Below are 280,816 nucleotides of genomic sequence, written 5' to 3'. Positions count from 1 at the left end.
TCCATCATAAATATTTTTTTAGTATTTGGAGAATCCAATCAAATTCAATTAGCTAACATGTTATTGTTTCTTTCAAATTCAAATAGCACATCATCACATCGTCCCAAAAAAAAAAAAAAAACTAAAAGGGAAAAAAAAAGAAAAAAAAAACTCAAAAGCACGATATTCATGTTTAAAATATAAAGAACACGAGAAAACAAAAGTTACCCTACCCTGTCTTTTACATGGTTTAATTGGTTTATCCGTTTTGTCTATCATAGAAAAGTTTTCACGTTTGGCAGATTTGTAAACTACTATATCACCTTAGAAAAATTGTAAAAAATCTTTTTATTTTTTTTTGGCTTCCATAGTTTATTTTGTCATATATGGGATTCACAAATCTTCTCCTTCATCCAAATACAAAAACTTCTGCTACAAACACATGTGGGGGGGGGGGGGGGGGGGCGGGGGGCTGGGGGGATGTGTTCAATTCATCCGTCATTCAAACAAAACAAATAATCCAGTCAAACACAAACATGGGGGGCAAAGGGGGGTCTCTGGCCAGACCTGTAACAGAGGAAGAGTAAATAGGCTAAAGTAGTGTGTGACGGAAAAAAAGGAAAAAAAAAAGAAAAAAAAAAAGAAAAAAGAAAAAATTAAAAGGGTTGTAAATCTATTTCTGAAACAACCATGATGGCAAACCCCAAATCATAATGGGTCTCTTCCCACTAGTAATCCTTCATATACCCACCTCTTAAATAACAATTTTACTTTTTGCAGCAAAAATTGACTACCCCCATTTCATATAAAAATAACAAATAAAAAAAAAAAAAGGTTTAAAATGGTTAGATGGTTGTTTGATTTCATAAATGTGTTATGGCAGTGCTCAAGAGATTTTGCATGGTCACAGATAACAGAGGGCATTCATGAACACACATCATCATGTACATCGCTTATAATTACAATTATGCAGAGCCCCTCCCTCTCCCCTCCCTCTCCTTGTAGGTAATGGCCATTCATTTACCCTTAGAAAGCGAGAGAAAGATACTCAAAGATGATTGCATCACCTGTGAAGGAAGGGAGATAGTTGACCCCATAGAGTTTGATTGGACAATTTGGATTCATTGACACGTGAATAAGTTCAAAACAACTTTTCATAATTTCAAATCTTCCTTCATGTGTGAGTTTATGACTTCATTGGCTGTGTCACAGTTTTATATGAGCCACAGGTAATGAGTTTACTGATTTGTAATTTTTTTTTTTTTTTTTGTTCTTACCAGGCCATGGGAGTGCTATTGAGCATGACCTCATCAACAATGCAAGCTTTTTATTAAAACTGCTTTTATTTTATTTTTCTTTTCTGAGTCATTTTTAATGATTTCACATAATATCGATACCCTGCATGGCTAATGATGATTTTTTACATTATTATGGTTAGTAAGTGCATTGAACCCTACACGTGAGCTTAGGGTTTTTATAATTTTAACTTTAGAGTGGTAATTTCCATGGGACCACACGTGTATGACTATTTTTCTCTTCCCCTTCCTACAAAATTATGTTCACACAGGGACAAAGATATAAATATGCGCTAAAGATGAGCTTTTTGTGTGTTTTCTCTGCAATCACTAGGACGAACTACCTACTTGGGTCTTTAAAAAGTTCTAATTGGATATGTGCATGGAGCCGATATGATCACGTACTCACTTTTAAAATATAAACAACAACAATGATTTTTGATTCGGTATTGTAACAAGAATAGTTTGCTTGTATTACATGGCGGAATAATTTCACACCAATTATAAGCTTGTTCAATTGTCACATCAATTCTAACAAATATATCATACATTAAAATTCAATTATATATGAAAAAAAGGGGTAAGGTTTATATATATATATATATATATATACATAAACTAAATTTTAACAAAATTATACTTTTGTCCCAAAATTTTAATTAAATTTCCAAAGAGAATGAGTGTATAAAGTATTTAGTTTTACAAACAGAGCCCATTTACATATGTAGTAGAGGTAAAATTGGAATACACGGGCAAATCTCGAAGCCTATGCGGCTGATGGTCGGCTAAAGCAGAAGAAATAGGAAGACTTTGAATGCGGAAAGAAGATTTATTTTTGAATACCGTGGCTTACACAATCATTAACTCCTCTTTAACTTCTAAAATGGATCTTGTTTGCTTCAAAACAGAAGCTTCCATTTTGGTTTGGCAAACTACACTTGGATTGATGGTATGGCAAAAGAGAGTATAACCCATAAATGCCATTTATTAGTTTCGATAAACGCCAGTTTACTGAATTATATATCTCCTTTTACTAAGTTGGCAGTTGGAATCATCTATAAAAAGGCAAACTATATATCGAGGATAAGTATATGTTGCACAAAAAATGTTTTTATACTAATTAGAGTTAAATTTTTTTCTCATGTAACACCATTTATAGATTCACCAAAAAAAAAAAAAAAAAAAGAGTATAATTAAGATGAAACAGAAAACTGAAATTTAAGGAGTAAAGATCCTATATTCCTTTATATCCACAATCCAAAGGGGAAGCGGGGCCAAGATAAAAAAAAGTGAAGTATTTAATCTTCATTTATTTGGTAAAGTACCACAATTTAATCACTAGTTGGTAGAAATGACAAGGTAACATCACAGCTACAGTTTCATAAGTAAGCAAAATAATCACAGAAGTTGACTTTTAAGAACATCATTATGAATTTAAAAGGATAGTGTTCAAATTTTAGGAGGCATAAAAATGTGGTAAGTCTGTGTTATTACCCACATCAAAACTATTTACAAACTATTACAAGCTATTGATGAAGGGGCACAATGAGAGGCGGTAAAGCTCTTAAAAGATTTGGACACAAAGATTTCACCTGGAAACAATGGGAATCTTATATCTTATTTTGATTGTTGGTGGGCTGTAAAGTCGTTGATAGGATGAACCGTGGTTAAATTTCTGTTTGTGATCTCAAACCCAACATCTTCTTCAGCAGCAATTCATTATTGCCTACTATATATATATATATATATATATATATCTATAAAATGGAACTTAGAAATTTTCTTTACAGAAGATCCTTCATTGAGCAAAATGAATAAGCATGAAAGTAAATTATGAATTAATAAGGAAAACATACGGGGGATGCTGGATGAAATATTTAGCAAATATTTCAAAATTTTGGGGCTATATAAACACAATTACAAATGTTACATTAAACAATATCGATATCTTTATAAATTCTTAACACTATTTTGGTTAATTTGTTCTCTTATTGTTAAAAATGACTATGCTATGTTCAAGGGCACACTACAATAGGATACTTATAATATGGGGTATATTTGGTGACCCTTCAATTTTATATTAATTATAATTTCATCTTTCAAATTTTGAAAAACACCCTTATAGGATGCAAAATGCATATGCTATTAAGCCATCATCTCCATTACTTTATGGTCTATCATATTTTATTAATCACTGTAATAAAAAGGACTATCAAAGTTGTATATTTCTAATTTAAATTCCCATAAAGTTGTAAAAAGGAACTAAAAGCATGCTGATCAAGTAGCTTTTGGGCCAGTAAATCTCAGCCTGAGGCTTTTTTTTTTTTTTTTTTTTTCATCGGACAAAAAAAAGAAAAAAAAAAAATTGCATATGGTATTATTTGGAGACGTGAAATTAATCCTACTAACATGTGGTAGTTAAAAACGTACCATGTGCCTATGGCTCTGGGCTCCATCAATATACAGTGACGTAAGCTCCGTATCTTACTTCTAAAGTGCTCAAGCCTGTGCATTTTGACTTCTGACTACGGAGGTCAAGGAAGAAAGCAAAAGAATTCTTGGGCCTATGGCTACACGAAGACTATTTAGGCCCAGTTAGCCCTTCCCATGGACTAGTTAGTTGGGACAAGGTAGCCCATTTAGCTCTACCCATTCATGGGTATTCTCCATAGTGGACATCTTATAGTTGTCACAGTTTAGAACTTGAAGATTAAGATTTTTTTTTTATTTTTTTATTTTTTATTTTTAAATTTTTTTGAGAGAAGCCTTTATTGCATTGTTTTCTTATGATCACATTCCAACATTTGCATGAACAGAGGAAGTCAGTTTAAAGCAGCTCTAGTTATCCCGAATGGGAATATCATTAACCACTAGTTTAGGAACTATAAGAATTGCTTATATATATTTTTTCTTTAGAAATGCTTGTCAAATGCAATTTTGATGGGTCTGTGTGATAAATTTCATTTTTATTATTATTATTATTATTTTTTTTCCTATAGACGATTTCCAGCCGGTCAATATACAAAAAACAATATTGCTTGCCTTTATGTGTCTCTTTTGCTTGGGTTAATCTGACATATACATGATGTTGTACATATACTTAATTAGGTTCATAAGTCCTGCTTCTCCTCTGTCCTTGTTCCGAGAAGAGAAACAAGCTTTGGACGCGGAAGCCTTGGAGTGGTAAACCAAACAGGCAATCACAAACACATAGGTTATGGTACTGCAACAACGAGTCCGATGCAGTGGCTGCAGACCAAGTCTGGATACAGAGTTTTATAAACTTCCGAAACATGGGGAGGGGGGGGGGGGGGGGGGGGGGGGGGGGGTTGGTTTCTGGAACCACAGCTATCAATATCACCACCCGTATTCCTTATTGATGAGCTCCAAGTTCCAAACATAAGCTAGCAGCCAAGAATCCTATCAAGGATTGGTATATGGAACCCAAAATTATAATGTTTTAGCTTGCAGGTATCGGTGCTTTTTATTTTTTAATTTTTTAATTTTTTTTTTCAGCTTAATTTCTAAATGTTTCTGTTTTTAAATCATTTTTTGTCCTGCAATTTGGGGATGCTTGTTGCAAACCATGTTCATTTGAAATCATTTCTAAATCAGAATAAAGTGTCATTAAGTTTCATTTCTAAATCACACAACAATATTGTAAATTATTAATATAAATACGAGAGATACCTTGGCCGGATTGATAAAAGCCATGGGTATGATTAGGAGATTGAGAATTTGGGAATTAACCTACTCTTTTGCTTGTCTTGTATTGCTTTTGGCAAAATGAAATGTGTTTGGATAAAATGTTTTACAGTTCAATGTAGTGTTTATTATTTATTTATTTATTTATATTTTAAAATGATTGGGGCATTAGCATAAGCCTAACATAAATTATAATTTTGCAATCGAAATCTTCAGATTTTGCACGCAGGATCAGAGGAGAGGCTGTTGAGCCAAATTGAATCGGCTGCAACAGATACATCGTCTTGATTCCTATGCCATGTCCAAAGTGCATGGGTTTGGTTCACCACGTGGAATTGACCATGCCCAAAGCTTGCCTCCCTAAATACTGAAATTCTCGGTTGTGGATCTTCATACCTTCAAACCCAAGAAACGCAGTACATAACAATTATCAGATAGATGACCTAACAACTATACTAAATATTTGATATAATAATAATAATAAGAAGAAGAAGAAGAAGAAGTACAAAACTTACTTAGAGGCAAGGCCTTCACGGTTACCACCATCTCCAATAGTGATATAAACAGGACCACAGTTATCAGCCGTGTCATTGTGCACACGGGTCTGATACAAATATTGAAAAACACAAACACGCATATGCAATAATTAAAAAAAATAATAATAAAGAAAAAAAGAGAAAGGAGTAATGGAAGCTTACGAAACGTTCATAGGCGTGGACATGGCCAGCGAAAACGACATCAACCCGAGCTTGGTAAAGCAGAGTTTCCATGGACTTCTTCATGTCGTCGGCTTCAGACTCACCTTGATGAGCTGAATTGGAATTGTACCACGGAGCGTGCACAACCGCCACTATCCATGGAGTTTTCCCCCTATCAATCTTCCCCAAATCGGCCTGTAACCACTTGTACTGTGCAGATTCCGCATCGAAATCCGTGTACGAACCCAGCATTATGACATGGACACCCGCCACGTCAAACGAATAGTAGAGATTCGACTCCGACCCGCTCTCTTCAAACGGCATGTGCCACCTGGCATTGTAGGCCGTGAAGGGTTCGGAATGGATGACTGGGATCTTCTCCACCTCGTGGTTGCCCTGCGTAACCATCCACGGCCGTTGGCTGGCCAGCGGCTCCACCAGCCGCCCGAATGAGTCCCACCACGGCTGGTAGAAATCGGCGTACGACAGATCTCCAGGGAGTATCAAAACGTCGTAGTTTGACTGGGAAATGTGTTGGAGGGTTGAGTTGGTCCACCCGGTCTGTCCCAGATCTCCTATGACTACGAATTTTGTAGGAAAAGCTGGAGGTGGGGTTTTGAAGGTGAATTCTGGGCCTGGGTTGGGCCCACAACGATAGTAATAGACCGTGTTTGGTTCTAGTGGACCGATTACGACGTCGTGTATTTCACCGGAATCGTACGTAAGATAATCGTATTTACCTGTACTTCCGGTTGCAGAGAATCCATAAACTCCAGGAGATGTACCGTAATCTACTGTTGCTGGAGATGAACCGTCCGTTATCCACTTTATCCTCATTTTATCTTGACCCACTAGAGATATGTGCACCTGAAAAAGTTAAATGTAAAAACATGAAAACATAAAAAAATAAAAAACAATGAGGAGTTTCGTTGGGCTTCGCATGGGGTTCCGAGGAAACATGTTTCAGCCCAACCCAGCATTCAAAAATGGCCCACGGAAATCCATGGAAGGTACCTATATACTTTTTGTTTCTTTAACGAATACAAAATGGCTTCTTTCTTGTCGTTTAGTGTCCCTGGTTGGCCCTCACCAGCACACTTTTCAACGCCAACCAAAAACTTCACGAGAATTTTAGACTAAATGAATTAATATTTTATTTACTTAAAATTTGGTCATCTAACCGGGCTACTAGTTTGGCTCTAAACCATCAATCCCCCACAACAAAATCAAACAAAAAAGTTGAAATCTTAAACAAAGTACTGAAACTTTTCTTGTTTTTTGGGTAAACATTTTTTTTCATATTAGAGGGAAACAATATAACTTTTTCATTACCAAATTTGTTCTTGCATGCAACATGAACCGCCTGCAACTTTTTGAAATGGTTAAAAAAGTTTACCCAAAAATCAAGCCGATATCAAATATAATAGCAATTCGCCATTTTTTTTTTTTTCCAAAAACAAGATGTTCAAACAAAAATTAAAAACAGAAAAGAAAACTAAAAGAAAAATAAAATAAAATTGGGAAAACCTGTTGGGGAGAAGCAGGATCAGCATCCGCCAAGGGGTGCACATGGACGTTCTTCCGGGGAGGTGGGCGTTGATAAGAATCGACATCACCAATGAAGCCAGCAAAGGCCCAAAAAAATGCGTATATGAGAAACAAAGCCAGCCTTTGCAAAACCATGTCGTTTGGAGATGAAGAAGAAGAAGAAGAAGAAGAAGCACTTAAAAGTGGGCAAAAGGAAAAACCCCAATCCCACAAATTTATTTCATTCACACTGCTTCTCCATACATGTATATATATATACTCTCTCCTCGTATGTATATGACAAGAAAGGTGTCAAATTAGGGTATAATATCTACATCACTCATCACCTTGTCCTTTTAGCGTTTTTGATAAATACATGTAATTTAGAACACGTGGAATGCTAGCATGATTTACACGTGCCGAAGGTATATTCCAATTTCCCGGTATATCCTAGTTTCAGAAGCTTACGAAAAGCAAAAGAAGTCGTTATAAGCTGCAATAAGTTTTCCATCACGGTATGGCATTGGGCGATGGTTGGTTGACGGCTTGTTATGGATTTCCATAATTTTTACGGCCGGCTTTGAATTAGATGTTAGAAAAAAACAAAAACAAAAAAAAAACGAAAAAATCGGATTTATCAGTTTAATTACTTTCCATACTTTGGTGTTGCAATTTAATCGGAAACGAATCCCACAAGAAGATTTTAATAATGAGTGATATCTGTACTAGTCCATAAAAACCTGGTGCCAGCCTACTGATTCCTACATCTATTTTTTAAAAGTTTACTGTACTTCCTTAATCAGGTTCCAATGCCAAATTTATTACCATTGACAAAGATTTATATTTTGTTTAGGATAATTTTTGTATTTTTAGAGGTTTTTGCTTTTCCCAAACAATGATTATGAAAAAGCTATTCTTTATTGCTTTAAACAAAATCTTTGCTGAAAACCTAATGCACAGGCCTGAAAGACTTAGAAAAACTTTCCAAACATTACAAAGAAAAAAACAATTTTTGAACAGCAATTCTATTTACACAATGAAATTTAATAACCACATTACATTCTACACATATTTATTTTTAATTTGATTTTTACTATCTACATCCATATGTTAAACTTAATTTGCTCTTAAATATAATAAATAGATATATTATAAATTCAGATATAGTTCATTTTTGTTTGAATTATATGATCTAAATAAAATAAGATACGACCAGTATATAGAATTCGAATAAGTTTAAATTGCTTGGATTATGCATACCAAACAACTATTTTATGTATAATTCATTTCAATTCGGGCTATATAATTTAAATGGAAATGATACATCTAGTATATATTTTTATACATATTTATGGAGGTTTATAAGTATTCCTAAGTTTTAAATAGTGTTAAAAATGGTTTAGTTCTTAGAGTTAACTTTTATAACGGTTTCTAAAGTTTTCCACGTGTTTAAAATTTTGTCAAATTTTTATCCTAAATCAATTATATATATATATATTTGGCAATTTTGAATTTCATTGTTTCAAATAAAGTATTTCAATTAGTTTTCTTGAACAACTATAAGAATTGGGAATCTTGAAATTAGCTTTTATAAAAGGGTTTTTTTTTTTAATTTCTTTGAATATTTAAAATTTCTCTAATTTTTTTAAGATCATTTTTATACATTTTTGTGAAAATTAAATATTTCAAAGTTTCAAATAAAGTATTAAACATGGTTTTCTTGAATAAATATAATAATTTGAACACTTAAAATTAACTTTTAAAAAGGTTTTTAAAAATTTTTTGAATGTTTTTTCATCAAATCTTTATTCTAAATCAATTTAATCTAATTGTTTTGGTGATTTTGAACTCTATTGTTTCAAATAAAGTAATCAAATTGGTTTTCTTGAACAAATATAAGATTTTGAATCTTGAAATTGACTTTTATAAAATGGTTTTTCAAATTCCTCCAAATGTTTAAAAATTTTATATCTTTCTTTTAGATCATTTTTATACATTTTTGGGATATTAGGTATTCCAAAGTTTTAAATAAAGTAATAAAGATGGTTTTTCTTAACAAAATAATAATTTGAGCTCTTAATATTGACTTTTATATAGGTTTTTAAAATTTTGTCAAATCTTTATTCTAAATCAATTTTATTTACTTGCTTTCCGCTATTTTAAGCACTATTGTTTAAAATAAAGCATTCAAATTGGTTTTGTTGAACAAATATAAGAATTGTGAATATTGGAAGTAACTTTTATAAAACCATTTCAAATTTTTTTCAATGTCCAAAATTTCTCTAAATATTTCTTTTAGATTATTTCTATACATTTTATGGAGATTAAGTATTTCAAAGTTTCAAAATAAAATATTAAAAATGGTTTTTATGAACAAAATAATTATTTGAGGTCTTAAATTTAACTTTTATAAAGGTTTTAAAGTTTTCCTGAATATTTAAAATTCCGTGAAGTCTTTAATAGTCAAAATCAATTTTATCTTGTATTTGTTAGGATTACCGATCTGAAGCTTGAGAAGTCAGTTACCATTGCTTTAAATTTTAACAAAACTAATATTAGTGATTAATATCGAAGTGATTGACTCTTAGAAAAAAATTGTAATGCAAATGTCAAATTAGCAGCAAAAACCAGTTTGTAACTCGAAAGCCGAGTACTCTTGGAAGAGTTCAGCAGTGATACATGGATATCAAATAATGAAGAATTTTACATACTGCTTCTTTTTAATTGCTTTCAATATTTATATTGTGATAATAATGACAGTTTAATTAAAAAATATATTCTAAGAAAACGAATATGAATTCTCCAATGGGAACATAAACTGTATATATTTACGTAAACGGTTCCATGTGGACGTAGGGAAACATGTTGCGCGCACCAAAACACAGAACAAGCAACTGTATTCGTTCTGTACTTTTTTAATTACTTTACTACTTGTTTAATAAGATATCATTCGATTTATGCTAATTAAGTTGACCTATATGAATTCTGACGCTCAAATTTAGTATAAGAATGAGTCATTGGCTTTTAATCTTAGTTCAAGGGCTTCAATAATAAGTTTATTTAATATTAAGCGAGGAAACTTAGAAGTAGTTTTAAATATATACTTTATGATAGAGAAAATTAAAATAAATATATGTTAATTTAAAAGTGTGACTTGTAGTTAGAAACTTACAAAACAATAAAGAATATCATTATGATAATGCTTTCTCTGTACAATCCTTATCAAACAAGATATATATATATATATATATATCAGATCATGATAAAGTTGTTGGTAAGTAATTGCAAAAAACCTGATTTTAATTTTTTGGGAGCTTATAAAATAAGGTGTTATATTCTTGGTTTGTTTCACATGTACAAGTTAGCACAAGGGGGGAAGCCAAAAAAATAAAAAAAATAAAAAATGCACAAGGGTTGGATCGATGTTTGGCAAAACTAGTTTTAATTCACCAAAGATTGTCATTATGATAATGCTCTTTTTGTACACGCCTTGTCAAACAAGATATATATATATATATATACACACATATATATCAGATCATGGAGAAATTTTTCAGTATACGATGTGTATTGATTTGGAATTTTACCTGGTACACATTACTAGTTATAAAATGCCATGTTAATTATTAATTACATATTATAATAAAAACTGCCAAATCATTCAAAACACACTTTTACCCTTTTAACGCCTTCCGTCTTCTTCTTCCCCCCTGTTAACGCCTGCATCAGATATCTCAATTCCAATATATCCATCTAGATCCATAGACATTCATGTAGGTAAGATAAAACAATTTAGATAACACTCATTTGCTCATTTTCTCTGTCCATTTGGATTTACAACTATTCATTCATATATAACTTTGATGAAAACTGTTTGTGTTTACACATCTTATACAATGGATGCCTCCATGACACCCTTTTTATTTTATTTCCTATTTCTTCCTTTGGACTCTTCTCTTTCTATCTTATCCCTCATAATATAAATAGCTCCCTTAGAGTATAAGCAGAAACATCAGTTTTCTTCTCTCAACTAAATTAACTTGATTATTCCTTTTTTTTTTTTTCTATTTCATAATTAAACCAGGATAAATATAGGAAAAACACATGACTGAGAAGAATTTGCTGGAGCAGATAGTGAATAGATGGATGTTGTAGTATGCACAATAGTCGCCGGATAGAAGAAAAAAGAAAAAAAAGATATAAATAAAACTTGAACTTAACGACGTTAATCTTTTAACGTAATTGTTTTTAAAAAAAAAAATCTGACCTATTATTGATATTACATGTGGAATGAGTGGCTATGTGTACCAAGTCAGCTGGTACACAATCTGCATAGAAAAATTTCTCCATATCATGATAAAGTTGTTGGTAAGTAATTGCAAAAAGCCTGATTTTAATTTTTTGGGAGCTTATAAAATAAAGTGCTATAATCTTGGTTTGTTTCACATGTACAAGTTAGCACAAGTGGGGATGCCAAAAATAAAAAATAAAAAATAAAAAATGCACAGGGGATGGATCGATGTTTGGCAAAACTAGTTTTAATTCACCAAAGATTGTCATTTTAGTACTGGCTAATTGTGTATCTGAAGGACAGTTTAATGATAATTTACACACTCCATATATGAGATTATGAATTTAAGTAAACCCTAACAATAATAATAATAATAATAATAATAAATATAATTCAATATACAAGAAGATTAGCGCACTCATATATATTATTTGAATATATTCCATGAAGTTTTATGTAATGATAATTATCTATAAAAATATATTTATCATAAACAGTTATAAGATTAATCTCTACAAATGGGATGCTAGACACAGCATTGTAGCTGAGCCTTGTCAACCATAACATGACCACATATATATATATATATATGGGAAATGGAAAACAAATTGGATTCCTTTCATATTCCCTCAGCCATGACCTATCTAATCAAGCAGAAGTGGAAGGAAAAGAAAAAGTATATATTGGGTAATCGAATTAGAATGGTTGATGGCCAACCATATATAGATTTTTTTAATTAGTTTTCATGATGAATTTGTTTTTGGATTTAAAAAAAGAAATGATTGCCTAGCTAATAACTTGTATCAAAAGGATCTACATGTTATATGCAGTTTTCGGGTTGAATTTCAGCGTCGGACCAATTTATGAAAAGGGAAAATCATATACGGACGATCGAATACCCTAGTTTTGAGTAACATGATATATTTCTTACTGTATACCATACGCACTATGCGGAGATGGTGCAGAAAAATCACCTACTTCTATTCAAAACCGAGAAAAAGATTCAAACGCTTTTTGGCAGCCAAAAGCAGAGAAGGCGTTGAAATGTAGTATAGAGTCGTATAGACGGTGATCAATTCAAGAAGTCATGTAGCCTAAAAGGACATGTTTGAATTATGGTTTGTTCTTTTTTTTGGATAAAAATTATGGTTGGTTCTCTAAAAGGATATGTATCCTCTAATTAAACCTCACATCATCAAAGTCAGATTGTACTGTTCATATTATATATTTTAGAAACTTTCTCACGGAACTAATTTTTCTGGATTTTTTTCTCAGTTTGTTTGGCTGGATATATCAACATCAAATCGTAAATATGCATTAGCATTATGTTGCGTTTGTTCTTAGATCGACCATGTGGATATGGCATTCATGCAGGAATCTATATATATATATATATATATATGGTCATTGTTATTTCTTATGCAAATTTACCATAAAAATAAATGGGATAAAAATTGTATTTATTTTTTATGTTCAAAAGTACTAAAATGGGTATAGTCTAAAACTGTCTTTATAGAATGTTTGAGTAATGGTGAAGTTAGTGCAAATTTAAAATTTTTTAGGAAACTGAAATTTTCTTTTATTTGGATAGTTTTTAAAATGAGAAATTTATGGGTCCAATAGAAAATAAATTTCATAATGTGAGAAAGTAAGAGGAAAATAAATCCTAACAAAAAAATGTCATTTTAAAATTTCTTGAGAAATTAGTTTTATATTTTTTTTTAAATATAATTTTATCCTTTAATTTTAATGTATAAATTTATTTAATTACTTATAAATTTTATTTTCTTTTATAATTAACCAAACATTATAAAAAAAAATTCCAATGAAAGATATTCTTTGAAAATTAAATATTAAAAAACTAATTCTCGGACACCAATTTCCTCTAATATTTTTCTTTTTACCAAACATCCATCTATCTAAAAATTTTAAGTCGCACCGTCACACCACTTGCTATAAGTAACCTAGTTTCGATTCCAAAAGATAAAAACTCCATCAAGTCACAAATGAGTAATGACTAAGTACAACGTGTCATGTTAATATTGCCATATGTAATACCTTTAATTAATAGTTCTTCTTTGCCTAATTGAGTTTATATTGCTTACGAGTCAACTGATTGTAGTACCTGATCCATCCATTTCTCAAATGATTCGTCTTTCAGATCAAACTCCTATTTTATCAACCCAAAAACGAAATAAAATAAAATAACGTTTTTTTTTTGTTTTTTCTGATAAATTCAAAATTGCTTTAAATTCAAAATCTAAAAGATATCATCATTAATTATTATTAATTTAGCTATTCTAAGAAAAGAAATAACTCATCGTTCTCAAACCATTATTGTTACCGGAAACACGAAATAATATTAAAATGGGCAAATGTTAATTAAAACACGAAATAATATTAAAATGTGACCATGAAAAAGAGGGAAAAAATATTATAATCAATAATTTGGATTTAGAATATGTGGCTATAGATGCCGGGATATTGTACGATACTCATAAAATCAGAATTTAGAAATGAAACCCAATCAAATCGATCCACAACAATTACATTAATTAAAAAGATTAATAAAAAAGACGAATGGTAGAGGAAGGTGGGTTGCATACACGTTTGATAAGACGAAGACACTAAAATTTATTTTGTAAAAGCAGATTCCGGAGAATATACTATAATTCATAATTTTGTTTTTAAGATGATTAACACGACTTTGAAGTTCTAAGTTTTCTTAATCCAGCTATTACATGTGATCCAGGCGCACAAACTCATCATGTATGCTTTACTACTTCGTCTCCGAAAGGCTAGGGCCGGCCCACATACAAACAATAAATATGTATTTATATTGGTTTGGCTTAGATCGATACATCAGCTTCGCTTAATTAAAAATATTAGCCATTGTTTACATTTTTTTTCCTGGGGGTAAATAGCCATTGTTTACATTCATTAAAAAAAAAAAAGAAGAAGAATAAAATATGGTGTGTTTGCATCTTAATAAATTAAAACAGGAGAAAGAGAATATAAGGACAATCATGTTTCTTTCTTTTACTTGAACTCAAAATCCTCTGTATTATTTTGTACCAACTTCCATACATCACCACTTTTGACAAAGGACGTACTTCTAAAAGTGTAATTCAATTATTTGATTAATATAAATCTAAACAATTTGAACAAATACATGTGCATGCAAAATTTATAGGCGAATATATCTTTAATTTTTTTAAATTAAAAATAAAATGGTCACCGTTAAATTATATATATTTAATGTTACATGTTTATTATGTAATTCAATAATTTTATACTATTAATCTCATTTATTTTTAATTTTTAGAACAGAATTTATTCTCATTTAAATCAAACTATATATATGTATGATGATGCCGGATAATTATGTCTCCTTTTTGTCGCTCAATCACTTATCATATCAAGGATTGCTAGCAATACATCTCATTCTTTATTCAAACAAGAAGCTTTTTGTATTTGTTCCTCCATTTTAAAGGCCTAAAAATTGACATTACCCAACTAAATATCTAATTTTTTCTTTTTTCTCTTTTTTCTCTTTCTATATGTAGTTAAACATTATGTTTGTTGCGCATTTGTACAAGAGAACTCATTGACATTGATTGGAAGATGTATATATTAATTTTTCCTTAAATCAGAGCCAAGCCTAGCCAGCCTAAGCGCCGAGGGCTGGAGAATTGGTGTGAGGTCAGAAGCTTGCTGTAAGCATATCACCCCGCAAAAAATAAAAAAATCCAATATTCTTACTTGACGCCATTGCAACCCAATTTTAATATTTTGGTATTTTTTGTAAAAATTTTGAAAACCACACTTTTCTTATAAATGCTCCTAGGTTCTTCATGGAACTTGTACCCCGATAGCTCAAACATCAAAAATGGAGAAGTTTATCCAAAGAGTTATCTCTATTTTCATAACAATCTTCCTCTTCCTTCATCTCCTACAAGCAAAACATTACGATATCGATCGACAACCACCTCGCAAATTGATTTTCACTCCCCACAAGCGTTCTGACTCCGACCCTCAACAGGTCTTCTGCTTCTTCCGGTTCATTATGATTCTTCCATTTCATTTCTTTCGTAATTTTTTCAACTTATGTATTTACTAATTAAGAATTACCCATTTTTAATCCCTTATTTAATATTATTATTATTTAATTTGTTGTTTTGGTTTTAATTAGGTTCATATTTCTCTGGTGGGAAAAGATCATATGAGAGTTTCATGGATTACCGAAGCTAAACATGTGTCATCAAATGTAGAATATGGGAAAGTACCTGGGAAATACAACGCAAAGGCCACCGGAGAACACACATCGTACCATTATTTCCTTTATTCCTCTGGCATGATCCACCATGTTACCATTGGACCCCTGGAACCCAGCACCACTTACTTTTATAGGTGTGGAGGTTCAGGCCCTGAGTTCTCTTTCAAAACACCCCCTCCACAGTTTCCCATTGAATTTGCAGTGGTTGGTAAGTTTCTCTCTAAATTAGCAAATAATGAACTATCATTGTCCTATTCTTTTCTCATATTTCTTACTAAGATTGAGACATAGGCTTGGGTAATCAATACTTTAAGCCTACGCCATATGCAATCACAAAATTGAAGAGTGTAAGCTACTCGTTAGACAAAAACTTAAACTTGTATGCCAATGGCATCTTCCAAAAGTTTTGCATGCAAAAAAAAAATAATAATAATAAATAAATAGTAATCTAATAATTTCTTTGATAGCTTCATGTAAAAGCTATAAATTTCACTGTGGCATTTGTTCGAACATGAAAAGTGCCTTAAAAATTTGCAGGAGACTTAGGCCAAACAGAGTGGACATCATCAACCTTATCTCATGTGGAAAGCAGAGACTACGACGTTTTGCTTTTGCCAGGCGATCTATCATACGCCGATACTCAGCAACCACTTTGGGACTCGTTCGGACGCCTGGTTGAGCCGTACGCCAGCCAACGCCCTTGGATGGTTACCGAAGGTAACCACGAGATCGAGACCTTCCCTATCATCTATCCCCACGGCTTCAAAGCCTACAATGCCCGATGGCTAATGCCTTACGCTGAAAGTGGGTCCACCTCGAACTTGTATTACTCTTTCGAAGTTGCTGGGACCCACGTCGTCATGCTAGGCTCCTACACCGATTTCGATGCCGATTCCGATCAGTACAGGTGGCTGGAAGCCGATTTGGCCAAGGTTGACAGGAATAAGACGCCGTGGATCGTCGTGCTTCTCCACGCGCCGTGGTATAATACGAATACGGCTCATCAAGGGGAAGGTGAAGATATGAGAAAGGCTATGGAAGAGCTGCTGTACAAGGCTCGGGTCGATGTGGTTTTTGCTGGTCATGTTCATGCCTATGAACGTTTTGTAAGTCGCAGAAGCTCAATATATAGTAATTATAATAAACATTTTTGGTTTTACTTTTTGGTATTTGATATAATTAATTTGTCTTATTTAGACCTCTTTTTTTTTTTTTTTTTTTTTTTTTTTTTTTTTTTTTGGGGGGGGGTAATAATATATTATTGGCTTGTTGTTCCAGACTAGGATTTTTAATGAGAAAGCTGATCCCTGTGGTCCTATCCATGTGACAATTGGTGATGGTGGGAACCGAGAAGGACTTGCCCTCATGTAAGTATTCTGCTGTAATTTTTAATTTATTTATTTATTTTTCTTTTCTTTTTGTTACTGATGAGATCAAATTATTCCCCGTTTCAGTTTTCTTCATTTTTTGTTTTATAAAATAATAAATTTGAATGATAAAAATGATAGAATATCAGAAATAGCTTAAGCTCTGTTAGCTTGTGCTGGATCTTAATTTCTTCTATGATAAATCAAATTTAAGACTGCTTTTGTCAGTTGGTTAATCCCATTGATGGGCTGAACTGGACAGTTCAGCTATAGAGGGTCCCACGCCATGATCCAAATTCCAAAGTAACAAAAGCCCAAGAGTTCTCTACGTCAACTTTTTCTAAAATTTTCAGCCCAGGCCAAATTTTTTATGAGGCCCAATATGTAGGAAATTTTTGAAGCCCAAAGTGGGCAGACTCAAAAGTCGAAACATTTGATGTTTGCTTGTTTTTCCAGTTATGAACAAATAAATGTAAAGCTTTTCATCAAGTTTAAATTATGCATGGAAAATTGCTTCTATCTTCACGATATATGCTGTTGTATAATGTTCATAGGTTCAAAACCCCTGCTTCTCCTCTGTCGTTGTACCGAGAGCCGACTTTTGGACACGGACGGCTAAGAGTGGTAAACCAAACACACGCATATTGGTCATGGCACCGCAACAACGATTCCAATGCAGTGGTGGCGGACGAGGTCTGGTTACAAAGTTTAAGTACCTCCAAATCATGCAGAGCAGGTTTTGATCATCACACATCATCATTCCTCAACGATGAACTATGAGTCCCCATAAAGTAACAATATTCACAATTTAAGGTGCTCTACCTACCAGGGATTAGACTTAGAATGCAGGGTTTCGGTTTGTTGGGTTGTGCATTTTTTTTCTTTTTTCTTTTGTTTTAGGGAAGGTTGGAAGATTGGAGTTGATTCAAGGATAAGTTCTTTGTAAATTAAAACTGAGTAGATATTTCTTAAGGGATTCTCTTATTATGTCCTGTTTTTTTTTTTTTGGGTCCTGTAACCGAAGCCTCAAGAAACTGACGGCTTAGTGCTTACTCGGTCGATGTTCTTTTGTCAGACTGTGTATCCTACATTCATAATTGCAATTTAGAAATCATTTTCAAATCAGAGTACAGGTTATATTTCTACTGAGAATCTTGTATCCCAAAAGTTTAAATGTAGGAGTGAAACTGGTGCTTCTTCACCTTTTATTTCTTTTAGGACTATTTGCAAATTGCGAATAGAAAACGATCTAAAATAATGGTCTTTTGTGTTTCAATCTTTTAAAACTAAAGAGGATAAAAACAAATAGAAAGAACATTTGGGCTGTCTGTCTTTTACTTATTCAAAAGGCGACGAATCATTCATTCTTTTACTTTAAATATGAAGGACGGCATGTCGTATTCAAGGCCCTATTTGTCTTATTCAGACGCTCAACGCTCTTTTGAAAACTCTCCGCGTCATGTCCAAAAGACTTGAAAAAGTTTTTCGATTAAATTGTGGCAAATGATATGGTTCCACCTATCAAAGTGAAAGTTGGAAAATTAAAAATAAAAACTCAGTGTCAGATAAGACGGCATTGTTGTGACTTGTGCCCGTGGTGGAACCAAATAATTCAAACCCCAAATATATGTAAAAATAGGAAAAAGATAGAAGAATCTACACGGAATTCCCTGAACCCGAAATTTCAATCCCAAACAGAAGTAAAGTCCTTTTTACAAAGCAAAAGCCCACATCAACAACCTTATTCCCAAAAATAATAGTAAAACGGACTCGGAGACAATTACACATCATCATCATCTTCCACGTGCCACAACATCGCTTCATCATCGTAATACTTGCTCGGTGAGCGGTGACTTTGTATCGATGTTTGGTCTCCAAGTAATCTCATCCGACGGCTCCGGATTAAATCTTCTCCAGCTTCTCGCCTTTGACCACCGGATTGGCCCTCGCTATCTCTTCTCTTCCGATCGTCTTGAAATCGAACGTGCACCCGTGCTTCTCCGGGTACCTGTGGACCCCACAGAACGTGATCTCACACCTGCACCTGAACCCCATGAACCCGACCCGTTTCCTGCACACCGAACACCGATTCGGTTGTACGACCGCCACGTCCGGAGTTCGCATGTCTGTCGCGATCTCCGGCTGGACCACGGCCTGGGGAGGATCGGGGTGGCAAGCAGAGAAAGATTCGATTTCCGCGGGCGAAGGTGAGGAGGAGAGAGACGGAGAAGCTGAGAGAGAGTTTTCGACGGTGGATTTGATAGAGGCTTGTTGTTCCTCTTTGAGACGGAAATCTCTGTAACATTTGGAACAGAGATTCATGGTCGCGGAACTCCCAAAGAACCCACAGTTGTTGGCGCAGAGTCGGTGACCCTCCGGCGCTTGACATCGGTGCTCTTCGGCCATAATTTTTGTGCTCCTTGAATTCGACTATGTAATCTCTTCTTTTTTTTTTTTCTTTTTTTTTTTTTCTCAAAAGAAAACAAGAGGGTCGCCTTTTTCTGTTAAGAATAGATCATAATAATCAGATCGCCTTCTTCGAAGAACGAAAAGAACCCCGATCTGCAAAAAATCGATATGATAGCATAAGAAAAGCGTGATGTTAAAGAAAATTCCAGAACAAATAAAAGGAGAATAACAAGTTTTCGGTTTTAAGTGCCATAAATAAGTTATAATCTATAAAACAACGAAATAAGCTTGTTTTAAGAAAACAAATTACGGAAAACATGAGGTAGTTCTCCTATTTTCTGAGCTACCAAACGGAAAATATAAAAAAGAAATAAAGAGAAAAAACGAAGAGAAAAAGAAAAAGAAAAAAAAGGTATAAAAAGAAAGTACCTGTTAGGAGGAATAAGAGAGAATTGTGAAACAAAGGGAATGGGATAAGAATGAGGAGAAGAGGAGGAGAAGAATCTTAACACGGAAGAATTATTCAGAGGAATATTAAAGACGAAGAAATGGAGGAGGAAGAGAGAGAAAAAAAGAAAGGAAGGAACGGCGAAAATGGACAAATTAGAATAATCATTTTCAATTATTAATCATCATCCAAAATTAAAAATTTATATATATTTATATATATATTTTAATTAGAATTAAAGATTCTAAAATATCTGAGCGACAGGCTGGACGACCCAGGTCAGAAGTCCCCAGCGTATTAAAATTTGAGAGTTTAGCTATCGATATCCATCACCCAGACGTAACGCCCCTTTTTTTTTTTTTTTTTTTTTTTACTTTTTTTTTTTTAATTCCCCAAATAAACAACGGCCGCGGAAAATCATGTACCAGAACAAGATTAAAAACAATATTATATAAAAGAATAATTTTTAATAATCAACAACAATAAAAAATAAATAAATAAAAAGGAAATATGATATGTAATGGTAGTAATGGCGTGGTTTGGGTTGACGCGTGGCGGTTTTTATGTGGTTGGTTATTTTGGAAATTACAGGGAAAATTGAGGTGGTGGTCCTTTTTTCGGTGGTTAGGTGAGTTTAGTGGGCTTTAGCGGGTCATTTAAGTTGTTGATTGCTGCGTTGTTTCCTGCCTTCGCTTTGCTTAGCTGTATTTTTTTTATTTTTTAATTTAGGTTACTTAACATTTTCTAGAAATGCCCTTTTTTATGTATTTACGGCGCGTATAACCCGTATACACTGTATCTGGTACCCTTCCTTACGCCAAGAGAAGCAGAAAGTGGCTGCTACTTTCTACTTAACTTTATTATTATTATTTTTTTAATTTTTGCTACTTGTGGTTTGTAGTTTCTATATATACGTCATCATGAGATTTGGTTTTGCTGTACATTTGTTGGCGTCTCTATTACGCACAGTAATAGCTGTTTTATGAAGTTCATGTGAAATTTTTAATTAAGAAAAAGAGGGAAAAAAAAAAAAAGTTCACGTGCATCCTTGTATTATGGATCGATTTCCTTATAAGGGGGCAAAAAATTGCAAATTTACAAAATTTATTACTTAGTAAAAAAATTATAAATTGCCTACTTTTCTATGCATAGGTTACCTTTTATCAAATTTCTAACTATACCATATTTAAAAACCAATAACTTAAAAAGTTAAAAATATAGCAACTACAAATTGCTATTGTTATATGACATTGTTATTATCCTAATTGTATATATAAGCTATTATTCCAGTTGGATACTTGAACCTTTTGGTCCAAAAAGGCAAGCCTATGAAAATAGTAATTAAACATTTGTTGTAAAACATGCAAAAAACTTATGATAATGACAATTAAAAAAACACTTGACCCATCTTGGACCCATTGGTTTCACATTATAAGAGGATTTAATCATGATAATTAGATCACGTTTTATATTGTTATTCTTTAAAATATGTTCAATATTCAAAATTACATTTGATTAAATTCAAATAAGTCACAAACTTTTGCCAATTGTGCGTATCGATCAACGGCTTTTAAATTATTTGTTTTAGAAAGACAATTATTTTTATACATAAAATGATTAAAAAAGAAAAAATAAATTGGTCGGTTAAGTCCAAGTGGCTGTCATGGTAAAACCCATATGAGACAATTGAGTGGTTTCCTCGTCATTACGCAAAAAACAATTATTAATATAAACATAAGTGCAGGCTTAATTTTGATAATTTTTGAAACGGTAAAATGAAAAATATATAGTTTAAAAGGATATGGACGACATATTTATTATTCATACGACATAGATTACATTTTTAAAATTGACAAAATGAATATAAATATTACATTAGTATTTATCTCTGGATGTGTTATTAATACTAACAAAAATAAAGGAAATCCTTGTTTACATGATAAAATTTACGCACAAAAGTATTAAAAAATAAAAGATTATAATTTTTTTTTTGAGAAAAAAAAATATAAAAGATTATCAAATAATATTTACATCTGTTACAATAGTATCATATTGGAGAAAAAAGGCATTATGATTAAATTTCAACGTCAAACGTCAACAACAGTCAATGTTATAACTTTCCGCGTGGCGATTGGACTGATTCTGCTGCTTCTACTTTAGACACGATCAAGCCACATCTGCCTTCTTCGCCGTGGAAAAAAATCTTATATTATCGGTGACGTCATATAAATCACATTAAATGATTGATTAAACACGGTCTTACTTGTTTCTAGACTTGTTTCTAGAATTTACATTCTTTATACCCGTTTAACGTTTCGTTGTTTACATAAAACTTCTTTACCATTAAACTGGTGGAACAATTAATGACCCCCTTGCAAGCCTAAGAAATGGACAAATCAAAGATGGAAAAATTACTCGCTACACTCTCAGAACTCATAAATCCAAAGAAAATAGAAGGGTAGCTACTAAATCAGTGACACTAGTAAAGTGACCCCAACTACCTTCTAATTAGCATTCAAGAGTGAAAGCAAAAATTTATACCAGTTTGATGGAATTTGTCAGAGTTGCTAATGATGGCCATGATTTGGAGCATAGTAAAACAGCAGGTTAATTTAGAAACAATGCAACATTGGGAACATTGTATCTGCTGTTTCTGAGTCAGGTCATGTCCTTTGTTCTTCCACTAGGCAGCTTCTTTTCGTCTCTCATTGCCAAAAAACGTAGCCATCTTTTCAACACTTGAAAACCAACACATTAGTTTGTTTTCCTCTGTTTTGGTTAATTTCATACATATATTTATTCTATTGATTTCCTTCCTGTATTGCCGGAGCTTTGTGCTAGGAAAAAAGATCTTACTGAAGTTGTTTCCATGATTGGGGTTTATGGAGCTCTAGTGAGTTTGTGTGAGATGTATCCATTTCTGTACTAAGAATGGATTTTGAATATGATTTTTAGTAGATTTCTATTTTGAACAACATATTGTTTCCTCTGCTTAAATTTCCCTTAGATCTACAGTGGAGCTAAAGAATCTGGAGTCGGTCAGAATGGTCCGCAGAAACTCTAAGAAATTGAATCCTGCATTATCTTTTTATTCTATTCAATTGTCTCCTTATAGGCTTACCGCTGTATTAGACTACTCCTAAAACAAACATTGTTATGTGTGCTGTTTTCTTTGGTTCCATATAACCTTTTAAAGTAAAATCAGAAAGCTAGATTTAAATGGTTTTGAATCTAGTGAAGACAGCTGAAATTGATTTGCTGAGTGCCTATGTCCAAGAGTTAAAATATCAAGGTGATAATTTCATTTCTTGGGAAAGAAGAAATTAAATTATTGTAACATTTTACTTGGAATGCCAAGACTAATAGCTGTTTTATGTATGTTTATTTAATTTTTTATTTTTCAGATATTGGCATTTGCCGGTTATGCCCTCGTAAGCACTCTATTCTACACATTTATTCCATTTGTTCTCAAGGTTTGGTGATCAATTTCTTTCTTGTCAACCATTATTTGTAAAATTGCTTTTATTAAAAGATTTACTACATTTCAGTCGAGAATATGCCACCATGAAATTACCTACATTATGCAAAAGCTAGCCAGTATAATTGAAAAATTTTAGTTGAAAGTGAGCAAAACACTTTCTCTGGTGTCTGATGTACTAGTACTACGGGGATTACCTACAAATTCAGAAAGCAATGTTAATTTGATCCTTGGCATGAAGCATTACTTAAAAAGACCCACTTTTACTGCCTCTAACTGTTTTGCATATACAGCTGAGTGGAGCCAAACTGTTCATCCTCTCTATTCTCACGTCCGATATGTGGGCAGTTTTCTTTCGTATCTTATTCTACCACCAGCAGGTGCCACACTCTAGAGAATAGGTGAAAAAGTGATGGCTATAATCCCTTCATTTTGAGCCTGATATGAGAGTATAGATTTTTGCACCTATTATGAAGCTAGGTTCTTCCAATTCCTTCTATTTGGTACCACTCATAGTTAGCAAACCTAGCCGGTATTTTTCCTTCAATTGCAGGTTGACTGGTTATACTATATAGCTTTGGTAATCGTGGTAACTGGGCTCATCATATATTCCACAACTTTATGCCCTTTAGCTTGTTCTTCAACATAGTGTTATTAAACTTTATGCCGATTTTATAGATTAGCTTTTCAATTTTTTATTTTTATTTTATTTTTTATGTCTAGATATATACTCTTTTTTTGTAGACATAATAAAATTAATCAAAAACCAATAGAGGTTTATATGTTAAGCAATTGGTGAACAATAGAAGAATGATAGAACCTGATTAATTTTTTGTAAAGCTTTCTAATCAAATAGACAAATATTTTTCTTTGAACTTCAAAAATCTTAAGAATCCATTAAAATAATTAGTTTTATTGAAAATATTTGACCGACAAAAAAAAAAAGAAAAAAAAAAAGGAGTGACTTGTTCATAGAGATCGTACTTAAGTGAAGATTTTAATATTCATCCAAAAACAAATTGTGATTTTAGAAAAGAAAAGTTGAATTCAAATGGGAAGACATGGAAGATGGTGTTAGAAACATTTAAATAAATAAAAAATTAGAAGAGTGATACCCTGAGATTTTTTATTTATTTTTTAATGGCTAAGAGTGATTTTTGCAAAAATAGTGACTTATGTAAATAATCAAAAAGAATGATTTATGCGAGAGAAAAACATTCCAATAAATGATAAATTTTTTTAATGCCTAAGAGTGATTTATGCAAAAATAGTGACTTATATAAATAATCAAAAAGAACGATTTTTGCAAGAGATAAACATTCCATTAATAAAAGATAATTCGGGGTTGTAATTTTTGTTTGGAAAATTATAATAATATTTAAAGATATTAATTTTCATATAATTGGGGGTTGTAATTTTTGTTTGGAAAATTATAATAATAATTAAAGATATTAATTTTCATTTATTAAGAAAAGACTAAAATTAAAAAAGAGGCCCAGCTTATTTTTATTTTTACTAGATCATTTAATATTTTAATTTTTAAAATATTTTTAAAATTATTTTATATATTTTTAAAAATAAAAAATCCTCATGAAAAGGATCCTGAAGGCTTTGTGCCATTGCACACTAGGCTCATGGTCAGGGCAGGCTGGGCCAATGTTGTTTTCAACAGTACTGCTAAAAATATCTTATATTCAGTCGCATTTTTCTAGCTATTGGTCACAAATTGGGTTGATCAATTACTGAGGTAAAGTCAGGGGCATTTTCACAGCTTCTAAGATGATATATTATCTAATCTAAGACTTGAAAAGCAAGTTTTTGACACACACACACACACACACACACACACACACACACACATATATATATAAATATATATATGCAGGGTAACTTTTTATCACACCAGAACAGGCGGCTTTCTAATGAATACCAAGTCTTGGAGTTAATCTACTTTCAATGCTAAAACGTTTGCTTTTTTGATAGTAGAAATGATGATTCTGTTCCTCTATATACCAGCATTAGAGGATATTGGTTACCCTTACCCCAACATTCCATATCAACTGCTTAATGGTGAAAATTCTGCATCTAGAAATGAGTCAGGAGAGCCAGGGATCCATAGGCTTGTATATAAATTACATGTTTGAATTAGCACCATGGTTAAGTTTTCGCTAGAGCTTTATACTGATATTTTACAATTCTAAAGACCAACAACTCTGATATTACTTTTATGCTTTGAAGGGATTGTTTGAGTTCTAGTCTCTGATCTCTTCCTACTCATAAGCAATGTAAATTCAGTTGATAAGGATGTAAGTATCACTTTTGATTTAATATAATTTCCATTTTACCTTAATACAAAGGTCAATTACTAAAAGTTTTTTATTTTTAGTACTTGAATATTTGTTTTGGAACACACAAACTTATGAAAATGAAATAGAAAAGAGCCCTTGGACGGCGCATTTTATCGACATTATTAGAAAATAATAATGAATATGGATCACGTTTTTATTGCTCTTTGAACCATAATTATATGCATTAAAATAATATCCAATAATTATATTAGATTATCACAAAGTTTGGTCTCCCTTTCTTTGCTGTCTTGTGGCACTTCTTGAGCACAAGCATGAAAATATCAATATCATCAATATACTACAGTTATTCAAGCTCTGAAAGAGCACTGAGCGCTGATGAATACTTGAATTTTGGATGAAGAACACTTTAATAATTCTGGGTATCGATTTATAGCATAGATTTTATAGTTCGGAAATAAGAGTTTTATATATATGCGGTCGCTATATATATTTTTTTTATCCAAAACAAAATTTGAAAATGTCAAACAACTCTTTTTTTTTTTTTTTTAATAAATTGGGGGAGGTGGATCAAACAACCCTTCTAAGTTATTTTTTTTTTTAGTAATTTTTTACAAATTTTAAAACATGAGACATAGTTTCTTATTTACAAATAATAATTTTATTTATTTATTTGCTCTGATGCATATTATATTATTTTTATTAGGTGAATATTTTGCTCAGATGTGTTCGCAAATAAAAGTTAATCGAAAAAGCTTCCAAGCAAAAAAAAAAAAAAAAGTTAATCGAAATAGCAAGATCCGCATCTGATGCTGCATCACAACCAAACAATTCGACCTTTCCTAAATTCGATGTCAACAACAGCCGGTGCCACTACTTTCCGGGTAAAGATGTAACTGTACATATCTTTTATTTACTCTGCTATCACCACTCACGCACAGTTGTGACATAATTTTGGGAATACGTAGATATTTATCCACTCGTGGCCAAAAATCTGTACAAAATCTAATAGATTTCCACTCAAAATAGTAAATATTAAATTTACAGACCCACCCTGTCAAAACCCAGGATTATTTAATGAAAATAAATAAATAAATTAGAAGATAAAATATTTTTAATAGTGGGATTGGTAATGGAAAGTAAAGGAAGGCTGGATTGGAGGATGTAAATCTCCAACTGCTGGTTGGCCCCCCACCTCCCAGTCCTAAGAGAAAGGTAGTTGCATCACTCTGAAAGTGACCCCCTGAGCTCAATCTTATTTCCAAATTCCAAATTCCAAATTCCAAATTCCATCCCCTTTTAGTGCATCGGAAATTTTAACCAAAAGTGGTTTTAATTAACTTTTTAAGGTTGGTACAATGATTTCCACCACACTAAACAGCTGGTGGAGAAATCATGCAACCTTGGGAACATTGTATTTGCTGTTCCTTGGTCAGGTCGTCTCGTTCGTTCTTGCTCTCATGAGCTTCTCTTCGTCTCTCATAGCCCAACTTGGTGATCTTAATTGACTAACCCATTTCATGTTTCATGCTCTTTCTTCTGTTTTTGGATGTTATGTTAGATTTTCCACATATCTTATATCCAATGGCTTGTCTATGTAGGTGTGGATGCGCCTCTTACTCAGTCCCTTTTTGTTTACTTGTCTCTGGCTTTGGTTTATGGGAGCATCTTGATCTATAGGCGTCAGCAATTGCGGGTATTTAATTTTCTCCTTTTTTCTTTTTTTTATAGTTAGTTTCCGTTAAGAAATTTCCCGTTATGCAGGACTTCAATGAATTTAAGCAGAAGTAATTTGATAGTTTAGGAACTGGGACTAATGTGTACGGATTTCATCCAGGTTCCTTGGTATTGGTATGTCTTTTTGGGGTTTGTTGATGTTCAAGGGAACTATCTTGGTGAGCTTCTTGTTCTTAAGCTTTCTTTCATTTAATTTTAATTATTTATGAAGCTTTGGTTCATATGTCTGCATTTGACGGATTTGGGATTGAACATTTTTTGCTACTCGGATAAAGCTGTCTCAGCCGCATAAAACATATCATATTTTATTACCTTAACACGCACAAACTACGTTAATTAATTGTAGACAATTTTCGAAGGAAACTGTTTACTAAAAAAGGCGAAAAAAGATTCAAATTAATAAACAAATGAGCCATATGTTTTTGTGTTGTATCTGTTTTTATTTTATTAAATTTTTTTTTTAAATTTTGGAACTGAGTGTTCGCTGCAATAAAATTCAATGTACGGTTTTACATTGCAAACTGATGAAATGCCATTTATTTCTGAAAATAGAAATATGTGGACAATATCCAAAGTATGAATTTGACTTGCAGAGTAGTTTTGCAATGTATCGGTATATGGAGATTTATAGATTTGGGGAACCACTAACTTGATGATGTTTTGATGCAGTTAATAAAGCTTTCCAGTTTTCCTCATTAACAAGTGTAACCTTACTGGACTGTTGGACTGTAGCATGGGTCATAGTTTTGACATGGATCTTCATAGGCACTCGATATTCCCTTTGGCAGTTGTTTGGTGCAGCTGTATGTGTGGTGGGTCTTGGTTTAGTGCTACTTTCTGATGCAGGGGTGGGCGGTGGAGGTCACTTTCTTTTCCACTTTTAACTTTTGAGAAAAATCATATCTAAAGTCTTTTAACTGATCATTTCCTTTTTGAAACCAAATCTTCAACACAAGGAACTGATTTGAAACGGAAGAAGACAAACCATTGAAATGATTTTAAAAAACTTCCAAAGCAAAAAATTAACAGTCCCAAATCTATTGGAATTGTAATATATTCATATAGAACTGAAACCATCGATCTTGTAGGTGGTTCAAAGCCTCTTCTTGGCGACATACTTGTCATTGCAGGAACACTTTTCTTTGCATTGAGCAATGTTGGTGAGGTTTGTAATCCTTCTTCTATCATCTCGTACTTCTAGTGATTTCTTTCTCTGTTGATGGCAGTTTTTTAGGTGGGACATTTTCAATGTAGAACTACTGACTTGATATTTAAATTCTAATCAAGCAACTCTTAAGTCTGGCTGACTAGACTATATGGAAATCACAGATAACAGAAGCCAGTATTTCCTTATATGTGTTTTGGCTAATTCTATACATGTATTTATTATTATTTCAACTAGTCTCCTTTTGGCTGCCTCTCTTCTTACTTTATTCTTGTATTGCAGGAGTTTTGTGTTAAGAAAAAGGATCGTGTTGAAGTAGTTTCCATGATTGGTGTTTTTGGATTTCTAGTGAGTTTATGTGAGTTGTATCCTTTTTATTGCAAAACATTTAAAGATAGTGGCTTCAGAATGTATTATTAAGTACATTTCTGTATTGAACAGCAATACTGCTTTCGCTCCTTAACAATCTCTTAGATCTATAGTAGAGCTAAAGGATTTGAAGTCAGTCAAGTGGTCTGTAGAAATTGTAAGTAATTGAATGCTGCATAATCTTTGATTTCTTCTAATTGCTATCTTTAAAGGTCTATCTGTATGTCTTATTCATGAAACGGCATTCTTATACGTTCTGTTTTCTATGATCCATACTACCTGAATTACATCGAAAATTGAATGCCAGTATTATTAGAATTTATTTATTTTCTGTTTTCAGTGAATGCTTTCGTTATATCTCTTTGTTTATTTAAGTTTTTGTTATTCAGATTTTGGCATTTGCTGTCTATACTCTCTCAGGCGTTTTATTCTACACGGTTACTCCATTCGTTCTAAAGGTGAATCTCCTTCTTTGTAACCATTATTGGTAAAATTTGCTTTTGAGCAGCCTTCCGACATTTCAGTTGAGAAAGCACCACCATGAAGTTCTCAGCTTTATAATGCAGAACTATGCAAAATTTTAGTTTAAGTGAGTGAAACACTGCCCGCAGTGTGTATTTGGATGTATTCCTTGACATGGAGGTTAATGAAAAGTACCAACTTTTACTTTCTCTAATGGAAATATTTTGCGTGCAGCTTAGTGGAGCCACATTGTTCAACCTCTCTATTCTCACATCTGATATGTGGGCTGTTGTCTTTCGGATCTGCTTGTACCACCAGCAGGTATTCATATAGAATTGGTCACAAAATAGTGGCAAGAATTTGTTCATTTCTTTTGTAACAGATTGTTGCAAGCTATAGTACGTTCATCTTCTTATAATTAGCACTAATGGAAGCAGACCTGACTGGATATAGTATCCTCAAATTGCAGGTTGACTGGTTATACTATATAGCTTTTGCAGTTGTAGTTATTGGGCTCGTCGTTTATTCCACAACGTATGTTTCTATTCTAACTCGTCTTCAACATAGTTCACTTTATACAATCAAAGTGTATATAGCTTACAGATGTCATAGCAAATAGTAACTGGCAATTAAGGTTGAGAATCAATTTGTACCCGAAAACTCAATTTGTGCATCGAAAATTTTGAAATAGGAGATTAAAAAATTATGATTTTGTTTTTTGTTTTTTTTTTTAGAAAACAACTACAATGGAGATATATATCCGATTGTCTCAGTTACAAGCTTCTTTTTGTTGAATACTAATTTTTTGTACTTTTGATACTAACATGTTTTTGCCGCTGCTTCTTCTTTTTGTAGTGGTGTTGATGATTCTGTTCCTGTACCAACATTAGAGGATGGAAACCCCAATACTCAGTACCAACTACTTAATGACGAAAACTCTGTATCTGGAAACCAGTCTTCAACTTCATCATGACCCATATCATGAAGATATCAACACCTACTTTCGATTCTAGACCAATTTATATTTATCAACCAAAAAAAAAAACAATGCTCTATTATTATGTACTTAAATATTAAATATTAATGATAAAAAAAATTTAACAATATTTGGCTAACACGTGGACACGCTGGATGAAAAAAAGTCAAATCCTTTGAGATCGCAGACAATGAGACGAGATATTGTATTTATTCTTCTTTTTAATATACTTTTTTTCTTTTTCTAGAATTTTAGGGAAAAAGGTTAATATATCTTGATAAGATTTGGTAAAAATACAAATGACACTTTTATATTAAAAAAAAAAAAAACCATCTCTGAGGAAACCGAGACTATAAAAAAGGAACCGGTTGTACTTTGTAAACTTATTGGATATCAGACTTTGAAAAAGATAAAATTCAACTTCTTTTTTGGTCCTAAAAGGAAAAAAACAAAAAACAAAAAAAGAAAAGGAAAAAACAAAAAGACTTTAAAAAAGATATATGAAAGTTCTCTAGTACAATGTTAATTTATCGAATGATATTAAAAGAATTTGTCCCAGAAAAAGAAATAATAGTAATAAAAGAAAGTTGTTCTTTCTATTCCATGTATTATACTCTTATCTTCAACCTCAAGACAAATAAATTAATACTACACAGTGAGTAATAAATTGGATTAGACGTGAATCATGTGCTTGGCTGGGCTGGGCCAAGAAAAACCTCACCTGTTAATATGATGAATGTGATGCTTAAAAATGGTGATAGATGGAATTTCATTACCCCCAAAAAAAAAAAAAATTTATTTGTCTAATTTATTGTGATCGCCATGGATTGGAGCATAGTAAACAGCTGGAGGAGCAACCATGGAAGTTTGAGAACATTGTACGTGCTGTTCTTGGGTCAGCTCGTGTCCTTTTCTCTTGCACTCTGCAGCTTCTTTTCGTCTCTCATTGCCAAACTTGGTAACCGTTGACTAACCCATTTCATCAATTTTTTTCTTTTTTAATCAAATTTCTTCACACCATTTTGTTTTTTTTTTTTTTTTGGTAAAAAAAATAAATGAAATCAAATGCCGTTTCTGTAAAGGTGTGGATGCGCCTCTTTCTCAGAGCCTTTTCGTTTTCATAACTCTGGCTTTGGTTTATGGGAGCATCTTGCTGTCTAGGCGTCAGCAACTACAGGTATTTATTTATTTATTTATTTATTTTCAAGAATTTCCCTTTCCATTAATAAGCTCCATCAAAATAAGCACAAAGTAATTTGGCTGATTTATGCGCTGCTAAAGAAATTCAAAAAATGTTGGGTGGGCTGCGAATGTAATGGTGTTATAGATTGCTGATTAACATTGTTGGGGGGGTTTCTGGATCAATGCAGGTTTCTTGGTATTGGTATCTCCTCTTGGCGTTTGTTGAGGTTCAAGGGAGTTATCTTTGTGAGTTATTGTTCTTGAGCATTTTGTTATTATTCTTTTCTAGGAGATTACTTAGCTGATTTGAAGGCTAATCAATTTTATCTTTTGTGATAAATATCTGCATTTCATCATTTAGTGACTGGATATTATCTAATGGTAGGGTTGGTATTGCATTAAATAATTAAATACATACATGAGAGAAAATGGAAGGATGAGCTTAATTAAGACTAACCATAGAAATTTACATAGACATGGTCGGAATTATGAGAAGAATAATACTATCTAATAAATAGGCAAAATAATGCAAGTGACAGAAGGAACAGGAGTTACTTTTTGTAAGTTAGCTTTTTGTGTGTGTATATATATATATATATATATATATATGCACACATCGAAATTACTAACCTTTTGATGTTTTGATGCAGTTAACAAATCTTTGCAGTATTCGTCAATAACTAATGTAACATTATTGGAACGTTGGACAATCGCGTGGGCGATAATTTTAACATGGATCTTCTTGGGCACTCGATATTCCCTATGGCAAATATTTGGGGCAGCCGTAAGTGTACTGGGTCTTGGTTTGGTGCTCCTTTCTGATGCAGGGGTGGGCGGTGGAGGTCACTTTCTTTTCCACTATTAACTTTGTGAAAAATTTTGTAGTTCCAAAGTTTTTCATTGGTGATCTTTCTTTGACTTTCCTGCCATTAGCGAAAGTCTTTCAAGTTAGCTCTTGCTCGCTTTAGTTTCCTTGCATACACAGATATTCTTGTATGGATTGAACATTGAACCATGTGCCCTTTTAACATTGCAATGTGTACTATTTTCATATACTGAAATCAGACATTCATATTCTAGGGAGTTCAAGACCTCTTCTTGGTGACATCCTTGTCATTGCTGCAACACTTTGCTATGCAATAAGTAATGTTGGTGAGGTTTGTTAATGCTTTTTTCTCTTTTCCTTACTCTTAATTTGTTTTGTCTAATTTATACTTTTTTTTTTAATTTTATTTTTATCATTTTGAAAAATAGTTGTCTCCTTGGGCTGCTTCATTTATTAGTCTTCCTGTATTGCAGGAGTTTTGTGTTAAGAGAAAAGATCAGATTGAAGTAGTTTCAATGATTGGTGTTTATGGAACTTTAGTGAGTTTGTTTGAGATGTATCCTTTTTGTTGCAGAATATATGAAGCTGTGACTTTGTTATATAATTTTTATTACATTTACGTTTTCAACAACAACAACATTATTATCTCTCCTTAACATTCTTTTAGATCTATAGTAGAGCTAAAAAAACTGGAGTCTGTTAAGTGGTCTGCAGAAATTGTAAGTAACTGAATCCTCCATAATCTATTATTTAATACAATTGCTCCCCTAAAGGTTTGCGTCTGTATTATTCGTGAGACAAACGTTTGAATGCCTCAATTACATGGAATGCCAAGCTTAAGACATTCCCTCCTTTTACTTTCTCAATACTGCAGCTCCCTGTTTTTTAAATATGTAGGCTTTTTGTTTGTTTGTTTGTTGGTTTGTTCATTTATTTATTTATTTTTGTTTTTTAGATATTGGCATTTGCTGGCTATGCTCTCTCAAGCTTTTTATTCCGTGCACTTACTCCATTTGTTCTCAAGGTCAATTTCCTTCCTTTTAGACCATTATTCGACTTATGCAAATTTCCCTTCCTTTCAGTTTATAGCACCATTTAGTTTGCTGTGATGCAAAAGTAGCTAAATATAATTGCACTGGTTTTTAAGAGAGTAAAATGCTGATAGTGATGGCTATATTCAGATCACAAAGAGTTTGTTTCTTATTATTATTTATAATTTTCCTTTACTAACTACAAATTCAGAAAACAATTTGATCATTGCCATGAAACAGTGACTGACAAACACCTATTTCTACTGTCTCTAATGGTAGCCTTTTGCATACAGCTAAGTGGATCTACAATGTTCAACCTCTCTCTTCTCACATCTGATATGTGGGCAGTTGTATTTCGTATCTTTTTCTATCACCAACAGGTACCTGTAGAGAATTTCTGAACAAAATGATGGCTAGAATCAAATTATGTTGAGCATGATGCTGCAGAATATATAAATTGTTGTAACTATTGCTAGTACCTTTTATCTCCTTATATTTGAGCCACTTGTAGCCAAGCTGACTGGATGTTATCCTTGATTGCAGGTTGACTGGTTATACTACATTGCTTTTGTAGTTGTAGTTATTGGGCTTATCATATATTCTACATCGTATGTGCAAACCGTTTTTTCCACATCCTTTTTTATTTAGTCAAAGTCACATGCTTAATGTATGTGCACAATACATATATGTAAATTCTCGCTATCATTCTTTTCTCAAAATTGATACCAAGCTTCTCAAGGCAGACGAGAGTGAGACAGAAAGAATCATTCCATACGTCATTGCTGATAGTAAACAGCAATTCAAGGTTGAGTTTCAGTTTGTACTATGATTTAGGAGAGTGAAGTATAAAAGTTTTCATACAAAACAACTAGATGGGAGAGGTATATATATCTGTATTGCCTGATGGTCTCAACAACAAGCTTCTTCTTACACAACTTTGGTGTTAGTAGTCTCCGAAGTTTTACTAGTGAACAGTGTAGTTGTTAATATGGCAGTACTTGAGTTGGTCAGTAGTCACTGAGGTACTATTAAGGCCTTTTTACAGCTTCAGATTATCTGATTTAAGAGTTAAAAAAGCAAGTTTTTGACATATATGTTGGGTAACTCTGCATCTTACCAGAACCTATTGTTAATAGGCTTTCTGATTTGACTTTGAAGTTGATCTGCTGTACTTAGAAGTTTTCTTCTTCTTTTAGTGGAAAAGATCCTATTCCTGCATCAGCAATAGAGGATGGAATCCCCAACATTCAGTATAAACTGCTTAACAAAAATGCTGCATCGATAAACGAGTCTTTGACTTGATGAGCGGCAGAGAAATTAGAAGTTATATATAAATTATAAGGTAAACTTTTTCATGAACCCGAATTGTTTTAATCTGCTGGCATTATAATTTAAAGACGTCCAAAACTTTGATATCGCTTCCATCTTTTGCGGGATCGGTTCAGTTCTACATTCAGATAAAAGTGAAGCAAATTTCAGTTGGCAGTGGTGGCGCTCCTTATTTATCCTGCAATTTGTAATCTAATATCTAGTTCTATGAACCCCAAAGTTACAATGTAATTTTTTACAATATTTGTGAATCCAGAATATGGATTTGTTCCGATTTAAGTTCTATTTTCTTTGGTTGTTCCATAAACCAGAACAGAAAGTATCAAACTATGCACTCCTTGAGTACCTCGTCTTTGTCTGAAGGGGGATATACAGCTTTATCTTTATGAAATGGGCTAAGATTTTTAAATGTACATGTTGCTTTATTATCAAATGTTTAGATACTCTAAAAGAAGACTTGCTTTTGCTAGCAAATGGGGTTGTAGATTGGATTGCTAGCATTGAGGATCTTATGGATTTTTGTATAAATCCCAAATAGGAAGCCTGTTTTCAAAACATGGAGAGCAAAGAAATATCTATTTTCATGTCATCTTTACTGTATTTTGCGTGGAGTTGTCGAAATAGGAAACTTTTTTCAGGACCAGTTTGTTTCACTGAGAAAGTGGTACGTTTTAATTGCATGGTTGAGGAGCTTCTAATGGCCTCCATTGATTCAAAGGCGGCCCCCAAAGAGATTTGATTGCCTGGCATCCTCCCCCTGAAGGATGGTGGAAAATCAATACAGACGCTGCCTTCTGTAATAATGAAGCTGGGCTGGTTTTTGTGGTGAGAGATTGGAAAGGAAATCTACTATTTCTTGCTTCTAGCCGTTCGAGCTGTAGTTCCCCCCTTGAAGCTGAGCTGAAAGCTGTGAGCTGGGCTGCTGCTTCTGAAGCCTATAATCATGGGTGGGAGAGGGGGAATTTGGCCCAATACCCCCATAGGACCGAGCTTCATGAATTTTGCCCCCTCAATTCATTTCTTTTTTGATCTACCCCTCCAATCTTTTAAAATTCCAAAATACCCTTATGTTTTTTTTTTATATGTTTTTTTCTTTCCTTTCTATGACTTTTCCCCTCCATCTCTTTATCCATAACCAGACCTTAGGAGCCCTCTGTTTCCTTTCATGAATCGGCCGGATTGTAAGCGTGGTGACTGCACGTTTTGAAGGAGATGGTGAAGAGGCGACTCAGAGAGAAAACTGCAGGATTTTAGAGAGCCCTAGAAGCAGAAGCAACAGGTAGGCAACAGCGAAGTAGGAAAGCATGAGGCTCATTCGATCAATCACTGGTAATCTTCTCCTCTCCATTTTCAAATTCTTAAGCTTTTCCCGAGACATTTTCTTCCTTGTTTTGCTAGTAATGAAATAGGTTTTTTTTTAAATAAATAATATATTTTAGATTGTTGTTGGGACGGAGGAACTACTCAAACAGTGTCTCTAATTTTGATTTTCTTTTAGTGGTTTTGGGAATTTTTTTTTTTTTGGAGAAATTGTGAAAGTTGTGTTCTGTTTTTTTTTTTTTTTTTTAATAACGGTGGTGGTAGGCATTTCTTGCTGAGAGATATGTATGATGATATGATGCTGGATGGAGTACAGCCAACTAGGGATACATTCCATTCTGTCATCAGTTAGTGGAAAGGTGCTTTCATGTTTGTTATCATGGACTTTCATTCTTTCTGGAATTTTCCGTTTGCTTGATTTTGTTTTGTTGCAGGTGGATAAGCAAAATGCTCATTTCTTTGGTGTTACAATCAATGAGCAACAAGCCGAGTGTGGTATTGTAGTAAGAGTTACTTCAAATGCACAAAGCAAATTTAAGGTATGTATATTTCATATTTTTGCATTTAAATTTTTTATATACCATGTTTGATGACTATGAACTCTCTCTCTCTCTCTGTCTCTCTGCATCTGCATTTTCTTTTGTGTTGCTGATGTGACATTAAATTTATAATCTAATTGCTTTATTTTCCAGTTACTTTATTTCGAGCAAGATGTGAATGGCGGTTATGGTTTGGCCCTACAGGTACCATATCTTCTTTCCTATTGTGTCTCCAATCCATTTTCCATTTTATAGTGCATATGATTTTTGCATTCTGAAAGCTGTCATGGTTGTTTAAAAAATTTGAAGCATAGATGGAGTCAACAGTGCCAATGATCATATACAATTGGTAGAAATGTTTTGTAATACTCTTGTCATGTTAAACTTTCTGCTGTTATATCCTTCAATTTCTAAGTACTATGCGTCTCTAATTTATTTTCAAAGCATAAAATTGTGGCTGTGAAATTGTGATTTTGAATATCACACATGGGTAGAACTTAAAATTAGTAACCTACCTGTGAATGTGAAAATGATGCTCAACTTCTCTTTTCAAGTGAATGCTTCTTCATCCAGCTTCCAATTTCCACACCAACCCTCTCCCCCCCCAAAATGAAATCCATGGGTTTGGTCCCTGATGTATGTATTTGTATATATATGCTTTTTCTTCTTTTTTTCGTTTTTGTTTTTTTTCACATGGATCTGCATTAATTTTTATCTGCTGAATATTAGATTCTTTTAAGATTGGAAATTTTGTATAAAGTTACTTTGTGTTTTTATTTTATTTTATTTTATTTTTTCGCTAGCTATTACAATGTATTGCTTTGTGTTATAGGTTACTTTATACAACAGTTTAGTTTGTTGATGTAGTGCAGATGAACTCTGTCACTGTTGAGTCGAGGCCAAAGTGCTTAGTTGGCATTATTTTTTATGGTTACCCTTCTTATTGTAGAATGTATGCAGAAGAAAGAAGTTACTACTTTTTCTCTAGGTGATTGATGAAATAGATGGAGCTCTTGGTGATGGCAAAGGTGCTGTGGAGGTTATTCTAAAGATGGTAATTGTGTGTTTTCCATTATTGAATGCTGCTTATTTATTAAATTTAATTGTCTGCACGCTTATTTGTGTTTTAATGTAATTGTAGTTATAGTTATTTTATTACTATAATTGCTGTTGGTGATTAAATATTACTGCTTTCGTTGTTATCAGTTATTGTTGTCATGTATAATTCTTGTTTTCCTTAATGTTTAATGCAAACTGTCAGTTATTGCATTTACTTCATTATCAACATGAGAATCATAAGGGAAATTGACTGTTTAAACTCCATGGTTGCACATTATATACGTTAACAGAAACGTCCATTTCTACCGAGGGTAATATATTCAGCTATGGTGGTTTTTATTTCCCAGTGCTCATTATATTTTTCACTTTTATTTTATGTTGATCATATATTTTTGTGCAGATAAGAAGGCTCTCTAAAACCCTGCAGTTTTCTATCTGAGTCGCCTCTTCACCATCTCCTTCAAAACGCGCAGTCTCCACGCTTACAATCCGGCCGATGCGAAAGGAAACAGAGGGCTCCTAAGGTCTGGTTATGGATAAAGAGATGACGGGGAAACGTCGAAGAAAGGAAAGAAAAAAACATATAAAAAAAAAACATAAGGGTATTTCGTTTCGTTTTCATGATTCCCTGGAAAATGGTACACCCGAAAGTTTATCATTCATATGGTGATTCTTTTCATGCAAACTAGATAATATTTTTTGCTTATTGATAGCTAGTTGCTATCTGCAGGGTTCATATATTTGTTCAACCAACAGTTAATCGTGTTGTCAGCAGGTGATCCTTTACTACCATGGCTGATGTTTAATTGCTGTAACAATTTCAAGCCTTTCCATTTCTGATGGGGAACATTGGGTCAAGTCGAGATTGATACCAACAGAGGCTTTTGTAGGAGCTGTAATATTATCTAGGAGCTGTAATATTCTCTAGGAGGTGTAATATTCTCTTGTTTTTATTCATAAAACACTTGTACAATTTCCTCTTGCTAATTCAGATTTTGTTTTTAGTTTTTGTACTTGATTCTCGTGTCAATATGATGTGTAAGGATCTAATTTCATTATTAAATTCTCCATATTATTTGATATGTGGAGAAGCAATAAATAAGAAGGATGATAATTTAAATGGATGGTATCAATCACTTTTACATGAAGGGCTCCATGGTAGTATGTCCAAATGAGACTTGTTAGGAGGGAATTAATTGTCTAGCTTTTGTAAACTATTTAAATACATGGATACCTATGAAAGTGTAAAGTAAAAATAACAGTTTTCTCATTGACTGTCTCGAATACAGGTGATAATATTAAAACAACTTTTTTGACCATCTCTCATTTCTATCTACCCTCATTAACTTCTGTCCCTGCTACCACATTAAATGTATACTGTGTCTTCCTCTCTCTTTCTCTTTTGTTGGTTAGGTACCTTTCAGCCTTCTTTCTTTGCATTGACGAACATTGCAGAAAATCCCAAAATCTCTTCAGTTCAGTTCACTCTCCCTGCATCATCTGAAAATCTTCATTGTGGAGCCCATACACTTCAAAAGGATGTAATTAAATTGTACGTTTCTGCAAATCGGAGTTAACGATTACCTGGTATGTGGATATATATACATATATATATATATATATATACATAATTTGGCTTTATGCTACTTCTTTACATAATTTTTTTTATCATTTATAATAAATTTTTTCCATCTTAATGTTTTGAAATCATGAACTCCCAACAGTAAACATAAATGGCTTAATAACTAAGCCAAAAAATAAATACAATATACTTCATATTAATTTTGTTAATTGATTTTACGAAAAAAATTTCCTAAAATATACTTTACGTATAGGTGATAGATAAAGTCAACATCAAATAATGACTTAGCCTTAGCACAATACTAGTAGTGAGGAAAAAGTATGAATTGGTATGAACAAAGGAGGCGTTATAAACTATGAACAAAAAATTAAATATAATATTATAAAAATGAATCAAAAATGTTTTGTTTGAATTCACAGAAAGATGATATCGAGGTCAAATTTAGAGCATTAGACCTTTCAATGGATCGATTTAATTAATAAATATATATATATATATATATATTAGCCTAAGAATAAGAATTTAATTAGTCAATATTGTATTAAAAAGATAACATTTACATGGTCGGAAAGGGAAAACATTGACCAACTACAAAACTCGTTTGTCTTCTCTATCCAGCAGCTTGTGCCTTCTATCAGCTTTCACAGGGTGTGTTATAAATATAAATATGTGTACATATATGGCAACATTTTTCCCTTAAACAGCTTTTGTACTCATTTACATAAAATGCATTCCTATTTTATCTTTACTCATTTACTGAAAATGTTTGTATTTGTATTTAAAATGCTATTTCAGTAGGCGTTAATAACATAATTGTTTGGCTTATTTTCTGTACTCATTTATTAAAAATGTATTTGTATTTTTTCATTACTTTTGCTTCAGGATTATAGTTAAACCTTCCAACAAAGATTCTACGATTGCAGAAGTAGATACTTAGTATGTTTTGAATTGGTAAACTCTTTGTGCTCAATATCACAAATTTCAGTTTTACTGTTCTACGATGGAACATGGAGTGTATGTTCTAAAGGTACCTGGAGATACCAACGTCAAAGAACGAATATTATATGTATCAAAAGGAATTGTATGTTGGCCGAACTTAAAGATGTTGTCTACAACGCTCTCAACTTAGATTCTACACAACATCAATTAATCTTCAAGTTCATATACCATGTGTGTTTGTCATGTGAGCCGTACGTTGTGGAAAATGATGAAGACCTACAAAGTTTTATAGAAGAGTATAGTTCACACAGACCTCAAGACAGATCTCCACTTATTGTTGATGTGTTATCCAGGGTTCCAAAGAGTATTAATACTGCTGGATGTGTTGTGAATAGGATACCTACAAGTTCAGGATTTATGACTAATGCCCCACTATCTGCAGTTCCCGAGATAGCTACTTGTACCTCTGATGCCGACATGCAGTCCCCAGCGACCGAAGTTCATGTGCCGGAAACTCAACCTGGATTCTCTGAAAATCAAATTTGTGAAAACAATGTGCAATCTGTGGAACATGATCATGATAATGAGCACTTCGACATTAATGATATGAATGAATATCGTGGACATGATTATGATCAAGATGAACAATTTGAGGTTGAGGTCAACACTGATCGTAGTGAAGATGGGTTACGAGACACTTGTTGGACCCAACATTCGGGATTTTCAGCTGGTGATAGTCGACATGGTGAGTCTCCTTATGGTAGTACTCCAATTGATAATGTGAATGATGATGTGCTTGCCTCTCCTTGTACCGAAAACCATTTGGACATTCGACACGATTCGACCGCAACCATGGCTGAACTTAGGGTTAACCATCGCTTCTCATCAGTCAATGCCCATGAAATCATTCGAATCAACCAAATCTTTACGAGTAAGAATGCGCTACAGAAGAAGATTAGTCTTTATGCACTAAGGAGAAATTTTGAATTCAAGGTCAAGAAGTCAAATAGAGTCCGATATGAGGTTGTATGTGCAAACGACAATTGCATGTGGCGAATGCGTGCTACCAAACTACATGGTGATAATACAGAGGCCTTCATGATTAGGGCCTTCAGGGATGAGCATATTTGCTCTTTAAATATCATGAAAAGGGATCATCGTCAAGCAACAAGTTCAGTTATCGGAGACATCATCCAGCCAATGTTTGATGGGATTTCAAGGCAATACAAACCTCGAGATATCGTGCATGACATTCGCTCTAATTACGGAGTAAACATAAGCTACAACAAAGCATGGGCTGCTAAGGAATTTGCACTATCGGGTTTGTGGGGCACGCCAGAAGATTCATATGCAAAACTTCCTTTATGGAGTCACGTTTTGAAGAGCAAAAATCCAGGCACGTTTACTCAAATTGAAACTGATGATCAAAACAGATTTTTATATTTTTTCATGGCACTTGGAGCTAGCATTAGAGGGTTCCAGCATATGCGGAGAGTCGTAGCTGTCGATGGAACTACACTGAAGAATAGATATAGAGGTTTGTTATATACTGCATCATGTTTGGATGGGAACAATCAAATTTATCCACTTGCTTATGGAATAGGCCCTGGGGAGACGGATGCGGCTTACACGTGGTTTTTTGAGAGCTTTAAAGAAGCGTTTGGGGATGATCCAAATATAGCTTTTATATCGGATAGACACAAGAGCATTGCAAAAGCAATACGTACAGTTTTCCCTAATAATCACCATGGCCACTGCACATATCATCTTGGTACAAATTTACGTGTTAAGAAGTTTAAAGGTAATGTCAATGCGATTATATCAACTTTTAATGATGTAGCTAGAGCATATATTGTTGAGGATTTTGATAAGGCCATGCAACTTTTAGAAGGGGTTAGTATTGAAGTTGTACAATATCTCAAGGATGCAAGTCCTGCAAAATGGGCTAGATCACATTTTTCGGGCAATAGATACAACATAATGATAACTAACATCGCAGAGAGCATGAACTGTTTTGCCATTACTAGATCACATTCGAGATGTCTTGCAAAGGTGGTGGTATGAACGTCGAACTAATGCTGCTGCAATGTAAACTCCTGTTACTAATTGGTTGGAAAAAATCATGCAGGACCGCTCAAATAATGGCAGAGGCTTACGTGTTATGCCAATGAACTTATATGAGTTTCAAGTTGTTGGCCATGGCATGTTCGTTGGAGTTGTTAACTTAGAAAATAAGACGTGCTCATGCAAGGAATTTGACATTGATGGATTTCCTTGTGTCCATGCAATTGCAGCATGTAAGCATCGACATATTTCTCCATATTTCCTTTGCTCGGCGCATTACTCAGTTGACTCACTCCGTTATGCATATTCGGAAACCATATATCCACTTGGAGATAAATGTCAGTGGCATGCTCCAGATGATGTCATAAACTAGGTTGTACTTCCACCTCAAATTGGCAAACAGTCAAGAAGACCGAGAAAGAAGAGGATTCAATCTCAAGGAGAGGAGCGTCATCAATATAGATGCGGGAGGTGCAAACAGGTTGGTCACACCAGCCGATCATGCTCCGCCGCCGTACCTCTTGATAGCACTAACAACCAACAGCACCACTGAAATGAACGCCCATCAATTGCATGATGCTATATTCAGACAATGAGGCCATGTTATGTGGTATGCGTGTGTATGAAATGTAGTCAGGAATGCAATTAGTTGGTCAACCGCGTAACATGTGTTTTGGCGTAATAGACGTTGGCTTTATGTGTTCTTTTATTGTCAAATTCATCTGTCGTATTGTTTTGATAACATATCATTCCGTCTTCAATTTTTGGTTTAGTTGTTTGTATGTTTCTTACTACTACATGGATGATATTACTGCCCAATTGTAATGACCAATGCATCATCGGTAATTGACATCTGTACACCGTCGTAAAATACTCACAACAATTCCATCCGGCAACTTCAATCATGTGTGTTCCAACCAATAACATGCTAAATGTAGCATTATTAATGATAAATTCTGGCAAAGTTAGTGATCAAACGGCATTAAAAAATGAAAACGTTCAATTTATTTTTGATTCAAGAATTACCGAAGGTATCATCGGTAATTATCGAAACCCTATAGCAATCACATTTTACCAATTGTTTGGGCCCCACAAGTCCCCTATGGTGTGTTGAATGCAAAAAAATGAAAAATATGGATTCTAAAATTATCCTATGGAGATAAAATCCTAAAATTGCTTAAAAAGTTCTCAAATTTTGCAAAAAAATGGCATGATTGTTCCCCCTCGGTAATTACAGAGGAAATCGTCGGTAACAATCAAATTCCCTCTGGAATAATTACCCAGGGTTCCGTCGGTAATTCCCGAGGGTGAACAGTCCATGAAATTTTACCAATTTTTTGGGCCCCACAAGTCCCATAACGTGTGTTAATGCAAAACCATGCAAAACCATGCAAAACAGGGATTCTAAAATTGTACTAAGGAGAGAAAATCCCAAAATTTCATAAAAGTGTCAAATTTTGCAAAAAAATAGGATGACTGTATTCCCTCGGTAATTCCAGAGGAAATCGTCGGTAAACTACAAATGCCCTCTGGAAAAATTACTGACAGTTTCGTCGGTAATTCCCGAGGGTGTACAGTACATTATATGTTATCAATTTTTTATACCCCACAAGGCCCTTAAGGTGTGTTGAATGCAAAAACATGCAAAATAGGGATTTTATAATTGTACTAAGGAGAGAAACTCCCAAAATTTAATAAAAGTGTATCAAATTTTGTAAAAAAATAGGATAACTGTTCACCCTCGGTAATTCCCGAGGAAATCGTCGATAAACTACAAATGCCCTCTGGAAAAATTACCGACAGTTTCGTCGGTAACTCTTGAGGGTGTACAGTCCATTATATTTTATCAATTTTTTGGACCCCACAAGGCCCCTAAGGTGTGTTGAATGCAAAAACATGCAAAATAGGGATTCTATAATTGTACTAAGGAGAGAAACGCCCAAATTTACTAAAAGTGTATCAAATTTTGCAAAAACTTTGGATACCTCTTCATCCTCGGTAATTCCCGAGGAAATCGTCGGTAAAAACAAAAATGAACCCAGGAAAACCTACTGACAGTTTCGTCGGTAATTAGCGAGGGTGTACAGTTCATAATATTTTACCAATTTTTTGGGCCCCATAAGGCCCCTAAGGTGTGTTGAATGCAAAAATATGCAAAATAGGGATTCTATAATTGTACTAAGGAGAGAAACTCCCAAAATTTAATAAAAGTGTATCAAATTATGTAAAAAAATAGGATAACTGTTCACCCTCGGTAATTCCCGAGAAAATCGTCGGTAAACTACAAATGCCCTCTGGAAAAAGTACCGACAGTTTCGTCGGTAATTCCTGAGGGTGTACAGTACATCATATTTTATCAATTTTTTGGACCCCACAAGGCCCCTAAGGTGTGTTGAATGCAAAAATATGCAAAATAGGGATTCTATAATTGTACTAAGGAGAGAAACTCCCAAAATTCAGTAAAAGTGTATCAAATTTTGCGAAAAAATAGGATAATTGTTCACCCTCTGTAATTCCCGAGGAAAGCGTCGGTAAACCACAAATGCCCTCTGGAAAACCTCTGGAAAAATTACCGACCGTTTCATCGGTAATTCCCGAGGGTGTACAGTCCATCATATTTTACCAATTTTTTGGGCCCCACAAGGCCCCTAAGGTGTGTTGAATGCAAAAACATGCAAAATAAGGATTCTATAATTGTACTAAGGAGATAAAATTACAAAATTTAATAAATGTGTATCAAATTTTGCAAACAATAGGATGACTGTTCACCCTCGGTCATTCCCAAGGCAATCGTCGGTAAACCACAAAATGCACTCTGGAACATTTACCGACGGTTTCGTCGGTAATTCCCGAGTGTGTACAGTCCATGACATTTCGTCGGTAATACCCTCTGGAAAATTTGATGTACTGTACACCCTCGGTAATTACCGATGACGCAATTGGTAATTTTTCCAGAGGGTATTTTTGAGTTTACCGACGATTTACTCGGGAATTACCGAGCGTGAACAATTATAAGTTTTTTTGCAAAATTTGATATACTTTTATTAAATTTTGGGATTTTCTTTCCTTAGTACAATTATAGAATCCCTATTTTGCATGTTTTTGCATTCAACACACCTTGGGGGCCTTGTGGGGTAACAAAAATTGGAAAAATATGATGAACTGTACACCCTCGGGAATTACCGACGAAACTGTCGGTAGGTTTTATTGAGTTCATTTTCGTGTTTACCGACGGTTGCCTCGGGAATTACCGAGGGTGAACAGTTATCCTATTTTTTTGCAAAATTTGATACACTTTTATTAAATTTTGGGAGTTTCTCTCCTTAGTACAATTATAGAATCCCTATTTTGCATGTTTTTGCATTCAACACACCTTAGGGGCCTTGTGGGGTCCAAAAAATTGGTAAAATATTATGAACTATACACCCTCGGTAATTACCGACGAAACGGTCGGTAGGTTTTCCTGGGTTCATTTTTGTTTTTACCGACGATTTCCTCGGGAATTACCGAGGGTGAACAGTTATCCAAAGTTTTTGCAAAATTTGATACACTTTTAGTAAATTTTGGGAGTTTCTCTCCTTAGTACAATTATAGAATCCCTATTTTGCATGTTTTTGCATTCAACACACCTTAAGGGCCTTGTGGGGCATAAAAAATTGGTAAAATATAATGGACTGTACACCTTCGGGAATTACCGACGCAACTGTCGGTAATTTTTCCAGAGGGCATTTGTAGTTTACCGACGATTTCCTCGGGAATTACCGAGGGTGAACAGTTATCCTATTTTTTTACAAAATTTGATACACTTTTATTAAATTTTGGGAGTTTCACTCCTTAGTACAATTATAGAATTCCTATTTTGCATGTTTTTGCATTCAACACACCTTAGGGGCCTTGTGGGGCATAAAAAATTGATAACATATAATGGACTGTACACCCTCGGGAATTACCGACGAAACTGTCGGTAATTTTTCCAGAGGGCATTTGTAGTTTACTGACGATTTCCTCGGGAATTATCGAGGGTGAACAGTTATACAGTTTTTTTGCGAAATTTGATACACTTTTATTAAATTTTGGGAGTTTCTCTCCTTAGTACAATTATAGAATCCCTATTTTGCATGTTTTTGCATTCAACACACCTTAGGGGCCTTGTGGGGTCCAAAAAATTGGTAAAATATGATGAACTGTACACCCTCGGGAATTACCGACGAAACTGTCGGTAATTATTCCAGAGGGAATTTGGTGGTTACCGACGATTTCCTCGGGAATTACAGAGGGTAAACAGTCATCAATTGTTTTGCAAAATTTGATATACTTTTATGAAATTTTGGGATTTTCTCTCCTTAGTACAATTTTAGAATCCCTATTTTGCATGTTTTTGCATTAACACCCGTTATGGGACTTGTGGGGCCCAAAAAACATGTAAAATGTGATGGACTGTACATCGTCGGGAATTACCGATGACAAAATCGGTAATTTTATGAGGGAATTTGGTGGTTACCGACGTTTTCCTCAGGAATTACGGAGGGTGAACAGACATCCCATTTTTTGGCAAAATTTGATACACATTTATTAAATTTTGGGATTTTCTCCACTTATTATAATTTTAGAATCCCTATTTGCCATGTTTTTGCATTCAACACACATTATGGGACTTGTGGGGCCCAACAAATTGGTAAAACGTGATGGACTGTACACCTTTGGAAATTACCGATGAAACCGTCGGTAATTTTTTCAGGGTTTATTTGTTGGTTACGAAAAGCATTTCTGTAATTACCGATGGTGAATCGGGAATTATTGATGCACCATCGATAATCATCTTTGCTTTAATTTTTACCACAACCGAGGGTTTTTTTTATCTTTTATCTTTTATCTTTTTTTTTTTCAACGATTGTCATTAGTAAAGATAGGTTCAGCATATTCAGATAACATTAGTATAACATTAGTATAGACCGTCATAACATTAAACATACGATCTACATTGAAAGTTTATTAAAGTACAAATCAACAGCATATTTTTTTCTAAAAAACATAATGTCTTGCGGACCAAATGAAGGGTTCTCCTCACTACTCATGTATTCAATAAATTTCAGAGCGTAGACGCCACAATCACCCCTGTAGAATAGCATTAATTATTAGCATTAATGAAAACCAACCACGTGTATTTTCACACGTAACCACAATAAAAAATAGCAGCAATACAAGTTGTTTGAAATGACAACACATTCATACCCATTATCTTGGCGGGGTGCATCTTTGATCATGGTCATCGTGAATGGATCTAAAGTGGGAGACACGTCCGGATTCTTCCCGTAATATCCCCCATCCCTTAAAAGGTAAGGCAGCATATACGTAAGGCATTCCGCATTCTTCAACTCTCTATTCTGGACATATTTATTTCCCATATTTAAATCAATATGCCGGGCCTTCAAGTCCACACATGCTGCCAACCAATGCGCGCCTCCATTGTTGACAGGGATGTACACCTGCAAATTAGAACATAACCTCATTATCCACAAAATGGGAAACTTAGTGAGAATTTTTTTCAATATATGTATGGACTTACATAATCACATATCCGCCACGACACGCTAGGTTTTGGTGACCTCCCACGCACATAGTTACAAAGGGTCGCATCACATGAATATGTGCTACGAGATGCCCTCCATATGGGATAACGCCCTTTGATGGATGACTGCCAAATAATGAAATATATACAATATAAAATATCATCAATATAACATTAAGCAACGCAGTAACATCCCATCATCTTACCCAAAATAACACGTCTAATATGGCACAGGTGTTGGTGAACATCTTCTCATTATCAAACCGTCTTTTTCGTATGAAATACAAAATAGTGTCAATATGCTGCAAAACCACATTAAAGGAAATAAGTAACAAGTGCGAGGTGATAAATAAAACATCATTCCAAACGTAGGACCACAATGATTTTACATGAACATAAAGCATATAACTTATATCGGAATTCAACCATCCTTCATCGGTCAGTAGCTCAGCAAAAAATTCCTTTCCCACCGTCATATAAGATGCGCACACGGTTGCTTCCTTCGGTGCCACCCTATACCACTCATCGAACGCCCTCTCCTTTGATGCATCAATAGGTCGAGTAAGATTAAATTTGACCTTCTTTTTACACGGGTCGGTGTAAGGAGAGATGACGTGATGTGACTGGTGGTAAACTCGACCGAATCGGCTTGTATCACCAACGTTATGCTTCCGATCTTCCACCTCAATCTCAGCTGATTGGTCATGATGTGGACTGTCAGCTGAAGCACCGATATCCCACCCGAAATGCAAAGGCCGATATGGCACCAAAGCCCAGGAATCCTCCACATAGGGTCCTCCATGTACGATAGGCTCAAACGGTGTAGTACAATCATCATCCTCCTTCCTACCATTGGAACCGTCTATGGGTGCATCAAATTCTTCAGCTTGCTCTCCAACAGACGGTGCCACAGGGGATGATGGTCTAACCGAAGATGACGGTGAATGGCTATGCATATGATGCTCGGCCTGCAAAACACAATGATTATTTTTGCAGTTCCCAAACTCTAACAACAAATAATTGCTGAATTACAATATGTAATTTAATAATGCTGAAGCACTAAAGTAAAGTATACTAAGTTGTCTAAATGATACCTGATGCTTTTGTTGGTCAATAATAGAACTAAGCATCTTCCTTAACGCTGCCATCTCTTTATTTAATTCATCAAATTTTTCCTCCAAGCAAGCAAGCTAATCAATATCAATATCCAAAACATAAGTCAACATATATTAGTACAACATATGAAATACAAATTTGTGTGCAAGTAACAATTGCATACCCTGAAATTAGCATCTGGAGGGCCACTAGAATGCTCCTCAGCTTTGGACACATCTTTAGCGCTAACATCTTTAGTGCCAACATCTTTAGCGCCAACTATTGGTGCTACAATTGGAGGTGACGTGTAGCGAACTTCATGTATGTCAACTGCTATTGTTCGCCAGTAATCCATAGTCTTCTCCTCATCGGTAGCATCTAACCTCCAGTGCATAACATACTACATGCAATGAAGAAAGGAAAAAAAAGTAAATTTGGAAACTGACTATGGTAATGTAACTTGAATGTAGTCGTATCATGTAGTCTAAACAAAATTTGCCTTACATTGCTATTGGAGGAGAACCAATTATGGACAGAAAAATGGTTCGGTTGCCTTGGAGTATGCCATCCAAGGATCCTCGGACAACGGGTTTCCAACCGGTCGGCAAATTGGTTACCAAAATCAGGGATTGCTTCAAACCCCCACACCTACAAAATACAAATTATAGGTTATTAAATATAAATCGTTGCTGGAATGCATTGTGGAATGAGTTGATCGTCTCCTTGTAGCTCAGAATGCCCCAAGGGTAGGAATTAAATACGTCGAGATCAGCAACCAAATCAATAAATTTTTTATTTATTTGAACCTCCGGATCCATTCCGAGTACACCATGAACTAAGAAATATAGTAACGCAATTCTAACAGCATCCCAATCATCCACAAAAAGTGTATCCTTGAATAGTCATTCCAGTTCGGGCGGTTTCAAGTCACTCCTGTCATCTAGCAACCTCGTGCGCAGCTCATTTCCTTTGGAAATTTGCATATCATACATCGAAGGGTACCTACAAAACTTTAACCCACTAATGAGTGCGAATTCCCACTTCGTAAACCGCACTGCAGATCCGCCGAAGTTAAACTCCAGTACTTCTGGATTGTTGGACACAACTTGTCTGCAAAGCAGGTGATGCACTAACTGACCAGAGAACCAGAGGTTCTTCATGTCAAGTAAGTGTCCAAAACATGTTTGTCTATACTTTTCGAGCTGCTCACTTGTGAGGACACTTGTAATTACTTTGTTCGCCCCTATTGGATTCCCGAATGAATGTGCCCTAACTTTATTTATATCGGCATCCTGCAACATCCGTTCCTTTGGAGCATCGATGGGCTGCAATATGAATTACATAAATGGAACTAACATCAACGATTTAATCATACCCTATTTTTCCACCCTAACTTGATAATAATAATTTCCAACTAAATCTTAACACATATGGGTTCACATTTTTGCACAAGTGGTAATTACCGATGAAACCATCGGTAATCAACCTACAATGAACTAAAAAAAAAGCCCGATGGCCTATCGGCAATTACCGATGGCCATCGGGTGAAATTTTTCTTCAGTTTTCACATTCATGAATAAATACTGCCACATATCTTATCATTTACCGCACAAAACAACATAAATGAATATAAAACATACCATATCAGATGGGGGAAAGGAAAGTGGAACGTGCCCTCGAAGTTTGGTGCTTTCCGTCTCAGATTTGGATTTCTGCCTAGTAGTACGTTGACGCTTAGAGTCGGGTGCTGCTACTGTGCTACCACCGCGTCTCTTACTTTCCACCTTCTTAACTCCCTTCTTCGGTTGACGTCGTAAGTTCCTCTTTGGTGCCATTATAAAGTACAACCTACAAATGTACATTGACAACATTAATAAACTTTTATCTACCTTTAACAACATTGTCAACTATGTATACATACATGTATAAATATCCGCAATCCTCAATTTCATACGCTCTCTTCCTAAGGATATTGTGCATGCCATAACATTTACTGAACATTTAATGTATAGCAGTGTGCATGCCATCTAAATCTTTCTATCTTCTTCTTCTTTAATTTTTTATTTTTTTCTTTTTTGGGGATAAAGTGTTTGCGTGTTTGCTTCTAGCTAACCATGTACCTAAAATTTTATGCATCGATCTTCTCTCTCTCTTTCTCTCTCTCTCTCTCTCTCTATATATATATCTATATATATATACCTTTAGAAAGTACTAACTCTGGAATTCTCAACTTCAATTCTAATTAATCATAAAGTATTTTTCTCTTATCTCCATGTACTGATTTTTAGTAATAAATTACCCTAGCAAAAAGGAAGAAGAAAAAACTTAAAAGAAAAAAGAAGGTCTGAAAAGCAAGTAAGATTTCTAATGCAGCTATAGTCTAAAGTGAGGTTTTAATAGAGCAACCCACAATTGTGGCCAATTATGATGCTACATGCAGAAGCAGATAAAGTGAAATATTGAAATGACTGGAGAGGAAGTAGTCAATTCACCCAAAATAGAAAAACAAGAAAGTGAAGTATAGAGGTGGAAGACAAGATAGAAGTGATGCAACAGACAGATTGTTATAAGCCAATCAAAAGTAGTCCTTAGACTGTATATATACATATCATATTCATGTTATATTTAATTATTTCTTACCATATAATATATGTCTAAAAAATGTGCACAGAAAGTTGCAGACTATAATCTGAACATATAGGTTAAGCTGGACTGCAACATGTCCACCACTTCTATATGAGTATGTCAACTAATGTAGCTACATCTCTTCCCCATACTGCTTGTGTTTAACCTGATTTGGTTGTAAAAGCTCAGACCTACCGACACCTATATATGCTATACAAATCATTCACTTCATATTTATTTTATCTGTATACAAATCCAAAAAGAAATATAATTAGTTTCCTAAGGGTCAAGTACGTTTTTAAAAAAATTCTTCTTTTCAACCCACAAAAGCAGTTTTCTAGACAGAGTTTGAGTATCATGCACTAGTGAGATAACACCTTTAGCTTAAGGATTTAAACTTTGATCAGGGTAAAAATCCTTATATCCCTAAGTTGTAACAAATACATATATATACATATGTTATGTTTTTTTATTACAAACTAACATTATTCTTCATCAAATTCATTGATTTCCCTGCCTTCATCCTTTATTTATTTTCCATGCTCAGGGATGTCTGTCGATGGAACCCAAAAAAAAACATTTTTTTATAAAAATTTAAAAAAAAAAAATTAAAAAATGACATGTCGTCTGGGTGTCTTTCATCCCAGACGACATGTCGTTCAATCCATCTTCAACCCTTGTCCGGGTCAACCCGAACCCGTCTAAACCAGTACCGACCCGATTCTTGCCCCGGTTATTTCTTCCACCTCCGGCCACCGATCAAGGCCAAACCGGTCCCATTTTTTTCCTCTCTTCATTTTCTACTAATGCTCAATATCAATCTATCCTAAATCTTCAAAAAATAAACCCGCCTAAACCAGTACCGACCCGATTCTTGACCCGGTTATTTCTTCCACCTCCGGCCACCGATCAAGGCCAAACCGATCCCATTTTTTTCCTCTCTTCATTTCCTACTAATGCCCAATATCAATCTATCCTAAATCTTCAAAAAATATAAACACAAAAAATATAAATAAAAACCCACACTCCACGGCAACGAAAGAAATAAACATAAAGCCAAATCCACACAAAAACAACCCACACCGGTCCCACGGCAACAAATAAACAAAAAGATTCAACCAATTACCTTATTCCCTGTGCTGAGATGAGATCCTAATGTTTGGCTTTTCCACGACAGCTTCGGTTTGGTTGTTTGTATTTGTGTGTTCGTGTAAAGCCGTTTGTTTGCTTTTTTTGTATTTTTGTATTTGTATGAAAGTGTAAAGACGTTTAGAAAAGGAAAAGTTAATTTTTGTTTGGTTTTAAAAATAAGAGGATATGTAAGTAATTGTTTTTTGTTCGAACGTTATAAGGGATATTAAGGGGTAGATCAAAAAAGAAATGAATTGAAGGGGCAAAATTCATGAAGCTCGGTCCTATGGGGGTATTGGGCCAAATTCCCCGTGGGAGAGATTGCTATGGTCCACTGACTCTGTCATGGTGGCTAATGGAATTTCAAACCTTGAAGATCCGTCTGCCTGGGACACCAGATACTATTTCCTTCAACTTAAACCTTTGTTTGCAAGATTTGACTGGAAGATGTCCTGGAGTCCTAGAGATTCCAATTCCCTTGCTGATTATACTGCTAAGGTAGCTTTGTATGATAATGTTATGTTTGATTTGAATTCTTGTTGTCTTGGTTCCCTTCCAAGGGAGTTACTTGATATTGTGGCCACTGATATGGCTTAGCAGTGGCCTTGTTCCGTAATCCTCCTTTTTGGAGGTCTCCTGTATCAAAAAAAAAAAAGAAGATACTTTAAAAGAAAAAGAAAATCTAATGAAATATTTATAATATTATTTAAATTATGAAGGGGCCTGAATATGCCTAATCAGGGACCAATCACAGTGGCTCATCACCTGTTGATTTTTCTTGGACTTGCAAACAAATTACTAACTGTGGCATGATTTGACACCCATTCAACCACAAAAATAAACAATCGTAAGGGACAAGCAACAGAAAGCCCATAACGACCTGTGACGTCACTCATCCTGAAAGCGACATCGGAATATGACAGGACAACAAAAATATACAATACAAGAGAATTTGAAAACTATCACTGGCATATAAATTCAATACTCTAATATTTTGCAATGTTAAAATAAAACCTATAAAGAGTGTCTCATTATTAAATGGCTTGTGAGACTCTGTTTTTTGGTGTATGCAAGTGCAATTCAACTGAATCCTTCAAAATTTTGTTATGACAAATTACTTTTTATGTTGTATTTGGTATAGTTTTTGATAAGCTTTAAATAATTTATAAGATTAAAAAAGCTGTTTCTGTGAGTATTTAAATAATTTTTAAAAACTATTTAAGGATTTCAAAAGCATTTATAATCAAAACTAATGAAAAAACATTTTCTTAAAAAAACACTTTTAAAAAAGTAAAGGCAGAAGCCAAACAAAGCCTTACTTTTAAGCAAACTATTTTACTTTTAAAACGCAAACTACTTTTTGGAAGTTAAAAACTGCGGTCATTTAAAAGATAATTTACGTAAAAAAAAAAAAAGGGAAACCCAATTACAGCAAAAAATAAATAAATAATATTTTAATTCAAACACCAAAAATATTCGCTGTGAATTATTGATATATACTTTTTTGTTATTATTTATTTAATTTTTTTTTTTGGCTGAGATATTATTTATTTAAATTATGTAGGGTCAAAATCCGCCTAAAAATGAACCATATCATAAATGACGTGTCCTCTACATTTTTGGTTGTATGCATGGGAGTCAGATAATGCGACTAGTAGAAATGAAAGGTAGAAAGAGAATCTTGTATTACAAATGGTTGAGGGTGCTATTTGTCATAGTTTTCATCGCCGTGAATATGGTATCCAGAGGGCTAACCTGCAGCTGTTGGAGAAACCGTGCAAGACTGATCAGAGTTTTGTACATACTCTTTCTTGGTCAGCTCGTCTCCTTTGCTCTTGCACTCTCCAGCTTCTTCTCTTCTCTCATAGCCAAACTTGGTAATCTTCATTTATTAGCCAAACCCACAAGTTCAGATTTTTCATGCTTAATTAGTTTCAAACATTAATTCCTTGTCTGATTTGTTTGTGTTGACTGACCTCTGAAGGTGTGAATGCGCCGCTTACTCAGAGCCTTTTGGTTTACTTTGCTCTGGCTGTAGTATATGGGAGCATCTTGCTGTATAGGCGTCAGAAACTACAGGTATTCTATTTATTTATTTTGTTTTTGTTAAATTAATGAACTCCATGAAGTTGAGCATAAGTTTTATTTGTTAATTTTTTTGCTTTGGTGAAGTTGAAGTTCTTAAATATTCTGTGTGCTGAGATTGAAAAGTTGGATTTAACCATTATTGGAGTTCCAAGGGCTGGGATTTACATTTTTGGACTTCCTACAGGTCTCTTGGTATTGGTATTTCCTTTTGGGATTTGTTGATGTTCAGGGGAACTATCTGTGTGAGTTATTGTCCTTAAGCTTTCTTTCATATGCTTTGGCATCTGCGCATTCACGAAATTGACTAGCTCATAAAAAAATTCCTTTAATAAGTTAGTTGATGATTCTATTTTGAACAAATAGGCAAAAAGCAGCTAGTGGGAACTTAACATTTGCTGCAATCTTCTCTTTTAGTTAAATGCTATTGCAAATCATTTTCTATGTTCACAAGACTTGAACTTTGGTTGTACAATGCAAATTTATGAAATTTCATTGATTTCTGAAATCTAGAAATGCAAACTTATAGGCAGGTGACTGATGGAAAATGTTATGATGCAGTTAACAAGGCTTTCCAGTTCTCTTCACTAACAAGTGTAACATTATTGGATTGCTGCATAGTAGGATGGGCCATAATGTTGACATGGATGTTCATAGGGACTCGATATTCCCTAGGGCAGTTATTTGGTGCACTCATATGTGTGTTGGGTCTGGGTTTCGTGCTCTGCTCTGATGCAAGGGTGGACAGTGGAGGTCACTTTCTTTCATCTTTAATGTTTGAAAAAAAAAAAAAAAATTTGTTTGTATTCTATATGTTACTGAAATCACTTTTTCCATCTTTTAGGTGGTTCAAGACCTCTACTTGGTGACATTCTTGTCGTTATAGGAACACTTTTCTTATCAATGAGCAATGTTGGTGAGGTTAGCCGAACTGCAATCTGAATTCAGATAAACTTCTGTCCTGGTTGACTGTATTTTATGGATATACTAACATCAGAGAAGCCATTGTTACCTGTTCTTTGTTTTGATTAATTTTATATTAACTCTTTTTTCATTATTATTATTATTTTGGCCAACAGTTGTTTTCTTTGTGATGCTTCTCTTGTATTATAGGAGTTTCTTGTTAAGAAAAAGGATCGCGTTGAAGCAGTTACCATGATGGGTGTTTATGGATTTCTAGTGAGTTTGTGCGGGATGTATCCTTTTCTTTATAGAATAGTTAAAAGGACAGTGGCTCTGGGATATATTTTGGTTTACATTTTTCTGTTTTCAAAAACAATAAAGCTTCACTCCTTGATGTTCTCTTAGATCTGTATTAGAGCCAAAGCACTTGGAGTCAGTCAAGTGTTCCACAGAAATTGTAAGTGATTAAGTTTGTTTAATATTTTGTTCAATACAATTGTTCTGTTAAACTATATAGTGGGTGGAAAAATAGATTTTTCTTTTCTTGCTTTTCTAATTACTTCTGTTCCTTGCCTTTTTTATCAATGAGTTTAAATGCTTAGTTGCTTACCTAATTTTACTCTTCAGATATTAGCACTTGCTGGCTTTGTTCTCTCGGGCATTTTATTTTATACCATTGCTCCATTCGTTCTCAAGGTCATTTTCTTTTCTTTCTTTCTTTTTTTTTTTAATTTATTTTTGGTAAAATTACTTTCGAGAAAACTTAGTTTCAATTCAGAACATATATGGTTCTCCTTGACATGGAGCATTTACAAGGCCAAAAAATAAAAAATAAAAAATAAAAAACCACTTTTAAACTGTCTTAAATCGGAGGATTTTGCATATACAGCAAAGTGGAGCCACTGTGTTCACCCTCTCCTGTCTCACATCTGATATGTGGGCTGTTGTGTTTCGCATCTTTCTCTACAACCAGCAGGTACTATTCCTAAAGAAATGAGATTATTATGATCCTCAAAATTTTCCCTTCATTTCATATGCTCAAAATTGGCACCACTGCTTGGATTTTTTGATCCTCAAATTGCAGGTTGACTGGTCATACTATATAGCTTTTGCAACCATACTTGTCGGCCTCATCATATATTCCACAACGTATGTTATTCTAACCTTGTCTTCTATATAGTACAGTCAAAAACTCAAAAATCTCCTATCTATTCTAATGTACCTTAATTACCTGAACCCTTTTTTTTTATTATTATTATTACCAATATTCATTCTAATTATTATTTAAGTTTTGGAGTTAATCTAAATTTTCATTTTTGTTTTTGCTGCTGACAGTGGAAATGATGATTCTGTTCCTTTACCAGCATTAGAAGATGGAGATACCAATACTCAATACCAACTACTTAATGACGAAAATGGTGGATCAACAAAAGAGTCTTTGATTTTCTGAGGGGCACAGAGAAAAGCTATAGACCGTTTATAAATTGTATGTTAATATCAGCACCACGCTAAATTTTTTAAAGGGCATCAAATGTTTTATATGCTGGTCTTAATTTATAATTGCAAAGACCAGGAGCTTTAATATTTCGTAAAGATTAGTTCAGCTCTTCATTTATATAAAATTCAGAAAAATGATTCTCTCTACTTTGCAAGTTAAATTAGCAAATTATTTATGAACCCATAATTTCAGTATAATTTTTATAATTTGTGTTGCAAGATTCATGTAAAATCCGTGGACCGATGCCATCGGACATGAAATCACCTGTCAAGTATATATGAAATTTAAGAATTAATTTCCCTGTTGAATCAAAATCTTACTGGAATTTTTTTTTTTTTTTTTTTTTGGGTGGTGAATAAAAATTTTACTGGAATTGAAGTTTGTGAAAAAAAAAAACTGTATATCTAATTATGTATAGGAATGGTATTTACTACATCATATAAATAAATTTGATTAACAATTTGATGCCTCCAGGTTGTTAAATCATCTTGGTAAAATATTGACATTGTTATAAATTAGTTTTGGAAAAGTTTTACAAAAATCATAAAATTATAATCATGATATATGTGTTTTTAATGGCACACCATTTGAGAGCATGTGTCTTTGAAATCCGGTAGTCCAGGAGCCCCAAAAATAGAAAATTACCGGAACAGGAAAAAAAAATAATAATAATAATAAAGGAAGCACATGCTCTCAAACTGATAGGATAATTGATAATCATTGTATGAGTTTTTATAATGACAGAACAATTTGGAGTCCCAATGTCTATATTATTAAAATGTTTTTTTTATTTATTTTTATATTACTTGCCAAATGCCAACCAAGCAGTGTCGACAAATATTCGCGGCTGTAGAATTATTTATCTATTTATTATTTTACTTTAATGTGAATGGAAGCACATGCGCCATTCCTTGGGGAAATCAGAATGATCTTTTCATCTATCGATGGTACTTTCCAACCGTTGCCAAATTTGACTCCTTTCATCAAAAAAAAAAAAAAAAAAAAAAGAAGAAGAAGGGTCTACGCTCTGTATATGCGCCATTCCTTGGGGAAATCAGAATGATCTTTTCATCTATCGATGGTACTTTCCAACCGTTGCCAAATTTGACTCCTTTCATCAAAAAAAATAAAAAAAAAAAATAATAAGGGTCTACGCTCTATATATGCGCCATTCCTTGGGCCAATCAGAATGATCGTTTCATCTATCGATTCTATCGATGGTACTTTCCAACCCCGTTGCCAAATTTGACTCCTTTCATAAAAATGAAAAAAAAAAAAAAAAAAAAAAAAAAAGAAGAAGAAGAAGAAGGAAGAAGAAGAAGGGTCTACGCTCTATATTTTATATATATATATATATATACAGTTTGTGTATGATGTGAACGGTTTTTATATGGATTACAGTGGATTACAGTATTGGTGATGATTTTTCATAGTATTGGTGACAATTTTCTAAAAAACCATCGTTAATACTATGAAAAATTATCACTAATACTGCGGTCCTCATGTGAACCGTTTTCACCATAGAATTTCTATATATATATATATATATATAATTTTTCAGATAGCATAGAAAACAATTGTTTTTGTGCAAATTTATCGATTTTATTTTTTATTTTTATGTCTACTAAATATTTTTTTAATAAATTATCTAAATACAAATTATTTATATATTATTTGAATTTGTACTCCTATGAACATAAATAAAAATATTCTACCATTAAAGCTAAGTCACTTTATCATATCTACTAAATATTAAAAATAGATTTTTTTATAAAAAAATCAACTTTTCTAATATTCATTTAAAAAAAAGAAAAACTTATATGATACATATGTTTATAATATACTATATATATAATAGAAAATTAGAGGGAAAAAAATAGAAAAGAAAAAAAGCGCAGTGCATAAATATCACTCACAAAGTGATGGGGATGGGATATATGACGAAGACAATAATAAAAAAAATAGAATAATTCTATGAGCTTGAGCTTGAGTCTTGAGACTTGAGAGTGAGACAGAGGGCTTAATTGGGGTATGAGAATGATATTGAGAGCAGTACAGAATAGTTGGTGGAGTATCAGAAACCATGCAAATTTGAGAATCTTATACCTACTGTTTCTTGGTCAGCTCATCTCCTTTGCTATTGCACTCACCAGCTTCTTAACGTCTTTCATAGTCAAACTGTTGAAATATAAACTTGATTTTTTTTGGGTTATTATTTTGTGGACCTTGGTTACTTAGGGTAAGTTTTCTTAAAGTCCAAGTTTTAGAAACTTCTTTTAGGGTAATTTTATGATGTTTTACATAGGTAGGGTTAAGTATTAGTATAAATAGTGTTATGTTTTTTTCCTTTGGTATGCTGTAAGTATACCTGGCAATTCGGGTTGGTGGGTCGTGTTCGTGTCAACCCGTTTAATAATCGTGTCAAAAATGCCTAACCCGAACACGATCCATTTATTAATCGTGTCAGGTACCTAAAACACTAACCCGACCTGTTTATAAATAGGTCAACACGACACGACCCGTTTAACACGATTATTTTAACGGGTCGTGTTGACCTATTAACCCGTTAACCTGAAATTGACCTATTAACCCGAAAACTAACCTATTAACTCGTTAACCCGAAAATTAACCTATTAATCCGAAATTTTTTTTTATTTTTTTTTATTTTTATGTTTTTGTTTTATTAAAGATGTATTTTTTGTTTTTAAAAATTAGTAATAGAAAATTATTTTTATAAAATTTTTAATTTATAATATTTTTTAGTTATTAAATATTATATTGTGATAAAATATTAATTTAAAATTAAATTTAAATGGGTTGTAATAGGTATATAATCGTGTCGGGTTGAAACTGACACGTTTAATAAACGGGTTGTAACGGGTCAATTTCGAGTTAAACAGGTCAACCCGAAAATGACACGATTAATAATCGTGTTAAACGGGTTGACCCGATTATGACCCGAACCCATTTATAATAAACCCAAACCCATTTATTCCGTATCGTTTTCGAGTCGTGTCGCCGTGTCATGATCCAAATTGCCAGGTCTAGCTGTAAGCCACAAAAGTAGAGAATCATTCAATAAACCAGCAGCTGCAGTTTTCTTTCCTTCCTTCGGGTTTTGCTCGTTGTTTTGCTGTTCTGCTTTGTTTTGTTTTGCTTCTGGTTTTTGTTTCCATTCAACAAAGTGGTATCAGAGCTTGGTTGAACAATTTCGTGAACAGTAGCGACGTAAACATTAGCATGAACAGTAACGAGGTGAACAGTAGCGTGAACAGTACCGTGATAAAAAAAATGGCCAATAATGGTATGGTCCCTTTCCAAGTTCCAACACTCAACAAGAATTACTATGACAACTGGAGTATCAAGATCAAGGCTCTCCTTGGCGCCCAAGACGTATGGGAGATAGTGGAGAAAGGCTACGTCGAAACAGAGAATGAAGTTAGTTTATCTCAAAATCAAAGAGATAGTTTGAGAGACTCAAGAAAGAGAGACAAGAAAGCTCTCTATCTAATCTATCAAGGATTAGATGATGATGCGTTTGAGAAGATCTCGGAAGCCAAGTCGGCTAAAGAAGCATGAAAGAAGCTTCAAATCTCTTACAAGGGAGCCAATCCAGTTAATAAGGTACGACTTCAAATCTTAAGGGCCGAGTTTGAAACGCTGCATATGAAGGAAGGAGAACTCATATCTGATTATTTTTCTAGAGTTTTGATGGTGACCAATCAATTAAAAAGGAATGGTGAAAAATTAGATGATGTTAAGATCGTGGAGAAAATTCTTAGATCATTAGATTCAAAGTTTGATCATATTGTTGCCATTATCGAAGAAACAAAAGATTTGGAAGCTATGTCATTGCAGCAGCTCTTGGGTTTGTCGCAAGCTTATGAAGAAAAGAAAAAGAAGAAGGAAGGAATAGTGGAACAGTTGTTCAAGACCCGAATTGATGCAACTAAAAAGGAAACCAGCAGCGGTCACAATGATCGAAGCCAACAAGGACGAGGCCGTGTGCGAGGACGTGGCCGCTGGCAAGGACCTGGACGGGGCTGGAAGTTTGGTGATGATCATAACAGCAACTTTCAAAGAGGAAGAGGATCAACAAAAGGCCGTGGGAGAGGGTTCTCAGCACCAAGGTGTCAGGACCCGTCCAGAATTCCTTCCCCGGAACCCTAGACAGCCCTGATCCCAGGGAAACCCTACCGAACTCTCCAACGGAAAATCCGGCAGAGCCTCCCCTAAGGGATTTACTTACCACAAACTACCTGCACTGAAAACACACTTCTAAAAAGCATCCCCTTATTCCTCCCACAAACTACAAGTTGTTCCACAAATTGCAGCACTTCAAAAATAAAACAACAGCAGCAACCCAGTGCATAAATAACAACCACACGTCCAACACAGTATACAGAGCATTATACAGATACATGAGGAATTTATAAAACGACAGATAAAGAAGCAATACAAGGTCGAGAGGAAAAAGGGAAGAAAAACTGCTTGAACCTTCGGCAACGAATTGAGACGTCGGGCTCGCCCCGGACAATCAACGTCTCCAACCTAGACCTAGGGGAACGGAATTTAAGAGTGTGAGATGCTAATCATCTCAGTGAGTGACCCTATCTACTATACAATATAATACCACGGTAATACAGTAGATAGATAATAATTAAATGGGAAAATAATAATTTCTCTCAAAACCCTTACAATTCTCTCAGTTGGAAAAGTTCCCCTTTTAAAACATTTTCACAAAACCCTTGTACGTACTTCCCAAAAACCAAGGAACCAAACAAATTAATAAACAACAAATAAACAAATAAATACATAAATACCCCAAATATAAATAACTGCAATAAATTATAATAAATAATTTTTTGAACACCTTTGGGGTTTTAAACTTTAATTGCAATTTACACCGACAATTACACCTGACGCACCACACCATATACCGGTGATGCCCTCCGATACCCAGCGTCCCGAGCACCGACTGGCGGGAGGTTAAAGAGAGAAACCTGCAGTGGTCACTTCGGCGTCCCGACAGTGCCGACTGCTAAAAACCATCACCCGGCCAAGGAGGGGGGCGGCTGTGCGCAACAATAACCTTGCCTGCCCACGGTCCAATGGCAACTCACGGGTGAAGTAATAACCGTGCGCTAAACCAGATAATAACCGCGCACTACCACGTGTCCATACACCATACACCAGAACACCAATACTGTATGAGTGCGTCTAAAAATAAACATAAACAACCAACCGTACCGTTTTTCCAAAAACCACCGTGGGAAGTATACCAAAATTTCACAAAACACCATCCCACATATTTTATCCAATCACCCGGTACGAAACAGCGATAACAACAAACCACAATTTTCTCGAAATACAAAATGCAACCATAAAAATACCGTGGGCATAATTTATAAAATTTAACCAAATATTTTCACAAAATATTTAACCCAATTATGCCCGAGAAATCACATTTGAAACCACGTAAAATTAATACCGAAACATACCTTGCTCATGCATAACAAATAATTTAAATTAAACCGCATTAAAATCATAATTAAACCACACCACATGAGCATAATTAAATACTAAATTAAATACCAATTAAATTTAATTAATTGCCCAAAATAATTTTTGAAGGTGGGTCACTCACCTGGAGAGCGCAAATCAACTAAGATCCTCCTCGGGATCCACTCCACTACTCGCGCGTGCACCTAAACAACCACAGTGCACAAACCAAAAATATTAATATTTTATTCGGGTAATTCCCAAATGGATACCCGGGGAGCGAACACCAAGCGACATCTAAGGGTTACGAGTTATATACCGAATCGAAGCTCGCGTGATGAGGATCACGGATTCGGTCTTACTTTCCGGTGATCGAACCTGACGGGGTCGGAATCTCGCCGGAAAGCTTTTCGAGTTTCGGCTCCGCAATTCTCCCAAACCGCCGCGAATTGGTGGAAACGGAAGCCGGATTCGGATTCAGGAGGTCGAACACTGCGGACTGGAGCTGGCCGGAATTTTCGGGTACTCGCCGGAACAGTAATTTCCGGCGGGCCGCCACGTCACCGGCAACCGTCGCCAGAACAGTATTTTCCGACGGTGGCCGTTTGCTGTGAAATTTTGCAGATTTGTAGATCGTGAGGAGAGCAATCCAACGGGACCGACGGTGAGCAAAACGGAGGTCGGACGGCGGAGAAATCACCGTTTGAAGATTTTCGACCCCTCGCCGGAAAACGCTCCGATCCCGGCGCGTCGGTGGTCCGATGGCCGTGATTTTTGGTGGGTAGGCCGGACTTGAGGAGAGGATCAAGGCTGTCAGGCGCGTGTGGCCGGAAAATGGCCGGAACAGTGCCGATTCGCGGTGGAGGGGAAAAATCGCCGCCAAACTTCGGACGTCCGATCCGGGCGCGTCCGGCGGCCATTCACCGTGAAATTTGGAGGTTTTGCCGGAAATGAGGTGGGCAAGCTTTCTGTCCGGTGCATGTACAGTAACTCGGCCGGAACAGTGGAAAACTCCGGTGGCCGGCGGTGGCTCTCTCTCTCTCTTTCTCTCTCCTCTCTCTCTTTCTCTCTCTTCTCTCTCTTGCTCTCTCTTCCCCGAGAGTTTTTCAAAATTAAAACCCTACGTGACACTGTTCATGCCACGTGGACCAATCAGAAGTTGACACGTGGCATTTCACTGTTCACCGACCCAAAAAAAACATTAAAATAATACGGTATCCGATAAACTTCAAACGTCCATAACTTTTTAACCGGATGTCCGTTTTGAGCGTGCCGCTAGTCTACGGACTCGTATCGACGAGCACTTCACAACCATGCATGAGTCAAAGCTCAACCTTGCATGAATAAAAAGTCAACTCGGGCACCCCTTGGACAGTTTGGACCTCAACTTGTTTTGCTCATAACTTTCAAACCGTAGCTTCGTTGTTAACGTGCTACCAGTCTACGAACTCGTGCCAACGTGTACTTCGTAACGGTACCTCAGTCAACCTAGAATTCCAACCGGATCAAAAAGTCAACTTTTGACCCCTTCGGTCAACGGTCAACAGTCAACCTCGATCAACGTGCAAAAATTCCGACATGGTTCGGGACGGGGTGTTACAAAGGTATGATAATAAGTTCCATGTAAAGTGTTACAAATGTGGAAAACTCGGTCATTATGCTTCCGAATGTAGAACCCCTGGCTACAATAAAGTTTAAGAGAAGGCCAACTATGTCGAAGAAAGAAGTCAAGAAGATGGTACCTTGTTGTTGGCTTACAAAGATAATGAAAGAAGTGAAGACCATACACGGTACTTGGATACCGGTGCAAGCAATCACATGTGCGGAAGGAGAGGCATGTTTGTGGAGCTTGATGAATCCATGAGAGGCAATGTATCTTTTGGGGATGAATCCAAGGTAGCAGTAAAAGGAAAAGGCAGCATCCTCATTCGGTTAAGGAGCGGAAAGCACCAGTTCATATCAAATGTATATTATGTGCCGAGTATGAAGAGCAACATCTTGAGTCTTGGACAACTTTTGGAGAAAGGTTATGATATTCATCTAAGAGACAACCATCTTTGTATAAGGGACAATGCAAGCAACTTAATAGCCAAGGTGCCGATGTCAAGAAATAGAATGTTCATGTTCAACATTCAAAATGATGCTACCAAGTGTCTCAAGGTATGCTACAAAGATGGGTCTTGGCTTTGGCATCTTAGATTTGGGCATTTAAATTTTGGAGGTTTAGAGTTGCTGTCCAAAAGGGAGATGGTGAGAGGATTACCTTGCATTCATAATCCGGATCAAGTTTGTGAAGGGTGCTTACTTGGAAAGCAATTTAAAAAAAGTTTTCCCAAATAGACAACTTCAAGAGCTCGAAAGCCGCTGGAACTTATACCTGCTGATGTGTGCGGTCCGATGAAGCCTAGTTCACTTGGTAAGAGTTACTATTTTCTTCTTTTCATTGATGATTTTTCGAGAAAGACGTGGGTATATTTTTTGAAAGAAAAATCAGAGGTATTTGAGAATTTTAAGAAGTTTAAGGCTCTTGTTGAGAAAGAAAGTGGCTGTTTGGTTAAAGCTATGAGATCTGATCGAGGAGGAGAGTTCACATCAAATGAATTCCAGAAATATTGTGAAGAACATGGAATTCGAAGGTTTTTAACAGTATCAAGATCCCCCCAACAGAACGGTGTGGTAGAAAGGAAGAATAGAACAATCCTAGATATGGCGAGAAGCATGCTTAAAAGCAAGAGATTGCCGAAGGAGTTTTGGGCAAAGGCGGTTGCATGTGTTGTCTACCTATCTAATCGATCTCCAACAAGAAGTGTGTGGGAAAAAACACCTCAAGAAGCTTGGAGTGGAAGGAAGCCTGGTATTTCACACCTAAGAGTGTTTAGAAGCATAGCTCATGCCCATGTACCTGATGAGAAAAGAAGCAAATTGGATGACAAAAGTGAGAAGTATGTCTTCATTGGCTATGACATAAACTCCAAAGGGTACAAACTCTACAATCCTAATAGTAGGAAAACAATAATCAGCCGGGATGTTATATTTAATGAAGAAGAAGAGTGGAATTGGGAATCACATGATGAAAGCTACAATTTTCTCCCATATCTTGAAGAGGAAGAAGCAGAACAGCCAGGTATGGAGCTAATAAGAGAGGAGCCGATCACCCCACCAGCTTCACCAACAGCAGGTCTTCAAGAAGGCGGAAATTCAAGTGAAAGGGCCCCACGGTTTAGGAGTTTACAAAAGATATATGAGGTAACCGAAAACTAGGATGATCTCACTTTGTTTTGTTTATTTGCTTATTGTGAACCCGTGAACTTCCAAGAGGCAATGAAAGACAAAAACTGGAAGAATGCCATGGATGAGGAGATAAAAGCAATCAAGAAGAACAAAACTTGGGAACCAGCTTTACTTCCACAAAAATCCAAGGCTATTGGTGTGAAGTGGGTGTATAAAGCCAAGAAGAACGCTAAAGGTGAGGTTGAAAGGTATAAGGCAAGGTTGGTAGCGAAAGGCTATAGTCAAAGGGCTGGTATAGACTATGATGAAGTTTTTGCACCTGTTGCACGACTAGAAACGGTAAGGATAATCATCTCATTGGCAGCTCAACACAATTGGAAAATACATCAAATGGATGTGAAGTCTGCGTTCTTAAATGGAGTTCTTGAAGAAGAAGTTTACATCGAACAACCATAAGGATATGAAATAAAGGGACAAGAAGACAAAGTCTTAGGGTTGAATAAAGCACTTTATAGGTTGAAGCAAGCACCAAGAGCTTGGAATGCTAGAATTGACAAGTATCTCCAAGAAAGGAATTTTATCAAGTGTCCATATGAGCATGCACTTTACATTAAAATTAAAAGAGATGATATATTGATTGTGTGCTTGTATGTAGATGACTTAATTTTCACGGGCAGCAATCCAAGTATGTTTGCTGAGTTTAAGGAGGAGATGACGAGGGAGTTTGAGATGACCGATATTGGGCTCATGTCTTACTATCTCGGCATTGAAGTAAAGCAAGGAGGTGAAGGCATATTAATTACTCAGCTAAGGAGGTACTTAAGAAGTTTAAAATGGATGATGCAAATCCGGTTGGTACACCAATGGAATGTAGAGTCAAGTTATCAAAGCATGAGGAAGGAGAAAAGGTGGATCCAACATTTTTTAAGAGTTTGGTTGGAAGTTTAATATACTTGACATGTACAAGGCCGGATATTCTTTATGCTGTAGGAGTTATAAGTCGATACATGGAGAATCCAACAATAACTCACTTGAAGGCAGCAAGAAGGATTCTTCGTTATCTAAAAGGTACAATAAGTTTTGGTTTGTATTATTCAACTTCCGATGATTACAAGCTTGTTGAATATAGTGATAGTGATTGGGGTGGAGATATAGATGATCGTAAAAGCACAAGTGACTTTGTGTTTTATTTGGGAAATACAGCGTTTACATGGATGTCAAAGAAGCATCAAATTGTTACTCTTTCAACATGTGAAGCGGAGTATGTAGCTGTCGCCTCTTGTATTTGTCATGCAATTTGGCTTCGAAACTTGTTAAGGAGGTTGGGCTGTCCACAAGAAGAACCAACCAAGATTTACGTGGATAACAAATCAGCAATAGCCCTTGCCAAGAATCCTGTTTTTCATGATCGAAGCAAACATATTGACACGCGTTATCATTATATTAGAGAATGCGTTATCAAAGGAGATGTACAGCTAAAGTATGTGAAGACTCATGATCAAGTAGCCGATATTTTTACCAAGCCTCTCAAGCATGAAGTCTTTGTTAAATTGAGAAGTCTAATAGGAATAACTAATCAAGTTTAAGGGGGAGTGTTGAAATATAAACTTGATTTTTTTTGGGTTATTATTTTGTGGGCCTTGGTTACTTAGGGTCTAAGTTTTCTTAAAGTCCAAGTTTTAGAAACTTCTTTTAGGGTAATTTTATGATGTTTTATGTAGGTAGGGTTAAGTATTAGTATAAATAGTGTTATGTTTTTTCCTTTGGTATGCTGTAAGCCACAAAAGTAGAGAATCATTCAATAAACCAGCAGCTGCAGTTTTCTTTCCTTCCTTCGGGTTTTGCTCGTTGTTTTGCTGTTCTGTTTTGTTTTGTTTTGCTTCTGGTTTTTGTTTCCATTCAACACAAACTCGGTAACATTATGATGTTTTTTAATCGTTAAACTTCAATTCACCCATTTCGGAATATTTAAATCTAAGATTATTCCTATTTGATCTTTTGTTATCCAACTTCCTGTGTGTATCGTAGATGTGGAAGTGCCTCTTACTCAGGTCTTTTTCGTTTACTTGACTCTGGCTTTGGTTTATGGAAGCATCTTGCTGTATATGCGTCAGAAGCTACAGGTGTTTTATTTGTTTTGTTTCCCCTATTACATATGCGTATACATATATATATATATATTGATGACTCCTTGAAATTAAATTGTATTTTAATTCATGCTCTGGTGATCTGATAAACTTGCCGGACTTACATTAACATTTATGGGGGTTTTTCATACATATACGCAGGTTTCTTGGTATTGGTATTTACTGTTGGGATTTGTTGATGTACAAGGGAACTATCTTAGTGAGTTAGTTAATTCTCTTTTAAGCTTTCTTTCATGACGTATGAGAAGCAAATTAGCATAAACTTGGGAACTATATGTTAAAGTTGATGTTAAAAAATTGCCATATATAGAATAATCATTTTCTATATGTTAAGAAGAATCAATGTCCAAAGCAGATATAAGCAAAGGAATTTTGTACTTTTTTGTAAAGTGGGGATTTAGAAAACACTAACTTCCAGATCATCTTCTGACGCAGTTAGCAAAGCCTTCCAGTTCACTTCATTAACAAGTGCAACATTATTGGACTGTTGGACAATAGCATGGGTCATAATCTTGACAAGGATCTTCATAGGCACACGATATTCCCTTTGGCAGTTATTTGGTGTTGCTGTATGTCTGCTAGGTCTTGCTTTAGTGGTTCTCTCTGATGCAGCGGTGGACAGTGGAGGTCACTTTCTTTTATATTTTTAATGTTATACTAAAAATCATTTTTCCAAGTCTGTTGTTTAACTGATAATACTTTGTTTTTGATTGATTTCTTATATATTGGCATTGTATGTATAGATGCGATTTACTGTTTAGTCTTGTTGCATTCACAATATATTTATAAAAAGCTTCAGTAGAGAAAGGAAAATAAAAAAAGATAAAAACATAGCAATTTATTGAAGGACAAAAGCTAACAAATCAGTTCTATGTCTAGTATAGAAATAATATTCATTTTACAGTGCTACTGAAATAACCTATTAATTCATCTTTTAGGTGGTTCAAGACCTCTTCTTGGTGATGTGCTTGTCATGGCAGCAACACTTTTCATAGCAATGAGCAGTGTTGATGAGGTCAGATTATCCTTTTTTTTATTACTTTTTCTTATTGTAGTAATTACAGTGATTAAAATTGCCAGTCAATTGTGATTTAAATCCTAACCAGCTTTTTGGCTTGATTGAGTGTGGAGTAGTATATGGAGTTATGGACATCGAAGATCATAGAGGCCATTTATTTCCTACTCAATGTTTAGGTTAAGTTCATTATTATGTCAATTAGCAGTCTTCTAATATATGAGTTGCTTCTCTTTCAATTAGTAGTCCTTCCTCTATTGCAGGAGATTTTAGTCAAGAACAAGGATCGTGTTGAAATGGTTTGCATGATTGGCGTTTATGGGTCTCTCTTTAGTTTGTGTGAGATGTATCCTTTTTAGTACATAATATTAATGTAAGACAGTGGTTGTGGAATATAATTTGATTTAAATTTCTATATTAAAAAACCCAATTGTTTTCGCTCCTTAACCTTCTCTTAGATCTCTATTAGAACGAATGAGTCTGGAATAAGTCGAGTGGTCTGCAGAAATTGTAAGTAATTGTAGGCTTCTTAAACTTTGCTCCAATACAATTGCTCCATTGACGTTTATTTTCTCTGCATTATTCATGACAAGCATTTTCATGCCTTCTGTGAATACCAGAAGGCATTCACATGCAACTAGTATCAAATGGCCAAGAAATTGGGAAACCAAGATATTTATTCTATTACTTTTTTGTAATACTGCAGTTAAGTGAACTCTCTTATTTATTTGGCTTATATAATTCCATCCACCAGATACTAGTACTTGTTGGCTTAGTTCTCATAGGAATTTTATGCTATACAGTTACCCCATTCATTCTCAAGGTCAGTATCCTTCTTCTAAACCCTTCTTTGTAAACTTTCTCTTCAAGAAACTTATTTTCCTACATTATGCAAAACTAATTACTAATTATAATTGCAATAGTTTAATTTAAAGTGAGTGAGACACTGACTATGATGTCTGAATTCAGATCATATATTCATTATTAAGAGTAAGTTTCGAAACAAATTGCTATAAAGTTTCGAAACTAATTGCTATCTGGACTTCAGAAAGCAATAATATAATCCTTTTCATGGAGTTCTTTGCTTACAGATGAGTGGAGCCACATTATACAACCTCTCTATGCTCAGTCTGATATGTGGGCAGTTGTGTTTCGCATTATTTTCTACCACCAGCAGGTAGTGTTATATTATGAGCTGCTACATTCCTTTTCCTTATAATTGGCACCATTTATAAAGCTAACCTGACAGGAAATATCCTCAAATTTGTGTAGGTTAACTGGTTATGCTATCAAACTTTTGCGATTGTAGTTATCGGGCTCGTCACATATAATTTAACGTATGTTCTTAGTTTTTGGAATTGCATGTACCATTCAGTCAAAATCACACGTATGTTTTCATATGTGCACAATATACTTATTTATTTATTTATATATTTATTTTTTATATCTCCCTAACCAATTTCTAATGAATTTGTGTTCGTGTTGCTAACCAATTTTTGTTTAGTGAAAATGAACATGCTGATGAACCTGCTTTAGATGATGGAAACCAAAATATGCTGTACCATATGCTTGATGTCGAAAATATTAATCATTTGGAAACAGAGTGTTTGACTTCATGAGTGGCAGAGAGAAATTTTTCTTTCTGAACAGGGCAATGGCAATTTTTTTTTTCTTTTTGGTTTTTAAAAAAAGATTTTCCATGATGGAATTTTGTAAATGTTAGAGTTGGTGATCCGAATTCTTGTTGACCGGACCCGAAAAACTCGCGGTGCAACCTGTTTGGTGAATTTATTTTAAGAGAAAAAAAAATGGGCTTAGTGGTGGGCTACGGTCTCGGGCTACCCCTGTGGTACGGACCTTTCCAATTTTTAAGTTTATTTCGTCCGTATAATATATATATATTTTTGGGGGTTTTTTTTTTCGGATATATTAGTTTTTGCAGCGCTATTTGCTCACCTTTTGTACCAATCTTCATTAATAAAAGTTTGCATCTCTTTGCTCATGGTTTTTTCCAGTCAAGGATTTTCCACGTAACAGTAAACAACATTGCTATTGTTTTTGTTCTACTTTTCGTAACAGTAAACAACATTGTTTACTTTTATATATCTTTAACAATTGTACATGTATTTTGGATCTTTCTAACTCTAAGTAGGTTATCTATTAGTTAAGAATTATTCCATGTATCTTGAAGAGAAGGTTTATTTATTATAAAGTTGATAAGTTTATAGACACAGATGCATGTATGCATGTACTAAGACTTCTAGGAGTGTGATATGTAATTATTGTTCTCAGTCCACATCCACATTCATTGTTTCTGGAATTATGTTCCTAGTTTAAATAGCCTTGTAAAACTTAATGAATTTATGTATGAAGAAATGATATATGAATGTTTTAATAGAAGAATTTCTATATAGTTTATGTTCATTTTGTTTGGTATATTTTACCAACATATTTCATGTTTATCAACAAGTGGTATCAAAGCTGTAATTCTTGTCAAACATGTCTTCAAGTGAGCATATTGGTTCTGGTCCTCCAAACTTTGATGGGAGCAATTATCATCTATGGGCTTTCAAGATGCAAGCCTATCTTGAAGCTCTCAATTTATGGAAAGCAGTAGAGCAAGATACTGATCCTCCTCTTTTATCTGATAATCCCACTCTAATTCAAATTAAAAGACAAGAAGAGCTAATCCAGAGGAAGCCAAAATCTTTGACTTGCATTCACCAGGCTGTCACAAATGCAGTCTTTGCAAGGATTATTAATATTAAGTCTCCAAAAGAAGTGTGGAACAAGTTGAAGCTGGAATTTGAAGGAAATAACAAAGTCTAGTCTGTCAATTTAAAAACCTTGAATAGGAAGTTTGATCTCATGAAAATGAAGGAAGGTGAAAATATTAAAGAATATGCTTCAAGGCTACTTGATGTGGCAAATAAGATCAGATTTCTTGGCCAAGATTTTCCAGATGAAAATATTATTGAAAAGCTCTTTATCAGCCTACCAACAAAGTATGAGTCAAAGATTTCAGCCCTTGAAGAATCTGTTGATACTAAAACTCTTGATATCTCAGAACTAACTAGTAGGCTTTATGCCTTTGAAAAAAGGCTCAGCATAAGAGATGATGAAGAAGATAATGTTGAAGGAGCATTCCAAGCAAGATACAAAAGTAAGCAAAGCAAAAGAGATGGCAAGAAACCTACAAAAAAAGGTTCAGACAAAGGAAAAAGTGTGCAGATTTTTGCAAATTCAGATCAAAAGCCAAGTTTTCCACCATCAAACATTGTACTAGAACAAACCATAAGGAGGAAGATTGCAAATATAAAGGCAAGCCTCCCATATAATGCAGGTTCCACAAAAAGATGGGTCACTTTGAAAGAAATTGCAGATTGAAAAATGCTCAAGGTAAAGGAGGGACAACTCAGCAAGCAAATGTCATAAAAGAAGAAGAAGAAGAAGAAGAGCCAGAAGCAAATGTATTTCTTGCCTCTCAATTACTTGAATCTGATTTACATACATGGTTGGTTGATAGCGGATGCACAAGTCACATGGCTAAGGAGGAGAGTCTATTTCAAAATTTAGACAAGTCTGTCAAGCTCAACATCAGAATTGGAAATGGACAAGTTTTAGAGGCTGTTGGCAGGGGAACTGTTTTGGTTCAAACCAATGCTATACCAAGACTTATTAATCAGGTTCTTTATGTCCCCTCTCTCTCTCATAATCTCCTAAGTGTGCCTCAAATGCTATTGAATGGTTATTCTATTTTGTTTAAAAGAAATTCATGTTATATCTATGATAAGAAAGGTTCTTTAACTGCAAGACTGCCTATGGTTAACAAGTCTTTCATGTTGAATCTTAATATTCAAAAGGAAGAGGCATGTAATTTAAAACTAGATGAATCTAAGATGTGGCATAGTAGATTTGGACATTTTCACTATAATGCTCTATCTAAATTATATAAAGAAGGTATGGCAAGAAATATGCCAGAGATGATGATCCCAAATGAAGTTTGTGGAGTCTGCCAAATGGGGAAGCAACACAGACTTCCTTTTTCGGCTGAAGCAACATGGAGAGCAAAGAACAAGCTTGAACTCATTCATAGTGACCTTTGTGGTCCCATGAAGAATTAATCCTTGAACAAGGACAAATATTTTGTTCTGTTTGTGGATGATTATACTCGGATGACCTGGATTTATTTCATCAAAAGTAAGTCACAAGTTTTTTATGTTTTTAAGAAGTTCAAGAGGATGGTTGAAGCTCAAATAGACAGCAAAATTAAGGCTCTCAGAACTGACAACAATCTTGAGTTCAACTCCATGGAATTCAAAGATTTATGCAACAAGTATGGTATTTCTCATCAACTCACAACTCCATACACCCCACAACAAAATGGTGTTGTGAAGAGGAAAAATAGAGTTGTCGTGGAGATGGTAAGATGTATGTTAGCTGAGAAGAAGCTTCCAAATGAATTCTGGGCAGAAGCAGCCTACACAGCAGTATATCTCATGAATAGACTTCTTACTTCAGCCTTGAAAGGAGTCACACCTGTTGCAGCATGGACAGTTTATAAACCTTCAGTAAAGCATGTACAAATCTTTGGTTTTGGTTGTTATATTCATGTACTAACACCCAAAAGATCCAAATTAGACCAAAAGTCTCTATTTGGGATTTTCCTAGGATATATTCCTAAATACAATGGGATCTTCGTAAAGTTGATCATTATGAGTGTTACGACGAATTTGATTGGGAAGTCCAATGGCAAAAAGAAGGAGATTCGTTAGCTCGTTATCTAGTCCGAATTGGTGACCAAAGGATACAAAGTCTATGATATTCAAGCAGGAAAGTTTCTTATCAGCAAAGATGTGGTAATTGATGAAGAATCATATTGGGATTTTGCTGAGCAAAAATTAAAGAAACAGGATATTATTATTCCTGAACCTGATCAGGAAGTACAGAAATTGCAGCAGAACAACACAAATGAATTTGATGATGAAGATGAAGATGAACCATTGAAGCCAAAAACCAGAAGTCTTGCTGATATATATGAGAGCTGTAATCTGGCTATCTCTGAACCAGCTTCATATGAAGAGGCATCACAAGATCCTAGATGGGTTCAAGCTATGGAGGAGGAGTTGTTCATGATTAACAAGGACCAAACTTGGAATCTTGTGAGCAGGCCTAAAGGAAAAAAGCCAATTAGTCTAAAATGGATTTACAAGGTGAAAAGAAATCCGGATGGTTCAATCAACAAACTGAAAGCAAGATTAGTCGTAGAAGGATATGCTCAAAAAGCTGGTTTGGATTATGGAGAAATATTTGCTCCTGTAGCAAGACAAGATACAGTTAGGTTGCTAGTGGCTTTGGCTGCAAAATTTGGCTGGAAAATCTATCATTTAGATGTTAAATCAGCATTTCTTAACGGTGAGTTGAATGAGGATATTTACGTAGACATTCCTCAAGGTTTTCCAACGAAGATTGAAGGTGACAAAGTGTTAAAGTTTAATAAGGCCTTGTATGGGCTGAAACAGGCTCCAAGAGCCTGGTATGGAAAAATTGATGCTTATTTAAGTCAATGTGGTTTTCAAAGAAGTCCAAATGAGGCAACATTATATGTCAAGAAGCGTTCAACTCTTATTGTCTCTATGTATGTTGATGATTTGTTAGTAACAGATGATGACAAGGATGGAATTCAGCAATTCAAGATTGAAATGCAGAAGCAATTTGAAATGTCAGATCTTGGTATTATGAACTACTTTCTTGGAATGAAGATCATGCAGAAAGATACATGTATTTTTATGTCTCAATCCAAATATGCCAAAGATTTATTGAAGAAATGGAAGATGGAAGATGGTAAACCAGTTCATACACCAATGACTTGTAATGCAAAACTGTCAAAAGATGATGCAGGTGAAAAAGTAGATGCTATCGTGTTTAGGAGCATAATTGGAGGTCTTTTGTTCCTCACACACACCAGACCTAATATTATGTTTTCAGTGAGCTATTTATCAAGATTTATGCATGAACCATGTGATAATCATCTTAGATGTGCTAAAAGAATTCTGAGATATGTGAAAAGGATTGCCAATTATGGGTTATGGTTCAGTTCGAAAAGCTCAAGTGAATTAATGGGGTTTTCTGACTTAGATTGGGCTGGAAATGAAGATGATAGCAAAAGTATTTCAGGTTATGTATTTACTCTTAGAAATGGTGTGTTTTCATGGTGCTCAAAGAAACAAAAAGTTGTTGCTCAATCCTTTGCTGAAGCAGAGTATATGGCAGCTGTCAATGCAGCAAATCAAGCTATTTGGATTCAGAAAATACTTTCAAATTTGGGCATAAATGAAAGATCACCTATGGTTATTAATGTGGACAACAAATCTGCCATTTCTCTTGCTGAAAATCCAGTGCTTCATGGCATTGCCAAGCATATTCAAGTCAAGTTTCATGTTAAATGGGAGATGGTGGCTAATAAAGAAATCAAGTTGAATTATTGTCCTTCTAGAGCTCAAGTAGCAGAAGTTTTAACCAAAAGCCTTCAAAAGACAAAGTTTGAGCATATGAGAAACATGTTGGGGGTACATGAAACAATTCCCAAGGAGGAGAATATTATTTGAGAATTATTCCATGTATTTTGAAAATAAGGTTTATTTATTAAGAAGTTGATAAGTCTATAGGCACAAATGCATGTATGCATGTACTAAGACTTCTAGGAGTGTGATATGTGATTATTGTTCTGAGTCCACATCCACATTCATTGTTTCTGAAATTATATTCCTAGTTTAGATAGCCTTGTAAAACTTAATGATTTTATATATGAACAAATGATATATGAATGTTTTAACAGAAGAATTTCTATATAGTTTATGTTCATTTTGTCTGATGTATTTTACTAGCATATTTGATGTTTATCAACAAACATCTTAGGTTATCCGTGTATATCTTTATTAACGGCTGTATCTACTGTTTGTATTTATTCTGGTTTTCCTCGAAAATAAAGTGGAGCATTTTATTATAAAAATCAAAATCAAAATCAAAAAGTTTTTATGTTCCACTTATTTTTATTCTCTGTAGTGATCGGTTTAGTTCTCTATTTTGCAGAAGTATTGCAAATTCCATAGGCAGATAGAGTTTTCTGCATCGTCCGGAAAATTTGTTTTGTTGTGGATTAAGAGTTAGATCGATCATCAAACTTGTTAGCTTTTTGAAACAGCTGATCAATGCACAGAGCTCTGAAATCCAGTATATTTTTTTTAGGACAAAATTCGTACTCACCCCTTTTTTTTTTAATTTATATTACTTTTTTACCATATCTTTACTTAAAAGTTGCAACCCAACAAATGGAAATCATAGTCTTATAAATTTTCAAAATGAAGTTGATCCTTTTGAGTTTTTACCATTGAAATTTTTTTTGTCCGAGAGTTTAAAAAAAAAAATTATTGAATGTAAATTTATATAAAAAAAAAAAATTTAAACAAGATCAATTTAATCAGTAACAGCTTCTGATGATGAAATCATTGGACATTTTTGTATGTGTTTTTGTTTTGTTAGTTCCTTGACGAATGACAATCTTTTTTTCCTTAGAATGCCAGACTGGGCGACTTTCTTTTAATTTTATGTTTGATATCTGGTGTCAATTGGATGCTACCTGCCAATGGAAAATGACCCATCAAAAGCTTAGTTGCTCCTTTAAAATAAATAAATAAATAAATCTGAAGTCCTGTGGAGTACCGGGGACAAATATTCGCAGCGATAGAACGATTTATAATTTAATAATTCATTATTTTAATGTGAAGTAAGAATCTCCCTGTCGATGATAAAATGACCGACCGTTGCGTTGTTTTGACTCCTTTCAGTACCCAAAAAAAAAAAAAAGAAAAAAAATGTCTTATCTCCGGCCTTCAATGATCAAAACCCATTAATTTAACAAGAAAATTACCAGAACAAAGTGCATGCTCTCTGATATGACATCATTCTGAGAGTGGTCGGATCAGACAAAATCAATATAGAAGAAGAAACTTGAATTGTATGAGGTTGATTTGAGAGTCTTTGTTACAGTTGAGACAGAGAGAGTTTGTTTTTGGCCTTTTGGCCATGACATCGAGAGCACTGAATAGATGGTGGAGAAACCATGGAACTTTGAGAGTCTTGTACCTGCTCTTCCTTTGTCTGCTCGTCTCTTTTGGTGTTGCACTCGCTAGCTTCTTTTCGTCTCTCATTGCCAAGCTTGGTAAGATCTTTCATTATTAACCAAACCCAATTTCACAATTCATGGTTTTTCCCTTTCGATCAAATCCAAATTGCATGGTTGTTCCAGGTGTGGATTCGCCTCTTACTCAGACCCTTTTCGTTTACTTGGCTTTGGTTTTGGTTTATGGAAGCATCTTGCTGTATAGACGTCAAAAACCACAGGTATTAATTTATTAGCTCTGTTTCCTGTATTAGCTATTGGTAAAATAAGTGAAATTAATTAGAAAGTAATTTGTTAAATATATTTATGCTATGGTGGAGTTGAAATTCTAAAATAGAGAATTTTTTTTTTTTTTTTTCCTCTCTTCATGCAGGTTTCTTGGTATTGGTATTTACTGTTGGGTTTTGTTGATGTACAGGGGAACTACCTTTGTAAGTTAATTCTCTTTATTCTTTAAGCTTTCTTTCATGTGCTTTATTGGTAATTAGACAATAATCTCCAGACCATAGTTTTGACTGATAGGAAAAGAATTTTGTAACTTTTGGTACATGGAAATGCACAATTCTTTGAAATCACTAACTTGGTGATCTTCTGTTGCAGTTAACAAAGCTTTTCAGTTCACTTCGTTAACAAGTGTAACATTATTGGACTGTTGGACAGTAGCATGGGCCATAATTTTGACAAGGATCTTCATAGGCACTCGATATTCCCTTTGACAGTTATTTGGTGCAGCTGTTTTTCTGTTGGGTCTTGTTTTAGTGCTCCTCTCTGATGCAAGGGTGGATAGTGGAGGTCACATTCTTTTTCACTTTTAATTAATGTTTGTAAATATCACATTTCCAAGTCTTTGAATTGATGATTTTTGTTCTTGATTGATTTCTTATTGGCATTCCATTCATGTAAATGACTTTAAGTTTCCTTGCATTCACAATATATTTAGAACAAGCAAGAACAAAGAGAAGGAAAGAAATAATAAGTACATAGCAAGTGATTGCAAAAGTTTCTAAAAGATTATAGAAATGCCCGCTTTTTTGACAGTTCTAAATCTACTAAAGAAATTATATTCATTTATTTTATTACTGAAGTAACTTATTCATCTTTTAGGTGGTTCAAGACCTCTTCTCGGTGATACAGTTGTCATTGCAGCAACAATTTTTTATGCAATGAGCAATGTTGGGGAGGTTATTTAATCCTTTATACATATATATCTATATATGTTATTTCTTATTTTAGTAATTACCATCTCTGTTGTTCATCTGCTGTATGATAGGAAGCTACCGAGGCGAGACAGTTTGTCTGTACAACTATTGGCCAGAGATGTTAATTCTAATAAAGTTTTTGGCCTGGATGAGTGTGTGTGTGTGTGTGTGTGTTGAATATGGAGTATGGGCATCCTAGATCACACAAGCCATTTGTTTCCTACTCTGTGTTTTGGTCAAGTTTATTATAATGTCACATAGTTGTCTTCTTTTAGCTGCTTCTCTTCTTAGTCTTTCCTATATTGCAGGAGTATTTAATAAAGAACAAAGATCGTGTTGAAGTGATTTGCATGATCGGTGTATATGGATTTCTTGTGAGTGTGTGTGAGATGTATCCTTTTAATTAAATTATAATTTAAAGATGGTGGATAAGGAATGTAATTTGATTTTTGTTTCTATATTTAAAAATATTGTTTTAACTCGACGTTATCTTAGATCTATTGTAGAGCAAAAGAACCTGGAGTCATTAAAGTTGTCCTCAGAAATTGTAAGTAATTGAAGACTGCTTATTCTTTTATTCGATACAAATTCCCCATTAGCATTTATTATCTCTGTATTATTCATGATACAAGGTTTCTTATACCTTCTGTTTTCATGTTCTTTGTATAACTTTTAAAGGAAAAGAATGTAGTTAAGTCTTAACAGTATTGCATTGAGTGAAGGCAACTCAAATCTATGCTCTACATCATTCTAAGCTAGCATCTCCTCCTTATGTTGATAAGGTATTGGTAATATGTCAACCAAAACAATAAGATAATAAATGAAACCGAGTTTCGCTGGTTAACTTTCTCCATGCAACCACCAAATGGCCAAGCAATTGAGAAGCCAATTGACTATAATCCTATAACTTCTTGAATACTGCAGTTTCTTTAACTGCGACTGTTTTACTTGTTTTGGCTCATTTAATTCTGTTCTCCAGATATTGGCATTGGCTGGCCTTGTTCTCTGCGGCCTTATAGTTTATACACTTACTGCACTCATTCTTAAGGTAACATTCTTTTGCCAAGCCATTTTTGGTAAACTTGTTCTTGAAAGTATTTACTTTTCAGTGGAGAAAATACCACCGTATGAGCTCCTGCATTATCTAAAACTACCTAAATATGATTTGCCATAGTTTGCTTTAAAATGAGTGAAATAGTCATTCTGGTGTCTGATTTCAGATCATGAACCAACTCAAAAATCAAGCTAATCCTTAGCATGAAGCAGTTAATGGAAAATAAACATTTTTACAGCCTCTAATGGCAGCTTTTTTTCTTACAGATGAGTGGAGCCACATTATTCAACCTCTCTATTCTCACATCTGATATGTGGGCCGTTGTCTTTCGCATCTTTTTGTACCACCAGCAGGTATTACTCCTTGAACATGCGTGAAATTTATGATGGAAAGCAATCCAATTATTTTGAATGTGATATATATTATGAGCTACTTCATTCCATCTCCTCATATTATTATCCTCAAATTGCAGGTTAACTGGTTATACTTTCTGGCTTTTGCAATTGCAGTTATTGGGCTTGTCATATATAATGCAAAGTATGTTATAGCTTTTGGGATTGTATGCATCATATGGTCAAATTCAATATATATTGTTTTCCTATATGCATAATTTTTTTATTTTTTATTTTTTTATCTACTTAACCAATTTCTTATGAATTCAGATCCTGCATGCTTATAGACTTTCTAATGAATAAAATGTTTTGGACTTAATCTGGCTACTTTGATTTTAAATCATCTAATATTTACATTTTTGCTTTTTTTTTTTTTTTTTTTAGTGAAAATGAACATGTTCCTGAACCAGCTTTAGATGATGAAAACCACTACATGCAGTATCAAGTTCTTGCTGTCGAGAATATGCAGCATCCAGAAACAGAGTCTTTGACTTCATGAGGGAGCAGAGAACCTAATTGGTTCTATATTAAAATTTTATCCTTTGTACAGAACATTGGTATTTTTTTTTTTTTTTAAAGATTTTCCAATGTTTTAATCTTCTGACTTTTATGATTCCAAAGATCAAAAACTTTTGTTCTTTGCAGGGATCGGTTATCTCTATTTTGCAGTAAGCGATTCATACTCAATAGGCAGAATGTTCCAAGGTGATGGAGGATTTTCTGCCTGGCTTGGCAAAATTTATGCTGTAGTACTGTATAAAGAATTAGATCGTAAGTTGTTGTTTAATATTGAAAATTGAACGGCTGGTCAATTCGCAAAGCTATGAAATCGAATATCTTGTTCCATGAACCAAGAATTAAGATATACCCTTTTTCTTTTCTTTCGTATCAACGTGAATATGAGTGTACTATCTGTAAAACAGAATATGTTTTTGTTCCATTTTCAATTCTCTGTTTCTTTGGCTTGTTGCTGAACAGAAAGTAGTAATGAATCTAATTAATCACTTCCTAAATAATCTGTTCAAAAGTACTTTATTTGTCAACCAATAAGTATTTCCATTGGACTCTGCTTTTTTGTTCCTTGTTACTGTTAGTTCCGCTTCCTGTTATTGCAATATATATCCCGGTCCTGCGGTAGACTTGAGATAACGAAAACATATTTGAATAATTTCATTAATGACAATTATAACTAGATACAATATTTGTTGGATTAAATTTCAACTATATTTCAAGAAGAGAAATTACAGAGTTCTGGGTTTTTTCTTTTACTTTGGCCAAACAGTTCTCTTAACTCTTTCCTACTTCTTTTTGTTTTTTCCTTTAAAGTCTTCTACCTAAATAAAAAAAATAAAAATAAAAAGCAATGAAATACTAAAATTCATATAATATATTTTTAATCTGTATTTAATAAATTAATTTTTAGTTTTAGTTTTAATATAGTTTTCAAGTTGGGAGCCAAACTAACATTTAGGTGTACGACTAGTCAACCACAATCAGCTTTACTGGTTGGGCCATGGATTCATGGAAGCCATAAATGCCTGTTGATGTTTATAGCTTGCTTAGAGTTGTTAGGTTTAAATTCGATTCATGACGAAAAAAGTGTTCCCTCACTCCAATAATCCCAATGACTAAGTCAATGAAAGAAGGGTAGTTAATGTGCATGGCAATCGTTTTAACAGCCACTCTAATCTTCCTTCTTCTTTCCAAGTATGGTAGTGAGAATAGTTAGTAACAAAGAAAGTCAGCACAATGAAAAGGTGGTGGAGAAACCAAGCAACATTCAAACTCTGTACCTTCCCTTCCTGGGTTATCTCCTATCTTCCTGCTCTCATGAGCTTCTATTCGTCTCTCTTACAAAGCTTGGTAAAATACCTTTATGACTTTAATCAACCCATTTCAATTTTTTTTTTTGCTGTTTTTCTTTTCTTTCTTTTTTGGGATGTTAGATTTCATTCACATGTTCTAATTCCCCTTTTCTTTCTATATATGTTGGTGTAGATGTGCCTCTTACTCGGAGCCTTTTGGTTTAATCCAACTACCTCCTTGAGTCGTTGTACTTGAGCTTTCTTAATCATTTGTTCTTTGGCATTAGTCATTTATGAAATTAGTGACAATATATGTATATATATATATATATATATATATTTTTTTTTTTTTTGTAAATTAGTGATAATATATTTTTATTGCGTTTACACCGTTTATTTAAGTATTTAATATAATATATATATATTGTCAAATCAAAGGTACCAATAGGTCAATCTCAAAAGTTAAATCTTTACACTGTTCAGAAGAAGAAAAGGGTCGAGCCAAATAAATATCAAAGAAAATTAGGTGGAGTTCGGTTTTTATATATATATTTTTTTATTTTTTCTTTATTTCTATTTTTTTAATCTTAATATCTCTTTTTTCTTATTTCTCTTTTTTTAATCTTAATTTGTAATTTTTTTTTTTTGGTTAATTTATCCAGCATGAATTTGCTTCTACATTTAAGGAGTTTTTATATTTTTCATTAGAAAATTATTTCCAACGGAATCTCTATTAATATAAAAACTGTTAATTAGCAACATTTAATTATATATTAATTTCTTGTTTTTAAATTTTAATTTGAAAAATAAACCTTTTTTAAATAGCTATTTGAATTTTTCAATATCATTAATAATTATTATCAAAATAAATAGTATTTTTTTAAATAAACAAAATCAAAATCTTGAACGTTTCCAAACGATTTTTTTTTCACTTACCAAGTCTACCAGGATACATTTTGCTCAACAGAACAGGAAAGAAACAGAATGATATCACAGATCAAAAGTGGGAAAAAAGCAAAAGACGAACGGTGAAGAAATTGTCTCCTTCTTCATTATAATATCATTACCACTGCTTCAAGGATTTGTTATATTCATAATAATTGACGAAAGCAAAAGACAAAGAAATCAAAAACAATTACTCATGATCATATTTAGATATTTGCCTTCAATTAGGCAAATAAAAGCTTGACACAATCATTACGTATTTTTAATGTTAAAGAATTTTATTTTACTCTCAAACAAATTAATTATAAACTAAATATATATATATATATTTTTTTTTTTCTTATATTATATAGGAGTTGAGCTATGAGAAAGAGTGATTCCACTGTTCATGAAACTAATTCTCTATGTCTCACAGAGAAAATAGTTGGTCTTCAAGTAAAGACGGGTAGTTGAATTTGACTTGCATCACTCAGAAAAGCCATCTGCACTAACTTGTAATATATATACATATATATATATATATATTCTACGCCTTCATAATAATTAGATATATTTTGGTTATCTGAAATCATTATGACCATGAATTGGAGCACTGTAAACACCTGGTGGAGAAACCTTGCAACTTTTAGGACTTTATACCTGCTCTGCCTGGGTCAGCTCGCCTCCTTTGTTCTAGCACTCTGCAGTTTCTTTTCCTCTCTCATTGCCGAACTTGGTAACCCTTTAATTCACCCATTTTCAGATTTTATTATGTTCTGTTTTACTTATTACTTAATTACTACCTTTTAATTTTATTTTATTGTCACTTAATCCGATAAGGTGACTCTCTAACTGTAGGTGTGGATGCTCCTCTTGCTCAGAGCCTTTTTGTTTACTTGGCTTTGGCTTTGATCTATGGGGGCCTTCTGCTTTATAGACGTCAGCAGCTACGAGTATTGGTTTTTTTTATATATATATAAATTCTTCTGACGTTAACTTTTAAATTATTTTAAAGACTGAAATATTTTAGATTTTTCCCTTTTTTTTGAGAAATAAGCACCATGAAATTATTATTTTTTATTTTAGCTAAAGCAGTAGAGGAGTTTGTTAATTTATGCTCTTGTGAAGTTGAAATTCCAAAATTAATGTTCTTTTTGTTGCCGTTTGAAGCTAGATTATTCCACTGGTGGGCGTTTTCAGAACTGAGACTAACATTCTCTCCGTGCAGGTTTCTTGGTATTGGTATCCCCTCTTGGGGTTTGTTGATGTTCATGGGAATTACCTCTGTGAGTTGTTGTCCCTGAGCTTTCTTAATCTTATATGCTTTGCCCATTAGTCACTTGTGAGATTTCGTTAATCAAGAATATTGCAATTAGTTGATAAAGGAATGAAAGTTAAATTTTCCTTCTTTTTTTCCTGGAGGATCATATGACCAATTAGGATCTAAGCACTGGTCACAAATATTTGTAAATTGACTGATGGCAGAGGATATTTCAGATGCATCTTATTAATATGATGGATTTACGACTTGTTGTTATTGATGCAGTTAACCAAGCGTTCCAGTTTTCTTCAATAACAAGTGTAACATTATTGGATTGTTGTACCATAGCATGGGTCATAATCTTAACGCGGATCTTCATTGGTACTCGGTATTCACTGTGGCAGTTATTGGGTGCTGCCGCATGTGTGGCGGGTCTTGGTTTGGTATTCCTCTCAGATGCAGGGGTGGGCGGTGGAGGTCATTTCCTTTTAACTGATGATTTTGTTCTTGATTGATTAACTGGCATGTCATTTATGGAAAGTGTTCCATGTTAGTTCTTTTTCTCATCACTATTATGTAATTTCCTTGCATTCTTAAGTAATCATTATAAAAGTCCTCACCATATAGTAACAAGGAAGGAGATAAAATCATGGCAGATATTTGACAATGCTTATAAAGAGAGGGAAATAAAAAATAATAATAAAAAGAAGAAGAGCACCAAATATAGTATTGGAATAATATTCGTTCAAATAAAACTGAAATCACTTTGATATTCTTGTAGGTAGTTCAAGACCTCTTGTTGGTGATTTACTTGTCATTGGAGCAACAGTTTTATTAGCAATGAGCAATGTGGGCTTGGTTAGTTTAATCCTCTTCTTACTATCTCTGTTAATTATCAATAGGCAACTATATATTCAGGTGAGACATTTGAACTAAATTTAATTTCTAATCAAGTAACTTCTTGCACGGTTATACTACATGACAAATGCCATTTATTTCCTTGCTCTTTGATTTTGTTAGTTTTATACATATTTTGGGGCTTTGGCTGCTTCTGTTTTTAATTAGTCTTTCCTGTATTGCAGGAGTTCTGTGTTAAGAAAAAAGATCGTGTGGAAGTAATGTCCATGCTTGGTGTTTTTGGATTTATAGTGAGTTTGTGTGAGATGTATCCTTTTTTTATTTGTTACGGAATATATATAAAGATAAAATCGGCTTTAGAATATTGGTTTCACTTCTTAACATTCATTTAGATGTATATTAGAACGAAAGGACCTGGAATCAGTCAAGTGGTCTGAAGATATTGTAAGTAATTGAATCCTGCTTTTGTCTTTAATCCCTTACAACTGCTTTAATTCCTTTCAAGATTTATCTCTGTATTGTTCATGAACAAGCAAGCATTCTTGTACCTAAATTACTTGCAGGTTCCCTGCTTTTATAAGTGATGATTTTAATTCTATTTGCTTGTTTATTTAATTCTGTCTTTCTCAGATATTGGCATTTGTTGGGTATATTTTCGCAGGCGTTTTATTCTATACACTTATTCCATTGGTTCTCAAGGTCGATTTCCTTTTCATTTTTTATTATTTACTTACTTTTTCAGGTTATACCACTATGCATCATGTAAAACTAGCTAAATTTATATTACCAAAAAAAAAAAAAAGAAGCTAAATTTAATTGCATCAATTTAGCTTTAAGGGAGTGGAAAACTGCCCATATGTCTATGAATTCATATCATATATGTATGTATAAAGACTTTAGTACTAATTAATTTTCCTTTCAATGCTAATGACTAGTAGTACAAATAAATCGACCAACTACAAATTGAGAAAGCAATATATTATCCTTGGAAACCGGCATAAACCATATAATAATAATAATAATAATAAATTAAAATTAAAAAAAAAAAAAGCACTTTTAGTATCTTTAATGGGAGGTTTTTACATATACAGCTAAGTGGAGCCACACTGTTCAACCTGTCTGTTCTCACATCTGATATGTGGGTAGTTGTGTTTCGCATCTTTCTCTACCACCAGCAGGTACCACCCCTAGAGAAATGAGATTATTCATTTTTGCAACTATTAAAAACTTGTTCCTTTTATATACTAAAAATTGGCAGCATTAACTGGACTTTATCCACAAAATGCAGGTTGACTGGTTATACTATCTAGCTTTTGCAGTTATAGTTATGGGGCTAATTGTATATTCCACAACGTATGTTCACGAATCTCAAAATTGATATAAAGTTTTACCAAGTTCTCCTTAATAGACTCTAATGATCCAATATGAAGTTTTAGAGTTAATCTGCTTCTTAATGGCTTCACTTTTGGCTTTTTTTGTAGTGGGAATGATCCTGTTTCTGTACCCTATACAGAGGATGGAAACCCAGATGATCAGTACCTACTAGTTAATGAAGAAAATGGTGAACCTAGAAATTCGTCTTTTACTCCGTGAGGGGCAGAGCACCTGATGACATATCCAAACTTTTTACTATATGTGTAATCTAAATTTGGTTTTAAAAATATATATGAGACAAAAGATTGAGAAGAAAGTAATACAGCCAATTAATCCCTTTGGAAATCATTTATAAGCATTTTCACTATACTCTGCTTTCTTATTAGTTGTTCATTTTATTCTGGTTCTATTTGGTGTAAAGCGCCTCCTTATTTTGGTATGCAGAACCTATATTATATTTAAGATGAAGTTTGCAGTTATTCACACCAACAGCCTTGGAAACATTTTCTTATTCAGTTCTATCGTATGAGACAAAAGGTCTTTTGTTTCAATCTTTAATTATCAAAATAAAAGAAATATGGGATGGGGAAAAAAAAAAATATATATATATATATATATATAAATATTATATATATAAGATTTAAACAAGAATATAAAGAGGAAAATAGCAACAATATATTAACTGTGAGTTTATGATAATTTTGTAAAAAATGGTTTTGATTTTTTTAAGCATATATATTTTTATGAATAATATGGTTGATGAAATTGTTGTTCGTGGCATGTTAATAAACTATTCGAACTTAGGAGTGAAAAAATAAAATAAATTAACTGAATTTTCGTGAATGAGAGTCGGTGACTCGGATAAAGCAATAAGAAAAGCGCCAATATAAATAGGCAGGAAAAGCTGCCGCTCAACTCCTGAAAACGGTCGAAAACCCCCAATGGACCACCAAAACCCCACCCCGCCCAGTGCTTCTGTCACCACTCCGACCACCTTGCAAGCTTCGGAGAACCCCAGCCAACCACCACCACAACCGCCACAACCTCAGCCTCAGTCGCAGCCACCTCCAACCTCCTCCATAACTACCTCCTCAACCCCCGTCCCCCTCCTTCCTCCTCCAAATCCCAACCCTGTCGGAAACCAAAACCCTAACCCTAGCCCTAATCCCATTCCAACCCAAACCCCAAACCCTAATCCTAAACCCACAACCCCGCTGCCATCACTCCAATCGCCTCAGCAGCATCCCCAGTCCGTTACTACTCCTGTGCAGACCAGGCCTCCCGCTGCATTGCCGCGAGCTCCTTGGCAGCAGTCCCATTTCTCACACTTCTCTTCCGCTCCTTCTTCTTCTTCTTCTTCTTTATCCACTGGACCTCCTTCATCGTCTTCACCGTCGCCGTCGACCGCTGCGCCACCGCCACCAAGGGGTGGTATCGCTCTTGGTGTTCCGGCTCACCATCCAAGCCCTTCTCCTCCCCAACCTGCTCCCTTTTCGTCGTCCTATGGCCAGCATTTTGGTGGTTTGGGCCGTGGTGGGGTCAATCTTCCCGAACCATCGTCCACTTCCAATGCGTTGCAGGTGCTGCTTTGTTTTATGACATGTCGTTGTATCCCATACTTGAATTTTCTGCGGAAGGAATTTGAAATTTTGTATAAAAGGCTAATTCCTAATGAATTTCCTTAGTTAATGTGAGCATATCAAATCCTGCTAATATTAAAACTGGAAATGAAACATAAGATTTAATTCAATCTTTCTGTTTTTTATTCATATTTTTTTATCAGCAGCAAATTAGGGGATCATAGTTCATCGATAATACTATGCCTTTAAAGTTTCTAGTCATATTGCTTGTAAGGGGAAGATTGAGGCTGTTCTGAATAATAGGCTTTCTGGAGTATTTAGGTTAAACCTCCAATGCAAGGAATGCAGGGGATGGGAATGCTGGGATCAATCAACTCTAGTTCCCAGATGCGACCTGTTGGGATTCCTGCTCACAATCAACAGAGACCTGTTCAATCTTCTCTTAGGCCACAATCTAACTCCAATACCCAACCTCCTCCCCAGGTTAGTATTTCGTATTTTCATTTTCATTTTCATTTTCGTTTTTCGTAATTTATCGACATGTATGATGTATATTTGCATTACATTCTCATTTTTTTTGCCACTTAAAAAGAGGATCCCGTGAGGCTTATAATCCTTTTTTTTTCCTGTTATATTAGTATGTTTTGATATATATATATATATATATATTTTTTTTTTTTATATCAGAATTTTCAAGGGCATGGCCTGCTAAGAGCCTTGTCAGTGGGATCTCCTGGTTCTTCTTCACCAAGTACATCTCAAAATATGCAGTCCCTTAATCAGCCATGGTTGTCATCTGGATCACAAGGGAAGCCTCCGCTACCATCCCCTTCGTATAGGCAGCAGGTCAACTCACAGTCCCTGCAGCAACGATCACATCTGCCACAACAGCATTCTCTCCCTGGGGCTTCACAGCAACAGCATATGACTGCTTCACAGCAGCAACAACCTTCAACAGCAAATCAGACTCACGAGCATTTTGGGCAACAAGTTTCATCATCTAGGGTTCCACAAGCCTTGTCCCATCAGCAACATATAACTAGGGTCCAGGGTTCTATAACCCCGAAGTCTTCTTCTCTTGCAACGGTTCAACCTGGTACAGCCCAGTCAGGATCCCAGAATAGAACAGCTGCTAAGGAAGTTGATGAAACTTCTAATAGGATTCTTAGCAAAAGAAGCATCCATGAGCTAGTAAACCAGGTGAGTATTGTTGGTCATCTATTATTTGCATAACTGCTCTTCTCAAACTTTATAAATTTGTATTATCGGCCTTGATTGTCAACTCCAATTTGCAAAGATGAGAAAATAGTTTCTTGATCTATGCGCTACAATTAGAGTATAAGACATTAAATATGCAAAATAAGAAACATGATTTTATCTGATCTTTTTACATGCTAACGATTTGTGTCAACGTCTAAAGTTTCCAGATTCAAGAATGTAAGTTGTTTCCCAAGGGTGCCTAATGCTTTATTCTTCTTTAAATGTAATGAATAAATTATTGTGATAAAATGGCACTAAAAGAGGATGTATCCTGAGCATTGAAGCAAAGCGCAGATTGTAGTGTTCAGAACTTTGAAAAGGACCTGTGTCAACATAAAAAAGAATGGACTGCTCTTTACATGATGTGATAATTTCATTCAAAATTCATGTTCCTGTGTTCTATTTTTTTTCTTCTCCAAATTTTAACTCTTCTGCTTCTTGGACAGATCGATCCATCTGAGAGGTTGGACCCTGAAGTCGAAGACATTCTTATGGATATTGCAGACGACTTTGTTGAGTCTGTAAGTGAATGGACCGGCATTTAGAATTTCATTATATTATGCTCAATGAAATGTTTATGCTAGAATTTGGAATTATATATTGTTGGAGATTTCGTCTTATTTTTTAATAGAATTGCATCTTGGCAATTTCTTTGAAGTTCATTACAGTGTGAGCACTTGAACTTTTGGTGGCTGTTCACCGTGTTGATTTTATCCTGTTTTCCTAACAGAATGAATTTATATTGTTGATGACACAAAAAAAATAATAATAATAATAAATAAAAAAATAAAAAAAATTAGAAGGGCATTGTCTTCTTGTTGGAAGAAGGAAAATAATTCATGCACCCTGGCCCGAGTAAATGGGATGGGAAACTTTCTTAGATGTTAATCTTCAGTTTTTTCCTGAAGGTTTTTAATCATCACAGGTGATTGATCACTTTCCACATCTCCATCTGCATTCTTAATTTGACAAACGTACTCTTCTACTTGTTGACAGATTACTACTTTCGGTTGCTCATTAGCCAAGCATCGAAAATCGACAATGTTGGAAGCAAAGGACATACTTCTGCATCTTGGTCAGTTTTGTGTGACAATTCCTTCACATTTCTCAATCATATGGTGCAGATTAAGAGTTCAAATTGGTTTTTTCTCTTGGATTTGATACAGATAGAAACTGGAACATAAACCTTCCTGGCTTTGGTGGTGATGAGATTAAGACCTACAGGAAACCAGTAAGAATTGCCATTGACTTGTGTCTCTTATCTACTATGTTGTATGGTGGAAGGACATAGTCTTTTGTCTGTGTGTTTTACACAGAAAGAAATATGTACAATGTTTCTGTTCTGTGTTCTTGACTCTGAAAGCTTCGATTTTCCTTCATTCTATTTTGTTGATGGTTTTGCAGATTATGAATGATATTCACAAGGAACGTCTTGCAGCAGTAAGTTTTAGCCTTGTGTATATCCCCTTTTTTTATGGACATTCATTCATTTGATTCTGAAAACTTTGATTTTCCTTGATGGTATTTTATTGTTGGCTGTTGGCAGATAAAGAAGTCCATGGCAGTAACTGAAACAGCAAATACCAGGAATTCCACTGGACAGGCCACTGGAAATGCAAAAGGTAGCATCGCAAAAAACCCTGCAAATGTGCTGGGCTCTCCAAACGTCAAAAGTTAGTTGCATGCAGGCTTCATTGCTCGTACTTCTTTGGGATTATGCTGATGAAGGTATGCGAAAGTTATGTGTAAATTAAAGATTTTTTGGAGAATAAAAATGGACTATTACAAAATTATGTGTAGATTAAAGATTTTATGGAAAATAAAAATGGACTATTAGGGTATATTAATTTCAAGATGCTTTGTTCCCATAATTTCTTCTGAGTTACCTCTTGAAACTACATATAGCTTTTTTGTACAATGTGCTGTGCAAAATATTTAGTACCTGTGGAATTGGTTGAAGAATTGATTTATCTTTAGTAACACTTAGTTCTGTCGGCTGTTGCAGGGACTAATTTTGCAGAAGGAAGTTCTTATTTTATAGCATGAAGATTTATTAAATTGCCTTTTTGTCTTGCCTTGGTGCACATCGGCAAAGTTGAAATCATAGAAATTCACATATTATGCATCGAGGATACTTCTTGGTCACCTCGCCATCTTGTTTTAGCAACTAAGCAGTTTAATTTCATGGATGCTCGGCCAGCGCCCTTCTCGAATCTTGTGGGGGCCACTGGTATATTGCAATGTAAATGCGGAACAATTATGGACAGCTCATAGCAAAGCTAGATTTTTGTAATTACTCTGGCTACCGATGAGCAAATTATTGCTTGTACCTAATATGTCTTATATACAAGCCAGATTATAGCTTTGTACTCCACTTCTCATACAGAAAGCAGAGAGGAAAAAATGGTCATTTTGTTTACATGAGCAAATATTGGGTCTCGTTAGTTTTTTTTTTTTTTTTTTTTTTTGTTTTTTTGTTTTTTCATAAGTCCTTTTGTGATTGTCTTCTATAATGACCAAGTGTGATGGCTGGCTCTTTGAGTGCTGAAAAACATGCGGTGATACCTGCACCTAGTGTATAAAAACGTGCCCTTTGACTGCCATTTGCACAAATAAAATAAAACTTGGTACTCTCTTGGCCCTGGCGAAGCCAGTTGATAGCCAGTATTTGACTGTCCTTTAGCTCACTAGATTGTCTTTCTACCCTTTCTACCATTGAATTTTCTCTTTTGTTTATTGTTATTGCGAAAGCTCTGCGGATGGACCTAATTATTCTCTTCCTTCAGAGTGTTCTCTTTACCGTTTATTTTGTCTGTATTCATTTCTTTTCTTATTCCGTACCTATGTCACACACTCACTTTTTATTCTTTTTCCTGATGAAAACACTCGCTCGAAGTTTATAGTTTGAAAATGTGTGTGTGTGTGTGTGTGTGTGTGTTTATATATATTTTTTTAATTTTTTCTTAAGAAACTATTTACGTGAAATGGGTGTGATGATTTACGTTGGTTATGAGGAGAAAAGAAAGGGTTAGGCATGTGCGGGCACATGCAAATTCTCCCAGTGTGGGGTGTGTCCTGGTGATAGAGGATACTCGACATGTGAATGTTCTCTGTTCGAATTTCCTATGGATGTCAATATCATGTGCTGAAAAAAAAAAAAGGTACGGCCCATAATTGAATCAGGTAATTCTACGCAGTCAGAGACACACAGAATTAATCCTTCTGCCCATTTCAGTACGTTTCTCATAATTTACAAAACAAATATAAAGTCTCCATCCATTTTATAAGTACAAAAAGATAGAGGTGGCCAACCTTATATTTTGATTCAATTCAAGATTCTTTATTTATTGAGCAAAATTCATGCTTTTTCTGAACCGAATAAAAAGATGAAAGAAAATTCACCAAAAAAATAAATAAAAAGCTGAAAGAACCAAGAAAGAAAATTAAAATACATACCTACCCTACCTTAGTCAAGAGCATGTGGCAAAAAAATGTGTGTGAATGCGATACCGCATCCAACAGATCAACAAGATAGACCAAAACCAAAAAGCAATTACCAAAAGAAAAGAAGATACACCAAAAAGAACATGTGGCAAAAAAAGGGCTGTGAATGTGATACCGCATCCAATATATTAACGTGATAGACCAAAACCAAAAAGCAATTAGCAAAAGAAAAGAAGATGGACCAAAAGGCAAACAAAATCCAATTATTACAAATAGAATAAATTAATAATTTAAAACGAAAAATAATTAAATAACAATACACCTTTTTTTTTTTTTTTAGGGGGGATAAATATTAAATAACAATACACCTGTGTCCATGTGACAGCGTAAGTTGATATACAAACATCAAATGTGGATCCCTTGGCATTAAGCATTATATCTGACGTGAAAATAATTTATATCTGTCATTCCGTAAGGGGCGAGCGTAGGAGATCGTGTAAACCAGATCTTTGATTTAATTAGAACATCACCTGCTCCAAATCATTAAATTATTGAAAAATATATTAGTTATTGTATAATTCTGAATCAAAAAAGTTTCCATAATTAAATTTACACTAATCGTATTCTTTGAGACGATTAAACCTCGACTTTCACGTCGAGTCTTATTCTTGAATTCCTTTCTATAACAGATTCGGATAAAAAAAAGAGAAGGCAAAAAGAAACAGCGTCTTTATAGCTATTTATGTCGGTGCCACAGTGCGCCAAAGTGGAAAGTTTCCAAAGTTTGACAAAACCTGATTTTGGTCAATTAATTAATAAAATAAAAAAAACAAAGGTTATCCGATAATTTCCATTATCTCAAAGAAAAACAAGATTACTTTAAAAACAAATGGTATTTACTTTATAAGTTAATAAAAATAAAATAAAATGTTATTGTGCTATTTATTGCGATTTCCGATGGACAAGCATATCGAAAACCGGACTCAATGCGAGATTCAGATACTATTGGAATACGCCAACTGTCGGCCTACCATTGGTTCTTCAGTCGAGAGCCAACTTCGTCATCTTCGTCTTGTGTTTCCATAACCAAACCGAAACTCACCCAACCATTTATATTATATATATAGTTTCTCTGGGCAGCCCCGAGGCCAACTCAACTTGAGTTTCTTCATTCCTGACAAAAATCCCTAATCCACCAGAATTACAACCAAAAAAAAAAAAAAAAAAAAAAAAAAGAGGTTCTTTCTCTTTTGGTGTGTATATATATTTATATATATGTGTATATGCATATGATGTTATAATAATAACAGGCATATGCATACACATATATAGCAGATTTGGCTCCGATTGTTCTTTCGCTGTCTGTCAAGCCCTAATAGATTGTTTTTTTTTATCGATTGCGTCATGCCGAATTCGTGTGATGGGGTCGTCGACGGTGTATGCCATGGTTTTTTTGGATCGTCTGCCAATCCTGAGAAGCTCATTATCGATACTGACCCTGGAATTGGTGAGTTCTATCGTCGTTTTATTTTTTTATTAAATTTTTTTACTTTATTTCATTTTTTTTCGTTTCCTTGTTTGGTTGTTGGGAAAAAGTAAGAAAATGAAAGCGGCTGAAATCTGTGATTCCTATTTTTTATGGTTCTTTTGGGTTGTGGGAAATCAACTAGTTTTCAACTAAGCCAAAAAAGAAAGAAGGTGGATTTTTTAGATTTATTTAACCCATTTTATGGATCAGGCTTAGTTCATGTTTACGTTAAATTTGAGTTTAATTGTTAATATTTTGATTTTAGCATGTGTTTATACTTCTAATATTATTTTTAATTCTGCTGGTGGAATGCCATTGATGGGTATGTATATATGTTTTGTCCGTTTTCTTTCTTTTTCTCTGTTTTTTTGGTAATGCTCTTTCTTTTTCTTTTTTTCTGACTTTTCAACCCTCCTATGTAAACTGCTGACTGCGTATACGGGTCTGGTGAGAATTTATGGCGTATTGATATTCTTGCCCTTTTAGATAAGGAAAGCATAATAAACAAAAATAAGATAGTCTTCATAATGACGAAAGCTGGATGTATATTTTTCTATATATATTGCTAAATACGAGCAAAAGTTTGCACTCTATTACTCTGTTTGGAAGGGGTCAAAGTATGATTAACATACTTTCGAGATCATCTGCAAGATACATCTGAAAAAAAGGCAAACAAAACTTTCCAACATGTTAACGTTCAAAACCGAATCGATTCCTAAATTGGTATAATTATAAGTTTGCTTCGAGAGTAGTGAAATTTTTGCATAATCAAACATGCCTTGAGGCTTCAAAAGCTAGTTAAATCTTTTTTTCTTTTTTTTTTTTAAATTATTATGAAAACAGAAAAACAGTGCCAGCCAATGAATTTTTGAAAACTGGTTTTGGCTTTTTTACCAACCATACTCGATGTTGACATGACACCATAAAGAAGAAGTCTTAGACCTTTTGTTGAGACTTTTGATCTTTAGCCTCCCCAGTCAAACTGGTTGGTGATGGTGGTGCTTAATGTTGAAGGAATCATTATTCGAGAAACAAAATATTTATAACCTGTATTTTATTTTCCTTTAAGACTGATAAAGCTTTTTTCTGGATGTCCCATTTGCCTGTGGAATTTAAATATTGTTTTGCGCACAATGTAGTTAGTTGCATTAGAAAGAGCTTTCCTTAGATCATTTTCAATTTGTAGAACCCATAGAAAAGGAAAATGTGGCAATGGTTTGCACCGGAGGACTGACCCCTTGTCTTACCTTCTCAAGGCATATGAGTCGGTCTTCATATGAATAGCAAGGAAAAGGTCTTGAATTGGTTTCTAATTAGTATATTTATCGAGTTATCTTGTAATGATTTTGGAGAATTTTAAAAGTCATGTATATTCTATTAGTATAATGATTATCTACAGGTAGCTTTGTAGTATATTGTGGTGATGTGTTCTCAGACATCTTTTAATATCAGATAGTTTATGGATTTTTTTTCTCTATCAGCAGATGATACCATGGCCATCTTAATGGCATTTCAAACTCCAGAGTTAGAAATTTTGGGCTTAACAACAACTTTTGGTAATGTTACCACAGAAGATGCCACTCGGAATGCATTGCTTCTGGTATGTATGTATGTTGGTTAATTTTACATCTTGTATAATGGAACTTTTATTACAAGTTCATCTTCCTTTCTCTGATTAGGTTCATTAATCAATTTATGTTTTAATGTGCAAAAGAATAGTGTGATATTGCAGGGTGTCCAGATGTGCCTGTGGCAGAGGGCAGTCCGGAGCCTCTGAAGGTAGTTATTTTGACAATATTTCTTATTTTAGGCTGTGAAAAACTAGAAAGTAATTGAAATCTAACTTGCAGATTATTTTCTGCTTGATTGTTTTGGGTGAACTCCTATATGCGTAATCGCCATGCAGTTTTGTATTATCACACATTTTGCAAACATATTATGATATTTTAGTACTTGAGTTGGCCTTCCTTGTTCCTAATTGAACCCTTTTTATATTTAATTGACTACCTTTTGTTTTGGAATAGGGTGGAATTCCACGTGTAGCTGATTTTGTCCATGGTTCTGATGGATTGGGGAATATATTTCTACCTCCTCCAAACACCAAGAAAATTGAGAAGAATGCTGCCGAATTCCTAGTACACAAGGTCTCTGAATATCCTGGTGAAGTATCTATTCTTGCACTAGGACCCCTGACAAACATAGCTTTGGTGAGTTAGAATATCATACTTTTCAATTTGCTGCCTTGAGCTCCTGAAATTAACATTGCATGATTAATAGGGTTATGTTATATTTTTTTTTTTTTTTTTTTTTACTGTTATCAGGCAATCAAAAGGGATTCTTCCTTCGCAAGGAAGGTGAAGAGACTAATAGTACTTGGCGGTGCTTTCTTTGCATTAGGAAATGTGAATCCTGCTGCGGAAGCAAATGTAAGTGCTATCCAAGCATAACATGCTTGTCAATCAAAAATAACTAATAGTGTACAAAATATCTCATGTTTTTTATAGAAAGAACTCTTTTCTTCGAAAACAAGGTCTAGTTATTTTCTCCCTTTGCCCTTGTGTTTGTTGACAAACTTATAAAACCGTGGCTGATTGTACTAAAATTTTTGTACTAATTCTCTCTTCTGAGTACAAGATTTCTGCTGCACCTGATGCAACTGTTTTAATTTTTAAATTTTTAATGTAAATATATTTTGTATAATATTTTGATGAACAATCATCAGTTACAGAGTTTGAAAACCAGTTAAAGTTCTCTTGCCAAATTAATCTCAACAAATTACATGATGGTACCAATATTTAACTTGCAGATCTATGGGGATCCAGAGGCAGCAGATGTTGTTTTTACATCCGGGGCAAATATCACTGTTGTAGGAATAAACATTACAACCCAAGTTAAATTAGCAGGTGAAACTGTAGTTTATAATTTGCTTCTCTTCCTAGACCAGTTTCTCTTATACTGTTTTGAGTTTAATAATATCCTTTTGAGTTTAATAACTTAGTTATTATAATCTCAGATGCTGACCTCCTCGAATTGAGGCAATCTAAAGGAAAGCATGCTCAGTTCATATCAGACACTTGCAAATTCTACAGAGATTGGCATGTAAAGTCTGATGGTGTCCATGGTAATGTTCTTTTCATGTAATTTATACCTACATTATCTTTACAACTACCGCATTTTGAATAGCATTTTCATGTTTCATTTGTTGTTTGGTGTATTTCACCTTGATGCCTCTTGCTTACGTGCTTCCAGGTATTTTCCTTCATGATCCCGTCAGTTTTGTGGCATTAGTCCGGCCTGATTTGTTTACGTACAAGAAAGGAGTTGTGAGGGTTGAGACACAGGGCATATGTGTAGGCCATACCTTAATGGACCAAGGACTAAAAAAGTATGAGCAAAGCGGCTTTCTCTTGAGACATTTGATTTTATGCAATCTCCATATTATAATTATATGTTGTCTCTATTGCAGATGGAATACAAGCAATCCATGGTCAGGCTATTCTCCCATCTCTGTTGCTTGGACAGTAGATGTTGATGAAGTCATCTCTTATGTTAAAAATCTACTAATGAAGCCATGAAAGCTTTAGGAGTATGACTGCAGATTCCTGGAGATGCCAATACCTGTCATAGCAAAGCTTGGGTTGCATCTTATTTTCTACTGAAAGTCCCCAGTCGTCTATTTTCTGTTGTGCTGGAGATCACCTGAGTTTCAGGTGTGAAGAGCTCACTCAGTTATGGTCCCGTTGTTTATTGAAACTTAGCGAAAACATTTCAAGAATGATAGTGAATGAAATTTACGAAAGGAAGGAATGCCATTCCTTTTTACTTTACTTTCTGATCTCTCTTCTTTACTTGAGGTCTTTAATAACAATTTAGGTTTCTAGGCTTTCTACGATGGATCTCTTGGCCCCATGTGGATTAATCTTCCTCCCAAATTTCTCTGGTGGAAGACTTGTCAATGTTGTTCTTTGTTTGGATATATCTTGTTCAAATGTAACAGCTATTACGGCAACCAGCAAATCACTGTCTCATAAATTTCCATTAGGTCCATGCGTATGACCAATCACTAACTCCATTGAGAAGTTTTTTCAATTCAGATTCTCAGCCATTCGTTCTTTTCTCTTCCTCTCCCAACTGGCCTTTGTAGGCCACTAAGCTGAACCTACCATTGTGACTTCTGAGGAGGATCCAATATTTACTTCACCATTTGCTATTAATATTTCCAAGGGTTTCTAACTTTCGTGCCCAGGATAGAAACGTGGTTTAATATCACTTTGATCTTCATCAGAAATCAGGACAGACCGGGAAAAAAGAAAAAAAAAATTAAAAACAGAAAATGCATATCAAGTCCGCTTTGTTCTAACAAGCATTATGGAGTTGGAGAACAAAAATATATAAACACCATTTCTACGAAGAAAGAAGATGGAAATATATTGAGAAGATTAAAGTTTCTAAGGAGAATAAATTATGAATGGTGGCAGAGGTGTAAAAAAGGGGCAGTAGCTCTCATGACATAAATCTATAGAGTTGACAAATGGGTAACACTATGGTTGACCACTTGGTGTTAAAAAAGTTGGAGTATTAATTAAAATATGGTTGCATTTTCGTTGGCAAGTAAGAGATTATGACACTGTGAGTACGTACTTTCATATTTCTTTTGTTAGTCTCATAAATATGTTGTCGGAGAGGATACACACACACACATATATATATATATATATACATATATACACACACACACTATATATATATATATATATATACAGATGGATATACATGTATAGGAGGGCATGGTGTTAAGACTGCACACGAGAGCATAAATTAACATAAGTTGTCAAAAGTCAAAAATCCAAAACCAAATCCATTTAATGGAAAAAGGCAGTTAAACCAACTTTTTAAAACAAACTTTTTCTTCACTTAGTTTTTGAAGTCTTCCCGTTGACAGTTACCTACTCCTCTGAAAAACCCATCTCAACTCCCGCCAAGAATGGAACAACTCCATCCACCATAAGTAACATATTCATTTTCAAAACCCCCCACCCCTTCCTCTTGTTTTTTTAGTATAAAAACCTCTTTAGGAAAACCATAAAGCCAATACAGAAAAACAAATTGATTAATTCATCTCAGAAAAAAGAAAAAGCTTGAAAAGGCCCAAAAATCAAGAACCCAATATATATTTTTACAGAGTAATTGTGTCATGGCGTGCGATTGTTCGTCAACTGCAATGGCAGAGAAGATATCGTGGTACTGTGCTTTGTTGTTGGCGATAATGCTGGTGCTGAGCTGCTGCGAATCGGGTGAGAGTAAGTTTAGATCGAGGCTGATGATTATGGAAAAAGATATTATTAACATTAACAGGCCCTGCGATGAAATATACGTGGTTCGTGAAGGAGAGACGCTGCAAACCATTAGTGAAAAATGTGGGGATCCATATATTGTTGAAGAGAATCCACATATCCATGATCCGGACGATGTTTTCCCTGGCCTCGTTATCAAGATCACTCCTTTCAAGTTTCAAGTATAGGTGGATTTTCAATTAGGAGCTTTTGTTTGATTTTCTTCATTGTCACCGCATATGTATATACATATATATTATATGTATATCTAAAGGTATATATATATGGAAGAGTGTTTAGTTGACGGCATTAATTATGTTATGTTGTATTCTCTGAAATTTCATGTATTATATACAAGTGGTTGATCTATGCAACATTAGTTATGCTCGTCCGCCTCTCTCTGTATATCAGCTTATATGACCTGTATATGCAAAGAAGAAGAATCCGAATTGTTAGCGTTCATCAACATTTACCAGTTAAAAAGAAATACTGCTTTTAAAGGGCTATCTAAAATGGGCTTAGATTAAGAAAGCTCCAATGCTTAGCTCGGAATACCTTATTGGGTTTTATTAAAGGGCTAGTTTAAATGGGCTTACACATAGAAAGCTCTATTGCTTAGCCCGGCCCGGACTCCTTACCGGGCTTTAAAGGGCTATCTAAAATGGGCATTAGCCTTAGAGCTTTAACGCTTGGCCCAGAAGGCCAACGCCTTATTGGTTGTGGGTGAGTTGGAAAATATGTTCCTAGCTTTTTCTTTTTATTTTATTTTTTAATTTTTAATATATATAGAGAATAGAAGGTCGGTGTACCTTAGCAATTTTGAATGGTAAAACAAAAGAGACTAAACAAAGAATCCAACATTGTACTATAATGCGTTTGAAACATTGCCTATTTATCTTTCTCAATTTAAGTATATATTTATGACATAGCAATGTGATTGAGTACTTAATGTGGTTATAGAAAATAAGATTATGTTTTTTTTTTTTTTTTTTGGTAAATAAAATAAGATTTATGTTAATTATGCGGTTGCTTCGCCAAAATATCTTTCGTCTACATTCCACCTATAAAAGCTATCCTAAATTGTTATTACCAAGAAAAAGGCTATCCTAATTGACATCAGCATAGACGTCATCGCAAAAAAAAAAAAAAAAAAAAAAGTGCTTAATGCTGCCCATAAGTTGAAATATGCTTTTGATATCAACAATTTTGTATCCATATGCTTTAGAAATCTTATCTTAGCATAAAACATTTCATACGTTCAAATTTCTCTACTTATTAACAAATTTTGGATGTAAAATAGGTTAATTTGGACAAATTATGTAATTATATAAGGCTTCCCCTTTTCCAACCAAAAAGTGACCATACACAAAGCAAGATTAAAGAATCAATCGGAACGTGAAGGCAATTAATGTAACGAATAAACAATTAAAAGCAATAAAAGTCACCACCATTTTTATTTTCTTTTATAATGCAATAAAAATCACTCCAAATATCCAACACAACACTAAACTCAACGTCAAAGTTTGTCCGTCAACATATTAATTTTGAATGTTTTAACTTTGAGGGCCGATCCTCAATTCACGAGTCTTTATTTCAATTGCAGGAAACGACCAACTTTCAACTCAATTTCCTTAATCTTTTTATTAGTTCATTTTTTATTTGAATGTTATTTATAGCTAAGTTTTTTTCCTTTAATTTGTAGTTTCAGATCCTTTGCCATAATTTCCATTCAATGCATGTCTAACAAACACATAGAAAAGCCAAAGTACATGTTATTGAATTCATATCGGCTTCATTAGCATATATATAGCAAAATTGCAGAAAACTGCTCTAATTTGACAAGGAAAAGAAAATTACTACTATTTTTTTTTGGTTTTTCATCACATATTTTAAAATGAATACAACTTGTGATAAAATGGAAGACATCTCGAGGACGCCATAATTATCACATGACTTAATCTAGATCATGAATAGCCAAAGCACTTTGGGCTGCCGCTTTCAGATTTGTAGATTAAACTAAATGAACCTTCTTTCTGTTTTCACACCATCATATATAATTCATAAAATGTAAAAGAATTCGTATTTTGAATTATGATTATCTTGATTAAAATAATCTTTTTATGTTGGAGCTAGTCAACAACCAAATCAGGCTAACAAAATTGAGCATTGACTTTCTTAATCTGGATCTATTGCGTTAGAGAAAAACAGGGCCCTAGTTAAACATCTCGCATCCCAAAATAAAGGTTTAAGATTAATGCACGTAATCAAAAAGTGGTTGCTTGTGATTTACCTCTTCCAAGCTTCATTTTTATAACTTTTCTAATTGATATACGCGATCGTCTTCAAAATCTCTCTGTATATAGGCTTTTGGAAGTCTACGTAATAGTTCCATAACAAAAATATTTTTGTGTCGTGCTCAAAACTACTTCACGTGTAAACATCTTGATTATTCTTTTTGTAAAAGCGTCATGATTCACCAATATTACTTAGAAGATGAAAAATAGCCAATTTATATATTGGACGACCAAAAAAAATAAAAAATAAAAGATAGAGGAAAAAAAGCTAGTTTATCATTTTTATCCTGAAAATTACATACAAATTTTATGTGTGTGATTTGTGAATATTGCTGATGAATGATGATCATGACCACTGATTTTGAGAAAATATATTACATCCTTATTTTCATTATTACTTACAAAAAGCCAGATGATTTCATATTGTCATACAAAATTAGGTGGTAATTCGTTATATTGCTAAATATATTATGGAGTCGTCCCACGGTTGATGGCTAAAGACTGTCTAGGGAATAATTAAATATAATTAAAATTTAGTTAATATATATATTATAATATAATATGCTTTGTTAATTTACATGTGCGTCCTCCATATTCTATTGATGGAGTATTCAAGAAGCTTCCTTTTGTTGATTTCCTTTCTTTATCTTGCTGATATATATTCTATTTCAATATTCTATATATTAGGGATGCTCTTTGCTGATTAATTCGCGAATACAATACCAATCAATAAAATACAACATGATCTTAATTACAAAATAAAATAAAAAGTAAAAGAAGGAATAAATCATTTACATATATATTCTATGAATTTTGATTAGTAAATATAATTTATATGAAAAAGATTAGTGTTTTTTTTTTTTAATAACGAAAATATATGGTTGAAAACCAGCTCTAGTATTTTTCATGTTTTATTGTTATTATAATTAGAAAAAAAGAATTATTTTGTCTAAAAAAAGAAAGGCAAATACGACTAAGAATTGTTGTTGAGATATATGGTTAGATTTGAGCTATATATATATATATATATAGAGAGAGAGAGAGAGAGAGAGAGAGAGAGAGAGATTAGTCTAAACTACTATAAGTTAACTAAAACATGATCCACATGAAAGTTAAAAGTAAAAAGTAAAATCTAATAATACCCCTATAAGATGTTTTATCAAAATGACTAAAATTAATTAAACTAAATCAATTATTTGAAGAGAATAGCTTTTAAAGTGAGAAAAAGGTATATGATTCCTTTGTGTATTCTAAGGGATGCACTCCCAAAATGAAATAAAATTTGTATATAATAATAATAATAACAAAAAGATTTGCAAAGCAGATGGGACTTTTTACTCAGTTTTTAAAACGAAAATAGATCATGGATGGTGGTCTGGTCAAACAAATTCAGCGTTGTTGACCATGCCACCTCACCGCCACCTTTGGGTAATTTCATCAAATGGTGCTTTCGGCTCTTGGCCACTATACAAATAGCCTTGAGGGTTTTCTTTCTTTGTTTGTAATTCATAATTTATATATTTTCCAAATCAAAGGCTCTCCTTTCCCTTTTGTAGTTTGTGCACCGATTCGATCATCGGTTCGGTTTCCCTTTTATCCAAACAATTTGGCTTCTCAATACCACACCCTACCATGGACAAAAACAACCACCCCTACACATTCTTCCTCACCCTCCTCTGCTGCTCTCTTTTGCTCCTAATTCTGTCAGGTTGATTAATTTCTCATAAACAGCTCTCGATCAATATATATATATATATATATATATATTTATATGATATTATGTTCTTTTTTTGTTGGGTGGTTTGCTCAATGCCATAGCTAGTAGGCTCATATCTTATCTCTATGTCTTTTGTGAGTGAGCAGGACAACAAGGAGTGGAAGCTTCAGGTCACCACCACCACCGGCACCATCACCATCACCTTTATAGTTTCCGTCCAACAAAATTGTTCGTCTTCGGGGACTCATACTCCGACACAGGCAACAACAGGAAATCTGAAGCCAGTTCTTGGAAATATCCTTATGGGATTACCTTCCCCGGAAAACCCAGTGGTCGTTTTTCCGATGGCCGAGTCTTGACCGATTTCCTAGGTATACACTCTACACATCTCTGCTTTATGTTCTCTCTCTCTAATAATATGCTTTTTTAGCTTTAGCTTTCCTTTTCTATTTTTTTTTTTTTTTTGTTGGGGGGGGTGCGGTACAGAGCAATGGGGTTGCTTTGGTATTCTTTATTTGTTATTATAATATAATTTCTTTTTCTTTTGGATGATGGATATGTATGTTTATGTTATGTGCCTATCTCTTTAGCTTCCCCACTTTTACCTGTTTGAGTGATAATTGCCATCTGGATGGTTTTCTTTTGCCCTGTAAAAATGTTGCACTATTGGGTGTCTTACTTTTTCTTTCTTTCATCATACTCTTGTCAGATCAGCATTCGTTTGCATTCTTACTTTCTCACGTGATTTTCAATATTAGCTTTGGACATTTCTTTTCTTTAATATTCGCTTCTCTCACAATTTTCACTTTCATTTGTGTTTATGCTGATCGCCTCTGTTCTTTATTACACTCTCTTTTACCCCACTCACTCTGTCCCCATGATACCATCAAACGCTTTAATAATATTCCTTTACTTTCTGTTTCCGTCATTCTACTATTCATGGGCTTGATCTGATATGACTAATGAAATTCTGCACTTTTTTTTTTTTTTCCCACTAAATTATCACTTTTAACTTCTGTTTAATTTACCTTGATTACCTAGCTTTAATTAGTTTTAACAAGTATCCCTTGAAATGAGATAATGACTAATAGTAGTATTAGGTACGTATTCATAAAATACAAAAATTTAGGCGTCTTTTTCTCTCATTTCTCTTCTTTTATCACCAATTATTTTTGAGTGCTTTTCACAAATAATACTAATAATAATAATAATAAAATTGAGTACATAAGTGGAAAAGTATATTCATTAAAACAAGTAATCTAATAAACTAGGGCTCGTAGGGTATTCCATCGCTGTCATTAGTGGTTTCCATGTAGTGCATTTCCTTTTTAATCAATGATATTGGAAATTGTGGTTAGGTAACATGTTCATATTTTGTTTTTTTATTTATGACCTTTCATTTATGTATTTTTTTAACTTCAAACGTTATTTGATAATAAATTAGTGTTTGCTATGATCTTGATTATTTTAAACTTTAATGAAAATTAAAAAAAAAATAAAACCAATTTGAAATTATGTTATTTTTTAAATTTATAATTATTTAAAATATTTAACACATTATAACTACCATATTAAACAAGTATTAACAAACGTTTGAAATGAACAACTTTAAGACATAAAATAGAATAAAAAATAAAAATAAAAAACCAAACACAAAATAGCACGCTCCGTCGGCGACTTTAAAACTCTAGACGATCGGTTATGGTTTTGTAAGGTTGACTCAGCATTGATTGTGCAGCTAAGTTTGTGGGAGTGAGATCGCCATTGCCATACCAGTGGAGAAATGTGGCAAAAAAATATTTGAAATATGGAATGAACTTCGCACATGGAGGGACAGGTGTTTTCAACACATTGGTCACCGATCCAAACATGACGGTCCAGATTGATTTGTTTCAGCAACTCATCAAACAATGTGTCTACAATCTAACTGACCTCCACACTTCCGTTGCTCTTGTCACCGTTGCTGGCAATGACTACTCTGCTTACATCGTCAAAAATGGCACCGCTCAGGTAAACCTCCAATCCACCCATACACACATATAATAATACATACATACGCATATATGTCAAATTTTAAGAAAACTTGAGGGAAAACGTTTCTAAGCTTTTTCGACACGTGTACGGCCGCGTGAACATCTATATGGTACTGAGCTTGAATGTGGGTCCATCATCATCCTGGCATATGGCAGCAATTTTTTGTCGTGGTTCTGACAATTATTATGAAACCGACATCATCAAACATGCTTTTACTGCTTGGAAATATCAATAATTATCGAGTCTAGGATCCCATTCCAACATATGTTTGCATTCACTAATAAAATGATGACGAAAATCTAAACGGCTTTTTTTAGAAAAGGGCAAAAATTAAATGGTTTTAGTTGTTTCTTTGGATGGTTTGGTCGCATAGGAAAATGGAAATGTTCATTTACTCAGTATGCAAACCAAGGGGTTAAATTTTGTACCAAAAATTTGGATAATTTCCTTTGTATAATTTCTCGATTGTTGGGTCCGGACTCTCCGGATCATACATGATTTTGAACATGTCGCAACTGTGGGCCTTATTTATAGTTGGTTCTGTGGATCTGACTGATCCAGAAAAATCCGAATCTTTTTGTGTCTTCTTCGTTCTTGAAATCTTTTGTCTATTTTGGTTCCGACAAATAAATGAAACATCCAAATCCTAGTCATTGGTACCACTATGGAATGTGACATATCATTGTCCTTGGTAATTCCAGATTAATTTATCCATCACAATTTATTGACTTGGAGTAGGAAGAATATGTGATCCCATAAATAAACACCTAAATTGTTTCTTTATTGTCCAAATCAAATCCATGTCTTCAACGTAATCTTTATGAAAGCCAAAAAAAGGAAAAAAAAAAAAGGATTAAGAGGTTGAAATGACTAATTAAGTATAATATATGATATTATGTTGATTACAGGGTTTCCCATCTTTCATCACGTCAGTGGTGAATCAACTCTACCTGAATTTGAAACGCATCCATAGCTTGGGAGTGAACAAAATAGCAGTAACAGCTCTTGAGCCTTTGGGATGTCTACCTCGGAGCACGGCCATAACATCATTCCAACAGTGCAATGGAACCGAAAACACGCTCGTAAACTTGCACAATGCCTTGTTACAGCAAGCTGTGGCCAAGCTCAACAATGAAACTAAGGATTCTGCTTTCTTAATTCTCGATCTCTATGCCTCTTTCATGACCGTTTTCAAGAACAAAGGGGACGGACTAGGTAATTGTAATATCTATATGTTCGTTGATGTAATATTGGGCCATTTTAAGCAAGACCCATTTGGTATTTTTTCCTTTTTTTTATTTTGGTAACTTATATATTATATAATGGGGATTTTATTTTTGCAGGAAATATTAAATTTGAGAACCCAATGAAGCCCTGTTGTATTGGTATAAGCAGTGAATATTCGTGCGGGAGTGTAGATAAAAGTGGAGCAAAGAAGTATACCATTTGCGATGACCCTCAATCCACATTCTTTTGGGATGCTGCTCATCCTACGCAGCAAGGATGGACGGCTGTGTATTCAGCTTTGCAAGCCACTCTGGACCAAATTTTTTCAAAGACCGATTAGTTTTAATTGTTGTGAATTAATGGTGATCATATGCTAGTTATTTTGTTTTTGCATTTATTCATTTTTTGGGCTATTGTGATTTTTGTTGTAAAATTGCTTGTGAATTTGGTCAATATGTGCGTGTTCAAGAATTAATAATGTTATTTTACTGTCAGCTGTTTACATTATTATGCCAATCCTAATTTATAACTTCTATATAAGAAAATTTGGAAATATTGGAAAATATATTTGATAAAGCTCTAAATAATTTGCCAGGGTAGCAACCTTAGTTACGTATAAATTTATGTTTAATCAATGTAGCAATTATCAGTTCAATGATTTTTAAGTATATATGATTTTCACGTGAATAAATGCCTATTTAAACAAATTACGGATGAAAAAGTTATTACAATTATGTGGGACCAAACATATTTGCTTCCCAACAAATCGAAATTCCCTTTGGGTTACCAATAAATTTGTTTTCATGCTTTCCAGAACTTTCTAAAAATTGGAAAGTAATGGAAAGATTTTTATTTCGAACCTATGCCCCGTGAAACTCTATATTAGCTTATACATAAAGAAAGATGTATTACATTTTTTTTTTTTTTTTGCATTGCTATTTGAAATATTATAAACCGAAAGACAATAATTAATGTACCATCTTACTTTAATGAAAAATATGCTAATAATTGTTTTTTTTTGCTGAGAAATATGCTAATAATTATTGATGCATGTTACATGAGAAAATATATTTAGTCCAATAAAGAAAGCACATACTTGACTTTGTCATCTCCATAAACTCATGAACACATGATAATTTTTTTCAACTAACAGGAAAAATATGGCACAACTCACAACTTGTTATTATATTATACTTAGACATGCTTTACAAACACAAATACTTCTTTGGAGATATGTAGCTTCTAAAGATTTTTTTTTAGATGAGGAATTATCGGATCTGAATCGGTGTGATTATCAAACATATATGTGATCCCAAATGAAATAATTTAAGGGATATACGCTAAATAAAATATCAAAACATGTAAAGCAAGGACCAAAATCAAATTATTATTATTTTGTTTTTTTAGAAAAAAAATCATGTACAGTAAAGAATGATGGCCTCCCTTCCATAATTTTTCTAAATATGACCAATGCTAGGTTCTTTTATTGGCCACTATATAAGGAATAGAATATGTAGTATTTTACATCTTGAAAACAATTACAGCTCCTTAATTTGTTGAACAATCGGATCCTCAATCGTACACGACTACGCAACGATGAACTACTGCCACATCCAAAAGCTCTTCCTCTGTTTTTTTCTATTAATGTTTCTCTTCTCATCAGGTTCCTCATATATAAATAAATTTGTGGTTTTTAAACCAAAAGTTCCGGTTACTGCAATATGTTTCTTTCATGGTTATATATGCAGCTGACAGATATTTGTATGGACAGGACAACAAGGAGGAGTCAAAGCTTCATCAGCTCATCACCGCCATGGAAGTAGTCCTGTTTATAGTTTTCGTCCAACGAAGCTCTTCGTCCTTGGGGACTCGTACTCCGACACAGGCAACAGGAGGAAATCAGAGCTCAATTCTTGGAAATATCCTTTCGGGATTACCTTCCCCGGTAAACCCACAGGCCGTTTCTCCGATGGCCGAGTGTTGACCGATTACATTGGTAGAGCTCTCTCTCTCTCTCTCTCTCTCTCTCTCTCTTGAATGAATGAATCATGTGGTTTTTGTTAGCTTTTGAATGATGGGATGGGTATGTACATTTGCAACAAAGTTTGTGGGATTGAGATCTCCATTGCCATACCAGTGGAGAAAAGTGGGAGCCTCAGCCAAACTTGTCAAATACGGAATGAACTTGGCTCATGGAGGCACGGGCGTTTTCAACACAGTGTTTTTGGGCCCAAACATGACGATCCAGATCGACTTCTTGGAGCGCCTTACCAACAAATATTCTGTCTACACCACTAGAGACCTCCAGTCCTCCATTGCCCTCGTCACCGTTGCTGGCAACGATTACCTTACTTACATTTCCAGAAATGGCTCAGCCCAGGTGACACAACAGACTAAAAACAAATAAAAAAAAATAATAATAATAATTCTCATTTGAGAATTATATCATACACATTGTGATCGCCACTCTCAAATTGTAACTTTCAGGGTTTTCCGTCCCTTATCTCATCGGTGGTGAATCAGCTGACCTCGAATTTGAAACGCATTCATAAATTAGGAGTGAAAAAAATAGCTTTGACGGCTATCGAACCTTTTGGATGTCTGCCTTGGTTCACAACCAAAACCTCATTCAAACACTGCAACGAAACCTTAAACAAGCTCATCAGCTTACACAACGACTTGTTGCATCAAGCCGTGGCCAAGCTCAACAATGAGACCCACGATTCTCCTTTCACAATTCTCGACCTCTACGCTTCCTTCACGACCGTTTTCAAAAACAAAGGAGACCCACTAAGTAATATAATACACTCCTAATTTAGATTAAATATTTTCTAAAGGCCGAAGGGGTTAATTTATAATGGGCTTGTTTCTAAACATTTTTGCAGGAGGTATTAAATTTGAGAACCCATTGAAGCCATGCTGTGTTGGAATAAGCAGTGCATATTCGTGCGCGAGTGTGGACCAAAATGGGGTCAAGAAGTACACCCTTTGCGACGATCGTCAATCTACCTTCTTTTGGGACGCTGTCCACCCTTCCCAAGAAGGTTGGAGGTCTGTGTTTTCAGCTTTGCAACCCACTTTGGAGCAAATTTTCTATGCTTAATTTATAACTAGTGAATTCTCTTTCAAATGTTTCATGATCCGTGTGGGCTAGCTAGTTATTTGTTATGTATTTATTTTTACTTTGTTAGATGTGTAGTGAATTTGGTGTATATGTGTGATAAAGAGTTATTGAAATAATGTTACTATTTATATTATTATCATTATTGAAAAAACTACACTATATATTTGTAGAATGCTTTTGTATTTTAACAGATTAGGGAAACGTCTACTCACTTTTTTTATTTTTTATTTTGTTGCAATGTCTCCCGGAAAAAAACATTCACCAAATTGAAACAACCGTACATATATATATATATATTATTTTCACCTATAAATTGTCACATTTTTATGTTAATATATTTATGTTAATATATATATATATATATATGTAATTATTAAATTGTATTTGATATTTATATTTTTTTGATACTCTCAAATTACTAGTGAAAAGTGAAATTTTTCAAAAATTATACACAAAAGAAGTGACATTTAAATGAAAAAGAAATGTGAGAGGAATATATCCGTATTCTAAAATTTAATAATATTTTCAATAAAATTGATCTGTGAGAGAGAGAGAGAGAGATAGAGAGAGGAAAAAGAAAGAAAAACAAGAAGGTTCCTTTCTGTTTTAAATGGTCGCTTCTATCAAAATGCCAATCGCAATTTTACACTTCAATAAGAAATGAGAGGATCGCTGGCGCAAACGGCTCATCGGTTTTTCAGTGGACACAAAGTGGCCCATATCATTTTTTTAAAAAGTGAGTTGGCCCACATCTGTCGTCCAAAACAATGGCCCATATCTCATTTACAGCATTCATCTAAAAAAACTTGCGCACCCGTTTTAGATATTGGATAAATGGTTTTGATTTTGGACAAATTAGTCGATTGAACCAGATTGTTATCAAAGTCTTTAACAAAATAGCCAGTATTCATCAGTTTTGGACAATTAAAATACATTAAATAATAAAAATAAAAAACATTAAACATTAAACAATAAGTTCCTTTCTTTTTTTTCTTTTTCTTTTTTTTATAGAAATATAAAGTTTTTTATTTAACTAGGGACTTTATTTTTAATGAGTTTTATTCTTTTGTTTTTTTTTTTTGGGTAAAGTTTTTATCGCGTCGTATGTTTCTGAAGTTCCCTGTCTTTTCCATAATTTTTTATGTTTTGTTCAAAACCTTTGCATATTTCCTAATTCCATCATAAAACTTTTAATTTGAAATAACGAATTGTACAGCCGAATTAATATTATATATGCCCCCTCAATTACTACTTTTTCGAATTCCTCATCTCCATTGTATTTAAAAAAAAAAAAAAAATTTAATATCATTCTCTCATATTCCTATACTCCACTTTTCTATTTATATGTACCCTTTATTACTACTTTTTCGAATTCTTCATCTCCATTGTTAAAAAATAATAATAATAATAATAATATCATATATATATTAGTATTTTTGTATAGATAAAAATGAAATTAGGAAAAGTGTATGTCTACTTTTCAACTCTCTCAATTACAATTATTTAGCTTATTTCCTATCACATACTAACAAAATATCTCGATGGAAGTGAGCTAAACAGACAGTCGGACATGCATCTTGCGGTAACTACCATAGAAAGTGGCCGACATATACGTACGACTGTAAAATGGCTACAGTAGTGTACGGTTTTTAAGCTTTGTTGCAATATTACAATATTAAACAACACAAGTGGGTCGTATATATACGGCAACCTGATAAAACAGCATTTAATCGAGCAAGACTTAAGTCAAATCAATCAGGATTATTTTTGATTGAGCGTGTTTTATTCCAAAATCTTGTCCACCCTCCACTTAATTAGTGCTTGCCCACATAAGTTCTGTGTCCGCCCCCTGGAATATTCTATTTCACGGATCCAAAAACTTAAAATCTTTGTTTCAATTTAATCGGATAAGTTTTGGAGGACAATCTAATTCGGTGCGTTAGTCCTCCTACGTATATGTTGAAACCAAATATATTATTAATTTAATATCTATGTTCGCCACCACTCCATGCTTGCCACAAACTAAATTTTCCAGAAACAATGAATTGTCGCACGTGGACATATTATTGCAAAATGATTCTAATTTAAAGATGGAGCGTGGAGGGGAAAATAATACCATGTAATGAGTCAATGGTAATAGGACATCCCATAATTCTTTTATATCGTTTTTATGTTTTTATTGGTTTGTAGGATTCACATGCTTATTGAATTTATACTTAGACATGATTATTTGTCATTATACAAGTAACAGTTTTACATAAATTAAGATGAACTTTATATCTTATTTAAAAACCAAAAAAAATAGACCAAAGCACCGTGAAGGCAAATTGGTTGGTTTGCATAGATAGGTTGAATGGTTGGTGAATGGAAGGTGCAAGTAAGCACCTTAATTGAGAAGGAGGCGTGTTCCAAAGTCTATCTTCTTCTTCTTTATCATCATCATCTTCTTTCTTATTAATTTCTTTACCATCTGAAAAGTGTGTTCCACTGAGACTGAGCACACACAAATGTCATGCGCGCGCCGACTTCCAATTTGCTACGTGGAGTGTATAACTATATATTCAATTAGTTCTCATCTCCATCAATGCCTGTTTTGTTTTATTATATAACATCTTATTGTTTCATCATCAACAATAATGGCAAATATGTTTATTTAATATTTTCACCATTACTAATTAGATGCCAATTTCGTTGTATTTAATTATATGTAAATATTATTTGTTTATATATAGTTAAAATAAATAAAGCAAGCAAAGCCGTGTTCGGCTTCAGCTCTCTTTTTCATGATCTTATGTATATACAGCGGTTTCCTTGCTAACCAATTTCACAATGTGATACTTCCAGCTGATTTTCTTTCTCTTTCGGTACTCATTTTCTTAATATGATCATTTACTTGTTGTGATCTTTAAAGCTATAGGTAGCATAACGTCCATATTTGTATTGCTTTAAGTTACATCAAATCTGGTCTTCTACATTTGCTACTATTTATATCCAATCCTCTTTATATCTCTTTATTAGAAACAACTTAATAACAAAGTTATTATTTTGTAAGAAAAAAATTTTAAATCTCCTCTCTTCTTCTAATATAAAAAAACCCTCACTTGCATATCAAGTATATAATAATATATATATATATATATATAAATTAAAATTCCACTTTGACTTTTCATTTTATATATGTATATATATTTGCTGTTCTTTTTTGAAGGATTGACTTTATCCTCAAGTTCCATTATAAGCAAATTATTTCTCATGTTTTTAGTTAACAAATATGTTTTTTCCCACACGCTTAAAATACAAGAGTACTACAAAGATATTTTGTAATAGTTCTTATTAGGTTAATTAATTGGACTGGATCATTTTGATCAGTTAAGTAAATATAATTAAATTATCAACTTTAGTTTCATGCAAAGTCCATGGGTGTCATACGTGGTAAAGAGAATCCTCAGTCCGTCCCTAACTATATAAATATATATATATCTTAAAATCATAAATATGAATCATGTGATTAATTTGAAAGAGTTTTAAATCTGAAATCAATTTGTTGGTTTAAAGGATATGGTTATATTGAATTTGGACTAAGAATATGAGTGGACGGAAGAGCAAGCTGTTCCTTATAGAACTGACCAATCAAATTCCCAAAGGGTGGTTTTTTTTTTTTTTTTTTTTTTTTTTTGGGGGGGGGTCTACAGGGCAACTTGATCTGGATATTACATTCATTGCTTTAATTGCTTGATGCTTAAATATCTTTTCGAATCCATCTTTGTCAGGTGTTGTTTTTTCGTTGGGTCCATGTTTTTCTCTATTTTATTTTAATTTTTTTTTAATTTTGTTTTTCAAGCTGTTTTATTTGTTGGAGCGTGAGCAGCTGTCTCTCCCACTCGGACATAAATATTGTAAACGCACATAAAACATTAATCACAATGTTGATGGTAATTGAACTGGACTTCGCGTATTATTTTCTACGTCGCATTCACTCTCAGAATGTGGGTTTGCTGCCACAAACGAAAGCAAGCATGAAAAAACTAGTTAATTAATTACCAAAATAGCCATTAGCGGCGCCTAGCGGTGGAATAAATATATAGTAAGGGTTGAGGATGAGAGATAAACAGCTGGAGGTGAGTTGGAATAAAACACACTTGTGGCTAACCTCGTCCTCAAATGAAAAAGTACGAATTCAGGACAATTCTTGTTTCTTCTACCAATTTGGTCAGATCCATACAATACAAGCCATCACTCACACACACACACACACGCACACATATATATACACACACACACATAAATATAATCACTCATTTTCCACTAATTGCAAATTGAATACCTCCGTCTTCTTTCATATGCACAAAGGTATCATTAGTCAAAGGGAAGAATTATTAAGGTTTGTACATATGGATATCATAGAGCTACTGAAACTGTCGCAATTAGTATTAGCCTCATGGATAAATTTTAATATTTTATTATTTACATATATAGATATAGATATTCAGCAGTCAAAAAGTTTCATAGGAATTCAGTTCAGAGTTCACCACTTGAAATTTGCAACCCAACCCCAATCTCATCCTATTAGGAATTCTTTCATTATCAAAAGCCGTCTGCGTTTCAGCTTTTGTCCTCTTCTTCATCTTTTGCATTCCCATGTTTATCATGTATCTGCTTGACTTTTGAATAATAATTAGTTCTCCTTAGAAGAATAGTTTTGATAATACTATGCTAGATACCTACTTTTTTTGTATAGGAAAGGGAATTGATCGGTATTTAAAACACTGAATTGCATTTAGTATACACATATATGTATTATTCACATACGTGAGACATATATATATATATATATATATAGAAATGCTACAACGGGTGACTTCTCCTATTTTAGAAAAACTTTTTATTATATAAGAGGTTGGAAAGGAAGAAGAGTAGAAGTACTTGAGCCGAAATCTAGTTGTGCTAGTCATGAGGGATTATATGTCTAATTATCCATTGGCCTCCTTTTGTTTAGATCATCCTTGTGAAGTTTATTACCAGTCTACATCATTTACATGTGCACTTGGGATTATCGGATTGACAGCCAACAAAAGTTCGAATTCTTTAATTGTCAAATTGTCATTAGGTTTTATCTGAAATATATAAATGGACAAAAATGTTCATGATGACGCACCCCTATAAGCACAAATGGAAATTAATGTATTATGGTGGGTTGAACTTTAAGCACCAATTAGTAGATAATATACCCTACATCATAGTACTTTTAGGGGAATTGCACTAATAAATTATCGGAATCATTGTCAATCACCGCATACAAATTGACCATCGCCTCATCGCCATATATTTAGAGTGTAGATCCTATCTGGACAATATTGACAAACAGAAGTGGTTTTGTTTTGGCACAATGTAACTAATTTTCACACTGCAAATGAGTACAAACTCCATTAGTTTTGATTGACTAGTTTACACAAAGGTCTTGACAAAAAAAAAAAAAAAAAAAAACATGATTAGAGGTTTGGGTTAATTAAGAGGCTGATTGGAAAATAAGGAACCCTAGCACACCAAATGATAGTACTGGAACTTAAAGAAAATCAATGACAAGGCCTGCTAATGATCATTATCAACATTGTTTATGAGATTTGAAATTGTAACTGCCGCAATAAAAGTACAGAGGAGACCTGCCCATTTTTCAGTACTCATTCCACACTCTCCAGCTGGTCCCTGCAGCGGTTGTAAGACTTCAATCAACGTCACCTTTAACATTTTCTCAAATTGCGCAATCATTCCCAATCCTTGCCCCGTCACTTGGATAACTGCTACCTCTTCAGCATTTGTTTTTCTTGACAGCTAATTCAATAGGAAAAATTTCATCCAGGTTTGATGATAATTTATTAACACCTATCTTCATTTTTTTTTTTATCAACACCTATTACAATTATCATTTACCCCTTAGTAGTTGATTTTTGATGAAATTGATTTATAGAAAGTCTGTTTTACACTCTTTTTTTTGTCTTTATAAATAATTCTATTTCACACGTATATGTCAAAATATATATTACATTATTATTTTGTCATTTACTTTACAATAATGCATATTAAAAAATATATATCATTTACTACAAGTTTCATTTACATAAATGAAAAAAAAAGGTGATAAACAATGAATTTATAATAAAAATAGAGTTAAACAAAATTACAATTTTAATATATATTATTACATAAATCATTAAATAAGTTTCATATTTGTTTTGAAATTAAGGGGTAAAATGGATTTATTTTGAAATTAAAGGGTAAAATAAAATTTTCATAAATAAATTTACTTAAAAATCAACTCCTAAGATAATAAATTATGATATTAATTTTAAATTTTGAAGGTGCAAGTAATAATTTTTCAAAAATTTCAATGAATGATAATGTATAAAGATGATAGATTCAAAATATATATATATATATATATTTTAAAAAAAAAAAAAAGGAACAAACATGGAATATTCAATAGTATACATTTTAAAATTTTGGATTGAATAATAACCGAATTAAACCTCTATCTTTTTTTTTTCAAGTTAAAATATATTATAATCTTCAAAAAAAAAAAATTAATAATTTTCATCAGAGTGAGAGGATCTCTATTCCAATTTTTATTATCATTTAACATGTGAAATAAAACATGAGAAATTTGGATAGCGAATATTATGGAGGAGGGCCATGGCTGTTAGAGAGGTGCGTACGAAATTGTCCCCAAAAGAAGTACTATAATAGCTCAATAATTTCTCATTAGACTGCCTCCGGGTCAGAGTAAGAGTTCCTGCGAAGTAGACGCAATTATACATTCCTCCAATTTATTTCCTTCATCAACAAAAAAGCTGTCCTATTTTTTGGGAGTACTAATTTTTTTTTCTTTTTTTCTTTCAGGTCTATTTTTGTTATTATTTAGCTGTATCATTATTTTTTTAAATAAAAAATCGTAATTATTTAGCTGTCCCACTGATACACTGATACTGACCAGTGGAGCAAATATTCACCAAATATTTCCTGAGTCTCATTTTTTTTTTTTTTTCATACCTAAATAAAAAGAAGAAGAAAAATAAAAAATAAAAAATAAAAAGAATAAAATAGTCGTACGGATAAGAATAAAAGCACGTGGGGGTGAATATCTGCAAAATTACACTTGGGTGACGAAGATGATGCCTCTAGCAAACTACTAAACGGCGTTTTTTGTCACATGGGTTTTTCGTGGTCTTATTTTATTTGTCTTTATATTATTTTAATATTATTTCTCTTTGTAAGTGGAAACAGAGTGAACCACTGAAACGAATCACTGTTACGACGAAAATTGTTAAAAAGATAAATAAAGAGCTGAGAATCCAATATATAATACCCTTCAGCACGTCCTCTTGTCTCGCTCATTAATCTCTTTCTTAATCTTTTTTTCTTTCTCTTTCTCTCTTTTTCATCTTTTGTATCCATGGAGCTCGAAGTTTCCTGGTTCTTGCAGTTTCTTTACGCTTTCTTTTCCCTTCTTTTATCATCTTTCATCGTCTTGTCCCTGTTTTCACTCTTAGTCCATCAGTTGATGAGACTGAAGCTCTGGTGCAACTGCGAAATCTGCCATACTTATCTCACGTCCAGTTGGTCCAATCAATTCGATAACCTTTGCGATTGGTATGCTCACCTCCTTAGAAACTCACCAGGAAAAACCATCCACATACACGTTCTGGGAAACACCATCACAGCTAACCCAGACAACGTCGAATACATGCTCAAAACGAGATTTGAGAATTTTCCGAAAGGGAAACCTTTCTCTGCGATCTTAGGAGATTTTCTCGGTCAAGGTATTTTCAACGTGGACGGAGAGCTGTGGAAATTTCAGAGGAAGATGGCGAGCCTAGAGCTCGATAGGTATTCCATAAGATCATTTGCGTTCGAGATAGTGAATTACGAGATTGAAAGCAGGCTGATCCCGCTTTTATCTTCGGTTTCAGGGAAAAAAGACGGAGTTTTGGATTTCCAAGACGTGTTTAGAAGGTTCTCGTTCGACAGCATATGCAGATTCTCTTTCGGTTTGGACCCGAGGTGCTTAGAGATTTCTCTTCCGCTGTCGGAATTCGCCAAGTCGTTCGACTTGGCGTCGAAACTGTCGGCGGAGAGAGCCATGACGGCTTCGCCGTTGGTTTGGAAGATCAAGAGGATGTTGAATTTGGGGAGCGAGAAGCAACTGAAAGAAGCCATCGACGTCATCAACGCATTGGCCAAGGAAGTCATAAGGCAGAAAAAGACCAAAATGGGAATTTCATCTCATTACAATGACCTTTTGTCCCGGTTCATGCGGACCGTGAACGACGATAAATATTTGAGAGATATCATTATAAGCTTTCTCTTAGCCGGGCGTGACACCGTGGCATCCAGCTTGACCAGCTTCTTTTGGCTGATTGCCAACCATCCGGAGGTTGAGTTGGCAATTCGGGTCGAAGCCGACCGGGTCATCGGACCCGATCGGAGGCTCACGAGCTTTGAGCAAATGACAGAGCTTCATTATTTACAAGCCGCAATTTATGAAAGTATGAGACTCTACCCTCCTATACAGTTCGATTCTAAGTTCTGTTTGGAAGACGATGTTTTACCGGATGGGAGTTTTGTTAAAAGAGGGACTAGGGTTACTTACCATCCGTATGCGATGGGTCGGATCGAGGAAATTTGGGGATCCGACTGTTTGGAATTCAAGCCGGAAAGGTGGTTCAGGAACGGTGTGTTTGTGGCTGAGAATCCATTCAAGTACCCGGTTTTTCAAGCCGGGCTTAGGGTGTGTTTGGGAAAAGAAATGGCTATGGTGGAGCTGAAAAGTGTTGCTCTTTCACTGCTGAGACGTTTCCACATCCAGCTAGTGACTCCACGTCACACGCCGCGTTTCTCTCCTGGACTCACTGCCACTTTCCGTGGTGGGCTTCCGGTTTTGGTGAGAGAAAGGGAAAGTCCATCATCATTGTAATTGATTTTGCACTCTCTCTCTCTCTCTCTCTCTCTGTGTAGCTTATTCGGTCATATATTCTGGTGTATATGGCATCATGGGACATAGCTGTGGACTACCAATGAAATTGCAGGGGTTGGAGTGCAGTGGGTGGTTTCCAAGGAAAGTGACATGGCCTACATTTTTTGCTTGCCATGAATTTGTACCATATATACATTAACCAATGTCTCGTTGGCGTCGGTAGGGAATGGACCTTTTATCTTGGTGTACAAAAATTGATGGTCATGTGGCTGGTTTCCTTTGAATACTGTTCAATTGGATATTTCTTTTCCAAGATATATATATATATATATATATATAAAGCTCCTGCCAAGAATTAAGGGCTTGCACTTGATAGATGGAAAATTTGTAGGAAGATGCAGTTATGTGATGATTAATATGTATATGTATAGATTGGCTGTACTTAATTATATGTATGTGATTCGATTGTATTGATTAAAGGTATTTTTACTTAATTTCTGCATTTTCTTTGTTATTAATGAAACCCTAGCTACAAAGTTTTGCTCAGCAAAATGCCCAAATGTTCGAAGATTGAAAATTAGCTACTACTCCAAGCGTTCCCAATGACTTATGGGTTAATATATATATATAACAGTTTCCTTTGAATTTAGCATATTGAATTTACTTACTTGATGTGCTCATTGAAGATAAAAGGTACAGCTAGGGTAAAATAAATATCAACGCACATGGACCATGTCTTTTCTTTTTGGTGAATAGATACATGGACCATATAGAAAATGAATAAAAAGTTGCATACGAGTCATATAATATACAATACAAGGGAGCTAGGCAGGTATTGGAATGCTCAAGTTGGTACTTGGAAGATAACTATACATGGTATATAGGAGATGATCTTATCACGTGGCCTTCACATGTAGATGTCTGTCCTGGCTAGGCTTCCACGTGTTTTGGACCACGAGACTACACTTTTCCGTGTCCTCACAATCATAAGCAACTGCATGCATGCTTTTCCTACATGATTATTGGTCTTTATTGCGAATATATTTATTTCAATATCGACATTTAATTAGCAATAACTACCCCTTTGAAGATTTATCAAAAAAAACCACCCCTTTTTCAGTGAAACCTGTCAGTACACTGCCGACTAGCAGTAGAATAAATTTGACCGATAACTTTTTAGTGATTAATTAGTAATTAATTGATAGCAATATGTATAAAGCACGTGTAGTTTGTAGAATGAATCCATATATACATGTGTGTGTGTGTGTGTGTGTGTGTGTGTGTGAGAGAGAGAGAGATTTATACACACGCTTGTTAATTTTTTTCTATGGGACTTTGTAATTTTATTAAAATCAATATGTAATTGCCAATCCAATATTAATTGATTTCTTAATTCAGACTGTTGAAACTGTAATGAATATTTGACGGTGTGCCACAAATTAATTAATAGTATTTTAAACTTTGAAAGTTTTGTCATCCTGAAACATGTGTTGCTGTTTTTTAATTAAATTTAGAGGCGATATTCCTGCAGAGGTATCTTGAACATCAAAATCTATAGGAAATTAATCAATCTGCATGATTATGCAAATGACTTCCTTTACCTTGGCAATTTTTGTCATGGGATATTAAATAATTAGCTTTATTACTTGAGTTTGTTTGAGAATCATGACGAATTAATACAGAATGCCCTGTTCATTCATTGAAAATTATTGTCTGTCTGCGAGACGAGTTCTAGAGGGTACTTGTAAGCTTTCAAACCCACTTAATTAATTAGGAGTATATAATTGCAAGCGCTGTGCGTGGTCAAAAGCCTTTTACTTTGTAAACTAATTAATTCATAATTAATATAGTCTTTTGGAAGCTAGGTTTGCTGAAACTCGGCAGTGATAGGCTGCTGGGTACTTAAATCATTCGCCATTTCTTAATATCATATATATTAAGGGGATGCATGCGTGTATATATATGTTTAATATACATATGAAAGAGATCTGATAATATTTGGTTAGTAGAGGAAAAAATAAACAGAATAAAATATGATTTTGGATTTACAGAATATTTTGCTTGAAACTCACATAAATCTTCAGTAAAAGATAAACCTTGGATAATGTGAATACGAATCTACATCTTAATTTGGTACTATATATATTTTTTGGTTTGTTTGCATTCACAAACAAAATATAATATATGTATTAGCAAAGTATGAACAATATATATATATATATATATATATTATAAAATTGTTTTAATTTGTAATTAATATCAACTCGTGGAAGTAGCAGTAGTTTTGGAGTCTTTTTCCAATTGATTGTTAGAATATATATATATATATATATATTATGGCCATCGGGATTGGGGATTTTTTTCCATTTACTAGTTATTGATTAATTGTTTGCAGTGAGTTAGGTTTTGTTAACTGCCCACGGGGGTTGCTTTCAATTTTTATTTGGCGGTGACAGAGAGTAGCTGAAATTTTATTTTGCATCTTGAGTGGTAAATGTAGATTGTCCCATCCTGATATTGTATATCAATACTCATTTTAAATATTACTATTAACTTATACTATTTTCATAATCCACGATCCCATTTGAAAATTCTCTAATATGAAAAAGACAATACCGTTAGGATTTTCTAAGCATTTAATTGCTGTAAAAAATAAATTAGTATCAATGACAGGTCGTTTCAAGAAAGATATGGACTGCCAAATAAGGCAGATAGAATGATAGTAACATAATTTTTTTTTTCTTTCATTTATTTCTAATATAATACATGACAAAATCCATTTTTTCTTTTTGGGCTGAAAACATGACAAAATTCCATGATTTTCATTTGTACAGGATGATTAATGACTTCGTTCATTATTAATACTATGTTAGCGATGGAATTACACGCAAATCCTACATTATTGATACGTGATCGCTTACCTCACCTATATTAAAAGATAATTTATTTCCTCCAAATCAATATCACATATTTTTTTAACCATTTTGATAGTGGAGTTCGTTACAATATTTGGTAACTCTCAACAGCTAGTGTTACAGTTCAAAAACATAGTATTTCTTTTTCTTAAGAGAGAGAGAGAGAGAGGGGGGGGGGGGGGGGGTGAAGAAGCATCCCATAATACTTATCTAGAATAATCTCAGTATTAGTGTTTTTTTTGGTCACATAATACCTACTCATTGGTCCAATTTAGAATCTAAAAGTGTATTCTCAGTAGTTTTATCACTGGGCGAAGCTTCTTGTATATCTACTAATACAATCTAAGTATATCTAGTTTGTATGAAATGGTTGATTACTTATACAAAAATAAAAATTGTATTTTAAATAAATATTAGTTATTTTTGTTAGAACAATTTAATATTAGTTAGGGGTAAGATTTAGCTCATCAGGCCCGATAACCTTATTGAGCCCACCTGATCGATTCATTGCGCAGAAACCCATTGAACCCAGACTGATTGGAAAATGAAACCCACTTTGAACTGGATCCAGTTATAAAAGCAAAGTTTAGGCCCAATTATTTTGGTCCAACCCTATCAATAATACTCATATATACGCTATTACTAATTGTAACAGTGCCACATGCGCTGATATTTGTCCTGGGAAGGACAACAAACCACCAAGTAATGCAACTACCAGTAGCTTATATTAGTAGTTTTATGTTTGAAAATTATTGTTTTACTGCTGGTTCTCGTTTGTATATGAAAAATAATTAGCAAAATATATATTTCATTGATAATTATGTATATAATTATTAACATGTCAATCATATAAATTTAATATTAAATATTAGTGAAATTATCTCTTTCAATGATTTAAGCATGTGTTATTATTACATTTATATTACCATAATGCATTTATAAAACTCCTTTCACTTATAGATTTGACATTTTTTACTCAATTTTAGTCCTTATATTTGTCTAATAATATTTTTTAATTCTATAAAAATTTTATTAAAATTTAATAGATATTTTTAAATTTCTATGAAATTCTGGGTCTCTTTGAAATGGTTACCCCTGAGCTGGGGGGTTTCCTTTGCTCTTTGGAGTTTTCTTTGCAGATGGTGGGTGTTTTCCTTTCCTTTTTAGAGGTTCCTTTGAAGATGGTGGGTCTGGATTTGGGAATCTTTGAATTTGATTGTTATTATATAAAGCATATAATTAATATGGATATTAATAATGTATAACATATAATTAACTAAAATGGATATACATATATATATATATATATATATATATATATATATAAACAGATTACGATCCAGTTTATCTGTATACGAAATTTTATTAAAATCGATAATTTTAGAAAAAAAAAATTAATTTTACTATATATATATATACATAACTATACATAACAAAATCAACATTTTTTTTTTTACCCATGTAGATAAACCACGTTGTAGTTTTTTAATATATATATTGCATTTAAAGCACACAAGAAAAGAGCTCTCAATATTTACCCAAAAAAAAAAAAAACAAAAAAAAAAAAACAGAAAGGTCTCAATAATGACTCGAACTAAGTGGGCTAAGGTTCGAAGTGGAGTAGCGTGAATAAGAATAATATCGGAAACATAACAAACAAACAAGGCATGGATGAAGCAGCGGAACCTTCAATTGCCCAACTTTTGGGTCGAAAGCGAGGGAAAACAACACCGGCTGCCAATTCAACAAAGAAACAAACCCGCCAAACAATTTCTGCAACAACGGGAGAAACATTTCCACCATCGCCGCCGGCAGACCAACAGAACTGCAAGGAGGACTCCCATGGCTGTCGATTCAAGGTTTCCCTGTTTGATGAGTCGGTCGAGAATCACTTTAGAGCTATGGACACAATCTCCAAGCTCTGTAGGGAGCCAGAGGAAGGCTCCGTTGATCAGAGCGAAATTCAGCGCTTATCGTCCTCCATCACTTTCTTGAGGTAAATAAAATAGCACTTCTACTTGTTTGGCCTAAAAAGACAGGTTCACTCAATGTCATATAATGCCAGTTTATTTGGAATATTTTAGTTATGTGTTTGGAACTCTGTGTTTCTTTTTTTGGTAGAGAATGGAAGCTTTTTAATTATGAAACGAGAAACGTTAAATTTGCTGATGAAGCGGGAAGTCCAGAGGGGAAGAATGGTTTCTGTGGCATAAACTTGCCTCAGTTTTCTTCAGCAACCATTCCTAAGGTTCGCAAAATATTGCTCTTTTTTTTTTTTTTTTTTTCCTTCCCTCAATAAAAATTGATATGCATACATACATTGATCGGGCTGGAGGATTGTGTTCTTGATAGAATAAATTTTCGGGAATAACTTTTACTTTTTATTTTTTATTTTTTTCATGAGAACGTACATTATTGTGTTAGAATTTGATTTGTTAGCTCGTGTAAAACAACTGCAGAAGGAGGGACTATCAGGGGATGCTGCATCTATGGAACCAAGGTACTTTAATTGGATTTGGATTTGCTTAATAAGGCTTTTGCAATGGTCTACTAAGTCTTCTGAAGTCTCCAGTTTTATCATTTTTTCTTTGCAGTGGGATGTTTGTGTTTGAGACACCAACACGAACGCCACCACACTGTTACTGTTTATGTGCTTCATTGAACTTTTATGCCATTCTGCATATCCTTATTTTGGCTAGTCAGTTTGATTGTTGAACAGCATGCCATTATTCCTATCAAATGTTGTGATACTTCTTTTTTCCTCTTTGTTTCTTTTTCCATCCATTTTTGTCTATTTTATTGACTATAATAATGATATTTCTAGTATTTTTTTTATCTTTGAATGCGCATTTGTCATTAAACTTTCTGGTATTGTTGATCATTGCCTAACACAGTCACTACCTTCTTAAACTATGATATGCACATTCAAACATCTCTCATCAGAATTTCTCTTGCTGCAGAGACTTTGTGATGTATGTTGGAGGGTCCCTATGGGCTATGGATTGGTGTCCCAGAATCCATGATGATCCTGACTCTCATGTTAAATGTGAGGTACTTGATTTCTTTGTTTACGTTTTCGCGTTTTTTGATTGTAAAAACTGTAGAACGATTGTATTTCCATCTGTTAGTTTACTCTTTATGTATGTGATAGATTCCTTCTCTTTTTTACTTTTCAGTTTATTGCTATTGCTGCCCATCCTCCTGGATCTTCTTATCACAAGATAGGTGTCCCACTTTCTGGCAGAGGTCTTGTTCAGATATGGTGTCTTCTAAATGCTAGTATGAATGAGGGAGACGATCCTCCTCTAGAAAAGCCAAAACAGGGGCGTAAAAAACATGCTGTTGCAAAGGAAAAACCAATTGAAATAAAGAGACCTAGAGGAAGACCTAGAAAGAAGCTATTAGAAAAACCTGTTGGTGATATGGATGGCAACAGCCATCATATTGAAGCTCCTGCTATTCAAGTTTCACAAGATCCATCCTTGCTCCTTATAGAAGGTGTTCCTGGAAATGCTCAAGGCGCTTCTATGCAAGGATACTCTGGTGAAAAACAAAATTGTCATGACCAATTAGCATCTGCACGTAATCCAGCACTAAGAAGCTCGAAAGATGAAGCAGATGCAGGGAATCACAACAATGATATGTCTGAGCAGTTAATATCGCAAAACGAGCACAATGGATCTTCTATTTCAAGTCATCAAATACAAATTAGTTCAGGAGAGGATCCTGCAATGAGCAACAATGTTCACAGTTTGTTGGAAATGACCTCAACCAGGTGTTCAATTCCAGAGGATGTTGCTTTGCCAAGAGTCGTTTTATGCCTAGCTCACAATGGAAAGGTTGCATGGGATGTGAAATGGCGACCTTCTAACATAAATAATCCCAAATACAAGCATCGGATGGGCTATCTTGCTGTATTATTAGGAAATGGATCCCTCGAAGTGTACAACCCCTGCTTTAGTTGTCTTGACTTTATTATTTTTTACTGTCTTTCTACATCCAATCTTTTTCAGTGATTTTTTTTTTTTTTTAATTTCTTCTTTTCACTGTGTTAAGTAGTATTCACGATTACATGTAATTTGATTTTTATTACCAGAATTAGTTATTGGGAAAATACATTTACTGGTGTGAAACTTGAAGAAATCAATGCACTGTCATTTTCTTATCTAATGATCCTTAGTCTAATGATCAAATGCAGGTGGGAAGTTTCTCTTCCTCATGCTATGAGAGCTATTTATTCTTCTTCACATGGCGAAGGCACTGATCCTCGCTTTGTAAAGTTGGAGCCTATATTTAGAGGCTCAAAATTGAAGTCTGGTGGTATACAGAGGTATTCTGGATGTTTATTTCTTTTTGAAAAAAATAGCTTTGTAGTTTACAGGGGTGGGGATAAATTTTTATATTTAAAGAAAAAACAGAAGAGAAATTGAATAACAAAATGATTTATTCAGAGACTTTAATGGCTGTCTTGACTGAATTCCTGTAGTTGCATAATCTTGTGTAATAGCCCTGGCTTTAACAATTTGCTATGTCGTTAGTTTTTTTTTCTATTTAATTATAATTTTAAATTGTTTTTGGTTGAATAGCATCCCTCTTACAGTGGAATGGTCAACATCACCTCCTCATGACTACTTAGTCGTTGGTTGCCATGACGGGACGGTACTTATTCCATTACCTTACTTTTTTTCCCCCAACTTATTTTGTATTTTTGTTGATTGATATAAGGGAGTGTGCTAAATATTCTATTGCATATGTAATTAAATTCTGGATAATGTCCTGTTTTTTCCAGCTTGATCTCATTGCTCATCATTATGATGCATCCTTCTACCATATTATTTTATATGCTCACAATAATACGAAAGAATTTTGCCATACATTCAGGTTGCTTTATGGAAGTTCTCAGCAAGTGTTTCATCTAAAGGTAATGCGAACATGACTCACCTTTTTCCTTATAATGGGGTGTGCTTGGTATGGTTTATGTTTTTGTCTTGAAATCCTTAGGTGAAAAAATTAACTAGATCAACTTTGTTTTCCTGCTATTATTTTGCAGATACCAGGCCTTTACTTTGTTTCAGTGCAGATACAGTTCCTATTAGAGCACTTGCCTGGTCCCCATTTGAAAGGTTACAGATGTTAGAAAATCAGCTTTGTTTGGTTCTTTTCTGGGTAGTTTTATTGATTATTTATCTCTGTGGCTTTCTTCTGTGCACTTGTTGCACCATTTGAATGCTACTTTTGTTGAATTTCAGCAATTCTGAGAGCGCAAATGTCATATTAACTGCTTCACATGGAGGCCTAAAATTCTGGGACCTACGGTATGACTCTTCTTTTTGGTGTTCCACTTTCATCCACGTGCTTTCTTTATCGGAGCTGGTTGACATTCCTAGTCTTGCTCTTACTTTTTATTTTATTTTATTTTTAATTCTCATTTCCTTCATATTTATTTATTTTGAATTGCTATGTATAGCATTTGCACTCTAGAACTACAATAACCAAATGAACTCTAGAATTATAGCATTTGTTTGTTTGCAGTGATCCATTCCGTCCTTTATGGGATCTTCATCCTGTGCCAAGGATCATATATAGTCTGGATTGGATTCCGGATCCGAGGTACTATATGATACTGCTTACTAGATGAATTAAATATGTTAATAATCATTTCTTCCCTGCTTATTGAAGCAAACACTGTTCTTCTAGTTGTGTTGTTTTATCATTTGATGATGGAACAATGAGAATCCTCAGCTTAATGAAGGCTGCTAATGATGTCCCTGTCACTGGAAAACCATTTGTTGGGACAAAACAACAAGGATTGCATAGTTACTGGTGTTCATCTTTTGCTATCTGGAGCATTCAGGTTTCACGATTAACAGGTAGATCCCCTATTAAGGTTAACTGTTGTATAATATGAATTGCCATAAACACACAATATTGCATTCTCCTTGAGTCTTGTATACCGTTTGTGCCTTGACCAAACCAAAATGACGAAATTTACTGTCTCTATCTTTTTTCTTTTTTTCATTATTATGATTATTATTATTATTTTTTTTTTTGGTATAGTAATTTACTATCTCATCTAGTTGTGGATACATATAACTTTCCTGCTGGATCAATTGAACTGCTTATCTTGTGATGAAAATTATCAATCTATCCTAATTGATGAAATTTCATTTCCAAATCTAAGGTATGGTAGCTTATTGCGGTGAGGATGGAACAGTTATCCGTTTCCAGGTGAGTTTAACTTCCTGTTATGAATATAGTTTTTTTAGACCCTTTTCATCTTTGTCATGGTATAATCAGAACTGATGAAACTTATCTAGTTAGATTGTCCAATGGTTCTACTAAGTTGATAAGCGTTCACTTAATTGACCTGTTTTGTATTTATATATATACATATATGTAATCAGCTTACAAGTAAAGAAGTAGAGAAAGATCATTCACGGTATCGGGTCCCACATTTTCTGTGTGGGTCAATGACTGAGGAGGAATCTTTTGTTACAATCAACACTCCTGAGGCAAATGCTCCTTTCCCATTAAAGAAGGAACTGTACAAAGGTGGATATGCACCAATAGCCATGCGAGTGTTCACATCTGAGTCAAGACAGGTTAAAAAAGCTCACGATAAGATGGGCAAATGTTCTCATGCTTCTGATGATCAAACTTTACGTAAGTTTTGGCAATTATGTTTCCGATGTACTTTAGCCCATTGTTGACTCAATTCTATCAAACAGAATGCTTGTTGAAGTCTAAATTTTTGTTACAGGTCTTTGTTGTGATGTTGATGATGCTGATCCTGAAGTTGAATATGACTCCGATGAGAAGTTGGCTTCTGTCAAGAAGAAAAGAATGTCAAAATCTGGATTGAAGAGAAAGCAAGAAGACGAGCAATCTTTGGTAGGCATAGATGAGGAACAGGCAAGTAAGAATGAGGAAGTGGAAGCCAGTAATGGATTCGAAACATTTCCTTCAAAAGTTGTAGCAATGCATAAAGTGAGATGGAACATGAATAAAGGTAGTGAGAGATGGTTGTGTTATGGAGGGGCTGCCGGAGTTGTACGTTGTCAGGAAATTATTTCGTCCTACGTCCATGGAAAAGGGGCCATGAAGAAATAAGACTTCCCCTATTTTTGTTTCGGCTTGTACACAACTAGTTCATGTTGTCTGTTAAATATTTATTTCTGGTTGGGTTGATACCTGGCTTCTTTTTTACTTTATTCAGTCCCAACAGTTAAAATAACAAAAACATAGTAGTTAATTAAATTAAACGAAATAAAGTGATAGTGTATAGGGCGTCAATAGCTGTTCTGTGTGATAACCAGGCCTAATGGACTGGGATCCTCTGTCTCCATGTTCCTGTTTCCTTCCCTGTCACTCTAATGAAACTTTGACGTGTCACTAAAAAAAATATGAGTGGAAGCCAATCTGCTTTTATAATCATTGGTCGATCAATTCTCATATTTCATGCTGCCGAGCTAATCGGTTGTATCTTTGCAATCTCGAGTAAATTCGATTAGCATCCTTCTCTTCGTTAACTTGTATCAAGCAAGTCTGTGGGGCATTCACAAACTTGGTTGTCTTTTGGTATTCAGTCTGCAGATTCTATTAATCCACAAGCAGCACTACTGGAAGTTCATTGGCTTTATATACAACACTCAATGTATAAAACTCTTAGTTTGATATAGGATTAAAAATAAAATAAAAAAGCTTTTAAACTTAAAATGATAATAATAAGGCTTCATTGATTGATTTTTTTTTTAGGGAAAAAAAAAGTAACAAAAAAGTCACTAGAATTGCATTGGGAACCTGGAATTTTTTTTTTCTTTTTTTTTTTTTTTTTTTTTTTTTTTTTTTTTTTCGTTCCCCTCTCGGGCCCGCGGCACCCCCCCCCCCCCCCCCCCCCCCCCCCGGGGGCCGGGCGTCCTAACTAGATTGAAAGATCATTTAAAATATAATAAAAAAAAAAACCGTAAGTGAAAATGCCACGACGATGGTATGTTTTTCAAAATCACTTTCTAAGGAAACAAGCGTAAGCCAACCGTAAAAGTGCATTTTTTTTTTTTTTTTTTCCCTTCAAAAATTAGGATTCAAAGAGCATGAGTTATTTTTCCGGCACTTGGCAAATCAGTAATGCGAAATATTAGTTCCTAATCAGAGATTAATTAGGACATGATGTAAAAACTTTGCAAACAAACAGTACTACCGGAGATATATGTGAACATGATGTATAGGATCCAACTGAATTGGATAATCACTTAAGTTTCCAAATCCCAGCACGACCAAGCACGTAGCTACAGAATGAATCTAACAAGATCCAAAGTCCAAGCCACCAAAATCTCGGTCTTAAAAGGACGAAACTTTTGGTCCTCACTATCATTCTCACCCACACATTCTCAGCAGAAAGAGAAACATGGCTATGCTTGCTGTTTGAAGGAGCAAAACTGACAGTTATGTAGCTCAGCGCTACTCCATCTATATATATTTATAACATGCATGTTTGCATGCTAAATACTGAGAAACATAGAGAAAACATTTTTGCCTTTATCAAAAAGACAGAGCCCTTTTCTTTTTTTCTTTTTTCTTTTTTTGCAATCAATATCACCCAAAAAAAAAAACATGTCGAAAAGTATACTGGTTATTTTCTTCATTTATATTTACTTCATAGTTGGTCTGGTTTATGGACAAGATGACCATGAAAGAAAGGTATCAATTTCATCATTAAAGCTTTTTTGCTTTTTCTCTTCCATTTAGCTGAATTTTAATGGTAATTGATCGCAGACATACATTGTGTATCTGGGAGAACTACCAGAAGCTGGAACTTCAGTCGTGGATAGCCACCATAAGCTGCTTTTGGCAGCAATTGGAGAGTAAAAACCATTCCTTTTTTAATTCGTGTTTTAATTCATATTTAGCAGCAGGACTAGCATATATACAGCTAGTATGTTGCATGGTATTGAAATCTGCACCAAATTCCATCAGGGCGTCCTGATGAAGGACTAGCTGTATATATATATATATATATATATTTGCCAATTTATATAAGAGAATGTAATAATCTTTTCTTTCCTACGTAATAAATAATCTCTTCTTTCTTACGTACCAATCAATGTTGTTCTATTTTTTTTTATTATTATTATTATTATTTTTTTTTTGGCAGTGAGAAGATAGCCAGAGAATCTAAGATTCATAGTTATGGAAAGAGCTTCAATGGTTTTGCAGCAAGGCTGTTACCACATGAAGCAAAGAAACTACTGGGTATGTAAAAAGATAAACACATATCAGATTTCAGAATCATAGTTCTGATGAATTATATTTAGAGGTGGACTTTATGCATTTGCTTTGCAGACGAGAAGAGCGTTATATCAGTGTTTCCAAACCAACGACGCAATCTTCACACAACAAGGTCATGGGATTACCTAGGATTGCCCTTAAAACTGGGGATGAACTCTCTGGTTGAGAGCAATCTCATTGTGGGTGTGTTGGATACGGGTTGGTGAAAATTTTATCTTTTTCTCTACCATTAATGACACTTAATTCCACTTTCATTTTAAAAATAGAAAATGAGTTTTTGTTTTTTCTGTATTATAGGAATTTGGATGGATTGCCCAAGTTTTAATGACAAAGGCTTTGGACCTCCCCCAGCCAAATGGAAAGGCAAATGCGTGAAAGCGGCCAACTTTTCAGGCTGCAATAAGTCTCTCTCTTATTCCCTGCTAAGTTTGAAATACAAACCTAAACACAATAATAAATGAAATTTTGCAATACAAACATTTCTCTCAAAAACCAACTTTATAGATTCATGAATGATTTTTCTGATGCTTGAACAATTACATAGAAATAAAGACTCATATCCTAATTAAGTAAAAGTTTCTTAGAGAACAAGTAATGGAACACGGCTTTAATCTGGTAGCCTACATCCTGAATGCAGCAAAGTCGTCGGAGCCAAATACTTCAGACTCGACAGTCATAATGATGGTGACGAAGCTCTGACTCCGGCAGATGAAGATGGCCACGGAAGTCACACGTCATCCACCGCTGCCGGTGTTGCTGTCAAAGGAGCCAGCCTATATGGTGTCGGTGAAGGAACTGCTCGTGGCGGGGCAGCCTTATCACGCATTGCCATGTACAAAGTATGCTGGCTAAATGGCTGCTTTGATGTAGACATCTTGGCTGCGTTTGATGAGGCCATTGCTGATGGAGTGGATCTCATATCTGTCTCTTTAGGTGGACCTACCAACGAGTATTTCGCCGACCCGATTGCCATTGGATCTTTTCACGCCTTGAAGAAAGGGATTCTAACGTCGTGCTCGGCTGGTAATGATGGACCTTATACTTCTAGTGTATCCAATGTGGCACCTTGGATTCTCACAGTGGGTGCCAATAGTATTGATAGGCAATTTACCACAATGGTCAAGCTTGGAAATGGCCAGACATTTTATGTATCTCTCTCTCTCTCTCTCTCTCTCTCTCATATTTCTTTTTCTTCATTGTGCTAAAATTGATTATGATACTGAATTTGAATTACGTTTGATTAGGGGAAATCAATTAATACCTTCTCGCCAAAGAAAGCGATGTATCCTCTCACAGATGGAACCCATGCAGCCAGTGCTAATGGAAGTATCTATGGAAATGCAAGGCAGGAGCTTTACAACTTACTATTATTATTTTTAAAATGAATATTTTATGCATTAATAAATAAATAAATGGATGGATTTATGCAGTAATTGTGATGATGGGACTCTAGCAAAGAACAAAGTGAAGGGCAGGATTGTGTACTGCGAAGGGAGTTACGACCAAGAAAGCACCATTGAAGAGTTGGAAGGATTGGGGACCATCATGACTTATGAAGGAGAGATGGATTTCAGCTACCTTACGCTTGTTCCTGCAACCTATGTTGCTCAAAAGGATGGTGACAAGGTTGACCGATACATCAACTCCACCAAGTATGTTTCATTTGCTCTCACTCAATAGTATTTGACAATAATAAATTGGTCATCAATTTTTGAGCTATGGTTTGGGGCAAATACTATTTGCAGGGATGCTCAGGGCGTTATATACAGGACAACAAGAGTCAAAGCTCCTGCCCCGTTCCTCGCTTCTTTCTCGTCCAGAGGACCTCAAACTATCGACACAAACATCCTCAAGGTATACCAAGAGTGATAAATTCTTTCTCTATTTCTTTCCTTTTTTTCTCTCTACCTTACTAAACTTCCATTGGACAGCCTGATATTACAGCTCCAGGGATCGACATTCTAGCTGCTTACTCACAGATTCCATCAGTTTCGGGCGACTCAGCTGACAAACGACATGCAGTCTTCAATATAATGTCAGGTACATCCATGGCTTGCCCTCATGCAGCAGCTGCTGCCGCCTACGTCAAGTCTTTCCACACTGACTGGTCACCTGCTGCAATCAAGTCTGCTCTTATGACCACTGGTACTCAGTCCCAACGATAACATTATCAAATTTTGAACTCAATGGATTTATAACAATTTAATTTATCTAACCCATTTTTTTTCACCTCCTTTTGATTCAGCCACACCACTGATTGTCAAGGGCAGGGAAGCTGATCTGCTTGGTGCTGGAGCAGGACAAATAAACCCGGTAAAGGCAGTGCATCCTGGCCTCATCTATGATCTGTCCACAAACTCCTATATCAGCTTCTTATGCAAGGAAGGCTATAATAGCTCCGACCTTAGCCTTCTTATTGGGGGGAAGAAGAAATATAAGTGCTCCGACTTCAAGCCTGCGCAAGGCACGGATGGACTTAACTACCCCACCATGCATATCCAGCTCAACAATCCCCAATCTAGGATTTCAGGGGTTTTCTACCGGACAGTGACTAATGTAGGGTATGGAAAAACAGTTTATAAGGTGAAAATAAATTCGCCGAAGGGTCTTTCTGTTAAAGTTAGCCCAGATACTTTGGCATTCACCAAGCTGCACCAGCAGCTGTCTTTCAAGGTTGAGGTGAAGGGCGGGGCAATGCAGAATGATACCCAAATCCTATCTGCTTTACTTGAGTGGAGCGATTCTAAACACAGTGTTAAAAGCCATATCCTAATTTATAGGCCACTTATTTAGTCTAGTCGTTGTTTGTAATGTGCATGTTCTTAACTTAGTAACTAGTTTTGAGTGAGTTTCCAATTTTCACTTTTTTCTCCCTCTAAATCAAGATTGCTTTTGGCTACGTTTTGTTCCATTGATTACATTGCTTCTTAATCCTCAGAACCATAAGTACCGTATGAGTATGGGATTTTGGTACCCAATTTCTTCGTGCAGTGTTCCATTACTCGTCATCTCAATGGGATTCAAGAAAAAGTTCTGAACACACAGCTATTCAGTAGCACATCAGAAACAGCTGGTGCATAATCTATTAATTCGCAGTTCACAAACTTTAGCATAAAAATTAGAATTATAATAGCTAAGTCATATTACCCAAAATTGTGCAGAAATGACAGAACTAAAAGAAGACATGAAATAACCAAAACAAGATCTTCAATCTCCCAACTCAACCTCATATTCTACTTCCCACGAAAAGATTTCAACGTTGGGACTCAAGTTACGGAACATTGGTGGAATTTCACATTGTTAAACTTGCTACCTCTTCCAACTGATTGCCTTGAGAAACTGCTTGTTGACGCCACTCACTTTCCTACTAAAATTGTCAAGACAAATTACAAATAGATTCTGAGAGTATTACTGCAGTTCATGTTTTGAAGCTTTGAGCATGAGGCTACCCATGCAAAACAAATGGGCAGCAAAAAATCAGTTGCCTCCATGCTCACAAGCATCATAGAAGAAAAAAGAAAACCTCTGACATGTACACCATGTGACAAGCTAACTTCCGATTCTTCATCAGCCTCCCATGGTAATGGTTTAAATACCGCTGACTTTGGGTTTGGCCTCCAGTGGATCCTGAATATCAAAGCACTGAACAAACATAATGATTAGGGAACAGCATTCTTAACAAAATATTTGTGTAAAAGCTCAACAATGCATCCGACACTGACGGCCATGAAGGTTCTTTAGCTTTGTGAGTTCCTTTCTCCTCTTCCTTGCTTCAGCTGCAGCAACTGCATCTGCCACTTTCTTAGTTGGTAAGATGGTTCGTTCACCACTTTTTTCTGGAAAAGCACCTGAAGTGTGAAAAGCTTTAGAAGATGTTTCAATGTGGGTTGTGGAATCTAATTGAAGCCCATTCTCTTGCTTGACATTAGGTACATGAATAAAGGACCATTCTCTATCTCTAGGCTGAGATCCTATATGTTGATCTACTCCATCTTGAGAAAAGCCAGCTGAAATTTCATGAAAATCATTTGCAGGTCCAGCTTCCATTGAGGCAGACGCTTCTGTTTTGACTTTAAGGGGCAAGAATGAATGGTGGCTATCCAAATGTGGGACAGTCCTCGAGGAAGAAGTGGTACTGTACTGGTTATTAACAGAGGTTTCCTCTTCTTCTTTTTTTGGGAAATAGGGCACCTGAGGTTGGAATGCATTCTTATGATCAGGGCGAGGAAAGAGCCAAGGACATGGAAATATATAAAAGGGAGTTCTTGCTCCATTAATATTAATGAGGTTTTCTTGCTCATGATAAGAATCATGCCTACCATTGGCTGGCAAAGGAATGTCTGATGGCATGATGATTGGATTCTGTTGTATGTGTTGCGGTTGAACAGAGTTTGGAGATTGAGAGATAGAAGGCCAGAAAAGTGGTGTAAAAGATGGATGGTTATAGAAGAACAATGAGCAGCTTGTAGGTGGAGATGGAGATATCTGAACACTCCCTGGCTTATGGCTGATGGGAGTTTCCTCTACCTCAGCCTTTATCTTGGATATCTGCAAAATAGGCGAGAATCTCGAAGCATGTGGAAATTTTCTGGAGATTAAACATGTTGATGTAAGAGACGCAACTTACCTGATCTTTTAGGTGTTTGTTTGTGGTTTGCAACGACTGATATTCTTTTAATGTCGACTCCCTTTCCTTCTCACAAAAAATAAATAAATAAAGAGCCATGAATTGCAAATTAAGTTAACTCTGATGTTTATAATATCGTCAACAAACTCAGAATTGAGAAAAGAGAAAAATGATAAAAAAACAAATTTAAGAATGTGAAAAAAGACTTTGTGATATGGATTCTTCTATGTGTGCGTGTGTGAAAGAGATAGAGACTTTGCAATAAGAGATTGCTGGAATACTTCCTACCCTCTTTAAATATTCATTCTCCTGCGATAAATCAGCAGCTTTTCTGGTCAACTCCTCACACAAAGCCTGTAAATGATTTACTAAAAATTATAACCATGGAAACATAATCTGTACTAGACCCACACCATGCACTTGAAAAGAAAAAGAAAAACAAATCAAAAGAATCCTAGTAGTAAAGAACAAATGTTAGTTTTCAATATGTTTGATTTGTTTAAAGCACTTTAACAATCTCAACATGAAAAACACAAATATGGATACTTCAAACATTATAACATACGTCAAGTGCATGGAGCACAGTTGGTGAGCCACTCACTCCTACATTCTAGAAGGCTGTGGGTCTCAGATACTGGAGTGAGGAGGGGGAATTATTGTAAATGCAAAGGGGGTTTTATTGTAAATGCCTTTTAAAAAAAAAAAACATTATAACATACATACAGTTTATAATTCACTAAAATACAAATAAAAGAGAGAGAGTGAGAGGAAAAATAGAAATTATATCTGTTCACGATCAAAGTTGATAAAGATATAGCATCTTTCTCAGTCTTGTCAACTCCACGAAATGGAGATCTAGATAAAAAGGAAGACCTCAATATCTTGTTTATAGAAAACCTAGTTTGTTGCAACAAAAAGCAGACACATTACCTGTCTTCGGCGAATTGTCTGCCTCGCTGACTCCCTGTTTGCTAAAACCCTGCGTATTCTCCTTTCTTCCTTTTCAGCCTGAAGAGATGTTGAATAAGACAAGCGAAGAGAATAGAATTATACAGAAAGAAAGAAGATTCTTAACTTTCAGTACCTCCGACAAATTCCGCCTTGACTTGCCACATCCATATGCTGGGTAACTTGTAGAGCATATAGGACTTGGCTTAGGTAATACAGCATCCCGCTCAACCTTCAACTTTTTATTGCTAGGATTCTGTTCCGCCTTCACTGGTTCTTTGAGTGCATCACTGCATAGTTTTCCAAGTTTCTGATGATTTACTACTGCTTTATCCTGCTATACACAAAAATACTTTTCAAGTCCTGCAGAAAATAATCCCACTTGGTGACAAAGCCATGAATATATTCATTTAGACATTGCCATCAGCTAACATGATCAGAAATTCAAACGACGAGATGAATATAACCAACGTAAATCTTTTTATCTCAACGTTTACAGAAAATCCAGCCTTCAGGTATCTATGACTGGTTAATACCATAATTAATATGGTTGTGCTCAGATTGTGAGCTCAGACATTGATACCCATGAATGATAATGCAACATGAAACACATAATAGGAACGAAAACATACAACAAAAGTAAGAAGCAGATAAAATTATTAATTTATAAATAAAAAGCAAATGACAGTATCCTGAATTATATATTATATGGTGAAGAGCTTCCACATTCAAGACAAAATTCTAAATGTCTAGCAGCTGATTGGGTTCCATGCTTCCCTCCACCATCCATTATCTCTCAGATCTAAAACATGTGATTTCGTATGTTGTCCAAATACATAGAATTCGTTATATAATGACACCACTTTCTTACTTTCACATCTGTGCTGGGTCTTCTTTTCCTTGAACAATAAATCAGTATCTCTTATCAATAGTACACGATTTTTTATTCGTAAATTTCATTCCGTTCAACTAAGAATAAATCGAAACCTTGAATTACTCGATAATTTTATTTCATTAAATATTGTTATTTGTCTTTTAATTATTCATTTTGTTCTGTTTGGACAGAGTTGGTACCACCGTATCGTAATAGTATAAGAACATTTACAGTTTAGCTACTCGAATTTTATTTATTTATTAAATTCAGTGAACTTACTAATTATATCCCAACATAATTTCTTTTAACAAACACGTCACAATGAGAATCTTTTTTATTTTATTTTACTTTATTTAGTTTGTTAGATAAATTGTTACATACAAAATTAAATACAGGGAAAAATAACATCAACGACAACACCATACAAAAGAATCAAAGTTAGAGATGCTACGGCGACATACTAACCTCCGCGAGATCCAAGGAACGTGTCACCGGGTGACCCGGGTTCAAACCCAACTCAGTGGGAGGAGACTTGCTCTTGACTCTCTTGCCTGCACGCTTGCCTTTATGACCCCAATTCCCAGCGGATTCAGCGCCGGAACACTCGCGCATAGCGAAATGTGCCAAATCCGCCAGAGTCTCCGCCGCCTCAAGCTCTCTCTCCACCATCCGATCCGCACCTTCATAAAACATCCCCCCCGCCGACGCAGAAGTTGAAGACGAACCCGAAGAGCTTGAAACTGAGCATCTCTCCGACAACATGTCTCCGACCGACCAACTCTTTACTGTGAAAAGAGAAATAGAGAGAGTAAAGAGAGAGAATAGACGTTGTTATTCCTTCAGGGTACGGTAAGGCAGTGAAGTGCGAGAAAGAAAGAGAGAGAGAGAGAGAGGCACTGGTTAGAAGGAAAAGCCTACAGATGGTCTCAGATTGCCACTTGTCAAGCCAGCTCACGCCTCGACATCTTTGCTAACTAGCGCCCATGTATCTGTGCACGCCACGTTTCCGTTAATCCCACGTAGGCGAAAGCGGCACGCGTGCACGTTCGCACGTACCCAGTGCCTTCACAGCCCCCGCTTGTAGTACGGTAACACGTGGCCCTTAAGGTTGATGCCACGTGGTCTTTGGTTACTGTGTGGCCTTTTCCGTTTCAGTTGGATTTTCCCCGGTCTTGAGGGGTTTACTTTACAGTGTACGTGGCAGACGGAGGACCAGAAACTCGAAAATTTGTACACTCATTTTATCTTCGCATTGAAAACCGTGTGGGAGACACCGATTCACCGGCGGCTTCTGTCCAATAATCCGAAACGGTGCGCAGCGATTCATGTGGGCCCGGCTGTCGATGTTTCACTGGTCCACGCCTAAAAAGCGCATATCTGAATCTGATCTGATGGGTCACCTGCCTCTACTTGGGAGTTGGGGAATGCAATTGGATTGGGCCTATCAGATAAGACACATGAACTAAATGGTCCTGGGCTAATGTTTAAGTGCCGGGGTGATTTCGTCAAAGCCCAGTTTCCGTGGCGAAGAAACCTTGATCAACAAGCCACGTTACACGACAGAGGTGGTACATAGATGTTGGGAGTTAGGACCATGTCTGACCAGAAAAAAAAAAAAAAAAAAGAAAAAGGGAAAAGGAGAAAACAAAGACTGTGGCAGTCACTGATAATGTCTTGGACTTCTTTATCAAATTTGTTTTTTTGGGGTTAAAAAGAGAGTTGAACCAGGACCACATATCATGGACACGTAGTAGATTTTGTTTGTTAGATTGGGAATCCAAATAGAGAATTTTGAGTAAAATAAAACCAATCTGAACCGAATTAAGTAATTCCAGAACCCAAAAAGGAAGTTGTTCGCCGTTGCCATAGCTATGTGTAGCAGATATGGCATTGATTTTAAGCACATGACTTTTTTAGGTCGGCAAGGAACAAAAAATATTCAAAGGAATTTGAAGATTGACCCTTTTCGGTTTTAAATTCAAAATGGAAAGATTAGTATTCATTCAATTGACCAACTATATTTCAAATTTTTCAAAGTGACTATTTTTTTGGTGTTTCCTTTTTTGCTTATCTTTTTTTTTTTTTTTTTTTCTAATCCAAAGAGAAAAAATGGTGAAAAAAAATTAGATGAGCATATTTGTCACACGAGAAATTGCATACCAAATCTTTATGGGGATTCAAAAACCTTACTTTTTAATAACTATTTGACTTTGACTTACCATAAGTGGGTTAAAAGTGCTCCACAATTATAAATATAATATAATGGTCCTCTTCCTCTCCTACTCTGTGTCACTCTTAAATTAGGGTTTGATTTTTCAATTACTATAACATGGCAACTGCCTTCAAGGTACAACTCAAACACCTAGTTCAATCCATGCTTGACGAGGTAATCTATCCCTGTTTTTCGTTTTCTCTTTAATTTCCTTGCTTTCATATATAAATACAAGACAACTTCTCTCTCTCTCTCTCTCTCTTTTTTTTCTTTTTTTTTTTTAATTCTCTGTTTGTTGGATTTTGGTAACCCAATATGACATATAACTAGATTGATTTCAGTCATAAATGGTTTGTTTTTTCAAAGGGACGTGTTGCTTTTTAGCAGTTAAATTACTAGAACAGTTTTTTGGTCAAATTTCACCCTTTTTTTTTTTCCTGCCAAACCAAATAGCATATTATCTTAATCTTCCCTGAAACTTTTATTTTTGGCATAATATTTAGAGAGACGCGGTTTGTGAATCAATGGAGGAGCAACTATTATTAAACAGATACTATTACTATGTCAATATCTACAGGGTATATTGGACAGCCAGTTTATTCAACTTCAAGCTTTGCAAGATGCAAGCAATCCCAATTTTGTTGCTGAAGTCATCACTTTGTTCTGCAACGAAGCCCAAAGGATCATAAACGACTTGGAAATCTATATGTAATCTCAAATCTAATATGCTATACAGTACGGGGTTGTTCCTTTCATTTAGCATAAAGTTTTATCCAGTTTTGCTTGACATGTGTTTTTTAAAATCCATATGGTCGGTTTTGCAGTGGTCAACAAGATGTTGATTTTAGCAAAATGGATGCTAATGTTCATCAACTAAAAGGAAGTAGCTCAAGGTAATATGTACCCCCACTATATTCTTGCTTAGCTTACATGGGGCGTCAAATAATATTGTATATTTCTGTTTTATTTTCCTGCATATACAATGATTGAATTTGAATTTGGATAGAAGGGGATTGCTATTTCTGTTTTTAATTTTCAGTATATTTGCTTATTTGGTGTTTGTAGTATTGGGGCCCGACGTGTAACACTAGCCTGTGCTGATCTTCGCGAGGCTTCTGATGAAAGGAACAAAGATAGGTGAGAACATTATTGCTCAATCTCTGCATTATTCAATTGTCAAATTTTGCGTTTCAAACAACGGTTACTCTCGTTAATCCATTACGGAAATGCCTCAAAACATAAGGGATTAAAGTAATCCAAGTTTTTCTGCCGCATTGTTTATATTGTATTACTTGTAAGCATTGTTAAACAAAAAATCATAAATTCTAGCCTTAAGTTGTAACAAATTGTATTTATATAGAAATGAGTAAGTTGATTTGTACAGAAAGGTAAATTGGGAGTCCCTCAGACTGAGTCACAATGTGGCCTTTTATTCACAGTTTGCTGAAACTAGAGAATATATAACTATTTATTCAAAGTGCATGGAACTTCTATGATATTGATCATGATCTCACAGCATGTTTCTGGGTTAACATATACTCATTGGGTGTCAAGTTTGCGTCCAGTCCATATGTATTGTTATGCAAACTGGATTCTATGTATGGCACCTTTACTTTATTCTTTTTTTCACTTGTTTATTTAAGAAGTATTCACTTTTCAATTTGATAACCTTGCAGATGCCGCCAGGTCTTGATTAGAATCAATCAGGAATATGCCACTTTAAAAGTCAAATTTCAGAACCTTTTGCAGGTAACGCATAATCACAAATTCTTAATATATTATCAGTCAATTTGTGTAACTTTGTATTTACAAGGAGGTTCAGGACTACTAATAACTGGTTAAATTTATAGTTTTTCCTTTGGCACTATTCTTATCAATTTTATTTCTTTTTCATTTTTATGTATACAATAAAGGCCTTAAAAAGATTGTTCAAAGTTTATTTTTTTGCCCTATTCATTGTTAGCCGAATACAATAACGCAGGTTAGAATGTCATAGGATTGTAACCGTTGTATAAAAGCTACAAGCCAGCCACTTAAAACTTGTTTATTCAAAAACTATCTCTGACACTCGATTTCCTATGAAGTCCCTGCCATTCTTTGTAAATCATATGCCCTTGCATTTGGAACATTTTGAGGATTGTTCCTATGAAATTTTTGTTGCAATGTTGCTTGCGATTTTGAACTTCGGTTCTCTTTCAACCATTAACACAACATTTGCTGAAAAAGAAGAATTTCACGCCCCAGCTTCCTTGTGCATTTGGTTTTCGGGCAGTTTATTATATAGTTCTCGTTAAATGCACCTGAAAGTTTTAACGACTTTCTGATTTTGTTTTTAAAGTTTTAACAACTTGCTGATATATATATATTGTTTTTTTAATCCTGACCTTTCGTGGTGCAGCTGGAAAATACAATCTCTGCCATTGAAAACAACCATCATCAATTTCTGGATGGTAGATATTCAACTATGGCAAATATGCATCAGCTGTGAAGATTGGTTATTGTCAACTCACACATACTTGATCAACCTAATTCTATTTCCTTTTTCTGGATAAACGTTTGTAAGTACCTGTATTGTGAGTATATTTAGTTTAGAATAAATGTCTTGAGGAACTAGATTTCAGTTTAGGAAGTTTGAGAATTATCAGTCCAGAATGTTTTTGACCAAAACCATGTTCAGCACTGATATCAACGAATACACATTTGTCATATTTGTTAGTTATGAATCTTATGACAAGCTTTCCTTGAAATTTTTTTACAAAGGTTGTGGAATTTCATTGTCCTAATTATCCTAATTAGGTCAAAACTTTTTCCTCTTTTTTAGTGTTTCCTCACAATTGAGTTCAGACCTGAAGAAATTAAGCTTGTAAAGGTTATATTTGCAATGAATAACTTTCCTTTATGAAATGTAGACAACAGAATTTTAAGTTGACGCGTTCAAGTTTCACCGACTTTATTTTGTTTTTCCGCTTTTCAAGCAGCTATGGCCCCACTTGGGTAGACAGATCGTTCCATTATCTTATAAAACATTTTAATATTTCATGGAATGCAATTATATATGTATATACTGAAGCTTAGCCACCGGTCTGGTGTGATTTAAAAGTCAAATTTTATTTCGGAGGTGGAAGGGCATTGACGAGTCGCCCATTCTGACCCAAGCAAACCCGTCAACGCAGAAAAGTGAAATGTAGAAAAATGAAAGATTTTTGAAGACCCCAACTACCATGTACGCAAAATTTAGAGTCCATAAAATTGAAGACCCCACCGACCATGTATGCAAAATTTAGAGTACATATACTTGACAAATGGTTAGTGTGGGTCACTGGACTTTACCGGATAGGATTTTGGATCAAATTTAAAATGATCAATCTATTGCAGTCTTAACATTATTTACAAACAGGATCTAAAAAGGTAAAATGTTCAATCTCTCTTTCCCATTGCCACCGGTAATACCATCATCGTAATTCGTACACGACACGAGAAATCAGAGATAGAAGTTGAGCATCGTCAGCGTTTGACTATTCAAACATAGGAGATGAAACATACAAGAGAGTGCTACATTCTAGGCAATGATGAAAATCACAATAAAAAGAAAACTCTCTGAAATTCTAAAATTGATACGATGTGAAAGCTTGATAAAGATATTTACGTTCTTTAGAGCATCCGTAAAGCATCTGATAAGCTAAATGCTTGATGCGACTCATTCAGCTTTGACACCAGAGTTGCCATAACCATTATTGCTATCTTCTGCGGAATAAGATGTTGGTGATCCAAGACCAGAGATCTGCCGGAAGGATGATGGTGTTGGAGGAGTCCTTGGAGACAGGTTAACAAACTCCAACGCCTGCACTCTCACTTCTTCAGGGTAATCTGCAACACAACCAATTCTTGGCCCAGCTCCTGTTGACCACTTGAGTGAAAGCTGATGTCCTAGTTGGTATGATTTAACCAACTTCTTGGAATTGATTCTCTGCATTATTTTGCTTTTAGGCACCTCAGCTCTTGGGCTCTGAAGACCACCAGATAATGTCCTTTTGTAATTGTTTTTGGTTTCAATTTGGGAAAGGTCAGTGGATTCAGAGGACGAGGTATTCTGCACTTCCTTAGGTATTTCAAGTTCTGGAGTTTCACACTTGCTTAGAACTTCAAATGTACTCTCACCACTAATCTTGTTTTCCTCATAGTTATCATAATCTTCATTTGCCTTGCGTATCTGAAAACAAAGGGTGTGAAAAGTACAATTAGGCAAATGAACCTGAAACAGTGAATAACCAAACAAGAAAGACACGAGAAATCAGAAAACTTAAAATCCACGATCGACAACAATTGCAACCAGAACTTTAACAGCATATCTGATGATCTGGATGTTCAATAAAATCAATTCAGGCCAGTACCAAGCCCCATATTCTCTCAGTTTCACTGACAATCATCTGTGGATAAACTTGTGTTCGACTATTCAAATCTTTCTAGTTGCTTAACAGTTACAAGCTTTTCAGAACCACACTCAGGAGACAACAAAATAAGACTAAATGATTACCTGGACTTCATTAAGGTTCACCCCATTCTCCTTGAGAAATGATAAAAAGCTGTCAAGACTGTCATCTCTTGGCCGATAATGCCCACTATATGGAGAGATAGACTGAAAAAGTCAAACCCAGTATAGATTAGACACCATAATCAGCACGCTGTATTAAAACTATGCCAGATGGACTGAAAAGTTCAAACCCATTGCAGATTAGACACCATAACAGCATGATGTATTAAAAAGATGCAGAAATGGACTGAAAAACCTAGCAAAGATTTGACACCATAATCACCATATTGTATGGAAACTGTGATTTCATTGCCAACATGTTAAGTGTGGATGAATATATTTTTTCTGTGCAGGCATATATGTCTCCAAAAATGCATTAATGATGGAAGTGCACTTATCAAACAAATTAACTACATCACAGTAATGGTTCAAATGGCCCCAAAAAAAAAAAAAAAAAAAATTGGAAGAAGAAGATAAGCTCTCAGATAATCACCCTTAACAGCATGCAAATAATGTAAGTTATGAAGCAATAATAAATCCACTCCACAGTTTGAATTGCCTAAAGTGTACCTTTAAAATTCCGTGCTCTGCCTCTAGCCTTCCTGCAGCCAATGTAGCTCCTCCAGCCAAGAAGCTAGAATGATGGAATATTCCTTTCTTTTTCTGCAAAGTGTTATTTTTTATTTTTTTATTTTTTTGGGAGGAGGTAAAATTAACATATTATTAGTTGTTCACAAAAATAAAGAAGAATTCAAATACTTGAGCAGTAAGAAATTAAAAAAAGAAAATAGAAGTAAGAGAAGTATTGTGTTTGTTAAGATCTTACCTCACCAGCGTATAGTTTCTTAGAAGTGCTCATAACAAATATCCACTTGGACCCTTTCAATCCTCTTTTTGTATCAAGGAGATCTCCTGTTAGTTTGTGACTAACTTTTCCTTCATCAATGATGAATTCGTAATTTTCCCTCTCTTGCTAATTTCAGCAAGTAATAACCACCACAAAATATAAGCATATCAGTATTGCAGGAAATTGGTTTTAAAAAAATGCATAAATTATGTATATCAATGCAGTGAAATCGACATCAATTCAAGTTATTATTGCATGTCACTAATGGAAGCACTTACAGGTCCCAGATACTTGATGCATTGTTGTCTAAGCTTTGATCGTGGACATACTTCAAGGTCAAGCTCTTTACCTTCTCCTATATCCAACCTACAAAAAGCAAACAAAAATTATAACTGACCATTTCTTCTACATGAAGCTTTAATACTTTCCTGTTTTTATTTTCTTTTGTTTTTTCTCAGATTTCAAGCAAATCTAATGAATCGGAAACCATTTCTGGTAAAAAGTTTCCATAATCTTCTGTGATTTCCAGAAGTAACGAATTATAGATGACATCTATATCATGGTTGATGCTAATTTTTCCTATAAATTTTCCTTAGTCCGCGAATGAATTTGCATAAACCCAAAATATATGAGAAGTAAAAGAAATACAAAAGAACCATCAATGAGGTTTTATGAGAAACTCCTTCCTTTCGAATTTAAAGTCAAAATGTCCCAAGATCTTGTGCAAAAACATAATTTCAGAGGTAAAACAGTTTTCTTTTTTTTTTTTTTTTTTTCCCCCATGTGACAAGCAAGAGAGTCGAGGAGCATCGCAGACAAAGCAGTACAGACAGGCAATATAGGATTTTGATTAAAAAAATCTCACTTGAGCTTGAACAATCTAAATCCAAGATTTTTCTCGGAGAAGATTTATATTTTTAAAACTTAAATAAGACCCAAGACATCTATTTAGAAGCATAAGTTTCATTGTTCCGACCATTCTTTCGAGAAATTCATTAACAGATTAAAAAACTTGAACATTGAGTACCAGTAAAAGAACGGCTGACCAGCATCATCTTTACACCACTCTTCATAATAATAATGCAAGCTGTGGCCGTATCGATGCCTCGGATCAATCTGCATGTAAAAGTATGAAAACATGGTTCAAATTTAACAAAAATACAAATTATCCAACAGAAAATTGTGCCAACGTTACAATAAGGTGAGAAAGTAATTACAGCCTCAATCCAATGCTGAAAAGCCAATTTTTGTGCTTTGGCGTCTTTGGATAAACCCTTTCCCACCTGCTCCAAAAATGTAAAATTTTGCAAAAATATCACTCATCTGTTCAAATTATATCACTACCGTCTTTTTCAGAACTACAATCACGAAAAAAGACAAATCAAAACACCACAACAAAATCCCCGAACAGTTTACCACCAACTTGTTCCTTTTTTATCTGTACCCAGAGATTATAAGATTTGAAAACCAAAACCAACCAAAAAAAAAAAAAACCTATACCTTAGAAGCATTCAAGCTAACACGATTCCACCGAGAAGCCGCAGTCTCTGGTTTCGAGAAATTGAAGAAAGAAACCGTACTAAGATTCAGCCTAGCGTAGTCTAAAACTTGCCACCTGCGCATATCATCCACATTTTTTTCAGAGCCTTTTCATCAAAAAACCAGAACGCGTAAACCATGTCCATATGTGTGTTCAAATGCAGGGTTATCATAAATATAAAAAGAAAATGAGAAAGAAATAGAAAACATAAGAAGACTTTGGTGAACCTACCATAGCTCTTCTGCCACAACAGCGGAGTCCGCTAACCTACGCCGTGTGCGATAACCCCTATACACCTTCTGCAACTTCACCGCAGCACTCGAAACAGAGCGCTTGCTACCAGTGGCGTTCGGCTCAGTCAACTGCCCTGTAGGAGAACCCAAGCCATCTCGAACATCAACGACCTTCGACATCGCGTCAATAGGCAGCGACTCGTCGTTCGAAGTTTTAGGCTCTCCGGAACCATCGCATTCCCGATCAACGGTCTCCGGCGATCCTTGACGGACCGGCGAGTTGGAATCTGACATTCCGGAGTCCTTTAAGTCATGGGAATGGAGGTCGGATGAGGAGGAAGACGGCATGTCGTTTAGAGAAAAAGGGAACGCAGGCTTTGACTGGATATCGAAGCTTGACATGCTCTGAGTTTGAACCTCCATTCTCTCAGAGAAAGACTCAGTCAGATTTTTTTATAAAAAAAATTGCAGAAAAATTATTTAATTCCTCTCACTAAACTCAGAAGCAAAGTGAAGTGAGAGAGGATCAAAAAGAAAAAAAAAGGATCCAGAACGATTCTAGAGAGAGAGAGAGAGATGATCGTTGTTGAGAGAGTCGAGAAGTTGCACGGCTATTTATTGTGTGGGTGCTGAACCGGGAAAATTATATCTGTCAATGTACGGATTTTGTTTTCGTTTTTTTGTGATGGGCTCTGTCACACGCGCTCGAGTACTCGGTGGGTAGCTCAAACGCCCAAAAACCCAAAAACAAAAAAATGCTTTGGCTCCGTATAATAAATAGTATAGTCTCTGGGGTCTGAGTAAAGTTGGGACAAGATGGGATTGAGATTGTTGGGAGCAAAGCATATTGTATTTATATCCTTCGCATAAAGCTGAGCTTGACCGAAAGACCCTCCACCCCACACACACACACACTCTCACATTCTTTATAGTCTCTGTCTATTTCCATCCATGTCAAATGTTCATGGAGCAATGGAAAAAAAGCAAATTCAAAGCAAATATCTTTAAAATTCTGAGTGATTCACGTGGTAGGCTTTTTCTGGAGACTGCTTGTCCAAACCAAAAGACATGCAATTGTGGTGTGGAAAAAAAGGCGTAGACTTGGTTTGAAGACCCGGACATTACTTATATTTTGTCTTATATTAAGACTATTATCAAAACCAGCTAAATTTTACTTCTTATACGGTTAAAGAGATTCGGAGCAAAAAAGAATTTAAAAAAAAAATAAGGACTTATTATTTATTATTTTTAGTTTTTATATTAAGACAATTATTTATTTTTAGTTCTATATTAAGACAAAAACTAGCTAAATGTGACTTCTTGTGAGGTTGAAAAGAGTTTAAGCACAATTTTTTTAAAATATAAATAATAACAATAATAAGCACAGATATAGCTATTTTATCAAAATATAAAATAGGGCTTAGGTTGTAGTTTTAGTTTTAAAATCCCAAACTTCAGTACCTGTTTTGGTGTACTATGTCTATCAAACGTTACATCTTAGACTTTTATTTAATAGTATATGGTTTTGACACTTGGTATTTTAAAATTCTAGATCCATATCAAACCCACCAAAACTTCAATTTTATATTAACGAGTGATTAGTGCAACCTTAATTATTATTATTATTATTTTCTCTTTAATTTGCTTGAGCTCTCCAACTCTCTCTATCCATGTTTGGGAGACCGAATTTCTATTTTGCCAATACTTTATTTAATTCGAAGCCATTGAAAGACAATATAACGCGTGTACAAATGGTTCGGATAATAATGGAAAAAAATTATTTTTTAAGCTATTTTCTAAATATGTAATTAAATGTTTTTGTTAAATAAATATATAATTATATGATAGTACTAATAAATGCTTCCAAAATAATAAAACAAACAAACTTTATATAAATCTTGAAAAACACTTGGCGCTTTCTTTTGCCATTTTAAGTTGTTTTATGAGCTTGATTGGTAACCCAAAAAAAAAAAAAAAAGTTCATATAAATCTTAAAACACTTGGTGCTTTATTTTAACATTTTAAGTTGTTTTATGAGCTTGATTGGTATGAAAAAATTTACAGTACTTTGGGGTGCTAACTTCCACCTTTAATATACGGTGGGAGCTATGGATCTGTATTAGATTTCATCCATATATTAAAAGTAGTGGAAGTTGGTGCTCCGGAGTATTAAAAGGTAATTTTATGAATCAATGTGGTATTCTTTACCTGTACAGTGCACATGAAATTGACGCGCCGGTCCGAGCGTCGAATTTGTTAGAGGGAACGCATCGCATGACCAACATGTGAGGACAATATATCCGTGCGTCCGTTCCACGCGCATTGGTGGGCAGCAGCATCTAAGATGTATCTACATAAGACAGATTATGCGCAACAAAAAAATTACAAAAATGGCTTAAACAAATTAAATTAAATTAAAGTCCACGTATTTCTCAGTTGGAGTCGCCAAAACGAATGGTCGTTTTACCGAGTCAATGACATGCACAGCTACGGATCCCTGTGTCTTGGTCATTCTTGACACTCAAAATATTAAGCCTCCTACATAGAATGTTTCATATTAAAAAATATTTACGTAAATACCATTTTCTCAATAAAGTAATAATTTATTTCGAAAACAAACAATCTACTGAATAATAAATCGAACTGTATTTTTTTCAAAAATATATATATATATTTTTTATAGAAATCAAAATTAAATATTGCATCGATGTATTTTTCAGTAAAACAAGCAGTCCTAAAATTGCATAAAGAACACCTTTGTTATGTTCCTCTCTTTTCTTTACCAATGATCAGGGAAAATAAAAAATAAAAAAAATTGAAGTTAAAAGAAAATGTATCTGGTTCTGGTCACCTAGAAGACAAAATGAATGCAAAAGCCAGCTCTACCATACCAAAAATATAAGATGATAAAGATCGAGTACTCATGAAGGAAAAGCTTTTTTGGTAAATGAGTACTGAAGGAAAAAAGGTTGTCCTGTTTTTATGGTGAAAAAACCTAAAACGTAATAATTAACTGTTCGAAGGGTTATTTATTTATTTATTTATTATGGTGCTTTTGGATTCGGCAAAAGTGATATTAAATGATACTTACCAAAGAACAAGTTTGAATATATCCTGTGGGTTTGGTTAGTCAATCAAGTGGGATAAACGTTTTCCAGGGATTCTTCATTTTATTTATTTATTTATTTTTGGTAAAGAAGTTCAATTCTTCATAGCTTTTATCTTTTCTTTGGCAAGTAATTACTTGGAAAGATGAATTGCCAGGATCACCGACCGATCCATAAGATTAAAATACGAAGACTTTGAATTCTGTTTTATAGACTTTGAAGTAGACTTTCTACGGTCAAACAACCATAATTTACCAAAAAATGAATGTAGTCAAAGAGCCACATATATCGCTGGTTTCTAGCTGTAAATATAGTATATATTATTTAAACCACATCAAATTGTGAAGATTCCAGCAAATCTAAACCCAGCTTTTTCAGAGCTAATTGAAAAAGAAATTTCTATAAACCGAGTCAAAGAAAAAGAGATGCGTCAATATCAAGTAAAAGAAGGTGACATGAGGTAATTTTGGAGAAAAAAGCGATACGTAAGACCGGTATCATTCATGGGATTTGTACAGTACAATATACAGATTAAGCTCCGACATACTTCTCAAATTTTATGGAAATTAGATAGATCGAAGTTTTGTGGTTGAAATTCTAACGATTGTGATGGCAGTTACAAATCATGATCTATAATTTATCTGTATTTCCTGGTTTGGAAATTTCATTGTGCTTTCCTAATTCCTAGTAGCCTTATTCACCCAAAAAAATATACATATTCCTAGTAGCCTTATCAGGACTTTTAAGGACATATATATATATATATATATATAATTCCAAGACCACGTTTTGGAGATTCATTGACCTTTATACATATTGGATATACATGTGGATCCACAGGAGAAAAACAATTTCCCACCTCATATTCTTCTCCTCTCTTTTGCTTTTTTCGTTTTGTACAGAACAGTACTAGTGTGTGTTTAATTTATTGTGGGTTCAATATTTTATCTTATTGTCTCAACTAAAGAGCCACTGAAGGAGTGCAAATGGCTTATGACATAAGAAGTGCTCTATTCGCCGCTGATGTAGAAAAAGGCACATTTGTATTCAACAATTTTTTCTAGAAAAAGCCATGGCAATCAATCAGTTTTATCATTTTTTTTTTTTTTAGTTCAATTATTTTGTCAAAGTATAAACTGTTGCTCTTTTTTTTTTTTTTTTTTTTTTTTGGGGGGGGGAAAAATGTATAAACTGTTATAAAAGATAAGGAAACAATAAAAACCTACTGCGATCATGAGAGATAGAGTTCTGGTAAATAATAAAAGTTAAAACCAAATCCTATAAGCATATGATATACATCAACTGCCCTACAATTAGTCACTCTAATTAATTATCCAAACAGAATAATAAAACTAAAATCAAACTCCTCTATATATATATATATATATATATATATAGTACAGACCACAAGTCGTTCCTTTAAATTTTATTGGAAAAGGTAATTAATTAAGTTGATTTGAGATCGATATATCATATATCATAATGGATAGCCCTTTTAGCCCACGTGGATTAGGCTTTTGGCTCCTTGTTACTTAGAAGAAAGTTTTTAACTTCTATATGAACCAAATTGCATCCCTATGGCCTACAAGAAGAGCCATCCATGCATATAATATATAGATATATACGTATAATTTAAAAAAATATATATATATATATATATATATATTGAAATTAATACCAATAGTGGGAAGCTGCACTTTAATGCAATACCCAACTTTTTCAAGCACCCCAAGTCATCGAAAAAAAAAAAAGAAAGAAAGAAAATCCCCCATTTTTCCATACAATCTCATATCCATTTGTGCCAATGCTGCGGTCAACGTTGTTGAGCTTCCTTCATGCTACGTACATTGTCTCTTCTTGAAAATCCTTTATATATATATATATATATATTTGGTTTTAAAAAATTCAGCAATTTCAACAAGCAAGTATTTTATATAGAATAATTAAGATTAATTTGAAATTCTATAAATCCGCAAACAATTCTTGGTTGCGGTGGTTCAAATTTGTCTCACTCGCTCTCATGGAGGATGAAAGAAGATAGTGGAAATTTGGTGGAAAACTATGAATATTCTCTTCCGGAAATTAATGGGTTTCCATATATTTAACTTAATTTTGTCGGCATTGTCATAAAATAAAACGACATCCCAAATAATTAATTCAACAATGACCCAAAACAAAAGGAAACACATATATATATATATATATATATATTTTTTTTTTTATAACCACGGATAAGATTTAAATATTAAGGAAATTGAACAATTATTTCTGACATTTTGTTTTAAAATCTCCCTGTTGCTGTTTTGTTAATTAGGAGCATTAGTCCGTAATTAATTATATAATAAGGTGACAAAAATCCCAAAGTTCAGAGAAAACGGCATGTCGTACGTTTCTCTGCAATAGAAGATTTTAGTGGCATGCATGCGTGGCCTGGCTGGAGCAAGCCAGGCTGTTTGATGGTCAGTCAGAGGCAGAGACTAGCATTTGCTTTTATCTCGTTTTAGTGTAAAATATTCATACATATTATAATTTAGATATGTTTCACGTGCATACGTATAAGCCTTGTATTTTTGGCTATATATTTTCAGCCAGCCACTTTGGCGACTAAGACCTGAGAAAAAAGTGAGCTTTGAAATACAGTATATATATAAATAAATTATTAAAAAAAAAGAAAAAGAAAAAGGAGTAGAGGACAAGAGAAAGACAGTAAATAGATAATAGACCATGAGGACCCATTAGATTAGATTATTATTCTTTTTTTTGTTTTTTTTTTTTTGTTTGTTTGTTTTTTTTTTTTTTTTTTTTCTTTGAGGGTGTTGAAGCTGGATAGCGACTCACCCAACTGGGAGCGGCCAAGTGCAACGATGTACGTCCATGAAGTTGATGAGAAATTTAATTCTTCTTTGGTTGGAATAGAGTTGGAAAGTTGCTAAAATAAGGAGAAGGCCAAAGAAAAGACCTAGTGCGAGTATATGACCACACCTCATTCAATTTATTACAAACCAACCTACCATGAACACACACACACACACACACATGGGCGATGACGCTCCAAAATCTTTTAATTAGAGAACAGTCTTTTTCACTATAGATATGATCATAAATGTATTCTGCGGGGTTGTTGAGACTTCATAAGTTGATCAACAAAGTAGTCAAAATGTTTTTTGTGGTCTGTTGCTGTTCAATAGTTAGGGATGAATAATTAGGCTTAACCTTTCTCAGAATGATTTGGCTTTTTATATAAATGTTTTTTCGGAAAATCTGTGCCTTAATTGTTTTAAAATGAAATGTCTTTTTTTTTTTTTTTTGTTAGTTAATCAAAAGATTAAAAGTGAAATGACTTTTACCAGTGGAATTATTCCTATAGATATTGAAACTATGCCTCGGATTCAGGCCCCCAAAAAAAAAAAAAAAAAGAAAAGAAAAGGATGTCTCGGGAATTTCAAATCAACCACGCTAATTCTTTTTCATCCCAAAATTAAAAGACAACTTTTTTGAGTTGACATAATGGAAAAAAATTACAAACTTATTCATTGATGTTTCAATATCACATATTCTACATACATATAATTTTGAAATTTTCATATGTTAAATCATTGTATTTTTCATACAAATACAATAAATCAAATTATAGTTTGTTACAATTGTTTTTTTTTTTTTGGCTCTTAATTTAAATGTAAAAATTTCAAAAAATCATATATATAAAAGATGATAGAGCAAGAAGAATAAATTACAAAGAGGTGTTAATATCTTCTTTAATTTTTGTAAATGCCAAAAAGTATTTATGCTGACAAATCAGATAAAATGCTTAGTGTAATTTTTATTTTATTTTTTGGGATCAATATTGTAATTTTTACTTATTTACATTATATATATATATATGTATATTTTTTTTTTAACTACAAATTATTTATATTTAATATGCCAAATAGACCTTCACCCCAAAAAGATAGCCATTGTACTGAGGCGTAGATGTGGAGAGGACTCGAAAACTTTAGCTGCTAGTTCCATGAAAATATACCATAAAAAATGAAACCGACCAGGGATCACAACAATAAGGGCCTACTTGATGACTGTGGGCTGGATCTGATGATGAGGCCCATTCAAGTGCAGTCCATACCTACTTTCCGAGGCTGATTCCATTTAGATGCACAATCAAATTAACTGTACGCACAATCAAATTAACTGTACGCATCCTTTTTTTATTATTAAAAAAAAGGGGCAAAAATGGAAATTTACGGATTAAATGTCGAACTCCTAGCCCGACCCGAAAGTCCGACTCTAAAACCCTCAGGCAGGGGAAGGACGAAAAACTATTACATAAATAAGAAGAAGCGCTCCGTTTGCTCCGTCTTTCAGCGTTCGGCGTCTATATACTGCAGATCCAGAGTCTTTCAAGTAGTCTCTCTCTCCCTTAATCTCTCATCGATTGTTTTTGTTCGTAATGTGTTTGATAATTAATACCTTTTTCTTATTACCAAAACAAAAATTATTACTTTTTTTTTTTTTTCTGAGTATATCTCGTTGATATATATATATATATATATATATACGTATTTGTTGAATTGGGCAGCAATGAAGGTGGTCGCTGCGTTTTTGTTGGCTGTGCTGGGAGGCAACTCCAGCCCTTCCGCTGATGACCTCAAGAACATCTTTGCCGCCGGTATTCTTTCCACTTCCTATATTATCACTTCTATATGTATTCCTTAACGTTTCCACATTTATGTCGATGTTTGTATCTATGTATTGTTTGATCTTAGCTCCTCATGATATTTGACCCAATTATTTATTTTCCCTGTTTTGTAATCTGGGTCTTGACCCTTGCTTTATGTTTGATGTGATTCGGCACAAATCTTAGTGAAAACATTTTTTTTTCTCTTTCCTGTTAGTTTTAAATGATATAACCCATTTATAGAATTGATTGGCGAAAAATTATGTTTGACAAGCCTATTGTTTTTGTGAATAACTGTATATCGTGGAAGAGAATATGGTGCTTTTTTTCTCCTTAATATTGATGTCTTCCGTAGGAAACGCCATTGCAAATTATAATCTGTTATATGGAATATGAAAAGCATTCTATGGTTAGATACAAAGACAACATGGTTACTTTTTATTTGCAATTATTTTTTCCAACTCAAGTTTAGGGAATATCTATGTTCGCTATGTGTACCATGAGTTAATACATAGCCAAGAACATATACATTTTCCATAATAAGTTCTCTTATATTGAGTATGTTTCCTTGCTATTATTATGATTGCTAGTGATGTAGAAAATCATTTTTTTTTGGGCATACAGTTGGAGCTGAAGCTGATGACGATAGAATTCAGTTTTTTCTTTCGGAAGTTAAGGGTAAAGATGTGACAGAGCTTATTGCATCTGGGCGAGAAAAGTTGGCCTCCGTGCCTTCTGGTGGTGGAGCCGCAGTTGCTGTTGCTGCTGCTGCCAGTGGTGGAGGCGGTGCTGCCCCTGCTGCAGCTGAGACCAAAAAAGAGGAGAAAGTGGAGGAGAAAGAGGAATCAGATGATGTAAGCATTTATTATCATGATTCTTTAAGTTCATGTGCATTGAATAATGTCAATCATCTTTAACTTGAGTATTTGCATCCATAGTTTAGTAAAATATGTTGCATGTTTCGCATACTGAACTTTTGTCTGGCTCTTGTTCTTATACAAGTACCTTATTTTTCCTATGTATGGGACCGATGTGGTCTTGGGGCAGGTATATAGTTGTAATGAGTTCCGTATAATATATCTATCTACATTACATACTGTTTTTGTTGAAGCCTGATGAAAAAATCCAAGAAGCCTTTTTTCTGTTAGCTAAGCAATATATCATGAACACAGAATGGCACAAAAACGTAAAATATGTCAATACTGATCAGTTTTTCCCATTTGTTTTTCTTGTTGCAGGACATGGGCTTCAGTCTCTTTGACTAAGGGGTTGTGTTGCCTTTTCAGTTGGCAAACATTTTTGTTTTTGTTTACAGTTTCTAAATAGATGTCTAAACTTTTTTCTTTGGTGTTATTAGTTCATATCAAATGGAGGAGACATTTAACGTCTTAAAATTGTTATAGTCCATATGGTAATGGGGGATTTGAATTTCTTCCATGTGAAACTGTGAAATTTCATGTTTACCAGGCGAACGCTAATCTCTAATGAATTACTGTTCCAACGGTGCTTGGTTTCCTCCACTGCTATAAATTTAGATCTTGTTTTGTTTCTCGCGAATTATTTGTGGTTTTGCTGAAAATTTATCTGAGCTTATAAATAGAGAAATACCGGGAAATAATATATTTGTTTATATGTTTAATGTATTCCATGAGACTCATCGCTGCATAAGCGCAGCCTATCACCACATTTGAATACAAGTGACAATGTTTTCATTCCTGCTGTTTGGGGGTCTAATTCCCATGCATGACGGAAAAGTTAATCGTAAAGTCACATAACAGCGGTATAGAAAATGTACGTGTACTATTTTTTGCGATTGAATCAGCATTTTTTTAAATTCTTTTTATGAATAAGATTGAATTAATACCTTAGCTTTGAACGATAAAGGGAATTGGTTCACCTCCGAAACTTGTTGTCTGGAGCGCAGAGCAGAAAAGAGAATTCATGTTAACCAAATTTGGAACACCTCCAGCAATCGTATACATCCCTGTTTTTATATATTTTTGGTAACAAGCAATAATAGTTCAAGTGCTACAAAATAGATTACTTCACTTATATCTCATTTTCCACTCCATGACAAACCCATACCAATGTTATATTCCTGTAGATTGTTGGGATATGCTAATTAGGCGAATCAGTATATCTTGTGGCAGGAGAAAGCCACTGCGATTATAATATGGAAATGTCTAAGTAACGAGACTAGGATTTGGAGGCCGGGAAGGTAAGAAAATAACGAAGTCATTATTTTTAGAATAAGAAATATCTAGAATAAATTTGGAAAGCCAAAGCCAGCACGCACTGTAACAATACAACCCAGAACATATGGTACTATGTACCTATTTAGAAACCAGCGGCAAACCAATATACTGACACGCTTAAAAGGAAAATTTTAGATCTTGCTAGCAAAGGAAAAGGTAAGAAAATAACGAAGTCATTATTTTTAGAATAAGAAATATCTAGAATAAATTTGGAAAGCCAAAGCCAGCACGCACTGTAACAATACAACCCAGAACATATGGTACTATGTACCTATTTAGAAACCAGCGGCAAACCAATATACTGACACGCTTAAAAGGAAAATTTTAGATCTTGCTAGCAAAGGAAAAGGTAAGAAAATAACGAAGTCATTATTTTTAGAATAAGAAATATCTAGAATAAATTTGGAAAGCCAAAGCCAGCACGCACTGTAACAATACAACCCAGAACATATGGTACTATGTACCTATTTAGAAACCAGCGGCAAACCAATATACTGACACGCTTAAAAGGAAAATTTTAGATCTTGCTAGCAAAGGAAAGACCTTCCTTTGCAAGCTGATCTAGACTCTCAACTGGGGGTTGGACCCTAGCAACATTAGCGATAGCTTTGTTTTCCTCTGGTGTACCACCCTCCAGAAATGCTCCAACAACCTTGCCATCTTTAATCCAGTACGATCCAAACTTGGCCTTTGGTGATGCAGGATTGCTGTCTCCAAAAAGCACTGTGTCGCCAACGTTGTCACCATAGAACTGCCATGACAAATCAAAAGCGCGAGAATAGAAGTATGGAAGGTAATCATAAGCATCTATTGATTTTCCCTCCTCGCTTGCCTTGATGGCCTGGCAAAACAAAACAAACAATATGTAACTCCGAAATAGTTTCAGCACAATCAAAGCAAAACTGAGTACAGGCCCAGGAGTTCGGTTGCTTTGATAAACCCAGGGGCATATATGCTCAGCTCAACTAGACGAAGAATAATCTACATGGTTCAGAAAACATAAAGATTGTAAAGGACTACATGAAGCTGCATTACCTTAACAGCCTGCTCAGCTGACTTGCGTGCATGATCAACATGCTCTACTCTTCTATCCTCATTGTACAATTTCAATGGGAAAGTAACCACATCACCCACAGCATATACATCGGGCACACTTGTTTTGAAGAAACCATCAGTCTGAAACCAAACAAGTTAACAGTAAAGGTCAAAATGCTAATTGCAGTGGTTGTCTATTCTCAGCTCCTCAATGTCAAACCAATCAAAGATATTTGAGATTAGGAGACCATGCAGTCAAATATTAAAGAGTGGATGAGCAAATGATATTCAGAAGTCACACTGACCTTGATGCCACCTTTCTCCTCTTCAACTTGTCCCTTGAATAATGTAGTAAGGGGTCTTCCTCCAACACCAACAACAACAATGTCAGCTCCTAGCACATTACCATCCTTCAGCTTAACTTCTGTCACCTGCATGATTGGCAAAGGATCACCTTACAGAATCTCAGTATCTTCTCTCTCATCACCAAAATAATAGATGATGAAGTATTTACCTCTCCCTCTGAATTGGTACTAAAACCAACTGCCACTGTTCCTTTGATAATTTTAATTCCTTTATTTGCATAGTAACCCTCATAGAAAGCAGCTATGCCAGAAGTAAAAAGCCGAGGCACTGTAAGAAGAAAGCAAAATCAGGAAACCAGAGATCTACCAAAAATCCAATGAGCAGTCAGTCTAACAAAATTTCATAATATAGGAACTTATAAAATTATACTAAACCAAAGCATCATATCAGCATCCACTTACTGCACCAAGGTTCAGGGTAAACCATGGTGACATCTAGATTATTAATTCTCAAAGCAGCACCAAGCTCAAGACCAATGTATCCACCACCAACAATCACAGCCTTCCCGTTCTTTTTTTCTTTAATTGCTTCATTAAGCTTGTCAGCATCATCAATTTCTCTCAAGTAGAAAATATTTTTTGCATCAGCTCCTTGAACACCAAAATCACTCAACTTTATAACCTATAATAGCAGTGAAAGATCTTTCAGTATGCATGCAAGCAGGTTGAGAAGGGATAGGAGATCTATTAAAATTTTGAGCAATGCTTACTGTAGAACCAGTTGCAATAATAAGAATCTGATACTTGAAGGATTTTCCATCTGCACTAATAAGAGTCTTCCCAGGAAGATCTGCTTTAACTATTTCAGTACTAAGAATCAATTCAATACCTATGAAAATCAGTAGAAAAATTAAGAATGTTAGATTACATGGTCTGATTAAAAGCTTGGAAAATTTGTTCAGAAAGCTCTCAAATTCTTTGCTTGAATTGTTAACGAAACACACCTTTCTCCTTGTACCAATCAGGAAGTAATCTCTCTCCTCCACTACCAACACAAACATGAAACCCAGGAAGTCTAGCAGGAGCTGCAAAAAGCAATCTCAAGTTGAAACTTTTACCATTGATGGTGTTGAAAACAAATCAAGTTTAACATCATTATTAATTAATAATATACAAGAAGAAAGCAATACAAAACTATAGATTAGTTTTAATTTTGGTTATTTGCAATATAAAAGGAAAATTACACAACTTACACTCAGGAAACAAGTAAGCCTTGCTGAGAGCAGGACGTTCATAAGGAGCCACCTAGGAGCAAAATAAACCAAAATAAGAGGAGAGAGATGAAAATTAACACCAAAAAAATGTAGCTTAAAACATGAAGCAAGCACTTGATGCTAATTGCTAAGCAAAGGAATAAATACACTAAACTATCATTTTAAGTTGTCCATGCCATGACATAAATTTTATAAATGACAAAACAAACATCTTTACTAATTATTACTTTCAAATTAAACACAAATGCATGATCGATAATATCTTTGCCATAACTATTTACTGTTTATGCCCACTAGGGTGATGTATGTGTTCAATACAAGTTTATCAATATGCATCATTCAACATATAATCACAATGAATATGTTCATAAGGCTACACGAACCAATGCATCCGAATTAAATTCTAACCACTCAAAAAATCTAAAAACTTACAGCAGCAATTAAGCACAGAGGAAAATAAACTTAAGTCGCTCGATCAAAATATCAAAAATTAAACAGCTGAAAGACAAACAAAACTGCCCAAAAATTGCCATCCATGGGATACAGTGCGCATGTGGATAGACAAAGGTGATAGAAAGCATACCGCTTCTTTGGAGATTAAAGCTAGTTCACCTGGCTGAACCCCCTGTTTGGCAAACTCCCTAGCTGCATATCCCTATGATTGGAAAAAGAATATAATGTTAAGAGTTAATAACGGTAGGCAGGATGTGGGGAATCATCAAAAAGCACAGAAAGATATCCATTTACATGAACAGAATGTGGCTCACTTACACAAGAATTCACATTAAGAGCCTTTAAAGTTCACTAGCCAAAACCACAAGGTTCTGGACGAAAAATTATTCAGGTTTAAATTGTATTTGAAATATTTTCTAAACGTTTACATTTCTATATTACATAATCTTCATGCATACCTCCATCATTTAGTTCGAAATCAGTTGTCCGTTGTTAGGGAAACAATTCATTGCTTCACTGAATTGTGTAGAAGACAAATAAAAGGTATCTACCATTCTCACTGTTTCTAAAAAACATTAATAATTTGTAAGAGAATTTTCTCCTCTTGATAAAATTTATGTAACCTAACAATTTTACTCAACATTTATTTTCGGCAAGTTTCAAAGCAGACAAACAGTAATTTAGCAAAAATTCACTCTTAGCAAGCCAATAGCTGAATGAACTACATCTCAATTTAAGCTGGGTTGCTTATCATTAAAGTCGTAAAATCTCTCATCTAAAAACAACTGTAAAACCGCAGGTCGATGCTGAAAAAATGTAAAATTTCCACATATATTGGAAATGACCCAAAAAAAAAAAAAAAGGGTTTAGATCTACGTAAACGTTCGAAATCAAAACGCACAAAATGCCACATCATAAAACGAGCTTCAGGAGCAGCCGAAAATTCAAAGAATAATTACTATACGCAATGGAAAATGTTCTACGAAGTAAACGAGCAAATAATTGTGAATCAAAATTGATGTAAAGGAAGAGAATCGATCATCGAGAAACTCACTGCTGCGACGCCACCACCAAGGATCACATACTTGAAGCTCTTCTCCGCCATGGCAGATTGATCGATCAGAGCAAAAGAAGCTTTTTTCGTGGTGAACTTTTTTCTGTTTTTATCTTTCCTTTTCTGGTTTGTTAGAGAGAGAAGGCGATGAGGTGTGAGCTGTGCAGCTGGTCAGATATTTATAGGGCGACTCTTCTCCTCATTGGGTTGACCAGAGAGCTTTTAGGTAATTCTCCCGTGTAAACGGAATCTATCCACGTGGCGAAACTCGTGCCGTCCAGCTTTGCTAACTGTGCAATGGCCACGACAATCGGTCCCGTAACGTATATCAAAATTGTCCATCCGTATTCAAAAAATGTCGATTCAAAAAAAAAATAAAAAACTGTCGATTTATATATATATATATATATATATAAATGTCGATTCATATTCATATACGATTAAGAATTTGAGATTATTAGTACTTTCTGGAACTACCATGGCAAGAACAAATTTTTTATATGGTAGGTCGGACATAAATTGCTTACCGTATGACGAAAAAAAAAAAAAAAAAAAAGAGACCTCAAATTGATCCTAATTTTTTTGTTTTTATCAAAATTTGATCCTAATTAATAATAGTATGATTGGATAAACAGGTGGAAAGTTTACGTGTCAATTAAATCCTCTAAATGAATGTAGGAAAGTCCCTTTATGCCCTTCAACCTGGAAAATGTCATTCATAGCTAAAAATGAACAACTATGGTGGAATTCTTGTAAGATTCATTTCCACCAGACACTATTTTTTTATGACATTGTATAGTACCCAAATAAAAGTCTAGGTTCATAGCAATCCTCTCATCATGTTTTTCTTTTATTTTTTTTGGGGTCAAACACTCATCCAAATTTGTTTATCAGATTTTTTTCCCCTTTACTGGTGAAAAATATTTGTTTTATCAGATGAAAAAAGAAAAGGGTGACATTGTAACGAGAGTACCGGTAATCAGTACAGGCCGTCTTGAACGGTGTTTTTTAATGCAACCAAATATCAACTGCCACATACGTTGTGAATTTTCACAACTCGTGACAAGAAAGGTGTTCTTTTCAACGGTGTGGATTCTTTATTCTTTTGTTTTTTTTTTATATTTTGGGCCAACTATCAACGGTGTGGATTGCTGGGTGTATGACCGTATTGTACACCTACCGATTTTCTAAGGCAAATAAGGATCGACGTCATCGATGATGACAAGGATCCATCATTGTTGTCATTGGATCATCGATGACTGTGCTCTGTCGTGCCAGAAGGTCAACGTCATGAACGAAATAGTAATTTATGTCACTTTGGGCCCAAACCCATAGTAAAATAAGTTTTATGGACCGGACCGTTTCCTAAGGCATATTCGTCGATCACTGAGCATTCATACATGCAAATGCTTCAGTCGTATATTTTAATATTATTTAAAAAAACAGTCAAATCCTAATTAAAATAGATTATTCAGTTTTTGAGTTTTTTAATCAACGAAAATAACCAAACCCGATCCATAATTCGTGAATTTTAGACTTTTATGAATTTTCAACTTTAATGAGTCACAAAAGTTCGTATGTCCGATAGAAAATTTTCTTTTTGGTATTTAACTTATTTCTCAAGGTACTTAAATTTGCATAATTTAGAAATAGATGTTCTTGGCACCAATATGCAGGAGCAGTTGATGTTGACGATGAAGAATTCAAATAGTAAAACTACAAAAAAATAGTCATTTTCAGCATGGTGAATCATCTGAAAATTTCAAAAGTAAATATTCAACCCATCTCCATCGTTACCATTGCTGAACAAGGTTACAAGAATGAGAAACTCAATTCCAAGCGTTTAAACTCTTCATGAGAGGCACACTTGGGTTTCAGCCTTTCACTTGATGGGTTTCCCATCATTTTCATGTTTCAGCGCTGTTTCCTTCTACTTCGAGCAATCTTGTTGTTTAGTCCTCTAACATAAACAAAAAGATATAAGGACATGGATGACATGAGTTTATGAATTACTACCAAGATCCTATGTTAATAATTAATGTATTCTCCATCCATGAAAAATTAATCAGAGAAAAGCTGCATTTTCCTAAAATATTAACGAGCTAACACAAAACAAAAACAATGCACATTCCAGAGGCATTCTTGGCAACTGGAAATCTTTCAATATGTGTTTGACCAGCAAGAAACATATGGAAAATGAAACATCCACCATATGCAGACCAATGCTAGAGGTTGATATGGTTCCAAGACTGTATGGATCGAGGAAAGAGGACAGTAAATTTATGGAAAGTTGGCAAAGGGGAATTTTAATCTGGCATTCAATCCAGAGAATATCAATTGATTCTTGGAAGCACATCATCAAATTCTGGAGCTAGTATTTCTGCCTTAGATTTAGTATGATAAACACTTTGACACAATTGCTGACAGAAACTTGGTCTCACCCATCTCCAATGGAATACCGACAAATCAACTATAAACTGAACACTACCCTCAGCTGCTAACCAGTCCATATTTGTATTGATAAAACCAGTATTACCTAGATTATTATTTCTTATTCATACACCAGAGACACATTTTCAAAAGTGATGGAATCTCGTCCATTTTCTTTCTTCAATTTTTAATTGGAAACATTTCATGGATGCATAGACAGCATCTCTTCTAGAATCTGTATGCTTCAAATGATCGAATATCACAAGCTTAGAACAAAGAAATAGTTAAGTCAGCCTAACTAACCTTTTTGCACATCTCTTTTTCGAATCATAGCCTATACATGTCTTTAACTCTTTGATACTCAAAATATCTTCACCGCCAAACTTTAATAAATTATAACAATCCATAAATGCAGCAGAATTGGCCAAGCCTGGACAAAGTGATTCGACGTTCTTTTTGGCATATTCCATCAAAATGAACCCTGCATACCTAATCAAGAGATTACAACTCAGTAAATTCTGAGCTTAAAAAAATGTAGAAAATCTAATATGGAATCCCAAAAAGTTGAAAATCAATTTTAGCAACTTTAAATTGGACAAGGGCCCAAAGGTGTACGTGTGGTCCTCGCTAACAACCATAGACAAGGAAGAGTCAGATACCATAAACATCTATCAGTATAAAGTAGCTGGACTAACTGAAAATGTCACGGAAGAATTATTTTTCTCTGTCCTCCAATTCTTAACTAGAGAGTGTGAAGAGAACCTTGCCTTTCTATTATTTATTCTTTTATATGTTTGTGGCTTCTGTGTACTTTTCTTATACTAGACCCATAGACTCCTCTTTATTCTGAAAAACATATTTACATAAACCCATCCTTGAAAACATTAATAGCTTCCAATGCAGGGAAAAAGTGGAACTTTTGCTTTATGATATTGTTAATGAGTTGAAGCGCAGTATTAAATGTTGTTAGTACACAGCAAAAAGATAAAAAATTACTCATTTTCACCTCCTTTCCTTCTCAAATTTGATTGGTTCAACAAGTCTATATTATTAAAATTTATCCATTTTTGTCACCTTTTCCTAATTGTGCAAGTATGGTATATAGTTATAATGGTAATCATAATAACGCTAAGGCATAGCCATTGTTGTATATATGCTCTAGAGCCTCCAACATGGGTTGACTCCATTCAGACTTGTTTTGGTTGGCGTCTTTGACATAAAAGTCTCTGCAAACATTCAACTTAGTCACATATGTAGATGAGAAACAACAATAAACATTACTCAAAAGCTAGAAAAAAACTAAATAACATCCACTAATTGCAAATGCAAGACTCATGCCATTAATTACCAAAGAAAATTTTCAATATATAACAGCATCCAATCAATATTGCAGAAGCAAAATGAACCCGTATACCATAAAACCTTTAGCATTCAAGGATAAAGCGGACTAAAGCAAAGAAGTTAAAACATGGGAAAAAAAGACATACCAATAGCTCGAAGCATCTTCAAGTCAAATTTTTGGGCTAGTTCTTCGTCTCCAATCATCGTTGCACAATGAAGGACCAACAATTTCAAGCAAATCAACATATCCTGACACAATATTGCTTTAGGTCAATTCATTCAATTTTGGCCAACAATAATTATATCTCCTACTACTTATCCATCATATAATACGTAGACGTTCCCGAATTTGAACATGAAACAAAAATCATATCAATCTCTTAGTACAGTATTAAATGGTGAGAATCTGTAATGTAAGAAGTTGAGCACAGCCCAAATTCAGTTTTCAATCAAATTAATTCCCATTTTTCATAACCCACGAATTATCATAATTTGTTCCTACAAATCAAGAAACCCGTAAGCAAACAAAGAAGCAAATACTATGGAGTAAGCTAGGGTGAAATGCTTACAAGCTCAGACTCGGAAAGGGAACATAGCCAACCCAGCTCTTCAAGCGTGATATTTCGCAAAACCTCATCTACATCATCCATTTATGAAAAAATAATCTTCTTTATATTTCTGCAACCCACGCTTCTGAAATTTTGCCAAAATTGTTGAAAACCAGTAAGCTAATGGCGGATGGAAACAGTGAAAACCTTCAAGAAACTAACGCCATGTTTGTGATTACGAGGGAAGAGGGAAGGTTTCTTGTATTGGGTTTTGAAATTGTTGGGCTAGTTTTGGAGCATCTTATCGAAGTTTGGACTTCTTGGGCTTTCAATCTATAAGTTCGGTTGGGTTGGGTTGAACAAATATCTTTCAGTTTAGTGATAAAAAAATATCTTAGAAAAATAATAAATAAACAAATAAATAAAATAAATTATTTTCTGGGGTGGTTTCTAAAGAGGACAACTGTATCTTTGTTTTTATTTATATTGTTTTAAGAAAAACAAAAAATCAATATTTATGTTATATCTAAATCTTAGACTTGTACCTAACATCCCCATCGCAGGAGACAGTGAGTGTGATGCACCACTGCTCGGCGAGGCAAGCAACATGTGGAATATTATGATAGAATACCAAAACATAATTACACTTGAATTTCCAATATTTTTAATTTATTGCACTCAAGCGTCTCTATTTTTAAAATTGTTCCTATATTAAACAAGCTTTATTAATTTTAAGTTGAAAATCGTTTTATTAAATACTTATACGAAATCCACTCATCAAACAAAAGAAAAAGGAAAACTTGTACGAAACCCATTATAGTATTATGAAACTTAAAGTCATTGTACTATTATTTTATATTCTCAACTCACTAAATAAAAAAATGGCTCTTGAATGGTAATGGTATTCATTACCTCAACAAATAGCATTTAAAAAAAAATGATGTAGATATAAATTAAATTATAGATGACAGTATGTAGAAATTATAATCAGGGAATAAATATCTATGTTCCATATCATATTATATTGATGATTATTTAAGGAACCATTTGCATCTGGGAGGCTTTATTGCAATTCAACAATTTTATTACAATGTGGTGCGAATAAAGAATTAATTTTGTATAACCCCAAAATCTAAGATACATCCTGCCTGGGATACGAAAAAAGGTGGCAGCATTGCTTTTTAGCTAAAAATATTATATTATATTAAATAAAAGTCCATACTCAGGGTAAACAAGTTAGGGCGCTTTATGCATTCGAAATATGTCATTCCATAATTTATTGCCTACTGGAGGTGGAGGGGCCAAGGCGGACCAAGACAAACAGTAACCATATCTGTCCAGGAAAAGAAAGATTTATTATCAACTTGGGATGCTCTATGAAAAAGATGGTTCCATGTCTTTATCATTATTTTATACACCTAGATCTGCTCAGATGCCTCTCTAATCTTTTATGTTATTTATTATTTATTACAGAGGATCTCAATGTGATATTCAATTTTATATTTCAAAAGCAAAATGAACTTAAAATCTGTGATAATGGCACGAAACCGGGTAGGGAATTTCTTCGAGGTGGGGGATGAAAAATCACTTCAAATTTTCTTGCCATGTGCCATTTTTTATTTTTCCCATCAGTTTTCAAAGAATTACGAATATATAGACATCAGAAAAAAAAAATTCAATTATATTGGATTGGATTGGCATTCTGTTGAGATTGTAAAATCTTTACTTTATATAGAAATATTAATAAGACATTGTATTAGCTAATTTAAGCAGCCCATTTAATAAAAATAAGAGAAGAAAAAAAAAGGTTATTCAAGGGATATGAATGATATTATGATACAAAATGAATAAAAACAAAGAAGGGGCACGGATGAAAAGACCAGAGACCTTAGGCAGGTCCCACAGAAATTAAAGTATCACTTGGCTTTATGGTGGATTGGGAGTGTTAGGACCTAGAATATCTCAGATAGGCAGAGGCTGTCAAATTAACATAGGCCCCGACCCACAAGTCCATTTTCAAATTTCAAGTTCATTTGTGAAGAGATTTATCGGAATACGACGCGTAGAGGGACATACCATAGTCGAAAGAAGCCAAATATGGTCAGAGAAATTGTGCTGCATAGCGATTCAGTACACCGCCAAAAACCTGCATCTTTCTGACAAATTAAATTGCCATTCAACAATTATTTGATTCACCGCTTATATATATATATATATATGGTTTGTTAATTCTAATAAATAATGGATAAAAAAAATATAATAAGCAGATAAGAACAAAAGCTTTGTTTAAAAAGCTGGATCTGAGAGGGACCAATAATAATATAGCAGTTTTTTTCTGTTGTAAATGGTAGCAATTTTTTTTTTTTCTTCTTTATGAATAATGGTAGCAAAAGTTAAGAACTTAGTTCCATGGTTAAATATAATTTCATGATTATTTTAGTTGGTGGCCTTCGCTATGATCCTGTCAATGATGGAATGTGATTGCATCGAATTTCGTAATTTTACCATCAAGAAAAGTGAACAAATTTCATTAATTATTATGATTTGCTGCCGCCCAAAGTGGCTTTAAAATTATTTCATCCCCCCCCCAAAAAAAAAAAAAAAAAAAAAAAGGATGTCTTTGAAATAACTTGCCTTCAAAGACGGAGAAAAGAAAGCAGTCCACCAAAAAATAAAAAAAGAAAAAAGAAAAAAGAAAAAGAAAGCAGCCTGCAAAGGGGCTTGTTAAATTCATGTTTCCGACATTCTATTCCTTTTATTTATTTATTTATTTATTAATTTATTTTTCGAGATGGAAAAACAAAGAAAAAGAAAAGGGATAATCAAATTCAACAGAAAAAAAAAATTATAATTTTTTTAAATATTAAAATAAAAAACCCTTAAAAGATATGCTTTGTAAAAATCGTCATTTATTCCAATTAGTATTTAAGATTTTTGTAATAAAAGCAAGGATGATAATCAATCAGTTTAAATGGATTGGATGGCACGTCAATGTGGTGTTGAAGTTTAGATCGTGCGTGCCATATTCAATCAACTTTCATGGATGTAGTTTTTATTTATTTATTTTTTATTTTTTATTTTTTTTATGTAATGTACTTTTTTGGGATGTAGTTGACATTATTGTTGTTATTTTTTTTTATAAATTTTATAATAACACAGTACATTAAAAGCAATCACCAATAGTTATTTATTAATCTCATTAATTTCTTTTAATAGAGCATTACAGCACATTTATATATACATATCCAATATATAATTTTAGTAAACAGAATAAATTTTAAAAAATTAATAATCAAAGAGATTAGTTAGGTTCGTTGAAGTGGAGGACGACCAAGCAAACATCAAAAACAACGGCTAATTGCTGTCCGATTTTGACACAAAATATTTACTACTTAGGGTAAAATTCATAAACATAAAAATAATAATTTCCAAGAATTTTCCACGAAATAAAAATTTATCTCCGTACCGATAATAATTACCAACACAAAATCTTTTTACATAAAAAAATATTTTTATATAGAGGGCCCCACGGCATATACGGTGGGGGGCTGTGGGACCCTGATCTTCAAAATAATCAGTGCCAGTATGGAAAGAGAAAACAGTGAAGAATTCAGAAGCGGTTTGGCTCACCTTCCCAGCATCCCCCCACCCCCCAAAGGCCAAAACTAATCTAAGCCTATCTCCCTCCCTCAAACCCCAACCAGCCCCACCTGCTGCTAGCTAGGGTTTTTCCTCATTCTTATCTCTGATTCATTCCCTTCACCACCACTTTTCAAAGCCTAATACCGCCTCACTGTGGTCCGTATTAGCTCCGCTACATATCAGGTACTTTTTGTCTTTCCGATCTGCTTGCTTCAACATGATGCATATTTGTGTGCCTGTGCAGTGCCTGTCTTTTATTTTATTTTATTTTATTTTATTTTATTTTTTGGGGATTTTTGAGCTTTGAGATCTTGCAGTTATGTTTAGAGCTTTGCAATGGAGCTCAAGTTTCCATTTTTCGCCGCATTTTATATTAGCCTTTTTAGACTTCCTATTATTTATTTATTTCTGATGAATTGCTTCTGGAGTTTCCGTCTCCATTTGATACTTTAATTTTATCTGCTTCGTGCTTTTCAAGCTCATTTGCAGCAAATCTGTAATTATTATTATTATTTTTTTTCGAACACCCGGCTTTTGAGTTTGTATCATTTGCCTTTTTTAGTTTAAACTAAAAACAATTAGAAAGATATCACTAGCTCTTGCTTGACATTGTTTCTTATATACTAATAAAAACAAGTATACAAAATTTCTCATAATAGTTTGGTTCTTTATTCTGGCTATATTGCTTTTTACTTGAATATTTTTGAGGAAACAGATCTTGAATTTAACCTCTAACGACCGTAAGTTGGAAGAATTAAATTCCTTCTGGTTGAAGATTTTTGTGGAAGTAGAAGTTTGTCTGGAACCCAATTCAAATATTTCTAAATTCTAATCGTATGTCATTTTAAAAATAAGTTTGCTGTGTTTTGGTCCGGAAGAATGAGTAAGCCAAACATTTCAATACTGTATTGTTTCACTGCAATCTGCACTCGTTGTAGATATTTTAATGCATCTGTGTGGCTTATGCCCCTGTGATTTGGTTCACTTTCCATCGTACTAAGACATGAAAACTACCAGAGTCCATTATTATTTCTGTTGTTCTTCTACTTCGTAATCGTGATTGGATTACAGTCCATTATTATTTCTGTTGTTCTTCTATTTCGTAATCGTGATTGGATTATGATTTTTGTATTTTTGTGATAGATGTCAGGGTTTGGATTTATCATGGTTTGAAGTGAGCGGAAGACAGATGGAAAAGTCAAAAGCACAGTTCAGAGTGAACCCCTTCTCAGTTTTACTTTTCAAATTTCAGGATTTCAAAAATTGAAAGGCTTCCCTAGAAACATTATAGTATAAACTGGGGGACTAAGCTTCTTACTTCTTCTGGTGCCACGTTTGATAACTTAATTAGAGTGAGTATCCCTAGTAATGGGTTCATTTCCAGATACTTCTGAAATTGTTGAAGCACCAAAAGAGGTGAATTCAGGTCAATGCTCCAGGGAAGTATATAGATCACATTTAGGATTAAGTGCGGGTGACAAAGAACGGAAGCTTTCTTTGCTCAAACTGGGGTACAAGGATTCTTTAGAAGATGATATTAATAAGCTTTTTGAGGCGATCAACATTAAAACTTCATCCAAGTGTTTTGGGCAATTAGGCACTAGCCCATTAAATAGAAATGCCTCAAAGAAGCCAATTACAATGGGTATGCCTCGTTCACCAAGGATTGGAAACTCTGAGCCAGCGACCTTGAAGCAAGCATTAAGGGAGCTATCACTTACTAAGGCATCGGAAGTGGCTGCTATGAAACGGTTATCAAAGTTGACAGGGTCCACAGGAGCCTCTGAAGCTGGAAGAATCAAGACATTATACAATGCAGTTGTAGTTGAAGCCAATAAACCTAGCTCTTCCTTGGACGAGGGTAAGGGAAATATGGTTGAAATATCCCTTGTGCCAGAACAAAGCACATCAAATGATTCTGAGAGGTTTCCTGAGCAGCATCAAATCCACAAGATGAAATTATCGAATCAGAGTTTTTGTTCTTCTCCTCAGTTTCCTGTTGCAACAACACAAAATGCTGCAGGGACTGAAACAATAAAAGATGAAGGAGTTTCCACATCAAGGGAAGGTGAGATTCAAACAATAAAGTCAGAGGCAGTTCAAAATGAGAAGCACACATCTGAACCTTCTCCACCTTGTTCTGATTCTGGTGGCAAAATTTTAGAATCGGTTAAGAATGTTCCCGCTTCAACAAAGAAGGCATCAGCACCAAAGGTAGGGCGGAAAGTCAGGTTGCATACAGCACCTTCATCTACCTCAGTCAGTGGGAATAGGGGAAGCAAGTTATCCAGAAATACTGCCCGCATGGTGAAACCAGTTAGCAGGAACAAGAGTTTTGTTAAGAAGAAAATGAGGCAGGATTCAGGATCTGCTACATGTACATCTAGTACATATAATGGAGTAGACACTGAGTTGGATCCTTGTACAAGTCGGCTGGTTTGTGAGAGGTGCCATTGTACCTTGAAGAATGCAAGTAAAACATCAAATCAAAATTCCTCAACTCCCCAATCAAGCAGTCTTAGTGCTGAAGTAAGTTCAACTAATGTGCAATCTAGTGCAAACAAGTCTGGCGTTGTTCCAGGTAACTATAATAAAAGCGGAGCTGCTCTTGTGAAAACTAAGAAGAACACAAAACCAAGAGAAAAAGGGGAGTTTTCCCAAAGCTCAAAAAGTAGCCAAGGTGACTATAGTACCAGTACAAGTATGAGTGATGAGAGTAATGTGAGTGGATCTAGTTGTGGGAACAGACCTCACATGTCAAAGGATGTGAGGTGGGAAGCTATCCGCCATGTTAGAATGCAGGATGGTGTCCTGAGCCTGAAACACTTCAATCTTTTAAAGAAGCTTGGTTGTGGAGACATTGGTACTGTGTATCTTGCGGAGTTAATAGGTACAAATTGTCTGTTTGCCATAAAAGTAATGGACAATGAGTTTTTGGCAAGAAGAAAGAAGATGCCAAGGGCTCAAACTGAAAGAGAAATACTGAGAATGCTAGATCATCCTTTTCTTCCTACATTATATGCCCAGTTTACATCTGATAATCTATCTTGTCTAGTGATGGAGTATTGTCCTGGTGGAGATCTTCATGTCCTTAGGCAGAGGCAGCCTGGCAGGAACTACTCTGAACCAGCAGCAAGGTACAATATCATTCATTTTTATGTTTTATTTTGGATGCTAGTGCCACTGAGAGCATCACACATGATTAAGCAGTGCATTAAAGATAAAGACATGTTTAAGAAACTATTCAACACATACCATGTTGAAATGTGACATGCCCTCACAGTCTTCTCTCTGTATATCACTGCTGCCGTGATGCATCCGGTCGACCTGCCTCCACTGTCACCTTCATGCGGCATCTTTGCTGCTGCTCTGTTACTTCTTTACTCTCAAACTTTTGATGCCATCACCACCAAAGCTTCTAAACACCACTCTTACTACCTTAATAAACTCCTTAATTCTGCTAAAAACACCTTAAAACTGGCTTGATGTTATTTTAATGGGGAAACTATTACCAAATTTTATTTCTTTGTGAATTCTTCATTCATCAAACTAAGTATATGATAAGAATTAGGGTGGCAGGGATATTTGCATGATTAATTAGTTTTTGTTTAGGTATGTACATGCTTCACTAATCCATTCTTAATCTAATTCTGAGCATATTTACTTGTAGGTTTTATGTTGCTGAAGTCCTCCTTGCTTTGGAGTACTTGCACATGCTCGGAGTTATTTATAGGGATCTAAAGCCAGAAAACATTCTTGTCAGGGAGGATGGTCACATCATGCTTACAGATTTCGATCTGTCACTCAGGTGCACTGTTAATCCAACCCTGCTTCAATCATCTTCACCTGAAATGGTTCCTGCAAGGATGTCTGGTCCTTGTGCACAATCTAGCTGTGCCGAGCCTTTCTGCATCGAACCATATTGTCAGGTCCCATGCTTCAGCCCTAGATTTCTACCAGCTGGTTCTAAAACAAGAAAGTTAAAAAATGACCTTGCACCCCAGTTCAGGTCATTGCCACAGCTTGTGGCTGAGCCTACGGATGCACGGTCCAATTCCTTTGTAGGGACCCATGAGTACCTGGCTCCTGAGATAATAAAAGGAGAGGGTCATGGAGCTGCAGTTGATTGGTGGACATTTGGAATATTCCTATACGAGCTTCTATATGGTAGAACGCCTTTTAAAGGTGTTAATAATGAGGAAACTTTAGCAAATGTGGTGGTGCAGACCCTGAATTTTCCAGACACCCCACTCGTTAGTTTTCAAGCAAGAGATCTCATCAGTGGGCTTTTGGTCAAGGAGCCTGAACATAGGTTGGGATCAGAGAAAGGAGCTGCTGAGATTAAGCAGCATCCCTTCTTTGAGGGCTTGAACTGGGCATTAATACGTTGTGCTATTCCACCAGAAGTGCCAGAGTTTTGTGATTTTGAAGTTCCAAGCTTGGTTCCTCAAGAAAATAAGAGTAGGTACTTGGAATGTAAAACGACTGCAGAGCACCTGGAGTTTGAGTTGTTTTAGGGTGTAAAAAAAAAAAAAAAAAAAAAAAAAAAAATCAATCCACAGTAAGTGCTATTAGGAGGCGACGCTTGGTGGGAATCCCTCTCCTTCCCTGTTGTAACTAATGCCTAGCTTTATAATGTAAATGCGGTAGTACATGCTATGCCAGAGCTTCTCAACCTTGGCCAGGGCTAGCTTAGGTTTTAATTCCATACGTCGGTTTAGGAAGCCTTAAGCAAACCAAAAACAAAAGAAATAAATAAATATCTTTCTAAAGGAAACCTTTCTCTCCTGTTACCATTAACAACATTTATTACAAAGATTTAAGAGTATATTATAAAAGAAATATATGAAGATTGATAATTAATAAATAATTAGGGTACTCTGCCAAAAAAGAAAAAAAGAAAAAGGCAATTACTAAATTAAATATATTATCAAAGGGGAAATGCATTGAGAGGACTGCCAAGCAGATAATTTAAAGACCCCAGGCTTGGAAAAGGATATTACCCAAAAGAAGGAACAAAAAAAAATAAAAAATAAAAACCAGAAAAAGGAAAAGCTTAAGGCCAGTATACGATTGCTGCTAGTTTGTGATTGCTTTTACAAGGGTTAGAATCTATTGTTGTAGAATTATTCTAGAATAATTTAGGAGTATTAGTATGTTTAATAAAATAATATTTTTTTTTTAATTTTAAATACTTATACAGTTTTTTTTTTTTTTTTAAGAATCATATAGAATGGTAATTTAAAAAAAAAAATTGATATTTTTATAAACATGATAAATAAATTTGAATGCCAAAAATATCATCTATTTTTTAATAAAAAATCATATTTAAATTAAAATTCTCTATTTTTAAGTGATAAAAATGAAAGCTTTATTATGAATATAAACTCAAATAAAAACTTTAATATAATTATCGAGAATTTATTATATATTCTTGATAATATTTTTTAAATTCAATTTTAATGTAACAAATATTCTAACAAAACTTCATATGAAATTATTATTTAAAAAAATAAATAATATATATCATATCCATTTTACTAATTGTAAATTTTATGGCAATTCAATTTTATAAGTTATCAAATACTTATCGATAACCTTTATATCTTATAGCATTTTTAAGTTAGCAAAACACTTAACCAATTATTATTAACACCTACAGCTGATTTTTTATTCAACATTCAACACAGTTAAAATAGATTTTTTTTAAAAATCTAAGCAATACCAAACTTTAGAAAAGAAAGTCTTATATCGCTTATGCTGTCTCTGTGCTTTTCTGCATTTTGGGATCAAAGTTTCAACCCTAATCCTATTTAATTTTTGCAATTCATAGTGTTTATCTGTATTTTCGAACTATATATTTCAAAATTTCAACCCTAATCCTGTTTGGTTTTGCAATTCATAAGCTTAGTTTCCCTTATTTAATTATTTGCTTTAGTTTCTCTTATTTAATTATTTGTGTTGGTGGTACAGATACAATTCATAGAAAAGTCGGTTCTGTGACTATATATATATATATATATATATATGTGGATAACAGTATCCCTGTTTCAAGCGATATAAAATATCCGGATAAACACGTGATCCTTTCAGGACCGTTGGATTAAAACTACGTTTTAGATCGTCTTAGAAAAAAAAAAAAAAAAAAAAAAAAGTGGTGGCTTCTCTGATTTCTGAAAATAAAAAACACGATCCTTTTTCCAGAAAAGAAATCCAGTTTTTCTTGAGGAAATCACAGACGTTGATAGAGTTGACAGATTTGAAGAAAACGCCGGAGTTGATATCGAAATAGAAAATCGCCGGAGTTGATATCCGACCAGAAAATTAAAAGAAAATCTGAGAAGAAGGTAGAAGACGATTTTGAGGTTAGATCTTTTCCTTTTTCCCCTTCAATTTTATGGGTTTTCTGTTTTGCATGATATTGGTCTCTCTCTCTCTCTATTTTTTTTTTTTCCCCTTCTCCCCGGCGAATGTCGAAGCCGCTGGTTAGGGTTCTTCTCCATATCCCAATACTCAACAAACAGAGGGTTTATTTTGGGAAAAATGATCTGGGTAGTTGGTTTAATGCAACAGCCAAAAATCATGCTTTTTTATGAAAGCACGTGAATATCCGCGTAATACATTATCAGGATATCTGATAATAGTCCTAGCCCTACTGATATACATAGTTGTTGCTTAAATTTCATCATTTTTTTTTTTTTGGGGTAAATTTTATTAACTTGTGTAAGCTAGTCAAATCATTAGCAACCGTACGTCGAGTATCTAAGCTCGTTGATTGTCGTTTACACTTATTCAACTTAGCTATTGCCATTAACCAGCATAAGCAATTCTTTCTGATAGAAGATGGAAGGTTTTCTAACTAGCTTGATTGTGTGAACTACTATTCTATTTTATTTTATTTTTAAACTAACTACGATTGTAGCTTGAAAGCAGTCTCTTCAACGTTATATTTGGCACTGTGATTTTGATATATAAATATATATATGTATATATATATATATTTGTGGTTAACATATTTTGAACTCTTGATTGCAGGTAGACATATATATATATATATATATATATTTGTGGTTAACATATTTTGAACTCTTGATTGCAGGTAGAAAATGCCCAAGGTGAAGACAAACCGAGTCAAATACCCAGAAGGCTGGGAATTGATTGAGCCAACTCTCCGTGAACTACAAGCAAAGATGAGAGAAGGTTGGTAACTTCCATGTTATGCACACATTTTGCAACACGTGGTTTTCTTTTTGATTTGGTTGAACTCTGAAAACATCTAAAATATTTTTAAGGGAAAATGAATACTAAGGGGAATTTTATGTATTTCTTGTGCAGCTGAGAATAATCCTCATGATGGTAAGAGAAAATGCGAGGCATTATGGCCTATATTTAAAATTGCACATCAAAAGAGCCGTTATATTTTTGACCTTTACCATCGGCGGAAGGAAATATCTAAGGAATTGTACGAGTTCTGTATGGACCAAGGTTATGCTGATCGCAATTTAATTGCAAAATGGAAGAAGGTTAGTCTAAAACCTGTCTTGTCTGAAATTTGCAGTGTCAGAATTCTTTCCTTTAGGTTTCTTTGCATTTGTAGTTTCTATGAGACCTTGATCTATTTTTACTTCCTCAGATTTCATGTAGAGAGAGAATATTTCATTAAGTTTAAACGATTTAGGCATGCATGAAAAAGATGAGACATAAGAGCGCTAGGACAACAAATATGCTAGAAATTGTACTCTGCAGAACAAATAATTAGAAATGGAACACGTTCATAGCATTACACCTGCTCTCTGTAGAGTTATGTCTTGTTATAAAAGGGACTTGCAGAGCATATATCCTAGAACATGCAGCTTTATTGCGCTAACTACCGTACAAAGAACTTTTATTGGAATCGTTAGATTTTATTGATCCCTACTGCATGCATCATATGACTAAATAAGTAGTCATGCCTTAATTCTTCCCATGTCATCCGATGCCATTAACAATGTTAAAAGGAATTTTGTGAACAATATTGGGTTCTGGTTGTTATGTGAAATGTTTCTATGACAGTTTGCTTCTTCAAGTGAAAATGGTAAAATATCAGACTTGCTGTATTATCATAAACTGCTGAGATAAAATTCGTTTAGCTCTCCCCTTTTGTTTATCACATGTCTCTCTAAACCCTCCTTTCTTCCTGTAAATTGAAGTTTTGTCTAATTATACTATCTCATGGTTTGTTTTTATGCAGCCTGGCTATGAACGTCTCTGCTGTTTAAGATGCATGCAGCCTCGGGATCATAACTTTGCGACGACATGCGTCTGCCGGGTACCAAAACACTTGCGAGAGGAGAAGGTTATAGAGTGTGTGCATTGCGGTTGTAGGGGCTGTGCCAGTGGAGATTGATTGGACCTGTCCCTTTTCATAGTGTATAAATGACTGGACATCTTTGCTTATTGTTGGTATCATGTATTATCATTGGCAATCTGTGGAATTCTCATCATTTTGAAGCTCGTTCATTGGTACTGGTTTTTTTTTTTTTTTTTGCCTCTTTCAATTCCAGGGCCCAGTCATATTAAGTATTGTACTTTACCTATTTATTCTTATTTAAAAATTTTATTTGTCATATGAAGAAAATTTATTTTTCCCCCCTGAAAAACATGACATTTTAGAGCATCTATTAGTATATTTTCTTCTTCACTATTTTTTAAAAAAATGAAAATAATGAGGTGAGTTTAAGATCAAAATAATTTAGGCTCAATTTCACCTCCACATGAAATTTTATTGTTTTCAATAAATATATACGTTTCAATTGTGAATAAAATTAAAATATATATATATACATATATCTTGTCATCCTTATCTAAAATACAGCAATATTTATTCATTCATTTTTAAAATTTGTTTAATATGCCTTGTACTTGATTAATAAGATACTTTGAATTACCATATATCACCAGTATCCCTAACATTTTCAACGTAACAACTTATTTGGAACTTGGGAATAGCAACCCATTATTAAAAAAAGGCAGCCGATTGGGCTTGGCCCAATAGTTTGATTTTTGCCCCATGTAACCTAGTTCGTCATTTGTTAATCCTTTAATTTAATGGACCAAGTTGCAGTCAGATTCATCATAATCATATTCCTCTATAATTGATTTGGCTCAATCTTTAATTAATGGTTTATAACTGTAAGTTCAACTCTGGCTGCCTAGCAAGTCGTCCCCTCATCACTGCATAAAGCTTAAAAGCACATAAATATGATCTAGAGCTTATCGTCAAGAACCAATGAACCATGCCTTTACTCTTTCTTCCCACGTCGGCAGCACACTGTGGACAGTGACACAATTGTACTTTACTATGGTGCATGATTGGGTTCCACGACTTCAACTCCAATTATTATGCCTTATATTTTTATCTACCCGTATGCTATTTTTAGTTTTTTTTCTCTTAACACTTTCAAAGTTAGAAAGAAATGTCAGTCCCCGTTTTCATTCTGACTCTCTAGTGTCTCCTCGTTAACCTGAATCAGCCTTGCTACTTTCTAGTTGAAGGGCAGTTTTCAATGACAAGCTTTTTATCTTAATAATTCCTTTTTTTTTTCTTTTTTTTTTTTTGCCCTTTTTTTCCTTCAAAATAGATGTTTGATGAGGTTTAAGGATTCTAAAGGAAATTATGAACTATATTAAAAAATTGGATGTTGGGTCAAAATTCAATATAAAAACTAAAATATTTTTTTGAAAAAAAAAAAAATGAAAACTAACATGAGTTTTCATTTGTTATTAAAAGTGCTTATTTGTCTCAATGGAAAGAAATAAAGTATTCGAGTGGTTCGAAAGTGATCTTACTAAAGGCATTTCACTTTTGTTTAGTAACTGATCTCGATCTTTCAAAAAATAAATAATAATAATTGGTCTCGACCAAAAATAACAAGGAAAACATGCTATTTTCTCAATTGCTTATTTTATCATTTAAGCATACTTGAAATTTTGAATCTGTTAGACACAAATTTGCTATACATAATAAATCTACACTCTAATAGTTAAAATTTTTTTTTTAGGACCAATGGTAATTTAATAGAAATAAGTCCATGCATTTCTTATTTTTGATCTTAATTATATGTGGGTTTTTTTTATTTTTTTATTTTACCCTTAAAAACATGGACACGACGTATCTAACCCTAATTACATACAAGAAATGCAATAAATAAAATAATTATTGAATGCTTGTAAATAATGATCTCAGAGCCATCAGCTGTTTTTAAAGCAATAGTACATGCATTAAATTATTTTACCAAATTTGAATACTAACTGATGCAATAATAACTTTAAAAAGCAAATAAATAAATAAAGCATTAATAATTTATATGTTTTCATTTGGTTCCACTAATTCTTACTTATTTCAGACATATTAATGTTATGTTGTAATGTTGCATCAGAAGAAGTTTGGTTAAAAAATGATAGCTCTAGTATTGTTAAAAAAAAAAAAAAAGCATTATTATACTGTTTATATATATGTATAAATATCCCTATATATTAATAGGTTAAATGAGAACATATATATATATATATATATATTAATTGGTATTCAAAATTTTATACATTTAATATGCAATTCAGAATGAAAAACATCAAAACTTCATTTAGTAAATTATGAATTTATTTTCTTTGCTTTTTAGATTTTTTTTGGGCCTAAACCTAGTACTTTTAATCAGAGCAAAAATTAACCAATACCCATTTCCAGCAAAGTTTCTTGTAAATATGATTCAAGTTAGAGGACCAATCTTTCTTCAAGAATATTTGACAATCAGCAAACAAATTGAAAAAGTATGGTCTTCTTTCTCCACCTGGTTTTGAATGCAAGAACCCACTTCATTATTGACCACTTTGAATAGGTGCTCCAAGTATGTGTAAACCTTCTTTGAAAAAATAGATACTCACTGGCTATTGTGTCAAAAAAAAAAAAAAAAAAAAAGTCACCAATAGTAGAGATAGAAACTCACGGGCTATTTTGTCAAAAAAAAAATTAAATAAAGTCACCAATACTAGTAGATTATATATTTGTAAGTTTGATTTAATGGTAAAACATTGAGAATGCACTTCTAATTTATAATTCAAACCTTAATATGATGAAATTTTTTTTTTTCAAATTATAATTAAAAGAATAGATGGGTCAATTTTATTTTATTTTTTATATCAAACTAAATCAGATTGACTTATAATAAGTATGTAAAATTTGATATGTAAAATTTGATGAAATAATTAAACATGCTCTTTGTTTTTTTTTTTTTTTAAATTTTTGTTTTTAAATTTTTTGGGTGAAAAGTACGGGTAAATATGCATTTTGCCATATAATTGAATATTCTCTGTATTTTATGGCTTATTAACTGGAATGTATTAGTTCTTAAATACACCTATTCCTTAAGAAAATTTTTAATGGGACAGGCGCACCATATGCCTTACTTAGATGTCTTGTGAGCCGCACGCACAATTGAGTAAAGGTGCCTTGTCTATCCATATGGTGCATCTATTCTATCCTACCATTGTATTTTTCCTGCACGCAACAACCTCGCATGTTTAACAGTCAACACTTTCCAGATTTGTGACAACAAATCTATGTTAGATTATTATTTAAAAAGAAAAAGAATTTCTATTAAAGTAAATGGTCCTCCAAATGAATACTAACCAAAAAAAAAAAAAAAAAAAGTGGTCCACCACCAAGGCAAAATTTTGAAGTTTCATTATTTTTTCCACTTTTATTCTTCGCCTGGCTCACAGGTTATACATACAAGGGGAATGGAGAATCTCAATTAAAATAACAGATGAATTTTTCCTTGTATAAAACATTAAAATAATTTTGTTAAATAGAAAAGAGAAAGTTAAAAAGGGGGATATATTAAAGAATTATATTTTTATTTTTCTCTTGCCTTTTTCTACTGAACCATACAAATATAGATAATACAACATTCCTAGTTTATGCTATTTTCTCTCCCTCCGTCTTTTTTTTATTAAAGAATAACAGAAAATTGCAGAATGCTGTAATTATTAATCACAGGGACACCATGAATTTAATGGAGAAGATAATTAATTTTTTTAAGCAAAAAAATAATAATAGCAAAGATCATTATTAATTGCCTTCATTGGGGTTAATAAATTAATGCTCTCATTTGAAAATTTCAAACATCAGGATAAACTTTGTTCATTGCTGTAAAAAAAAAAAAATAAATAAATAAAAAATAAAAAACTCTAAAAATTAATAATTTATTTCTATTAAGAGATGCGTTGCGTGGTCTTATTATATAGTTTTAATTGTTTTAATTAATATTTTTAAAATAATTATCTAATCAAAATATTTTAATTTTATGAAATTAAAATAAAATAAAATTAGTTAGCCTGAAATGAAAATATCTTAATTTTATAAAATTATAATACAGTATAAATGATCATACTAAAATAAAAATGATCGATTAATCAATTTGAATTGTATTCTAATTTTATAAAATCAAAATATGGAATCATAATTAATTATTTTTGTTTTTAACTCTTATTATTATTTTTGTTTGAAAATAAAAATATTAATGTTATTGGATGCAGCTCAATTTTTGACTTGTCTAAGAGAATGTGACTGGGAAAAGTCAATCAATGGTCTACATAAGAAAAATCCCTGCCAATAAAAAAAAATAAAAAATTACTATTTATTATCATTGGTAACAACATTATTTTATGTTGCATATTTTAATTAAAATATTTTATTATTTTTTATTTTAAATTTTTAAAAAATAAATACTTGAATGATATTTATTTAAATTGTTATTTGACATGTATATTCCATTGGTAATACCAATAATAACAAATAATACTTTTCAAAGAACTGCTAAATTTATCCCCATAAAAAATTACCTCAATTGGAAATTAACCAATAATTATAGGAATTTGTATAGTTAACCTTTTTAATTAAAGTATGATCAGATACTCTCGTATGATCAGTAATATGATGCATAAATTGTTTAATGTTATATGTAATATGAGTGTCATGTGCACTTATATGTTATTTTGATATATACATATGTATGTATATATATATATATATATATGTTTTGTCAGAACAATCAGAACCATTTTTTTTTTTTGTTTGTTTGAAGGAAATCAGAACCACAACCTTTGAGTGTCCTATAGAGCAAAAACAAATAGACAGAAACAAGTTAAGTATAGACTTAACTTTGAAACCCAACTTTAACGATTTTAATAATAACATAACAAGAATATTAACTATCTTAATCATAATTTTAAACACGAGGATACATTGTTTATTTAGTATACTTTATCGCTTTTTTTTTCTTTTTTTTTCTTTTTTTGTCCCTAGTGGTGGATGATGTAGTGCAATATATATTAAAAAAGAAAAAAAAAAAAAAAACCAGAGCAAAGATGACACATCGAACCATTAGATTAATGCTAAATGATGAACATGCATGTGGTTAGATTTGCAAGATTCCGCATCACTAATCTTCAACAATTTTATCAACCAATATTCCATTAGTAACAGATATAACAGAATATTAAATGGTTTAGGTTGTTTGAAAATATAATTTCAACAAGTTTTGAAATCGTTTGAAAATATAATTTCAACAAGTTTTGAAATCCATACTCAGAAAATCAAAATTTTTGTTTGAGCTTGTCACTATTGATTGAATGAGTAGAAAATTGAAAAAATTTGAATTCTAGTCCAAACAAACACTTAAAAATAAATCCTTTAAAACTAAAATAAAAAATAAGAACCAAATCTAAAATTTAGATCTGTAAGATTTTAAATAAAATAAATTGACTTTTTATATCCTTAAAATAAATTGACTTGATATTCTATTTTTTTTTTCATCTTTATAATAATATATATACACATATATTTTTTTGTTGAAATGATCATAATAAGACTTATGCATTACTGTATTTTATTATAGTGCTCAAACCAATGTCAATTTGAGACTTTAGAAGATAAATTATACATAATTTATGGTTCAAACAAAATGGAAGCTGAAGACTACAACGCCAACAAGTCCAATTAATTTCAGCTGCATAAGCGAATCGTCGAAGTTATGGATAACTCTATACAAGTCTTTTTAAGTGATTAAATTAAGAAATAAACGAACTTTACTGATTAAGAATTTGTTATATATATATATATATATATTTTTTAAATCATTATCAATATTTTCATTGTTCCGATGAGTTGTCCAATAAATTTGAAAACAAATTTCCACATGGGAGCTATATAGACTGAGCTTGACTCTATGCCGCTACAAAATAACACGTGTTTCTGATCTAATCGTTGCTTAGGAACTGAAAAGCAGGTTTAGTCAACTTCTCTAGATAAAGGAGATAAATACCAATGCTGAGCAGTCGTTTTTGAGACCGTCCCCTCAAATTATCAAACGTTAAGAACCGTCGGATCTCTCTCGCTCACATTCACTGCGCAAAAAATTCTACGAAAGTCCTTGTTCGTTGTCCGTTCAATCACGCAAAAAACGGACCCCACCTCCTGCCAAATAAAGCTTCATCCACTCCTGCGGCCCAATCATTATCTTTCACCAAACAAAAAATATCTACAAAAATATCTGGCGCGACGGCTAAACTCTCGTTAGCCACCCTTCACTTACAAGGCTTAGGCTATCTCCAATAAATGGCGTTGTACTCACTAGTTGTTTTAGTCTCCTGCAACGATCGATCATAAAATTTATCAATTGCATTTTTTTTAAATATATATATATATATATATGTATATATACACATAATCAAAGTGCTCCCAGAAGAAGTGAAAATTTGTTCACTAACATCTTAATAATTTAATTAAATAAAATTTGTTATTTATATATTGAATTTAATTAAATATATTTTAGCATATATTACTTAAAAAAATTATATTAAAATTTGATATTAATAATAATATTTATTATTAAAAAGGTTTTATTAATATGAGTTTTTCAAAATGTGCACGATAAAATGGTATTTGCAATCCGAAATACCTTTGGACATTGGCCAGCGTAAATTTCCTTTTATTGAAGTGAACTTGGTGGACCGTATGGTGGGTGGAATGTATAATCGGGAATATCTCAGTTCTGTGGTAAGAATATCTCAGCTCGTTGTCAACACGATAAACGCACCATGGCAATAAAGAGACTTCTTTAAAGCGAGATTTTCTTCTAGAAGATCATGAATTGAAGTTTTAAAATTACCCAAAGCCCCCTGATTTAAGAAAGCAATGCGTTGGCTTTGGCTTTTGAGTTCTCCATCTCTGGATTTGCATACACCAGATTATTTATACAATTGAGCTGGCCCATACTAAGCATCATTATTCGTTAACGTACAAGAAGATTTGCTAATCAGGTAATTGATGTCTCTTATCAATTAAGCAATTTCCTGCTTTTGTTTCAGCATAAAGCTTGTCGTGTTGATAAGGAATTAAATTATTAATGTAAATTAGCACATAAAATTTAAATATTTTTGTCTTTTTGAGTCCTGCTTTTTGTTGATTGTTGCAAACTTCTTCGTTTGGCACACAATTTCAATAATGGAAAAAAAAAAACAAAGAGAAAAAAGGATGAAGTAGCTAAAACCCAGTAATAAGAATCATTGGATTCATTTATTTTATTGGGTCTGTTTGTGACATTTGGACAAAACAAATATGTACATATATGAGTTGGATTTGGGACAAATATGTATGTAAATGCGTTGGATTTTGGAATGTAGAGACCCTTTTAAAAGTTATTATAGTTTTATATTACTTGAGAATTTTATTATGTAAGATTAAGTAATCAAAGTTTATTTGGCTATTTGACAATGTACAGTAACCGGCCAAATCGGCGAGGATTTTTTAGGAAACAAATATATAGCTACTCAATAATAAGACCAGCGTACGTGCATTGAACAAATTTTCTATATTGATACATATAAATTAATAATGAGTTTCTCTCGATCATTATTTGATTTGATATATATAAAATTAAATCAAAACCACTATTGTATTCCCATTTAAAAATATAAGTGCTATTCTTATATGGATGCATACGAGTTCAGGTAACACCATGGACCAAAAATTTTACAAACATAATCTGATTTCATTAAAATACTCATTATGAGGTACCGTATATTAACTCTTGACTTAATACTTAGAGCCAGAAAATAATAATAATAATAATAATAATAATAATAATCTTCAAAAGTTGACTTAGCAATTTTAAAACTTTTGCTTAATCCAAGATTGGCCTTGCTATACACGAGTCAAGAAGATTCTCTCAAAGATTATAGTAAATGCATTTTATTTTTCCTTATTTTCACTGCAATTAGACTAGCTGATAATTTGTGAGTTTATTATTTTCCAAGTTCTTGTCAATTTGACTTGTCGGTTGACCTAAATTTCAAAAGCACAGATTCACAAATTAATTAGCACACCCTGTATTTTACCAAAACAACAACAAAGATTTAGATAGCTGATTTATATGCTGAATGCGATTGACATGTATTGGCCACGGGAGATACCAAATGCTATCCAAAATTCCAAGGTTGTCGTCCTCTAAATTTTTTTCCTTTTTTTTTCTCTTTTCTTCACCACAAATGCTGTCAAATAAGTTTGTTTTACAGAATTTATCCCCAAAAAAAAAGAAAAAAAAAAGTTGGTCTTAGAGAAAGCACACGCAATTTCAAAAGAGATAACCTCAATTAATATAAACATTTCAAGGACAACTGATGATTTTTTCAAGTATATATAAATACTACAACCTATTTGCTTCAAATATTACTGAAATTTGATACTTATTCCTTTTCAGATGCAAAGGGGTTCTATCGTTCTAGAAAAATTTGATACTTATTCGTTTTCAAATGCAAATGGGTTCTATCTTTCTTGAACTACATATATATGTGTTATAATTTACATGAATTGTGATTCAACATCACCGAAATTCCTGTACTAAATCAATGGGTTAATTATACATTTGTACCCCTAATTCTATAATTTTTTTTGCAATTTAGATCATTTAGACCATTTTGTATATTGAGCCATTTATTTTTTATTTGGTGCATATTGATCCAATTGGATCTTACTCTAACCGCTACCTTAGTTAATTTGCATTCAATTTTTTCATACTAATAGCAATGAATATAATTTATATGGTCTAAAATACTTAATTCAAACCATTAATATCATGTTAATCCCATGTATGGCATCATATCGATTAGATTAATGTCATGATGTGCACCAAATCAAAAAGAGAGGATATGGTGGAGAAGACTTAAATTGCAATAGCTCAAAAATAAAGGTTATCGAATTTTAATTAATCAAACATTAATTATGGTAGATAGAAACAAATATAGAGTTAAATTCATTTGCAATTTTTTTTTTTATCATTTACAATATTTACTCCTTCTTGGTGTGTAATTATAAATTGAATATCATTGAATTGCAATTAATCTAAAATTAATTATGGTAGATAGAAACAAATATAGAGTTAAATTCATTTGCAATTTTTTTTTTATCATTTATAATAATTTCCTCGTTCTTGGTGTGTAAGCATAAATTAAATATCATTGAATTGTAATTATTTCAAAATTAATTATGGTAGATAGAAACAAATATAAAGTTAAATTTATTTGCAATTTTTTTTTTATTATTTACAATAATTTCCCCAATCTTGATGTGTAAGTATAAATTAAATATCAACTAAACAAACTTCGCTTACTATAAATTAAATATCAACTAAACAAACTTCAATTACCACTTAGAATTTCTTTTAATAATAAAAAAAATGGCTACAAGCAAAAGAAAACCAATTTATTATTAATTTTCAAATTTCCATATTATAATTAATTTGAAAAAAAATATTCCAATTATAATATTAATATAAATACAAAATTAAATGTCTCAACTTTTATTAGTGGAGCTTTAATCATCCTCTTAATTACGTAATTGTTTCTAGAAGAATCTGTCTAAGCACATTCTTGTTAGTTTGAGAGCCTTGATTCTGATTCAAGTTTCCATGTTAACCGAATTTTGATGTATAAAAACTTAATAATACTACTAAAGAAAAAGAGGGGGTTAAATAAATGGCTTAATATTGAATTATATATATATTTTTTACAATAATATATTGCATAGAGTTTAAGTTTAATTTTTGAAGATACAGTGACAACGACGTAAAGTTTTTTTATTTTTATTTTTATTCTTGAAGTTGATGCAAAGTGAAGTTGCCGTTCAAAAACTCTTTCTTTGAATGCGAAACATGGTTTACCATCAGATATAGCGTGTTTCTAGAAGGGCAGTATCCTGTACAACTTTTTTTTTTTTTTAAATTAATTTTTTTATTATTTTGCTAATATATCTTGTGCAACTTTTTGCAATTAAAAGAAAATTACAAAATTACCTAAATTTGCGTTGGAGCGGCTAATATTGTGTAGACACCCACTTTTTTCTCACCTTTTACTGCTCCCATTTAGACCATTTGCATTTATGATGCGATTCCCACAACTAAATCTGCACTCCGTACTTTTATTTTCCCACCAAAAAAACAGTTTTGCGCATTTTCTCACTTTTTTTTTTCTTCAAAAAAAAATTTGGGCACTAATCGCCATCAAATATTCATATTATGTAAAAAAAAAAAAAATATATATATATATATACATTGTTGTTTAAGAAATTAATAATACTAAAATCATTAAAAAGTTCACAAAATTTTTCATCACATAATGTGATAAAATAAAATAATATTATTTTATTGGTTTATTTTGAATAACTTTTGTTTCTTTAAAAATTTATGTATTTATATTAAAATTATATTTATTTATCATCTATATATAAAATAAATATTTTCAATATATATTTAGAGTATTTTTTAAAAAATTCTGATACTAACACATTATTTAGTAAATATTTTAATAAACTATTTTATAAACATTAGCAAACAATTTGATACTTGTAGCGTACATCAAACTTTGTATATTTTCTTCGCTTGTTTTGTTAGAGTTAGTTTCACATATACATGTCCTTATAGAAGCCAAGTTTGGCAATAACCACTCGCATTTAACCCAAATCCATAGGTTCAATATTTGATATTAAAATATTTTCCCCTATTTTTAGAATAAAAAAATTACTTCCACGTGGATTAGGTGAAGTTTTCTTTAAATAAATGATTTCTATAAGAGAAACTAAATCTCGAAGGGTATTAAAAAATAATTAAAAAAAAGTATGAAAGCATGACGAGTTTAAATATAAATAAATACAAAGACGTTGCTTAGCAGAATATTTAAGTCATAAAAAAGCCAAAAAAAAAAAAAAAAAAAAAAAAAAAGGCAAGCAAGTATGAGCTGTGAGAAAGAGCAGTCGAAAACTTAAATATTCAATCATAAGAAAAAGAAAGAACAGCGCCGATCGAAACATTAAAAAATAAAAATAAAAAAAATAAAAAGAGAGATTTAAAAAAAAAAGAAAAAAGAACCAAATGAAAAATGATAGGAAGGAAGAAGCTTCCCTTTCTTTATTCAAACTTGAAGTGATCTCTTTTTGAGTCACACTCATCCAGCCGCTTCTATCTATAAAAACAAATACTCTCTATTTTATCTATTCTCACCCTTAAAAACCGTGGATTTTCCACATGTCTCTCTCACTCTCTCAACCATTCTTTTATTTCTCTCTCTCTTTCTTTCTTTCCAGATTGGTCCCTCTACGTTTCAACGAATCACGACTCTGCTGGAGCTAGCCTTGTGCAAGCAAACCTTACCGTTCTACTCACTCAGACTCAGACTGGTGGTCGATAAAAATTTATAATTTTCCGGCGGAAAACGCCGGGAAAACTTTGTTTCAAACATGTTTGTGAGAGTCTGAGAGAGACCAACATAGAATTCGAAAAAGTTTCTTTCTATACGTAAAACTAAAAATTTAGTAGTATCCGAGAGACGCCAAAGGACAAGCAGGGGGAGAGAGAGAGCTTTTTTTTTTTTTTTTTTGGGAAGTAATACGGGAATAGTAAAAAAAAAAGTTAAATTATTTCTTTTTTCTGTTACTAAGAATTTTAGATTTAGATCGGAAATGGCGTTGGCTTTAGCTGGCGACGATCTAGCCAGATCGACGAGTAGCAGAAGGAGTTGGGCATCGGCGAGTTTCAGGGAGGTTTGGACGGCACCTCCGGATGTGTTCAACCGGAGCGGAAGGGAAGATGAAGAGGAGGAGCTCCGATGGGCGGCCATCGAGAGGCTTCCGACGTATGATCGTTTGAGGAAAGGGGTGCTGAACAAGGTGCTTGATAATGGCAAAGTTGTTCGTGATGAGGTCGATGTCACAAAACTTGGGATGCAGGACAGGAAGCAACTCATGGAGAGCATACTCAAGGTTGTTGAAGATGATAACGAGAAGTTTCTTCGCAGACTCAGAGACAGAACTGATAGGTGTGTACGTGTGCGCCTCTCACCCAAAAAAAAAAAAAAAAAACATATATACATATATATATATATATATATAAATATTTATTTTTAATTTTAATTTATGGTTTGTGATTTTAATTTTGGTATTTTAATCTGGATTTTTTTTATATATATTTTTTATTTTTTGCAGAGTGGGAATTGAGATTCCGAAAATTGAAGTTCGATACGAGCACTTGTCGGTTGAAGGAGACGTTTATGTTGGGAGCAGAGCTCTTCCTACTCTCCTGAATGCTACCTTGAACACCATAGAGGTATCTTTTCGTCTTTTTCATTTTTATTTTTATTTTTATTTTTAATTTTTTTTTTCTGGGATTAATTGTTCGAAGCACTAATTTTATGCCACGGAAGATTTTTTTTTTTTTTTTTAATAGTTTCTACTTTTGATTTTTATCTGGTAGAGTAGTAAAGGTGATTTTCCGTCGAACGAAGCAAATTTTCAAGAACCAAATTTCGGATAATCACAGCCTTTAAGTTTGTCCTTTTCGTTATCCTAAAAAGTTGGGAAAAAAAAGTTTTTGTCCTCGTACTCGTTTTTGAGGAAATTTTTTTTTTTCATAGAAATGAAATTGAATAAAATTGACATAAGATGACAAACTTCTTTTTAAAACTTAAAAAGAAAAAAGAAGAATTCCCGGGTAGTACTCGATGTTCCGATTCTGAAATATACTTGTGACAGTTTATTCTAAAGTACTAATAATAACATTTATCCGAATAAATTGTGCTGGCTAATGTTATTTCTGATTATTAACTTTGTATTTTGTTTGGAGCGCAGAGCATTCTGGGATTAATTAAACTTGCTCCAACAAAGAAAAGAAAAATCCAGATACTAAAAGATGTCAGCGGAATTGTCAGACCCTCTAGGTAATTAATTTCATTGATTTTATGAAAATTTTGGGATTTTCGTTTTCTCTTCTTTCTTTTTTTTTTTTTTTTTTTTTTTTTTTATAAATAATATTATTATTATTATTATTATTATTATATTTTAAATGCAATAAGTAACGGATTTGGTAATTTTCAGGATGACACTGCTTCTGGGTCCTCCAGGCGCAGGGAAAACATCCCTATTGCTGGCACTTGCAGGGAAACTCGACGATGATGTAAAGGTAATATATGCTTTCTGTTACGGTGATAATTTTGTTTGTATCTTCCTCACCATTTTGCTCTTTTTCTTTTAAACATTTCCGTGTTCATTTTTTACACTGTTTATTGATAGATGACTTGGTAATGTGACCAGGTCACTGGTAAAGTCACCTATTGTGGTCATGAAATGAATGAATTTGTTCCTCAAAGAACCTGCGCTTATATCAGTCAGCATGATCTTCACTACGGAGAGATGACAGTGAGAGAGACATTGGATTTCTCAGGACGTTGTTTGGGTGTCGGAACAAGATATGAAATGTTGGCTGAACTTTCAAGAAGAGAGAAAGAAGCAGGAATTAAACCAGATCCTGAGATTGATGCATTCATGAAGGCTACAGCACAGTCAGGCCAGAAAACTAGTTTGGTCACTGATTACGTACTTAAGGTTAGAGCTACCACTGTTATATCTATTTTAGCATTATAACAATAATTCTTTTAAGAACACCACTTAAATGAATCTTTAACAGATACTTGGATTGGACATTTGTGCCGACATTATGGTTGGTAACGAGATGAGAAGGGGTATTTCTGGTGGACAGAAAAAGCGTGTAACTACTGGTATGTTTTTTAAGAGTCTATTAAGAGAATATTCCTTATTTGGGAAACAGAGTAGTTTATGTTTTCACATGAGAAATCCATACTCATCTGGTTCCTTCTTGTATGCCAAAACATAATTTTTACTTGGAACTCTGTTCAGGTGAGATGTTGGTTGGACCAGCAAAAGTTCTTTTGATGGACGAAATTTCAACGGGATTGGACAGTTCCACAACTTTCCAGATTTGCAGATACATGAGGCAGATGGTTCACATTTCAGATGTAACAATGGCCGTCTCACTTCTACAGCCAGCACCAGAGACATATGATCTTTTCGACGATATTATCTTACTTTCAGAAGGTCAGATTGTGTACCAAGGTCCGCGTGAGAATGTCCTGGAGTTCTTTGAGTTCATGGGTTTCAAATGCCCAGAAAGGAAAGGAGTTGCTGACTTTCTTCAAGAAGTAACGTCCAAGAAGGACCAAGAACAGTATTGGTACAATAAGAACCAACCTTACAGCTTTGTTTCAGTTCCTGACTTTGTGCACGGTTTCCAGTCTTTCCATATTGGCCAACAGCTTGCTGCTGATCTTAGCGTTCCTTACGACAAAACCAGAACCCACCCAGCTGCATTAGTCAAACAGAAGTATGGTATTTCTAATATGGAACTGTTCAAAGCATGCTTTTCAAGGGAGTGGCTGCTAATGAAGAGAAATGGTTTTGTATATATATTCAAGACCACCCAGATAACAATCATGTCATTAATTGCGATGACAGTGTTCTTCAGGACTGAAATGCCAGTAACTGTGGTAGGCGGAGGGAAATTTTTTGGAGCACTATTTTTCAGTCTGATCAATGTGATGTTTAATGGTATGGCAGAACTGGGAATGACAGTTTTCCGGCTTCCAGTCTTCTTTAAACAGAGGGATCACTTGTTTTATCCTGCATGGGCTTTTGGCCTTCCTATTTGGGTCCTGAGAATCCCTTTATCCTTCATGGAGTCGGCCATATGGATTGTTCTTACCTACTACACAATTGGATTTGCTCCAGCTCCTAGCAGGTAACAAGGTCAACATATTTTACTTTAAAGTTATAAATTGCTCTGAGATGGCATTGCTCACGAAGTAATATATGATCAAAACCTTTTTTTTTTTTTTTTTCTTTTTTGTTTTCTACAGATTTTTCAGGCAGTTCTTGGCATTCTTCGCTGTACATCAAATGGCTCTGTCCCTCTTTCGATTTATTGCTGCACTTGGAAGAACACAAATTGTTGCAAATACGCTGGGTACCTTTACCTTGCTACTGGTCTTTGTGCTAGGAGGATTCATTGTCGCCAAAGGTGCATACACTATATATTTTAGCCTTAGTAGAGATCTTGTAGTTAATGTTAAATTATAACACTTAAACGGATTCTTCATCATTATTTTCTGCAGATGACATTGAACCATTTATGATATGGGGCTACTATGCTTCTCCTATGATGTATGGACAGAATGCAATTGTCATGAATGAATTCCTTGATGATAGATGGAGCATGGTAAAGATGTTTGAGTCATTTAATCATCTCCATTTCTTGGTTTCTTTTTGCCTCTAGAGAACAACAATCATTGAGATTCTGATAAGTTCTTGTCCGTCGCAGAAAAATAATGATACCAGAATCAACCAACCTACAGTTGGGAAGGTCCTCCTCAGTTCGAGAGGCTTCTTTCTTGAAGACTATTGGTTTTGGATTTGCGTTGGAGCACTATTTGGGTTTTCTATTCTCTTCAACATCTTGTTTATTGGAGCATTGACATTTCTGAATCGTAAGTTATCTCTTCTCATACATCCCTTAGAGTTTCGTGTATAGAAATGATGTTTCCGAGTTGACAAAACCCTTTTTTTTTTTTTTTTTTTTTGGATCAGCTATCGGAGATTCGAAAGCTGTCATTGCAGATGAAGGAAGTAAGAAGAAGAAGAAGAAGAAGTCATCATCTAGTCCACAGAGATTTGAAGGTTCAAGCACATTTGATTGCTTTGTTCTCTTCGGTTTTTGAAATTATTTTTTCCCTTTTTTGTCTGCTATGTGAAAATAATAAGAAAAAAGGCTAACATATAGTTATATCTGACTTCTTATATACTATTTCAGGAATTGATATGGCTGTGAGGTCAGGTTCCTCAGAAATTGTTGGTTCTTCAAAACCTGCAGTAAGTAAAGGAATGGTCTTGCCTTTTCAACCCCTGTCACTTGCCTTCAACCATGTGAACTACTATGTGGATATGCCTGCTGTAAGTAATTCATTTAGACATTGCAGTTCTTTCAATAGATCAGCGTTCTTGGCAGCAAAGATTGTGAGGTAAAAATTTGATCTCTTATACCAGGAAATGAAGAGTCAAGGAGTGGAAGAAGATCGTCTTCAACTTCTACGAGATGTCAGTGGTGCCTTCAGACCAGGGATATTGACAGCCCTTGTGGGTGTCAGTGGTGCAGGGAAGACAACCCTTATGGATGTGTTGGCAGGGAGGAAGACTGGTGGCTACATTGAAGGAAGCATCAGCATCTCTGGTTATCCAAAGAACCAAGCAACTTTTGCTCGTATTAGTGGTTATTGTGAACAGAACGACATTCACTCCCCAAATGTCACGGTCTATGAATCTCTGCTGTATTCAGCATGGCTTCGTCTTTCAAAGGATGTAAATACCAAGACGCGAAAGGTACAAAAGGCAGAACATTTTTTTTGTACTTGAGTCATCTTCTCTGTTTTTTTTTTTTTTTTTTTTTGAAATATAGAAATGGATTGTAATTTTCTTGTCTAATTGTTATACAGATGTTCGTAGAAGAAGTCATGGAATTGGTCGAGTTAAATCCGATAAGAGATGCGCTAGTAGGTCTTCCAGGAATAGATGGACTTTCAACAGAACGGAGGAAGAGACTGACCATAGCTGTTGAGCTGGTTGCTAACCCCTCTATCATCTTCATGGACGAACCAACATCTGGTCTTGATGCCAGAGCTGCTGCTATTGTCATGCGTACTGTCAGAAATACAGTGGATACAGGAAGAACTGTGGTGTGCACAATTCACCAGCCAAGCATTGATATTTTTGAAGCTTTTGATGAGGTAATAACCCGTTAGTTCTTTGAGATTGTAGTCTAATTCAATTGCATTATTATATCGGTCAGCACCAATAATCAGCTAATTGATATTGGCTTGCGGCAGTTACTGCTAATGAAACGTGGAGGACAAGTCATTTATGCTGGTCCTCTTGGTCGCCATTCGCACAAGCTGATTGAATACTATGAAGTGAGTATTGATTAACTTGTGATGCTGTTTTGATATTTGTTGTAATTGAAAACAAACCAGAAATTGTCCATACAAACCATTTATTGATACCTAATTATCTGTACCCCAACTATAGGCTGTTCCAGGGGTCCCCAAGATAAAGGATGGTTATAATCCTGCCACCTGGATGCTTGAGGTCACTGCTCCTGCAGTTGAGGCTCAACTCAATGTGGATTTTGCTGAAATTTATGCCAACTCCCCACTTTACCAGTAGGTTTTTGACCTTTTAACTACTTGTTTCTAATGATTTTGTAATGTGGGTTTCTTTTTTTTGATTCTCATTATCTATCCTTAACTACTTCTTCAGGAGGAATCAAGAGCTCATAAAAGAGCTCAGTACTCCAGCACCAGGCTCCAAGGACCTCTTCTTCCCTACCAAATACTCCCAAACATTTTCTGTTCAGTGCAAAGCTTGTTTCTGGAAACATTTCCAGTCTTACTGGAGAAATCCTCAATACAATGCTATCCGGTTCTTAATGACTGCCGTTATTGGTGTTTTATTTGGTCTAATCTTCTGGAACAAGGGACAAAAAATGTAAGTTTGGTTTCTTTAAACTGATTGATTTCTCAATTTGTTTATGATCTCTGTTAATGATTTGGCATACCAATTCTATCCTGTAACAGACAGATGCAACAAGATCTAATGAATCTATTAGGAGCCATGTATTCTGCTGTGCTTTTCCTTGGTGCCACCAATGCTTCTTCTGTGCAGCCTGTTGTTGCTATCGAAAGAACAGTTTTCTACCGTGAAAGAGCTGCTGGAATGTATTCTGCACTGCCTTATGCATTTGCTCAGGTTAGAGATACAGTCGGTACCCTATTTAAGCTTTCTCTCTTAACAGAAAAATTAAGTATTCCAAAGCGAACAAAAGATTTTGAAAAAATATTCCTAACTAGACTATATAATTCTAAGAAGTACTGTTCTGGAACTCTCAGTACTCCATGGCACTCCACCTAAAGAGCTATCTACAAATCTTTTGCAGGTTACTGTTGAAGTTATATATACAGCAATCCAAACTGTAATCTACTCTGCTCTCCTCTACTCAATGATCGGGTTTGAGTGGAAATTAGAGAAAGTCCTCTATTTTTACTACTTCATTCTCATGTGCTTCATCTACTTCACCTTGTATGGAATGATGGTTGTTGCATTGACTCCTGGTCACCAAATTGCTGCCATTTGCATGTCCTTCTTCCTCAGTTTCTGGAACTTGTTCTCTGGTTTTCTCATTCCTAGGCCGGTATGTGGGCTGAACTCACATTGTATAATGCTTTTCTGCTTAAACTAATATTTCTAGGTTCTCATCAAATCCCAACTGATCTATCTTTTGCATACAAAAACGTTTTGACGTGTTTTTTTTTTTTTTTTTTTTTTAACCTTACTTTTGGTGCAGCAAATTCCAATCTGGTGGAGGTGGTACTACTGGCTTTCTCCAGTGGCATGGACTGTATATGGGCTTATCACATCTCAAGTGGGTGACAAAGATCAAGATCTTATAATTCCTGGTATTGATAACATTACATTGAAGTTTTTCCTCAAGGAAGATTTGGGTTTTGAGTATGACTTTGTTCCGGTTGTTGCGGCTGTTCATGTTGCCTGGGTTGTCCTCTTCGTCTTTGTATTTGCCTATGGAATTAAGTTCCTCAACTTCCAGAGGAGATAACCGGCTAGTATTAGAATTTAATAGGAAAACCATGTGTAAGTAAATCAAAGAATGGGAAAACAAAATAGTTTACCCTCATTTTTTATTTTTGGTTTTGTTTTCAACTGTATAATTATTCTTTTGTCCTGCTTTTATGTTTCCATTAAAAAAAAGAAAAAAAGTTGTAATTTAGCAGTCTAATTGGGACACGAACAAACTGTAATGAAGGGCTTGTACCAAAACAAACTGTCACGTGTTTTAATTGCTTCAGTTGTATTCCTTCTGTTTGTTGTGAATTGTGATCCACGATTATGTATTTTCTTCTGAGTTTCAATGCGCATCTTTCTTGGTGTTTTTCAATTGTTTTCACTTTCACATTTATTTACATGTTAAATAGATGTGATTGCATCGAATCCCTTTGGAATCTATGCGATCCTATTATCAACTGTTCGAAAACAAGACCTTTGATTTTATCAAAACAAATAAAACTTTCCTATTATCCCTTGACTATCTCTGCTTCATGGTTCTTTTTATTTATTAATTGAGGCTGGTACTGTATACTATAATGGGCAGCAAGAGAAAAGCATGACAAATTTATTATATATGAACACATATCTAGGATAAAATTCATCAAATTTCCTTAACTACTTTACAAATAATTCTCTTGATCTACAAACGAATGTTGTGTAAAGAATGGACAAACTACTATACTTTGGTATAAATTTTTCAAAGTTTATTTGCATGCCTAATAACAAGACTTCGTTCCATTCAGATCGATTATGTCAAATTACTTATTTCACTAAAAAAATAATTAAAAAAATGCAAGTAAAATGATATACTAAGTAGAAATTGACTCCAAGCTATATTATTTTAATTTGTCTCAAAATATTAGATTTTACACTTTTATCAATTGGGTTTGCTATTACATTTTGGTACATTATTTGTTTGTTTAAAAGTATTTAATTTTTATTATAAAAACACGAAATTATACACTTAAAAACAACCACTTTTTTTTTTTTTTGGTAATAAAAAACATTTTCATCCAAAAAAAACGTGGCTAAAAATACCACACACTGCAAGAATCTATTGTTATTATATTAAAAAAAATCTGAATATATAGTATTTTATTTAAACATTCCGAATCAGAACCATTGAACCAGCTAATTATGGGCCATCACTCTCAGTGGTCACTTCTCTTCTCTTCATTCCTCCTGAATTTTAGATAAATTTAAATTTAATCTAAAATAAGAAGATGAAGAAGGTAAAAATAAAAGATAAAAATAAAAATAATAATAACGCAGCATTGGACAGGTGGTCATAAACGACTGCCATTAACACCAAACATTTATAAAGGCTCCGAAATTTCCATTCTCCATACCATACCATTGATACCACCAATCTCAAAACTCAGAAGTTAAAAAAGAGTTTGATTCCACATAGAAGAGGAAATGGCAGACCCAAAAGCAACCGTGAAGCCCAGAGTGGTCTGCTGCATAGGCGACATACATGGTTTCTACACCAAGCTCCTAAACCTCTGGTCCAATCTCGAAACCTTAATCGACCCGGTAGACTTCCGCTCTGCCATCATCATCTTCCTGGGCGATTACTGTGACCGCGGTCCAGACACCCGCCAGGTGCTTGATTTCCTCATCTCTCTGCCTTCCAGATACCCAGATCAGAAGCATGTCTTCCTCTCCGGCAACCACGACCTGGCCTTCGCGGCGTTCGTGGGTGTCCTGCCTTTGACCCCGGATGGGTCGGAATTCTCAGAGGGTTGGAAGGAGTACGCGGACAGCGAGGACCGAGAAGGGTGGTATAATGGTGATGGGTATGAGAGAATGCATTTGCAAGGAAGGAGGTGGTCTGGTAAAATTAAGGTCAAGATCAATGCTGCTAAAGGGACCGAGTACAAAGGCTCTATATATGATGCTGCCCCAACGTTCGAGTCTTATGGGGTTCCTCATGGCTCTGCTGGTATGGTTTTCTTCCATTTGGTTTTGATTGATGGTGTTCAATAGGAATTTTTTTTTTTTTTTTGTGTTGGACATATATTAAGTAGCAATGTTAATTTCTTTTTCTTTTTCTTTTTTTTTTTAAAATTTTTTTTTGTGCTTTTCGAAGTTCAAAGTTAGATTTTCCGTCACATCAATATGCTAGAGCGATAGCTGATGGGAATGCTATGTATTTGGATTTGGATAATTTGTTTGTGTTAAAGTGATAAATCAGAAGAGGTATTCTTGTTTTCAGATTTGGTCCGGGCAGTACCAGAAGAACACAAGAAATTCCTTGCTGATATGGTTTGGGTGCACGAAGAGGTTTGGATTCTCTAGTTTGCTCTTTTTTTCTTGCTGCTAGATGAACATTCTAGTATGAGGAAGTGAAATTGTGATAAGAAAGCGAAAACTTTTGGTTTATTACTTTTCAATTTTTGCATCCTGAAACAACTTCTGAAGCTTAATGGGTCTTGGTTATGTAAAATTTGGTTCCAGGATGATGTGATTGTGAAAACTGAGGATGGAATCAAACACTGTAAGTTGATTGCTGTTCATGCTGGTTTAGAGAAAAACAAAGATGTCAAAGAGCAGTTGAAGTCTTTGAAAGCCAGAGACACCAGGTTGCCTAAGATAGAGGCTCTAAGTGGGAGGAAAAATGTATGGGATATTCCTAAGGTAATGGGTCAGCTCGTTTATTTCATATTCTTCTCGTTTGGAAACAATTTCCTGTACCAAGATGTTCATTTTATTCATTCATTTACGATAAATTTTTGTTTGTGTGCTGAGATTCAAATATCTCATACTAGAGGATTGCAACTAAAGTCTAATAATTTTGGTGTTCGTATCTCCAAGGAACTAACCGAATACCCAAGCGTCCTGGTTAGTGGTCACCATGGGAAGCTTCACATTGAAGGTCTTCGGCTGATTATTGATGAAGGTGGTGGCTACCCAGAAAAGCCAGTGGCTGCAATTGTGCTTCCCTCAATGAAAATAGTCCGTGATACTGATATTTTGGCAAAATAAATCTCAAGCTTCTGCTACGTTTTTAGGTCGAGCAAGTTGTGGTAATAGAAAGTCGCTTTGCTTGCTCTATTTGGCAAACCATATGAGCATGAAATTTACTCATAGTCACAATAATAGAGATGAGAAGTGGTTTATGTTGTATCATTTTCTTGTTTATTGCAAGTAGGTATGGTTAGCTTAGTCCAGAAGAATGAATAATACTGAAGCTGTCTCTCTAGATTGTTCTGCGTTTTTCTGCATTATCTATGTTATTACCACGATATGAAAGATTTCAACAAAAGGAATACAGATAGAGTTACTGCTCTTGCCATGGATGTCCTTATCTATTCAAATTTTATTCAAGAAGAAGACTTATCCATCTTTTTCTTTTTAGGACATGAGAGGAAAATCATTTACCATTCAATGTTGTTGAAATTGATTCTTCTGAAAGAAAAGTGGGTACTTTCTAAATTCTACTAGTACATGTACAGGAGTGATAGAGATGATCACGAAAGGAAAAGCATTTATTCTATTTGCCTCAATTCACCAATTCAAGAATGCTCAGTGTTCTCCTCATAAGTCGTACACTATGTCAGATAGGAAAAATGGAAGAGAAGGGAAGGGAAGGGAGAAAAAGGCGAAGGATCCAGTTCCCTGCCTTTTTTTTGGTAATGATCCATTTCCCTGCTTAATCCTAATTTATTTGTACCTAGTACCAATGGTTAAAATAGTACTTAAAGTTCCAAATTTTATTTAATTTTTTATCTTTTTCCTTTTCATGCTATACACTTTTTTTTTTTTTGGGTAAATCACTCTATGCTAAACAAAGGAAATGAAACATATTGTATTCAGCCAGTAATTCCAACTATTAAGCAAAACTAATAGCAAACAGGAAATATACTGTATTTCCTTTCTTTTCCTCTTTTACGTCGCTTCTTTTCTATTCATCCTTCATATTTTTTTTCCTCCCTATCAAATGTGGACTTAAAATGCGTATTTAAGCGAATTTTTTATTATTATACCTTCACTTTCAATATACATAAAAAATAATAGTGTCTCCTTTGTTTCCACTTAAAGAGTGAAGAAGCAGAGGGGTTGGAACCAATATATCAAGCATTAACACAGTAGATGCAGTTAAACACCTTAGAGATTAACCAAAAAAAAAAAAAAAAAAAAAAACCCTCTGGAGTGGAAGGCTAATAGTATTGCCATGAAAAGTAAATCATTTGATTAAACCAAATAGTGAATGCTATTTGAATTACAAGCAGCCAAGAAGCAGCTGAGTCCTTTAACAAAATGTGAACTAGTTGAATTCTAGGTACTGATAAGAATGGTTTAAAAACATGGACTTACAAATGAGTCTGAGACTGCCTGGATGTTGAGGCTGTACAAGTTTTCTTTTGATTTCCAGGTTATATAGGCATTCGTCTGTCTTGATCATAATACCGGTCGGAGAACTGCAAACAAGGAACCGTGTGGATAATAATTGAATCACATTGGAATCAATTACTTCTCTCTCTCTCTGTCTTTTTTTTTCCCCCCATTCAATTCTCTTCCTCTTACTCTATATCCTCATAATCTAATTGTTTTAACTGATATTAAAAAAGAAAAAAAAAAGAATTGTTTTAATTGATGTAATTTCTATTCCTAATAATTTGATGAATAAAAACAATTCTGGAAATATGGAAAGAAAATGGACCAAAATAACCTACCGATCTAACATATGACTGTTTCAAAAACCAACCAAGAATTGGTATCTTCTGCAGAAAAATTGCCATCGTTGGCCAGAAACAGCTGCATATATAGTATATGGTTCAATTCCATTTCAATTTAAGATGTGTAAAATTTCTGGAATCACTGTTAAAATTAAAAATCCAGTAAATTAACCTGAAGAGCATGAAGAAACCAGACCCTTCCAAAATCATGCCTGATATAGGCCAGCCGATTACGACAAACAAGAAGCCAGCACCAAACGATATCGTTCCCTGTACGATCACAAATAAAACAACAAGCAGTTGTGGGGATTAAAAAAAAAAAAAAAAAAGACAATAAGAAAATGCATGGAAACGGAAGAGAAAAGCAAACAAAATATAAGACCTTTATATTTTGCGGTTTTACGAGGAATTGCATGGTGGACTTCAATCCAATCAATAAAAACAAGCCTGAGAGGAAGAGGATCTGATTTGAAGTGACAATACAAAAGTATGAGACACCACTTATGTAAAGGAAAGCATGCCAACAATAAGAAAAATAGAAATGGGACAAACTACTTGAAATGAAAAACAATTCTTTAGCACATTCAAAACAAGTTTGAAGTGAAAGAGAAAGAGCATGACCATAAAAGGCACTTACATTTCCCACAGCAAGTAATTTCTTGTCGAACAGGAATATTAGTCCCAAAAATGAGAAAATTATACCAAATGTTGTCAATCCTGCTCCAATCTCTGTTTCAATTATGGTGTTCAAAGCGTTAGCAATGGTTATTTAAGATCAAAAGCAACAATACAATCACACCAACAAGAATTTGGATTCACTAAAGATTCTCAAAGTAACTAATTGGTCGCATTCAGAGAACAAATAAATGCAGCGCAATTCTGGCATTTCATTTCCCTATCCTAAAACACAAGTTAACTTTTATTTAAAAAATAATAAAAAATAAAGATAAGAACTGATCAGAAAGAGTGAAAAAGATCAGAGGTATGACAAAATATACGCAACATTAAAAAATTTGGCTTACTTTTTTGGTCATTCAGCTCAAAAGAAACCATTGTGTTTGGCTAGTTGAAATTCCGTTACTTTCACTGCATTAACAAACGGATCTAAATTATCTATGATAATGGATAAAACAAGAATATGATTCGAATAATAATGGATTTACTATTAGAAATTTCCCATATCAATAATTCTGAATCCTTCATAATATACAACAAATACGCATATGCCATACCATGCCATGACATGACACTTCCTAAAGATTTGTGTTGTTCCCAGTATGTGCTTGGCTAAAAACTTGAGATTTTTAAATTATTTGTGGCAACCAGTTACACATTACGACCAAATTATACAGTTATACATTGTGACATGCTATCAATAGTCCAATGTGTTCAGACTATTACAATAATAAACTAGAATAACATTTTAATGTTTTAGATTTTTTTTTTCTGAAATATAAAAATGGTTGATATGAATTTAAGTTATAGATTGGATTTCAAAAAAAAAAAAAAAAAAAAAAAAAGAAACAACCTTACGAACAGAGAATTTGAAGGTGTAGATTGTAGAAGTAATATTCCAAAGCAAGGACGTGGATTCGGAGTTTGCCAATCGGGAACATAACGGGGGGTGTTGATGATCGCCTATTCGCCCGTGAAATAAGGTCTGCTAAGTTGCCAAAATTAACAATTCAAGCGACAGGTTCGTGAAAGCAACAGAACAACCTGAGCCTACAGGATTTGCCAATTGAAAGGGACTACCCTGGGCTGGGCCGCGGTGATGGAAAAACTGTAACCCATCATGCTCTTGACCACGTGGCAACTCGCTTTGCTCCATCATTAGGTTGTTTTTTTTTTTTTTTTTTTTTCCTTCGAGCTGTTCACTTGTCAATTCTATTTACAAGCGATGTATAGGATTTCGGGTATTGCCAATTTGCGTACCAAATGTTTAGCCAAAATCCGTAGAGAAAAAGGAGAATGATTTGACTTATAAGGTATATTCGTGGGCTAGTAGTTGGCGCTAAGAGGATGATTCTTTAATCCAGTTAACTGTGAGAGAGCGAGCTGTATCCAAACGCGCGTGGTGCAGTGTGTCCGCATAAAGCGAAGTGGGTAACAGGGGGACCCACAACTACATGACCTGTGGTATATGAGTTTAGCGGTAGAGCCACCTGGATTTCCTGAGTAGTACAAAATGTACAGTTGATTCGAAAACGAAGGCCATGATGCTGACTCATTTGACAGATTTTTTTTTTTTTTTAAAGATTTTACTGATTTCCACAAATTAAATAAATTATATAAAAAAAAAAGATCGATTTGCGGTGAATTTTACACTCCCAGTCTGACTTATCTAAGCAGAATTATTGAAAATTTTCCAGATAACGAGGACTTACAGATTATATTTTTCATTTTTTTTGGGGCTAAAATACAAATTCCAATTTATTATTTATTTCTTGGGAAAACAAATTGTGGTTTCCAGTGTATTGGCTCACCGCTTTATGGCTTGCAACTATGATGCTTCAATAATTAAAGTAACAAAAAATCTTTCAAAGAGTAGTAAGTAAAACTTCCTTATAAAATATATATTTTTCTAATGAATAGTTTTGGTTCCAAACCTCGTTAATTATGTTAAAATTTTGTTTTTGGCTTTGTAGTTCAATTTGATTGGGTAACTTTTAAAATAACGACAATTTGTTTATATAAACCGGTAAACCTTTATAATGGATTTTCTTTTTTGATTGATAAGCTCAAAACATGATAATAAATTATTATTAAATTCTTTACCATATCATATGATTGTAGTATTATAGTATTTCTTTTTTATCTTTCCTTAACTCAGTCTAATCATTAAATTTACTATTTATTTTATAAAATGACTAAATCTTGCTGACCTGTTTGGTTAAACTGATTTTTAAATTTGAATGATCTTCAAATTATATTCCCCTAGAAAGACTGGATATTATTGAATAATGTAAGAGACAGTTTTTTAAATTTTTTTTGAACGAATAGCTTCAGAGACAAACCACGACCAAATCTAAGATCAATCTTTTTCAGTTATTATATTATAGAGTAATAATAAACTTTAAAGTTTCGTATTTCAGCTTAATTTGACATTGATTGTTTTATCATCTTTTACACCTACCACGAGCGGTTCACTTTTTTTAAAATTAAAAATTACATATTTTTTTTTTTCATTTGCGAGGAAAATAACAAAATTTTAACTAGATTGATTTTCAAATTAGATATTTTTCTCAGTATAGTTTCGTTGAGATGGAAAAGTAACTTTTATCAGAAAAATTTGGTTGAGAGAAAGTAAAACAGCAAGCGTGAAACGACTCATATATAACATCACACATCGAGAGCCTTTCGTTTCTAATCTCCAAACGTAAGCAGGAACACGCGGTGGGCCAGGATTTCCTCTTAGGGGAAAATGATCAAAGTCAGAAAAGAGGAGATGGGCGTTGGAGAGAAAGGGCAGATAGGTCCCACCTACCCAATCTCCATGCAATTCTCCATTGCACACGTAAGACCCCACTCTATGTTAGTGTTATGCGTTGGCTCTTGGCCGCTTACAAAATCACACTCTTCTCTGATATTTTATCCCGCTTCACGCTTCTCTCGCCGTCTTGAACTCCACACTCCTTCCAGATCCGTCTTTCACAGTCTAAGTTGTTCAAAGTATCACCTCCTTCTTCTCTCTACTCGGTTTCTTTCTCTTTGTTTTTTTTATTTTTTTTTATTTTTCTTCCAAATAAAATCCCTAGAAAATGGTTTATACCATTTCTAGGATACGCCTCCCCGCCACTTCTTCGGTGCACAGGCCGTACTTATTATCAAGCTTCAATGGCGATCGGAAGAGTACAAGTATCTCCTTCTTGTTGAAGAAGAACTTGTTTTCTCGTATTCCTCTAACTCTTTCTTTCTTTCTTTCTTTTTTTTTTTTTTTTTTTTTCTCTTCAATTTTTAAATACATGTATTTAGTTTGATTTTTAGCTGATTATGATACTGAAGGAGTCATTGTTTAGTGTTAGCGATGAATGTTCTGTAACATATTATTTTTTATTAGAGGAATCGTTAATAAATGATATTAATTGGATTTCGTAATCGGGCAGCTAGTATGTAATCATTGGTTGCTGAAGTAAGGAAGTTTATGAAGGACTCAGGTGTGAATCAGTATCTTATTTGATGGAGTAGTAATTTGTGAGCTTAGTTAAACTATGGAGGATTTGATTGGAGATTGCGCGGTAAATTGTATCAGTTCATATTTAGCGGCTACGATGTATTATAAGTTTAGTTGTGGTCATTTTTTGGGGCTTGGATATGATTCTACTATTAAATCTGGTCCTTTTATGCTAATCAGTTTGCACCAGGGTTCTGCGCAATTGGTCGTTAATGAATAGGAGTCTGAAGGACCCGTAACGATGGTTCAATTTTATTTTTTTCATTACTAAATTTCTTATTGCACAAATCTTCTCGCATCTAGAGAGAGTTAAGATACATGAAAATATGCGAAAAAGGGTTTGGAAAGTTAAACGAAGACTTTGCTTTAGATGCAAATGTATTTTTTGATTGGTGATGAATGCCAGACCTTATGTTTCCTGTAGGTGATTCGCTCTTATAGTCGTCCAACAAGGGAAGGCAGAACAACTTTATGCGGGTTTTGCAGATAAACCTGAAGACTTTAAAAAAGGGGGGGAAAAATCTGAAAAGTTAGAAATAAATTTCAGGGGATTGTAGCTTGTGTATAATTTGGGAGTTCCACGAAGATGCATACAATTAGGTTAACCTTGTATAATTTCTTTGATACTGTTTTGACCGATATGATCGCTGTTTATTGATTAGATGTTTCCTGGGGATTTTCACAATATTTTATCTAGCCCATTCGACTCATTAACAACCGTCTGTGATTTATTTTATAAATTCTGAACGGGCCATTCATATGATTTCGTTTCCCCCATTGAAATTAAATTTGTTATACTTCTAAAGATTACATGTTTAGATTTTTTTTCTCTGATTATTTACTATTTCCATGGAAGTAGCTGTATCCTATCCATATAAAGCTAATTTGAGGTTTCTTTTTAGGGAAGATCTTTGCTGGGAAGTCATCTTATGATTCTGAGTCCTCATCTTTAACAGTTGCTGCATCAAAGAAAATTCTTGTTCCTGGCAGCGAGAAAGATGGTTCTTCATCTTCAACAGATCAATTAGAAGCTCCAGGCATAGTTTCGGAAAATCCTCAGGTTGTTTTCTATTTGATACAAATAAATACGCATATGAGTTGACATGGATAGGATAGCCAGTTTAAGAAAAAAAAAAGAAGAAAAAAAAAGTGCATTTTCAATGAGATTGGTTAAAATTTTGACTTTCTAGATTGATTGGCAACACAAAGGAAAAATTCATCAATGTATTTCAATTATGAAAAATAGGGTGGACTAGTGTTAGGTAGGTTCAGTTTTTTGTTAAATTCCTAGCGTTACTTTTTCGAAAAAGTTAGAAGAAAGATTCCAGGCCTGCCTAATCTTTCCTTGTTATATGGTACATAGCTTTGTAGGGAACCAATAAAGGCTTATGATGTATTTATGTTTCTTTTGGAAATTTTCCAATATTTGTGTATAATATTTGTGTATCTATCATACTGGTCTTTATGTCCTTAATCTCTCTTTTCGTTGTAAATGGTTATAACAGGGACAATCAGGTCAAAATTTTATTGCCCATTTGATTTATTTGTTTTGTGTGCCTCTTATGGTTTCTATCAGGAACTTGATGATTTAGAGAGCCTTACAATGGAAGATAAGGAGGACGTTGAGGATGTGAAGAATGAAGCAAAAGCAAATCCTGTTCCTTCATCAAATGCGGGTGATGATGATCATGATGACGATGATGATGATAAAGCTCAAGATGAGGAGACATCTGTTCCTTTGGAAGGGGTGTTAAGCGCTACTAAAGTTAAAGCTATACCAAGGTCAATTCCACCACCTGGCATTGGGCAAAAGATATATGAAATAGATCCAACTTTGTCTGGTTTCCGACAACACCTTGATTATCGGTGAGATACTATTCCTATATTGTGTATATTTATAACAATTTAACTTCTCACTGCCCGATGACCCGGAAAACTATCTATTGGTTACTTGAGTTTTCTTCTTTCCTTTTCCAGCTAGATATTTCCTAATTCCCATAACAATGTGTTTTGCCTATGTTTTTCAGGGGCCTTCTTTTAACTTTGTCTTTCCACTGTAATTTTACTTTGGCTTTATACCCAAATAAGGAAGAAGAAAATGTAATCTATTTCTTCTGACTGTATACAGTTATGGACAATACAAAAGGCTGCGGGAGGCAATTGACAAGTATGAAGGGGGTTTAGAGGCATTTTCTCGTGGCTATGAAAAATTTGGTTTCACACGGAGGTATGATTTTTCTAACCTTTGTGGGAGCCCATCCAAATTTTTCCATGCTTCTTATTACATAGAGATTGTAGCTTCATATTGTGTTATAACGGTATTATTTATATTCTATTGTCATGCCTTATTTGAATAAACATTAATATGTACATATAAGCACACAATCATAGGAGGAGATATGAAAGTGAAAGTACATTGTTTTTTTGGGTTAGAAAATAGTTCATAATTGAGGAATTTTGTAATTGCTGATTATATCTCAACTGGCTTTTTCAGTGCTACTGGTATAACATATCGGGAGTGGGCACCTGGAGCAAAGGTTTGTTCAACCTTATTTTGGGAGTACAACAACTTTACATTTTATTATTATTAACTGTTTACCAGTAGATAGTTCACATCTGGCATTGTCAAATATGGCTTTATGAATTTCAGGTTTAGGTAGAAACTATGTATCTGCTAAGTTCAAGTGCCTAAATTATATATAAAAATTGGGGTGTGAGGATGCATCATGCTCATCAACTGGTCATTGCACAACCATAGTACAATGATTAAACCCAGTTCTATGGATTATGGGGAACTTTTTAGGAATTCAGTCTTCTAATTCATTGGATTAAAGCGAGCTTTTGATTGGGGAACTTTAACCATGTTGGAAAGTAAATAAATAATCTGGAATTGTATGTATGTCATAATACCATTGAAATAAGAGGCTCTGCATCAATTTTAGATGATAGGATAAACTATAAACCATTTGGATGCTCTTGATATTCTCTGTTTGCCATATTTTGTTTGATGCACATTCTGGTATAATAGAATGAATGTCTACTGATTTCTTTTACTGGTGATTGAAGTTTCACTTACAATAGCTGCATTTGCTCCATTTCTTTAAAGAAATTTTCCATACGTTGGAACCTTTTAACTGATTAATTAGGACTGCCATTCTTAATATACTGTTGTCATTTTTGCTTCCTTTTCTGCCTTTCCAGTCGGCATCATTGATTGGAGATTTCAACAACTGGAATCCAAATGCAGATGTTATGACTCGGGTATGTATTTGAAATTTAGCAGTGAGAAGGCCTAGACAATAAAACAGAGCATTTAGAACCGACATAAAACTTGCTAGAGTACCACTTTTTTCAACACTGATTTGGGTTTAATTTTTTCATCTCTTATATGTGAATAGAATGAGTTTGGTGTCTGGGAGATCTTTTTGCCAAACAATGCAGATGGTTCACTGCCAATTCCCCATGGCTCTCGAGTTAAGGTAATAATCGCATGACTGAATTGTAAAACTTTACAGAAGGTTTTCTTTTCTTAGAAGTCAAATGTACTTGATCGATTTGGTTATGAAATTTTTCAGCAATGTTATGGCCAGCAGTTAGTGTATTTTTGTTAGACACACTTATTTGAAATCTGACAAGCATTCACCATTGAATATACATATATATATATATAAATATATTTTCTATATGTGCTAATCCACATAACTGTTTGGCTCTTATTGAACTCTCTTTTTCTTTTAGGGTGTATGTGTTGTGGGAAAAAAAGAAGGGTTGTGGTGTGGGGGTGGTTGTTTCAGGGTTATCTTCTAAAATGAACATTAACTGGCTTTTGTTGTGCAACTCTGTTATCCCTGTTGATTAACTAAAAATACTCAATTACAGATCCGCATGGATACTCCTTCTGGCATTAAAGACTCCATTCCTGCTTGGATCAAGTTTTCTGTACAGGCTCCAGGAGAAATCCCATATAATGGTATATACTATGATCCACCTGAAGAGGTATGGTTCCACAAGTTTGTGTTTTTAGGTATTGCAGTGTATTGCAGTGTACATTGTAAATAGTTATGTAAGAATACTATTGGATCTTGATTAAACAGAAGTGGTATTGGAAAAAATATTCCCTTTTTTTTTTTTTTTCGAAGGGGGGTATTCATATATAGACATGTATATATAATGTTGCATCTAATAATTCTCTTTCATTCATCTTCTTGGGAAACTATATGTGATGCGGGAGAATAAATATTTCGGAGTGGTGACTTGTGAATAATTGCTTTGATTTGTATATTTTCAAAATTAAGTTGGACCGGCATGGACATGTTGAAGAACAGTGTTTGTTCCTCCTTTTTATTGGCTGATAATAGTCCTGTTCATTTCATCACAGGAAAAGTATGTATTTCAACATCCTCAGCCAAAGAGACCAAAATCACTCCGAATTTACGAGACACATGTTGGAATGAGTAGTACGGTATGCATTTTCCATCTTTCTCATGCAGTGAATTGTCAAGCATTACTCACATTTCTCCAGTTAACTTGTCTTTCTTAAGTCAATATATATTTGCAAAGATGCCACAGGCTGTCAGCTATATACTTAAAAAATTTATTACTGTAGAAATTATTAGATCTAATATCAAAAGGTTAAACATCATGCTATTTTCAGGTCCTTAGATTCAGAAGCATTTTTTTTTTTTTTTTCTCTCTCTCTCCATATTTTTTAACTTTGAGATGCAGGAGCCAAAGATCAACACATATGTCAACTTTAGAGATGAGGTGCTTCCGAGAATCAAAAAGCTTGGTTATAATGCTGTTCAGATAATGGCTATTCAAGAGCATTCCTATTATGCTAGCTTTGGGTATTCTTATTTTTAGCATTAGCTCTGATATATATATATATATATATTATGTTTGTTTAGTTCTGGTCGTAGGAGTGTTTTTACTGGTTCTTCTTGTGGGTGGTGTCTGATCCATCAGTTTTTTAATGTATGAACTTGCATTTTGTTTCCCATGTTTTGCAGGTATCATGTCACAAACTTTTTTGCTCCTAGCAGCCGCTGTGGAAGCCCTGATGATCTGAAGTCTCTGATTGATAGAGCTCATGAACTGGGTCTTCTTGTTCTTATGGATATTGTCCACAGGTAATGACTAGTTTTTGGTTTGGATTTCTTTTTCCACACATTGCTGACCCATATGGTTATATACTAGGTTTAGATTTTTAAACTGTTTTGTAAAACAGTGCAAACCTATTATTTCATTTTCTTTGATATGGTGAAGTATTTTAATATGATATTAAATTCGTAATGACATTTATTTTTGTAGATCTTACTCAACTTTTTAACTTCATATTATTCTTCATTACAAATTACTTGTTTCAAATCTGACTGCTTGCAATTTACATATGCCAGCCATGCATCAAATAACGTATTGGATGGGCTGAACATGTTTGACGGAACTGATAGTCAATATTTCCACTCTGGAGCACGAGGATATCACTGGATGTGGGACTCTCGCCTTTTTAATTATGGAAGCTGGGAGGTATTCGCTTTCTTCCAAATCTATTTTTAGATGAAAATAGGTTGACTAGTTAACCCTTCTTTCGCATAAAGATTGTATTTGTATTAATTCTTATCTGTTCATTTAGGTATTAAGGTTTCTTCTTTCAAATGCAAGATGGTGGCTGGAAGAATACAAGTTTGATGGGTTCAGATTCGATGGTGTGACTTCAATGATGTACACCCACCATGGATTGGGGGTACCAAATTTGTGGATGTCTCTATTACTGATTATTGTACCTGCATGTTATTTAAATTCAAATATGTTAAAACCAAGATGTTAGTTTTTGTCCCTCATATTTCTCATACTTTCTGAACTAACTAGCTATAAGAAATCATATTTTCCATGCAGCATCTGAGATATCTGTCCTCATTAATAATCATATTGTATACTTTCAACAATTGATTTTCTTATCAGAAATCATGCTGGTGAAGAAGTTTTCTTCCTTTTTTTTTTTTTGAATCTTTTGGTCCATATCTTTCTTCAGCTAAGATTTGAAAAAGGTTTTGATGATTTCCTTTTCCATGCTAGAAAGGAAAATTGTCTCACTGCTGTTCTTTATATTTATAGGCAGCTCCTTTTTTGGAATATTTATTTATTATTTTCTTTTTGTTTGAACTCACTGTAGGTAGGATTTACTGGAAATTACAATGAGTATTTTGGGTACGCAACAGATGTAGAAGCTGTGGTTTATCTGATGCTGGTTAATGACTTGATTCATGGGCTCTACCCTGAAGCTGTAGCTGTTGGTGAAGATGTATGTTATCTAATCCCCTCCAGAAGTATTTTTGAGCATCCTTTATATATTTCAATTGTTTTATCTCTCATACAGGATATATTATCACGCTATGTAGACTGTTACTGTTTTGGGTAAGATTTTGAATTATTTTTTACTATTGAAATAGGGAAAATGCATGTCCATATTATTTACATTTTTTAGTAGCATTTTTATTTTTATTTTTATTTTTATTTATTTTTTATTTTATTTTACCTCTTTTCCTCCCATGGAACCAGAAACATGCTTTCTAGATTTTTTTTCAGAAAGTACCAAATTGTGTTTTCATCCTTTAGAAATGAAGATTTAAGCCTGCTTTAGTTTCAAAATAGCAAATCGTTCAAAGTTTAGCAAATTTTGGTGTTTTGGATGCTATGCATGCTTGGGTTACCTTAAAATGCCCAATCACAGGTTCACATTATGTCAATGTCCTGTTGTGCTGTCAGCCTGTCAGTTGCCTAACACAAAATAATTGGAGAAGCTGGAATCCCTAAGCCCTGTTTTAATGGGATAAAATTTTTTAACGCAGTTTGTAGACTGTAAACCTCATCATATGAATTTCTATTTCTGCAGGTCAGTGGAATGCCAACATTCTGCATTCCTGTTCAAGATGGTGGTGTTGGCTTTGATTATCGCCTGCACATGGCCATTGCTGATAAATGGATTGAGATCCTCCAGTAAGTTACAAATTTGAATTTAACATACTGTAGACTATGCTTGTTGTATCCTCAATGTAATCGTGAAATGTTTTAATCATACTCTGCATAGTCATAGTATTTTGGTGTTGACGCAGGAAGAAGGATGAAGACTGGCGAATGCGTGATATTATTCACTCCCTCATCAACAGAAGGTGGTTGGAGAAGTGTGTTGCCTACGCTGAAAGCCATGACCAAGCTCTTGTTGGTGACAAAACAATTGCATTCTGGTTGATGGACAAGGTTAATACCTTCCTGATTGATGTTACTCTTATTTCTGATGTACCACTCTATAATACTTGGCATGCTTATTCTTTTTTCCTTCTTTTTTTTATTTCTTGTCTGATTTTTGCCTCATCTTCTGTATTTGGGCGCATGCTGCGAGATCAATTCTAATGATTAATTCTTTAGTTTTAGTATCTTCTCCTTTTTAAAAATCACAAAAATTAAGTGGAATCACTAGTATCAGTCATGTATTCTATAGGTTAGTTTGTCAAATTTTGTCTAATCTTCTGTGACTGTTCCAGGATATGTATGACTTCATGGCTCTGGACAGACCATCAACCCCTGTTATAGATCGTGGAATTGCACTGCACAAAATGATTAGGCTTATTACAATGGGGTTGGGTGGAGAAGGATATTTAAATTTCATGGGGAATGAATTTGGACATCCTGGTAAGATTAGGCCATTTATATTCAATTTGGATATTTTGTATTTTGTACATAGCTATTAGATTGAATTGCCGTTTGATCTATAAATAATGCGTGTTAACATTTCACTGTTATTCTAGAGTGGATAGATTTTCCAAGGTGTGATCAGCATCTTCCAAATGGCAAAGTTATTCCTGGGAACAATAACAGTTTTGACAAATGTCGGCGTAGATTTGATCTTGTGAGTTTCTTGCTCGGCTTATTATGTGAATGTTCAATACTATATAAATGAATAATGCACATTCACTTCATTGTTTCAACTTTGTTCAGTATTTTTTAGTAGACCAATTGCAAGACTGAATCAGGAAGACTGATGTTTGCTGGTGATTGAACTTATTAAAGCAATACACTATTTTAGAGGGCCTAAAAAATGGGACAACGACCAAATTGAGTTGAAGGAATTCATAATATCATAATGGGGCTTTTAATTGAAACTTTGGGTTATATGAAAATAATCACCACTTGTTCCGTTTCTTGTTAAATAAAGTAAGGAAAGGATTTGAAACTTCTATTGATGGCAGTTCGTTTGCTCTTTCACTTTACAATTGTTGGTCTCCCATATTTTTATACATTGTGATTAAAGAAAATAAATGCTTTATAATTATTAGAATCAAGGACTTTTGATATGCCAATAGACCAGCTATAGCCTATACAGAACCTTTTCATAGAAACAAGGTTCGTTAATAAAAAGAACAACAGTAATAATTATTATTTGATGTGTGATTATGTTTTACAATCTTCATACAACTTAAACATGCATGTCAAGCTTATATTCCTGATGCCCTGTTTTCTGGGAATTTTGATATCGCCATAAGCAACTCCTCCATCTCTTAGAAATAACATTCTAGCTAAAACTCGTGCAACCTCCTCTGTTGCTTTTGCATGCCAGGGGGATGCAGATTATTTGAGGTATCGTGGGATGCAAGAATTCGATCGTGCAATGCAGCATCTTGAAGAAACCTATGGTGTAAGTTTGAATTGTGCTACAATTTTCATGTTTGTTTTCACCTTCCTAGATTGTTAGACAATAAATTATCAGACTTGTGTTTGCCTTCAAAAATTTACATCTTGACTCTCTTCGTATAATATAGAAGCCCTTCTATTGTTATTTTTTCGCCATCAGTTTGTATGAAACTCGCTATACCAGAAGAAAGAAAATTTTTATTTTTTATTTCTTTATCAAGTTATGCAAATACAAAATGATACAATTGTCAACTTGTGATGCAGTTCATGACTTCTGAGCATCAATATATATCCCGGAAGGATGAAGGGGATAGGATCATTGTCTTTGAAAGGGGAAACCTGGTTTTTGTTTTCAATTTTCACTGGAGTAACAGCTATTTTGACTATCGAGTCGGCTGCTCAAAGCCAGGGAAATACAAGGTACGGTCTCTACAGATTTCGATTGTTGTTTCTCTAAATTTACTCGCTCCTTGGGTCCTTTCAAATTTCATTTTTTTTAAGTTCTTCTTCACTGTTTCCCTTCCAGATTGTCTTGGATTCAGATGATCCGCTGTTTGGAGGCTTCAATAGGATTAGTCACACTGCCGAGTACTTCACCTGCGTAAGAGAATCTCTCCTATGACTAAATCGTCGCATCCTCATTTAACTCTTTGGCACCGCTCTGTACAGTTTTTGAGTGTTAAATTCTGATCCTCCTGTGCAGGAAGGGTGGTACGATGAAAGGCCCAGGTCCTTCCAAGTTTATACACCTTGTAGAACCGCGGTAGTCTATGCTTTGGTGGAGAATGAAACAGAACCCATCAAAGGCTGATATCTATATATGAATGGAATATTGATATCCGAATGATTGCGACTTTTCCCTGTCTCCTGATGAGATGCTCACGTATATGGCACCTAATAAATGCAGTGGAGGTCAGAGATTTACATTGCTAAGGTTTTAAAGACTTCCAAGGCAACGAGCAACAACAGCAGCACAAAGGTTGCAAAATTGAGAATTCGTACGGTATCTCATGGCGATGAATCTTCATGTAGGTATAAAGACATCGTGGTATTTGCAGTGTAAAAATTTCTTTTGTAGTTATCTTCCAAGCTTAATTTATGGTGGATGTCAGCTAGAGATTTTCCATTGTATAGCAAGCGCAGCTGATATGATGTTTCAGTCGAATTTATATAAGCTAATCATGCATCTTTTGAAATGTGTAGATATGACTGGCTAATGGGTTTAGAATTTTAGATTAGATTTGGGCGATTATGTACTTTTGCCCGGATGAAAGAGATTCGCTACTGGGTACATATTTATTCATATTTTTAATTTGATTGTTTAGTCCAAAACCCAAATGCCATGGCTAAATGGTAGCCACTGACTCGGTCGCTCTAGAAAATCTATTTTGCTCCCGGGAGCACTAGAAATGAGCTGGTCACTCCTAGTGTATCTTGTGCGATTTTAGCTTTTTGAAAGGTAAAATGAAAAATCGGGTCAACATTATATTAACGGGAATAGAGCTGCCCTAAATCCCAATCCTGTGCTGAAGATTTGTTTATTAATTATTTGAAACGACAGAAATGGGATAATGTGAATAGCTCTACCCTACTGGTGCTTCTACAACCTAAACCATCTTTGTCTCGAACCCCTCGTCCAGAAATCATAATGGTCGTACTAAAAGCCCGTTACAAGAATCAGATGGCTTCATTCTACGAGTACATGGAATTAGTGGTTCTCCCCTACCAGTAGGATCATCTGGGATTTACGTCCTAAAAATGATTCCTCTAAAAAAGAAATTGCGAAAATTGTCCACATCTCCCACAAGTCACGTCAATAAACTTGTTTCTGATCAACCAAATTATACATGAAAAACTGGTTCATACACAAACCAAATCAAAAATAAAAGAAATTAAATATCGTCCATGCAAATTTTTGTACAGAGGGAAGGCTAATAATGCCCAAGTATTGCTCTGAGAGGATGGCTTAAAAATTAGAACAATGAAAAACTTTGTCATCACATTTTTTTTTTTAAATAATTAATAATAAAAAACCAAATTTCAGGTGCTAACAAAGCTAGTTTCAGAGACCGAGCCACGTGGCAACTGATGTAGCACACTCGTAGGTGATGAATGGGAGTTAGAGGAGGAGCGAAGTGCCTCAGCCAAAGGCCCACCCATGGACGCCATATGGTTGGCGGCCCATCCCGAAGCCCAGTTTAGCTGGCGATGTTGCTCGCGAACGGCCTCCTGGTGGCGGCCCGCCTCGTCCCCATTATTGCCGGTGGACAATTTCAGCGACACATCAGACGACGAATTTCCCGGAATAGAAATGGATAGGCTTGTAGCAGAATTCATTGGGCTGGCAATCGCTTTACTATTGTTTCCACCGTTATCTGGTTCTTGAATCGATCTGGGCCAGTCGTCGAAAAAATGCCGCAATATATGGCCGTCGGATTTACCATCCTTGGAGACCAGCTCTTGGTGGTTGTGGGGTTGAAAAAGATCCTTGTTCTCAGTTCTAGACTCTGACGAACTGCCATTTTGACAAAGATAACGTGACAGACAAAAAGATATCAAGCAAAGGAACAAAGTAACAACAAAAGCATAAGAAATGGTTTGGAGTTAATGTTGTACAGAATCTGTAAGATTTCCCTGGATTTTGAGAACTATTGGGACAAATATTCTTTCACTAGGGTCCTCTGCTACTATAGAGGATATAAAATCATATCAAAGATACCTATTATTCACATAAAGAAGTTCAATATCTTTCAGCCAAAACAAAAAAAAAGAAGAAGTTTAATATCTCTAAATAAAAGATATTAATAAGATCAACAAACACATCCAAAAAGATCAAATAACAACAGTTTGAAGTTAATTTTCTTTTCTTTTCTTTTTTTCAATTTTCTGGGTTAGGAATGTCAGTTTCATTATGACACGTACGATCCATTCCAGGACTTCCTTTTTTTTAACTTTTATAAAACGAAAATAGCATGATTATAGACCGAAATAGTCTGCAAGTTAATAATTATATGGAAACGCATCCAAGACGGCAGAGAGATATTGATTGATTACCTTTGGTTAAGGTGAAGAAGATCAACGGAAGAAGATGGCCCTGAAATAGAAAAATGGGTACCACCACCACCACCTGAGACAGTTGACAAGGTCGGGACAGCAATGGGTTGGTGGTGGGTGGAAGTGAGCTGAGTCCCTCCTCCGCCATTTCCAGCAACAGCAGTGGTAGGGGGGATGGGGGTGGGTGTGGGGATTTCCACATGCTTTCTTGAACGGTTTCTGCCACGGTGCATGTGTCGCTCGCAGTACTTCTGACCGGCAACCACGTCCCTCGAGCACCGCCATTTCTTTCCGTCCGTCCGACGACACCTTCCGGGCTCTGGATCCATGGCTGCTCGTCCCCAATACCCTGATTGGAACACTGACCACAATGGATTAATTAATTAATTAAGCCATTTATCGAAATTTTGAAAGAAAGCAAACATATTGGACTTAGAATAATATGTATGACAAACCTCTATAAGCAAATTGAAGTGAAAAAATTATTTAGAGAACAAGAAGAAAAGCACAAAAAAATGTAAATCAAGGGAATTAGCAACAGTGAAAATGCCGCATTTATGTTGTAAGGTCAATACAAACACGAAATGCTATGTACGGTAACACAGATTATAGGTAACACAAGCATAATCCTCATAACCGTAGCAGGAGGAACGACAAATAAAAATAAAAAAATAAAAGATTAATTTCAGATTCTCAGGAGAAAATCAGAAGGATGATTACATTAAGTTAAGAAAGATGGTTATATGAAGTTAAGTGAGACTTACAAGGAGGCTGATAATGGGGATAATGTTGAAGAGGGTGATGAAGAAAATAAGGAGTATGCAAAAGGCTTTTCTTAATAGGCTGAAGGAGTTCAGGTGGAACAGCAGCACCAGCCAGCATATACCTGAATATCAAAGCCTGCAGCTCTAGCTCCTGCCACTGGGCCAAGCTGAAATAGCTCCCCATTCCTAAACCAAAATAAAAAGCAGACACAGTTTAAGAAAAGATTGAACACTTATCAGTATTTAATGTTGAGAAGAAAGTCGAAAACTTAGAAGCAAAACTTGGAAAGAAACAACCAACCAACCCTTAAAACTTTTCCAAACCAAGAATCAAAGATTCCTGAGTTTTTCTGCCGCACACAACACACACACACACACACATACACAGAAAAAGGAAATGAAATCTCACTGGTAAATCTGGTAGGAGCTGAGGTAGCTCCAGGAAATGCTGACAGATTGCTGATTTTGCTGTTTGGTTCAGGTACAAACAAAGGGAGAGCAGGCCCAGATGGTTCTGGTTGTTGGTGTGGTTGATGGGTCTCAAGAAGGAGTTTTGGTATCTTTGCAGAATGTTGTTGCTCTGACTCATGCTGGTTTCTCCATTGCTTCAGATGGAAGTCCATGGAAAGAGAAAGAAAGAAACAGAAAGAGAGAGAGAGAGAGAGAGAGAGAGAGAGAGATGGGATTTTTAAGTTTTGGGTTCTGCTGGCTTTTTTATTTGGTTGGCGTTTTAATATTACGTTTTTGAGTTTTGGGTTTATGCTTTGGTTTGTGTCTGTGTCTATGTGAAGAGAAAGTTTGTAAAAGCTTTTTGCAGGGACTTCTGTGGGTTCTTTTATATCTTTGGCAGATACCTTCACATTCTGACAGAAAAGCCTGCAAAGTTTGTTTAACGCCAGTGGAGAAGCCTAAGGCACTTGAGAAAAAGACAGTCAGACAAGACAGTTGATAGCCAAAAAAAAAAAAGTTTCAAAATATATAATTTTAAAAAATAAAAAACTAGAACAAGTAGATAGCTAGAGAGATAGAGAGAGAAAAAAAGAACCTGCAGTCTTTCTGTCGCTCTGCTTTGCTTTGGAAATAGCACTCAGACCGAGTGCATAGGGTTTTGTTTATACGATAGAGAGAGATAAAGCAGCAATGGACCTCCATAAATACCCTTTTTATTTGTTGTGTTATTACTTTTCCATTTGTATACGCAATGTAAAACCTAAATCCCAGCCTCAGGGTCATCTTATGTTTAATTTATATAAAAATAATATAAAAAAAAAGGGACTTGAGCCGACAATGCAGTTCCATTTCAGCCGAGCTCAGGATTTGTCATTCTTCTTCGGTGTCTATAGGATGGCTTAAATGCTGGCTCGCTCATCTAAGAGACTTGTCTTTTACGTCTACTTTTTAATATCTGCCATTTTCTCTTTATATGTGAAAATGAACCAACATTTTTCTGGGTCTTGTTTTGTAATTTTCTTCCTCACTAATTGTTGAGCTTTCCAAAGTCATACATCCAAATAATTGTGTCCTTGGACGTTTTAGAAAAATAAGGGAGATTCATGGGAATAAGATTTAAAGAAAAGGTTAAATATGGGAAAATTATGATCAACCATTTTTTTCATTGGAAAAAATAAAAATTTTAAATATATATATATATATATGGAAAGTGGAAACGTAATGCTATTGTACACGGTAGTGATGCATAGTTGAATGGTCCGTTTTGGTACAAGTTTGGAATCATATACTCAACCGGACCCCACCAATTCTGTCTGCCGAAATCACCACAATCACTAGTACACTGATAAGAGATATAGAGGAAGCACGAGAGAGAGAGAGATAGAGACACGTGTTATGCCCAGTTTGCCAAGGGCACTTGATCAAACAAATTGAAGTGGAAGGTTTTTTTTTTATTATTTATTAAAAAAAAATTTGTTAGAAGTGGATGAATTATTTCTAGAATCGCAAAACACCAATTATTGGGATCAGCTATAAGCTGAGCAACCTAAAGCTAAGTTCGACAGTCGGCCCAACCTTTTTATCAGTTTGTTTTCTTGGGCCGTCAAATCCTTGGGCCATTGGCGTTAGAAATTTTGACCTTCTTTTATTTATTTATTATTTTTTTCTTTGTCAGAGATTTTCAGACATGAGCAGTGAGCCGCATTAACGCTCTTTTTCAAACTTATTAAAAAATATATATATATATATATACACAAAACAAAACAAAACAAGCCACACAGACACAGTAATGCGAGGTCAAGCCGAGCTGAGCCACGTCAAGTGGATGGTAGTCTGGTGTAGTCTGGTAACCAGGGCACCAAAAAAACTGGGCTCCACATCTGTGTTTCCAATTATGGGGAAGTTCTTATGACGAATATAACCCTACCTTGATCTTGTATCTACGACTTCAGGATTCTTTGCGAGTAATTTTTATTTTTTATTTTTTTATTTTTTCCTTCATCTATCGAGATATTCTCCATATTAATAAAGTTACAAATTTGTCTTCTATTAAAAAAATTAATTTGTAAAGCAAAAAATGATATCGTCACCACCTGAAACCTAATAACATCACACGTCTCCATGCAATTTTTATTTTTATTATTATTTTTTTTCAGATTCTGAAAGTGCGTTTAGATCATTTTCCCTTTTTGTTTTCAACATCCAAAGAAAAAAGCCAAAGCCAAAGAAGCCAGCGGCTTTAGAACGCTGGAGAGTTAAGCACTCTGAAAAAAGATCTATTTCAGAATGCAGAAGGTGCTAGCAAATAGACAAAAAATGCACACAAGAAAAAAGGGAGAAACATGAAAAGAGTAATAAGGTAAAGAAGTTAAGGACAAAGAGGTAAAAATGAGGGGAGCAATGAAAGAAGACTAAGGAGTAGAGGAAAAGGATGAGGCATATCTGAAAAATGTGTCAGAGAAGAGAAATTAGAAAGCACAGCGGGTAAGCAACAACTGGTGGTTGGGGGGCTTTTGCCATTTTTATTCCCTTATAGATCCTTTTGGTTTCCAAACACGAAAAATTGGAAAAATTGAAAAATTGAAAAATTAAAAAAAAAGAAAAAAAAAAAGAGAGTTTTAATTGATGTGACCAACAACCAATTTCTCGAATCGAAGTGACCACTCAGTTTCTCCCCTGGTCTTCATCTAATGCTTGGCTATCACCCACTACTTCTGCTTGCTTTTTGCGACTTTTTCCCCCCCTCCTCTACCACTTCTACTCTCCGTTTTTTTTTTTTTTTTGGTTTTTTAAAGTCCTTTTTTATATTTAACTTGGCTTGACAATTTTTTTTTGGTTAATTTTTCTGTGTTATATATATCCACATAGCTATAAAGATATTTACAATGCATTCAAGAAGTGCTATCATTTTCCAGCTAAACAAACAGTGGATTAATTGTTGTATGTATATATATATATATATCATAATTCTTTATGTATAGCCGTTATTTTTGACATCAGTGTTGAAAGGTTGTGAGAATATTGGTACATGCATTAAACTGATATGTAAGAAAATTAATGTCTCGTTTAGATAAACTATTCAATATATGTGTGAACAAACAAAGGATATAAATTGCCCACTTAAAATAAGAGATGAATAAAGTTTTTGAGGCCAACACCTAACATGATTATCGCTCACCTTAAATTTTAAGGGATTTTTTTCTTTATTTTAAACCAAAAAAAAAAAAAAAAAAAGAGAGAATTTGAAGTTTATTTATCCGTTATTAGCCAGCCCATTTTTAACCATTATAGTACTTATACTATCCAAGATACATGGGAATGAATGGTTGCAAGCCCCCCTAAAGCTAATCGATAAAAAAATATATATATATATATATAGGAATATATGGCTGGCACAGCAAATTTTAGTAGGCATTAAATGATAATGGTTATTTATTGTTTGCTATTTTCATTTAAATTTTAAATTTTTTGTTTGTTTTTTTAACCAAAACATTTAAATCAACCCCGCACTTATAGTTCCCCGAAGCACAGTCGGTGAGTCCAACAACATCCTGATCTGTGAATAACCATATTGAGGCTGAAGGTAACCCAAAATTATTTTCCTTTGTTTTTTTCTTTACATGTCGCGGCACCTGTGTTAACACTTTTTTTTTTTTTTTTTAAATGGTTATCTTTTTTTCATTAAACAGAATTGACAATATAATTTCTAATTATAATCATGTTCAAACTTGTTTTCAACTATGTTGGTAAAATATATTTTAAGTAAGAAACCATTAAAACACCCTTTTATCTATATTGCTGGTATCGAGGAATAACATTATCTTTGATCGATGTGGCACCAACCCTAACAAAACATTGTTCATAATATAGTTGGTAATTATTAAAAGCATTAAAGTTTTTGTTTTTGTTTTTTTTTTTTTTTTTTTTTTCCTAAACACATAGAGCCAGCCTTCTTTGTTAAGAGTCTAAGAACATCGAGTGCTAATTTATTTATCATTATTTTGAAGAGTTATTTTTAGTTATAACATATTTTGAATTTTAAATTTTTAAAATATAGAATAGATTTAACTTTTTAAATTTAAAAAATCAGAAATATTTTTTATATCTAATATTATTTAATACTTATTAATTTTCAAAATCAAATATATTATAATTAATATTTATTATTAAAAATAAAAAAAATAAATATAACAATAAATATTTATTAAAAAAATATAATAAAATTATTATTAAAGAAAATTTTAAAATTATATTTTTTATGTTTAACAATATTTTACATTATATAAAAGATAATTTTTACTTTTAAAAAGCCTCGAAAAATGCTCTAAGTGAACTAAGAGATGCACTCTTCAAAACATTAACCAATCCGATATGTATTTTTTTTGTCGGTAAAACCAAGCTCCAATATCGTATTTTTTTTTTTCCATAAATAATTATTTTTAATGAGTTGCTAAAATGCCTTTAGAAACGTCAAATTGAAAGATTGAATAATACTTAAAATCAAAATTTCCAAAAAGAAGAAAAGCAAATCATTAATTAATATGATATATCCCGAATGAAGTAAAAACCGACATTATTTTTTGGACGGATCAGAAAAGCAGAAGAAGGAAAGAATTTCGATAGCAGACCACGGAAATTGAAGTGGGTGGTGGTCAAACTCAAAACACTGAAGCTGATCCGAACGGGGTTTGGAAGGAAGAGCAATTTTATAGGGGCATATATGTCAACGCACAGCAACATGCAACCCACCGTCCAAAGAGGTAGAGACACCTTGGATCCACTGCACGTACGGATCTAGATAGGGGACCCACACTAGATATCCACGTCATCTAATTTGTCTTTATTCGGAGGTGAAAAGCAATAAAATAATAAAAAGAGATATTAAAGAACAAGGCCACTCACATGTCTGAGGAGACATACGTCACCGAGGCAATTTTTCAGGTCAGAACAGACAGCTGCTCACGTGGGTCCCAGTCTTTTTTAACATTTTCTGTAGGATAAAGCTGGGCACGCCGGCACGCGAGGCCTAAACCACCCTTCTCACGTGCCTCCACGTGACTTCTTTTCTCGAGGTTTATCTCCATTTTTTTTAATATTTAATTGCTATTAAAAATAAATAAATAAATAAAACGAAAACCCAACGAGTGGAATTGAAAGTTTCTGGTGTATGTGGTCGTACCGTTCCGTTTGATCGTCTCTAACCCAAGAACTCAACGTGGGCCTGGTTGAACTTGACTGGGCCAACCCCTTTCATCACGAGACATCAAGTTTTGCAAATAATTTTGGAATTGTTCTTAAAATCACAATTAACGAGAAATTGACTGATTAACGTATAAATCTTTATGTAAATTTTGACTGGTAGACTCTGTTTTTCCTAATGAATACGGATTGTGAAACTAGGTAGCTGAAAATTTCCGAAGCGTTTCACTTATTAAATGCATATAAGGACGAGGTGTGAAATATATAGAGAAAATAAATATAAACGTCATAATCAAATAATACATAGGAAATAGAAAAACTTTCAATATAGAATACATAAATTAATATAAATGGTATTCGTGATAATTTCATGTGGGCATCGTGTTATCAATGTTCTAAACGAGGCAGTAGTAGCAGAGGTTGGCATTGTCCTGCTTCAATTAATATATATATATATATATAAATCTTTTAAAATAGATCCTCTGTTTGGACTGACAACTAAACAGACAACCAGGGCAATTAGAGCTAAATACCAATTGATTAGAGGCTAATAATCTCACTTAGCTACAAGGTGTGGGAATATTGCTACCACCTGACCCTATGGCTATGGAGGCTGGTGTGGTCAGTCAAATCTTGTTTTTTGAAATCTTTTTATTTATTTTCATTAAACCAAAATGGGGCCGCATTTTAAGTGCCCTGGGGTCCACGCCCATCTCCAATAAATTATCAGAGATTTGGTTTCAGTATTGGGCCCAGGGATATAACGGTGATTCACAATTTGAGTAGTCTTAGACTTTTAACATCCTACTGCCAGTAAATGTCGAATATTTTCGTTTCTATCTTCTTCTTTCTTCTCCATTGCACCGCCAAACCTCTGTTAAGTATTAAATTTCTTATTAATAAACATTTACTCTCCCTTAACTAACATATTCACGTGAACCATCATATTTCTTTCCTAACATTCGTGCTTAATTAAGTATCATTTTTAATTCTACAAGTTTTTTTTTTTTTTTAAATTGATACACATACACTATAAGGAAAAACCAAAAAGAAAAAAAAATTTCCATGTAAGTTTGTGATAATTTAATGTTAGTAAATAACAAGAACTTTAAAAAAAAAAACACCTGCACTCTTTAAAAGCTCAACTATTTTTATGTACTTGATCTATCACTATTTTCTTCCTATATTTGATGGATTTCTGTTCATAGGCTTTCGGCTTGGTCATTACAGTCGAAAACAGCAATCCATGGGGACGTGTACGGTCATGCAATAAGTATTTGATCCAATGACATTGACTCATATTCACTTGCTGATCTGTATAAAGTTGGGCCTTACGGTTTATTATTTTCAAGCCCAGCTGTTGAAAATCATTCTTGGATGAATTCGGCCCAAAATGAATAATAACCATTTTTTAATTGCAACATTATTTATTTATTTATATTTTCCTTACAACCTTTATTTTATTTATATTTTTCTTATATCTGACAAGGAAGTTTTAGTTGCGTTTATTTTATTTACAAACGTCTTTGGCAAGTGACAAGGAAAGACGAACATGAACACGCTGTTAATCTATGAACCAACCAAATCAAAGAGTTGAGGTGTTATTTGGAAGGCACGAGGTAAGAACCGTAAGGTACTGTATACATATAAGATAAAAAATGGGATTAGCAAAGAGTTAAAACATAATAAGATTATTAATATTTAATATCTCCACTACAACTGTATAGTATATAATGAGTAATTTGTTTCAAGATTAATTTGATCATATTTTAAGATGGAATTAAGAAGAGCCTGGTACATGTATACTGTTATTATTATTGTGTGATGTGGCATAAGCTCCCAAACGGAACCATAACAAGGTAACAATCAGCCAGTTGTATTATAAATACAAGTTTTGATGCACGTGATTAGAAAAATGACAAAATGATAAGGGCAACACAATTCACACCCGAATGTGGATTGCGATCGCAACTTGGGTTTGCATAGGATCCATCCAAATTTTGGTTAGGATCGGCTGCATCTATCTATATGTCTTTGATTGTCATGGATGGCTCCATGTTTGTCATGTTTTCAGGTTCATTAAAGATTCTTTGGGTCGACGTCCAATTACCCTTTTAATATCTAACGGAATATCTAATCCCAAAGAGCAAATTTTATGTGCCCATTTTTATCAAATATCAGTAAATCTTCAGCTCCAATTTATCAAAAATATGGTAGTAATAATAATAATAATAATAATAATTACGCTTTATAGATATATTACATTGTATAATACTATAATTATGAACATTAGAATCCTTTTCAAAATTTAAAATTTTATATTCTCTTATAAAATTACAGTTTGAGTTCCAATCCAATTAGTAAATAAGCTCATCTTAAATTTCTCAAACTTATCCAATTAGCAACTAAGTTCATCTTAAGCTTCTCAAAATTTGTACGAAGAATGCAGGCTTGGATTTTTATTTTATTTTCATTTTTATTTTTATTTTTTGTAAACAATAAATACATTTCCAAGAATCGTTAAATAAGCATATATATGGATACTATTTTTTTGAAATTTAAAACTTCTGTGGCATGCTTGGTCAACTTTAGAAACTTGGTCAAAGTCCTGAAAGTTGTGGACGGGCCTAAGGAGTAAGGAGGTCTTATACTTCATTACCAAAAAAAATTTTAAAAATAAATTAAAAATAAAAATAAAAAGAGATGGGAGGTCTTATACTTTTGGATGAAAGGGAATGTCTCTACAGTAAACAATTCGGCCCTACACGTCTATAAGTTTCTTTGCAAATTTTGTTTGGTCATCATTTCATTTGGAATTTTGTCTTTTTTCTTTTTTTCATTAACCCAAAAATCCGTAAAAAGAAAATAATAATTCTAACTTCAGAAATTCGTTTTGTATATTTACTGTTCTTCGTTATGGACAAAAAGAAAAATAAAATGGATACTAGCAAAGCAATATGTGAATTTCCAATTTCAAATCAACTAAAACAGTCGGTAAAATAATGATGTGGGTAGTGTGGTATACCGACTTAGTTTCTAGATTATTATCCCAAAAAAAAAAAAAAAAAAAAACTTGGTTACTAGATTATACAATTTAATTAAAAATATATATATATATATATATATATATTTTTAGTCCTCTTAATATACAAGAATTAATGTCCTCAACACCAGATTCATTATTATTTTTACTGAGTTTTTCCTAATATTTAGTTTTTTTTATTCATATACAAATGTGATAGCTAGTCTTGAAGCAGATTTTACCCACAGGGTAAACTAACATGCAAAGTCAACATATAAATATATATATATATATATATTTATGGATTTCAGAACAAGGAAAAAGTTTGAAATTGAATTAGCTAGGAGATTAAAAGATTTATTTGAATTAATTAATTGCAACCCAAATGTTAAGGGGCTAGGGGGTCTAATTGCGTGAGAATCTGAATGAAACGGTTGGGTTAACGGCCACAGAACATAAGATTCATAGGAGAAACACAAAGACAGCGATGTTGTTGAGATTTTGGCAGACCAAAATCTCCATGCCTTCTCTGCATATCTGGATTTCTGAGGTGGGCATGACAAATACACACACACACACACACTATCATTCACATTTTGCAACCTGAACATGCTATCCTGGCATTTGGTAAAAAGTTGCTAACTTTGCACCTTTTAATTAATTAATTAATCAATTCCATCATTAAAAACCAAGAAAATTAACCATGTACCATGCCACGCTCTCATCACTGGGGCCCCAACACGAGTTTCCCATGATCATGACCGTTGGAATTCAGATGTTAATTTTCTCTCTGATAATAAAAATCCCCATTATTATTCGTTTTTTTTATTTATTTGAAAACGTCAAATTGCTAAAGGTGGTCCCCACTCCACACCACAGATTGGAAAGGGAAAGTTAGAATTCCATTAACAAAAGGATTATGCTATTGTGGAATATTTAAAGCACACCTTCTTGACTCAATCATACAAAGTAAAATAAGGATTTGGACAAAAAGAAATAACTAATATTTTTTAAAAAAAAAATTAAAGGAAAAAAGAGAAAGAAAAAAAAAAAAGGCAGATATTGAAATTGTATAATGTTTGAAAACCATGGTTGAAAGGAATTGATATTTGTCAAAAGGTGAAGCTAATGTGCCGCCACTGGGCTGCTCCAACTCTGCCTTGGCTCTTACGCCTCCCTGTCATTCGTCTGATTGTGTGTGTGTGCGTAGGTGACCCTTTCTGTCCACTCCACACCAAACGTTTTTCTCAAGCACTCCCTTCTTCTTTTACTTCTGTTGAAGTGTCTTTAGAGCCCCTTCAAGCACCGCAATGGTCTTTTTATTTACCACATACTTCTTTGGCTTTTTTTGAGGAAGAGAGGGGGGCGGGGGGCTACCTTATCAACTTCCCTTCCCCATCCTCAAATTCACTCCCATATGGTACAAATCTTTAACACCTTACTCGTTAATCAATGAAATAGAATGGACCTCACTTTTTCAACCAAAATAACAATAATAATAATAAAATAAATACCGACATTCTTTTACTGTGCCTATGTTATGTCTGAGTTCAGTTTGTATATAATTAATAATTACAAGTTATATGTACTACTTTTGCATTGAAGAAACAAAAGACAATAAATTTATTCATATATATGCTATTTTCTTTTTCTTTTGCGTGAATTCACATATATGCTATTTTTTTTCCCTTTTTGAGTAATATTGCATAAAACCCATCTAATTTATTAAATATTATTTTATGATGTGATACCATCTTAATTATTTTGGATATTACCAAAAAAAAAAATCTTAATTGTTAATACGTTTAAAATTTTTATAAGAAATTTTAATAACTTTAGTATTATTGGTGGTTTTATGATAGACTTGATGAATTGATACAGCCATCTAACAAAAATGAATACGAGATTTGGCCGTTATAGCTATTTCAGCCAAATCCAATGACAAGACCACAAAATTATGCGCATACGAACCAAAAAAAAAAAAAAAACTGATGAGTTAAAAGAATTTTATAATAATTTCAACATTTAGAAAATTTGACTCAAATATAGTAATCACGAAATCACAACTTCAAAATTTACCCAAAAAAATAAAAAAAATAAAATCACAACTTTAAAGAAGAGCCTTGACAGATTAACAGGACTAACTTGTTAAAAGACACCTAAAATGATGTATGCATATCCATATTTGTCTTTTTATTTTTTGCACTATTTATATATACCAATATACGATAATGTGGTTTTGCAAGGCACTCTATGTATATGAGTTAACTAAAAGGGTTAGTTGATGTTTGCCTCCTACCAACTTAACAAAACTACAACTTTAAGTAAGGCAGGTTAGCAACCTTCAAAGGGTTTTTCAATTTGGTTCAAATGTAACAAATAACAACTTGAAAATTTGAGATTTTCATTTTTAAAAAATTGTATAATAAGTTGGGGAAAAAAAAAAAATTCCAATTCAATTGGGTGCAGTAAAAATTTTCTCGAAGTTACTATAAGGTTTGAGCAAGTGGGGTTCTACAAATATAATCATGGGGACAAATTTTGAATTTTCAGAGACACACTTCATTCAGTAAAGTTGAATTGTTCTGCATCTTTATCAGTGGTTGGCAGTTGGGTCATTTTGGGTAAAAGGTTTTGAAATTTTATATAATATATACACACACACACACATACATATATATATATATATATATATAATTTATTTATTTTTTTCACATTTGTTTTTGGTTCATAAAGAAGCTAAGCTGGCTTGAAACTTTAGAAACTTTGACACCGGTCTTGTTTATAAGCACTTGAAAACAGGGGAAGAAACAGAGCACACAACCCATCATTTCAAAGCAAAAGCAAAAGAGAAAGAAAGAAAGAAAAAGAAAAAGAAAGGGGAAAAAAAAAAAGAAAAAAAGAAAAAAAACCCAGAAAATAAAAAAGAAAGAAAGAAGATAATAAAGAGAGGAATTGAAGGAAGAGGAAGGGTTTCTGTGAAGAGCAGAAGATGATGCAGACATACGAGCAGGGTCAGCAACAGCAACCTCAGCAGCAGCAGCAGCAGCAACAGTTAATGGTGCAGAACTCGGGAAGCCTGAGCTTCAACAGCAATCTCTCCAAGGAAGACGAAGAGATGTCCAGGTCGGCCCTCTCCACCTTCCGAGCCAAAGAGGAAGAGATCGAGAGGAAGAAGATGGAGGTGAGAGAGAAAGTTCAAGCCCAGTTGGGTCGTGTTGAAGAAGAAACAAAACGTTTGGCCGTGATTCGCGAGGTATGTTTTCCTTCTTAGAAAAATGAAAAAAAAAGAGAGGTAAATATTCCTGTCATAAAGTAATTTTTAGAGGCAAAAACAGGATTTCTAGGTATCTGGTAAACTTGGGTGCGAGCATGTATCGTACACAGGAAATTTTTGGGGCCGTGGGTGTTAATTTTTTCCTTTATTTATGCATTTTCCATTCATTTTTCGGTTGCAGAAAGGGTCAATATTCATGAATCTGAACACAAATCCATGTAATTTTAGGTCAAAGTTTTGCAAGAAGAGAAGTTCAGCTTTGTTTTGATGTGTAAACGCAACAATTTTTCACCGCAAAACAAAGATAAATAGAAAATTTCTCCATAAATGGAAACCCTTTTATGTTTGACCTTTTATATGATGATTATACGATTTACATGCCTTGAAAAATTTAACACAAAGGAAATGGGAGTTTTTGTTTTTCTTGAAAATTTGTAATAAAAAAGGAACAATATGGGCTTAACATGGTCTCCCCAAGCCACGATCTTCTAAAATATGAAGCTTCAACAAAGAATTTTCAACCTTTTGATGCATCATTAGTTTACTATCTCATCGTAAATCTACTCGTTTTCAAGAATTTGTGATGGATTTACTACGGATTTTTTCAATCTAAATTGTGTCTTATTTCTTCCTTTTGCTACTTACATGTAATAAGCTAGCAAAAGGCATCATATGAATTGTCCTCTGCCTTATATTTCATTTAGGTTCTCTAATAGGAATTTGTTTTGGTTGGAAAATGGAAACTCTCACGCACCAAAGGAAATTATTTATGCACAAAATTTGTTGTGGGTAACTTTTATCTGGTCTTAAACAAAAAGATTATGGAACTGCCAGGAGCTTGAAGCGCTAGCAGATCCAATGAGGAAGGAAGTTGCACTGGTTCGGAAGAAGATTGATACCGTAAACAAAGAATTAAAACCACTAGGGCATACTTGCCAGAAGAAGGTGAAAGTTCTTAACCAAATTTTGATGCTAGTGCGTCATCTGATTTCTAATATACTTAAGCATAGGTTTTAAAATAGATTATATTTGTTACTTCTAAATGTGGGTTTTCTAATTTTGTCACAGGAGAGGGAATACAAAGAAGCACTCGAGGCATTCAATGAAAAGAACAAGGAAAAAGTACAGCTGATTACAAAATTAATGGAGGTTAGTTATATAAATTATATGTTTGTCTATTTTTAATGAAAGCATAAATGCGATATATGCCTGAATTTTGGTGACTGAAATTGTTTTCCTGTCTTGCATATTGAACAGCTGGTAAGTGAAAGTGAGCGTTTGAGGCTGAAGAAGCTGGAGGAGCTGAGTAAGAACATAGATTCCATACACTGATATAGCCTATTGCTGATAACTCTGATTAGGTCTGCGTGATGTATTTAAGATGACTTTTTTTTTCTTTTTTTCTTTTTTTTGTTTCTTTATATTTATATATAAGGGTGTTTGGATTGGTGTATTCTATGTTTGTTTGTTTCATTAGAATTTGATAAAAACATGAGCTGATTTAGGCAGGGAAATACCCTATTAATTAAAGAGGTTTGTAACTAAATGTTTCTGAATTCTGCATTTTCCTTCTCATTTTTCCACACGGGTTACTGTTCTGTCGGCGTCTTCAAGTTCGTGTAATATGAGGTTTTACCCTTTTTCTTTTTGATTTGCATCCCAAAGGCCAATTATATTCTATTATGTAACCTTCTCTTATGTGATTCGAGGCCAACTTGCACTGCAATTTGGATTTTACTTTCTTTTATCCCAAAAAAAAAAAAAGTTTTGGATTTTACTATCTATGAGACATGTTTGTTTGCATTAAAATTACCATGAAAAGAGGAAGATCATATTGGTTGGGACTCAAGGTTGCAGACCATTTTCGTCAATTTCCTGAAAATATGAAGTAAAATGTCTTAAAATTTTAAATCTGTGTTAGGAAAAAATTAGTGGTTGTGGGATTAATGGCTTACTGAAAGTCATAGCTATATCTTCTTGGGCAACAATAATTGAGAAGTGTCTGTTGCCTCAGATGAAAAGCATGCGCAGTTTGTAATTACCCACCACCTAGGATTCTTCAGGTGGAATCTATTATCCTTCTGTACGAGGGGAAGCATGTTGACGGGGGTGGATAGGATTTAGGTGCTGTTTGGTAGGGCTTTTCAAAAGTGGCTTTTGGCTTTCAAAGAATTAAAAAGTTGCTTCATTGTGAAAATGTAGATGTGCGTTACTAAATTAGGAAGCGAACCGTTCTTTCATTCTTTCTGGACATGCAATCCACAAGGAAGACCAGAAGATAAAAAGTTGAAGCTATCAAGATTTGACGTCGATTTGAACTGCCATTAATTATGATTCTGGCAGCAACTTAGCAGTGAGCCAAAGACCCTACTTTGCATATATTTATAAAAAAACCTTCAAAAAAAAATCCTATTGATACGAAGTTTAACGAAAATTGGATGATTTTTGTGAAAAATGCTAACAGCCCATGTTTTTCTCGCATAGAAGGGCTTGGTTTAGGTCAATTTCTGTAAAAGCAAATCTGACATGCCACGTGGCCTTCTATATCCAAATTACTGGTTCGATTGCATGCTATACCAATGGAGTAATCAAAACGCCGTTGACCAACGGATTCTGACATATATTAACAGTTTCCAGCAGAATAAATCACCCTCGTTTGACTATTAGATAAGAAATGTTCAAAGTATCTTTTATATATATATAAAAGAAGTAAAATGCAAGGGTTCAACAAGGTGAAAGTCTGTTGGATGGTTGAATTTATAATGAAATTCCGGACCCTTTTTTTATTTTTTTATTTTTGATGAATACAAATTTCAGACCTTCTAATTGACATTGCCTTGATGTTGAGAAACGATAATGATTAAACGCACTGACTCCTAAAATTTTCTATTTTCTTAGATCAGAAACTAAAAAGGTTAAATTTGCGGCTCAAATATATTAAGCAAAAGGAAACGAACAGATAATTATTTTACATGATATTATAAAGGAATATGGTTACTAGCTAGGATTGCAGTGGAGTCGGGAAATTCTGGGACAATATATATAAAGCAAAGATTTGAGTGGGTTCCAATTATGTTTGATTGCCAGAGAGGAATTGAGTGGAAAAAATAAAAAATAAAGGCAAAGCAGTCTGCTTTGTAAATAATCTTTTATTAATTACGACTAAACCTGCAATCACGTCTACATGATTTCTACAATTCATAAGCCTTGAAACGTTTGAGCTGTCACTGAGGACCACAGGGGCTGAAGATTTGAGTTTGATTAGCTAAAGTTTGTTGTACCAATAATGAAGCTTTCTTCATTAATATTTCATTAAAGATTAGAAAAATTAAGATGACTACTACTTAATTAATACACCGAAAGTTAGGCTCCAAGAGTGGATTGGGTGGTTTCGTTTGATTGGAAAGACAAAAACTAAGGGCATGTAATTATATATTCATCCAATAATCGTTAGCTCCATATATTTCAACCTATGTTTCAGATTTTTTGTTTTTTACTTGTTATTTAATTTAATTTTAAAGAGAAGCAACAAAACATGAAAAACGATGAAAAAGAATCTGAATTCTTGTTCTGCTCCGCCACTTGGGCATAATAAGTGCCTTTAATTTATAACGAGGACATGGACTGGATGTCAACTTACGAGTTTCTTTCTGTTTTTGTAAGCAGCACGAGCCCAAAGAAATTTGGGTAATCTGTCCCTTGGAAAAGGGACCTGGATCACTACGTCTCATTAATATTAACAATCTAGTTCTCCATCATATTCCAAATTCTTATTACCAAAAATCATGTTCCAAAATTTATTATTGCATTTTTTCAAATAATTTTTTGAGATTGAACATGGGAGGGGAGTCAAATTCGGTAATTATCAAGCTTTTACCATTGGATTATCAGTCATAGGACAGCCCATTCAAATAAAAAACGAATAAATATGGGCATGCCCAGCCAACTCAACCCTACAGGCTTACTCTTGGACTAAGTATAAACTTTAGGCCCATTAAAAGGTTCGGGCCCTGGAATTAAGAATGGCTTCGCTCGTAGTTCATCTCTCTCAAAGTTCATCTTTCTCCTCATATACCAACCCATTAATCCACCATATATTACGAATGGGGATATTCAGTTCTTTGCTTTTTTCCTATATCCCATCTTATTTTGTTAGGTAATTAGCCAAGCCTACGAATACGATATTGAACAGGAATTGAGATTGAAAAAAACGCAATGGAGAACCAGAACCATATATATATACGTATATATATATTTATCACGTCCTTTTTCCTAATTTCATATTAGAATCCCAACTTGGGGGCTCATGTAGCTAATAGAGGTAGTCTTACCAGACCCAAAACTACAAATCTGGACAAACATAGTATATAGCTGGACCACATCCCTGGTCTACTTGTGGACATTAAATGTTGGGACTTATTAATAATATTTTACAACAAATTTATAAGGTGATAAAGATGGCAAAAAGCCCTAAAGTTTTCCAACAAAAATATTATTCATTGGAAACTTCCCCTGTTATTTCTTTCACCACTAAATATTATATATAGACACCAAAGAAAAAAAAAAAAAAAAAGTAATTAGCGTAAGATGCATGCATGTGTTTAGCAAGAATTAATAGATCATGGAAGACGGTGAGGCATGGTGTGAATCTGCTTTTTTTGTTAAAATACGTAGCACCCTGGAACATTCCAAAACTTATCCAATCAGACAATATCCAAGTATCTATACAATAAAATAAAACGAGGAAAAAAATAGTAAAAACAAAAAACATGCAGTGACATGATACATAAAAAATGTCCAATAATTTTTGAATAAATATTTTTGTCAACCAAACTTTATTTTGTATTTTCGTCCAAAAGAAAAAACGTAAATCGGACCAAATACATTTTAGGCAATCATAAGCTTATCTCTCCATTCTTCTTTACAAGGTGAGAATCTTTGTACCCATTTCCATATCTTTATGCGTAAGATGTATTTTGGTTTGAAACAACATATCCATAATTCCAAATGAAGCACTTCATGGCTAGATGAGCAGAACCCTCCTAGTGATTGAATGAGAAATCTGTCTTTTTGCTTCTTCGGGAGGATTTGGATGTCTCCTTTGCGCAGGACTAATTCCTATACAAAAATAATAATAAAAAAAAAAAAAAAAAAACGAGGCTTCCGACATACAAGTTCGTGTGCTACCTTCTATCCAAGTATTGGAGGAGAAAACACATTGATTAAAATGTGATTAATATGGAAACAGACAAGAAGGAGACCCATATGTGATATAAAAATATATATATATATATCAAATCGATCCCCTGCGTTTTCATTTTTTATTTTTATAAATAATTGATCCCCTGCGTTGAAGTTAAGGGAAGGTGGGGACAAATATGCAGGTTTTGTCACTGCCCATCTGCATGGGTAATCGATATTAGTCTCTCTCTCTTTCTTTCTTTCTTAGTATATTTATTTTATACTCACAGAAACTTCCTTCTCTCTAGTGTATATATATATATATATATAGTTAATGAAGTTGTCACTTCTTCAGCAGTAGTAATTTTCTCATCGGCTAGTTATATTATTCTTCATGAGCTAGCTTTCATTTATCTCTAGTGTTTACCAAGTACTCTTTTGTAGGGACATAAGGAAGGGAATATTTTGATGCTGGTTGTTGTGGACATTTGGACTCTTAAAACTATTTTGACCATACCCTTTAATTAAACCTACTTTGTCTTTTTTTAATAAAAGGGATTAGACTTAACCTGTCTCCTTGTCATGCATCTTTTTAACTTGATCCTAGACGGTGGTAAATATATATTTTCAATTTGGGGTTTTCCAAAACTATGTTCACTTCAATTTTAGCATTTGTAAAATTAGGAAAAAAATGAAGAAAATTGATCTAGAAATTGTGAATGCTATTCTCATCAACTTGAAAATTAAAAATAAAAATAAAAAATTACACAGAAGCAAAAATATATTATAAATAAATATGGGAATGAAAAAACAGCTTTTGTCCTTTTCGAATTATACTTTGGGGAGACAAAAACAAAATAAAAAATTATTGAAAAATATTAAAATGAGATTCCATAAAACCATAAATACTACAACGACGGAATCCTATGTAAAGGAGGCCACGTCGTCAAAGGGACAAGCATGTGTTATTTGACCTGATGGGGGTGATCCAGGGAAAGCAGGTTTGGACTTTAGAGAAGCTGCCAAAAAAAACGCCGGACAAAAATCCGACCGTCTTGAAACGTGGATACGTTTCATCTTCCGCACCCACACGATCGAAATCAACCAGCCTCAGAGCTGCTGATGGGTATCGAAGTTGGCTTTTACATGGTTAACGACAACCATTTATAATTGTCAAATCTACATTCATTCATCAATAATGAACCAACCTCCTCTACAACAGCATTCACATATATATATTTATATATATATATATATATTTTGTATGCTCTCAATTGGCTCTAATCGATTGGTATTATCAACTACAAGGGATGCACCAAAATGGCGGTGCATTTATATGACACTGTTCGCTATCCGGCCTCTTTGACTCTTTAGAAACGTTTCGGAATTTTTCTTCTAATTGGGGTGGGCCGTTGGGCTTTGTAGAGGCTAACAAAATCACTTCTTTTTTAATTAAAAAAAATAATAATTTGGGTTTATAAATCATGAGATTCAAAATTCTATTGGAAGGGTGTTCTGTAACATTGTTTGATTGTTTAACAAACATGAAAGTTGAATCCAATCAAATTTTAGGTTCAAAGTTAGGTGATAAAATTTACCTTGATCATATAGTAATGAATTAGCCTAATCATTCACCATTTACAAGTTGCTTATTTATAATCATATAAAAGGAGAAAATGGGTATCTTCATCGTTGGTTTCCACAAAGTGGACTTCTAATGTTTTAGTGGGATGTATGGGAAAAAGCGAGCTTTTGATGATAATTAATGATGAAAGGAATTTTGTTTAAAGATGGTAATGAACACAGACAGACCAAAAGCGGGGAAAAAAAAGAAAGAAAGAGAAGGGGATAATGTAAACTAGTTTGGGGAGTATTACCTTTTTTCTTTTTCTTTTTTAATGATTTATAATATGTGTTAAGGAAGCACATTAAACATCCAAAACAACCTCTCAAATAGGAAAAAAAGAAAAACAAAGACAACAAGGATACTGAGATAATATCCAGAGAATCGCCACATTATCACCACCCCTAACCAACCAGCAACCAGTTGACAAAAAGAAAATAAAATTAAGAAACTTATTCTACTTTAGATTAAGGTCTTTAATATATATTTATTTTCAGTAGTTAACAGTTTGACAAAACTTTAAATCAAAGTTGTGGCGTTTAGGTTTTTTTTGTTAATAGCACTTTTAAAAAGAGATGCACTGAATTCAAGCTAGCTAATATAGTATTGCTACCATGTCCCTTTCAAATTCGACAAGGTATTTTATTCAAACACAACTATTTCATCTACCTTTCCAAGAATTAATGAAACTAGTTTATGAAGGTTAAGAGGCAATGGAAGACATGAAGTTGGTGGAAATTAAGTGTACACAATTGATCTTTCATATTTTTACCAAAAATAAAAATAAAAAAATAAAAAAAATTGATCTTTCATATCGTTGAACATTTATTAGAAATATATATTATCTCATTTGATAATTAATTAAATTCCAACGATTATTCGTTTTTAATAAAAAAAACCCAACGTTTGTATGCTTGGGCTTCAATGATTGGATTACTCGATAGGCAGCACCGAAATAAGAGCAGAATAACCCACAAATTAAGGAAAGTCTTTGTGCACTCTTCATTCAGGGTCCAAGAATGCTAAATGGTAATCATCTATTCACAAATTCTTTGGACATCTTATAATTATCGAAATGATGCAATCCAACATGAAAAGTTGAAATTAATTATGAAGTTAAAATTTTTAACTTTCTATCTTTTAGCCAAAATTGAATTAGATAATTTCAATAACCTGATAATTTGTTACAAATATTGGTAAAAATCTTGTATAAGTATACCTTTCCATCATTTCGATGGTTATATTATTTTAAAGCTACAATCATAATGATCCCCTAAAACAAAAAGAGCCATCATTTACAAGACCCCGTATTTAAATCTCTCTCTAAAATTTCTTAATTATTTTGTTCCATATTATCACTTTAGTCTACAAGAACTCTAAAAGGGTCTTTTCATTTCTTCTATAGTTTCTTTTGGAGCTTTGAAAATAAAAAGGAAAAAAAGAAATTTCCTTTGGATGATCAACCTAGATTTTATTTTATTGATTCTGCTGATTGGGCGGATTTCAAAATATAATGAGAAAAGGTTATGTGGTAACTAATCCTTTTAAAGCTTTTGATCTAAAAGCTAGCTAGTTTAGAGCATAGAGTGGCATCTATCCTGAAAGCTTTCGGCACAAGGACAATGGCTATGATTTTCTAAAAATGCCAGCAAGCAGGGAATATTTGAATAAGCCAATACAAATTAAAATAATTTTGTTACAAACAATTCGACGGCTTTCGTTCAAAAATAAAATAAAATAAAAATAAAAAATTGTGGGCTTGGTAATCCATTATTCTTCCACTTACTCGTTCAAGCATTGGGTGAATGATTAAACTATCAATCATCATTAACAATGATGCAAGTTCATGTAGTCGAAGATTCTCATGTATTTAAATATTACAAAGGAAAGGATAACAAAAGAAAAGTGGAGGGATTAAGAAAACCAACTTTTTTTTAATTAAATCAATAAGTACTCAATTGAAACTGTAATGGAATTATTTGTGCATGGATAATATTAAACTTTAACCTATTCCCGACATATGGAAGTGCATAAGAATTATTATAATAATTAAGGTTTTATATCGAGAGACAAACGACGTGGTTTTTTGAACAGTAACGTAAAGGACGACCTCTTCTACTCATTGGAATGTGAGATTTTTGTTTCCTTTCAGTAACCTGGTAATTAAAATACTATGTACAGCACAGCACACTGTTGTTTTTTTGGGGCAAAAGCTGTCGTTTCGATTAACCCTTGACTTGCAGTGGGAATTTTTTAATATTTAATTCCAGTCCCTCATGTTAATTTAGTTAAATGAAGAAACTTACACGCAAACCAAACCTCCACGTTGCATCAACAGTTTCCTACTTTTAGGAAAGACAACAACGAAAAGAAAATGAATTCAGTACTTACTTCTTACCACCTATATGGCCTTGTACAGTACAATATATATTACTATGATATTTGTTTCATTTTTTACTTCCGAACTTTTTATGAGAAAAAGATATGGAAGATCTTGCATGCGTCAATTATTTTATGCAGGTAAATTTTGAAAATTTAAAAGCTGGCTATTCTGATTGGGAGATGATCTTTGCTGGTAAAGCAAAACTGAAACAGTGCTCCAAAAAGTGTGTGAATATGTTTTCAGTGTAAAATGTGTAAAAAATATATATAATTTTTGGGTGAATAAAGTTATACTGAAAATGTCATCTATCTTTAGTTTTGAAAAATTGTATTTAAGTGCAAGCATTTTAGATGATCTGACTGTGACAAGGTGACAATCAATTTTGGTATTCAACTCTGATTATTATATAATTTATATTTAATTTTGAACAGATAAACAGATAAAATTTATCTAAATAAAATTATAATTTTAAAAATGATAAATATCATTAATGATCGGGGACTTTTTTAATTTAATCCACAAGGTTAATTATTTAACATGAACAAGTGTTTACAATCCACAATGAAACCGAAAAAATCCAAACTCCTAAACAACTTTGATTTTTCTTTATAAACATTTCTCTTTCAGTGCTATCTGTGTATTGGAAAAAAGTGGATTCAGAAACCATGCAATTGCTATCTGACTGGTAAAAAGATTTTTATTATGATTATTTTTTGTTTAAACAAACATTCATTCTCAAACTTCAATTCAATTTCAGTTTACAGAAAAAAGGTACAACGAAACTGTTAAATCAAAAGTGGCTCACTCACGCGTCACTGTTTTCGAAATGTTAAAAAACCCACAAACACAAAAATAAAGAAAGGAAAGGAAAAAAAAAAAATAATAATAATAATCATAAAGTAATTTTCAAAATTTTTAAATTAAAGGTGATTTTCTAGTGAAGTGGACTGGACGAGGTGAAAAAATATGATGGTATGAGACCCGCAGGACGCTCTCTCCCACCCACGTGTGTTATATCGGCTTCGACCTATTGGTTTACAGCAGGGTCAGAAAGATAAAAAGTTATTTTGTATTCAAGATCGACGGTCCTGATGAGGCTGACTCTGTTAGATTTTAAGTGGGGGCCAAAAAAAAAAAAAAAAAAAAAAAGAAGCACATAAGAAGACAGAGAGAGTGTCAAAGATAGGGTCAAGATCCAGTTCTTCGCCTTGTCGGAGCTTGTATGCAACTAAGTTGGCACGCGCGGTTCTCATCTATTTTGTCGTTTTGCGCACCGTTTTGACTCTACTGCTTCCGATATATCCCTAAATACACCCTTGAAATCTCGTCTATATATCGTGAGATTTCTGCCATTTTCTAATTTTTTCTGGTCGCCGGGTTTTTGGCCGGTAAAATTATCATGGTAGAAGACTGGTGAAGCTGTTTGAGCCAACTGTCGAGATAAGGGTAATTTGGGAAGTAGAAAATAATGTACGGTTCTGGTTTTGCTATATTTTTACTGCTGCTGTGGAAAGCTGTGGAGTACTCCCTCAGGAAAACCAAGACAAATTTGGGAAAGAGATTTTGGCAGTGTTTCTCAATCCTCCAGGTGAAAATTAATTTTGGGGGGGCGGTGTGGATTTAATTACATTTTGGAAATTTGTGGAGAATTAAAGACTGATTTAAGGTAGTTAATTAGTCATTTCGTGGTGAATTAATTAAAAAGATTAAGTAGGTTAAATTACTGTTTTGGGGGGGGATTGAGACTGAAAAGAAAAGAAGGACCAATTGTCAGAGCCAAGATGGAAGTAGTTCCAGTGTGTTTTATGTGAATTTTTATATAAATGGGTCCAGCTGTAAAGTGAAGCGTTTTGAGTAGTGCACTGCAATATTTTGTCCTTAATTAAATAATACTCTTATCAGCTATCAATTGCTGATGTAAAAAAATTGCCTGTTCGAAAAAGAAATATAACTGTGACAATAAGTCCTTTCTCTAATTTTGACATGCTTTCTTCTCCAGCCCCATTTACTATTTTTTTCTTTTCTTCTTTTGTTGTATGCACTTCGAATATCAGAACTTTTAAAAGGTAAAAAAAAAAAAAAAAAAAACGAAGTAGAAAATACGGTGGGATTAATAAAGAGATTAATGCTGAAATCAATAAATAGTTTGATAGATTATTAAGCAGAGTAGCAAACGGGGGTTGTACGGAACCCAGAACATGTAGGCTATTAAGACGGTGATTTGGAAAAAAAAAGAAAAAAAAAAAAGGCTAAAAAAAATGGATTTGTGAAGATCTCGGAAAATGAAATCAACGAGGTATAATGAAACCGAGCCAGGTGATGATCAGGCAAGCTAGCGCTGTTATCGGGAATCCTGTGAGTCACTGCTGTTTTAGAGTGTAAGCTAAAACTGTAATTACGACAAATTTCAATTTATATACACCAACTTGTTCCCCGTATGGCGGTATCTTACTAATTATTGTATATGTAATTTTCTGTATCTACGCAATATAGTAGAGGGTACCCTATGTAATAGTCACCCTTCCCCACAAAAGGGCAAAACCGAAAAAATAAATAAATAAATAAAATTAAAAAGAAGCCTCCAGAGTCCCTCCAGACCGGGATGGTTATCTTCTCTCTCCTACTGGGACTGTTACTGGTCTGTTTTTAAGTCTTACCCACCCTACACGAATTTGCAGCCATTTTTATTTTAACATTTTATGTGTACCATATTATCATATAATAATTTGTTTATCACCATCTTTTTGTCTCGATATTCTAACCCTTCAGATTTGAATGAGGAAGTCTCCTCATTCCTTCTCTACTCTCTCTCACTCTCTGTTATATTTGTATTCAATTCCCCACCTTGCAATTCCCCTTTGAACCATCACTTTAGTTGAAACCTCTTCAACTCTTTCTCTCTCTCTCTCACCTTAAACCATTTCAAGTTCTGTTTTTCATTTCTTCTTCTTTTCTCTTCCCATTGCAATATCTCTACCATTTTCTGTAACGGACTCGAATCGATCATCAATGATGGCTCAAAAGCATTTACACGAGCTACTAAAAGAGGACCAAGAACCATTCCTTCTCAAAAACTATATAGCCGACAGATGTGGCCAGTTGAAAAGACCTTCCCCAAAAACCCATTTACAGGTCAAGAAACGAAAACCAATCACGGAAGCCTCAAATTTCCCCGGATATTTCTGCAAAAATGCCTGCTTTTTCTCCTTCCATGACTCTCCGGACCTCAGGAAATCCCCGCTCTTCGAATTCTCGTCTCCGGCTAAAAGTCCATGCAAAGGAGGCTCCAATGCTATTTTCCTCCACATTCCTGCTAGAACTGCAGCGCTTCTTCTTGAAGCTTCTTTAAGGATTCAGAAACAGTCTACTACTTCTTCAAAACCCAAAACCCACAACAATAACAACAATGGTTTTGGATTATTTGGATCGTTATTGAAGAGACTAACCCATCGAAACCGAAATAGAAAAAGGGAAATCGAAGGTGATGGGGTTAAGATATCGGTTAAGGATATTCTTAGGTGGGATTCATCGGTTGGGCATAGAAAACTATCCAGTGAAAAACAGAGAATGGAGGAAAAAAAGGTGGCGGGTGTGGAAGATCAAAGTGTTTCTGAGATTTCAGGCAATGAGATTGGCATTGTTTCTTGTCCTTGCACTGGTAGGCCTAGTAGTGCTGTTTGGTCTGAGAGCAATGAAGAGAAGTCTTTGGATTTAGAGACCTCAAGCTCAGGCCTTTCTGACGACTCCGAAGAGATCGAGTTTCTATCGAGACTCAGAGAGGGCGGTGGTGATGATGACAAAGGCTTTTGTCAAAGCCCTTTTCGTTTCGTGCTTCAGAGAAGTCCGTCCACCTCAGGTCGCCGGACGCCAGAGTTTTCATCGCCGGTGACTTCCCCGAGTCGCCACAAAACAGAGGTTTGTCCTTTGCGTCTTCTCTTGTATTCTTTTTTGCTACCGTTATTTTATTATTATATTTTTTTTATTTATTGAATAAAATAGAAAAAAAATGTCGTAAAAGTTAAAAAAAAAAAAAAAAACTCTGACTAGGCTCTCGCTCTGAGCGAATTCATAACTCGGTCTGCTCAGATCATGTGAATTGTGACAGTCCGAGTTCACTCAACGAGATGTACTGCACATGTATATTTCCAGCCGGCAATACGGTCTTGCTGTGTAGATTTGGCCGGAATGTTGTTATTAAATGACTTAAATACCCCATCAAACTTTCATGGCATGTTTGAAATGACAAGGTTACATGTGTCAATTGAGATTTCAATTACCTGCCCCCTTTTTTTTTATTTTTTTTTATTTTTTTGGGGTAATAAACCTACCTTTTTTCTTTTATGTTCGTGGTGGTACTTCCGATCATGTCTCTGCCATTGCAAATCTTTTGTTTAAGAAGGCCCTATTTTAAGTTTTCTTTCCAAACACAGACAAAACTGCTTTAGTTTTTTTGTCCATTTGGATCCCATGCTAAATTAAATAAGATAAGATATCCTTTCTTTCTTTCATTTGTCAAAGATATCTTTCTTTTGATAAAACATTATTGTTTAAGTAATTCAGCTGTATTACATGGAAAATACATAAGAAGTAAACAAAACAACCAATTTAGAAACTGGGTTATTAACCAAATAAAAAATAAAAAAATTCCGATTTAGAATCTGGATGTTAATCTAAATTCATAGCAATAAATAAAAATTAAGAATTCATCAATTGAATAAAGATTTTTTTTTTTTTTTTTTTTGGGTAATTTCAAACAGGACAAAGAGAATTATGATACAGAGAGCTTAAAGAAACTCCAAGCAGAGGAAGAAGAGGAAGATAAAGAACAATGCAGTCCTGTATCCGTATTGGATCCTCCATTCGAAGACGATGACGTCGGACATGATGATGGAGATGAAGATGGTTTTGACATGGATTGCAGCTATGCTATTGTACAGAGTATGTTACACATTCAGAGAAGCGTACCAAATCTATTAATTGATTTGTGTTATTGTTCTATGTTGGTTGTTATGTCATTATCAGTCAAGATATTGCCTTTCTTCTACTCTCTTGTGTCGGTTGAAAATTCACAGTGTTTAACATATACTAGCTAGTGGAGGGTCATGATCATGGTGATATATATATATATATATATGTATTTTTTTCTTTCTGATCTAATCTCGAACCATGTTATCTTTTGTGGGATCCATAGAAAGATATGGTCTCTGTTCATGTGTTTTCATTAATCAGTGTATGTGTAATACTTTTCGGTGGACTTGTTTCTTGTTATCATACGACCTATTTTTGTCGATGAAACAAAGTCTTTACTTCAAAATGTGTCCCACATTTTTATGTCAATAGTTCTGTCTTAATTGTTATGGTAGTCCTATTCAATTCAGTAAATCCCAAGAAACCAAAAAAGCAAATTTTTATTTGAATTTTTTTGGTGATTTTTGCTTGATACTTTTTGTCCTCATGGTTTTTAGTCATGTCATCTTGTCAGAGACCAATTCTTGCTGGAACCCATTTTCAATTATATGTTTCTTGATTATACCTACTAATCTATTCAATTTTAAAGCAAAAAAACTGCTTTTTGTGGATTGGTTTTCTTCAATTGTTTTGGGTTTTGTTTGTGACTTGAATAATAAATAGATGGTGGGGTGTGGTGGGGTGGGAGACCTTAATTTTTGTTTTTTGGCTAAAAATCTTAATTAATTGGGTTACGAGTTACAACCATCCGCGCCTTTTTTATATTTCCTTGTATGTATATAAGTTTTATTGTCTGGTGGCACGTCCCATTGATAATGTCCATTTCCTACTGGTTTTTTCTGCATTGATGGCTTGAAAGTTACATTATCTGATGAAGGTTTTTTATATTTCCGCTGTCCATTATTTTTCAAAGAAACTGAAATCTTTCTTTGTAGTTTGTTGTCCTTGAAATTAAACTTGTTGTGGCAGATAAACAGTTGGATTCATCTCCTCTACCCCGCCTTGGGTGGAAATACAATACGTAATCCTCTTTAATTTCTAGTTTCCAAATCTAATTGGATTTAAATAACATTGACCGTTGCCTGGTTCTTGTTGGATTTTTATACTGTTATGGAAGGTTCTGCACTAGCCAAGTGCTAAAACTAATACAGTTTTGCACTGTTTTCAGTTTTTATAGTTGATAATTAGAACTAATTTTATGAACAACCAAACAAGTTGTGATTAGTTTTGGTTTTAACTTCTGTTTGTGCAATGCATTTACAGGAACAAAGCAACAGCTATTGCACAAGCTCCGAAGATTTGAGAAACTGGCCGAGTTAGATCCGATTGAACTTGAGAAAAGAATGTTGGAAGAAGATGATAATGATGACAATTATGATATCAATGACCGAGAGGGGGAAGAAGAAGAAGAAGAATGTGAAGATTATGTGTCAAGAACATCAGATAGGGAAGAAAATGTTTATGGTTTTGTCAGACAAGTCCTTTGCAAATCAAGCTTCAGCAGTATGAAGCAAATCCCAAAAGACATGAAGAGACTTGTTTCTGATCTCATTGTTGAGGAGCAGAAACAACATAATGCCATTGACAATGAAGGAGAGGTGGTGGAAAGAGTATGTGAGAGGTTGGAGTCGTGGAAAGAGGTAGAATCGAACACGATAGACATGATGGTTGAGCAAGATTTTAGGAGAGAACTTGAAGGTTGGAAGAAAAATCAGGAGCAACTTGGAGAAACTGCCATGGATATTGAGCTTTCTATCTTTGGTTTATTGGTTGAGGAATTGGCAGCAGAACTAGTTTTTCTAAACGGAATATAACCTAGGAAAGAATTTTGTTTACTTCTTTTAATTATTATTATTTTTTTAATATTTCTTCTTAAATCAAAATATAAATTGGAGTATAGTCTGACTGGTACTGTGAAGGGAAAAATAGAGTACTAAATAGGAAGCTACCCTTCTTAGGGGTGAGAAGGATCTGAGCTAGATGGTAGCAAGCTATTATGTATATTGGACGAGGGGTTTGGTGGGGACTCTGTATGTATCCCTTTTGCTCAATTAGACCTGACGACATGTACAATTCTTGGCTTTTCTTCTATATCTATATAATATTATCTTATATTTTCTTTCAGTCCAAACACTGTATGCCAATAGCGACTTCATATGGGAAATTAAAGCAAGTTGATCAGCAAAGAAAAAAAGTTGAAAGTGAAAGCAACAGAAACAAAAGATTGTTCTAGGGTCACCTCCAGAAAGGAATAAAATTAATATTGAGAACGGCTTCAAACCTTTTCTTTTCCATTTTTCTACATTTTTTTATTTTTATTTTTTTTGTTATATATATAACCTTTTTTCCCCGTACTCACTGATTCCTAGTTCTGTCGTTTAAATTAATTCGTGTTCATACCCTATGCATATGACATTTTGTCTACTTTTGGCATTTTCATTATGGGGACGAAATTATTGAAGTCCATTATTATAAATATAGAATGCTTAGTTTAACAACCGATGGGATAACACTATCTTAATGAGTACCTTCCATCAAAAGTAGAGTCTAACATCAAATAATACATGACAGCAAATTGAAAATTATTTGAGCATCCAAAGCTTACTTATTTTGGGATTTTTTTTTCAGTGGAACTTGAGACATAAGTCTTCTTTAATAAGTAAAGTAGCGTATTATTGAAAACCATTATTATAATACAATGAAAGTGGAAAGATAAATCTGACGCCATATTTTTTGTCCATTAAGTTTTGTAGAGCTTAATTAAAATCAGGTACATGCACGATTAAAATGCCGGCAGCGGTCAATAAGTTGGAATTATTAATTTGTTTCTTCATGTTTAATATTTTAAAATCATAATTTTGACATTGATATTCCTTTTTTAAATAGTATTTTGGACATTAATTGATTGGAATAGTTCTCTATATATTAATTACCAAATATTGGATTTGAGACAAACAAAATAAAAGGAAATAAGGAGCCAAAATCAGTTAAGCTTAAGCGGCTAGAGTTTCGTACCCTGAAGGGGGCTTAGAGGGCTGGAGGCCCCCTCTCATGGAGTCCACTTTTCGTATCGCTGGGACTGTCCGTACCAAAGCCATTGTGTACGTGGCAACAATTAGAGCCATCTATACAGGCCCCATCTCCAGAAATGTTGCCAGTCATATCATATTTCCAGCTTAATAGTAAATAGGTTGCTGTCCTTACTCGTTTGAAATTGAACTTTCATTTATTTATTTATTTTTGGATACAACTTGTTTGAAAATTGATTGAATGCCCCTTTTTTCACCACCATATGATGTGTTGAGCCTTAAATAATTCACAAATCAGAATGAAAGTTCTTCCTCGATTTTATAATCAAATTTATAACTTGATCAAATATTTAACGTACAGCTGTTTGGAGTATCGCTGAACGATGTGCTTAATTTCAGCCTACGAGAAGAAGTCCAATCTTTGTTACTATTAGGAATATATATGAAAGAAGTGCCGGTCTGGTTCACCAAGCAAGACCGAAGATGGTCTAGAAAAGTAGAACCAAACTCGTGTATGACTGATCCATATTCGGTCTTATTGCTACAATTGCTGTGTGGATTTGGGCCTCACTAAGTACGGACAAAATGCACCTAATATGGGCCGTTAAGTTTCAATTCACTATCAATAAAGAAGCCGAAATTTTGGTAGAGACAAGGGAAAATGAAATTAAAGAGAGGAACAAGTGAGAAAAAAAAAAAAAAATTCCGAATAAAATAAAATATGTCATATATTATTTTTTTTTTCTTAGTTTATGATAGAGAAGGAAAAACGAAAAATCAAAAAGGTAAATTTAAGCAAATTAAAAAAATAATAGAACAACTAATTTTTCTTTACTTTGTTGCAAAAAATAAATAAATAAATTTTCTTTACTCCCTCCAATCTCTTGGAAAGTGGAGGGAATAGTTTTAGTAAATTTCAGAGGATCCCACATCCACTAACTTCTCTCTTTCATCCTTCCTTCGTCGTCAGTTCTCACCCTACCTACCAAACATTAGATATTTAGATGGATTTTTTATTCCTCTTTACGGTCCCTATTTCCCTTTAATAAATCCATCACTTTCAGGCCTTTACCCCTACCAAACAGATAGCCACATCCGCTTGCCACCGCATCTGGGACAAGTGAGCAGTAACTGTAAATAAGTAATCCAAAAAAGTAATTGGAGGTGTGGGGATTAAAATTCAGTTGAAAAAACCATGATTTTGCCATATAATAACTAAGCCTTTAAAACATTGTTTACGTGACCTTGTCCAGGAAGATTAACATTTAAAGTCTTGAATTCATCAAATATAATGTATTAATATATAATTATAGCGACATACATATATATATATATATATATATTATATGTTTATATATAATTGGCATATATGTTTTTCCAACTGCTTAAACCATCAAAGAAAATGTTTTGTTTTGGTGACCCATATAAACTCATGTTGATTCACATGAGCTCTTACTTGTCTGCATATATATGTGGGGGGGGAAATTTTAGAACTTAGAAAACTCATTGTTGATAGAATATATTCCTTTTTCTATGAAAGTCCTTTTACTTAATTTGATAAACCTTTTCTAAGGAAAAAAAAAAAAGGCAAGTCTTTATATTTTCAGAGGACAAAATATTTATGGGAAAAAAAATAATAATAAAATTATTATTATGTAAAATTATATATTTATAAATATATATAAAGATTCCGTTTATAATGTGGATCATCTGCATATATATGCAATCTACAATATTATTATTGATTTATTCAAAAATTATGGCCAATATTACAAATTTATAGGTGAACGATCCATATTCTAAAAGTTTCCTATGTATACATGTTAAACATACAAATGAGGTTCACATGTCTTCTTTTGGATATCATGTTTTGCGAAGGCCTAGTTTGTTTATCTGCTTCTCGTGGAGCACAAGTTGGGAGTTGGGACTTAGACCTTTGAAATAATGTACTTTGCATGGTGGACCACAAGGATTCCTTCTATATTTAATTTTGTGTGTATCATGTGAATTAATAAGAAGTACAAAAACAAAGATCTATGCTTTATAAAGGTGGACCTCCTTTTAGTTGATTTATACGGTATAGGTTGTTGACTGATGAAAACATTTAACCGCCTTTTTATTGTTTTTATATCACCAAGGGTTTTTTCACTGAATTATGAATATTTGGACCAAGTTTTCGAATTAAGTTGTTATAGCTGTTGTTTTTTTTTTTTTTAATGAAATCCATTAATTACTTCAAATATTTCCCACCTGGCCGAAAATAATTCATCGACTAAAGATGTCATTTCCATTTACGTAGCGAATTTTTGTGAAACTCAATTCAAAAAGTAATTTTCATTTTTGTTCACTGTTTGTAAAGCGGCTATATTAGTATCTGACTGAAATCAACGACATTTTTTTTTTATATTGAAATCAACCACTGAGTCGACATAGAAAGCCAAAATCAAGAAGGAAAATATTCACGCAGGCAGCTAAAACATTCAAAGTGAAAAAGGGCAAAAAAAAAAAAAAAAAAAAAAAAAGAAGGTAAAACACTTCTACTCACAAGTTGTGATGGAATTCACCGGGGGGAAAAACAAAAAAAAAAAAATTGTGATGGAGCACTACTATTTAATATTGAGGTGGCAACTATAGACTGGTTGCCAAAAATATAAATATATATATATATATATATATAATTTCTGCTGCTGCCACATCAAGTGCGATGCGTCACAACTTGTGATGGACAGCCCACCAAAAAAAAAAAAAAAAAAAAAAAAATTCTGAAGGTGTGGATATTCTTTTTAGTGTTGTTGGTCACTTTAACATTCTTTTTTTCTTTATTTGATGATACAATAACAATCTTTTAAGTTGAAAGGAAAGATTTGGATCGAGGACAAACGGAAGTGTGAAAATATTTTACTTCATACGCGTTTAACATTTTGCTTCTAACCTAACAATGCTCCAAACTTCTGCCTCTGTGATCTCATCTTCTACTGGTTTCCAAGCTCCAAACTTTTTCAGAAAGCTGTTTTGCCACGTTTTTTCAAATTTAAGAAAGCTGTGTTTATACTTTTTTATTCAGAATAAATTGTTGATGGTCTAAAAGTTTGGAGCTAAGACAGTTCGATCCGCACAGCTTTTCATTTATTTATTCTAAACGTTAGAATCATCAGTTAAAAAACAAAAACAAAATTCTTATTAAACAATGATTTGATGTAACAATTTTCATATAGGAAGAAAAATTATTAGATTAGCTGGGGGAACAAGTACGATTTTCAGAAGACTAACAAATTATGCATATCCATGTAATTTTACTTTCAGACTCGGATTTTTGGTTCATAAATCATAAAAACCTTGAGATTTGTGACGTTACTTTGCGATAGTGACGATGATGACAGGAATTTTTTCAACTCGCAGACTTTTTAAACAGCAAGACGATGCAAATTTGATACCCCGATGACCCAAGACGAAATTGATTTGCCAATGAATTTCGGCCACGTACAACCATTAGTCCTTGATCAAAATAATGACAATTAGGTGCGTGAGTTGTCAGTAGTAAAATCCAAGACCAATTAAAAAAATTCTGCTCTGTTTGCTTTGCCGCTTTTTTCCCGAACCGACTTCCAGTAATTAATTCCCACGTGGCTGAATCGTTGCACATTCGCCGCAAACTTAAACGGCCTATATTTATTTTTTGCAAGGAAATCGGCTGAGTTTTCATGTTTGGTTTGGGATTACAATGTTGCTATTTCTAAGTTTGCTATGCTAAATTTTAATTAGGATTTTAATTTTATCATTTTTATTTTAAAATTTTAAAAATAAATTTAATCATTTAAAATTTCATTTAATATATAAATTTTATTAATAATTATTTATTAACAATGATAAATAGTATTTTTATAGTGTTCTTTAGGAAATGATTTAGAATTTTACCCCCCCACAAAAAAAAAAAAAAAAAGCACCTTAAAAGCGAAACTTAGGGTCTATGCCTTTATAAAAAGGGATCAGAGAAAGGGCCAAAAAAAAAAAAAAAAAGGGATTTCGTCATTGTTGGAAAACAATCCAAAAAGGAGTCAAAAACAAAATTTTATCCCCACGTGGGTTTCTCTCGAATCCAAATTTTTTTCCACGAGGAAGTATTCAAACTTTCCTTTTTCAATTTAACCACGTTTTGAAAGCTACATGTCCTTTTGAATTTTCCTCGTGCTCTATATATATATATATATATATTTCCCTTTCCTCGTGCCACTGCAAGCTTCGTCTCTACCAATAATTCATCAGTAAATTTTCTCTCTCTTCATCCCTTACTCCTACGAATTAATGCTCTCCATTATCATGAATTTTGGTGGACAATCGTCGTCGTCAACCTCAAGCGGCCACGTCAATTATACTCCAAGCTCTCAATCTGGAAATTCATGGGCCACTGATCACATGCAAACCAACAACGTCGTGAAAAAGAGAAAAGCTGGAAGGAAGAAGTTCCAGGAGACGCGTCACCCGGTGTACAAAGGAGTTCGACAGAGAAACGGTAAATGGGTTTGCGAGCTCCGGCAGCCCAATAAGAAATCTCGGGTTTGGGTCGGGACCTTTCCTTGCCCGGACATGGCAGCTAGGGCTTACGACGTAGCTGCTTTAGCACTCAAAGGCGAATCTGCATCGCTGAATTTTCCGGACGATGTAAATGCCATACCGCGGATTCAGTCTTTGTCTTCCATAAGAGATATACAGTGCACGGCTGCAGAGACGGCTGAGGCATTTGCAGAGGTTAAAGAAACTACATCTTCGTCGACGTCGACATCATCGTCGGCGGCGTGGTTTTCCATGGAGAGCCTTGAGGTGGAGATGGGAGCAACAAGGAAAGTGTATATGGATGAGGATGAATTGTTTAACATGCCTGCTTTACTGAACAGCATGGCGGAGGGTTTGATCCTCACTCCTCCAGCCATGAAAAAAGAATTTGACTGGGATGATTTGGAAGAAACTGTAGATTTTTCACTGTGGAGTGACTGATCGATCTACTGTGTTACAACGGATTTAATTTACCATGGATCAATATTGTACGGAGGGAAGATTATCAATTCCCGTCACCCAATACATGTTTAGTATGCAACCCAATTCTAATCCACCTTTCGCAAATGTGAGCTTTTGATAATTTAGTGTCAGTTTATGATTTAATACGATATCATAGTTGGAGGTCCTAAATTCAATACCTGTTATTGTTAATTCTAAAAAATTGATTCCCCTTTCATATATTGAGCCTTCTTTTTGTCAAAAGCAAGTTCTCCAATAACACATACATGTGCATGTGTATGTATATATACATATTTGCATTTTGCAGCTGAAAAATTAGTGCTTTGAGAAACAATTTTGGAGACAGAGTATGGTTTTGTGTCCAATAGATATATATATATATATATATATATATTTAAATATAGTTCTAACTTCAATGCTCGAGATTTTCATTTTCGAATATGTGCCAGATGATAACATAATCGAGAAGGCATATTGAAATGATTCGAATGAGGGATTTCCCATTAATGATGATAAAGTTTAGTAAGGGACTCCTACTTGCAAAAGGAAGCAGGTATGTTGTTTCGGTTGACAAATTTCATCGTTGAATCGAGTATATATAGTTCATAATTAATCTTATTTACGTTTTCACACAAGGTTTTTATCCTTTTCAGTTTTGTAATTTATTTATTTATTTTATTTTTGGAGACATGTATTTGTAATAGGGGGTTAAGCGAGGATACGGATTTTCCAATAGTGGGGACAAAAGTAAATGATAAAATAAATTTATAGAAATAAGTAAAAGTAAATATCACATGTATGTTTTTTCGGAACAAGACAATGATGAAGACTATTGTTTCATTAGTCAATCATCTGAATCTAAATCCCCTTACTCCAATATGAAAGTAATAATAATAATAATAATAATAATAATAATAATAACATGTATTATATTGATGAAAATTTTTTACTAGTACTACAATATAATATTGCAATATCACATTTTAAAATATATACAGTTTTTCCATGAATAGCAATATGCGTTTTGCATTGCACCTTATTTTTGGGCATCTGAGTCTAAACTTTGTATTTATTTGTTCTTTTCTCTTAATAATTAGATAGAAGTGTTAACTTTACTTTATTTGATAATTAGATAGAAGGGTTAACTTTGCTTGATTTGATATATTAAAAATTAACATGTGACATATTTATGTTTATAAGTGTTAAATTATTATGAGTTTAAATCAAACTAACTAAATATTCAAATTATATAAAGGTTATGTCTTAGCAATTTAATAATAAAGAATTCAAAATATTATTAATAATAAAGAATTAAAAAATATTATTTTACGACTTGTTTTTTGAAATAGATATAAGATGTATAAATAATACATCTGGGGAAAAAAATATGTTAGAATGTTAAGTAGCGGATGGCTTAGCGGAAGAAAAATTATAAACCAATATGAATTAAAACAAATTAATAAAATGATGTCCAAAACTACAAAATATTTACCTTCCATGAACATCAACCATACCAAGCACCATAATCATCTAGTTTAAACAATTGAAAAAGGCAAAGAAAAAATGAAAAACAAGATAAAGAAATACTTTTGTACCTAATTTCAGCCTTTTAGGTAAGTTGTAATTTGTGCTTTTATTTATTTATTTATTTATTTTTTTTAGAGATGGAGACAGAGAAGGAAAATTATTGGAAAACTATTTTTTTTTTTTTCACTTTATAAAGAAACAAAAAGTACTTTGTCTTCTATTTTGTAGGATAAAAACTTTTTTTTTTTTTTTTTTTTTGGGTAAATCAGACGAACGTGAAAATGGGTTAAGAAGAAAGTGAAAAGCAAACAAGATCGCACAAGGAAATAGAAAAGTTGTTTTAGTCAAATAGTCGTATGGACTTAATATGAAGGTTACAAAAAGATACACATGGTGGCAAGAAAATTAATAAAGTATTACATGTAAAGTAAAAAGTTTCGGAAAGCTGTCCTCACGCTGGCTCCGCCTATGTTTGTATGCAGAATAATTGTACTATTGAAATTATTCGAATTTCTTAAATCGTGTTTGCGGATAATCAAAATCTTTCATTCTTGCTCTCATTTTCTTATAATTGCAATGGTAATTAGTGTGATCTAAGCTTGTGGTGATGATCATTTACTACATCTTAATATTTTGCGTCTCATCTATATATCTTGGATTCGTCCAAAAATATAATAGATATTCTTCCACGTTGATTCAAACGTACCATTAAATATATGGGTGAATTTTTATTGGATCCTTAATGTTTTTTAGGAGGGTTCAACATAAGTTGATTAAATTTATCCATTGTCTAATGAAATTTAACTTAAACGTGGACCTAACTAAATAAGCAGATTAAATTTATCCATTGTTTAATGAAATTTAACTTAAACGTGGACCTAACTAAATAAGCAAAGTTTTCAATTGCAACTTTTAGAAAAGTGATTACATCTTTTCTACACCAAATACTTAGTTTGAGAAAATTAATAATCAATAACTCTCATCTCCTCTTGGCTCTCCTTTAATGCGGCTGCGAGAAAATCTTGCCTAACACGGTAGTATTAGGTTAGTTTGTACTATTTCAAATTATTTAATGCTACTGTTTAAAAATTACCATGTCAGTGCCAGTTACTTATTCTATTTGGGCTTTTATAATTTTTTTTAAACATAAAGGAAACCTATTTCGTTGTCTTAAAGACCTTTACACTCTTTCAACTTCCTTTCCAGGCTTTGATAACAGAATGGTGTGAACTTTGTAGTTTGCAACCCTCTTCTTTCTTTTATAGTCTGCATCATTAAGGATCCAAAGTTTTGAAATAAACTCATTCATGGACTTTTCCTTTCTTTAATTTTGAATCATTTTGAATCTTTTTTTTTTTTCAATTTTTTTGAAAATAAATTTGGATTTGAATTGGATATTTGAGAATGCATTTAACATCCGAGATCTAGATGCATATGATCCTCAAACAATTTAAATTATATGTATATTCTTTCATACCCATATAATTTGGATTCCAAATATTCAATAATACTCATATAATTTGAATCTGAAATATTTAATAATGATCCACTTTCTTTGTTTCATACTTTTATAATGGAATTTCAAAAGAGAATTTAACCGTTTTAAATATACTTTTATAATTTCAAAAAAGAATTTAACTGTTTTAAATATAATTTTATAATGAAATTTTAGAAGAGAATTTGATAACTTTAAATATAAGATGGTTTTATTATTTTGTTTCCATTAGTGTGTTTTTAATTTCATCTTCAAGTTTTCGTTCAAAGTGCCCATCGAGTCAGAGGGGAGAACCAAAGCCATGGAAAAGAAAAGCTCTTGCAAAAAACCATTCTTGTTTTTACTTTTTAAAAAATTAAAAAAAAAAAAGAATTAAAATGATGAATTGACAGCAACTTTTAAACAAATTGCATTGAATATAGCTGCTGATGCCGCCACAAGATTTTGTCTGCGGCTGCGAGCTTTCCGATGTCGTGTCACTCATATCTCAGAAGTCAGATCATTGACAACTTGTCCCTAATTTTCCGGATTCGAGATTCACAATATCTTTTTTTTTTTTTGGTAAATGAGATTCACAATATCTTGATTGGCCGATTGAGCTCCGAAGCAATGAACCACAACAATATTGCCGACTCATCCACTCTCAGCCGTCTGTTAGCTTTGTCAAATGTCAAGGCAGGTCGGTAGTGGAAGAATGAATAATGGGTACAAGGCTGATTAGTGAACTGAACCTTCACCTAAGTGCATGTTGTTGAAGTGACAGAGCAAAAAACATCTTCATTCATACGATTTCACCGAAACTAACAGAAAAAAAAGTCTACTCACTTTTTGGGCCCAAGAACGTTTGGGGCTCAGCTATTGTTCGTCCGGATTACACATATTGGGCCTAAGATGGGAGTCGATATTCCACGGCCCATTATAATGTTTTGTAATGAATCGGCCTGATCTAGACGTAGCCGGATGGACATCACTCAAGTCTAGACATGATTCAAACCAAAATTTTATGGATATTTTTTAATTATCTTTTTGTGTTAAGAGATTTATATTTATATATTGTCCTTTTCTTAATGTTTTATATATAACTATTTGAAATGTCAATTTTCAAATTAACAATAAAAAAAATATTAATATTAATATTTTATAACTTTTATCACAGATTTTATTTCATTTTTTCTTTTCTAGAGATTAGTATTTTCTTTTTTTAACAAGAAGAGATGTGGGGAAATTACTTCTAAATTTATTATAACTCTTTTTTCTAATAATCAAATCTTTTTTTATTTATTTATTTTAAATATAAGTTTGAAAATGAACAAACGAGAAAGATGGGTAATCTATTTTATTTTATTTTTTTCTCATTGAAAATGAAGATGGAACGATTGGGTGAATTTAACTGGGGCTATGGCAAAGCCAATCCCGAAACAGGAATCTCCTCTGGCACTAGAACTTTTGGCCATCAATTAGGAAGGGAATCATTATGCAATGGATTGTGGCTGTTTTCGAGGTACTATTGAATACGACCGTTTGATGGCTGTCAATATTATTATTTGGATGCTTTGGATTAGTGGAAAGCCGTAGCATCATATGATTAAACAAAATCCTTTATTTATTTTAAAGCATCTATTTAGGGAGTGTAACGGCGCTGCCGACTGTTTAGCTGATATTGGTCATGAGTATATTCTGGATCTGCATAATCTTGATAAAATTATAAAGGGAGCATCAGATTTTGTATTTTGATTGTATAGGAAGAGTTTCTTCCAGATTGATTAATATAGTTTCTTTAAGGAGAAATTCTTGTCTACCACATCAGTGGTGGTACCATCTCACTTAGTACCACTTCAAGTAATTTTATGCCATATGTAAGAAAATACCATGTCATACCTGCTCATCAGCTCAATTAATTTTCTTTTTGGAAAATGTAAAACTTTTGCACGCGCTTTACTACTTCTTTCTTCCATCCGTATGGCTCCTACAGCTAACATTTTTTATAGATCTCTCTTCATCTCCTGGTCGATTTCTTAAGAAATTGAAGAACACCAAATTGTTATGGGCTTATGGTAATGGTAGGTTTTTGAAGAACAAAAAAACTAAGAAAATACAAGATTCAACCAAAGGTTCCAAAAACAAAGCTCTAATGAAAATGACAAAAAAGAAAGCGGGTTTTGTATCTCTAAATCTGAGAGGCCAAAAAACGAATGCAGATTGGGTGTCTCCATGGCTTCAAACAACCTTAGCTTCACTAGATCTAAACCTCAACCAAACCCCATTTTTTTTTTTATAATATAAACTTTAAAAGGGCCAAAAAAAGAAAAAAGAAAAAAAATGAGGAACAGAGAAGATAGAGAAATACACAGAGAGATAGAGAGAGTTAAGCTGTGAAGCTTCATAAAAACAAAAAATGGTAATAAAGACAGAGAAAAGTGAAGCCTTTTTTTATTGGGGGGGAAAAAAAAGAAAAAAAGACAAACAATCAAAACAAAGGCACACCAAAGAAGATTAATAATACTATTTTTCCTTATTTTTTTTAACTTTTAATTCTTTTAAAGGATTTGCAGCTTATGCTGAAATTGTTAGAAATTTTATGGATCTAAATATACATAATAAATTCCATAAATTATAAATTATTAACCTCCAAATGCAGCCATTGATAAATTAGATCTTTAATCTTGCAAAATAGAAACAACGTAAAGTAGTGCCTATGGACACACTACTCTCAAAACACTCTCAGATTTCTGAAAACCCTAATATCCAAAATACTATAAGGTATTTTTAATGTCTGCTTGTCCTAGACCCTTTAAATAATCTCTGTAAGTCAGACTTATCCATTAATTTTGACACACATAAAATAATAATAATTTGATAATATAATTATACTAGGAAAAATAGGGATAAGTTAATAGGCTTATAAAGAGAGTTGGTCCTCTAGTCCAATGGGCCAACTGGAGTCTTATAGAGAGTGTGTGACCAAGGGCCCTACTACAAAATAATAAAATAAGCCAGTCCCATTAATGGCATAAATAGGCCCTATAAGTGAGTAATTGATTATGCCAAATTCATAAATATTAATTTATTCAACATTCTCCCACTTGGACTGGATAATCATCATCATATAAAATCCAAACTCACTTACTATAGAATCTCCCGAACCATAATACCATTTCATCCAAATATATAGTATACTGACAGGACACAACAATATACTAGACTAGGCAGTAGAGATTCTCCCAGTAAATCTCCCAAAACATTATACCATTTCAACCGAATACTTTGCATGCCATAAACTCAGTCTAGGTAATAGAGAAATACCTAATCATGTGCAATCCCCCAACACACAAAACCATTTCATTCAAGCACATTGCGTATCGACAGAATACAACAATATACCCAAACTAGGTAGTAGGGATTCACCATGGCACCTGCGGATCAACATACACATATACATAGACTATAGTCTTAACAGGCCTGTAAATACAAGGAGCAATAATATGTGTAATAAATCATCTCATAAATAAATAATGATCCACATACATCAATGTATTAAAATATTCAAAAAAATAAATAATACTCAACATGGATATTACTACATAAAACATAACAAACTCCCACTGACCCACAGCAGTCTCACCTGCCTAACAATCCCATACGGGACACATGCTCCTCAAATATGCCTACCAGTAAAGCCTTGGTTAGTGGATCTGCCACCATGCTATAAGTTGGTGTGTGAACAACAGTAATAAGGCCCTCTTCAACTTTCTCCTTTACCACAAAATATTTCACATCAATGTACTTTACACCAGTAGTACCTTTTAAATTATTGGAGAAAGATACCGCTGCAGTATTATCACAATATATCATAATAGGCCTTTCAATGGAGTTAACTACTCCTAAATCACGGATAAAATTCTGTAGTCAAACTGCATGACGGGTAGTCTCATAACACGCCACATATTCTGCCTCCATAGTCGAAGATTCTGTCACTGACTGCTTGACACTCCACCAAGACATAGCACCTCCTGCCATGATAAATATATAACTAGTGGTAGATTTTTTATCATCTACACAACCTTTATAGTCTGCATCACTATAACCCATTACTTCAAGAGAGTTGGTGCGACAATATGTCAACATATGATCTTTAGTACCCTGAAGATACCTGAAGACCTTTTTAACTGCTTGGTAATGAATAGAACCGGGATTACTCATAAATCTACCAAGCACACCCACAGCAAAAGCTATATCAGGCAGTGTACAAACTTGAGCATACATCAAACTACCCACTGCCGAATAATAGCGAACATTCTTCATTGCCATCTTTTCTCTATCATTCTTGGGACATTGATCCTTAGAAAACTTTTCACCTTTCGTAACCGGTACACTTCCAGGAGAACAATTATGCATATCAAATCTCTTAAGGATTCTATCAATATAAGCTCTCTGAGACAATTGCAACACATAATTAGTCCTATCTCGAACAATCTTGATGCCCAAAACAAAAGAAGCCTCATCAAGATCTTTCATATCAAAATGGTTGCATAACATCTGCCTTGTCTCAGCTAATAGGTCAATGTCATTAGTAGCCAAAAGTATGTCATTAATATACAACACCAGAAATATAAAACTGCTCCCACTGACCTTCATATATATGCATCTATCAACAACATTCTCCTTAAAGCCATTTTTTATGACAACCTCATCAAACTTAAGATACCATTGTCTTGAAGCTTGCTTAAGACCATGAATAGATTTCTTAAGCTTACAAACCAAATTACCATTCCCTGTTTGTTGGAAACCAACTGGTTGAACCATATATACATCCTCATATAAATCACCATTCAGAAAAGCAGTCTTGACATCCATCTGATGCAACTCCAGGTCATAATGCACCATAATCGCCATAATGATTTTAAAAGAATCCTTTGTGGATACAGGAGAGAAAGTCTCTGCGTAATCAATTCCTTCCTTCTAGCTAAATCCTTTAGCTACAAGTTTAGCCTTATACCTCTCCACTTGACCATTGGAGTCCTTTTTAGTCTTAAAGACCCATTTGCACCCAATAGGCTTGCTACTCTCTAGTAACTCAACCAAATCCCAAACTCCATTTGATGCCATGGATTTCATGTCATCTTCCATTGCATCCAACCAAAAATTTGAATTTGAACTGCTTATGGCCTCCTCATAAGTGACTGGATCTGAATCATCACTTATGTCAAACTCATGCTCCTGCAAGTAAACCTCATAGTCATCAGAAATAGCTGATCTCCTAATCCTTTGTGACCTCCTCAAAGGTACATCAGCGTCTGCAACAGCTGGAATATTATGCTCTTCAACAATGAGTTCATTCTGACCAACTACTGGTTTATCAACTACTGGATCAACAATATCTCTGTCAGGAACAATTATACTGGGAATGAAAACACTTTCTTCTCTAAATTGAGGCACCCTTGTTCCATTATTATCATCAAATCCAAAATCATCTTCAAAATAAATGGCCCTATCTGATTCCACGATCCTGGTGGTGTGAGAATGACAAAAGAATCTTGAACCCCTGGATCCTATACAATAGCCAACAAAATATCCACTAATGGTTTTAGGATCCAACTTCTTAATTTGGGGATTACAAATCCTTAATTCAGCTTTGCAACCCCATATTCGAAAATGGTGCAAATTAGGCTTTCTTCCTAACCACAATTCAAAAGGTGTCGTAGGAACGGACTTACTTGGAACTTGATTCAAAATATAAGCTGCCGTCCTTAAAGCCTCTCCCTACAAATAATCTGGCAACCTAGAATTTGCCAACATAGACCGCACCATATCCAACAAAGTTCTATTCCTTCTCTCAGCTATGCCATTTTGCTGAGGTGTACTAGGCATCGTATATTGCGCATCAATGCCACACTCACGCAAATAAATAGCAAAAGGCCCTAGGTTTCTTCCAGTCTCATCATATCTACTATAAAACTTACCACCTCTATCAGACCTTACAGCTTTTATTTTCTTATTCTTTTGAAGCTCCATCTTTACCCTAAACTCTTTAAAGGCAACTAAAGAATCTAACTTCTCACGAATAAGCTCAACATGTCCATAACGAGAGTAATCGTCAATGAAGGTAATAAAATATCTATAACCACCCAAAGCAGTTGGTGTAAAAGGTCCACATATGTCAGTGTGGATTAACTCCAAAACATCTCCACACCTAGCTAACTTATCCTTTCTTGCCTTGGCAGTTAACTTCCCTTTCACACATTCAACACAAGTCAACAGATCAGAGAAATCAAGATTAGGAAGTATCCCATCCTTCACTAACCTTTCCATTCTGTACCTAGAAATATGTCCCAAACGTTTATGCCATAACATTGAGGAATTGTCATTAACTCTTGGGCGTTTGAAAGCAACAATAGAAGCAACAACAGAATTAACAGAGAAATTGAGACCATTATTAAATAAATCAAGCTTATATAAATTGCCACATAAAGTTCTAAAACCAACAACTTTAACATCCTTAAATAATTCAACTTTGTTATTTCCAAACAAAAAACTATAACCTTGACTATCCAAAACAGAAATAGATAACAAGTTTCTTCTTATTGAAGGTATATAAGAAACTTCTTGCAACTCCAAAGCATATCCAGTGGCAAGCTTCAACTTGATTGTTCTTACAATGTCCACCTTCACTCTTGAGCTATCTCCCATATAAACATGCTGCTCAAGATTGGTTGGGCCATTTCTGTCAGGACCCGTCCAGAATTCCTCCTCTGGAACCCTAGACAGCCCTGATCCCAGGGAAATACCACCGAACCTTCCAACGGAAAATCCGGCAGCACCTCCCCTAAGGGATTTACTTACCACAAATTTACCTGCACTGAAAACACACTTCAAAAATATCCCCTTATTCCTCCCACAAACTACAAATTGGTTCCACAAATTTCAGCACTTCAAAACAAAAATACAGTAATCCAGTGCAAGATAAATACAACAAGAGTGAAAGAAATATTACAACTGCAATAAAAGAATAACAGGGTACTGCCGAACTAAAACAGCGAGGAAGATCAAGTCCGCTCCGAGTGAACACCGACAACCTGGTACCTAGAGGAACGGAATTTAAGAGTGTGAGATGCTAATCATCTCAGTGAGCGACCCTACTACTATACCATATATTATCACAGTAATAAGTATAAATAATAATTATTTGGAAATAATATTTTCTCTCAAAACCCTTACAATTCTCTCAGTTGGAAAGGTTCCCCTTTTAAAACAATTTCACAAAACCCTTTATCCATATTCCCCGAAACCAAGACATCAATTAAATACCAGAAGCGGTAACAATTATATCTTTAATTCCAATTCAGTTTCCAAACATTTTATTTTTAAAACACAGTTCTGAAAATCATTTGATGCACCCACTATATACCAGTGGCGCCAACAGTACCCAGCGTCCCAAGGTACCGCCAGACAGGAGGTTATAGAGAGAAACCGGCATACGGTCGCGTGGCGTCCCACAGCGCCGCTGCTAACCTGGTGTCCCGGCCAAAGGGGAGTGGCCGCCCTCTCCGATGGCATCCACAGGACACCCTCATAATATCAACCGCGCGCTACTCACACCCACCTGCGCGCTAATCACATCACCTGCGCGCTAATCACACCCACCTGCGCGCTAATCACAACCGTGTGCACACTAACCATATCACATATACCATATCACATAATCAGAACACCAGTACGTGCACGGTGCATCTAAAAATCATAAAATCCATAAATTTAAATCATAAAACAATTTTCACATTTTTCATAAGCATAGCGGGCATAATCCATCCGCTTGAACCGGGAAATTCTCCACAATTTCCTTATAATCCATACCATAAATTCCATGATTTTCAAATCCACCAACTTCCAAATCCATCAATTCAAATATCCACATTTTCCCAATAGCATAAATAATTTCTCGAAATATCATAATCAAATCTCATAATATTCCATGGGCATATTTTATAAAAATTGAAATCACCAATATAACCAAATATTTTCCTTGAAATATTTGAAAATCGAATCGTGCCCAATTTACCATTAAAACCACACCAATTTCAAAATCCTCAAAACCATAAAATAATTCCACATGGCATAAATTGGTGAAATACACATTTTCTTAAATCCGATAAATTCACAAATAATTCCACAATAATTCAAATAAATATTTGGCACATAGAAATTAAATTCCAAATATTTAAATCACACATTATATATTCACCAATTAAATTCCCAAAATTAATTTGAAGGTGGGTCACTCACCTGGAGCACGCAATTAACCCATGATCCACTACGGGATCAATTCTACGACTCACCGGTGCTCCTAGAACAAAATTCACAGACAGTCAAATAAATTAATATTTTATTCGGGTAAATAATACCCGGTACCCGGGGGCTCAAACACAAACTTTAACCAAAATGGTCGAATGATATACCGAATCGAAGCTCGTGGGACGAGGATCACAAATCCGGTCTCCGTCGACCTCAATTCCGCCGGAGGTGGCCGGAATTTGGTCGGAAAGTTTCGGCCGGTGTTCACTTCCCCATATCTCGCAAACCGCTTCGAATTTCTGGGATTGGAGGCCATTTTTGGATTCAGAGGACCCAAAATAGGGGGATAGGAGGCTCAATTGGGAGTGGGCTGGCCGGAAAACACAAGAAAAGAGGAGAGAGAAACTTGGCCGGCCGGCGGCTTCTCCGGCCCGATCGGCGCGCGTCCGGCGGCGGCTGGCCGTGAAACTTGGCGGCCAAGCTCGTGAGGTGGCGGGCTTCCTTGGTGGCTGGCGCGTGAGGGCTATGGGTGGCCGGAATTTGAAAACACGGAAGAGAGAGAGGGACGGCCGGTGGGGAGAAAAAAAAAAAAAAAATAACTGTTGCGTGCTTGGTGTTTCGGGGAAGAAGAAAGGAAAAAAGAAAAAAAGAAAAAGAAAAAGAAAAAGAAAAAGAAAGAAGTGGTGGTGTTTTCCCACGTGGGGAAAAGAAAAGAAAAAGAAAAAGAAAAAGAAAAAGAAAAAGAGAAAGAAAAAGGAAAAGAAAAAGAAATAATTAAATAATATTAATAATAATATTATTATTCAAAAATAATAAAATAATTTGATTTTTTTTTTTTTTTTTTTTCACATGGTTGACATGTGGCATTTCACCATGGTGACACATGGCCACCTTCATTGAGTCACACGTGGCACCTCGTTATGCGTGTAAAAAAAATAATATTAAAATAATACAGTATTTGAAAAACTTTACAGGTCTATAACTTTCAAACCACATGTCCAAATCGGACGTGCCGCTAGTCTATGAACTCGTATCGACGAGTACTTTACAACCATACAAGAGTCAACTCACCATTACATCACAAGAAAAAGTCAACTCCCGGCACCTTTTAGACAGTTTACACTTCAACTTGTTTTGCCCATAACTTTCAAACCGTAGCTCCGTTTTCGACGTGCTACTAGTCTACGAACTCAGGGCGTCATGCACTTCGCCACCGTACCCTAGTCAACTCAAAATTCTCACCGAGTCAAAAAGTCAACTTTTGACCCCCTTCGGTCAACGGTCAACGGTCAACCTCGGTCAACGTGCACGGATTCCGGTGCGATTTGGGACGGGGTGTTACAGCCTTCCCCCCTTACAAAAATTTCGTCCTCGAAATTTCCGCACGTCACTGGAACAGATACGGGTACTGCTCACGCATCTGTGTTTCGGGTTCCCACGTTGCTTCCTCGACTAAGTAGTTCCTTGCCAACCAATCCATGCCCAACACTACTTCAAGTCCGGATAGATCCAACAGGATCAGGTCTGTTTCCATCCCTTGATCTGTGAAATCGTCGGGCGTAGTCCTGGCTCCCTGCTGCGTCATAGCAAACACCCAGCCTTGACTTGTCTGCTGGGTTCTCCTTCCTCTACCTCGACTCGATCCTGCAGACGGCTGTACTGATCCCGAAGAAACTCCTACTGGCTGACTCCCCTGGGAACTCTATCCTGGAAATACCCTTGTATGCTGTGTCCGTCGACCTGCTTCTAGCACACTGCCACTACCATAAGGGCAATCCCTCCTTATGTGACCTGGCTGCCCACACCGAAAGCATAAACCATCCATCTGACACTGCCCAGAATGATTCCCCCTACAAAGTGGACAAATCCGCGGAGAACCAATGCGTGACTGCTGATACGAGCTTGCATCCACAATGATCGAATGGCGAGCTGGCTGGGGCATGCGATAACTATCTCTCCTCTGGAATCTGCCTCGTGGGGTTAACCCATCACTGTCTGAGCCTGAGCTATGGCTCTTCTTAGCTGCCCCCTGTCGAGGTACTCCGCTATACGATCCTTCGAATGATCTGCGCCTCGAGGGTCTGTGTATCTCCTCCTGTCTCTCTAGCTCGAGCGCTGCATCCCTGGCGGACTGATAGGTGGGATGTACTGATCCAGAAAGGGTGTAGCCGATGCTCTCTTTCAATCCGTCTATGAACCTCACCTTCTTCGTGTGATCGTCGGGAATCAGGTGCATGCAGAATCCTGATAGTTCTCGGAATCTCCTCTCGTACTCTGTCACCGTCATGTTCCCCTGTCGTAGTTCCTCGAACTCTCTCCTTCTTGCTTCACGGTAGGCAGGAGGACAAAACTCAGTAGAGAAGGCCATCTTGAACTGATCCCACGTATGCCTTGCACGAACAACTGGGCTAACTTCTAGGGCGAAAAACGTTCTCGTACCGGTAGGAAGTGTCCCGACTTGGTGAGACGATCAATGATTACCCAAATGCCGTCGTACCTTCTAGGTGTGGAAGGAAGCTTGAATACGAAGTCCATGTTGAGTTCTTCCCACTTCCACACGGGAATCGGTAAAGGTTGGAGTAGTCCCGAAGGCTTCTGTCGTTCTGCTTTCACTTGTTGACAAATCAAACACTTTGATACGAAGTCTGCCACTTCTCTCTTCATACCAATCCACCAATAATACTTAACAAGCGTCCGTTACATCTTGGTACTCCCAGGATGCATCGCATACATCGAGCTGTGCGCCTCCTCTAAAATCTCCTTCTTGAGTCCTGGGATATCCGGAACGCAAAGTCGTCCTTTATACACGAGGGCTCCATCCCTCCTTATGGAAAATTCCGGATCAAGACCTTCTTGTACCTTGCCCTTAATTGTCCTCAACTTAGGATCTTCCATTTGGGTCTCTACTATACGATCCACCAACACCGGTCGTACCTGGAAGCTAGCCATAAGAACTCCTGAAGGATGCATATGCATTAACACCCCCATCTTCTTCAACTCCACCATGAGAGGTAGTTGGATGACTTGGATGTGAGCAAGGGATCCAGTAGCCTTCCTACTCAAAGCATCTGCCACTACATTCGCCTAATAGTGACTTTAACTTCCCTCTTGTGCAACTTTCCTTCTCATGCCCACTAATTAAGGATAGTCAAATTGGTCCACGAGAACACGATCTACAAGTCTTGGTCATAGTCGAACGCTAACCATAAGGTGCTTCTAAAGCATGCATCCTTAAACCAACAACCAACTCTCGTGACTCGATCAGCACTTTAAAAGGTTAGATTAGAACTTAAGTCTAATTTCCTCAAATACTGGTATCACCAAGTTAAGGTTGAGATTAATTCACTTATCTTCGATTACCCTCCTAGTACTTACAATTATAAAGCCCCTGCTCCTCATTGATTAACCAATAGTCTTAACCTCGACAAACATCAATCTTTCTTTTAACTAAATTCATCAAGGTCATGAATAAAATTCTCAACATCCAAATATCATTCTTGAAAACCCTAAGTTTCCCTTATTTCAAATAAATTCCATGAATCCACACCTCAAGCAATAAGAAATTTAAATCCTAATTCTAGCATCACCACCAATACTATGAACAAATCACTAGATCCTTAACCCAATAAAGTATTCCACACTTCTTAAATTCTAACTACGTCCCAAAAATCATACTCCTTATCATTGTAAATTATCACCAACAATATCAACCACCTTGAATCGATAAAGCACCACCAATACGAACCTTAAATCTCCAAGGAAATAAGATATCAAGATCTTAGCTTCTAGAATGAAAAATAACCATGCTTAAACATCCAACCATGCCTAAGGAATCATCCTCATCTCATTAACCTCATCAACCACCAAGTAGAACTTTAGTCGCTATCCGGATCTTGCTTGATTCTCTAAACGCTGTCGTACCTTCTCTTTGTGAATGATAGTTTAAGCACGAAATCCATATTTACATCTCCCTACTTTTACTTATCGGTGACCTACGTACCTTTATTCGGATCTTGCAACTTCCTTTATCGTGCCAAACCACCATGTCATCCAGTGAGCATTCCATACGTCTTGGTACCCTTGGGGTGTATCGCATACTTTGAATCGCGTGCTTCCTTTAAGATCTCCTTTTTGAACTCAACGATACCCTGCTTTGGATTCTCGACTGGCGATACTTAACCCTTAAGTCGCTCTTGGAAAAACCATAACATAAAACAAATAATAAAATATATTTTTCAAATATACCTAACTTGCATAGGCAATTGTTAAAACTCCACATTGAAAATCATATCTTAAAATCCATAGCATAAAATAAAATATGCACGCTTGTAATGGAGGTACGTACAACACCTTCTACATGTTACGTAATCCATGATTCCAACTGTCGCCGACACTCTGCTACCAATACAAACCAGGGTGGTTGCCTATATTGGCCGTCCAATTCCCCGGGCTCGTAGGCAACATGATCATGGGGCTAGCTCTACATGGACCACATTGGTTCGCCGCCTCCATATGGTGCAGTATAATATCAAACAATATAACATACAGATACATGTATGAACACAAACCAAAAATACTTGAATAAAACACCTTTAATTTCAAATACCACTTTGAAAAGCATTTAAATTTTGATAATCGATCGGGAAAATATTTTGACGCCTTGAAATCGATCGACACACATCCTTAGGCAATCATCATTCTTCTCCATGAACGAAACGGATACCATTCACGATGATAAGCTTGACCTTCAAAAAGAAAAGGCATCCTCGACCATCGACTAGGCCATAGGAATTTCCCGTTAGGCTAGATGATCCTAATTGACACCCTCGAAGATTAGAGTTATTCAAACTCGGGCAACGAATTTACTTCGAGACAAACAGAAAGAACGCTTTCACATGGGTAAAACGAGAGATTAAACACGGATAGGATGCACAACAATGCACAGTCCCTTAGGAATACTAGAACTAGAGCTCTGATACCAACTGTCAGGACCCGTCCAGAATTCCTCCTCTGGAACCCTAGACAGCCCTGATCCCAGGGAAATACCACCGAACCTTCCAACGGAAAATCCGGCAGCACCTCCCCTAAGGGATTTACTTACCACAAATTTACCTGCACTGAAAACACACTTCAAAAATATCCCCTTATTCCTCCCACAAACTACAAATTGGTTCCACAAATTTCAGCACTTCAAAACAAAAATACAGTAATCCAGTGCAAGATAAATACAACAAGAGTGAAAGAAATATTACAACTGCAATAAAAGAATAACAGGGTACTGCCGAACTAAAACAGCGAGGAAGATCAAGTCCGCTCCGAGTGAACACCGACAACCTGGTACCTAGAGGAACGGAATTTAAGAGTGTGAGATGCTAATCATCTCAGTGAGCGACCCTACTACTATACCATATATTATCACAGTAATAAGTATAAATAATAATTATTTGGAAATAATATTTTCTCTCAAAACCCTTACAATTCTCTCAGTTGGAAAGGTTCCCCTTTTAAAACAATTTCACAAAACCCTTTATCCATATTCCCCGAAACCAAGACATCAATTAAATACCAGAAGCGGTAACAATTATATCTTTAATTCCAATTCAGTTTCCAAACATTTTATTTTTAAAACACAGTTCTGAAAATCATTTGATGCACCCACTATATACCAGTGGCGCCAACAGTACCCAGCGTCCCAAGGTACCGCCAGACAGGAGGTTATAGAGAGAAACCGGCATACGGTCGCGTGGCGTCCCACAGCGCCGCTGCTAACCTGGTGTCCCGGCCAAAGGGGAGTGGCCGCCCTCTCCGATGGCATCCACAGGACACCCTCATAATATCAACCGCGCGCTACTCACACCCACCTGCGCGCTAATCACATCACCTGCGCGCTAATCACACCCACCTGCGCGCTAATCACAACCGTGTGCACACTAACCATATCACATATACCATATCACATAATCAGAACACCAGTACGTGCACGGTGCATCTAAAAATCATAAAATCCATAAATTTAAATCATAAAACAATTTTCACATTTTTCATAAGCATAGCGGGCATAATCCATCCGCTTGAACCGGGAAATTCTCCACAATTTCCTTATAATCCATACCATAAATTCCATGATTTTCAAATCCACCAACTTCCAAATCCATCAATTCAAATATCCACATTTTCCCAATAGCATAAATAATTTCTCGAAATATCATAATCAAATCTCATAATATTCCATGGGCATATTTTATAAAAATTGAAATCACCAATATAACCAAATATTTTCCTTGAAATATTTGAAAATCGAATCGTGCCCAATTTACCATTAAAACCACACCAATTTCAAAATCCTCAAAACCATAAAATAATTCCACATGGCATAAATTGGTGAAATACACATTTTCTTAAATCCGATAAATTCACAAATAATTCCACAATAATTCAAATAAATATTTGGCACATAGAAATTAAATTCCAAATATTTAAATCACACATTATATATTCACCAATTAAATTCCCAAAATTAATTTGAAGGTGGGTCACTCACCTGGAGCACGCAATTAACCCATGATCCACTACGGGATCAATTCTACGACTCACCGGTGCTCCTAGAACAAAATTCACAGACAGTCAAATAAATTAATATTTTATTCGGGTAAATAATACCCGGTACCCGGGGGCTCAAACACAAACTTTAACCAAAATGGTCGAATGATATACCGAATCGAAGCTCGTGGGACGAGGATCACAAATCCGGTCTCCGTCGACCTCAATTCCGCCGGAGGTGGCCGGAATTTGGTCGGAAAGTTTCGGCCGGTGTTCACTTCCCCATATCTCGCAAACCGCTTCGAATTTCTGGGATTGGAGGCCATTTTTGGATTCAGAGGACCCAAAATAGGGGGATAGGAGGCTCAATTGGGAGTGGGCTGGCCGGAAAACACAAGAAAAGAGGAGAGAGAAACTTGGCCGGCCGGCGGCTTCTCCGGCCCGATCGGCGCGCGTCCGGCGGCGGCTGGCCGTGAAACTTGGCGGCCAAGCTCGTGAGGTGGCGGGCTTCCTTGGTGGCTGGCGCGTGAGGGCTATGGGTGGCCGGAATTTGAAAACACGGAAGAGAGAGAGGGACGGCCGGTGGGGAGAAAAAAAAAAAAAAAAATAACTGTTGCGTGCTTGGTGTTTCGGGGAAGAAGAAAGGAAAAAAGAAAAAAAGAAAAAGAAAAAGAAAAAGAAAAAGAAAGAAGTGGTGGTGTTTTCCCACGTGGGGAAAAGAAAAGAAAAAGAAAAAGAAAAAGAGAAAGAAAAAGGAAAAGAAAAAGAAATAATTAAATAATATTAATAATAATATTATTATTCAAAAATAATAAAATAATTTGATTTTTTTTTTTTTTTTTTTTTCACATGGTTGACATGTGGCATTTCACCATGGTGACACATGGCCACCTTCATTGAGTCACACGTGGCACCTCGTTATGCGTGTAAAAAAAATAATATTAAAATAATACAGTATTTGAAAAACTTTACAGGTCTATAACTTTCAAACCACATGTCCAAATCGGACGTGCCGCTAGTCTATGAACTCGTATCGACGAGTACTTTACAACCATACAAGAGTCAACTCACCATTACATCACAAGAAAAAGTCAACTCCCGGCACCTTTTAGACAGTTTACACTTCAACTTGTTTTGCCCATAACTTTCAAACCGTAGCTCCGTTTTCGACGTGCTACTAGTCTACGAACTCAGGGCGTCATGCACTTCGCCACCGTACCCTAGTCAACTCAAAATTCTCACCGAGTCAAAAAGTCAACTTTTGACCCCCTTCGGTCAACGGTCAACGGTCAACCTCGGTCAACGTGCACGGATTCCGGTGCGATTTGGGACGGGGTGTTACAATTTCGGCTTATCATCCCCTGCAATGAATTAGTAACATGAATTGTTGCTCCAGTATCTAACCACCAAGAATTCATAGGCACATCGATAATATTGGTCTCAATCATTAAAATATTACCTTTCTTCTCTTGGTTTCCCTTTAAGGTCCAACAATCTATCTTCTTGTGCCCAGCTTTATTGCAGTATCCACACCTTCCATTGAAGTACTCTTTCCTTTCTCTAATTCGAAAACCACCATCCCTCGGCCCTTTAGGCTTCATACCAGAAAACTTCTTCCTATTGGGGTTAAAACCCTGCCCAGGCTTGAAACCTTGTCCTGGCTTGAATCCTTGTCCCTTCTTTTGGAAAAACTTTTTGGATTTATCTACTTGATGTGAAACCATAGCAATAGACCTAGACTTACTTAATTTAATATCATCCTCTTCCTTGACAAGGATAACAGTCAATTCCTCCAAGCTGCAACCTTCTTTCTTAGTATTCAAACTCGACCTTATATTATCAAACTGTGATGGAAGACTCCTCATTATAGAATAGGTCAAGAACTCCTCTCCAATGTCCATCTTAAGGTCCTTCAGCTTATTATAATAGGAGGAAAGTAGTATAATATGGTCCCTTACTCCTTTAATACCATCATACTTGGTATTATTCAATAGGTCCAAATAATGATGCTTCTCATTCATATCAAACTCGATAAACTTCTTTCCTATCTCCTCAAAAAGTCCCTTTGCAATATCCACTTTAGGAATACTAGCATATATGGCCTCATCCATGTAATTCTCCATCATCATCATACAACACCTATTAGAGTGCTTCTAATCCTCATAAAATTTCTTAGTTGCTGCAGTACTCTCATCAGTCGGTATCTCTGGTGGATTTATCTCCAAAACCAAATCCAATTTCATGAAGGTCAAATTCATAACTAAGGTTTTCTTTCATATCTGATAATTTGTCCCATCCAATTTCATCATGGCAGTCATGGTCAGAACGTTTGGGGTGCTACTGGCTGTAAAAATAGTAAACAACAAGACATTCAAAAAATTTAAGACAATTCAATTACTATTTTCCAGCCCCTCAACACAAAAACACAAACATAAATATTGCTTAGGGTCTTTGTAGCACTAAAGATACCCTTACGCGGGCTAGGGACAGTCAACCAAATAACCACAATCAAATGCATTGAACTAAATCATCGACAAGGCAACTCAGAACCTGTAATACATGGCATTTAATTAACTTCCACTGCCATTCCAAACGTTATATAAAGCAACTAAAACTACCGACAGGATAGCCTAGTTACCCGTATAGACCCTGGTTAATAAATGGAAGATAATTAACAAATTGGCAATTTCATGATATAGGTAAATAAAAGATAACCCATCCACTATGCCAACACACATTACATTGGTACACATAATGCAGACAAAATAAGTCTCACGATAGGTGAGTACCTAAAATCCCACACTACTATACCAACTAGGCACAAAGCCTCTTTGGGTAAGCTCACAGAATCCAATTTTCCAATCACAAATATTTAATTTAATTTAATAAAATTGGAATGTGATAATTAAACAAATAAATAAACAATAAATAAATAAATTGAACAATTGAATCACTAAATTATTTAATAAATAAACAACAAATAAATCAATAAATAAAAAAAATAATTTTTTTCCTGCTGACGTCATCTGCTGATGTCAGCAAACGAAGTGTCGTGCTGACGTCAGCAGTCAGCCCAAAACGACATGTCGTTCGCGCTTTCTTCCTCAGCTAGCCGGGTCGGGTCTAACCCGATTCCAACCTATACAGGTCTCGCGATCTGACTTCTTACCCGGCTCTATCTCGTCGTTCCGGACTCCGTTTCCGGCGAAGATAGTTTCGTCTTCCCGTGGGCAACGTTTCCCACAAATCAATTTGATTCAAAATCAACCCAAAACAAACATCCAAGCAAGGTTTATATTCGGCCATGGAAGTTTCAAAATCAATAGTTTTTACAAGGTTTTGAACCAAATTGATTAACTAAACTACTACATGCAATCCATAAACTCCAATAAAACATAGCCCAGTTTTCAAATAGCATTAATAACCATTATTCGGATTTTAAGGATTTTTTTTTTTTTAATGAAGAAATAGCAATCAGGTTATATATATAGATATTCATACATAGTTGAAAGTATTATCACATAGATTCCAGCAAATATATAAACATCACAAACACAATCGGGCATGAATCTTATATATTTACAAGATATGTAATTTTGATTCTCTTAATCTACACATGTATTCGAATCGGAGAAGAAGGAAAAATAAACAAAAAACATGTATAGATTATTCAATGGCAGAACATACAGTAATAATCCGAATAATCACATGAAATTTATTATACATATTAACCATGCTCTGATACCAATTGTTAGAAATTTTATAGATCTAAATATACATAATAAATTTCATAAATCATAAATTACTAACCTCCAAACGCAGCCATTGATAAATTAGATCTTTAATCCTTCAAAATAGAAACAATGTAAAGTAGTGCCTATGGACATATTACTCTCAAATCACTCTTAGATTTCTGAAAACCCTAATCTCCAAAATACTAATAATTTAATAATATAATTATACTAGGAAAAATATGGATAAGTCAATGGGCTTATAAAGAGGGTTGGTCCTCCAGTCCAATGGGCCAACTGAAGTTTTATAGAGAGTGTGTGACCAAGGGCCCTACTACAAAATTATAAAACAAGCCAGTCCCATTAATGACATAAATAGGTCCTGTAAGTGAGTAATTGATTATGTCAAGTCCACAAATATTAATTTATTCAACAGAAATGTGCAGATAAATGAGATCTATAAGCCCTGGTAGTGAAGGGTGAGGAAGATAAACCGGTGCGTGCAAAAAGATTTCATGCTTAAAAAAAATAATTAAGATGATAATGAGATGATAAATTGATCTGATATGGTACTTTTAAAAAGTGGCATGAAAGGAGTTGGAGTGGTACCAACGCTGCATGCAAGATTTTCTCTGTATTTAGGGGTGTAACATCGCTGCCGACTGTTTAGCTGATATTGGTCATGAGTATATTCTGGATCTACATAATCTTCATAAAATTATAAAGGGAGTGCATCAGATTTTGTATTTTGATTATATAGGAAGAGTTTCTTCCAGATTGATTAATATAGTTTCTTTAAGGAGAAATTCTTCTATGCACAATGTGTACCACATCAGTGGTACCCATGGCCATTGAAATGCTTCTATGCACAACGTGTAACACAATACCTTCTTTGCACCGTCTAGCCCTGCAATTCCTTAACAACACGATGCAAAGGCCACACCATGTCATCGAATAGCATCGAAATCTTCAAGGAACCATCTGCTGGACTTGGTCCGTTCAAGTTTGATGCCTCCGCAAGATGAAGCGCGACAGACCGGTCCCCATAACCATTTAATCAGTTGTGCGTCGAACCTTCTTCGAAGGGGAATCGAGTTCAAGCCGGGCAACGCAGAGAGTTTCTTGGATGCAAAATTCAGGCGCAGATCTAGGGTGACTGAAATGCCCACTCTTTGCATCGACGATTTCATGAGCTCGTTCCTATTAAACCGAGCGGCATTCGAGCCGTGCTGCGGCCGCTTTTGTTCCAAGCATTTCAGCACCTACGCCACACTCCTACTTTGCCTTGTCAACACATCAAGGGACGTCGATTTCCTCTGCGACCGAAACATCAAGGGACACGATGAAGAACTTGCACGGTTCATCAATAATTTAGTCAAAGCCGTGGCATGTTGTTTGGAATGGCTTCAGGTACGGATACTACATTAATGATCCGAGGTTCTTCTGCTTCTTGCCCTGATGGGCTGCTTTAGCTCTATTTCTCTTTGCCCTAGCCTTTATACACTGTTCTTGGTTATTATCATGGCCCTAAGTAGTCCAACAGAAAATTGGCATATAATGATATTTGTTTGTTTCCATCGAATTTTTTTTTAGTTTATTAATTACGTTTTTTTTTTTTTTTTGGGTCAATTAGTTTAATTAAGTAAGAGATGTCAAAAGCCTCGTTCAGTAAAATATTTAATATTGTTGTCCAATCGATAAAATGTATATATATTGGCATATCTTACAGTCGAAAATGCTTCAAGAAACAATCTTGGAAAGGAAGGGTATATATATATACGGTTTTGTCCAAAATATATGTAGTTTGAACTACAAAGCTGGACATTTTCTTTCGTCAACCAATGCTTTTGCCGGCTATATGATGCTAATTTTAGTAGGAGACCATTATTTTAAAAGAGGAAGTATGCTATTTGTTGGACAAATTTCATCATTTTGGTTTCAGAATTGCATACTTCCCATTCATGATAATTTTATTTACCTATTTGAGCGAAACTATATATATATATATACATTTTTTTTTAGTTTTATACTGCTGGAATTTTAAATTAAATCTCTTAAATCGTGTTTTGAGATAACCAAAATCTTTCATTCTTGCTCTCACTTTCTTAAAATCACAATGAAAATTATGATCTAGTTAGCTTGTGGTGATAATCATCTTACAATTTAGTATGTTGCTTTCTTACATATCCTGGATTTCTCCTAAACTATTATTGACATTCCTCAATATAGTTGAATTGCAAAGGAGGAAATCATTCAGTCAAACCATATTCTTCAATGATATAATCGGTAACACTACATCTCCTCCTCCTCTCTCTTCTAATGCCGCTGCGAGCTTTTAAATTACCAGGTCATCGTGAACTTGTCCCTAACCTTTTTATAAACCTTTCTCGATTCGAAATTCGCAAACTCCGGATTAAGCTTTGAAGCAATGATCCTCAACAATGATGCTGACTCATTGACCCTCAGCAGTCTGTCACCTTTTGTCAAGGCAGGGCCGTGGTGGTGCAGGAATGAATAATGGGAATAAAAAAGCTAACAGGTGAACTGAAGCAAATTAATGTTGTTGTGTGTGGAAACAACAACATCTGAGTGAATAGTCGCGTTCCGGACCCAAGAAAGTTTGGGCCAACAGCTGTTAACTGGCTTAATTATTTATATTGGGCTTAGCATATGAGTGAACACTCGCTTGCCCTTTGGGAACAGCCCCAAAAACGTAGCCCAATGGGAATCACCTAATTAAACCCAAAATTTTACGGGTTCCCTTTTTTATTTATGTAAATATAATCAGCTTCTTCTTCTTCTTCTTCTTCTTCTTCTTTTTATTTTTTATTTTTTATGAGGATAAGGTACTATTAGTTATTAGCTATTTTAAATGCCAATTTTCAAGTGAACAATATATATTTTTTGGATCATAATAAATACTAATTGTTAACACTAATTTTCAAATTAAAAATAATAAATCAGAAATATTAATATGTCATAACTTTTACGACGCACTTTATTTCCTTTTTTTTTTTTTTTTTTTGTTGGTTTACTCATTTTTTCGTTATAGTATAGATGCTTTTAAGGGATAACTTTTTTTTTTTTTTTTTGAAATGTTAATAGGGAGACAGAATGGAAAATTATTTTCTAAATTTTTTTTACTCTGTTTTTTTTTTTCTTAATAAATAAATACTTTAAAACATTTCTCGATATAAGTTTGAAAATAAGCAAACGTGAAAGAACCTAACAAATATGTTAGAATATTCATAAGAAATAATTTAACATAAAATAAAACAATGAGACTATATTTTATCCAGAAAAGGATGGTGGCCTACTTAACCATGGTAAATCTGTACAAGAAAAAAAAAAAAATTGAAAAAGATTGGGGAGGACGGCGTCTAAATGCACTGGTGACTTTTATATATATTTCTATTTTTCCTCAGAGTGAATTACATTGGTTTGCCGAAACGGTGTGACATCGCAAGAGCACTCGTTCTTTGTCCTTCGTCCATATCGCACAGACCTGTAATAAGATTTGTAGTATCAAAATCTTCGACTGAGATGGGGACCAATTCGGCACATGGAGAATCCAATTCCAATCCCCACGTCATAATAGCTTGGGAGGTAGACAACGATCGATTATCATCCATGGAGCAGAGAATAACAGAGTCTCCAAGGCTACTCGGTAAATTCGCAGGTAAAAGCTCCTGTTGTATTTTCAGAGTCCCACAGAGCCTAGTGGAGGTCAACGGAAAGGCTTATGAGCCCCACATCGTCTCCATCGGACCTTATAACCACGGCCAACCTCAGTTCAAAATGATCGAGGAGCACAAATGGCGGTATTTGGGTTCTTTGCTTTCCAGAACAAAACCCAAAGGTCTCGAATTGAAGGACTACTTTAAAGCCATAGCAGATTTAGAAGTTGAAGCCAGAGAGTGCTACTCCCAAACAATCCACCTCACCACCCATGAATTCCTCGAAATGATGGTTCTAGATGGCTGTTTCATCATCGAGTTGTTCCGTAAAGCTGCGAAAATCGTTCGGTTTGAGCCCGATGATCCGCTCGTCACAATGGCCTGGATTATACCATTTTTTTACAGGGATTTTCTAAGACTCGAGAATCAGATACCATTTTTTATTCTCGAACGACTGTACGAGCTCACGAAATTGCCTGGAGATGAAGAATCCAAAACCTCTTTATCCCTTCTTGCCCTGCAATTCTTTAACAACGCGATGCAGAGGCCGGAAAAAGTCATCGAGAAGCATCGAAATATTAAAGGCAAGCATTTGCTGGATTTGGTCCGTACGAGTTTCATTCCTCCGGATCCGGAATATCAAGAGCGAAAGATCCGAAACCCCCAAACCCATTTAATCCCCTGCGTGTCGAAGCTCCGTCGAGCTGGAATCGAGCTGAGGCCACCAGCCGACGCAGAGAGTTTCTTGGCGGTGAAATTCAAGCGCGGAGTGATCGAAATGCCCACCGTTTGCATCGACGATTTCATGAGCTCATTCCTGTTGAACTGCGTGGCATTCGAGCAGTGCTACGGACTGTTCTGCTCAAAGCATTTTACCACATATGCCACGCTCATTGACTGCATTGTCAACACCTCTAGGGACGTGGAGTACCTCTGCGACCAAAACATCTTCGAGAATTCATTTGGAAACGATGCTGAACTTGCCAGGTTCAGCAATAACTTAGGCAAAGATGTGGCTTTTGATATCGAACTGTGCTACTTGTCGAATTTGTTCAATGATGTTCATGAATATTATCGCAACAGTTGGCATGTTACTTGGGCGGGATTCAAGTACACATACTTTGATACGCCTTGGTCTTTCATCTCCGCATTGGCTGCTCTTGTTCTACTGCTCTTCACCTTGGCTCAGACTATATACACCGTTCTTGGTTATTATTATGATCGTAATCCAAGGCAAAATTAATCATCTTTTTGTGCTAATTCCATCTATGTTTTTCTTTGTTTATATGGCGTCCTTAGAGCACTGTTATTGATTCTTAGAACAAGTAAGAGATTTCAAAGGGAAAATGTCCCCTTTTTTTTTCTTTGATAATAATGGAAAATATTTCATCCGCGTTTTGTTTAACAGGTCATGGATTCAAATCCAGCAACTAAGAAAAGTTATTGTAAAAGATCCCAGTAATTATGATTAAACCTTGTTTAGCATAAAATGTTTAATATTGTTTGTCAAAATGTAATTATATGTATGAATGATATTGCTGCCATGTCATTTGTGAGAACCACCACGACGGATATCAAACATTCAAAAAATCAGAGGTGTTGACCAAGGTCCGCGTTTTGTGTTTTTCTTTCTCAGCAGATTAGGCCATCTAACTAACAGTCCTACTTTTTCTCAACTATAAGTGCACGATCGTGTTCGAAATAGATTTGACCAATTTTATTTTCTTTAATTTGTCATTTGGTAAGTTTTTAAACTAACATCGGACATTTGTGTTCCCCACCTTCATATTTTAACTTTGATATTCCAATAATTGGCTCAACAAGTTACATACAAGAAAGGTGGACAGTGTCAAATAGTTTGAGTGCATCAAATCTGCGAAAATTCATCGTTTTATTTTCTTGCAGGAAACGTAAGTAAATGTGCATAGATCCTAGAATTAAATTAAATATTCATCTTTAAAAAACAAAATCAATGCTACACTGATTGGAAATTTTTTATATAAACATACTGAAACGTGATCAGCTAGAGATTTAATATTAAACACTTGAAAAGGTTATAAGTAATTTATAAAACTCGCTCGCAGGAGCTACTTCTTCAAGATTTAACTAGTCAGTCTGTTGAAAATTTGACTGTTGAAAATTTGACCAGTTCGTACGTTATTTTCAAAATACGATGTTTGAATTTTTGATTCTTTCAAAGCATAAAGGTTGCCTTGCCAAGTGCCTTCCGAGTATATATGCTCAAAGCCCTAGAGTTTTAGAGACCAAGAGACATTTTGCTTGCCTAATTGCCTTGCAACATCGCAAAAAAAATCTTATTTTCAGCTTCATCAACACTCGGCGAACAATTAATTCAGACTACAAAAGGCACTGCTTAGACTCTTTGTGATCCAGAACTGCTGCAATATAGATATATATATATATATATATATATGAAACTTGAGCATCCTCACGAAGCATCAAAATGAATTCTGAGAAAAGAGTAGTAATGCAACTACCCCAACCCACAAGACCAATAAATAGCTACGGTTTCGAATCTACAACTACGTCGATCAACGTCGACCCTATGCCTTTCTCTCAGTCCACAAGTGATCCTCCTGCTACGATGATGCCCCAGACACAATATCAAGACACTATTCCATCACAATATAATCTGAATAATTATATGCCACCAGCAACAGCAGTGGAAGAACCAGAAGAAGAAGATGAAGATGGGAAGGGCATTGTCAAGCTGCTTCGATCCGTCAAAGATGTAGTTTATGAAAAGCTTCCAGCGAAAATACAAGACCAATTGAATTTCGAGACGATAAAGGACCCAACTACTAATCAAAAAGGTGCTTCTACCAGCGAATTCCGTGGATCTTTGGAAGACTTGTCGAAGAAGCTTGAACGCTTTAAGATACGGATTTTAGATCCCGGAGTCGTGGTTGTGAAAGATGATGATCAAACTAATCGATAATGTAAAACAAATTTACTACTTGGTCCAGACAAACATGTTTTATACTGCAAGATATCACTGAAGTTAATGTAATTCTATTATCAAGTTGTTTTATCTTTTGAAATTAATGTATGAGAGCTAATTCATACCCCGTTAATGTAAGTGAGTACAGGGGTTGTTTGATATTAATTGTTAATCATGTTTCTATAAAGTCTTAAACAAATTATTTTTGCTGAGCATTATCTTTTTGAGAAATTTTTTATGTAATTTTTATATAGGTGATGTAGTGTAATAAATCATTCAGTATCTAGTATATAATAATATTTATTTAGAAATTATATATTTCTATGTAATTATCTATATAACTATTACATAAACTTTCTCATATGCTTTTGAGATTTACCTAATTAAATAATGCTACCACTTATCCTTACTAAAAAGTAGATTAAAAAGACAATCTGCATAGCAATCAAAAAGTCTTGGCATCTTGCTCGCTCTCCCCTCAAATAATTAAATTGGTAAAATTTTGGATGATTTTGTACTGATTAGCCTAAAGATTGAATACAGTTTCAATCAAAACGATTTCATAGATTTCAACGCTCACAAAAATTTTACCAATTGCTTCAAAAAATTTTAACGCTTCGATTCATTACGTTATTGTACTGAGTTTTGTGCAGTCTTTGACGTCGACAAGACGTACAAGTAAGCAATATTTAGTTTTTTAAACCTTGACTTTTTTAGAACAACCCAATTGATGGTAATCACTGTTGAAGTTTTGATTTTAAAAGTCTGAAGATAATTAAGTTTCTCTCCCAAATTTTACATTAAAAAAATAATAAATAAAATTAAAATAACAAATAAACCTTGGTTTTAAAAAGAACCTAATATTCGATAATATCAATTTTTGGGGGTATATTGGTGATGGGAAATTAAGTGTTAATATTCCAGCTGTAACCAGAGGATTCAGAAGAACAACGATATAATCGTTGACATTTTGACCATTTTTAACACGCAAGCAATTCATTGTTCTGTCTGACTCCGCATACGTCCAATGTGGTCCTTGTCGTTTGGATGTAATATATATATATATATTTAATTGAATACCCTCAAACTAGCATTATGCCATTGATGGAAAAGAAAAAAAACTTGCATTATACCACTT

The 280,816-nt window shown here is 34.3% G+C and overlaps 33 protein-coding genes and 2 pseudogenes across 62 annotated transcripts; 26 read left to right on the top strand and 9 right to left on the bottom strand.

The window, feature by feature from the left end:
• Positions 1–5,098: 5,098 nt before the first annotated feature.
• LOC125419247 (probable purple acid phosphatase 20) lies at positions 5,099–7,470 on the bottom strand. Its single transcript, XM_048464794.2, has 4 exons — positions 7,205–7,470; positions 5,678–6,544; positions 5,495–5,583; positions 5,099–5,375 (listed from the first exon to the last, which is right to left on the bottom strand). Exons 1-4 carry the CDS (start codon positions 7,358–7,360, stop codon positions 5,192–5,194), a joined length of 1,296 nt encoding a protein of 431 aa, XP_048320751.2. The 5' UTR covers positions 7,361–7,470; the 3' UTR covers positions 5,099–5,191.
• Positions 7,471–15,171: 7,701 nt separating this feature from the next.
• On the top strand, positions 15,172–18,880 carry LOC107432214 (purple acid phosphatase 22). Its single transcript, XM_016043299.4, has 5 exons — positions 15,172–15,537; positions 15,688–15,979; positions 16,309–16,877; positions 17,050–17,138; positions 17,693–18,880. Exons 1-5 carry the CDS (start codon positions 15,385–15,387, stop codon positions 17,916–17,918), a joined length of 1,329 nt encoding a protein of 442 aa, XP_015898785.2. The 5' UTR covers positions 15,172–15,384; the 3' UTR covers positions 17,919–18,880.
• Positions 18,747–20,145, bottom strand: LOC107432215 (zinc finger A20 and AN1 domain-containing stress-associated protein 4). Of its 2 annotated transcripts, none has more exons than XM_016043302.4 (2): positions 19,977–20,145; positions 18,747–19,700 (listed from the first exon to the last, which is right to left on the bottom strand). In XM_016043302.4, exon 2 carries the CDS (start codon positions 19,542–19,544, stop codon positions 19,041–19,043), a length of 504 nt encoding a protein of 167 aa, XP_015898788.2. In that variant the 5' UTR covers positions 19,545–19,700; positions 19,977–20,145; the 3' UTR covers positions 18,747–19,040. The 2 variants fall into 2 exon arrangements, with proteins under 2 accessions (XP_015898788.2, XP_015898789.2); XM_016043303.4 differs by having other exon boundaries at positions 19,858–19,983.
• Positions 20,146–27,007: 6,862 nt separating this feature from the next.
• LOC107432192 (uncharacterized) lies at positions 27,008–30,616 on the top strand. Of its 4 annotated transcripts, XM_048466187.2 has the most exons (11): positions 27,011–27,273; positions 27,381–27,475; positions 27,617–27,674; positions 28,186–28,377; positions 28,605–28,681; positions 28,964–29,046; positions 29,156–29,207; positions 29,440–29,508; positions 29,747–29,833; positions 29,982–30,046; positions 30,368–30,616. In XM_048466187.2, exons 1-11 carry the CDS (start codon positions 27,138–27,140, stop codon positions 30,483–30,485), a joined length of 1,032 nt encoding a protein of 343 aa, XP_048322144.2. In that variant the 5' UTR covers positions 27,011–27,137; the 3' UTR covers positions 30,486–30,616. The 4 variants fall into 4 exon arrangements, with proteins under 4 accessions (XP_048322145.2, XP_048322146.2, XP_060669052.1 ...); XM_048466188.2 differs by lacking the exon at positions 29,156–29,207 and having other exon boundaries at positions 27,008–27,273; positions 28,964–29,039; positions 29,471–29,508; XM_060813069.1 differs by lacking the exon at positions 30,368–30,616 and having other exon boundaries at positions 27,010–27,273; positions 29,966–30,001.
• A 140-nt stretch (positions 30,617–30,756) lies between these two features.
• On the top strand, positions 30,757–38,783 carry LOC107432196 (uncharacterized). Of its 3 annotated transcripts, none has more exons than XM_060813071.1 (18): positions 30,757–31,446; positions 31,571–31,665; positions 31,859–31,916; positions 32,321–32,512; positions 32,751–32,827; positions 32,970–33,052; positions 33,164–33,215; positions 33,452–33,520; positions 33,821–33,907; positions 34,071–34,135; positions 34,724–34,869; positions 34,973–36,185; positions 36,441–36,535; positions 36,611–36,715; positions 36,869–36,919; positions 37,704–37,769; positions 38,175–38,412; positions 38,505–38,783. In XM_060813071.1, exons 1-11 carry the CDS (start codon positions 31,311–31,313, stop codon positions 34,827–34,829), a joined length of 1,020 nt encoding a protein of 339 aa, XP_060669054.1. In that variant the 5' UTR covers positions 30,757–31,310; the 3' UTR covers positions 34,830–34,869; positions 34,973–36,185; positions 36,441–36,535; positions 36,611–36,715; positions 36,869–36,919; positions 37,704–37,769; positions 38,175–38,412; positions 38,505–38,783. The 3 variants fall into 3 exon arrangements, with proteins under 3 accessions (XP_060669054.1, XP_060669053.1, XP_015898767.2); XM_060813070.1 differs by having other exon boundaries at positions 37,665–37,769; XM_016043281.4 differs by lacking the exon at positions 37,704–37,769.
• An 11,051-nt stretch (positions 38,784–49,834) lies between these two features.
• Positions 49,835–54,250, bottom strand: LOC132799827 (uncharacterized). Its single transcript, XM_060812563.1, has 3 exons — positions 52,775–54,250; positions 50,664–50,871; positions 49,835–50,348 (listed from the first exon to the last, which is right to left on the bottom strand). The coding sequence occupies exons 2-3, from the start codon at positions 50,856–50,858 to the stop codon at positions 49,926–49,928; spliced, it is 618 nt and encodes a 205-aa protein (XP_060668546.1). The 5' UTR covers positions 50,859–50,871; positions 52,775–54,250; the 3' UTR covers positions 49,835–49,925.
• A 133-nt stretch (positions 54,251–54,383) lies between these two features.
• On the top strand, positions 54,384–57,411 carry LOC107432176 (uncharacterized). Of its 2 annotated transcripts, none has more exons than XM_016043252.4 (11): positions 54,384–54,656; positions 54,764–54,858; positions 55,052–55,109; positions 55,426–55,617; positions 55,709–55,785; positions 55,978–56,060; positions 56,173–56,224; positions 56,395–56,463; positions 56,657–56,743; positions 56,852–56,916; positions 57,132–57,411. In XM_016043252.4, exons 1-11 carry the CDS (start codon positions 54,407–54,409, stop codon positions 57,172–57,174), a joined length of 1,071 nt encoding a protein of 356 aa, XP_015898738.3. In that variant the 5' UTR covers positions 54,384–54,406; the 3' UTR covers positions 57,175–57,411. The 2 variants fall into 2 exon arrangements, with proteins under 2 accessions (XP_015898738.3, XP_015898737.3); XM_016043251.4 differs by having other exon boundaries at positions 54,395–54,656; positions 57,103–57,411.
• A 9,420-nt stretch (positions 57,412–66,831) lies between these two features.
• LOC125419638 (uncharacterized) lies at positions 66,832–71,108 on the top strand (annotated as a pseudogene).
• A 5,695-nt stretch (positions 71,109–76,803) lies between these two features.
• On the top strand, positions 76,804–79,881 carry LOC107410207 (uncharacterized; annotated as a pseudogene).
• Positions 79,882–83,122: 3,241 nt separating this feature from the next.
• Positions 83,123–86,578, top strand: LOC107434938 (uncharacterized). The gene is made up of 11 exons (XM_025067720.3): positions 83,123–83,452; positions 83,575–83,669; positions 83,945–84,002; positions 84,263–84,454; positions 84,759–84,835; positions 85,060–85,142; positions 85,228–85,279; positions 85,466–85,534; positions 85,927–86,013; positions 86,124–86,188; positions 86,317–86,578. Exons 1-11 carry the CDS (start codon positions 83,311–83,313, stop codon positions 86,426–86,428), a joined length of 1,032 nt encoding a protein of 343 aa, XP_024923488.2. The 5' UTR covers positions 83,123–83,310; the 3' UTR covers positions 86,429–86,578.
• Positions 86,579–87,081: 503 nt separating this feature from the next.
• LOC107434959 (transcription initiation factor TFIID subunit 12) lies at positions 87,082–91,478 on the top strand. The gene is made up of 9 exons (XM_016046484.4): positions 87,082–87,789; positions 88,111–88,272; positions 88,477–88,989; positions 89,496–89,570; positions 90,046–90,124; positions 90,216–90,280; positions 90,454–90,489; positions 90,596–90,777; positions 91,055–91,478. Exons 1-8 carry the CDS (start codon positions 87,151–87,153, stop codon positions 90,725–90,727), a joined length of 1,701 nt encoding a protein of 566 aa, XP_015901970.3. The 5' UTR covers positions 87,082–87,150; the 3' UTR covers positions 90,728–90,777; positions 91,055–91,478.
• Positions 91,479–93,407: 1,929 nt separating this feature from the next.
• Positions 93,408–97,848, top strand: LOC107434952 (uridine nucleosidase 1). 6 transcript variants are annotated; one of them, XM_048465857.2, is made up of 10 exons: positions 93,413–93,746; positions 93,973–94,000; positions 95,506–95,621; positions 95,741–95,800; positions 96,046–96,228; positions 96,343–96,447; positions 96,828–96,924; positions 97,035–97,142; positions 97,271–97,406; positions 97,488–97,848. In XM_048465857.2, the coding sequence occupies exons 3-10, from the start codon at positions 95,514–95,516 to the stop codon at positions 97,594–97,596; spliced, it is 906 nt and encodes a 301-aa protein (XP_048321814.1). In that variant the 5' UTR covers positions 93,413–93,746; positions 93,973–94,000; positions 95,506–95,513; the 3' UTR covers positions 97,597–97,848. The 6 variants fall into 6 exon arrangements, with proteins under 6 accessions (XP_048321811.1, XP_015901959.1, XP_048321813.1 ...); XM_016046473.4 differs by having other exon boundaries at positions 93,410–94,000; positions 95,503–95,621; XM_016046474.4 differs by having other exon boundaries at positions 93,412–94,000.
• A 142-nt stretch (positions 97,849–97,990) lies between these two features.
• LOC107434953 (uncharacterized) lies at positions 97,991–99,743 on the top strand. Its single transcript, XM_016046477.4, has one exon. The coding sequence runs from the start codon at positions 99,216–99,218 to the stop codon at positions 99,540–99,542; it is 327 nt and encodes a 108-aa protein (XP_015901963.1). The 5' UTR covers positions 97,991–99,215; the 3' UTR covers positions 99,543–99,743.
• A 3,252-nt stretch (positions 99,744–102,995) lies between these two features.
• LOC107434933 (GDSL esterase/lipase At5g03610-like) lies at positions 102,996–107,133 on the top strand. Its single transcript, XM_048466140.2, has 5 exons — positions 102,996–103,356; positions 103,512–103,736; positions 105,104–105,375; positions 106,308–106,614; positions 106,743–107,133. Exons 1-5 carry the CDS (start codon positions 103,281–103,283, stop codon positions 106,964–106,966), a joined length of 1,104 nt encoding a protein of 367 aa, XP_048322097.2. The 5' UTR covers positions 102,996–103,280; the 3' UTR covers positions 106,967–107,133.
• An 899-nt stretch (positions 107,134–108,032) lies between these two features.
• On the top strand, positions 108,033–109,922 carry LOC107434944 (GDSL esterase/lipase At5g03610-like). The gene is made up of 5 exons (XM_016046465.4): positions 108,033–108,289; positions 108,398–108,622; positions 108,726–109,006; positions 109,114–109,420; positions 109,512–109,922. The coding sequence occupies exons 1-5, from the start codon at positions 108,223–108,225 to the stop codon at positions 109,727–109,729; spliced, it is 1,098 nt and encodes a 365-aa protein (XP_015901951.3). The 5' UTR covers positions 108,033–108,222; the 3' UTR covers positions 109,730–109,922.
• A 7,118-nt stretch (positions 109,923–117,040) lies between these two features.
• LOC107434937 (cytochrome P450 94C1) lies at positions 117,041–119,271 on the top strand. The gene has a single exon (XM_016046458.4). The coding sequence runs from the start codon at positions 117,198–117,200 to the stop codon at positions 118,716–118,718; it is 1,521 nt and encodes a 506-aa protein (XP_015901944.2). The 5' UTR covers positions 117,041–117,197; the 3' UTR covers positions 118,719–119,271.
• Positions 119,272–123,173: 3,902 nt separating this feature from the next.
• On the top strand, positions 123,174–128,842 carry LOC107434962 (uncharacterized). 4 transcript variants are annotated; one of them, XM_025067726.3, is made up of 15 exons: positions 123,174–123,629; positions 123,755–123,881; positions 124,093–124,133; positions 124,594–124,684; positions 124,810–125,576; positions 125,832–125,963; positions 126,220–126,292; positions 126,515–126,554; positions 126,684–126,765; positions 126,883–126,948; positions 127,166–127,243; positions 127,376–127,503; positions 127,815–127,861; positions 128,038–128,296; positions 128,394–128,842. In XM_025067726.3, the coding sequence occupies exons 1-15, from the start codon at positions 123,301–123,303 to the stop codon at positions 128,741–128,743; spliced, it is 2,610 nt and encodes an 869-aa protein (XP_024923494.2). In that variant the 5' UTR covers positions 123,174–123,300; the 3' UTR covers positions 128,744–128,842. The 4 variants fall into 4 exon arrangements, with proteins under 4 accessions (XP_024923494.2, XP_024923493.2, XP_015901975.2 ...); XM_025067725.3 differs by having other exon boundaries at positions 127,331–127,503; XM_016046489.4 differs by having other exon boundaries at positions 123,175–123,629; positions 126,684–126,756; positions 127,331–127,503.
• A 947-nt stretch (positions 128,843–129,789) lies between these two features.
• LOC107434934 (subtilisin-like protease SBT4.15) lies at positions 129,790–133,817 on the top strand. Its single transcript, XM_016046455.4, has 11 exons — positions 129,790–130,330; positions 130,406–130,494; positions 130,785–130,882; positions 130,973–131,116; positions 131,216–131,321; positions 131,556–132,066; positions 132,163–132,263; positions 132,349–132,570; positions 132,664–132,772; positions 132,850–133,063; positions 133,164–133,817. Exons 1-11 carry the CDS (start codon positions 130,244–130,246, stop codon positions 133,709–133,711), a joined length of 2,229 nt encoding a protein of 742 aa, XP_015901941.3. The 5' UTR covers positions 129,790–130,243; the 3' UTR covers positions 133,712–133,817.
• A 149-nt stretch (positions 133,818–133,966) lies between these two features.
• Positions 133,967–138,296, bottom strand: LOC107434956 (uncharacterized). Of its 5 annotated transcripts, XM_048464907.1 has the most exons (8): positions 137,833–138,296; positions 136,630–136,830; positions 136,476–136,553; positions 135,834–135,899; positions 135,546–135,611; positions 134,852–135,466; positions 134,641–134,766; positions 133,967–134,560 (listed from the first exon to the last, which is right to left on the bottom strand). In XM_048464907.1, the coding sequence occupies exons 1-7, from the start codon at positions 138,127–138,129 to the stop codon at positions 134,656–134,658; spliced, it is 1,434 nt and encodes a 477-aa protein (XP_048320864.1). In that variant the 5' UTR covers positions 138,130–138,296; the 3' UTR covers positions 133,967–134,560; positions 134,641–134,655. The 5 variants fall into 5 exon arrangements, with proteins under 5 accessions (XP_048320864.1, XP_048320863.1, XP_048320862.1 ...); XM_048464906.1 differs by having other exon boundaries at positions 133,967–134,766; XM_048464905.1 differs by having other exon boundaries at positions 134,641–135,466; positions 137,833–138,294.
• A 1,165-nt stretch (positions 138,297–139,461) lies between these two features.
• Positions 139,462–142,338, top strand: LOC107434943 (histidine-containing phosphotransfer protein 1). The gene is made up of 6 exons (XM_016046464.4): positions 139,462–139,753; positions 140,157–140,287; positions 140,404–140,472; positions 140,645–140,716; positions 141,256–141,328; positions 141,978–142,338. The coding sequence occupies exons 1-6, from the start codon at positions 139,697–139,699 to the stop codon at positions 142,065–142,067; spliced, it is 492 nt and encodes a 163-aa protein (XP_015901950.3). The 5' UTR covers positions 139,462–139,696; the 3' UTR covers positions 142,068–142,338.
• A 642-nt stretch (positions 142,339–142,980) lies between these two features.
• On the bottom strand, positions 142,981–147,518 carry LOC107434955 (IQ domain-containing protein IQM3). The gene is made up of 9 exons (XM_016046480.4): positions 146,729–147,518; positions 146,458–146,572; positions 146,175–146,240; positions 145,985–146,073; positions 145,236–145,323; positions 144,937–145,083; positions 144,681–144,773; positions 144,114–144,215; positions 142,981–143,789 (listed from the first exon to the last, which is right to left on the bottom strand). The coding sequence occupies exons 1-9, from the start codon at positions 147,151–147,153 to the stop codon at positions 143,277–143,279; spliced, it is 1,638 nt and encodes a 545-aa protein (XP_015901966.1). The 5' UTR covers positions 147,154–147,518; the 3' UTR covers positions 142,981–143,276.
• Positions 147,519–154,080: 6,562 nt separating this feature from the next.
• LOC107434951 (large ribosomal subunit protein P2B-like) lies at positions 154,081–156,039 on the top strand. Its single transcript, XM_016046472.4, has 4 exons — positions 154,081–154,235; positions 154,411–154,500; positions 155,134–155,363; positions 155,748–156,039. Exons 2-4 carry the CDS (start codon positions 154,413–154,415, stop codon positions 155,772–155,774), a joined length of 345 nt encoding a protein of 114 aa, XP_015901958.1. The 5' UTR covers positions 154,081–154,235; positions 154,411–154,412; the 3' UTR covers positions 155,775–156,039.
• A 1,075-nt stretch (positions 156,040–157,114) lies between these two features.
• Positions 157,115–161,045, bottom strand: LOC107434950 (monodehydroascorbate reductase, seedling isozyme). The gene is made up of 10 exons (XM_016046471.4): positions 160,886–161,045; positions 159,962–160,033; positions 159,358–159,409; positions 159,109–159,189; positions 158,875–158,993; positions 158,567–158,786; positions 158,314–158,432; positions 158,105–158,230; positions 157,800–157,940; positions 157,115–157,605 (listed from the first exon to the last, which is right to left on the bottom strand). The coding sequence occupies exons 1-10, from the start codon at positions 160,934–160,936 to the stop codon at positions 157,282–157,284; spliced, it is 1,305 nt and encodes a 434-aa protein (XP_015901957.3). The 5' UTR covers positions 160,937–161,045; the 3' UTR covers positions 157,115–157,281.
• A 1,465-nt stretch (positions 161,046–162,510) lies between these two features.
• On the bottom strand, positions 162,511–165,541 carry LOC107434945 (uncharacterized). Of its 4 annotated transcripts, XR_003053621.3 has the most exons (5): positions 165,226–165,541; positions 164,803–164,905; positions 163,619–163,796; positions 162,683–162,845; positions 162,511–162,601 (listed from the first exon to the last, which is right to left on the bottom strand). XR_003053621.3 is itself a non-coding variant. In XM_016046466.4 (4 exons), the coding sequence occupies exons 1-4, from the start codon at positions 165,304–165,306 to the stop codon at positions 162,800–162,802; spliced, it is 408 nt and encodes a 135-aa protein (XP_015901952.3). In that variant the 5' UTR covers positions 165,307–165,541; the 3' UTR covers positions 162,511–162,799. The 4 variants fall into 4 exon arrangements, 1 of the variants encoding a protein (XP_015901952.3); XR_007238322.2 differs by having other exon boundaries at positions 162,511–162,845; positions 163,619–163,804; positions 165,226–165,535; XM_016046466.4 differs by having other exon boundaries at positions 162,511–162,845.
• A 3,262-nt stretch (positions 165,542–168,803) lies between these two features.
• LOC107434954 (serine/threonine-protein kinase KIPK2) lies at positions 168,804–173,623 on the top strand. 2 transcript variants are annotated; one of them, XM_060812740.1, is made up of 3 exons: positions 168,804–169,029; positions 169,997–171,983; positions 172,517–173,623. In XM_060812740.1, the coding sequence occupies exons 2-3, from the start codon at positions 170,215–170,217 to the stop codon at positions 173,361–173,363; spliced, it is 2,616 nt and encodes an 871-aa protein (XP_060668723.1). In that variant the 5' UTR covers positions 168,804–169,029; positions 169,997–170,214; the 3' UTR covers positions 173,364–173,623. The 2 variants fall into 2 exon arrangements, with proteins under 2 accessions (XP_060668723.1, XP_015901964.3); XM_016046478.4 differs by having other exon boundaries at positions 169,990–171,983.
• A 1,309-nt stretch (positions 173,624–174,932) lies between these two features.
• Positions 174,933–177,454, top strand: LOC107434941 (protein BUD31 homolog 2). The gene is made up of 4 exons (XM_016046461.4): positions 174,933–175,211; positions 175,946–176,046; positions 176,182–176,369; positions 177,077–177,454. Exons 2-4 carry the CDS (start codon positions 175,953–175,955, stop codon positions 177,230–177,232), a joined length of 438 nt encoding a protein of 145 aa, XP_015901947.1. The 5' UTR covers positions 174,933–175,211; positions 175,946–175,952; the 3' UTR covers positions 177,233–177,454.
• Positions 177,455–188,300: 10,846 nt separating this feature from the next.
• LOC107434947 (pleiotropic drug resistance protein 2) lies at positions 188,301–196,280 on the top strand. The gene is made up of 20 exons (XM_016046468.4): positions 188,301–189,249; positions 189,416–189,536; positions 190,058–190,146; positions 190,304–190,388; positions 190,520–190,810; positions 190,893–190,983; positions 191,123–192,020; positions 192,139–192,299; positions 192,394–192,497; positions 192,600–192,765; positions 192,866–192,955; positions 193,089–193,228; positions 193,322–193,654; positions 193,768–194,058; positions 194,158–194,241; positions 194,357–194,490; positions 194,588–194,815; positions 194,905–195,076; positions 195,264–195,518; positions 195,672–196,280. Exons 1-20 carry the CDS (start codon positions 188,894–188,896, stop codon positions 195,939–195,941), a joined length of 4,359 nt encoding a protein of 1,452 aa, XP_015901954.1. The 5' UTR covers positions 188,301–188,893; the 3' UTR covers positions 195,942–196,280.
• Positions 196,281–197,251: 971 nt separating this feature from the next.
• On the top strand, positions 197,252–199,693 carry LOC107434960 (tyrosine-protein phosphatase RLPH2). 2 transcript variants are annotated; one of them, XM_016046487.4, is made up of 5 exons: positions 197,252–197,894; positions 198,168–198,235; positions 198,410–198,589; positions 198,767–198,978; positions 199,408–199,693. In XM_016046487.4, the coding sequence occupies exons 1-4, from the start codon at positions 197,369–197,371 to the stop codon at positions 198,935–198,937; spliced, it is 945 nt and encodes a 314-aa protein (XP_015901973.1). In that variant the 5' UTR covers positions 197,252–197,368; the 3' UTR covers positions 198,938–198,978; positions 199,408–199,693. The 2 variants fall into 2 exon arrangements, with proteins under 2 accessions (XP_015901973.1, XP_015901972.1); XM_016046486.4 differs by lacking the exon at positions 199,408–199,693 and having other exon boundaries at positions 198,767–199,251.
• Positions 199,694–200,326: 633 nt separating this feature from the next.
• LOC107434961 (vesicle transport protein GOT1) lies at positions 200,327–202,725 on the bottom strand. 3 transcript variants are annotated; one of them, XM_025067728.3, is made up of 7 exons: positions 202,160–202,725; positions 201,654–201,717; positions 201,269–201,360; positions 201,014–201,094; positions 200,804–200,901; positions 200,629–200,710; positions 200,327–200,508 (listed from the first exon to the last, which is right to left on the bottom strand). In XM_025067728.3, exons 2-7 carry the CDS (start codon positions 201,682–201,684, stop codon positions 200,476–200,478), a joined length of 417 nt encoding a protein of 138 aa, XP_024923496.1. In that variant the 5' UTR covers positions 201,685–201,717; positions 202,160–202,725; the 3' UTR covers positions 200,327–200,475. The 3 variants fall into 3 exon arrangements, with proteins under 3 accessions (XP_024923496.1, XP_015901974.1, XP_060668842.1); XM_016046488.4 differs by having other exon boundaries at positions 200,327–200,373; positions 202,160–202,642; XM_060812859.1 differs by lacking the exon at positions 202,160–202,725 and having other exon boundaries at positions 200,327–200,373; positions 201,654–202,131.
• Positions 202,726–204,314: 1,589 nt separating this feature from the next.
• LOC107434935 (1,4-alpha-glucan-branching enzyme 1, chloroplastic/amyloplastic) lies at positions 204,315–214,817 on the top strand. 2 transcript variants are annotated; one of them, XM_048464821.2, is made up of 22 exons: positions 204,315–204,525; positions 205,708–205,865; positions 206,382–206,671; positions 206,934–207,032; positions 207,300–207,342; positions 208,007–208,066; positions 208,204–208,284; positions 208,685–208,801; positions 209,184–209,267; positions 209,531–209,652; positions 209,815–209,934; positions 210,202–210,331; positions 210,438–210,548; positions 210,978–211,106; positions 211,698–211,801; positions 211,918–212,062; positions 212,347–212,494; positions 212,611–212,711; positions 213,420–213,497; positions 213,758–213,913; positions 214,020–214,094; positions 214,197–214,817. In XM_048464821.2, exons 1-22 carry the CDS (start codon positions 204,393–204,395, stop codon positions 214,302–214,304), a joined length of 2,592 nt encoding a protein of 863 aa, XP_048320778.2. In that variant the 5' UTR covers positions 204,315–204,392; the 3' UTR covers positions 214,305–214,817. The 2 variants fall into 2 exon arrangements, with proteins under 2 accessions (XP_048320778.2, XP_048320779.2); XM_048464822.2 differs by having other exon boundaries at positions 204,385–204,525; positions 205,713–205,865.
• Positions 214,818–215,299: 482 nt separating this feature from the next.
• On the bottom strand, positions 215,300–218,513 carry LOC107434948 (growth-regulating factor 3). 3 transcript variants are annotated; one of them, XM_025067721.3, is made up of 5 exons: positions 218,357–218,513; positions 217,721–218,227; positions 217,312–217,497; positions 216,548–216,896; positions 215,300–216,008 (listed from the first exon to the last, which is right to left on the bottom strand). In XM_025067721.3, the coding sequence occupies exons 2-5, from the start codon at positions 217,932–217,934 to the stop codon at positions 215,534–215,536; spliced, it is 1,224 nt and encodes a 407-aa protein (XP_024923489.1). In that variant the 5' UTR covers positions 217,935–218,227; positions 218,357–218,513; the 3' UTR covers positions 215,300–215,533. The 3 variants fall into 3 exon arrangements, with proteins under 3 accessions (XP_024923489.1, XP_015901955.1, XP_015901956.1); XM_016046469.4 differs by having other exon boundaries at positions 216,548–216,908; positions 218,357–218,512; XM_016046470.4 differs by having other exon boundaries at positions 216,548–216,908; positions 217,721–218,219; positions 218,357–218,510.
• Positions 218,514–228,700: 10,187 nt separating this feature from the next.
• Positions 228,701–230,815, top strand: LOC107434958 (uncharacterized). Its single transcript, XM_016046483.4, has 4 exons — positions 228,701–229,238; positions 230,094–230,204; positions 230,328–230,408; positions 230,517–230,815. The coding sequence occupies exons 1-4, from the start codon at positions 228,975–228,977 to the stop codon at positions 230,589–230,591; spliced, it is 531 nt and encodes a 176-aa protein (XP_015901969.1). The 5' UTR covers positions 228,701–228,974; the 3' UTR covers positions 230,592–230,815.
• Positions 230,816–241,107: 10,292 nt separating this feature from the next.
• Positions 241,108–245,539, top strand: LOC107434963 (uncharacterized). Its single transcript, XM_016046492.4, has 3 exons — positions 241,108–242,362; positions 243,205–243,385; positions 244,679–245,539. Exons 1-3 carry the CDS (start codon positions 241,457–241,459, stop codon positions 245,227–245,229), a joined length of 1,638 nt encoding a protein of 545 aa, XP_015901978.3. The 5' UTR covers positions 241,108–241,456; the 3' UTR covers positions 245,230–245,539.
• Positions 245,540–250,683: 5,144 nt separating this feature from the next.
• On the top strand, positions 250,684–251,578 carry LOC107434942 (dehydration-responsive element-binding protein 1B). Its single transcript, XM_016046462.3, has one exon. The coding sequence runs from the start codon at positions 250,747–250,749 to the stop codon at positions 251,434–251,436; it is 690 nt and encodes a 229-aa protein (XP_015901948.1). The 5' UTR covers positions 250,684–250,746; the 3' UTR covers positions 251,437–251,578.
• Positions 251,579–276,335: 24,757 nt separating this feature from the next.
• LOC107434936 (UPF0481 protein At3g47200) lies at positions 276,336–279,888 on the top strand. The gene has a single exon (XM_016046457.4). The coding sequence runs from the start codon at positions 276,583–276,585 to the stop codon at positions 277,957–277,959; it is 1,377 nt and encodes a 458-aa protein (XP_015901943.1). The 5' UTR covers positions 276,336–276,582; the 3' UTR covers positions 277,960–279,888.
• Positions 279,889–280,816: the final 928 nt, after the last annotated feature.

This window comes from Ziziphus jujuba, chromosome 11, assembly GCF_031755915.1.
Source record: "Ziziphus jujuba cultivar Dongzao chromosome 11, ASM3175591v1".
NCBI lineage: Eukaryota > Viridiplantae > Streptophyta > Magnoliopsida > Rosales > Rhamnaceae > Ziziphus > Ziziphus jujuba.
The sequence above is the reverse complement of the archived record's forward strand: the minus strand, read 5'-3'. Positions and strand labels throughout refer to the sequence as shown.

Coding starts and splice junctions, on each gene's coding strand:
- LOC125419247 (XM_048464794.2), bottom strand. CDS start 7,360: ATGGTTTTGCAAAGGCTGGCTTTGTTTCTCATATACGCATTTTTTTGG. Junction 5,584..5,677: donor TCCACGCCTATGAACGTTTC/GTAAGCTTCCAT, acceptor TATTTGTATCAG/ACCCGTGTGCACAATGACAC. Junction 5,376..5,494: donor CGTGAAGGCCTTGCCTCTAA/GTAAGTTTTGTA, acceptor TTGGGTTTGAAG/GTATGAAGATCCACAACCGA.
- LOC107432214 (XM_016043299.4), top strand. CDS start 15,385: ATGGAGAAGTTTATCCAAAGAGTTATCTCTATTTTCATAACAATCTTC. Junction 15,980..16,308: donor CATTGAATTTGCAGTGGTTG/GTAAGTTTCTCT, acceptor AAAAATTTGCAG/GAGACTTAGGCCAAACAGAG. Junction 17,139..17,692: donor CGAGAAGGACTTGCCCTCAT/GTAAGTATTCTG, acceptor TAATGTTCATAG/GTTCAAAACCCCTGCTTCTC.
- LOC107432215 (XM_016043302.4), bottom strand. CDS start 19,544: ATGGCCGAAGAGCACCGATGTCAAGCGCCGGAGGGTCACCGACTCTGC.
- LOC107432192 (XM_048466187.2), top strand. CDS start 27,138: ATGATTTCCACCACACTAAACAGCTGGTGGAGAAATCATGCAACCTTG. Junction 29,208..29,439: donor TCAAGTGGTCTGTAGAAATT/GTAAGTAATTGA, acceptor TTTGTTATTCAG/ATTTTGGCATTTGCTGTCTA. Junction 29,509..29,746: donor TTACTCCATTCGTTCTAAAG/GTGAATCTCCTT, acceptor TTTTGCGTGCAG/CTTAGTGGAGCCACATTGTT.
- LOC107432196 (XM_016043281.4), top strand. CDS start 31,311: ATGGATTGGAGCATAGTAAACAGCTGGAGGAGCAACCATGGAAGTTTG. Junction 33,053..33,163: donor TTAGTGAGTTTGTTTGAGAT/GTATCCTTTTTG, acceptor ACATTCTTTTAG/ATCTATAGTAGAGCTAAAAA. Junction 33,216..33,451: donor TTAAGTGGTCTGCAGAAATT/GTAAGTAACTGA, acceptor TTTGTTTTTTAG/ATATTGGCATTTGCTGGCTA.
- LOC132799827 (XM_060812563.1), bottom strand. CDS start 50,858: ATGGCACCAAAGAGGAACTTACGACGTCAACCGAAGAAGGGAGTTAAG. Junction 50,349..50,663: donor CCTTTCCCCCATCTGATATG/GTATGTTTTATA, acceptor TTCATATTGCAG/CCCATCGATGCTCCAAAGGA.
- LOC107432176 (XM_016043251.4), top strand. CDS start 54,407: ATGCATGGGAGTCAGATAATGCGACTAGTAGAAATGAAAGGTAGAAAG. Junction 55,110..55,425: donor TGTTCAGGGGAACTATCTGT/GTGAGTTATTGT, acceptor GTTATGATGCAG/TTAACAAGGCTTTCCAGTTC. Junction 56,061..56,172: donor CTAGTGAGTTTGTGCGGGAT/GTATCCTTTTCT, acceptor ATGTTCTCTTAG/ATCTGTATTAGAGCCAAAGC.
- LOC107434938 (XM_025067720.3), top strand. CDS start 83,311: ATGACCATGAATTGGAGCACTGTAAACACCTGGTGGAGAAACCTTGCA. Junction 84,836..85,059: donor CAATGAGCAATGTGGGCTTG/GTTAGTTTAATC, acceptor CCTGTATTGCAG/GAGTTCTGTGTTAAGAAAAA. Junction 86,189..86,316: donor CTAATTGTATATTCCACAAC/GTATGTTCACGA, acceptor CTTTTTTTGTAG/TGGGAATGATCCTGTTTCTG.
- LOC107434959 (XM_016046484.4), top strand. CDS start 87,151: ATGGACCACCAAAACCCCACCCCGCCCAGTGCTTCTGTCACCACTCCG. Junction 90,125..90,215: donor GGACATACTTCTGCATCTTG/GTCAGTTTTGTG, acceptor GATTTGATACAG/ATAGAAACTGGAACATAAAC. Junction 90,281..90,453: donor TTAAGACCTACAGGAAACCA/GTAAGAATTGCC, acceptor ATGGTTTTGCAG/ATTATGAATGATATTCACAA.
- LOC107434952 (XM_016046473.4), top strand. CDS start 93,898: ATGCCGAATTCGTGTGATGGGGTCGTCGACGGTGTATGCCATGGTTTT. Junction 95,801..96,045: donor GCAGTCCGGAGCCTCTGAAG/GTAGTTATTTTG, acceptor GTTTTGGAATAG/GGTGGAATTCCACGTGTAGC. Junction 96,448..96,827: donor ATCCTGCTGCGGAAGCAAAT/GTAAGTGCTATC, acceptor TTTAACTTGCAG/ATCTATGGGGATCCAGAGGC.
- LOC107434953 (XM_016046477.4), top strand. CDS start 99,216: ATGGCGTGCGATTGTTCGTCAACTGCAATGGCAGAGAAGATATCGTGG.
- LOC107434933 (XM_048466140.2), top strand. CDS start 103,281: ATGGACAAAAACAACCACCCCTACACATTCTTCCTCACCCTCCTCTGC. Junction 103,357..103,511: donor TTTGCTCCTAATTCTGTCAG/GTTGATTAATTT, acceptor GTGAGTGAGCAG/GACAACAAGGAGTGGAAGCT. Junction 105,376..106,307: donor TCAAAAATGGCACCGCTCAG/GTAAACCTCCAA, acceptor TGTTGATTACAG/GGTTTCCCATCTTTCATCAC.
- LOC107434944 (XM_016046465.4), top strand. CDS start 108,223: ATGAACTACTGCCACATCCAAAAGCTCTTCCTCTGTTTTTTTCTATTA. Junction 108,623..108,725: donor AGTGTTGACCGATTACATTG/GTAGAGCTCTCT, acceptor GTACATTTGCAA/CAAAGTTTGTGGGATTGAGA. Junction 109,421..109,511: donor AAACAAAGGAGACCCACTAA/GTAATATAATAC, acceptor ACATTTTTGCAG/GAGGTATTAAATTTGAGAAC.
- LOC107434937 (XM_016046458.4), top strand. CDS start 117,198: ATGGAGCTCGAAGTTTCCTGGTTCTTGCAGTTTCTTTACGCTTTCTTT.
- LOC107434962 (XM_025067725.3), top strand. CDS start 123,301: ATGGATGAAGCAGCGGAACCTTCAATTGCCCAACTTTTGGGTCGAAAG. Junction 126,293..126,514: donor TTGGTTGCCATGACGGGACG/GTACTTATTCCA, acceptor CCATACATTCAG/GTTGCTTTATGGAAGTTCTC. Junction 127,504..127,814: donor TCAGGTTTCACGATTAACAG/GTAGATCCCCTA, acceptor TCCAAATCTAAG/GTATGGTAGCTTATTGCGGT.
- LOC107434934 (XM_016046455.4), top strand. CDS start 130,244: ATGTCGAAAAGTATACTGGTTATTTTCTTCATTTATATTTACTTCATA. Junction 132,067..132,162: donor GAAATGGCCAGACATTTTAT/GTATCTCTCTCT, acceptor ACGTTTGATTAG/GGGAAATCAATTAATACCTT. Junction 132,773..132,849: donor TCGACACAAACATCCTCAAG/GTATACCAAGAG, acceptor TCCATTGGACAG/CCTGATATTACAGCTCCAGG.
- LOC107434956 (XM_016046481.3), bottom strand. CDS start 138,129: ATGTTGTCGGAGAGATGCTCAGTTTCAAGCTCTTCGGGTTCGTCTTCA. Junction 136,831..137,832: donor GTTCCTTGGATCTCGCGGAG/GTTAGTATGTCG, acceptor TTTTGTGTATAG/CAGGATAAAGCAGTAGTAAA. Junction 135,900..136,475: donor AGACAATTCGCCGAAGACAG/GTAATGTGTCTG, acceptor AATCATTTACAG/GCTTTGTGTGAGGAGTTGAC.
- LOC107434943 (XM_016046464.4), top strand. CDS start 139,697: ATGGCAACTGCCTTCAAGGTACAACTCAAACACCTAGTTCAATCCATG. Junction 140,717..141,255: donor GATGAAAGGAACAAAGATAG/GTGAGAACATTA, acceptor ATAACCTTGCAG/ATGCCGCCAGGTCTTGATTA. Junction 141,329..141,977: donor AATTTCAGAACCTTTTGCAG/GTAACGCATAAT, acceptor TTCGTGGTGCAG/CTGGAAAATACAATCTCTGC.
- LOC107434955 (XM_016046480.4), bottom strand. CDS start 147,153: ATGGAGGTTCAAACTCAGAGCATGTCAAGCTTCGATATCCAGTCAAAG. Junction 146,241..146,457: donor TTAGCTTGAATGCTTCTAAG/GTATAGGTTTTT, acceptor TTTTTGGAGCAG/GTGGGAAAGGGTTTATCCAA. Junction 146,074..146,174: donor TTCAGCATTGGATTGAGGCT/GTAATTACTTTC, acceptor TTTTACATGCAG/ATTGATCCGAGGCATCGATA.
- LOC107434951 (XM_016046472.4), top strand. CDS start 154,413: ATGAAGGTGGTCGCTGCGTTTTTGTTGGCTGTGCTGGGAGGCAACTCC. Junction 154,501..155,133: donor CAAGAACATCTTTGCCGCCG/GTATTCTTTCCA, acceptor TTGGGCATACAG/TTGGAGCTGAAGCTGATGAC. Junction 155,364..155,747: donor AGAAAGAGGAATCAGATGAT/GTAAGCATTTAT, acceptor TTCTTGTTGCAG/GACATGGGCTTCAGTCTCTT.
- LOC107434950 (XM_016046471.4), bottom strand. CDS start 160,936: ATGGCGGAGAAGAGCTTCAAGTATGTGATCCTTGGTGGTGGCGTCGCA. Junction 159,190..159,357: donor GGCTTACTTGTTTCCTGAGT/GTAAGTTGTGTA, acceptor TGCTTTTTGCAG/CTCCTGCTAGACTTCCTGGG. Junction 158,994..159,108: donor TGATTGGTACAAGGAGAAAG/GTGTGTTTCGTT, acceptor TGATTTTCATAG/GTATTGAATTGATTCTTAGT.
- LOC107434945 (XM_016046466.4), bottom strand. CDS start 165,306: ATGGATGATGTAGATGAGGTTTTGCGAAATATCACGCTTGAAGAGCTG. Junction 163,797..164,802: donor GAAGATGCTTCGAGCTATTG/GTATGTCTTTTT, acceptor TTAGGTATGCAG/GGTTCATTTTGATGGAATAT. Junction 162,846..163,618: donor AAAAAGAGATGTGCAAAAAG/GTTAGTTAGGCT, acceptor TGTTTATGTTAG/AGGACTAAACAACAAGATTG.
- LOC107434954 (XM_060812740.1), top strand. CDS start 170,215: ATGGGTTCATTTCCAGATACTTCTGAAATTGTTGAAGCACCAAAAGAG. Junction 171,984..172,516: donor TACTCTGAACCAGCAGCAAG/GTACAATATCAT, acceptor ATTTACTTGTAG/GTTTTATGTTGCTGAAGTCC.
- LOC107434941 (XM_016046461.4), top strand. CDS start 175,953: ATGCCCAAGGTGAAGACAAACCGAGTCAAATACCCAGAAGGCTGGGAA. Junction 176,047..176,181: donor ACAAGCAAAGATGAGAGAAG/GTTGGTAACTTC, acceptor TTTCTTGTGCAG/CTGAGAATAATCCTCATGAT. Junction 176,370..177,076: donor TAATTGCAAAATGGAAGAAG/GTTAGTCTAAAA, acceptor GTTTTTATGCAG/CCTGGCTATGAACGTCTCTG.
- LOC107434947 (XM_016046468.4), top strand. CDS start 188,894: ATGGCGTTGGCTTTAGCTGGCGACGATCTAGCCAGATCGACGAGTAGC. Junction 192,021..192,138: donor TTTGCTCCAGCTCCTAGCAG/GTAACAAGGTCA, acceptor TGTTTTCTACAG/ATTTTTCAGGCAGTTCTTGG. Junction 194,059..194,157: donor TTTTTGAAGCTTTTGATGAG/GTAATAACCCGT, acceptor GGCTTGCGGCAG/TTACTGCTAATGAAACGTGG.
- LOC107434960 (XM_016046487.4), top strand. CDS start 197,369: ATGGCAGACCCAAAAGCAACCGTGAAGCCCAGAGTGGTCTGCTGCATA. Junction 198,236..198,409: donor TGGTTTGGGTGCACGAAGAG/GTTTGGATTCTC, acceptor ATTTGGTTCCAG/GATGATGTGATTGTGAAAAC. Junction 198,590..198,766: donor ATGTATGGGATATTCCTAAG/GTAATGGGTCAG, acceptor CGTATCTCCAAG/GAACTAACCGAATACCCAAG.
- LOC107434961 (XM_016046488.4), bottom strand. CDS start 201,684: ATGGTTTCTTTTGAGCTGAATGACCAAAAAA. Junction 201,361..201,653: donor TGAGCTGAATGACCAAAAAA/GTAAGCCAAATT, acceptor TAATTGAAACAG/AGATTGGAGCAGGATTGACA. Junction 201,095..201,268: donor AATTACTTGCTGTGGGAAAT/GTAAGTGCCTTT, acceptor ACTTCAAATCAG/ATCCTCTTCCTCTCAGGCTT.
- LOC107434935 (XM_048464821.2), top strand. CDS start 204,393: ATGGTTTATACCATTTCTAGGATACGCCTCCCCGCCACTTCTTCGGTG. Junction 205,866..206,381: donor TAGTTTCGGAAAATCCTCAG/GTTGTTTTCTAT, acceptor GGTTTCTATCAG/GAACTTGATGATTTAGAGAG. Junction 212,063..212,346: donor CATTCTGGTTGATGGACAAG/GTTAATACCTTC, acceptor TGACTGTTCCAG/GATATGTATGACTTCATGGC.
- LOC107434948 (XM_016046469.4), bottom strand. CDS start 217,934: ATGGACTTCCATCTGAAGCAATGGAGAAACCAGCATGAGTCAGAGCAA. Junction 216,909..217,311: donor TCCCCATTATCAGCCTCCTT/GTAAGTCTCACT, acceptor CATTGTGGTCAG/TGTTCCAATCAGGGTATTGG. Junction 216,009..216,547: donor CTTCTTCACCTTAACCAAAG/GTAATCAATCAA, acceptor TCAAAATGGCAG/TTCGTCAGAGTCTAGAACTG.
- LOC107434958 (XM_016046483.4), top strand. CDS start 228,975: ATGATGCAGACATACGAGCAGGGTCAGCAACAGCAACCTCAGCAGCAG. Junction 230,205..230,327: donor GGCATACTTGCCAGAAGAAG/GTGAAAGTTCTT, acceptor ATTTTGTCACAG/GAGAGGGAATACAAAGAAGC. Junction 230,409..230,516: donor TGATTACAAAATTAATGGAG/GTTAGTTATATA, acceptor CATATTGAACAG/CTGGTAAGTGAAAGTGAGCG.
- LOC107434963 (XM_016046492.4), top strand. CDS start 241,457: ATGATGGCTCAAAAGCATTTACACGAGCTACTAAAAGAGGACCAAGAA. Junction 242,363..243,204: donor CGAGTCGCCACAAAACAGAG/GTTTGTCCTTTG, acceptor AATTTCAAACAG/GACAAAGAGAATTATGATAC. Junction 243,386..244,678: donor CAGCTATGCTATTGTACAGA/GTATGTTACACA, acceptor ATGCATTTACAG/GAACAAAGCAACAGCTATTG.
- LOC107434942 (XM_016046462.3), top strand. CDS start 250,747: ATGCTCTCCATTATCATGAATTTTGGTGGACAATCGTCGTCGTCAACC.
- LOC107434936 (XM_016046457.4), top strand. CDS start 276,583: ATGGGGACCAATTCGGCACATGGAGAATCCAATTCCAATCCCCACGTC.